Here is a 288,358-nt window from a genome sequence, read left to right on the forward strand (position 1 = left end):
GGATCACAAAGAAACATGACCAATTCATGAGGTGATGTATTGAGTACAGCCATTTCCTCATTTTAACTACAATTTAAAAAATTTTTAAACTACAAAAAGTATTTTAGGACATGTCAGCCTGCTTTTTAATCCAGTTGCTGAAAATGTTCTGGCCTTCATGTTTCATTGGCTTGCCATTCCTGTATAATGGTTGCTGAGCTCATTTTTACCTTGTATTAATAACCATGCTTTGAGCTAAACCTCAGTTGGCTTATGCTTCAAACCATGTTGTTTGGGTCATTGTTTACTGCTTTAACAGTTGAAAGTTCTTGTACAACAAACCTGTTAACGGAATTTATAATTGATCTCTAATTGCATGTTTTCAAATGCAGGCAGTCACCATGTCTACCACCAGTGAAATGAAGCAAGATAGGATGAACCAATTCAAGAATCGAGGCAAGATTCCAGAGGTAATTGGGTTGTTTCTTGCATAGAATAGCTTTACTCTTCAATATGCATTTAGATAAAATTGGAACTGGAAACAAGTCTGACCAACATAACTAAACTGGCTGGGTATCTCACCTGAATGGTGTTTGTCTAATAAAACACAATTGGATGCAACAGAGTTTATATCAAAGATGTATCTGTGGGCTCTGATTTAATACTTCTATCCTAGCCCCAGGAGTTTTTGTGGATGTTATCAAATATTCAAGTGATACGGGGTGAGGCATTCTCTTGGTGAAAAGAGATGTGGACAACAGCACAAAAAGTGACATTACTCAGGGTAAAAATATATCACCTGTTGGGGTGTGCCACAGGATGAGGAGACTTCTCCAAGACAAAAGGAGAATTGCTGGCTTGTGGCAGTCTGTCCCCCTTTCGACTGTCTTTACTTGTTGAATAGGCTGTTCCTATGATGGGTTTTATTGTGGATGATTTGATTTTTAAACTTTGTCTATTAAAGTTCCTGTGTTTATGTATTTGCCAGTGGTAATATGGTGCTTAACAAGTCACATCACCCCCACATTGCCCTGGGAGGTTGTTGCCTCTTTGAACACTCCAACCTGTTAAAACACTTTTTTAACCCACGGACCATGATGCATTTAAGCAGTGACTTTTGTTCTGATATTAATCTCCATCTGTTTTCCCTTGGACCTCAGTTCTCTGAATTCAGTACTCTTACCTCTGTTTCCTCCACAGAAACTGTATCTCCTCTTGTTCTCTGAGCACTTGCTCCCAGCCAGACTCTTGAATTTCTTTCTAAATGCCTCTGTTTCATAGCCCTCTGATTATTTAGATACTCCTTTTCAAAACTTGCCATTTTGATCTTTTGGGTAACCCCTCAAATCCCCTTCTGACCATTTTAAAGTTTACTTTTTAAAGTTCTAACATCCTTAAAGGAAAAAGGAACACGTCAGTCAGCTCAACACTGGTGGTAGGAAAAAGAGTCCAATCCCTGCAAGGAAAGTAGTAAGACGTGTTGAAGACCGAACTCTCTTGCTTGATGATCTTGATACTAAATTGATGATGGTGCTCGAGCATGGCAACTTGCAAGCTGTGTCCAGCATATTCTCTAATTGTCTTTTACAGTTTTGTGCTTTTCAAACTGTATGCTTCAGCTGTAACTGTCCTTCTCTACATACTGTGCTTTGTAAAGCACGCAAGAAACAATACTTGGTGTATAATAAACCATAAGACATAGCAGAATTAGGCCATTTGGCCCATCAACTCTGCTCTGCCATTCAATCATGGGTGATGTGATTCTCATCCCCATTCTCCTGCCTCCTCCCCATAACCCTTGATCCCCTTATTGATTAAGAATCCATCTGTCCTAAAGACACTGACCTGGCCTCCACAGCCCTCTGTGACAAAGCTTTGACAAAAGGTCATCTGGACTCAACATGAGCTCTTTTCTTTCCTTATAGCTCCTGCCAGACCTGCTGAGATTTTCCAGCATTTTTCTCCTTTGGTTCCAGATTCCAGTATCTGCAGTAACTTGCTTTTATCTGCTGTCCTTGTCTTGTCTGGCCTATATGTGACTCCAGACCCGCAGCAGTGTGGTTGACTGCAAATACCCCCTGAAACAGCTCAGCAAGCTACTCCATACAAGGGCAATTAGGGATGGTGAAATGCCAGCCCAGCCAGTGATACCCACATCCCATTTAAGAATGAAAAAGCTCTCTGCCAACAACAATTGAAGTAACTGCCAAGTGTTGAATGCATGGAAGACTGACTTGATGAGAGCAAGAAGAACATTGTGCTTTCAAGGATTTTAAATTTTGGAAACTGTTTCACTTGTCTGTAATTACTAGTGTTTTTTTTTGCTTAAACAGATACACAGAAAACAGAGAATTGATGCTTCCATTGAATTACGGAAAGCCAAACGGGATGAACAGATCATGAAGCGACGGAATATAAGCATTTTTCCAGATGGTCACCCTTCGCTACAAAACCTTGCTGGAATAAACGTACATGTAACATTACATTTGATTATATTTTTGCCAAGCATCAAATTAACAATAGAAAATATTGTAATCCCAACATTGTTTCAGTTTTGCCTCGGTTGTCTGTATGAAATAAGCATCTATTAAATTGTCAAATCTGATTCTTAGTCTCTGATCTGTAGTCAGTCATTCAATGCCATGGGATAGTGAAGTTGAGAGAAGCCTCAAGTCTATGCCTTAACTTGTCTTTGTGTGTACATGTACTAAGCATGTGCTTTGTTTTATGACCAACCACATAGATTAATGGTGTAGAAATAGAAAATAAATCTCCCAGTGTAAGGTACAAAGACATGAATGTCGTTTATTTATACTGTTTCCTATCATGATTTTTAATCTATCTTCTAGAGTGACTTATTTGCTGAATGAAAGTTACTGCTCCATGTTTAAGGTGTCTTAATTTGCTGTTTCCCTCATTTCAGGATCGTGAAATGACCATAGAAGAGATTGTGAAGGGAGTAAACAGCGATGACCCATTGCTACAGCTGCAAGCTACAAATGGAGCTAGGTAGAGGCATTCTTATTTCATTGCATAGTGCACACGTTTTCCATCTCCTGTTCGGAAGATTGAAGTGTTCAAATCAAATAAGTCAATGGACCCAATGCATAAAAGTCACTTTTATTGCCAGTGTGCATGATCTGTAAAGCACTTGTGAATTTCAGTTGACTGCAATACTGGGAGTGCTTGAACTAATATTTAACTCGTGCATTGTTGTATGGGTAACTTTTTTAACAAACTGCCTGTACCCTCTTCCTCCCCAAGTAAAATTAAAAAATGTTTAATTTTTAAACTAAAATCAGATGAAATTTGATAACTCAGTTCACTTCTTTTAAAACCCTATGTCTATGAAGATAAGCCTTTAGTTGAAGGATATTGACATTAGGAGTAGTAGAATAAGCATTCAGCTTCAAAACAAAAGTCATAGTATTATAGAATCCAGAAGGAGCCTGTTCAGTACACTAATAATAACCCTACCCTGTAGCCTCACATATTTACCTTCTAATATCCCTGGACACTAAGGACCATTTGAGCATAGCCAATCAATCTAACCCTGTGGGAGGAAACTCACAGACATGGGGAGAACGTGTGAACTCTGCAGCACAGTCATCAGAGGCTGAAACTGAACCTGGGTTCTTGGTGCTGAGGCAGCAGTGCTAACTATAGCCACCATGTGGTCCCACATTATTTTCCATCCCAATAGTGTGCCTTGACCGACCACCCACCCACAGCATCCTTTGCACACCATGTGATGCTAACCACTTTAAGTCTACAGAATGGTCAATATAATGAAACATCTACACTTTGTAATGTTCTTGCACCGCTGTTCAAGTGCATTTCAGATGGAACCATTGCATCCAACGAACTTCTTGGTTCCATTCAAGCTAGGGCCTTGAAGAAAAAGGCTATTGCCCATCCTAGTCATAAGAACATAAGAAATAGGAACAGGAGAAGGCTATCTAGCCCTTCGAGCCTGCCCTGCCATTCAATAAGATCATGGTTGATCTGAAGTGGATCAGTTCCACTTTCCTGCTTTCTCCCCATAACCCTTTAATTCCCTTGTCTATCAAAAACCTATCTACCGTGACTTAAATATATTTAGCAAGGCAGCCGCCACCACTTCAACAGGCAGAGAATTCGAGATTCACCACCCTTTGAGTGAAGAAGTTCCTCCTCAACTCTGATCTAAACTGCACCACCCCCCCCCCCCCCCCCCCTCCTTATCTTGAGGCTGTGTCCTATAGTCCTGCTATCCTTTCTAAGCGGGAAGAATGTCTCTACCTCTACCCTATCCATCCCCTTCATTATCTTATATGTCTCTATAAGATTCCCCCTCATCCTTCTAAACTCCTACGAGGACAGACCCAGTCTATTTAGTCTCTCTTCATAGTCCAACCCCCTCACCTCCGGCATCAGCCGAGTGAATCTCCTCTGCACTCCCTCCAAGGCCAATATATCCTTCTGCAAGTGCGGCGACCAAAACGGCACACAGTACTCCAGCTGCGGCCTCACCAGTACCTGTACAGTTGCAGCAAGACCTCCTGCTTTTATATTCTATCCCCCTTGCCACTAAGGCCAGCATTCCATTTGCCTTCTCGATCACCTGCAGACTGGGTTTTTGCAATTCGTGCACAAGGACCCCCAGGTCCATCTGCACCATAGCATGCTGCAGCTTTTCACCCTTTAAATAGTAATCCCTCCTACTATTATTCCTGCCAAAGTGGATAACCTCACACTTGCCAAGATTATACTCCATCTGCCAGGTCCTCGCCCACTCGCTCAGCCTATTGAGATCCCTCTGCAGACTTTCCACACCCTCAGCACAATTTGCTTTTCTACTTGTCTTCCTGTCATCAGCAAATTTCATCACCCTACACTCAGCCCCCTCCTCCAGATCATCGATATAAATGGTAAATAGCTGAGGACCCAGCACTGATCCCTGGGGCACTCCACTAGTCACCAACCGCCAATCCGAATAGCACCCATTGATACCAACTCTCTGCCTCCTATTTGACAGCCAATCCTCTATCCACGCTAACACCTTACCCCCAACTCCATGCCCCCTAACCTTCTGAAGCAATCTTTCGTGAGGCACCTTATCAAACGCCTTTTGAAAATCTAAAAACACCACATCCACCATTTCCCCTGTCTACTGCACGAGTCACCGTGCTCATAGAAATCCAATAAATTTGTCAAACACGACTTCCCCTTAAATCTGTGCTGTGTCTGTGCGATCAAACCATTCTTTTCTAGATGCCTCGCTATTTCTTTGACAGATTTGAGCATTTTTCTAACTACAGACGTTAAACTAACCGGCCTATAATTCCCTGCTTTTTGTCTGCTACCTTTTTTAAACAGCGGCGTAACATTAGCCGTTTTCCAATCTTCTGGCACTTCCCCGGAGTCCAGCGAGTTTTGGTAAATAGTTACTAAGATTACTAGTCTTGGCAATTTTCCTTGCATTGTGAGGTTTAGAGAAATAACTAATTGAGGGAAACGTAAGTATCTTCACATTATTCATTTTCTTGACAGGAAACTTCTGTCACGAGCATGGAAACCTCCACTGGATGAAATTATTGAGGCAGGTCTAATTAAGAAGCTTGTTGAATTCCTTGGTCAAGATGACAATTCTGCAATACAGTTTCAGTCAGCCTGGGCACTGACAAACATTTCCTCTGGAACATCAGCACAAACTAGGGCAGTGGTGGAAGGAGGTGCAATTCCACCACTTGTACATCTCCTTTCCTCTCCATGCATGCACATCAGTGAGCAAGCTGTGTGGGCTTTGGGTAACATTGCAGGTATGACAGCACCAATTAAAGTTTAACTTGACTACTAAACAAATGGAGGTAGTAACTTGTTCAAACTTTTCCAGGTGATGGCCCACTCTTTCGTGATGCAGTCATTCAATGCTCTGCTGTCCCCCCACTTCTAGGATTGGTGCAACCTGACATCCCTGTAAGTCCAAATGGTTGCTTGTATTTTGCTGCATCGAATGTAATGCTTGAATGAGTTGAACTTGGGTGGTTCTAATGACTATTTGAATTAAATTACAATGAATAACGAATACAATAGTGGTAAGGTTCCCTTGTTGCACCTTTCTCCCCCTGTCTCTTGCTGTGCTGGATTACACAGCCAAAGGCTTCACTGGGATGATGAATAAAGGAGAGGGGTGGGTGATGTGTATCCTCCAAGATGGAAGGTTGTAGGTTACAACAATTCTCCAGGATGCAGCTTTGGCATATATTAGAACGAACATTTGAAAGGCTGCCACTTTGTCATAAATATCATTTTGAAACATTAAACTGAGGCCACCATCAGGGATCCAATGAAACTGTTGGACAAATTCCTGCCTTTCTGGTCAATAATCATTCCCCAACAACAACACATTAATGAATTATTTATTCCTTTTGTTGAATCCCTCCATGTTCAAATGCAACAAGACCTAGACAATATCAGGCTAGGAAGTGGAAAGTAACATTTGAAACCATGTCAGACCATGATCATCTCAGAATCTAATCTCCCTTCAGTGTTCAATGGAATTGCTATTTCTGGATTTCCAGTTGGTTCCCCCACCCCCCCAAACTCCCTAATACCAACATATTGGTGGTTATCATTGACAAAAATTTGAAGTGGACCAACAGCATAAATACTGCAGCTGGGAATTCCATGGCCAGTAATTCTTTGTGGAGATGCCAGTGTTGGACTGGGGTAAACACAGTAAGAAGTTTCAACACTAGATTGAAGTCCAACAGATTTATTTGGTATCAAAAGCCCACTAGCTTTCAGAGTGCTTGCTGCTCCTTGGTCAGCTAAGTGGGAGTTCGGTTCATGAGCTGGGCATAAAGACAAACTCAATTTACAAAGTAATAGTTGGAATGTGAGTCTTTACAGGTAATCAAGTCAATAAGATACAGACAATGTGAGTGGAGAGAGGGTTAAGCATAGGTTAGAGATGTGTATTGTCTCCAGACAGGACAGTTAGTGAGACGTACGACAGTGCAGAGTTGCTGAACAGAAGCTGATAGCCAAGTTCTGCACACATGAGGATGGCCTCAACTGGCATCTTGGGTTCATGTCACACCATTTGTAACCCCCTGTGACTTACCTGGGCTTGCAAAATCTCACTAACTGTCCTGTCTGGAGACAATAGACATCCCTTTAATGTGTGCTTAACCCTCTCCACTCACATTGTCTGTATCTTGATTACCTCAAGACTTGCATTCCAATGATTATTTTGTAAATTGAGTTTGTCTTTATGCCTGGCTCGTGAACAGAACTCCCACTTAGCTGACAAAGGAGCAGCAAGCACTCTGAAAGCTAGTGAATCTTCCTAACAGATAAACCTGTTGGACTTCAACCTGGTATTGAGACTTCTTACTGTGTTTACCCCAGTCCAACACCAGCATCTCCACATTGCAAAATTTGGACGTCAATGTAGAAGTAAAACTTTGACTTGACTAATTCCCTCTTTCTCCTCACTGTAGTGGCATAATTCAGTTTCATTTCAATTCTAGGTTGGCTTCCTGCGCAATATCACATGGACCATGTCAAACTTATGTCGCAACAAAAATCCACATCCACCCCTTGAGACAATTCAACTGATGCTTCCCACACTGATTCAATTGCTTCATTATGATGATGAAGCTGTTTTGTCTGATGCTTGTTGGGCAGTATCGTACCTGACAGATGGCCCGAATGAACGGATTGAGGAGGTGGTTCGCACTGGTATTTTGATGAGGCTTGTGCAATTGTTGCTGAAGGATCAGCTGCCTGTGTTGGTGAGTCATTTCACAATTGGAACTCTACCCTATTTTTCATGGGTTTTTGAGGGTGGAAAAGCAGTAATGGCTTTGAATCCTGAAACTGGTGTGACATCTGACAACTTCAGATGTAGCAACAAGTCTCTGAATTTGACATGTTTCTTCCAGGATATATTCAGAGGCTTCATCTGGGATGTGTTATTTATCAGCTTTTTCTTGCTGATGGGGCAGAACACTGGAGCAAAGAACCACCAAGTTGTGATTAGTTGGGACCATGTTGTAAGGCCCTAACTATATAAGGGATGTGAGTTTTAAACCAAGATGTGGTTTGCACTGATTTGAGCTGTTGCCTCTGCAGAATAGAAAATGAAACTCAGTCTTAAACACCCCAATGATGTCATCAAATCATGTGACTGGCTCCAAAAGTAATCATGCAGCCAATTGCATTTTAACAAATATTTAAATTGGATACTGTGTTGGATCTGCTGTAGTTCAGTTTGTTGCCTTTTTAGTTAATGATTTGATCAGCTATTTGGAAAATGGTGCATGCATTTTGTGCTTGTGGTGTTTGTGGGAGAGGAATCCTGTAGCATGCTGCTTGTGTTCAGTACCAACAAATGCAAGTTCCTGCAGGTAAAGCTTTCTTTGGAATTAGCTGCTTCCCCTTGAATTTTGAAGGAATAATTCATTTAACTGCAGCTTCTAGCCCTGCTAACATGCTGTCACTATGCTTTTGAGGCTTTGCTTATTCTAGAAGCGTCTTGATGGTTGGTACAGCTGGAGATATGTCTTTGGCCCAAATTGGGCTTATGAGAACATATGATAGAAATATTGTGACCCTGCAAGGAGCAATCAGAGCATCATGGGAAAGTTATTGCCCTGAGACTGCAGATCCTGGCTGAACATCTACTCAAATCCCACTGAGGTTTCACAATTAGTAGACGTACAATTGTGACCTTTGTCTTGGATCTCACCAAGATACAATTCATGACAGCATGAAGGATTAGGTCTGCAATGGGGGTCACAGGCTTGTGTTCTGGCACTCTTTTATCTGCAGAGTGTGGGTACCAGAACTGGCCAAGCTGTTTGCCCTGAGATCCAAACAAGCTGCACTGAAAATGCTGCATAACATTCCTGCATTAACACACGGAGCAAGACAAGAAACTTGATGCTGTGACAACAGGCTGAGAATTCTGCAGCAAGGAGCCTGTCCATCTATTAGGCACAAATCAGGAGTGATGAAATGCCTAGGTGAGTACAGCTCCAACCATGTTCCAGCACCCAGGATAAAGGGTGCCATTCAAGCAGGCTGCTATCTACTATGGATGTGGTTTAACCATCACATCAGAAGTCAAATATGGTCCAGATACTAGCATACCCTTGTCCATCTAGAAAATGTGGTGCTGGAGGTTGTTACCTCCATATTCCAGCTTCACAAACACCCCAGCAAGATGAAACACACATTACCAAAGCTGTACACGGTCAGCTTATGTTGAGCAAAAGTGTGGAACAAGCCTGTAACCTGGTGGGACCTGAACAGCATTGGGGGAGAAGGCTGAACAGTTTCCATGTTGGCAATATACCATTGGCATCTTGGACAGGATGAGGTTCAAGTGTGCTATTTATATTGGCATACACTGTAATCCAACAATGGTGCTGGCTTAGTCATGTTCCTCAGATGGCTGACTACTGTATACCAAAAGAGTTTCTGTACAGAACTGGTTCCTGGGTGTTATGCAAACATGACAGTCATCAGAGATTGCCTCTTTGAATACCTTCTGACCAGTGACTATCAGAAATGGAAAAGCTCAACTTCAGGAGGCAGCCAGCAAATTGTACACCTTTCTCTGCCTGTCATCTGCAGCAAGTTTGGGCAGAGTGGGGCTCCTGGTAATGCTGAACAAAGTTGACCATGATACAAAGCATCTAATGATGCAATGGAATGTTAGCCCATCTTATAATGGTTTACTTTATGAAATCATGTTTGGTATTTTTGAAATGTCTGGCACTTGTGGTTGTGCCAAATCAAAGGCACTGCCAGAACATGCATCAAGCTGGTTAAGTCTCCACTGTGTGCTTAATGGCATTATGTTTTTAAAGCTGTTAACTTTGATGCTGATGTGTTATACTTGTGCAGAGACAAAGGCAGCAAAAGAAACATCCCTGACTATGGACAGATTGGCAGCTTTATCAAAGATCAATAAGCAATTGTTTAAAGGAAGGAAATGTCATGGAGGAGTAACAGGGGAAAACTGCTTCCACTTAAGAAGTTAATTTATTTAGAAAATGGTTGAACTTTGGGAAGCCCTCTTCGGGGACAGAAATCTGAGCATAGAGACATCTAGAAATGAGTTGGTTGTGCAATCTGGCTTGGAGCCATTATCTTCTGGGAAGCTGAGCCAGAATATTAGTTGGAAGAAGTCTAGACAGCCCACAGACCTGAAGAATTTATCGTACACTTAGACAAACATGAGCTGGTTTTACTCAGAATTTTGTCTAAGCTGTGTAACCCAGCAGCTCTAATTAATCTTGTGCCTGATGGGTTTTCTCTCTAGGAAAGAGGAATAATTCCATTCTGGTTAAAAGGGATTATTTTAAGCTACGAGACACTATGTAAAAGTTGAAGCCTAGAACACTTTGTAGAATTGTATTGTACATAGTACCAGCATTTAGGAAATAATAAACTGGCCTTCATTGCAAGCAGCCTGAAGTAGAGATTAAGTCATCCTGTAACAACATGGTCTCATTTTGTGCAAGGATATACTTGTCTTTGGAGATGATGCAATGAAGATTATGTTGATAGCTGGATGTCCTTAGTGCAATTGGCCTACATTCTGGAATCTAGAATTAGTTGATTTTTGTCAATACTGTGCACTTCCATGAAGAACTTCATAAAATCGCAAGTGAAGAAGGAGACCATTCAGCCATCAAGTCTGTACCAATCACAATCCCACCCAGGCCCTATGCCTGTAACTCTGATTTTTTTAGCCTGCTAATCCTCTGACACTGAGGGGCAATTTAGCATAGCCAATCCGCCTAACACATGTGCTTGCACTGGTGGGGAGGGAGAAGGGAGGAGGAATCACAAAATTGGCAAACAGGTAAAATGTACAGACTCCACACTGATCCTGGGTCCCTGGTGTTGAGGCAGCAATGCCAACCACTGCCACCATACCACCACTTGACTATGTAAATACTGGGAAGTTAGTGCAAAGCTCTGATTCATGAGGATTGGCCATTCCAGAGCTGAGATGAGAAATTTCTTCATTCCAAGTTGTGATCTTGGCATCCCCAAGGCATCTAGGGTATAAAATGCCAATACCCAAACTGTTTAAATGCAGGGAGTTGAGATCTGCAATCCAAGTCAATTGACTGGCAAGTCTTGAACCTAATCCTTCCTTAGCACCTGCAAATGTATCTTGTGGCAAGCCCAAGTTTTGTAATTGATTCTGCTCATCAGTCACTCCAACTTGTGGAAGGCCCAAGGTTTTGTGATGCAGCTTTGAGAGCTTTTTAAAATTATTGAAGTTTGCTTTATGGATCCACCCAGAGGATTGTTTGGTTTCCAATTTTCTAAACATTAAGTTGCCTGCAGCAATGTGTGCTTTGCTTGATAGAATCAGACATCTTCCTACGAGTGGATGGAACTCATGTTAGAAACTCCAATGCTAAAATGAAGGCATTTACAAAGAAAAGGTTAGTATCACATGCTGCTTGTGGTATCAGGTTGAAACAGTGAAACATAGAAACATAGAACAGTACAGGCCCTTTGGCCCTCAATGTTGTGCCAAGCTATGTCCAAACCCAAGATCAAGCTATCCCACTTTGAGACAGCATTGAATACATTGCCACTTGGCTGACTGGTTTACTGACCACTTCAGCAACTAAACCTCCTGTGGCCATCTGCTGGCAGTCATGGAAAAGTCATGTTGACAGCCTTCATGACTATACAGGAATATACAAGGTAAGGACTAGGAGTAGACAATCTGACCCCTCAAGCCTGTTCCACCATTTAATAAGGTCATGGCTGATTTTTTTTTTTTTGGCTGCCTGCTCACCATTACCCTCATTCCTTTTACTGTGCAATAATTTATCTATCCTTGCCTTAACATTTGAATGAGGTAGCCTCAACTGCTTCACTGGGCAGGGAATTCCACAGATTCACACACTGTGTAAAGTTCCTCCTCAACTCGGTCCTAAATCTGCTTCCCCTTGAGGCCGTGCCCCCTAATTTTAGTTTCATCTGCCAGTGGAAACACCTCCCCTGCTTGTACCTTAGAGAAATACAAGATTATGAAGGGAATAGATAAGACCTCACCTCATTCTTAATTCCTTAGAGTATAGCCCCAGTTTACTGAGTCATCTCATAAGCCAACCCCTCAACTTCTTCAGAATCAACCTTTAAATCTCCTCTGTATCTCCAATGCCAGCATATCCTTTCTCAAGTAACAGGACCAAAACTGTACACCATACTCCCAGGTGTTAACTCAGCATCACCTTGTATAGTTGCAGCATAATCTCGCTATTTTGAAATCCATTCCTCTAGCAATGAAGGACAAAATGCCACTTGGCTTTTGAATTACCTGCAAACCAACTGCTTGTGATTCTTACACAAGGACACCAGTCCCTCTGCACAGCAGCATGCTGCAGTTTATTACCATTCAAAAAATAATCCATATTGCTGTTATTCCTATCAAAAATGGATGACCTCACATTTACTGACCTTGTACTCCATCTGCCAGAACCTTGCCCACTCGCGTAGACTAGGAAAGCTTCCAATCTGCTAGAGGACTTGCATCTCTAAGAAACTGGTGTACTAAGAGTTACTGGCTCCAAACTTGAATCTTGCAGTGTGGAATAAAGTTGGAACAAAAGCAAAATCTGATTACTCATCCATTTCTAATGGGCTTTAGGCAGTCATTTAATCTCAGCAAGAAGCTGGCATGGTAGTGTTTAGCTGTGATTGCTGGCTGTTAATGAATGCATTTCCCCCAGTGCTTCCCTGACATGTTTCCATTGAAATAGAGCTTTAGCTCTACACTGGGGGTGCAGAGAGCTTTATTTCTAGACTGGGAAAGTGAGTTCATTAGAGTTGAAGACCTAGTTCACCTACCCATTGAGATGGTTTTTGTTTGTGGAGCTGTAGTCTGGTCAGAGCATGTCCATTAGTTTACACCCCATCAAAAGGAACATTTTTAAAAGGAGACAACAGTTGTTGAATTAGCCTGAGTGCTCATGACAAAAACTTATCGCCTGATCCCACTGGGGGTCCTAACTCTTAATCTGGGAAGCCCTGGTTTAGACCAATGACCATTATTGCACTGAATGATCTCCAGACTGTGACCTTTTGGTATCCCTTTTCAATACTTCGTGCATTAAATACAAACCACTTGTCTGGTCTGTATTTAAAGCAGCATCAGATTGAACTCCAGTTAACTCCTGGATTTTGACAAGTAATTTTCATCTGACAGTGGGGCTGGAGTAGAAACCAACTGAAAATACTGCAGCTATGCTAATCCTGGAGCAAGACTGCCTTTCAGGTTTTTTTTTTTGCTTTTACTTCTGTAGTACAAGGTTCCACTTCTTCTGTTCTCTAATTTGATCCACAATCAACACCTGCCTTTTTCTATGTGGCTCTGTCACATTTGGTGATGGAGGCTCCATCTTTAACAGCATCTTCAGAAATCAAGACATCCAATGATCTGACCAATTTCTCTACATAGCCTTGTAGTAATTGCAGTAGCAGAATATGAAACCACATTTCTGAATATTTTTTGTTCCTTTCCAGACACCTGCTCTTCGTGCTGTGGGTAACATTGTGGCAGGAACTGATAGTCAAACAGAGGCTGCACTTGAAGCAGGTGCTCTCTCCATTCTACCAAAGCTTCTGAAACATCCCAAAACCAGTATACAGAAGGAGGCTGCTTGGGCCATTTCCAATATTGCAGCTGGACCGTCAATGCAGATTCAACAGCTGATTACTTGTGGAGTTATAGCTCCCCTTATTGAAGTTCTGGAAAGAGTAAGTACTCGGTACCATTTAAATAAGAGTAGGTTCAACATTCAGGCTGAGTTTGGATAAACTACCCGTGGACATGATCTTCAGTAGATTTATACTGCACTTAAATGTACACCTTCAGATAGGTAACCTTTGTCATGTCTGATTGGGAAATCATTCCTACTGTTAGACTGGGCAAGGTATTTCAAACAGTCATTTGGTTTGAGTGGAATGTCAGCAGTCAAGGGGAAGGCAGTGGTGTAGTGGAATTGTGACCTGTAATCAAGCAGACCTCAGTGTAATGCTCTGGGAACCCAGGTTCAAATCCCACCACAGCAGATGGTGAAATTCAAATTCAATAAAATCTGGAATTGAAAGTCTGATAACCTGGGGGGGGGGGGGTGAAAGAATGCTGAGGATTTGTTTTGGTTATTGATTCGGCCTCAATGCAGGAATTACTGGCAAGTCCAGTGTTGTCCCATTAGCTTACCCTGAAGGTGATGAACTGATGAAGGTTGTGGTATTGACATTTGCGTAGAAGGTTCTAAAGGATTTTGAAGCAGTAACAATGAAATGAGTCTGAGTTAGGATGTTCTGCAACTAATCTTGTGTCCTGCTGAATCGTGGAGATGGTGTTGAAGCTTTACTTCGGTGCTATATCTTGTATGTATGATGCTGACTAAGCTACTTTGGTGCTGAAAGTAGTGACTGACATTCCATCCACTACCTGAAACAATTGAGGCTTATTTTTGTGCTGAAACTAATATGGAGCATTCCACCCCTGGATGGTGGTGGTGCGTTGTGATGGTGATGCTGAGTCAGAGGTAGTTAAATTTTTGAGGGAATTGGTTAGATTATCCTCGTGGGAGATGGTTATTGCCTGGCACTTGTGGGGCACAAATAGGGCTTGTTGCATGTGGGCTTGTCACATTTCATTGTGAGATGTTGAGAATGGATTATTTTGTAGGTGACTGCTTATTTCATCAATCACCTATTGGATCATAAATGTATAACATCTTCACCACTGACCTTTTTTAAACTAATTACAGGCCTATGAATTTGCTGTTACCCAATTTGGTAACATTAGACTTGGTTCTGCTAATTGCCATCATTTTAATCATGGTACAATATTTGTCTTCCAGGGTGAATTTAAAGTACAAAAAGAAGCAGTTTGGGCTGTGACCAATTATACAAATGGTGGTACGGTTGAGCAAGTTGTACACCTGGTGCAGTGTGGAGTACTGGAACCTCTCATTAATTTACTAAATAACAAAGATGCCAAACTGCTGCTGGTGACCCTGGAAGCCTTGTCCAACATCTTCCTAGTAAGTTGGCTGAAACTCTTAAACCATTTAAAGCAAAAGTGGGACCAATTTGGAGGTCTTTTGAAGGCAGAAATACTAAATGATTACTTCACCCTGCTATTCAGGGAACAGAATTCTGTGAATGCAAGTCATGATATTGCTGTGTACTTGGTGTTGCAGAATTAATTCACCTGAATCAGTTGCCAAGTGTGAAATTTGCTGGGGATCTGGCCACAATTTTCCAGTGCTCCTTGGGTAAAATAGCAGTGCTGGAGGATTGCAGAGTTTGCATCCCACTTCCAAAAGGAGTGGGAAGGAAACCAAGTATAGGCCTGTTGACCTAATGTCAATGATTGGCAAACTTGAGGATCATGGGCATTTGGAATACTAAGGGTTGTAATGGGTGAGTTTGTTCAAAGCAAATTGTCTGCTGACTTCTTTGAAGTGAAGATTGGTATTTACTTTGGATACCACAGGCTTGTTCACAGAACTGAATTTACAAGATTCAAGGGGTATATGCAGCATGGACACAATCTCAGAGAAAATGCAATGATATATCCATTTTTCAGAATGGACAAATATACAGCAGTATTTCCCTGGCACCCACCCGCCTCAGGATCACTCCTTGGTTTATTAATGGCTTGAACTTTTGATTTACAGGGCATAATATCAAAGTTTGGGACACAGCTTAGAAACCTAGTGAATAATAACCCAACTTCAGCAGGACAGATTGGTGAAATGGCAGGAGGTAGCTGAGCAAGTGAATGAACCTCCACTCCTTGGGTAGAATTGATAAATGGGCAGGGTTTTTCCAGGAAAAGCAAACACTCCTTTTCCCAGCTGTTAGTTTTGCAGTGGCAATTGGGCCTCAGATCTGGGCCACACCCATCAGCAAACAAAAGAACTTAAAGGTGTCCCTCCTGTGAGGAAATTTGCCTATATTGCATGGCAGCCACCACTGTCTTGCAACTTGTGACCCTGTAACACATTGTATAGGAACCCTTGATTCACAATGTACTGCCTAACCAAATAGAAAGTTGCTCTCAATTCTCTTTCCAACAACTAAGTGTCTCTTCAACAGAGAAAATACCACAAGGGCCTGTACGGCACTGTAATGTTCCATGTTCTGTGTTAAATATTTGAAGAAGGGAAAGAACTTCTGGGATATGGTATTAATGGGTTAACTCTGGCAATGCAAATGCAATTGGCCAAAATGGCCTCCAGCACTATATCATTGTTTGTGATCCTATGATTTGGGCACTGCTATCTTGCACAAGCTATGTAGGGTGTAATGGCTCAGGAAGTCTGAATGCAAAGTAAACCCACTACTGTACACAAGTTCTGGGCCTGGTTCCTTGGAATTTGGAATGTTGATGAATATTTTGATCTGAGCTTGAGCTATTAAGGGGACAGCTATTTCTGTTGGTTTTATTGAATCAGCACTTGGGAGCATCTAAGAATGAGAAAAGGATCAAAGATGGTGCAAGTTTGGGATTCTGCTTGCCTAATGGTGGTTAATTTTTGAACAAGGAAAGTGAGGCAAAGGCAGATAGAGTTGGATCACAGGTTATCCACAATCTCATTCGAATGGTGGAACAGACTTGAGGCTATATGGCCTACTCTGCTTCCTGTAATGTTCTCCCTTTTCAGCTGACAGCAATTTCTTTAACTTGAGCAACAAAAGATGGGGAAAAAATGGTGCATTATTCTTTCCTTTGCAAACTAGTAATTATTGGCTACTCTATTGAATTAATCATCTTCAGGATAGACCAGCTTGCATATTGGATTTTTGGGGGAAAGGAGTCTTTGAAACACTCTGCATGTACTCTTGTTGTTGACCATGTCTCCAAGTTTGAATTCTGACTTTTTTGTTCTTTAAATTGGGTTACAAATCAGTCCATAGAAAAGTCTGATGATCCCAACATGTTAATTGTTCGCAGTAACTTTCCACTTGCTGTCAAGGATGCCGTGAGTTAATGCTACCCTTCAATTTTTTTTTGTTGAAGGCTGCAGAACAGTTGGGCGAGACAGATAAACTATCTCTATTGATAGAGGAACTTAGTGGCTTGGAGAAAATTGAGGCTCTTCAATTCCATCCAAATACCACCGTGTACAGAACAGCATTGAAGCTAATTGAGAAATACTTTCTTGATGAGGTAGGCACAAAAAAAACTGAACATTCTAGCACTAAATTATGTTGCTGCTGATTTTGATTCTTCAGTGTTTTCTTCCAACTTGTGGTGGCTTTTGCTGCATATTTTGTTGTGCTTACTGGGAGATGGCATGGAACTGGCATGTGCACACTTGAGTAGTTTAACAGCAGGTGAGGCCATTTGGCCTTCCCAGAGCAAGATTGCTGTTCCTGGAGTCATGAGGTGAGGAATATCTGTCTTCACAATTTCAACTATTGTCAATTGTGGCTCATTTTCATTCAGTCTTGAGGATAAATTATTGTTCATTAGCATGATTTTGTAAATCAATGTCATAACGTGTTTCAAAATGAATGCCCAGCTTCTATCCCTTGGTGGTGAGACCACAGTTGTGGTAGTGGAGAAACAGGGAGCAGTGAAAGGAGTATACACGAGTGTATTTAAACCTGAAGCATGTCTTCTCTTGCAGGAGGAGGAAGTTCCAAATGTGCAGCCTGAAGTAGCAAATGAAGAACCTTCATTTGAAGTGCATCCCAACAAAGATAAATTTATCTTTTGAAGAATTAAGCTCAGCCTTGTCTGTGCAATAACTTATCCATATTTAACAATTACTTTCACAAATAAAGAACTTTTTGCAAAACTTTCCTTTTGCAGCTTGTCATTAAAATGAGCAAATTGCTGGGATATATGATGGCAGCAATAGCAGAGCACTAAAATCTGTAATCAGGCAGAATCAACATGGCTTTGAGAAGGGGAAATGGTGTTTGAATTTATTGAACTTGTCAGCAAGTAATGGGGAACCCATGGATCTGTTGTCAGTGGATGTCTGGACTTCTGACACTGCATCAAACATTAGTACACAAAATGAAGTCATGGTGCTATGGAGGGTAAATGTGGGTAGAGGATTAGTTGGCTAACTGGGATCAGCCAGTGCTTGAATGGTCATTTTTGGGTTAGCACAATGGAGTGCCACAAGAATCAAAGCTGGGGCTGAACTACTTAACAATGACTTGGATGAAGGGTCTGATGATATGCTGACTAATTTTGACAGATTGGTAGGTAAGTGAAGTATGAAGAGGACACCTTGTAGGGTTAGGTGAGTAGGCAAACATTTGGCAGATAATATGGGAAAAATTGAACTTCTCCACGTCAGCAAGAAGGGAAGCAGTATATTTACAAGGAGAGATTGCAGAACTCTAGGTACAAAAGGATCAGGTGTCTTGGCATATGAATCTCAATGTTAGTGTGCAGGTACAATATAGTTTGGAAGATGACTGGAGTGTTGGCATTCATTACCAAGAGTCTATGGTATTTTTATAGTTAGGGTGTTAGTTGAGACAACATGAAGAAAGTTGGAACAAGTTAGGCCTATATCCATTGTAGTTTAGAAAATTGATCTGATACAATTTTAAGGTCTTGACAAGATGGATGGATGGGGGCGGGGGGGCTAGAGCTGGGGTCACAGTTGCTAAAAATATAGAGGTCTTGCTTTTAAGCCAGAGACTGTCTTTGGAAGTCTTGACAGCAGTAAAGGTGGGGTATGAATATTTTTCAGGGAGTGGGAGATTGACTCCCTTAGACCATAGCACAGTACAGGCCCTTCAGTCCTCTCTGCTGAGCTAAATCCAAACCCAAGATCAAGCTATCCCACTCCCTATCATTCTGGTGTGTTCTATGTGCTGATCCAATAACCACTTGAAAGTTCCTCAAGTCTGACTCCATTATCACAGCAGGCAGTGCATTCCAAGCCCAACCACTGAGTAAAGAATGTACCCCACATCCCTCTTGTATTTCCCACCATGAACCTTGATCGTTATGCCCCCTAGTAAAAGCTATACCCTGAGGAAATAGTTGATGGGAAGATAGTATCTGTCCCCCTCATAAACCTCTATTAAATTGCCTCTCATTCTCCACTCTGAGAAAAGCCCCAGCTCCCTCCAACCTTTACTCATAAGACCTACTCTCCAAACCAGGCAGCATCCTGGTAAATCTCCTCTGCACTCTCTCCAATGCTTCCACATCCTTCTTGCGTAACCAGAACTGCACACAATATTCCAAATGTGGTCTCACCAAGGTCTGGTATAGTTGCAGCATAACCCCACAGCTCTTAAACTCAAACCTCCTATTATAAACGCAAAGCATCTGAGGTTTTTTGATCAGCCATGCTATTGAGTCCCTGAAGCTTGCTCAGTGACTCAGCGTTACCACTGCTCCTAACTTGTATGACCAGGTGACTCCAGCTGATCTCGTAACCACTTCATCCTTGCTTAATAACTACAAGAGTAGTTAGTTACATTGGCTATAGTAGTAGAAATGTCAAGTCTCCTTTCTGTAATGAAGAAAACTATTTGAAATGGCTGCAGAATAGATGCAAGTGACCAGCAATTAAGTTCAACGTTTGAGTACAGCCTGATGTAAAGGTCAGCAAGTTCTTTTATCTTCAAACAATCTGAGATCTCTACCTGTTTCTAATTTCTTTCTGAACATTATAATGAACACCACTTCTTTTGTGTTTTGCTGAAGTTGATGTTTTGTAGGATCAAGAGAAACCAGATAGGGGGAAGTTGTTGCATGTTCTGTATCTGAAGTGCTCAATTTGATTTTGGTCTTCATTTCAGCATCCATCATGTTCTTGACAACATCAGACCAAGAATTCTCTACTCCATTTTCCCAGCGCTCCCCATACAGCATCATCTGTAACTTGTTTCACTTTTATGGAGTGGTGACCCATATGTTGCTACCTTACCTTGATCCCATTATTAGCCTCCAAGTCTTGACGACTCGTTTAGTGTCGTCTACGATGACTTTGTCAATTACTCTGAAGCTCTCTCCTATCCTGATCTGTTCTGCTCCATCTTTTCCCATCTGTTCACCATCTATATAATCCATGGCATTTCTGCCCTTTCAACACTGAATGTTTCAGATCCATTTGCAATGTACACAAATCTTAATGGCATTTACACTGATGTGATTATGTATTCCTGCCAATGGTGCACTCCCACCATGGGTTTCAGTGGTGAAGGGTGTGTTTGACTAGTAACATTCTCAGTAGAACCATGAGATTTGCAGCAGTGGGAGGTAGTGCAAAGACCATGGAGAGAGAGGGGAAAATCCTGCCCACTGTTCTCAGATACAACCAGACCTGCAGAATCTTACCCAGTATTTTATCAAGGAAATTAAAACCTTGGCTGTTCATTGGTTATGTGACTGATCTTTATCGTCGCATTACGTATTGTCTTTAATAAGCAAGGGCTACACCCTAGGTGCATTGCTTTTAAGTTGGAAACCCTGAACAGGAAAATGTCAACCCCAGCGGATAAAAGATTAAAGCCCTTACAGAAGGAAAACCTTGCATTGATGTAGTACCTCATGATCTTGTGACTTCCAAAGTACTTTGCAGTCAAATTCAATTCTTTTGAAATGTAGTCATTTATTACAATGTGGGTTGCCAATTTGTGCACAGCCAAACTCCCATAAACTTAACAGACCATCTGTTTTTGATGTGGACTGCTGGATAAATGGTTAAGGCACTTGGAAGATCTTGGAAGTAGTACCTTTGCATCTTCTACATCTACTGAGTGCCTTGGTTTAACATGGCAACCAAAAGATTGCAACTCTGACAATGTAGCATTCCTTCACTATGGCACTGGAATGAAAGTAACTTGTCTTTTACATATAACTTAAATGCATATTTCCTCTTGAAATTTTGGATGTTTGTAATAATTCAACCCAGGAAATTTCACCCCCTTCTGAGTTTTGAACTGATTGCTCCCTGTGTTGGTTGAAGATCCATCTGGGGTTTTGATTTGAACAGAACAGCCTTCCTCTGCAAATAAATCCAGAAATTTTTTTTGAATCTTTGGCATGAGAGCTAAAAGGAAATAATGAGGCAAAACTGAACAGTATTCCTCCAGTTTGAGCTATTTGCTTCTGGTCTGTGACTGAAACATGTACCAGGCTTCTCCTTGTCCAATGGTTGAAGAATTTAAATTACTGTTTTAAGTCACTTATGTCACTGAAACAACAACTAAACCAAAAATAGAATAACTGGCATTAGATCCCCTTCCATGTAGGAATTTCTTAAGGTGCTTCACAGATGTGTAAGGAAAAAGTGCTGAGAGATTTTGAAATGCTGGTCTACAGAATTGAGCCTTGAAGTGGAGATTTTGTGGCATGAACCATAAGATACAGGAGCAGAAGCTGGCCATTTGGCCCATCAAGTCTGCTCCACAATTCTATCATGGCTTATACGTTTCTCAATCCCATTCTTCTGTCTTTTTTCTGTAATCTTCAATCTATCTCAGTTTTAAACACATTCAGTGACCTGGCCTCCACAGCCCTCTGTGGCGATGAATTCCATAGATTCCACCACGCTCTGAAGAAATTCCTTCTCATTTCAGTTCTCACAAGTTGTCCCTTTGATGCTGGACCCTCGGATCCTACTTTTCTCTGCAGTTTCACAGAGCAAGATAAAAGCACAACATCAGAGGTTGTAGTGAAATGTCAATGCTGTATGAATTATTATTGAACACTTCTATAAGGATACGTATGTCAGCCTTGCAGCTGGTGAAGCTGCAGTTGTGCCTTGCCTGGGGAAAGATCTTTCAAATAAACTTTTTCTCTCATGGCCAGTCCTGGAAAACGTTATGTCCCTATCGAGGAAAACAATGGTAATTTAACTCAAGGCATCAAAAAGTGATTTTACTAAGCTGTTAATGAACCCTGTGGCATATTTAGATTTTAAAATGGCATTTAGGACCTAAATTCATGGGAGCTGAATAATAAACTGACTCAAGTTCCAACCTAATGATTAAATCAACACATGATACCTATTATTCAGCATTGTTGCCTTTCCATTCTAGTGATTGAAATTTGAGATGAAGGCACCTGAAGTGGAATTGAGGTTTTGTTAGAGTTGGTACTGTGGTGAGTATGGAGCCAGCAGAAAAAAGTTAATTGGTTCCTCTATCAGGAGTGTATAAAAGACAATAGCCTAGCAATATTGTCTTCCCTTTATGCTGTTAAATTCTATATTTGCTACTTATTGCAGCACCAAATGCACCATCTTTATCCAGTTTTCCTGTAGAAGATTGGGCCTGTAAAACTGCTTTGTGCCCCTCTTATCCTGACTCATTCAGCCACTGTTTACTTGGAATCAGTCAACTATTCAACAACCACTGCCCTTTGCAGTTCATTCTGGCCCTTTATTGGAGACCATTGCTTTGGGATATTGTGGCTTTGTCTGTAACTTGGTTTATGGATGTTGGACTAATTGAGCCCGAGTTTGATAGTTTTGTTTGTTCGATAAGACTATATGCTGAAAGGATAGTTCAATGGAGTTGAGGTGTAATCTGGAGAGGATCAAAGTCCCCAGAACAGTGCTGTTTTGTATAGAAATATAGGGATGATTACTTAGCAAAGAATATGGAAGTGTTGCACCTTGAGAGGTTCAAGTATATTTCAAAGGTTAAACATCATTTTCCACTGTACAATTATAGTATATCAAAAATCAGTACTTTGGTTTTGTTGCCATGCAAACTGCAGGTGAAACTGAAGAGCGAAATAGTAAATGGGAATTGAGCAGCAAGAGCGAGTGAACAGTGGCTCTGAGCATTATTGTAGATTAATTTTCATACTGTAACACTATCATTATTATCCAACAATCCATGCTTCACACTAGAATGACATTTGTGTGCCATGGCATTTTAAATGAATTGTAATAACGTGAAAGATCAGTAATACAATATCTATGGCACACATTTATCAGTGTGGAGAATGTTACCTCATTATAATCGGATTTTAAGATTGTACAGCATAAAATAATCACCACCTGGATATATTCAAGGGTGTAATTTATATGTGAGGTTCAACGAGCTTAGGTTTCAGTTTTGTTAACTTGCTTATAGTACTATTTTTACATTAGAATGCATGTGCTGAATCAGTTACATAGATTTTCTTTCAACAATCTCATTTGATAGTTCATAGCATTTTTGTATAACAGAAGATATGTAGTAGAGGAAATTGCTCATGTGTTTAGATAACATTGCTTAGATTTATACAATCTCAGCCTGAAATGTTTCAATTCATCCAAATATCTTGGGCAAGTTGTAAGTATTTTGGAAACTTTCTAGAATCTTTTTGGTTTACCAAATCATACAAAATCCAAGCTGTGGCTGAACATTTTGAACATGAGTAAGATGAATGTCCCCCTCGCTTTGAAAACTCATTACTAAGTCGAGCTGAAACATTCGCCCCCTCTGCCACCTCCCCCCACCAACCCCCCCAACCCTGACAGATGCTGCCTGACCTGCTGAGTATTTCCAGCATTTTCTATTTTTAATCCAGATTTCCAGCATCTGCAGTATACTGTTTTTTTGCCTGATTTTAAGATGCCTTGAATGATCATTGGTAGAAGTTACTTTTTATGTACGAGACCTCTGAGTGGATTTTTTGCTATGGTAACGTATTCTTCAGACTTCCTGTGTCCAAACTGCATTAGGAAACACTAATTTTTAAAAATGAAAAATTACCTTTATCCTCTAAACTCTCCTGATTTCTTGACTGATGTTTATTCACTGTGCTTTGGTTCTACAGTGCCTCACTTTTTTTGGACGTTGTCCACAAGGTCCTTCTGCACCAGTTATCTTAGACCGAGTGTTAGGAAATTATTTGCTCATGCCAGACAGATGCAGGTACAATATTGTTGTTATGCCATTTTTGAATGATTTTTATGTGGGGTTATGGGAATAAGGTCTGGTTAAGATTATGGTGGGTGCAGGCTCGATGGGCTAAATGGCGACTTCCTGCACCATAGGGAATTTATGATTCTATGACTTTGACAATGAGAGCAAAATAGCTTCTGAGCAGGGATATCTTTGTCACTCTGTCAGCAGAATAGCCTTACAATGCAACTCTCCTGATGTGTCTGTATTTTCTTCAGTTGTTTGTTCTGGAGATCTTGAAGTTGCTTCTCATTCAGGTCACTGAATAATGACCTCTGAACCTCACCACCAACTGGTACAAATTTTCCCAGTATTTGTATCAATGCTGGATAACAAAATTTTTAAACTCATTTGAGGGGTGTAGTTGGTTGGACCAGCATTTATTTCCTGTCCCTAATTGCTCTTACAAGGCCATTTTAGAGGGCATTTAAGGATCAACCACATTGCTGAGAGTCTGGAGTCACACGTAGGCCAGAGCGAGTAATTCAAATATCCTGGAAAACCATTCTGTTCCTTGTCTCCCTGAATCTTTTTGTGTAAAGATGCCTCTCCACAACATGTATTCCTCCCTCTGCCAATACTGTCATTCCTCTTGCCTATATTTTTTGGTTCCCTCCTGAAGACATATGAATTCAAATTTATTTAGCATCCTAATGTCCAAAGGCACTGGTGAATGAGATGGGTTTTTATGACAATCATTTTCATGGTCAGCGTTAGACTTTTAATTCCAGATTTTTACTGAATTCAAATTTACCATCTGCCATGGTGGGATTTGAATCTGGATCCCAGTGAGAATGCCGCTACATCACCCACCCCCATCAATGTGCACTTGTTTAAGAAGCCTTTAACCTATGATACACTGTACCATGACTACATATACATCTCGATCCAGTTCCAATGGTCCAATAGGAAAGTAAATGCCCCTAACTTGTAGCTAGAATGTGGGACTCACCATCATAAGGAGTAGTTCAAGTGGCCAGCAGATGCGTTTAAAAGAAAGCTAGGTAAATACATCGTGGACAAAGGAAGAGGTCATGTTAATTGATGAAGAAAGTTGGGAAAAGGTTCGTGAGGGGCATAAATACTCAGTATGAACCAAGTACCGTGTGGTAAATTCTTTGTACTCTTTGGTGTCTGTCAGTCCCCTTCAATGTACTATGCAGTGTTAACTGTGTACGGAATTCAGGCCAACTTGTCTAGGCTGGTGCTTATGCTCCACACAATTCTACTCTTTCCCCCGTCCTTCAACTAACCCCATCAATATAATCCTGTATTCCTTTCTTCCTCATGTTTGTCTAATTTTGCCTTGAAGTGGCAGAGTGGTTAGTACTGCTACATCAGTGCCAGTGACCCAAGTTCAATTCTGGCCTTGGGTGACTGTGTGGAGTTTGCATGTTCTCCCCAAGTCTGCTTATGTTGCCTCTGGATGCTCCAGTTTCCTCCCACAGTCCAAAAATGTGCAGTTTATGTGGATTGGCCATGCTAAATTGCTCTTAGTGTCCCAACATGTCTCGATTTGGGGGATTAGTCAGGTAAACACATGGTGTTGCAGGGGTGGTCTGCTGGAGAGTCAGTGCAGACGTGATGGTCCAAAGGCCGCCTCCTGTACTATCAGGATTCTACAAAGAGGAAAAGAAAACATCCATGTTGTTTGCCTTTAACTGAGTTTTTAGTGGGTTCTGCATTCTAACCACTCTGTGTAATATATTTTCTTTTGAATTTGTTTAGGATTTGTTTTTATTTTTAATGGTTGTGGGCTGACTTTCAAGCGTGCATGTTTTCTCTGTTTCTACCCTATCAAACTCATTCATTATCACGAAGACCCCTATTGGACCACCCCCCTCAGTTGTTTCCTCTCAAAGAATTTTGATGAAACGTGACCATAATGTGGTAGAATTTAGCATTCGGTTTGAGAGTGAGAAACTTGGATCAGAAAGTATTACAAAGGAATGAGGGTTGTGTGTTGGGTTACTAAAGGAAGTAGTTACAGATATAGTGGATGCACTGGTAGTAATCTTGCAAGAATCCTTACATTCTGGGCAAGTCCCAGACGATTGGAAAGCTGCTCAGGTAACATCGTTCATCAAAAAGGAAGGGTGACCAAAATAAAGGCAGCTATGGGCAGTTAGCTTAACATCTGTCAATGGGAAAAAGATATAATAGCAGAGCATTTAGAAGTACATAATATCAAGCAGAGTCAGCATAACTTCATGAAGGGAAAATCATGCCTGACAAATTTATTACAAGTCTTTGAGGTGGTAACGAGCAGGAAAGATAAAGAGGAACCAGTAGATGTAATATACATGGATTTCATTATATTCACTGGAGATGAGAAGAATGAGAAGGGAGCTTATTGAGATATGTAGGATTCTTGGGGCTTGACAGGCTAGGTGTTGAGAGGTTGTTTTTCCCCTTGTGGGAGAGACTTGGACCAGAGGGCATACACTGAGTAAGTGGTCACCGTTTAAAATGGAGCTGAGGAGGATTTTCTTCTCTCGGGGAAAGTGAGTCTGTGGAATTCTTCGTTGCAGAAGGCTGCAGAGATTTGGTGGTTAAGTCTGTTCAAAACTGAGATACACGTTTTTAATCCATAAGTGCATCAATGGTTATGAGGGTAAGGCAGGAAAATGGAGTTGTGGGTTATCATTTCAGATTAGTCTTGATCTCATTGAATGGTGGGGCAGACTCAATGGGCTGAAGGGCCTACTTGAGCTCTCACATCTTGTGATCTTATGGTCAAACAGCATCATGAACAATGAGAATCACCCTTAGTATCAGTATTACTGTTGGATGCATTCAGGGATCCTCGAATGCAGAATGAAGTTAGTTCCTGAATTTAATTACGCCCTTCGTTCTAAGAATTTTGAGCAGGATTTTAACGTACGGACGAGGAAATGCACTCCAGGTGGACTCATCGATTATTTTAATGCATTGGCTAGTTTTTAAAATACGTAAAGTTAAATCTCCATGATAGTTTAATTTTCAATGTTTACTATTTCTCATTTATATGTAATTCTTATTGTGCGAGCAATGTACCCAAAACAAATTCCCATACAGACAATGAAGTGAAATTGAATTTTCTAGAGGGGGAAAAAAAAGCCATTTCAATTTTTGCTCATGGGTGTAGCTTCTCAAATCTGGTATCATTCTATAAATCTTTTCTGGTGCTTTGATATCCCTTTTTATAACACCAGGTCTGTTCAGAGTACTCCCGAGTGTGGTCTGATGAAGGTTCTCTTAAAGATTTAATGTAACTTCTCTGCTTTTTAGTTCTGTCCTTCAGGTAATAAACTCCAGTGCTGTGTTTGCATTTTTTTAATGGTCTTATTAACCTGCATCATATTTTTAGCAATCTGAAAAGTGTTGAAAGTATATGGGTTTGCCAACTAATAGGAGCAGGTAAATTCATGGAAATTAATTTGACCCATTGTGATGGGTTCATCTTGAAAGGGAGATTACATTAGTGATATTAAAAGTTTCCATTGGCATAAAATCACTGCCTTTTGTTACTTGCCCTTGCTTTAGCACCAAACTGCAAAGTCAGCTTTCGATTCTGTTTCAATCTCTTTAACAAGCACTTTGGTTCTATGTCATGAGTAGGAATGTCACCACACTTGGGTACATTGTATTGAGATTGATATGAAAGACTACTTAAACTATTACTCAAATCTGCCAAAAAAAAATGATCTGAAGGTGATATTTTAAAACCTGTAGACTGATTTAGTCTTTGCATTCTGAATCTTTATATCACTCTGACTTTGTACATTTGTTTAATTAAACTTGTGCAAAATTTAGCCTGAATCAATGACATGACAGCGTGATATTTAGTGCCTTTTGGAGCAGACAGGAAAATATGATTGGTATCTCTTGTGGTTTACACAAATGAAAAGGCAACTGTTAGTCTTGTGAACGGTTATGCCATTTACACCACTCAAAGCTCATTGGAGACTCAACTGTGCTTGTGGTATTATCTTTTTGCTACCAATCTACAGTTTAAAAAAAATCCCAAATCATAAAGACATTACAGTCAAACTCTTTAATCATTTGTGACAACACTATTTGTCCAGCAGGGGTCACTGATCAGCAGTTGGGAATAGCAATCCTTGTAGATTTCCTCTCCTTGCTCTGTTCTGCAATTTTGTTTTCCATTTCACACACATCAGCCTCCCTATTGAATTTTCTTCCATCACCCCTTCAGGCAGTGCAATGCAGACCATAGCAACTCACTGCATGGAAGTTTTTTTTTTCATCATGTTGCTGCTGGTTCTTTTTTGTCCTTAAATCTGTGCTCTTCTGATTGACCTTTCTAACGGTAGAAATAATTTCTCCTCATTGCCTTACTCAAAATCATAAGGGGTTTTGACAACCTGTCCAAAATTTTTAAATTCTCAGCTTAATGAGAATAAACCCAACTTCTCCTTTTCTCCACTGCAGTCTCATATCACGGAATCATTGAATCCCGACAGTGTAGAAGGAAGCCATTTGGCCCATCAAGCCTGCACTGATCACAATTTCACCCAGGCCCTATTTCCATAACCCCTGTATTTACCCTGCTCATTTCAGACATGAAGGGGTAATTTAGCATGGCCAATCCACCTAACACGCAGCTACCTTTTGGACTGAGGAAACCAGAGCACTCAGAACCCATGCAGACACAAGGAGAATGTGCAAACTCCACACAGTGAACCGAGGCTGGAATTAAACTCAGGTCCCTAGTGCTATGAGACAGCAATGCTAATCACTGTGTTGCTGTGCCACTCTGTCCCTGATGCATTTCTGGTAAGTCTCGTTTGTACACTCTCTCCACTGCCTTCTCTGATCTGTGCTGAGTCATAAGGCAAGGACAGGACTAATCACTGAATTTAATTACATAGCCTTCTATTTAAATATTCTCTGATCTTGATATGTACGACACAATAAATTGTTTGTGGTATCGTTTTGGACCAGGCTTGGGTTATACTGATTAATGTGTCATGTGTTCAGCCTCTGGAATTTTTTCAATTGAAAATCTATCCACCTTGCCAATTTCATTGTAGATAACTTGTCCCAGTTAATTTATATTTAGGCATGGGCATGTGAATCACTTTCCATGTCACTTCAGAGTGAGAATGGTCAATGTTGATTAGTCAAGTTTAAAAAGAATATCACCCCAAAACGGTCAGGACTATCAAATGTTTGAAGATGGCAGAAGTAATTCAGGCAGCTTTTTGGCATATGGAGAATCCTATCGACATGAGAGAATTCCACAGTGTTCAAGGTTTTGTTTGCCTGATTTGGCAAGCCCTTTCCATATGGCTTTCCTGAAGCCGTGGGATCCAGCCCACAGCTGAACTCTGACAGCTTCACTTCTTCATGCGAAGATTAGAATCTCCCCCTAATTTAAACCACAAATGTTCTTGAACACAAAACCCATGTGGTATTCCGGTGCAACGCCAAGGGCGTGCTATGTTGTCTTTTAGATAAGATATTAAACTGAACCCTGTCTGCTCTATCTGATGGCAGTAAGCATTTCCCGCGTATTGAAATAAACTGAGGACTTAATGAGGCTTCAGAACAAAAAGGCTTTATTGTCAAAGCAACAATTAACTCAAGGCTCCTTCCCAACCTGGCATACGCACCTTGGCACTTGATAAGCTCAGCTTCCCACCTCAACACTCTATAAGGTCTGGCCTGACCACATGGTCTTGAGGGAAGTTTTTTTTTATTTATTAGTCACAAGTAAGGCTTACATTAACACTGCAATTAAGTTAGTGAAATTCCCCTCATTGCCACACTCTGCTGCCTGTTCAGGTAAATGCATCGAACCGGCACATCTTGCAAACTGTGGGAGGAAACCCACAGAGTCACAGGGAGAATGTGTGAACGCCACACAGATAGTGACCTAAGCCAGGAATTGAACTTGGGTGCCTAGTGCTGTGAGGCAGCAGTGCTAACCACTGTGCCTGGAAAGGGGTCACATTACCACACTCCTTCTCTCCCATCCTAAATCCTGAAGTCACTGAAGGAGAAATTTAAAAAAAAATTAACACAAACAAAAAATATTGCAAAAAAAAATCAGGAGGAAAACCCTCATGACAGCTTGGCCTAAGTTCAGTCAGTCTGATTTTTGAACTCTTGTGGAATATCTCAACTCTGATCGAGGTTTGTCTGGATATGAAGAATCAGGTCAGGCCAGGCTAGGGTGATTGACAAACTGGCAATCTAAGGTCTAGATCGTTTTTGGTCGCTGTTGTATTCTTCGTTACTGAAATGACTGGCTGTTGTGGTTCCACATTTACGGCTGGGATCCCCACTCCCAGTCCAGGTGGGTCTACCTGTACTGCTGGAGTCACCTGTTGATCCCTTGTATCAGGTATCACTTTCCTCCTCACATGATCCACATGTTTCTTGATGTGATATTCTTGCATCTCTACCATATGGGTGACTGGTCTTTTTCCGATTTCTACCAGCCACACGTGCTGGACCTGCTGCAAAATTTCAGACCGTGACTAAATTTCGATGATGGAAAACTTTGTTGCCCTTCCTTGAGTCATCATTATCTTTGAGAGGCTGCGCTTACCTTGCCTCCATCATCATTGATAAATATGGGAATATCATATCCAAAGGTGTCCTTAACCGACATTGCATTAGCAGCTTGTTTGGTGTGACCTCTGTGGTCACATTTGGTGTGAAGCGCTGACAATCCATAAAGCTAGAAATCGATTTACTGTTTTTTTTTCAGTGAGGCCCTAAAAGTTTGCAAGCCACATTCACTAACCTGTTTGATGCTAGGTGGTCAAGTGCTCACCTAACATGGCAAATACTATTTGATTTGACAAATTTCCGATAGTCATCCACTATGAAAGATATACCATTTGTCTGATACTAAAACCTCTGGGATAAATGGCAAAGATTTGTCTCCGTTTATCAATGGTGGCAGGGGCTGTCATGGATTTCAGATGGATACCCGGCCACTTTGTGGGTCCACTACAATCAGAAATGTATGGTTCATAAATGATCCTGCAAAGTTGATATGCATTCTTACCCAGCAGCACCTTGGCCACTCCCAAGGGTGTGGATTAGCCAGTGGTAGCAAGGTTTGTTGAACTTGATAACTGGGGCATTGATGAACCATGCTCTCTTTCTCTACATCAAGGCCTGGCCACCAGATGGACAATCTCTTGGCTTGTAATTTCTCCACCCTTGCATAACTATTTTTTAACCTTTGACAATACGGAGTCTCTTTCTGTCCACTCCCTTTTTGTGCTTCTCAGATACATTTGTTGGCTATGGAACCTCTTTCATGGTTTATATTTTGACTTCCAAAGGGTGCAAACCTTTTGTATCTACCCTAAAATTGAAATAGGTACCTTTTTTTGTTTGCTTTAACGGCCTCCTGTTTAAACCTAACCCATGCTTCTTGAAATTGCTTCAAAACTTCCTCCACGTTTGCCCCATGCTTCTGGTGAGGCTCTTGTAATTATGAAGTTATCCAGATAAAGCACTACTTGGAATGCATTGTAACAGATTTTTTTATTGTACATTGAAAAATGGTACAGGCTGATTAGACTCCAAAAGGCAGGCGTGTATATTGGTATAAATCCTGTTGATGGTTACCAATCTGAGACTCTTCATTCAAGCATGACTGAGGTCTAACTGAGTATTTTAAACCTCCAGTTGGTTTGGCGTAGAGGTCTTCACTTTTACAAATAAGGTATCTGTTTGGCTTCAGTTCCTATATTAACTGTCAATTTATAGTTCCCACAAATTCTTATAGTTTGATCCGATTTTAGGATAGGGACTATGGATGTGGTCCATTCTGAAAGTTGAACGTGGTTTATGATGGCTAAATCTTCCAGTCTATTGAGTTTAACTTCAACGTCATGAAGAACCTACGGCACACCATGAACCCTGAAAAATGGTGTAGCCTCTGCATTCAAATATATTGTTGCTTTCCTTTTCCATCCTAATTAATTGTTGAAGAGCTTGGACTATTTATATAACAATTCCTGAAACACTCCATCTTGCTGATTTAATATCTCTAATCAATTCATCTGCTTCAACTAATCACATCTCATTGAACAAGTTTGATGACTCTTAATTCGTAAAACAGGCAACTGTGCTTTTTGTTGTATCTGACACACAGATAATTTTTACGTTGGCACGCTTCCTGGGCGTGTCCTCCTTCACACTGATGACAAGCTTCCACCTTCGATTCTGTCTCCCTTTTATTGGACTCGCCAGGACCTGTGCGTGGGTTGGCCTTCATAATAGTCATTTCCTGTCCCAGCTTCCTTCATTTGCCATGCCTTGCAATTCATAAAATCCCAACAGTGCAGAAGAGACCATTTGACCCTTCAACACTGTGTTGTCTGTCAGACTAATCTTAGTCACGGAACCTCGCTGCCTCCTCTAGCCTCACAGATTTACTATGGCCAATCCACTTAACCTGCACATATTTAGACTGTGGGAGGAAACCATACCACCCAGAGGAAAGCCACACCAACATGTATAAACTCCACACCATCCCCCAAGGCTGGAATTGAACCTGAGTCCTTGACGCTGTGAGGCAGCAGTGCCAACACTAAGCCATCGTGCTGCTCTCATTCACTGACATGCTGTTCTGCATATTCAAATACGTGAGCCAGCTCCCATGCTTTTTATAGAGAAATTTTGGTCTCTGCCCTTAACTTTTTTTTATATAAAAGGTTGATTCAAGAAACAGCTTCTTCCCTGCTGCTATCAGACATTTAAATAGACCTACCTTATATTAAGTGGATCTTTCTCTGCACCCTAGCTCCAACTGTAACACTACATTTTGCACCCTCTCCTTTCCTTCTCCCCTAATTACTCAGTGATACGCTTTATGTGTATAGTGTACAAACATCAAAACTTTTCACTGTATCCCAATACATGTGACAATCATAAATGCAATCACATGTCACTCCTAACGCACTGCAATATGGTTAACTTTCAACTGCCCTTGTAATAACACAACAAGCACTCAGGTGAAGGGCAACTGGAAATGAGAAGTAAATACTGGTCAGCCAGCACCACCCATATCCAATGAATGTAAGAAAAATTTGCATTTATGCAGTACCTTTTACAACTTCAGGCAACTCTCAATGATTCATTAGGAAAGTGGTAAAGTTTATTAATGTCAGAAGTAGGCTTACAGTAACACCACAATGAAATTCCCTGGTTACAACATTCCAGCTGAAGGAAAATTTAGTATGGCTAATACACCTAACCAGCATTTTTTTTTGGACTGTGGAAGGAAACAGGAGCCCATGGAGGAAACCCATGCAGCCATGGGAGAAGGTGTAGTCACTCAACCTTCAGATTGAACCTAGGTCCCTGTCGCTGTGAGGTAGCAGGACTAGCCACTGTGGTAAAAGCAAATTACTGCTGATGTTGGCAACTGAAACCAAAAAAGAAAATGCTGGAAAATCACAACATGTCTGGCAGCAGCTAACTGAGCTGACATTTCAAGTCCAGATGACTCTCTGTCAAAGCTAAAAGACAGAGAAAGTGGGACATATTTATACCACAGGGGAAGGGAATGAAAGATGAGTCACAGCCCCATGAACAAGGGGAAAAGCTGTTAATGGCAGTTCATGGAGAGAATAAAAGGTGTGAATAGCCAAATGGCAGAGACGCTGAAATCAAGAGGGTAAGCTGTGACACATGAAAACATGGGGCGAGAAGTAAAATTGAGAGAAAAAGTGGGAGAAAAGGTAAGGAAATGGGATAAAATAGGGGAAACGAGTGGCAGGGAAGAAAATTCAAGATGATGAAGTAAAAGGTAGAGAATAGTTAAAAATGAAATGAAAACAAAGGGGTCAAGGTGGGGTAGAGCTAGTCATCTGAAATTGAATTCAATAGTCAGCCCAGAAGGTTGTAACGTGCCGAGCCAGATGAGATGTTATCATGACAGTTTGCATTGAGCTTCACTGGACCATTGCAGCAGGCCAAAAACACAGATATGGACGTGGGAACACTATTGTATGTTAAAATGGCAAGCAACCAGGTCCTGATTGTGTATGGACTGAAAGTACTCAGCAAAGCAATCACTCACCCTAGGCCTGATCTCTCCAATACAGCAAAGTACACTGTGATGCCCTGGCAAAAAATACATGCAGGCTAACATAAGAACATAAGAAATAGGAGCAGGAGTAGGCTATCTGGCCCTTCCAGCCTGCCCCGCCATTCAATAAGATCATGGCTGATCTGTCGTGGCTCAGTTCCACATTCCCGCCCTCTCCCCATAACCCTTAATCCCCTCGCTTATCAAAAACCCATCAACCCGCGTCTTAAAAATATTTAGCGAGGCAGCCTCCACCACCTCAACGGGCAGAGAATTCCAGAGATTCACCACCCTTTGAGTGAAGACTAACCGGGTCCTGTTTCGAAAAGTGGGCACTGCCAAGAGTAATTGGTAAATGTGTTGCTCTTCCAGCCTTCAGGTAAAAGGCCATGATGATGCAGCCCCATCCGGGTCACACGAGGATGGGCGCGTACGCACGGCGCCGTGCCGTCAACACGCACATGCACTGCTCCGTGACTCAAGCGCGTACCCGTCCCTCTGCGCGCACGCGTACGCACCGCGCCGTGACGCAAACGCGCGCCCGTTCCTCCACGCAATCGTGCGCGTACTGCGCCGTGACGTTTGCGCGCCGCCGCGGCACTGGGCGGGTGCGCGCGCTGCAGCCACCGTCAGTTGTGTCTCGTGCGAGCGCTGGATGTTGTCGTCGGGGCCCCGCGGAGTGTTTTCAAACCCCGTTCTATAAATCGCTTACTTCCCAAAGAGAAAAAGGAAAGAAATCCAACTCTCCCTACATACATATTTTACTATCGGTGAACAGGAACGGACCGACCCGCAGGGGGAAGAGACAGGGGGATTTTTTTTCCAAGTAATGTCGAATCCCGGAGCTCGACGGAACGGGTCAAGCATTAAAATCCGGCTGACAGGTAAGAGAAGTTCAGTTTGGGGGGTGTAAATGTTTGAGGTGATTTTGGTGGCTGACCTGTCGGTGGTGGTGGGAAAGACAGCCGGGGGTGGAGGTGGAGAAGTTTCTGGAAGCAGCAGCCAGGTTGTTTCGTCAGGGCGGGCGGCTCGGTACCGGCGGCGACGGCGGCTTCTCCCTCGGTCCAGACAAGGAGATCCTGAGCCAGCGAGCGGCGCATGCGCGCGGGTCGCTTCCTGCCCCACTCAGCCATTGATGGGAAATGTCCATCTGACTGAGAGGGGCCTCATTCATTTAGAATGGGCATACCGGTGGCCTGGTTACAGTGGCTTTAAACCTCCTGTGCGTGTGAAACGGGATTTTGGTACACTTAACAACACATCAATTTTGGACCCCCTCGAGTAGTAAACCTGGCTCTTTCAGCCTGTCTAATGTTTTGGTTTGATTTATTATTGTCACATGTATTAGCGTACAGTGAAAAGTATTGTTTCTTGCCTGCTATACAGACAAACTATAGGGAAGGAAGAGAGAGGATACACAATGAGATTTCAAGTATAATCCCCCACTCGAGGCAAAATTTGCAGATGTTGGAATCGATTTTTATAAATTTATTACTGTCACATGTATATTGTGAGAAGTATTATTTCTTGTATGCCGTACAGACAAAGCATACTGTTCGTAGGGAAGGAAATGAGAGAGTGCAGCATGTAGTGTGAAAGTCATTGCTAGGATGGAGAGAAAGATCAACTTTGTGTGACGTAGGTCCGTTCAGAAGTCTGATGGCAGCAGGGAAGAAGCTGTTCTTGAGTTGGTTAGTACATGATCTCAGACTTCTGTACCTTTTTCCTGATGGAAGAAAGTACGTCCGGAGTCCTTGATTATGCTGGCTGCTTTTCCGAGGCGGCAGCAGCAAGTGTAGACCAAGTCAATGGATAGGAGGCTGGTTTGCATGGTGAACTGTGCTTCATTCATGATCCTTTGTAGTTTCTTGCGGTCTTGGGCAGAGCAGGAGCCATACCAAGCTGTGATACAGCCAGAAAGAATTCTTTCTATGGTGCATCTGTAAAAATTAGTGAGTGTCTTGGTGGACGTGCCAAATTTCCTTAATCTTCTGAGAAAGTAGAGGCGTTGGTGGCATGGGGGACCAGGACAGGTTGGTGATCTGGAGAACTAAAAACTTGAAGCACACGACTATTTCTACTTCGTCCCCATTTTTGTAGATGGGGGCATATTCTCCACTATGCTTTCTGAAGTCAATGACAATCTCCTTCATTTTGTTGACATTGAGGGAGAGGTCACTGTCTTCGCACCAGTTCACCACACTATTGACCCCATTCCTGTACTCTGTCTCGTCATTGCTTAAGATCCAATCCATGACGGTGGTAACATCAGCAAACTTGAAAATCGAGTTGGAGGGGAATTTGGCCAGACGGTCATAGGTGTACAAGGAGAATCTGAAATAATGCTTATGTTGGCTCTGTTCCCACTCCACAGATTCTTTCAGACCCTGCTTGCTTAGATTTTCCAGCAATTTCTACTTTCATTACGATACTTTGTTTATGTTGTGTTTATCGAAAATTACCGCAAACCAGGCAAACACTAATGGTAAAGCAAACACGGTCATTACTGTTCAATTTGGTGTTGGATTGGTTTTTTTCTGGTGACAAGAATGCATATAAGTAAAATGTCTAATCAGCAGAGTTTTAAAGTTCGTGGTATTCTTTTTACACAACAGAATATATACCAATCATAGAAACATATGACTTGGAAGGAGGAGGCCGTTGGGCCCCTCATGCATGCTCCACCATTCAACAAGATCGTCGCAGATTTCTCTGGGGCCTCAACTCTTTTTGCCTTGATAACCTTTGACTCTCTTGTTAGTGAAAAATTTATCTACCTATCTCCACTATTCTCTGGGGAAGAGGGAGTTCCAAAAATTCAAGATCCTTTGAGAATAAAAAATTCTTTTCATCCTTATCTTAAATGGGAGACCCCTTATTTTAACTGGTGTCCCCTAGTTCTATCTCTCCTCAAGGGAAAAATCTGTTCAGCATTCATCCTTTTCAGGTTCTTGTGTTTCAATAAGATCACCTCAATCTTCCCAATAGATATAGCACCATCTCCCCCACACCTTTTTTCAGTCGGATGAATCTTCTCTGAACTGCTTCTGACATATTGATATCTTTTCTTGAATAAGGAGACCAAAACTGGACGCAGTACTCTCGAAGTGGCCTCACCAATGCCCTGTTCAACTGTAGCGAAGCACCACTACTTCCATTCCCTTGCAAGAAATGACAGCATTCCGTTTGCCTTCCTAATTATTTGCTATACCTGCACACTAACTTTTCCTGATTCGTGTACCAGGATACCCAGATTCTTTTGTACCTGAGTCTCTCAATTTTAACAATATGCTGCTTTTCTATTCTTGCTGCCAAGTGGACAAGTTCCAAGTTTCTCATATTCTATCAGCCAAATTCTTGCCCGCTCAGTTAAACTATCTTGTGTCCTCTTAACTATTTACTTTCCTACCATTCTTTGTGACATGAGCAGATTTAGCAACCATGCCTTCAGTCCCTTCATCTAACACTGATATAAATTTTAAATAGTTGAGGCCTCAGCACTGATCCCTGTGGCACTCCATTCGTCACATCTTACCAACCAGGAAAATACTTATTTATTCTGACTCTGCATTCTGTTAGCTAATTCATCCCCTACTCATGCTAATATGTTACGCTTTACACTACAAGCTTTTATTTTATGTAGTAACCTTTGATGTGGCACTTTATCAAATGTCTTCTGAAAATCTTAGGACAGCACATCCATGGGTTCCCCTTTGCTTCTTATTTTCTCAAAGAGCTCCAATAAATTAGTCAAATGTGATTTCCCTTCCACAAAACCATGTTGACTTTGCTTGATTGCTTTTAGAGTTTTTAAGTGCCCCACTATAACCTCCTTAATAATCGATTCCAGCAATTTCCCAAGAACAGATGTTAAGCAAACTGGCCTATAGTTTCCTGCTTTCTGCCTCCTTCCCTTCTTTAATAGAAGAGCTGCATTCACTATTTTCCAATCTGATGGGACCTTTCCAGAAGCTAAGGAATTTTGGAAGATTAAAAGCAGTGCACCTACTATCTCAACAGCCACTTCTTTTTAGATAGGATGAAGGCCATCAGGACCTGGATGTTTATTAATTTTTAATTCTAATAATTTTCTCAGTATCCTTTCACCTCCTGATTTATAATTATTTTTGGGATGTTATTTGCATCCTCTGCAGTGAAGACAGATACAAAATATTTGTTCAATACATCCACTATTTCTTTATTTTCCATTATCAATTCCCCATTCTCACTCCAGAGGACCAACACTTCTGTTCTCCTTCAAATATCTGCAGAAACTCTTACTGTGTTTTGGTTCTACCCACCTTTCTTTCATGCTCTAATTTCTCCTCTTTATTAATCTTCCTATCATTGTTTGCTGTTCTTTATATCTTGGCTAATCTTGTGACCTGCCATTCGTCTTTGCAGAATTACACATTTCATTCAATTTGATGCTGTCTTTGATCCCCTTAGCTAGCCATGGATAATGCATCCTTCCCCTCCAGTCTTTATTTCTCACTGGAATGAAATTTTGCTGAGCATCCTGAAACATTTTTTAAATGCCTTCCACTGACTTATCCCCGAACCTAATTTCCCAGTTCACTCTCACCAGCTCTATATTCATACCCTCTTAATTACCCTTATTTCAGTTTAAAGCACTAGTCTTTGATCCACTCTCCTCCTCAAATTGAATGTGAAATTCAATCATGTTATGATCACTGCTACCTAGGGATGCCACTGATTAATCCTGTCTCATTGCGTATTACCATATCTTGTATCACCTTCTCTCTGGTTCCTGCTACGAAGACATGCTGCTCGAAGAAACTGTCCCAAAATCACTATGAACTCATCATCCAGGCTACCTCTGCCATTCTGATTTATCCACTCTATATGTAGATTGAAATCATTATAGCAATATCATCCTGTACCTTAATCACAAGCCTTTATCATTTCTTCCTATATGCTCTATTCTGGAGTGTGATTACTATTGGGAGACTTATAAAACCACACCAGTGATTTCTGACTGTTACTATTTTTCATCTCGATCCAATCTGATTCTACATTGTGATTTCCTGAGCTAAAGTCATCTGTCTTTATTGTATCAATGTCATTGTTAATTAACAGAGCTATCTCTCCACTTTTTCCTACCTTCCTGTCCTTCCAAAATGCCATGAATATTCAGGTCCTAATCTTTGTCATTCTGTAGCCAAGTCTCTTTAATGGCTATCAGATCACATATTTATTTCTATTTGTGGTGCGAATTCATCTGTTTCTGTTACAAATGCTACATGACTTCAGTTACTGAGCCCTTAGTTCTGTCATTTTTCTTTTTTTTAAACCACTAGCCTTATCTGCTGGTGCACTCTTAGGTACATCCTGTGCCCTTTTTTCCATCCTCTGATCGTCATTTTCGTTATTCCTATCTTGCTCTTTTACTTTGTGTCCTCTTTAATTTATCTCTCATTCCCAAAGTTGATCTCTTGCCTCACTATTTTAATTTGAACCTCAACTACCTGAGTTATATGACTCACTAGAGCACTCGTGGCCCACAGTTCAGTTGAAGACCATTCTAACGGTACAATTTCCATTTTTCCAACATCATTCTTTGAGCCATGAATTGTACTCGTTAGAGTTTTGAAGAATGAGGGGAGATCTCATTGAGACATATAAGATGATGAATGGGATGGATAGGATAGAGGTGGAGAGGCTCTTCCCGCCCAGAAAGGACAGTAGGACTCGAGGGCACAGCCTCAAGATAAGGTGGGGGCAGTTTAGAACGGAGTTGAGGAGGAACTTCTTCACTCAAAGGGTGGTGAATCTCTGGAATTCTCTGCCCGTTGAAGTGGTGGAGGCTGCCTCGCTCAATATATTTAAGACGCGGGTAGATAGGTTTTTGATAGGCAAGGGGATTAAGGGTTATGGGGAGAGGGCGGGAAAGTGGAACTGAGCCACGACAGATCGGCCATGATCTTATTGAATGGCGGGGCAGGCTCAAAGGGCTAGATGGCCTACTCCTGCTCCTATTTCTTATGTTCTTATGAATTGGACTGTACAATCTGATTTATCCTATGCCAATTTGCCTGTGAATCTGGTAGTAATCCAGCGATTAGTATCTTTGAGCTTTTGCTTTTTAATTTAGTCCCTAGCTACTCATACTCCCTCAGACGAACCTCTTTCCTAGTTCTGTATATGTCGTTCATACCTATGTGGACCATGACCACTGGATCCTCCTCCTCCCACTGCAAATTAGACAAGTTTTGAAGATAAGTGAACGCGATATTCACCAATCAATCATTTATCTCTTGTCCTGTGATAACATGATCAATAATTATGATGACCAGTGACTCAGGTGACATGCACTGGATGTCGGAGATGCAAGTGGTGACTGCGTCTCTAAAATTTGTGTTTCTCAAAATCTGTCAAATAAATCTTGTTTTCAACAAGCCTGAAATAACATCATAATTAGTGTTTGTGAGCTCTTTTCTAATATAATTTTGGGTAAAATTGCTAACCTTTACCTAAATGTCAGAGCTAAATGCCTTATGTGGGGCTGCATTGACTCTGAACTTTTGTTATTATTTTGACTTCTTGTTACATCTCATCTGTATTTATTGCTTTGGACGAAAATCTGATTGCTTTGACAGGAGATAAAAAATAATTAATCTTACAAGTCAGGATTTCTTCTTCAGCCTTGACTTTGAAATTGAATACATCAGCATTTCCTAATTGGTCAAACTGCTCAATTCTTGTTACATATCTTTTTAATGTCTCCTGTCAGCTAACAATATAATTTAGTTTAATTTGGAAAAGATAATAAAGTATTCCAAAGCAAATTGCCCACCGTATATTGTCCATTCCTCAAAAAGTTACATTAAGGAGATCAAAGTGAACATCACACCCAGCATCAGTTAATTTTCAAACTGCCTGCCACAAAATCTTGCTACCCATTTCTTTGTTTTATTTTGGTACTTTTTTTTCCCAATTTCTATGTTTTTCGAAAGAAAAGCTGTTTCTGTTGAACTTAATAACCATCATATCTTATTTCTTGCTCTCCTTAGTTTTTATTTGTTCTTGGAACGTAACCCATCCCACACTGCCTTAAGAAGCTTATGTTCTCCTTGAGTCAGCTTGACACCTGTGGTGATGATGCAGCAACTGCACCATTATTAGGGAGGAGATCCAACATTTTGACTCAGTGACAATGAGGATTGGCAATATGTTCAAGCATCTGACTTGGAAATGATGGTGTTAACATGTATTACTATTCTTGTCCATATTGATAGAGTTTGTAGGGCTGGGAAGCGCTGTCCAACTCACGTTGGCCAGTTCTTGAGTCAAGATTGTGGTTACAATCGGATCATGGATATTGAGTTCAAGTTCAGGGGTACGAATCAAATTAACTTCTTTATTCTGGATGGTGTCAGACAACTTAAATTGGGTGCCTTCCATCAAATTTCCTTGCATAAGACTTCAGAAAAGTGCTTTGAAATCTTTTAGAGGTGCTTTGCAAATGCAGTTCTATAGTCTGCAATGAATCCTGCATATTTTATCTAGTTTTGTCTGCACATTGAACTTCTCTCAGCCTTGTGGTTAACTTCCGTTAGACCTACAAAGATTGACTTACTACATTCTTCTATCTTCCTTCTATGATATCTTGTCTCAGGATCTGCTCACATCTTGCACCACCAAGAGTGTTTGTTTTCAGACTCAACCTTACATAGCATATATGGCACAGAAATGGACCATTCGGTCCAATCAATCCATACTGTTCCACTCAAGCCTCCTCTCATCATTTCTCATTTAATCTATTTATCTGTTCCCTTCTTCCTCAGTTGTTTGACTTCCCATTAAAAAGGACAGCATGGTGCTGCAGTGGTTAGCACTGCTACCTCGCAGTGCCAGGGACCTGGGTTTGGTTCCAGCCTTGGTTGATTTTCTGTGTGGAGTTGGCACATTCTCCCCATGTCTGATGGCTCCGGGTGTTTTGGTTTCCTCCCACAGTCCAGAGATGTGCAGGATAGGTGGATTGGCCATGTTAAATTGCCCCTAGTGTCCAAAGATGTGTAGGTTTGATGGATTAGCCATGGTAAATGTGCAGAGTTACGGAGATGGGGAAGTGGAAAAGGGGGTTTGGGCCTGGGTAAGGTGCTCTTTCAGAGAGCAAATACACACCTGATGGGCCGACTGGCCTCTTTCTGCACTGCAGGGGTTCTGTCGGCTGGATTTTATGACCTCGCTCGTCTCGAAACTGTAAAATCTTTCCAGAGGTCAACAGACCTTCCCACGCTTTGCTCCTCACCTGCTCTGATTCCCATGGTGAGCGAGCTGGTAAAATTCCAGTCAGTGTATCTATGCTATTCACTTTAATCATTCCCTGTTGTAACTAGTTTCGCATTCTCACACTCTTTGGATAAAGAAGGTTCTTTTGAATTCCCAATTGGAGTTCCTGGTGACTATCTTGTATTGATGGCCTTTAGTTATGCTTTTACCCCAAAAGGGTGCATTCTTTTTTATCCACTCTATCAAAACCTGTCCGAATTTTAAAGACCATTAATAAGTTACCCCTGGCCTTCCTTTTTTTTGAAGAGATTGACCATCAGTTCCTGATAATATGAACCCACACGTGACTGCAATTATCCGTGTGAAATTTCTGTGCAACCTGTCCAATGCCTCTTTATCCTTTTTATGGTATGACGGACAGAATTGCGTACAGTGCTCAGTATTTGGTCCAGTCAATGTTCGATACAGGTTTTGCATAATTTCCCCACTTTTCGTTTCTGTAACTCTGGAAATAAAGCTTAGTTTTCTTGTTTTTCTGGCCTTGCTAAACCTGTAGTGCAACTTCTAGTGATTGTTGTCTTTGTACTCCAAGATCCCTTTGTTTCTCTGTACCACTTCCAATAAAGTGTTGATGTAAATTGTGAACAGCAGTGATCTCTGCAATGATTCTTGTGTAGCACCACTTCCCACCTGCCACTTAAATAATGACGCTTGATTCCCACTTCATTTTGCTACCTATCCCTTGACTCCATATCCTCTCACCTTATTCTTTAGTCTACTATGAAGCACTTTATAGAATCCCTACGGTGCAGAAGGAGGCCATTTGATCCATCAAACCTGCACCGAAAACAACTGCACTCAGACCCTATCTCCATAATCCCAGGGATTTTAGATTACTAATCCCCTGGCACCAAAGGGCAATTTATCATGGCCAGTCAACTTAACCTGTACCTCTTTGGACTGAGAGGAAACTGGAATACCTGGAAGAAACCCAAGAAGACATGGGGAGAATGTGCAAACTTGACACCCAAGACTGGAATGGAACCTGGGTCCCTGGTGATGTGAGGCAGCACTGCTAACCATTGTGCCACCATGATGCCCTTTTATCAAAGGCCTTTTGAAAATTTGGATGAGTTACATCAACTGCCTTAGCATTGTCTACTCTGTATGCTACTCCCTCAAAGAAATGCATTATAATTGGGAACAGGATTTTCTCTTTTGAAACCTGTGCTGCTGAGTCATTATTTTATTTATCTAGTTTCTTGTAAATTCTCTCCTTTAATAAGGATTCATTTATTTTCCTGACCACCAGTATTAAGCTAAGTGTTCTGTCATTCCTTGGATACTTTCCGTCCCTCATCTTAGATCTAGGAATTACATTAGCAATGTGCCAATTATCTGGCATTGTACGTTTCTCTGAAGAATTATTAAATATGTGCAGTTGTAGTTGTTGTTTAATTCCAGCGTTCCTCTTTGTCCTCCGAATTGCTTTTTGTCTTCTGTCGTAATCTTGTTGCATTTCCCTCATCATTCACTGTCTACTGTCTATATATTTAATATATGTCTCTTTCCTAATGTGCAGTTCATCCATAGAGTCTCACCAGGGTTCAGATTGGGCTTTCTTTAAGACTATAAGACATAGAACTGAGTGTCTCCTGTATTTGCCACTAATAGGATGCTAGGCAATGGTTCTCAGTATTGGTTCAGATGGACAGTATTTCCTTGGCTCATTCAATAACATAAAACTGGAGTATTTTAGTCATGGAGCTGTCATGGTTTTCAGATCTTAAACATACTTTTTCAACATGTCTTTTTTGCAAATTGTACCTCCAGCATGTACATCAATCTACTTGCAAGTAGTCCTTTGAGAAAGGTGTTGCCTTTTTTTCTCAAGATTTCTTCCCTTTTTTAATCTCTTCTTCGCTTTCTCACTTAGTTTACTCGCGTCATATACCTTCAGTATTTAGTATTTTTGCTTCCTGCCCTTTACTGTCTTCTAATTTGAGTAGACTTGCAGTTAGTTCAGAGAAGAAAAATTTGAATGAGACTCTCATCTTTAGTCAAATGATTGGAAATCATGTTTCTGTTAGTTTTTTAAATTGACTTATGAATACTGATCTCACCGAGAGTTTGACTGTGAAGGATCACAAGGAATTTCTGAGCGATACTGTATTAATGAGTCACATCAGCCCCCTCAGTGCCCACTGCAGTACAGCACTAACCCATATGGAATACTGTATAAGGTCCATTATGTTTACTGATTATTGACCGAGCATTTGATAACAGTTAGCCCCATAATGGGCTAGGGAAGAGTAATCTGCTTGGCCACTTGTTATTTTCCCCAATTGCTGTTTCCTAAAACGTAGTTAAATTGCACAGCACCTCCAATATAGTTTACATGTTTGCCATTGTTTATGAAACCTAGATTACAGCAAACATTATTTAGTCTTGCTGTCCTCTGCCAGAACTGCCCACTATTTCAGGAACATCTTAAAATGCAAAGATGAAACACTTGACTTTTTCTCACTATCACTAACCATCTCTGTAAACTGCTCTTCCATGCCCCCACTATCCTTGTCTGCAATAATGTATGAGAAGCTCATGGACTTCATTGTCATTATGATTGGGTTTCCCTTTCTTCCCTAGCTCACTAAAACCAAACTTATTTGAAGGTAATCAGAGCTGGCTTAGCAGATTATAATCAATTTAATGATTTTTTAAAAAACCCACCCAAACTCTGTTTCTGAAAACTACAACCCTCATCTCCTATTCCTCCACTGAACTGGTTTGTGTTTCCTTCCTCTGTACCCGTATTTCCTGCAGCTCCATATTAGGATCTCACCAGTGAAGCTTTTACCTCATCATGACCTTGGAAAGGCCTTAATCAAAGTCATCAATTACTTTCTATGTGACTGATGGTTTCTACTTCACATTCTTCTACTTCTTGCCATATCTGTAGCCTTTGACATAGTTGACCACACAATGCTTCATTGTTTCATCATGAACCGCCCCCATCAGTTTCCAACTTGCCTTTGCAGTGTTGCCTGAAAATCCCCTACAGTGGTTTTTCTTTTTGCCCCTGCACTGTTCCCTATGGGATAGTTGAAGAATCTATCCTTACACCCCTCTTTTTGTCATCTACATGTTTCTGTATGTGCACAGATGATATAGTACCTTGATTTCACTTGTCTCAAGCCCTATGAACTGTCAGACTATTTGCCCAATATCCAGGGAGCTCTGAATGTGTTTGTTCTATCTTTTTGCCTCATGGGCATGTACCTCAGCTGTATCTGAATTATCCCTTTTATAAAGGCATCCCACTGTCCTGTTATAGTTTTACCTGCTAATCTATACCTGGGATAGAACTGTTCTCACCCATTGAAATTCCCCAAAACCAGCACTGCCTGTTTGCAATCAAGACCTAAAACATAGTGATCAAGAAAATTCTCTCAAACACATTTCATAAACTCTTTGTGTTTTAAGTGAATACTATCACAGTCTATAGGATTATTAAAATCTGAATTGAATTGAATGCTGCAGCAGACTGTGTATGCTAACTAGCCTAACCCTGCTACCATGTTCCTAAAATTCAGTGAAAATGAAGAGCATCAAATGTTTGCACCTCTACAGCTACAATTGTGCACCCAGTTAATGTATTCTTACTTACTAAACTAATGGGGACTTATTTGAGTCCTCAGTCTGAATTTATCAGAATTTGTTAGATTGCTGCTACAATTTCCCCAGTGCTCAAGAAACTTAAAACGCTTTACTCTCAGTGTCCAACCTTTTAAAATTACTACAACTGCAAAGGCTAGGGGATTGAAATATGTTTTTGGAGATGGTAGAATGGAAAAATGCTAACTCTCTTGAAGGGCTGCTTCAACATGAATACAGTTTACTTTTGGTTCCTGCTTGCTGACAATTTCCTTCATGTTGGAAAATATGTAAATCTTCCTCAGATAGCAAAATATTAACAATTTCATAGTTGTAATACTGAATTGTCAGCAGAAATTGGTAACCTGATTTTGATCAGAGCTTTAATTTTGAGGTTGAATTTTCCTTTCGTTTGCTTTCTGTTGCTGTTAGGCACGCACTGAATGGGCAACACATAAGGCAGTAGTATGGCATCCGTGTTGTTGTTGTAATCAATGATTTGAAAATATAGTTTTCGATTGGAATGTTTTAGATTATCTGACCCAAATCAGTTTGAGTCATTTCAGTGGAATCTGTTACTACAGTAGCAGTTACACAAGTGGTACATGGGGATTACATTGATTGAGGAACTAAGAGTGCGTGTGACTTTTGCTACTGCATAAATCTGGGCCATCCATTAACATCCAAGCTCGGGGCTCTGTTTGAATAAATTTAACCAAGTGGCTCATCAAACTTTCTTTTCTTAAAATGTGATGTCGTCATTTCTTATGAGTGTTGGTGACAATTTGACTGGTGATTTAGAGTGCATTTTTATTTCTACAAGGTAACAACTACTGAGGTGGCACGCTGTCTAGTTTCTGATGCTTTGACTATTTAGTCATTCTTCAAACTTAATGGACCACCCTACATAGGCACTGAACGATACCAAGCACAGTAGTACCTGGTTGGATTACTGGCCCTTGCCAAGCAGGCTTCATCTGAAGTTAGAGGCTGACATTGAAATCTACAGAAAAGCCAGGCTTTCCATTCTTGTCCACTGTCTTCTGATGCCTGCTGGAAAACATGAACATCACTAAGGGCAGGTGAATCCAGTGGTTTGATTGCCCCAATAATACTCATTGTTGATCCTTTCATTTTGATTCTGGATGCCAAACAAATGATGCTGTCTTTTCTTGCTGGATTCTACCACCTAAATTTCCTAAACTGCTTCATGAGTGGTGTTGTGTCTCCCCCTTTGGCATCTTTACATTCAAGCATCTTATTTCTCTTCTTTCCTCTCTTCTGAATTCACTGTCCTCCTTTCCTCCCAAAATCTCTGCCTCAACATGTAACTTCCCCCTCTTCTTGGCCATCTCCCATAGCCTGTCCACTCTCATGTTCTTAATTTCTGATGAGGCCGTTCATACTATTTGCTTATATTTACCATGACCCCATTCCCTCCCGCTTTGACTTATGTGCCTGAGCCAAAAAAAAATTCCCAAGTCACTTCCAACTTTATGGTCAAGCTCCTGTCTGCGTGGAATTTGGCCGTCCATTTGCCATTATACTTCTGAAGCTGTTGGTTTACTTAACCACTATCTTGTCTTCACTTTTGCTACTCTTTTGCTGAACTAAACCATGATTTTTTTTTTCCAACTGGCCTGGTACCATGGTACATCCTGTGTCTCCGTTCTGTCAAATTGGAGATCGAGATTTGAGCTTATCTGATGCATCACAGGATGTGCTTTCAAGCCTCATTTAATCTGCCAGAGAGTCCGCGACTCGAGGATCGTCTTGGAGAACAAAGATAAGCCTGTCTCCTTAAAAATTCTCCATGGCCCGTGACCTTGCCCTCATGCTTCCATTCTTATCAATCCAATCAAAGCCAGATTATTTTCAACAATAACGTTCTCATCTGGCTCTGACACTGTCATTTCTGGAGTCCCCTAAGGATTCATCCTTGGCCCTTCCAGTTCATCTACATTGACGTCAACATTTGCAAACAAAGTGTCAGCTTCCATGCTGATCACAGGCAGCTATACTTCCTCATTATCTCTTTCTCAATTCCCTGCCTTCCTCCAACACATGGGAGAGACCAAAGCCATTCTTTTTTGACACTGACATAAACTCGATACCTGTGCCACTGATCCTGTTTACAACCTTGATATCCCATATCATCATGATCATAAATGCTACCCATTCCAATCCAGTGGTGACTAAATATCCATATGCCTTTCCCATCATCACTCTCCTCCCCTTTGTTCTTTTTATACCCTTTCTTTTTACCCCATCTTTTCCTTCATCTTGTTCTCAATACCCCTCCCAATTCACTCTCTCCTCTCTTACTCATTCATTCCCAATCTTGATTCTGTTGTCTTTTTGCTTCCTAACCCTATTTGACATGAAAAATTTTGTGGTCTTCACTTTGTCTAACACGGTGTGTCAGAAATATAAGGAAACTTGATGTTGGAAACCTAAGCAGTTGTACAGATAGCTTGGGTTGATACTTCGGGCTGTAAGTATTTGAAATGTTCTTTGGCATTTCTTCATTGCACAAAGAAAGCCAAATATGGTAGCAAATTAAGCTGTTTATCTCCCTTCTGATTTAAGTTTCTCTCATGTAAAAGCTATCATGATGCAGCTGTGCAGGAATATGGGTACTATGGTTAATCATTCTTGAAAATCAGTGAAGTTTCCAACAATGTACTTAATTTATCCATGTGCAACTCCTGAAGTCTCCTGGTCTTTGAGGTATGCAGTGAAAATTCGCCTTGGTGCCAATTAAAAATATTTTGCACTGATTTTCTTTTTCTGGTTCTCAAGATTTTAAATGGTCCCAGGTGCTTCTGACATTTGCTGTTTGAAGATTGAGTATAGATATGCTTTTCGGAGAAAAAAGATAAACTAGTAGCTGCAGCTACAGTAAACAACAATTCATAGTGGCATTGCATCTTAGGGTGGGATTTTCCAGTCAACCCACCATGTTCCACCGCCATCAGTGGGGTTTCCTGTTGAATGCACCCCTTTCCATCAGGAAGCATGCAGTAGGAGTGCGCCGTTGGCAGGACCGGAATATCTCACTGACATGAATGGCTGGAAAATTGCTGCCTCTACTTGTGAAATATTCATATAAAGGAAACAGCCATGTTTTTCCAACTTGATTTTGTTAACCATTTTAAGAAGTACTGCATGGTTAATATTGCTTTAAATTGACACAAAAAATTGACAGCAATTTCATTGCAAGTTTAGAGCTGTGTTGTAGATGGGATTTTGCCTTGAACAGATGCAACTTAGAGAAATAAAATTACAATTTTGTAAATACATCTAAGATAAATTAATATTTTCGATGCAGTTCATTTTACAACCTTTCCTTTTTGTCATCTTGAATTTTCCAGTACACCTATAATTGATTAAAGTCAAGTTCTAATTATATGTGGATGAAGTTATGGCAATGGCATCCTTAAATTACACCTTAAATCCTGCACATTGTACATTTGATGTAGAGCAATAGTGATGTTTGGAAGTCAACCATCAAACTGTTGTGATTGCTTAGTGTTCCAATACCTGAATGTATGTCCATCATTCCATTTGGTGTGAATCTTTATAAATAATACAACGTGTGATAGTACTTTATGTGATGTGTGATGATGTCATCAACATTTGCATCATCTTACTTGGTTGCTTTAATAAAAGTTATATCACAGACAATTTAAGTTAAAGAGAGCAGGCGTAAAATTGTGTTATCAGTGTTCTGGTTTTGACTGAACAGTACAGCCCGTGGCATAAGATTGCTCCAAAATAAGTTGATGTAAAGCAAAAGACTGCGTCATGTTTGACTAGGAAATTTGCTTCCGTCACTTTTATTGTGCTGTTGTAATCATGTCTATATTTTCTGGTCAGCCTTGCCATGGTACTGCTTACAACTGTAACGATTAACAGTTTTGATAAATTCAATGATGAAGCACTCATCAATATTTTCCAAAGTTCATTTGTTGCGAGCCAACCACAATATTCAGTTGTTTGAAGGTTTGTTATGATTGCAGAGCTTTTACGAGAGAGAAGAACAGGCCCCACGAAAGATACCTTTTGAAAATTATTTACTATAATTATTTATGGTTCTCTCCATCTTTCTTCATTGTGTTTTTCACCCTCCTACATGCAGGTTACACTGTGGAAAGTAGGTTGTTGGGGCCCAACCAGCCCATGTTATGCTTACTGAAATGTTTTGGAGTAGTAGTCATTATTCCATGTGACTCCTTCCCATATCCTTTTATTCTCTTTCCCAGCCATATAAAAAAAACTGATGATAAATGTTGACTTGGTCAATCCTTCAATCATGAACTCCAGTCATACATTCTGCAGCCTTGCTATCATCTACTTAAAGGTGTCTGCTGCTCCCTGTCCTCAATGACTTGCATTTAATCTCTCAATCATGGAAATACAGTTTCTATCAGGTCCATATTGCTGTTTAGGCTTTGCAACAACACCTTCTTACCTTCCTTAATTTAACCCTGTCAACTTGTATTTTTGCTCCTTTCTCCCTTGTTCTATTCATCTCGCTTCCCCATAAATGCATCTATGCCTGCCACAATTACATCATGTGATAATATGTCTTGCATTCTTTCACAAATTAGGCATAATTATTGGATCATAGGAACTGGATTTAGGCTAGGCCAAACTGACTTCACGTAGAACTCTGATAATGGCAAATCAGATTTCCATTATGTTGCTCTGAATTGATTTCAATCCAGGTTCCAGCAGTCAAAGGCCAGTTTGACTTTTTATTTAACAAGAAAATAGCACTGTGTATCACAAACAAGATGCATTGTATCCCTGTCACATAGCTTACAGGTTTGAGTACTTCCTACCATCCTGCAAATTTCTGTGTTGTCATATCAGCTGCCCAAATTCGTTGAACTTGCATTTTCTCATACCTGTCAGCATTCATGTGAATTTGTTTTGCATTATGCTTCTGCCTCAACAATCCTATCGTGTGCTCAAAGCTACATACATTTCCTAACATTGTATCACTGAAGTTCTTTATAGATTTACCATCACATCTCAGTGTTTATATTCTATAGATACTGTCATGTAAGTGTTATTGTATTCAGTTATAATTTTTATAGCCTTATACATTTTAGGCACTGATTTTAATGGCTTCTGAACCAAATATGCCCAACTCTCGACTTTCTCAGATGACTAAGGAAGTTTGACATGTCAGCTACGACTCTCATCAACTTTTACAAATGCACCATAGAAAGCATTCTTTCTGGTTGTAACACAGCTTGGTACGGCTCTTGGTTTGCCCAAGGCCACAAGGAACTACAGAAAAACATGAACGTTACCTAATTCATCATGCAAACCAGCCTCCCATCCATTGATTCAGTCTACACTTCTCAGCAAAGCAGCCAGCATAATTAAGGACCCCACGCACTCCAGACATTTTCTCTTCCACCTTTTTCCTTCAGAGAAAAGTTAAAATCTGAAGTCACGTACCAACTGATTCAAGAACAGCCTTTTCTTTGCTTCTGTCAGACTTTTGAATGGACTTAACTTGCATTAACTTGATCTTTCTTTACAGCCTCGCTGTGACTGTAAGACTACATTTTGCAGTCTCTTGTTTCCTTCTGTATGAACGGTATGTTTTGTCTGTATAGCGTGTAAGAAACAAAACTTTTCAGTATATGTTAATACATGTGACAATAATAAATCAAATCAAATCCTCCACTCTTCCATGTCATCCAGCATTTCCCCATTTAAAGTATTACTTTTAAAAACTGACTTGCTCTTTTCAAAATACATCTATACAATACAATATAAATCCACAGACCAAACATAATCATGACATTGTTAATGTGTTGTCATGATGAATTGTAACTGTGGTTCTCGAACACCACCTCACGGTTGTTGCCAATATCGATATCAATATCTGCTTTGCAAACTCCTCTAGCCCTTACTTAATTATAGTATTTTACTATTGTCTGCAAACTTGCACCCCACTGTTGAATTCTAACGTTGCTACAGTGCAGAAAGAGGACATTCAGTCCATCAAATTTGCACCAATTCTCTGACAGAGCATCTTACCCAGGCCCTATCCCCTTAACCTGACATATATACTCTGCTAATCCCCCTGTCTGCACATTTTTGCGACACTAAGGGGCAATTTAGCTTGGCCCACCCACCTAACCTGCACATCTTTGGATTGTGGGAGGAAACCAGAAGAAACACACAGACGTGGAGAGAACATGCAAACTCCACACAGTTACCTAATATGCTAAATTTATATTTCAATTCACTGAATTGAAGTGATCCCAGAACAGATCTCTCCCCTGGGATACTACTGTTGTATTCAGTCCAAGGAACTTGCATAATTCCTTTATTTCTTTTTTTCGAACCAGTTTTTAATCCAATTTGTGCTCTCCTAATTTCATGGCCATTTATTGTCTCTAGTTTCCCATATGTACCTTCAGTTTTGGTTAATTGTTAGGTATTGATCATGTCAGGTAGAGGGAAAAGTGGTAAAGGTGGAGCCAAGCAGCACAGCAAAGTGCTCCGCAACAATATTCGAGGCATTACCAAGCCTGCCGTCAGGCGACTGACTCACAGCAGAGGCATCAAGCGTATCTCCGGCTTGATCTATGAGAAAGTCTGCGAGGTGTTGAAGGTGTTTTTGGAGATCAGGGACTCGTGACCTCCACTCAACACACCAAGCACAAAACGGTGACTGCCATTGATGTGGTGTACATGCTAAAGCGCGAGGGGCAGACCCTGTATGGTTTTGGTTGTTGAGGACAATGTAAAGGGAAACAGACTTGACTTTGGGTTTTTTAAAAGTTCACGTCGCAAATCCACTGGATTTCTCCTTGTTGCCCAGAAGAAGTTCCTTTCTGTGGCCTCTGTGCCATTTTGTTGCAGCTTTATGGTACACACTACTTCATACATTTCCACCTTGTGTCTGATTCCTTATCTTTCCCAATGTGTCTAAAACAGTAGATACTTCGCAGGAACAAATCGGAACATGCAACTTTTCACAGCAGATCTTGTGCAAGGTATTCCAAAAGGCCATGCTTAGTTGTTTTTTTTGTGTGTTCAAGAACCACAGTTACAGTTGATAATGACAACACATTAACAGTGTCATGCTTATGTTTGGTCTGTGGGTTTATGTATTTTGAAAAGAGCGAGTCGGTTTTGACTTGATGCTTGGCTAAATCACGCATAAGTTTTGCATAATCTGTGACAGATGGAGCAAGATCTTTGCTGTATGTTTGCTGTCTCTGCTGCCATTAATCTATCTTGATTTGGCACTGTATTGTTCACATTCAGAGAAAAACCATGAAAAGAAGCACCATTGTATTGTTCTCCTTCACACCAGAACAGAAAATGAAAATGGGTCAAAGGTAAACTTTTCATGAAATTCTTCAAATGTGCTGTGACTTCTACAGGGTAATTACTCGACAAGAGAAAAAGAAAAAAGACTTTGGTTTATATACTGTAAAGTCCCTCCATCCATTGGGGGTACATTCCTGTGAAACCTCGCAAAAGGTGAAATTGTGAATGCTGAACAAACTTTACGATGGGAGTCAATTAGATTCTCGTCATTCTAAAAGTAGACGTGTAAGGGATCAAAGGCATTAAAACAATGTTCTTCCTAAGTTTAAAGGGAGATTTACTGTAACCATTGTTTAAAATAATAAAGCAAGAAAGATGTAAAATTTGTCTCCAGTATTTAGGAGGGAGATGGCACAGTACTGTTTGCTGGTGGTGGGATTCTGTAGTCCCATTGTAGTCACAATTTTTGATTCAGAAGTGAGAGTGCTACGAATTGACCCACACCTAACAATAAGACATTTTATACGCATTTATAATGCCTAACATCACAGCCCTTCAGTTGTGTCAAATACAGCCATTCGTCTCCAGTCAATTTAAAGAAAGGAATCATTTAACTAGTCACTCGCCGTTCAGTCGGCCTCTCTATTCAATGTTTACTTCATATAATTTTTTAGATGCTGATAGTTTCACACTCTTGGTTTATTTTCCTTCTTAGTTGCTTTTGATAGCAACACTGGGAGATATGTAGTACTGGTGGGTGGCTTCATGTTCTTAACTCCCTGTGAAGTCTCACACCATGCTCTTAAATTATTAGAGCTGAAGTAAGAAACCACCTCAAACTAAGACTATTTGGAGCATATTGGCTGTATAATTTTTGGACTAGACTAATATGATGATTGAACCATGCCATAATAACTATCTATCTAATTGGAACAAAGTGGAGTTCCAAAGCTTCTGGGCACTTATTATTAGTCGTTTGAAGTAACAGTTGGAGCAGAAGGCTCTGAAGTGCAAGAATTGGCTTAATCTTTTTATTGTGAATTTAGTCTGCCTTGGAAGTTTAGTCATAAAGTGACCAAGGCTGTCCAGTTATCATCATGGCATTTCAGAAGATCCAAAAAGATGTAAAGTTCTGTACGTGATTAGAGACATGGGGTTTACCTGCTTCTTATTAATTTTCTGTGTGCATGTAATATTGGCAGATGTTCCAACATGGAAGGAAAAAGTAAAACATGCATTTATGTAGTCCTTTTTGTGACTTCAGATGCCCAAAAGTATCTTATGGTTAGTTAAGTGCTTTTGAAGTATAGTCACTGTTATAATGCAGAAGGGAGGGAAAGAGAACTGATAGCATCCAATTTGAAATGCACTATAAGCTCCAATACGGTTGTTGTGTTATTTGAACCATGCTGAGTATTGTGAAGCTAATTGATCAGTTTTATTTTACAAATTTGTATTCCATATGATTTGGGTGAACATCGATCACTTCGAAATTTTTTTGGAGGTGGGAAGCTAAAGTATATTAGGATTGGTCTGTGATACCTTTCTTTGATTTTGTTTCCTCTTCCTACTCTGCCACCTCAGGGAAATGCTTGGTCTCTACTCATGAATGCCTGTATTGAAGATGCATTCAAACTGAGAATTCACTTTAAACTACCTGTATAATTGTGATTGTGAATTGCTGAACATTTCATAATTTAACTTTCTTGCTTTGGTACTGACTGTTGGATTGTATTTTAGAAATTGCCAATCAACAGCAATATTCTACAAATTGGTCAGTAATTTGATTTTTTTTTTAGAAAGTGTACCTTTAAAGACTGATAATCAAAAAAGGTTATTGTATGTCGATTCTCTCCTTTATTAGTTGTTAGAACATGATACAGTTAAACTTGCAGTGAATCACTGAAATTTTTTGATTTTAGTTTTAAAACTCATGCAACAAGTTAAGACTTCTGAGGCGTCTGCTGCTGTCTTTCATCAAAGACCAATGAAAGAAAAATCCAATTCACCAGATAGCCTGGAGCAAGTTTCCAGTTTTGGAGAGTACAGTGCATTTCTTGCACGTTTTAATTCTTACATGTTTCTTTGCCTTCCTGTTATAGCCAACCTCTGTGGCATATTGTAGTATATTCCACACACTGCAATGTAGTTCTTGATGTGTATCGAAGGTCAGACTTTGTTTTTTGGGGAGCTACTTTTCCCATTCTGTATCGCTGCACATTTTCAGCATTTTTTTTTGCTAGCTTATATCACAGCATGAGGATATTTTATCCTTTCAAAAAAGGATGATGGTGTGAGTGAAATATTGAGCTCTGTATTCATGTCAAGGTGGTTGTACGTTACACTAAGGAACTAATAGTGAGTTCTCCGAACGGAACTATAAAAATGTCGATACAAAAGAATTGTTTATTAATTTGTTTATTGCATTATTGGTGATGTCGTCACAAACAGTAATTCATTTTCACTGCCATTGAAGCACTGTTGCAAATTGTTAATCTTCTTCATTGGAAATCCATCAACCCAGTGATTGTTGGATGTGGTTGAATTATTTGAAGTGATTTGTACAGGATCCTTTACCTTTAAAAATAACTGGAAATGTACAGCTATATTACATGACTGCTTCATGCCACAGCACATGCACAGCAGTTTGTTCCTTTGAGACTACATGATGTTGGCATGCAATGTTATGGTCTGTTATGTATTGATAACATTTATGTTTTATACATTAGCATCTGATAAAACACAAAATAGTGAATGTTTTAGACCAATAGACGTTCTTTCTCAGAACTGGGAAAAGAAAGTAAGCAAGTCCCTTTATAAGACTAGCGAAAATGAAAAAGATGTCAAAGTCACTGGTTAAATATGCTGAATACTGGTAAATAGAAGACCAGTGGATACACTTATAGCACAAACATGGATCGAAGAAAATTTGGAAATGGAATATATGTTAGAATCAGCAATTATCTCAGCTAATTGTGAAAATGTGCGGTGACAGAAGAGCTAAAAGATGATAAAGTAACATGAGTGAAATTTGGAAGAAAGTCGCATGGAAACAGTGAAGATGGCTTAAGATCCATGAAAGAGCGGTCTGTCTTTATATAGTGCCTTTCATGTCACAGAACATGACAAAGCACTTTGCAGTTAGTGAAGTATTTTTGAATGTAGTCATTTTGTAGTGTGTGGCAGCCCATTTGTGCACAGCAAATTCCTGCAAACAGCAATCTGATAAAGACCAGTGAATTTGTTTGCATGATGTTTAAGGGTCTTTGTTGATCAGGATATTGGGGAAACCTCCTCTGTTCTTCAAAATTTTTCCATGGATCTTACACCCACCTGAGAAGCTAGCGTCTTACATAGAACACTACACCACAAATAGGCCCTTCAGCCCACGAGTTGCGCCGATCGCATCCATACCTACCAAGCCATAGAACTATTTGTAACTCCCAATCCCATTAAGTCCCGTAATACTCATCCAGAAGTCTTATAAAAGACCCCAGCGAGTTCGCCTCTGCCACCACCGGCAGCCAATTCCACTCATTCACCATCCTCTGAGTGAAAAAACTTACCCCTAACATCTCCTCTGTACTTGCTTCCCAGCACCTTAAACCGGTGTCCTCTCGTAGCGACCATTTCAGATCTGGGAAATAGCCTCCGAGAATCCATCCTATTTATTTCTCTCAGCATTTTATAAACCTCTATGAGGTCGTCTCTCAACCTTCGTCTCTCCAGGAAGAAGACACCTAGCTTCCTCAACCTATCTTCATAAGGCATGCCTCCCAATCCAGGCAACGTCCTTGTAAATCTCCTTCGCACTCTCTCAATAGCTTCCACATCCTTCCTATAGTGAGGCGACCAGAACTGCGCACAGTACTCCAAGTGGAGCCTGACAAGGGTCTTAAAGTTGCAGCATTACCTCCTGACTCCTGAACTCAAACTCAATCCCTCGATTCATGAAGGCCAGTACACCGTATGCCTTCTTGACCACATCCTCCACCTGCGAGGCCGATTTTGAGCGTCCTATGGACCTGGACCCCAAGATCCTTCCGCTCCTCAACTCTGCTAAGACTCTTACCCTTGATGTTGTACTCCTTCATCCCATTGGTCCTGCCAAAATGGACCACTACACATTTATCTGTGTTCAAGTCCATCTGCCACTTCTCCGCCCAGTCTTGCATCCTATCTATGTCATGCTGCAACTTCTGACATCCCTCCAGACTATCCACAACACCACCAACCGGCTTGTCCCCGAACTGCTCACAGTGCAGGCACCTCAGTTCGATTCCCAGCTTGGGTCACTGTGTGGCGTTTGCACATTCTCCATGTGTCTGCGTGGGTTTCCCCCCACAGTCTGAAAAAGTGGTTAGGTGCATTGACCGAAAAAGGTGCCGGAATGTGGCAACTAGGGGAATTTCACAGTAACTGCATTGCAATGTTAATGTAAGCCTTAGTTGAGACTAATAAATAAACTTTACAAAGACAGCGTCTCCATCCATGCAACTCTCCCTCAGTACTGCTTTGGTGTCAACCTGAGTTATTGTGCTCAAATTCTGGAGTGGATTTGGACATAACTTTCTGGTCTGGAGGTAAGAGTGCCTTGGCTGTCATCTAGTTGCCAAAATAAATGTTCAGGCCAAAATTCTGCAGAAGAGAAATGAAATGTTGCTCCTGAAGTTTCTGGTGTGCTTGACCTGGAACAAAAACGGTAAGATAGGATTAGGAAGTTGAAATAATACTACCATATTTTTTGGTAGCTGGCCAAATTATACTGTGCCAAAATCACAGATGAGAATGACCATTAATTCACCCAGAGGGCTTCACAGCACCATTCCCCTACCCCCCAGCCTGACCTCGCCCTATTTACAGCTTTTGTTTCCATTACAAGTGAACACTGGTTTTATAAAGGTTTCCTAAAATGTCAGTCCTTACCAATGTCTCTTTGTACTCTTGCAATGTGTTATCGCTTGACCCTTTCCATCCCCTTTGCTATCCTGCATACCTTCATAAGATTACCTCTGTGATGACTGACACTGAAAAACCCGAATTTAACCTCTCTTTTTTCTGTATAATTCTGACCTTTCAAACTAGGATCAGCCAAGTAGCTTTATCTGTACAACTCTGTATGGTATTTTTTCAAAGGCTGAGTATTGAGCTTAACTATAGCTGATACAAAGACTCTTGACACAGTATCCTGATGAAAGACATTTCTTCATTGATCAACACATGCTGGGAGAGAAGGGCTGGGCAGTCCAATTCTACTTCAAAGTTACATCACAATGACAATATAATTATACAACTTTCAAAGGACATTTTACCCACCTTCTGGTCATCATGACCAATCATCATTAATCCAGGTCAGTCATCATTAATAAATGTCATATATCTTGGCCAATTACAGATATTCTCTGACAGGATGGGAACAATAAGTCCCAGTGGTTTCTGCCTGACTACCCCTGTCCTAGAATTTTATCTGCCCTATTCATGAAGTGTCTGGAACCACCAGCTTGTCCTTGCTCAGTGAAATGTCTCATTCACTGACCTGTCTGGTACCCATGCAGGTAAGAGCTGTGCTTCTGTGGATGAATTGTTATAAGAAATGTTGATCACTTTACTGGCCTATTGCCCATGATGCCTTCAAACCCTGTGCCATTAGCTAAGATGTATGCCTATTCAGTAATACACTTTGAAAAATAAATGTTTAAATTATCTAACTGCAGTTATATGTGTTTCTATGCAGACAGTATCTCTGTAAAATAAATATAAGCAGTCTGTGATTTTTATCCTAAGCTAATCCATTCAGTTCTAATAGTCTTTACTAGTGTTTTAAATCTTTGCTATTTTAAAACTCTTGAACGCTATTTCTTGGGTTATCTTCCTTGTCTTCGAGGTATGACTAGACTAGAACATTGACCAGTTTGAATACACATTCCTCAGTTACAATGTACTGTTTTGATGACGCAGCTAAACATTTTAATTTTTCAATAGCTCCTCAGTGCTTTCCAAACCTTGTCCCAGTGTGACCACATTTTGATGCCTCAGATTCCATGTGGCCATAGAATGAAAGTTTGGGGGTTTTAAAATTGTTGAGCAGAGGGTGTGGGGAAGCTTAAGTTGTTGTGGGAGGGTGTGGGGGATTTTAACTTTCGACCAGGGGATGTGAGGAACAGAAATTGTGTGGGAAGCTGATGAAAAGGCAGGGGCTTTCCAAAAAAAACTGTACATTTTTGCAGATTCCTTTTTTTCAAAAGCAGTCGGGCCTCAGCAAACAGGGCTTTTAGAAATCAGTCAATCTCCACAACAGTCATTGCAACTTTGGAGCTTGCGACTCAAAATCTCATCTTGGTACCCCACTGAGTGGCAACCCAGAATTTGGGAAGCCATGTATTAGTTGCACCTATAAGGCATTGTAACTATTCAAATTGACAGACTTTCTTTTCAACTTGGCTACTTCTTTCCTTCCTATATGTAATACTTCGCAGTTCTCTAGAATGAATTTCATCTACAATTGTTTTGCCTGCACACACTTATTTTATCCAGCTGATTCTATAATTTGTGAACTGTTTCCTTGGATTCTTGTATTCACCCCCTACCCCACTGAAATTTTATGTGACTGGCAAATCTAACCATATTGCCCTTGAATTTCTGAGTCCAGAATAATATTGAAAAAGAGTATTGTTTAGCAAGGCCACGCCCTATAAAAACATCATCCACATAACCGAGAAAGTACATTTTATTATGTAATGCAAGAGCTATGATGACTACTTGCATCACTTTTCGTGGAAGCAAAACTGAGAATCAAGTACACACAACTTTGGTCTTAGAATGGAACCAAAACTTAGTTTTTATTGCCACACAATACTTCAATGACCTGTAAATATGGCTGAGGAGTTTGGGATATTAAATTGGCGCATTTTTCATTACTGTCAACTGCTTTCTTTGCTGGTTGTGTAGTAAGATAGGAAAATCTGATTTCTTTTTTTTAGCTGTTTTCTGATGCCAAAATTAATTGCAAGACATATCAATGCTGACACCCACGCCAATAAAAAAAGCACAATCAAATATCTATTTTAAATCCTTTATTAATTACTGCCCTTAAGCAATAAATTTTAAGTGTAATTGAATTTTCATTTCTTTAACCTTGCAGTTGAGAGTGTTAGAAATATAATGTTACCTTATACCTTGGAGTATTGAAGGTAATTGACTCCTTATGCAAAACTAGTGGAACTTGTTTGCGATGTGATCTGGACTATTTTGTGAATAGATTCACATAATTTATGCACACTGATAATGTGAATTCTTGAGATAATAACCTCCTAATTTACTTCGTGACATAATCTGCTAAGGTAAGTTGGGCCTTAGCTCTATCTCCATGGCTGCCGGTGGCAACATAAGATTGCTTGAGCGTTAAGTATTTTGGGCAGGCCAACTTAATTGTCTGGAATTTGGAGGGCTTATGTCATAGTGATAGCAACCTGACTATTGTCTGAAAACAAGCTCTGATACTGAAGAGTTTATGCTAGTAATATAAAACCACTACGTTTTCCAAGATAAAATATCACAATGTTAGTTCTTCAGTCTTCTAAAAAATACAACGAGGAGATTATTATTTTACATCAGTTTCAACGGTAAATCTGTTGGCCTTTGAAGTATATTTTGGATTAAAGATTTTCCAAGTTTATTTACTAGTTAAAAATAAGGCTTACGTTAACGCTGCAGTGAAGTTTACTGTGAAATTCCCACAGTCCGGCACCTGTTCAGCTCAATGCGCCTAACTATAACACGCCTTTCAGAATGAGAGGGGAAACCAGAGCACCCAGAGGAAACGTATGCAGACACAAGGAGAACGTGCAAACTCCACACAGACATTGACCCAAACCAGGAATCGAACCCGGGTCCTTGTTGCTGTGAAGCAGCAGTGCTAACCCCTGTGCTACTGTGCCGCCCACTTTACTTGAAGTATTAAATAAATTTCCCTTAACTGAAATACCTCAATTTTCTCACCATTTGATATTCGAAATAACCCCTCAGATGATGATGTCCCTTCACCAGATTCCTTATATTTATGAACTCAATTCCATCCCTTAGAATGCTTCAGGCACAAAGTCAGGATCTGGAGTGTCAATAGCTCTGACACTACTGAATGAACAGGTGAGACTCCCTGATTAGAGGACAGTCATGACCTCAATCAGGGAGCTCATATTCCAAGAGGCTCACCTCATCAGCTTCATTGAGGTCATTACAATATTTTTGTCTAATATAGGAAAAAAACTGCAATGGGAAATTAGAATATTGTTATCAAAAAGTTGTTATAAGCTGGAAATTCCATGTATTTGAAAAGAAGTATTTGGCAAAATATTTGTGTTTTTGAAGGACTTTTAATGTTGATTATGAAACTTGAGCTTTTTTGTGTTGGCTTGCAATGCCATTACGTATTTATGAAACATTCATATGCATTATTCTTCTGTGGATGTTATTTGTTTAATATTGTGGGTTATTTGCAGATCTGTATTTCCTTTGAGTGCACCAAGTGCACCTGTAGTTATAGTATAATGGATTGGGCTTGATCAGGTAATATGTTAAAACCTATAAAGATTAAGACGATTGTCATTTGTGAGTATCGCTGGCAAGGCCGACGTTTGTTGCCCTGGAGAAGGTAGCGATGAACTATTGCCATCAACCTCTGCAGCCCATCTAGTGTGGGTACAACCGAAGTGCTGTTTGGAGTGGAGTTTTAGGTTTTTGACCCAACAACGGTAATGGAACAGCACTATAGTTCAAGACAGGATGACATGTAGCTTGGAAAGGAACCTGCTGGTTGTAATGTATCCATGTGCGTGATGTTTCTTGTTCTTATAGGTGGTTGAGGCCTCAGAGGGCAATATTGGTCGGAGTGATGACCACACATTCTTTGTGGCGTGGATGCCGCACCTTCCATCATAAGAACATAAGAAATAGGAGCAGGAGTAGGCCATCTAGCCCTTCGAGCCTGCCCCGCCATTCAGTAAGATGATGGCTGATCTGTCGTGGCTCAGTTCCACACTCCCGCCCTCTCCCCATAACCCTTAATCCCCTCTCTTATCAAAAACCCATCAACCCGCGTCTTAAAAATATTTAGCGAGGTAGCCTCCACCACTTCAATGGGCAGAGAATTCCAGAGATTCACCACCCTTTGAGTGAAGAAGTTCTTCCTCAACTCCATTCTAAACCGCCCCCCCTTTATCTTGAGGCTGTGCCCCCTAGTCCTACCGTCCTTTCTGAGTGGGAAGAGTCTCTCCACTTCGATCCTATCCATCCCATTCATCATCTTATACGTCTCAATGAGATCTCCCCTCATTCTTCTAAACTCTAACGAGTACAAGCCTAGTTTATTCAGCCTCTCCTCATAGCTCAACCCCCTCAACTCTGGCATCAGCCTAGTAAACCTCCTCTGCACTCCCTCCAAGGCCAAAATATCCTTGCGTAAGTACGGCGCCCAAAACTGCACACAGTACTCCAGCTGCGGCCTCACCAGTGCCCTATACAGCCGCAGCAAGACCTCCCTACTTTTATATTCAATCCCCCTCGCTATGAAGGCCAGCATCCCATTCGCCTTCCTGACCACCTGCTGCACCTGCAGGCTGGGTTTTTGCGACTCGTGCACAAGGACCCCGAGGTCCCTCTGCATCGTCGCCTGCTACAGTTTTTCTCCCCGTAAATAATAATCCTTCCTACCATTATTCCTACCAAAGTGGACCACCTCGCAATTGCCAACATTAAATTCCATTTGCCAGTTCCTGGCCCATTCGCCCAGCCTATCTAGATCCTTCTGTAGACTCTCCACACCCTCCGTGCAATTTGCCGTTCCACCAATCTTGGTGTCATCAGCAAATTTCGACACCATACGCTCGGTTCCCTCCTCCAGATCATCTATATAAATGGTAAATAGCTGAGGCCCCAGCACCGACCCCTGGGGCACTCCACTAGTCACCAACCGCCAATCCGAATAGCACCCGTTGACCCCCACTCTCTGCCTCCTATTTGACAACCAATCCTCTATTCCACGCTAACACCCTACCCCCAACTCCATGTTCCCTGACCTTCTGTAATAACCTCTTGTGAGGTACCTTGTCAAACGCCTTGTGAAAATCAAGAAACACCACATCCACCGGCTCTCCTCTATCCACCGCCCGAGACACATCCTCATAGAACTCCAGTAAATTTGTCAGACACGACTTCCCCTTAACGAAACCGTGCTGCGTCTGCTCTATCAAGCAATGTTGTGTGATACTACCTTCATGTTAAATGGCACAGAATCAGAGCAGATGTAGCACAAAACTGGGCACCCATGACACACTGTGGACAACCAGCAGCAGTATTATATTCAACCATAATGTGTAATCTCTTAGCCCACAATATCCTTTAGTCTACCATTATCGTCAAGCCAGGGGATCAAAACCAAAATACTGCAGACGCTGGAAATCTGAAATAAAAATAGGTAATGCTGGAAGTACTCAGTAGGTCAGGCATAATCTGTGGAGAGAATTTGAGTTAACATTTTAGGTTGGTGACCATTCATCAGAATCACAAATGTTAACTCAGTTTTTCACTCCACAAATGCTGCATTTTCTGTTTATATTTAGCCAGAAAATCAAGCCTGGTTCAAAATGAAGGATAGAAAATTATTTGAGCATCTACAATACTAGTGAATCAGTGCAAAAAAAGCACTGCAATATCTTTCTGCTATATTACCAAGCTCATAGTATTTTTCAGACTCAACAATTTGAACACAAGTTTTGTTTTCTACCTTTTAACAAACTATGATTTGAACAAGCCAGGATGAATTTCCTTTTTTTAGTCCTCTAGGGAGAATGGTGTTGGTGCTTCAAGCTTGAGCAGCAGAAAAATGGGCGATTAGAGCCCATTTTCAAAAATACATTCCAGTGAAATAAAATGTAGGCAACAGGGACCAAAAGGGAAAAGAATTTAAGTTATAAAATTAGTTTAGGAGAAAAGCATAAATACTTTGAAAAACTGAGTTATTAGACCTCTGGAAGTGCATTAATCATCCACAAAGGTATATTAATCAAGAGGTCCAAAGGTAGTAGCTATCCACTTTTTTAAAAGGCCAGAATTTGTTGCAATTTGGACATATTATCAAAGTTATTTACAGTAACTACATTGTATCATGCTTATTTTTAACAATTATGGAACTGGCTATATTGTAGTTAGCAAGCATCTTGTTTCGTTTTTCTATGGAAGTTTGTGCCTCCTTTTGCTTGGATTTTCCCATCTCTTCTTCCATATTAGCTGTTTCTCGTTTTACTTAATTTATTTCATGCATTTTTTTGATTTCATTCTTTTAAACTAACTTTACAACTTGCTTGGTCTCGCCTTCCTTCAGGCTTCAAATATCATATTTTAGGCCTTTATAAATACTGTATTCAGAAGTAAAGTGAAAGAACTCAGGCTTATGATGCACAAGAAAATGTGTGCGCTAAGTGTAAGCATCAAAGCATCTTAGTTTTAGATGCTTTTCTCGAGTTTCAATAAGCATTGCTTCATGTTGAGCACATAACCCTCATTTTCCTGCAGTTCAGTTTTGTGTGAATTGGACTTGAGTCACTGTCCCAAGTCTTACTGATAATCTTACTCTGATTTTTGTGTTTAAGTCTTTGAATGAGATTTTTTTTGGTATTTCAAAACTTGATTCTGTTTTTATGCAGGTCTTGCTTTCCCCTAACAACCTTGGACTTAACCTCAATCTTGGCAAAGACAGCTTTATCCTTCATCTGAGGCATTTTGATTTGGAGTTGCAATGGCTTACCTTCAGAATGCCTTTTGTATTGGGGAGAATATGGAGGAAATTAGGCAAAGAAAAAGCTCACTTTTGCTTCCTTTTTTTTGCCTGGAAATGGACCCCTCTCTGTATAATAAAGACTGCTTTAAAATATCTTAAGTTTGAAATCAGCAGGCAAAAATGCTTTATTTTCACTCCCTTGGATATCTCTTATGATTTGAACAAAACCCTTTCCAAAATAATTTAAGTATAGTTTGTGTTTTCTTTGCAGCTACATTTTTTTTCCACAAGCAACATTAAATAATGTATTTCTGGGGAAAAGAGAAGCTGTCTCCTGGCCTTCAAGGTCTTTTCATTCACAGTCCCAATATCTCAGCTTGGATCTTTCATGTGGTTTTGTCAGCTTATAAAGAGTATGGTATTTCATTGATATTGCAGTGTTCTTTAAGTATCATAATATTTTATAAGAGTTTTAAGGTTCCTGTTCAGGGCCATTCCTCACTTGTTAATTAGTTGATCAATTTTCTCAATTAATACTGGTACTTTTCCTTGTGCAGCTTGTTGTAAAAGCATATGTTTCTGTGCCTTTATTGGCTTAGACGTAAGTTGGTCTCCATCATTAGCACTCTAGGAGTGAAATGATGGGTAAGGCATGGTGTCATATGAATGACGATATTTGGATGTTGAACATCAAAATTCACTGAACGTTGTGGCTGTTAATTGAAACATATATTATGGGCACAGCTTTTAAAAAATCCTGTGCAATGTTATGATTGATAATCATTTTTGAGATGGGTGAATATCCAACAGTGTAGGTTTGTGTGTTCTGTAGGTTGCCATCACAGCAATTATTGTAAACTATGTGAAAATCTTATGATCCTTTGAACAGTTGGATGTTATTAGGGGCATGAGAGAGTGAAATAAAATGATACATTGATGGGTTGAGATGAAATTCCATCGAGCATTAAAAGCTGCGCAGCAATGCAGAGATAGATGCCAACTCCTGACTTAAAGTATGTCTGCAGAGAACATTATGAGCTTTATAACATTGAAATCTGTCCAGATGGGGATAGCTGAGGTGAATGGGACAGAGAACTCAGAGGCCATGAATAAATATAAGATCTTCGCTAATGAGTCAAATCGGGAATTGAGGGGGAGCATCTTTACTCAGTAATGATCATTTGGGACTTGCCACTGTATGGAATGCTTGAGGCATGTGGTATTGAAGCATTTAGAAAAAAGTCAGGTAAGTACTGGGGACAAAGAATAGATGGACATGCTAGTAAGATGAGAAGGGACTTGTGTGACACATAAATACTGGCTGAACGTGTGGGACCAAGTGGTCTGTTTATATTCTGTCAATATAATGTTTTGTCCTCATCAGGATTGAACTCAATTTCACACTAAATAGGTAGTTTTCACTAACATTTGGCTTTAAAATGCATTTTTTATGTCAAGTTTTCCAACAATTTATACATTGTGACATTATCAAGAAGAATAAGAAGGATACTCAGAGTAAAGACTGCTGTTACTGAATCTTCCAAATTGCATCTTTTGTAGGCTGACTAAAGGAGTTCTGTGTCTTGGAAGTGTTGCCTGCAGTGAAGTTTAATGCTGGTATTATGATTGTAAACAATTTAGAAGAGTATTATATGATGTGGCTGGTACAAACAGCACAGGAAAGTAGCTGTATTTTATTATTCAGTACCCATGGGGCTGTCACTGAGGTTATTGATTGGTTAGTGATCCAAATCTAATCTGTTTTGGTATTTATGCCTTAATGCAGCAATTGCAAAAGGGGGCATGAAATATGGGGTTTCTTGTTTCTATCTTTGATAAATGAACCTTTGTGTCCAGTTTTTCTTAGAATAACCCCAGGATACTGTTGAAACTGCTATTTATCCATAGTAGTGTACTGTATACATTTTCCTCTTATTTGTTAAATTAGTTTGAGTGCCGAGGAGGAAAAAAAGCATAACTTAATTCCAGTAGTGCTGAAGTGTTTTCATTTGTGCCATATTAGTGATAGATTTTTTTAAAAACTGCCCAGGAAGCTTTGGAGGAAGTGCAGTGTAGGCTTACAGGAATGATAACTTGGACTCCCAAGGGTTAAATAATGAGGCAAAAACGATACGTACTGGGATTGTATTCTCTGAAATTTAAAAGGTTACAGGTGATTTGATCAAAGATTCTTTTCAAGATTTTCAGGGGAAGATGTCGGGTAGTTGGAGACTGTTTCCATTGGTTGGGAAGTCCAGGACTGGAGGTCATAGTCTAAAAGTCTGAGGTAGACTTTTCAGGAGTGGAGATAGGAAATTCTTCTATTTACAGGTGATAGAATTTTGAAACTTTCTTCTGTAAAGGGCGCTCAGTGCTAGATCACTTCATGTGTCAGCGTCTGTTCTCATTTCTTGAGTCACAAAGTTATGAGTTCAAGGACAGAGACTTGAGCACAAAATTAAGGCTGACGCTGCAGTGTATATTGAGAGGGAGCTGTACTGTTGGATAGTGCAGACTTTCAGATGAGACATTAAACTGAGGCCTTTCTCCCCCAGCACATGGATGTAAAAGATCCTACAGCACTATTACAGTGGAGTTCTCCACAGTATCCCTCAATCAGCATTACAGAAGCAATCTGGTCATTATCATATTACTGTTTGTGAAAGCTTGCTGTGTGCAAATTGGCTGCTATGTTTCCACATAACAAAAGTGATCACATTGCAGAAGTACTTTATTGGCTTGAAGTCCTTTAGGATGTTCTCTGGCCATGACAGATGCTATAAAAATGCAAGCCATTCTTTGAAGAGAAATGTGGCAAAACAGACATGTGGATCTCGGTCCCAGATCAGCCATGGCCTTGTTCATTGATGGAACAGGCTAGAGGAGCTAAATGGTCTATCCTGTACCAATGTTTTTGTGTATTAAGTCTTTATAACAACACATATCTGATGGAGCACGTTGTTGGTTAATCTGATGGGGGTGGAGTAAATATATTACTTTTCAGTCGAATGTTTTTGTGAAAATTATAATGCAAGTATATCAAAAGATAAGGAGAAAAGATGGTGCAGATAAACCATATTCTCATAAAACAGAGGAACAGTTTAAGGGGCTCAGTGGCCTGCTCGTGCCTATATTCTGATGACACTGGAATTCTTTTGAATTAGTGAAGTGTTTTATGGAGTGCTTGGACAATGATAGTGGATTCTAAATATCCCTGGTTATTGGAATTTATATCTGGCATTGTATAATTGCAAAACCAACAAATGAGCACCTAAATTAAACATTGCATTAACTTAAATACATGAATCAAAATCTGCAAGTTAATTAATGAGCTATTTTACAAGGGCAGTATTAATAAAGTAGATGGACTGATGGACAGGAAGAAATCAAATCAAAGTTTTTCAAATCCAACATCCCTAAACTCGAGGGTTTCCAAAGAGTAACTTTAAACTTTAGAGGTCTCCAAGAACTTCAGATTTCTGTCCATCTGTTCCTTGAATCTTCTTTCCACGAAGCTTCTTTCCACATTCACTTGAATCTTCTTTCCACGAATCTTCTTTCCACGTTCCCATAACCCTGCATGTTATGATGTGCCAAGTGCTCATCCAGATACTTTTTAAAGGATATGTGGCGACCAGCCTTTACCACCCTCCAGGCAGCATGTTCCAGACTGTCACCACCCTCTGGGTAAAGAAGTTTTTCCTCACATTCCCCCTAAACCTCCTGCCCCTCACCTTGAATCTATGAACACTTGTGACTGACCCTTCCACTGAGGGCAACAGCTGCTCCTTATTCGCACTGCCCATGTCCCTCATCACCTTGTACACTTGGATCAGGTCACCCCTCAGTCTTCTGTGCTCCAACGAAAGCAACCCAAGCCTATGCAACCTTTCTCTGTAACTTAAATGTTCCACCCCAGGCAGGATCCTGGTGAATCTCCCCTGCAATCACGTTCTTCCGATAATGTGGCGACCAGAGCTGCGCACGGCACTCTAGCTTTGGCCTCACCAAAGTTTTATACAAGTCCGACATGACTTCCCTGTTTTTGTAATCTGTGCCCTGATTCGTAGAGACAAGCGTCCATATGCCTTTTCCACCACTCTTCCATATGCCCTTCCACTTTCAGAGATCTGTGGACAAACACACTAAGGTCCCTTTGTTTCACAGTACTTCCTAGTATCCTACCATTCATTGAGTATTTTGTTAAATTACTCCCACTTTTGAGGGTTTAATTTCATTTGCCACTTATCTGCCCATTTGACCATTCAGTTTATATCTTCTTGTAGCCCAAGGCACTCCACCTCACCGTTAACCACTCGTCCAATCTTTGTGCCATCTGCTTGCCTATGTGTCATTTCAATTGTTTTGTATATTAATACAAACTCTTCCTGAATTTGCAGGTTTCCTTTCAATAAGAGCTGCCACTGTCTTTCATAAGTTCGGACAATTGTGTGACAAAAATAATGTCTTTTTATTCCAATCTAACATGGCATTAGTTCATTCACTTTGTCAATATGGAGTTTAATCAAAAAATAAGGTTCACTTGAGTAAACGGTCAGGTTGTTGTATAATTGAATTATAATTGTCTCCAAAGCATGAACACTAGGTTTCTCGTTAATTTTTGACTGATGAGTCAGTGGCAGAGCCTCTTGCACAATCGAGGATTAACAACAAAATTATAGATGCTTTTCTGCACAACTTTTCGTGTACTGACATGAATAAATATAAAATTATGGATAATTTTCTGATGAGTTGCCCTTCGTATCTGAGGACCTTCTGATATTGAAATCCCTTGAAAAGTTTGACCAGATGGCTGACTGGAGACCCATAAAGGAGGCTAATCTGTATAGTTCAAACAGAAGCTATTTGTGCATCTATTGTAGAAATGTTTGTGTTTGCCTCAAGCACAAGGTTACCTCATAGTTGAATTACGTTTCTCATCTTCTTTTCATCAGGGAAGTCAGTTGGAAAATGTGGTGTTAATACAAGAATTTATCTTTCTTGTATATTGAGAGAAATGTTGCATAAGCATGAAAGGGAACAAACCTATTGAATGTATTCAAGGTAGTTTCTTAAAATTGCATATCTTGCAACTGAGAAATAGTTGCCAGTTACTGTTACAAATAAGATACGAGAGTATTGCAGACTGGCATTCCTTGGTCCAGGACTACTGCTGAGCAATGCATTCAGTGTTGAGGCAGCAAAGACTCAACAGGGAAGGCCACTGACGACACCACCGTAGTGGTGTCGTCAGTGGCCTCAAACAAAGATGAGACCGAGTACAGGACTGAGATAGAGAATTGAGTAAACTGGTGTGGTGACAATCATCTCTGCCTTAATATTAACGAAACAAAGGAAATTGTCATTGACTTCAGGAAGCGTAGAGGAGAACATATCCCTGTCCACATCAACGGGGATGAAATAGGAAGGGTCGAGAACTTCAAATTTTTAGGTGTCCGGATCAGCAACAACCTCTCCTTGTCCCCCCATGTCGACATTGTAGTTAAGAAAGCCCACCAACGCCTCTACTTTCTCAGAAGACGAAGGAAATTTGGCATGTCAGCTACGACTCTCACCAACTTGTACAGATGCACCTTAGAAAGTATTCTTTTTGGTTTTATCCCAGCTTGGTATGGTTCCTGCTCTGCCCAAGACTGCAAGGAACTATAAAAGGTCATGAATGTACCCCAATCCATCACGCAAACCAACCTTCCATCCACTGACTCTGTCTACACTTCCCGCTGCCTTGGCAAAGCAGCCAGCATAATTAAGGACCCCACGCACCCTGGACCTTGTCTCTCCACCACCTTCCTTCGGGAAAAAGATACAAAAGTCTGAGGACATGTATCAACCAATTCGAGAACAACTTCTTCCCTGCTGCCGTCAGACTTAATGGGCTTACCTTGCATTAAGTTGATCTTTCTCCACACCCTAGCTATGACTGTAACATTACATTCTGCACTCTTTCCTTTCCTTCTCTATGAGTGCTATGCCCTGTCTGTATAGCACGCAAGAAACAATACTTTTCACTGTATGCTAATAAATGTGACAGTAATGAATCAGATCAAATCACTGTCTGAGGCCCTCCCACTAAAGGATTCAGAGAGTGGAAACCATGTAAAACCCCTTGGGCTGTATAATTGATATGAAATGAATATTGTAAATATAGCCTACAATTGTAAGGGAAGTGAAGCACCTCAGTGTATCACAATGAAATGAACTGATCTGTTTTGCAGTTTGTGAAATTTAAACTGTTACCCAATGTACTTGTACAAATTTTATGAAAAATATGTATTCTTGGGGGAATAAAATGTTACAAATAATCAATCAGAAATATGTCTTATGAGTAGTTAACATTATATGATGAGTTCCCCACAATTTCATGTGTAAGAATCGAAGGAGTGTTGCACACCAAGAATGACATTAAAATGAAAAACGAATTTGACGCCAATGAGGTAAGAGCAGTGTTTGGTTGTAAATTGACAGATCACCTGTAAATCTATGTGAAGGTATTCAATGGATTGCAATATATATCAAAGGAAGAAGGAACATATATTTGTATAGAACTTTCTGTGACCTCTGGCTGCCCCAAAACGTTTCACCAATAATTAAGTGTTTTGAAGTGTAGTCACTGTTTTTCAGACATGGCAACCAAGGAAATAATATTGGGATGATGGAGTCATTGACTGATCTTGATTAAAAGCAATAATAACTTAAACAGAACTACAAATGAGAATTACTGAAAACAAAAGGAGACAAAATAACTTGAGGCAGAGTGTGAGAATGCAAACAAGTTGAAATTGCATCAAAGCCAGTACAAAACATTTTTATAAATGTATCACTGCATTTTATACATGCCTCAAAAACACCACAGATTCACTCACTTGTGACATTTGAAAGGAGGCTTGATGTTTCTTTTGGTGGTGAAGGAAATAGAATTGGCCAGAAACACACATGAGAAACTGGCATTGTGGCTAACAAAATGGGGGAAGCAATTGTAACAGGATGGATAACTTCAAATCCAGTTAATGTTTAATCCACTCAAAATGTGTACTTGTTGTTATCTGAACCAGCTGATTGTACAGTAGATATTGAAGGAAGCCAGATGTTATTAACAGCCTACCAAATAAATTGGTCGGGGTGGGGAGGGAATATCAGCAAGTTAAGCAGTATCTGTATTTTTTTGCTCACAACCACAATTGTTTAACACAACCAGATTCCCATTACACCCTCCTGTCGAGTCAAAGTTTTTCAGCGTTTGTCCTTTAGAGCCTGTTACAGTTACATGTGTGTTTCATGGATTATTCAGGTAAAAATGCATCAGTTTGCTTGGCATATGAAGAACTGAATAGATTCATACATATTAACTTGACATGATTATTAACTTGAAATGTTATGATGTGCTGGTCTTGGCCATGATGTGAAGATGCCAGTGTTGGACTGGGCTAAGCGCAGTAAGTAGTCTCACAACATCAGGTTAAAGTCCAACAGGTTTATTTAGCAGCACCAGCTTTTCAGAGTCTCAAGCTCCTTCATTAGGTAAGTGAGGACTTTGTGTTCACGAACAGGGCATACAAAGACAAATCTCAATTTACAATACAATGGTTGAAGTGCAAGTCTTTATAGGTAATCAAGTCTTAAAGGTACAGACGATGTGAGTGGAGCGAGGGCCAAGCAAGGTTAAAGACATGTGTATTGTCTCCAGCCAGGACAGTTCTTGTACATTGAGTTAGTGTCTTTATATGCCCTGATTGTGAACACAAGTACTCGTTCACCTGAAGGTGTTGTGAGACTTCTTAATTGGAAAGGGTCCAGAGGAGGTACATAAGAATGATCCCTGGAATGAAGAGCCTGTTGTATGAGAAATGGTTGAGGACTTTGAGTCTGTACTCGTTGGAATTTAGAAGGATGAGGGGGGATTGTATTGAAACTTCGAGGATACTGCAGGACCTGGATCGAGTGGACATGGAGAAGATGTTTGGAAAAACTAGAACTGGAGGGCACTAAATGGACAATCCTTTAAAACAGAAGTGAGGAGGAATTTCTTCAGCCAGAGACTGGTGAATCTGTGGAACTTTGTGCCACAAAAAGCTGTGGAGTTGAGGTCATTGAATATCTTTATGATAGATAGGCCCTTGATTAATAAGGGGATCAGGGTTATGGGTGAAAGGTCGGAGAATGGGGATGTGAAAAATATCAGTTAGGATTGAATGGGTGGAGCAAACTGAGTGGCCTAATTCTACTCCGATGTGTTCTGGTCTTGTAATGACAACACTAAAGTACAGATGCATTTTGCAGCAAGTCACTTTTTGGAAGTTTGAAGATTAAATTAAGATACTGAATAGTTCCATATGGGACATTTTATTTTCGAGGTCTTGGATTGTTCCGGAATGGAATTTCTTGGATTTTTTTCTGACCTAAAAAGTATATAAATGATATTGTTCAGTCAGTAATATGACCATCTGTAGTGAATGTGATATATTGCCAGGGTTGCTTTCTATCTGCTTTTTTACTGTACCGTCTGGATTTTAAGATGGCTGCCTGGAAAGTTTTGAAGTGTAATCAAAGCCACAGAAGACTCGTCTTAAAACTGGAAGTTATTTTTTGTTGAATCATTATCAGTGGGACATCAGTATCATCTTACTGTCACTCTGCAAGTGATCATAGAATCCCTACATAAGAACATAAGAAATAGGAGCAGGAGTAGGCCATCTAGCCCCTCGAGCCTGCCCCACCATTCAATGAGATCATGGCTGATCCGTCGTGGCTCAGTTCCACATTCCCGCCCTCTCCCCATAACCCTTAATCCCCTTGCCTATCAAAAACCTATCTACCCGTGTCTTAAAAATATTGAGCGAGGCAGCCTCCACCACTTCAACGGGCAGAGAATTCCAGAGATTCACCACCCTTTGAGTGAAGAAGTTCCTCCTCAACTCCATTCTAAACCGCCCCCCCCCCCCCCTTTATCTTGAGGCTGTGCCCTCTAGTCCTACTGTCCTTTCTGAGCGGGAACAGCCTCTCCACCTCTATCCTATCCATCCCATTCAACATCTTATACGTCTCAGTGAGATCTCCCCTCATTCTTCTAAACTCTAACGAGTACAAGCCTAGTTTATTCAGCCTCTCCTCATAGTTCAACCCCCTCAACTCCGGAATCAGCCCAGTAAACCTCCTCTGCACTCCCTCCAAGGCCAAAATATCCTTGCGTAAGTGCGGCGACCAAAACTGCACACAGTACTCCAGCTGCGGCCTCACCAGTGCCCTATACAGCTGCAGCAAGACCTCCCTACTTTTATATTCAATCCCCCTTGCTATGAAGGCCAGCATCCCATTCGCCTTCCTGACCACCTGCTGCACCTGCAGGCTGGGTTTTTGCGACTCATGCACAAGGACCCCGAGGTCCCTCTGCACTGTCGCATGCTGCAGTTTTTCGCCACGTAAGTAATAGTCCTTCCTACCATTATTCCTACCAAAGTGGACAACCTCACATTTGCCAACATTAAATTCCATTTGCCAGTTCCTGGCCCATTCGCCCAGCCTATCTCGATCCTTCTGCAGACTCTCCACACCCTCTGTGCAATTTGCCGTTCCACCAATCTTGGTGTCATCAGCAAATTTCGACACCATACACTCGGTTCCATCCTCTAGATCATCTATATAAATGGGGAATAGCTGAGGCCCCAGCACCGACCCCTGGGGCACTCCACTAGTCACCAACTGCCAATCCGAATAGCACCCGTTAACCCCCACACTCTGCCTCCTATTTGACAGCCAATCCCCTATCCACGCTAACACCCTACCCCCAACTCCATGCTCTCTGACCTTCTGTAATAACCTCTTGTGAGGTACCTTGTCAAACGCCTTCTGAAAATCAAGAAACACCACATCCACCGGCTCTCCTCTATCCACTGCCCTAGACACATCCTCATAGAACTCCAATAAATTCGTCAGACACGACTTCCCCTTAACGAAACCGTGCTGCGTCTGCTCAACCAAACAATTCTCCTCAAGATGCCTCGCTATTTTCTCCTTGATCACGGATTCTAACATTTTTCCTACAACAGATGTTAAACTAACCGGCCTATAACTCCCCGCCTTTTGCCTGCCACCCTTCTTAAACAACGGTGTAACATTAGCCGTTTTCCAATCTTCCGACTCTTCCCCGGAATCCAGTGACGTTTGGAAAATAATCACCAAGGCATCCACTATCACCTCCGCCATTTCCTTCAGAACCCTTGGATGCATTCCATCCGGTCCTGGGGACTTGTCCACAATCAGTCCCTCCAGTCTGTCGAGCACCGCCTCTCTAGTAACAATAATGTCCTACAGTGTAGGAGGCAGTCATTGGGCCCATCAAGTCTGCGCCTACCATAATCCCAACCAGGTTCCATTTCTGTAAAGCCACGTATTTACTCTAGGGTCAATTTAGCATGGCCAATCAACCTAACCTGCACATTTTTGGACTGAGAGGAAACCAGAGCACTTGGAAGAAACCAAGACAGACACAGAATGTGCAAGTCCACGCATGATGTGGAGATGCCGCCGTTGGACTGGGGTAAACACAGTAAGAAGTCCAACCGATTTATTTGATAATAAACTCGCAAGCTTTCGAGGTTTACCTCTTCGTCAGGTGAATGAAGAGTTCTGGCCTCAGACAGAGCATATAAAGCACAGACAGTTTACAGATTACTGATTAGAATGCGAATCTTTACACCTAACCTGCTATTCAAGTCTTAAAGTGGCTAACAATGTGAGTGGAAGGAGCACTGATCACAAGTTAGAGGTTAATAATCACAGGTTATTGTATTGTCTCCAGACAGTACAATAAGTGAGGTTTTGCAAACCCAGGCAAGTCACGGGGGTTACAGATAGTGCGCCATGAACCCTAGATCCCTGTTGAGACCGTCCTCGTGTGTGGAACTTGGCTATCAGCCTGTGCTCAGCGACTCTGCGCTGTCATGTGTCGTGAAGGCCTCCTTGGAGAATGCTTACCCGAAGGTCAGAGGCCGAATGCCCGTGACCACTGAAGTGTTCGCCAACAGGAAGGGAACAGTCTTGCCTGGTGATTGTCGAGCGATGTTCATTCATCCGTTGTCGTAGCGTCTGCATGGTCTCCCCAGTGTACCGTGCTTCGGGACATCCTTTCTTGCAACGTATCAGGTAGACAACGTTGGCCGAGTTGCAAGAGTATGTACCGTGTACCTGATAGATGGTATTCTCATGTACATGGTACACATCCACCAGGTACACCATGTACGTGAGAATACCATCCACCAGGTACACGGTACATACTGTTGCAACTCGGCCAATGTTGTCGACCTGATACGTTGCAAGAAAGGATGTCCCGAAGCATGGTACACTGGAGAGACCATGCAGACACTACGACAACGGATGAATGAACATCGCTCGACAATCACCAGGCAAGACTGTTCACTTCCTGTTGGCGAACAATTCAGTGGCCACGGGCATTCGGCCTCTGACCTTCGGGTAAGCATTCTCCAAGGTGGCCTTCATGATTCACGACAGCGCAGAGTCACTGAGCAGAGACTGATAGCCAAGTTCCGCACACATGAGGATGGTCTCGACAGGGATCTTGGGTTCATGTTGCACTGTCTGTAACCCCCGTGACTTGAATGGGTTTGCAAAACCTCACTTACTGTACTGTCCGGAGACAATACACATCTCTTTAACCTATGATCAGTGCTCCTTCCATTGAGATTGCTAGCCACTTTAAGACTTGAATAGCAGGTTAGGTGTAAAGATTCGCATTCTAATCAGTAGTCTGTAAACTGTCTGTGCTTTATATGCTCTGTCCGAGGCCAGAACCCTTCATTCACCTGACGAAGAGGTAAACCTCGAAAGCTTGTGAGTTTACTATCAAGTAAATCGGTTGGACTTAAACCTGGTGTTGTCAGACTTCTTACCAAGTCCACGCAGACATAAGAACATAAGAAATAGGAGCAGGAGTAGGCCATCTAGCCCTTCGAGCCTGCCCCGCCATTCAATAAGATCATGGCTGATCTGTCGTGGATCAGTTCCACTTTCCCGCCCTCTCCCCATAACCCTTAATCCCCTCTCTTATCAAGAACCCATCAACCCGCTTCTTAAAAATATTTAGCGAGGCAGCCTCCACCACTTCAACGGGCAGAGAATTCCAGAGATTCACCACCCTTTGAGTGAAGAAGTTCCTCCTCAACTCCGTTCTAAACCGCCTCCCCTTTATCTTGAGGCTGTGCCCCCTAGTCCTACTGTCTTTTTTGAGCGGGAAGAGTCTCTCCACCTCTATCAGTGACCCGAGAATTGAACCGGGTCCCTAATGTTGTGAGGCAGCAGTGCTAACCACATGCTGCCCTTACCATATTCCTTCCAGTTATTCCAACATGATTTGTCATCATATAGGACCCATTATTGAGTTCAACAGATGGGAATTTTATAAATATGCTCATTCAGTAGCAGCTCTACCTTAGTGTTATAGGTGTAAGTGGCTGCATATTGCTTTAAGCCTGGTCTCATATTTGATGATGTCCTGGAGGTATTTCACAGGCTCCTGCCGAGTTTCATTTTCTACTCTGAAAATGCAACCGCTCTTGCAATAAACCTGTTGTTATTTTGAATCTATGTATGCAAACATGTCATTTTCTTTGTGTTTATGGCACACGACCCCTAACATAGTTAGGACATTACACCTATTCTTTTGCTCTTTGACTTTGGCAATTTTCATGCTGTATGCCAACAGTGTGGTGATTCTTCTCTCAATTTTCAAGATGGGATGCCTCTGCTCCAAAAAGTTTGTGTTTGCTGCCAGCACTGTGTATGTGCAGTTGTATTGTTTTATATTGTTTCTTCGTTGTGAATGACAGAGTAGGCAGCTGCCAAAAGCAAAGATGGTGTTGCTCAAATCATTGCCCATGTTTTAGGCAGCTTGGTGTATTGTATTGGCCTTGTTTTATCTTTATTTTTGATTTCTTTTATTTTAGATTATTTTAAGATGCTATAATGTGTTTTTAGTCTATCCATTTTCATCCATTTTTCATGATTGTCCATTTTGATTCATTGTTTATTAAAAGCAATTATTCTAAAAGTCCATATCAGGACAAGACAACAAAATAAGTGCAGTCTTTTGGTGTTTTTTATTCTACTCATTGAATTTGTCTAACTTATTGATGGGCAGGGTTATGTGAAAAAAGAGAATATTTGTAGAAATGTCCACAATATGGTTATGAACAGCAAAGGAAGTAGTAACCAATTGCCTGAATCCTGTCTGTATAAAATTCAAGAACTGCATCAATATCCTTGGTGATTGTTGGAGAAGTTTTTTTCAAGTATTGCCAAAATTTTAGCTAATACAAAGACATGTGAAGGCAGTATCCCGGTGAAAAGACATTTCTTTATTGACCAACATAGAAAGGCAGCTGGGCAGTCCAACTCCCTTCTGAAGTTGCATTGCATTTGTCAGTGTTATGTTAGATTGCCCAAGTTCGCTTTTCCTGCTCTCTGGTTCATCCCTGCCGAATATTAACCAATCATCATGAGTACAGATCAATCATTGTTAATAAATACCTCAGCCAACTACGTCTTGCCTTATGACAGCATGGGAATTCATTGGTCAGTAGAATCTGGAAGCTCCTGCCCTTTGTCACCTAGCAACTTTGACTTGCGTAAATCATAGAGTTCAAAGGTAGTCTTCCCACTGTCCCTCAGTAATTTCTACTAAGCACTCATAGAGTTCAAAAGTTACCCATTTCACTGTCTGGTAAGCTGCCCTTTATCAGTAAAAATCCTATTCATTTTGAATGCCTGGTAACTGGCACTTTCCATGACTTATGCTGATAAGAACTGTACTCTGTGACATAAAAACATAACATAAGAAATAGGAGCAGGAGTAAGCCATCTAGCCCCTCAAGCCTGCCCCGCCATTCAGTAAGATCATGGCTGAACTGATAGTGGTTCAGTTCCACTTACCCGCCTGCTCCCCATAACCCTTAATTCCCTTATTGGTCAAAAATCCATCAGTCTGTGATTTAAACACATTTAACGAGGTAGCCTGCAATGCTTCAATGGGCTGAGAATTCAAAAGATTCACTACCCTCTGGGAGAAGAAGTTCCATCTCAGCTTTGTTGTAAATTGACTCTGCCTTATTTTGAGGCTATGCCTTCTAGTTGTTGTTTCTGTTTGAAGTGGAAACAATCTCACTGCTTCTACCCTGTGACTATATTATTCTTAAAGAATGTGGTTCTTTTCACTTAGCTACATCCCATTATGCCACGGGGCTGCCTGCATTTTGGCAAGGTGTGCAGACCATTTTCATGGAATACATCTTTGAATCCAGAATGCGTATTTAAATCCTCTAACTGAGGTTCTATGTGTTTCTATGAAGTCTGTAATAAGGCAGTCTGTGATTCTTATCCAAAATTAGTCTATTGAGTTCTCGTTGTCTTTATTAGTGTTTTTTGAAATTTTCTAATAGTGACTTTTTTCAACGTTGTTATTGCTTAAATGGCAGGAAAGTCAAGTTCAGCCACCTCTATTACCTAAGAATGAGGATTTGTCAATTGACGATTTCACAGCAGAACCAGTTTGAATTCTGAATATTTGGATTTTATGCGCCTATTTGCTTTCATGTCCAAGAGTAACTGATTATGCTTGATACATGAGTATGACAAAACATTATAAGCTTAATAGGAATCTGTGATGTGACTTATGGAAAACTCCTCTGGGTTCACTCCCTCCCACCCATCTCCATTTCAACAGTATAAATGAGCGAATTGCAAGACCATTCAATTACTATCAACTGATAGACATGCAGATGCATCTGTAAATCATAGATTCCAGAAAATAAAAACTGACTCCATTGTTTTGTGTACTAGTCAGGTATTCAGCTTTTTGTTGGCAATCCCATTTGAAATTAAAATGAAGTAACACACAGTGCAACAGAATACATTCTTGAGCAGATCAAAATCAGATTTAATTTGTGTTATTATCTAACCGCGTGTTCTTTTTACCATGTAATAATGCACGGTACATTGTTAGTTGCAGCAATGTTTTTGCTTTTTTTCTTGCTATGAATCTTTATTTCCAAATCTCCTTAAATTATTCTCCCTGTAAAGGTAGTTGGGCAGTTGATATGGCCCCGGTCTCTGCCACTAAAATGGGTAGAAGCCAATGTGTGACAAGAGGTGGAAATGAATTGCCTTTTTTCTGTCTTGCAGCTGAGATCTAAATTGACACCTATTTGCCTTTAAGGTGTTTGTGAAAGGTCCCGTGATGTGTATAAAAGTAGGGAATTCTGGCCAATATCAAATCCCTCAAACAGAATTCAAAAAAAGCAGTTTGGTCCATTATGCTTGTGGGACCTTACTGTATGCAGATTGATTGCTGGGTTACAACTGTGATGACACTTCAAAAATAAACTAATTGGCTTTAAAGCATTTCATTTAGTCTTTAGTCATATGAAGTTCTTTCACCTTTCTTTGGTCTGGTAGTGAATCACTTAGACACAAAACCGCTCTGTGATGTTATGGATGAGACCGATATATTGTTTCTTGCCAGTCATGGACAGACAGTATCTCCACATCCAAGGTATCTGTTTGGCTGGAAAATTTCAGTTTTTATCTCAGTTACTATTTTCATATTCTTTCCCAGTGGCAACAGTGCATTTTATGTTGTGCCTCTCTGTATGTTAGTACATTTGTTTTTTCTTTGCCCTCTACTTTCTTTACAATGTCCAACTTCAGCATTTTGGCTCTATTGTTGTTTCACATCAAACTTTATGCTAAATCTTGGATTTCAGAGCTGTGTAAGTTGCTGGAACCATCGATATGTGAATAAATCTGAGTCCATTTATAGAAAGCAATTTGGCCGTCGTTGCAAGCTTGATATCCTGAGGACAAAATAGCAGGGTTGACATATTGGCAGTTGGAAAAAATAAACTGCTCACACTAGACATGCACGTATCAATGAAAACTTGAATACTTGGAACTAATGGTAGGTGTATCTGCTTGTGTTGCTTCACTGAGCTGGTGGGGAATTGTCCATCTAATCTTGAAATATCACAGCATTAAATTCAGTCAACTAATTTAAATTGCAATTTCCAAGTTTGCTTTGTTTTTAATTGTTTTGAAATTTGTCTTGATTAGACAAATTGGTGTTGAAAAGGTATATTTGCTTGTGGGGTGTCTGCAGCACACAATCTTGTAAGTTTAAAATACACAATGTGATGAAATAATTTAATATTCATATGATCAATATGGATGGGCAAGATCATTTGACCCATTTTCCCTTATTTTGCAGAAAGCCTCAAGTCCCTTAATATAGCATCAAAGAGTTAAATAGTTCCAGAGATTTGGACTCTGCTAATGTTATCAGTCCTCATTATACTCTGTGTTTAAGAACCTCCTGACACCAGTTTTATGTTTGCCTTTTATTAGTTTGAATGTGTGCGTCTCTTTATTCTTCTGTCATAGTTTGATATAGAATAGTGTTCCAAATTGAATACTTGATTATTGTTTCTATCTTGTATGCCTCTGTTCAGTGTTGAACAGTTTCGTTTCGCCAACCTGTGAGGTCAACTCTGGGTCAGTAAAATGATTTTTTTCCTTTATTGCCTCTGTTGCTTGAATGTCCCCTTCACTTGTGTGGGTGAATGGGGCAGCATGGTGACACAGTGGTTAGCACTGATGCCTCACAGCACCAGGGATCCAGGTTCGATTCCCAGTTTGGGAAGGTTCTCCCTGTGTCTGCGCGGGTTTCCTCCAGATGCTCTGGTTTCCTCCCACAGTCTGAAACTGGTGCTGGTTAGGTGCAATGGCTTTGCTAAATTCTGCTTTAGTGTACCCGAACAGATGCTGGAGTGTGGCGATTAGGGGATTTTTCATAGTAACTTCATTGCAGTGTTAATGTAAGCCTACTTGTGACACTAATAAATAAATCATGAGTGTTAAACCTAGCATCTGATCAGAGCAATATATAGTTTAACCATGGCTGGAATTTTACAGGTGATCGCGCCCAAGGCCAATGGGGAATGCTGTTCTGTGAGCTTGGGGTGGGCGTGACGGTAAATATCAGGGCCCATAAGCTCCTAAAAGTTCTATTTACCTTTTTGACTGCAGATTTGTAATTATTGGGTATATTGAGTACCAAGTTTCAGTAAAATTTATAGATTCTAGTAAAATTTTTCCATCTTTCAGTTTTAGCTTCAGTTATTCTGGGATCATTTGCAGAGCACCTATGCTGTCCATTTGTCTCCACATTCAGTATTTACAGGTCTCTATATTAAATTTTAATCTGCCAGTAACCCCCATCTCCTTTTGTTCGGATTCAGTAGCCTTTTGTGACTTATGATTCGTGAATTCAACATGTCAGTAGTGAGCTTTTGTGAAGTGTTTCGGGCAATTTCAAACAGTTTGATCCAAGTTTTAGCAGGAATATTTATTTTCTATTTCTGATTTTAAAATAAATGAATCCACGTCAATCAGGAAAACATCCAAGTTTATGATTCCCAAACTTTTTGCCACTAAAATAAAACCAAACTACTGCAGATTCTGGGAATCTGAAATGAAAACAGTGCTGGGAATACTTAATTGATCTGGCAGCATCTGTGGAGGGAGAAACCTTGCGTTAACGTTTCAAGTCAAGTATGACTCTTCATGTCACTATCACAGGTTCCTCTTTAATCCTCTCTTTATTTTTCTTCTAATTTATTAGTATCTGTTTCACTTTGCACTTGTTTATGGTATTCTTGTTAACTCTGCATACATATTCACCTTGTATCCTGAGCATTATACTATAATGGTATTCCTTAGGTTTTCATCAATAATTCAGATCTTTAATTGGCTTGAATTATTGATGTAAATGTGCCTTCCCTCCATCATTCTGCTTAATGTTTTTCCACTAGTTTTTTCTAAAATTATTATCCAGGCTAATGCCTCTTCAATCTCAGCACTGAACATATTCAGCAGTTCATTTGCTTTAAATTGGCTCCACCCATTCTATTTGCATTATCTGGATCACTTAACATTAATTACCAAGTCAATACTGTATTATCGATTATCAGGACTACCTTTTGGATTTCATGATGCTTCTTAATAACTAACCGCATTACGTTATATTTACTAAGCTGGATTCGAAATTACTTGAGATATTCCAAATTTATGTTAAGTTGATTGATGCATGCTGTTAGGATAGCCATGCTATTTTCAAATAAATTAGTCATTTTGTTCTCAGGTACATTGTCTTTGACGACGGTCAGTAGCATGCCCTAACATTAATTTTGAACTTTTGATGTTCAAGATCTCAGTTGTTTACAAGACATTGAATCATTTTCCACACTAAGTTTGTATTTTAAAATAAGTTTGCAATGTGTTTCATTGTAGACCCAATTTGTTGTCCAACTGAAATGACATTAACATGTGCTACTTTCCTTAAACTAAATAATATTTCTTTATTTTACTACTTTTTTTAGACATATTAACCAAACACAACGAAAGGCTCCAAAAATAAAAAAAAATGCAAATATTAAATAAATTTTTCCAGTTGACTTATCCAATAACATAGCATAATTAAAGGTGACAAAGTGGCTTTGACCAGAGAAACTGAATTCAACCCTGGTTATGACCATTTCTTGCTGGTTTTGTCCAGTTTTACTGTAAAGTTAAGTTTACTTATTAGTCATGCTTACATTCACACTCAGTCAGTTACTGTGAAAGTCCCCGAGTTGCCACATCCCGCCGCCTGTTCAGGTACACTGAGGGAGAATTTAACATGGCCAGTGTGCCTAATCTGCACATGTTTGGACCATATGAGGAGACCGGAGCACCTGGAGGAAACCCATGCAGACATGAGAGTGTGCAAACTTCACACAGGCAGTAACCCAAGCTGGGAATGCAACGCAGGTCCCTGGCATTGTGAGGCAGCATTGCTAACCATTATGCCGCCCCTAAGGAAAATACAAATGTGTTTCACCTCTGTGTGCTCAGATTCTAGCCAGAAATTCCTCTTATTCGGAAATCCCACTCAAACAGTAAATTATGGGAGAAGTTTATGGAGTTCTGTGGTCGTAGTGAATTATATCATTTTCAGGATCCAGCTAATTAATAAAAAAACATTCTGCAGGCTATAGATATTGGCTCTACGTGAAAAGAAATGTTCATAGACAGTGATAGCACACACCAACCTGTCTCCAGTTGATGTTGGTAGACTTTTTGATGTCAGTGAGTTCGAAGTTTAATTTGTCTGAGCTAATGTGTTTCTACAATACAAAAACGACTTTGTCCTGTTGTTCTTTAGTTATTTAGTAACATTATTTCTTCTAATAATAGCACGTGTTTTAGTGATTTGGTGCCAGCCATTTAAGATTAATGCAATTGCTTGTCAGATGAAATCATGACCGTCCTTTATGGTGAAATGAAGGGTGCTTTGTTATGACTTAGCAATTGATTTGACTTTGGTGAATAAATAATTACCAATATATTATTTTAGCTTTGTGAAATTATCCCCATTTTGGAATAGGGCATTTTTGGTTTCTATGGAGTATTGTTTCCATGGTAGCATCTGCCTAAGGCTTAAAATAAAGGTCACAGTGTATGGTTATAGTTTTTATATAATTAGATTTGCCCTGCAGTTTTGAATTAATGTATCTATATTTGAACAATTATTTGGAACTTTTGTGTTAATCCCATGTTCTTCACCTCTGTCATCTGAATGCAGAAAGCAAATATAATTTAAAAATACACTCAATTCCTGCCATTCACAGGGACTCTATATCTCGCAGAGGGTGAAATCGCAATCGGTGAACGTATTTTATAATGGGAGCGAATGAGATCGGTTCCAGTCATCCCCAAATTTCACATTTTAAAATTAAAGCAGTCAGTAAAAACCATGTTTTTTGAGTAAATTGAAGACAATTTTAGTTAAGAAATTGTTAGATAACAAAAGAAAACAACAAATTTAAACTTGTCACTTCCAGAATACAGTGGTACATTTTACAACTCACAGTACATTACTGCACTGTACACTGAATTGTAGATAATTTTATTGAAAAAATTATTTGTCAACACAAGAAAACAAGAACAATTTAAAACTTGTCACTCAGAATACAGTACCTAATTTACAAATCACAATACATTACTGTACAATACAAGTACTGTACTTGAGATTGGAGGAGATGGAATGGGTGACGTGGCTCATGCAGGCATTGATGTGGAATATTTGGACGAGGAGAAAAATATTACTGTTGACTGCTTCACCTTTTGCTTTTCAATTTTGTGAAGCTCTCTAAGGAACAGTAGCTTTGTCAATTGCGCTGCAAAGGCAATGCTTCTTTTTATGTTTGTATCATGGTCCGTTGACTTTTTTCAAATCTGTGGCTGACCTGGGTTCTGCCATCATCTTGATTGTGAACTGAGTCATTTTAGGCCCTCTTTACTGCTCCTATTAGGACTCGTTTAATGTCATCAATTCAGCCAATTCTTACTGGTCACTCTTGATGAGATTGAATCAATTCATCCACTTCAACTGTGGTCATGACTTCAAATCTGTCCCTTCCGATTTGTTTCGTTAAGCTAGCAATCCTGGCCACTTCAGCTTCCACATTGGAGAACCCTGTGAAATCATTCACAGCCTCAGGCCAAATTTTTTTTCCCAGCAGGCCTTTATGTTTAAAGCTGTAACGTCCTTAATTATGCTGATTGCTATGAGGATGTTGAATTGCTTCCAACAGTTATGGACAGTGGTTGAAGGGACTGCTTCCTAAAGATGAAGGATGTGGCTGAAACTTTGTCCAGTGTAGCACTTCCCTTGAATGAGGCATTCACCCCAAGACCATTTATTGGGCAAGTACAGTTGTACTTGGGGCGAAAAACAAAATCTCAGCATCTGGATGATTCTCTGTGAGAGTGTGTGGAAGCCCAAGTATATTATTGAGGCTGAGTAGGACCTTGAAAAAGAAATTTTTTTCCCTATAAATGCTGACTTATGACAGAAAGCAATTGGCAACCAGTCTTAAAATCTGATTGCTATAAACCAGGCATTGCTATTGGCCTTTCAAAAGACCGGCAGAGGACTTTTTTTCCCTTTGAAAGCCCAAGGGTTTTCTGGCCTTTATCACATTGACACATAACAGAAGTGTTAATTTGTCTTTTACTGCTTTAAATATAGGAGTTGTCTTCTTCTTTTGAACTGTAAGTCTTCTTTTGGCATCTTCTTTCCAGAGCAGGCCAGTGTCATCTGCATTGAAGACCCACTGTGCCTGATAGCCTCTCTTTTCAACGTACTCCTGTAGCACCTTTGGAAACACTCCTGCAGCTGCATAGTCAGAAGAAACAGCCCCCTCTGCAATGTAACATTATGAAGCCAAATCACTTTTTAGCGAGATCCATCCTGTGCAGGCTAAGAATCCTTTGGAAATAGGAGGGGAGAACCCACTTACGTTTCCTTCATTGTCACCAGTGACACCAGTATTACCTTCTTTACTACTCTGTATGTTCTGGTTCAATTCAAAGGCTTTGTTTGAAATGATTGGACCATGGACTGGTGTCTTCCTTTGATGTGGGTGCTCTGTCCACATTTGAGTACCTTGTCCATTTCCTCAAAGTGTGGATCTCCTACCCACAAAAGTTAACCTGGCAGTTCAGCTATCAGAAACAGTAACACTGACCCATATTTTATCTTCAGACTGCATAATATACCTGATCATGGATTCAATCACAGAGTATTCCCTGGCTAGCATTGAAGCACTTGCACCATTTCTCAGTCTATTTAGGATTATGACATTTTGTTCAAGTGTCATCATTTGTACTGTATTGTAACTATTGTGCTACAGTGTATCTGGTAAATCACAGCAACCAATGTGCACATTTGCGTTTTAGCAGATGGAAATCCATTTACAGAATCAAGCAGAAGATATTCTGTAATTCATAATTGTTTTGCTGTTGTACAACAGTTGAATATAGATACTAGTTTCCACCCTTCTCCTGGATTGTCTCCCTGTGCAGAAGCCACTCGCTACTGGGGAAAAACCCAGTTTTCCAGTATAGGTTTCAGTGAGCATCACCTGCTGTCAACTCACTCTTGAGCTAGTCCTGGTTTGCTCTTAAAGGGACCTACATTTTTAACATGGTCAGAACCCCTTTTAAGAAAAAGAGATCTATTTAGACAAAATATATAGATGTACATTTGGGAGAAAACAAGTGAGACATCTGTTTAGAATTCTCAACAATTGTACTGTATTGGCATTCCTCTTTGTGAAACAATCTGATATTTGGTGTCTAATATCGACCCCACTTAGCTGAGAGATTTCTTTGCTCAACAGCATCTGCTTTAAACAGACTGTGTCCATCCTGAGCCTTTTTTCATTTACACTTTTTTGTAGAATGTACATTACCCCACAAAGATTAGTTATCCATGTAACATTCTTTTGATATTGTTCTTTCAGTCTCTCTTTATACAGCATTCCCTCCAAGATCTTGCACACACACAACAGCATCAATGAGAGCAAGACTTAAAGCTGCTAGTGTGCTCTTCACAATTGTTAATTTCTTTGTCTCCCATGCCAAGGGCTGCATGTCCTATTATCTGCCACAAGAAGTATCACAAATCCTTCTGTACTGGAAAACCCATTGCCAAGGTTTGCATGTGAAGCAGCACTAAAAATGATTAATTTCATGTTATTGGTATCACCCAAAGCTGGGAACTTTTGCATACGCTTCTCTATTTTAAATTTTTTCAAAGTTTAATTCGCTCTTCAGATGTTTGCTACCTCTTGGATTTTTCATGACAAGACCAAATTCCAGCATGAAACTTGCATCTGGTCTTGCCTGTCTGCCTCACCAATTGAGCTGTCCAATGAGACTCATCAGCTGTTCTATCTCATCCTTGGTAAAAGCCACATCTTTCTATCCGAATTTGATACAACGAATTGTGGTATGATTAACATTGCCTACATAAGACTGTTCATGTAAAATTATATCTTACTCTGGTTAATTGCCAAACCCACATATTTGAAAGCTCCAAAAGCTTTATCATCAATTTTAAATGCCTTCCTAATTTCCCCCTAACCCACTCCACAAAAAATCATCCAAATGCATCATGAAGATACCCAAAGGTTTTCCATCAGAGTGCCAGTGGAATATGGCTGGGTTCACTTTCAGTTGTGCACACCCTAACTTTCACAGAAACATCCTTACCCAAAAGTATTATACGCAATGCGTAATTTACACATTTGTTCAATTTCCAGAGCTTCCCCTCTATTAGTTGTAGACTTCGTGCTTCTTTCGGAGGTTGTAAGAATACTTCCCTCTTCCGCAGATGACCCTGAAGAAAGGTTGGTTTGATACCTATGGAGTTACACTTCCAAGAATAAGTTGTTAAAATGGCTTAAAAATCTTGAAATTCCTGGTTTAATCTTAATGGGAACTGCATCTTTAACATTGTCATTGCAGAGTGAGCTTTCTTCACGGGAAAGATGACAAAGTGTTTTTGATGGATTCTGCTGTAAATGTTTTATTAACCTTTCAGGCCCATGTATTTAAACGGGAAGTGAGTCGCAGATGAGCCAAGTTCTGGGATCATGAACCCAACTGGATCCACAGATTGGTGTTGGTAAACCAAATCATGATGCAGGAGGACACAAGCTATAGGAGTTGACTATAAAACACGAAGAAACTTAACTTGAATCATGTGATTATTACCTTTATGGATTCAAGTTAGTTCCATATTTGTGAATATCTTTGCAACATTCAAACACATTGCAATTTAAAATCATTGGTTACTATTTGAAGAATTGTGTTTGGGCACCTTGTAAAATGAATGGTACAAAGACTCTCAGTTAATAAGCTGAAACTCTCTTGAATAGGCATGTCCAACCTTTTCACCTGTGGGGGGCCACATTTCAAATTTTTTCTCAATGGGTCAATAGCAAAATTTCAGAAAGATTCCGCACAACATTAAACAGTAATTTAAAAAAAAATAAAATCAACAACTTTCTGAGCAAGAATAAAACACTTAATAATAAATAAAGACGAGTATTAGAGTGTAGTAGTGAGACGGTGTGTGTCCAGCTCATTCTCCCTCACTCCCCCTCTCCAAACCTGAGAGTGGATGAGAGAGCACGATGGTGGGTGAGGGTGAATAAGAACCCTGAATCTGGGAATGGGCCAGATTTAGACACATTCTGGCCCCACACATGTTCCCTCTGCCCCCTCACCCACACCCATATCCCCGCCCCCTCACCCACACCCCTATCCCCGCCCCCTTCCTTACACTCTTTTCCCCCTCCCCTACACACACACACACACTCTGGCTTTCTTTCTCTCTCTCCCTCTCTCACTCTTGCCTTTTCGCTCTTCCCAAACTTTTCTCTTTGCCTCGTGCCCTCGCCGCCTCGTATTCTTTCACCCTCGCCCAGCTGCCTCACGCCCCTGCTGCCTTGTGCCCCCTACTCCTGCCGCCTCGCGCCCCCTACTCGGACTGTTGACTCCAATGATGCAGCAAGCCAGATGAAAATGCTGGGCCTCAAGCCTGCTGTAGAAAATAGGACAGGAGTGGGCCATTCAGCCCACTGATCCTGTTCTGCCATTAAGTTCATGGCTGATAATCTACTTCAATGTTACTTTCCCACGCTATTTCCATATCCCATGATGTCATTATTTTGTAGAAATCTAATGATTCCTGTTTCGAACATGCTCTGTGATTGAGCTTCCACAGCCCTCCGAGGTAGAGAATTCCAAAGAATTCCTGAGTAAAGAAATCCCTTTTCATCCCAAGCACAGACTTTACAAAGGTTTTGCAGTGCAACATCATCTGTTCCACATCCAGCATTTGCTTCATTTGTAATATTATTAGAAAATGGTTCTTGTGTTAAAATTGGAACATTTGAATTCTCACAGCTATAGTATAGGCAGAACTCTGCAGTGAAAATTGTTGTTGGTTGATCCTCAGACATATGAGCTTTTATGTACAGCAGAATTGGACCATGGAATTGTGGGCTGTGTTTGGTATTGAGAATCTCATCCCACTGGTTTTCTATGGTTTTAAAGCAATAAGTAAAGAATACACATTTCTCTTAGGCAAAGGTAAAGTTCCTGCAAGAGATTCTTTCATTAATTTTTAGTTGGATTGCTAAATAGCACTCCCCAGGTTACAATTTATAATTTCCCTGCTTTGAAATTCTGAAAATAGTTGATGCATAGTATTAATACATTTTAGAGAGGTTAGAACAACCCAGCAGAACCCCTCTGAAGAGTTGCAGTTGTAACTCCGGTGCAGAGCTTTTGGAAAATACAGGAAGTGCCGGAGTGGCCTTGAAGTGGTGGTGCTTTGAATCAGAGTTGAAGATAAGTTTAAGACCTTATGGAAGGCAATGATATGGTTTGTGGTCTTGATGTGAATTAAAATTCTGTTAATTACATTGCTTGATAAAACTTGTTTGAAAGACCAACATAAAGGAAGTTAAAACAAAACTTCTTAGTCTCTATACCCCAAGCTTTTAGCACTTGCACATCGATTTGCAGCAGATTTGTCCAACCCTTTCATCTGGGGTGGACCACATTTGCACTTACTCTAACTTGGGCAAATTTCAGAATGATTAGGTTTTGCAGAATAATCAATTGTATTTCAAAATAAGTTGACATATTGAGAAACAATTCTTAAGCAAAAATAAAGCAATGTCATTAGCAAATTAGGTAAATTAAGAAAGAGTAATTAATAAAAATAACCAGAGTGCATGTGTGTCTGGCTCACACCCACTCACCTTCATTCACTGTAAGTGGGTATGTGCATTTGTGTTGATGTGTGCTGGTGAGAGTCAGTGAGAAATCTGAGACTGGGAGAAAGTCAGACACACCCTCAATCTCTCCCTCACTTCCTTCCACTCACTCACTCCACTCTCTCTCTCTCTCTTTCACTCTCTCTCTCTCTCCCTCTCTCTTTTTCACTTTCTCTCTCTTTCACTCTCTCTCTCTCTTTCACTCTCTCTCTCTCTTTCTCTTTCACTCACTCTCTCTCTCTTTCAGTCACTCACTCACACTCTCTCTCTCTGTCTCACTCTCTCACTCTCCCCCCCTCTCTCTTTCCCCCCTCTCTCTTTCCCCCCTCTCTCTTTCCCCCCTCTCTCTCTTTCCCCCCCCCTCTTTCCCCCCCCTCTTCCCCCCCCCCTTTCCCCCCCCTCTCTTTCCCCCCCCTCTCTTTCCCCCCCCTCTCTTTCCCCCCCCCCTCTCTTTCCCCCCCCCTCTCTTTCCCCCCCCTCTCTCTTTCCCCCCCCTCTCTCTTTTCCCCCCCTCTCTCTTCCCCCCCCCTCTCTTTCCCCCCCTCTCTCTTCCCCCCCTCTCTTCCCCCCCTCTCTCTCTCTCTCTTTCCCCCCTCTCTCTTTCCCCCCCCTCTCTCTCTTCCCCCCCTCTCTCTTCCCCCCCCCTTTCTCCTTTCCCCTTTCTCCTTTCCCCTCTCTCTTCCCCCCCCTCTCTCTTCCCCCCCCTCTCTCTTCCCCCCCCCTCTCTCTTCCCCCCCTCTCTCTTCCCCCCCCCTTTCTCCTTTCCCCTTTCTCCTTTCCCCTCTCTCTTCCCCCCCCTCTCTCTTCCCCCCCCCATCTCTTCCCCCCCCCTTTCTCCTTTCCCCTTTCTCCTTTCCCCTTTCTCCTTTCCCCTCTCTCTTCCCCCCCCTCTCTCTTCCCCCCCCTCTCTCTTCCCCCCCCTCTCTCTTCCCCCCCCTCTCTCTTCCCCCCCCTCTCTCTTCCCCCCCCTTTCTCTCCCCCCCCTTTCTCCTTTCCCCCCCTCTCTTCCCCCCCCCTTTCCCCCCCTCTCTCTCTCTTCCCCCCCTCTCTCTCTTCCCCCCCCTCTCTCTTTCCCCCCCCCCTCTCTCTTTCCCTCTCTCTCTCTTTCCCCCCCTCTCTCTCTTCTTCCCCCCCCTCTCTCTTTCCCCCCCCCCTCTCTCTCTCTGTCCCCCCTCTCTCTTTCTCTGTCCTCCCCCCCCTCTCTCTCACACACACACACACACACACACACACACACACACACAGCCCTGTCTCTTCCTCGGACCCAACACAATAGTGAGCCTATCAGCAATAAACGTGGGAGAGAGATCCCTGTGTTTGGAGGGGCAAATCCATGCAGAATCTTTCATTCAAAAGCACTGATTTAACTAGCATTTTGGAAACGGATTCCTGGTGGGGGTGCATGGTGGTACTTTGTGGGCCGCATGTGACGGCTGGCGCTGTATGTTGGACAAGTCTGATGTATGTTAGGATAGATTCCCACTTGTCCTTTGGTACATCTTGCTTTCCTGGAGTCTCTTTGGTTTTTTGAAATAAAAATTGAAAGCACATAATATAATCAAGGTCATAGAGTTACATTTGTCACAGGAAAAAGGTCAGAATCAAGCAATTGGATTTTCAAAGCATCACTAGAATTCCATGCAAGAAGGATCGAGTTGGACTTTTCCAGTCATCAGTGGCTCCTGATAATGAATAACGTGAGGCATCATGAGGAATATTGTTTGACGTCTAGAGTTCTCTGAACCTCTGTGCCACTGGTCATGGTAGTTAAGAGGATGCAGTGTTTTGGAAGGACAGGAACAGTACACAATGTAAAACAAGTCGTTATATTCTGTTGCTAAAATGTAGATGTATATCCCTTGAAGCGGAAAAGGTTATTCCTTGACCAGAATGACTTGATCAATTTTTTATTCAATAAGTAAAGTCAATGAGTAAACAAGTTCATGAGTAAAAATCTTAGCTATGTTTGGAAAAATCAATTAAGTACATTAAAAAAGTTTACATTAAATCATGTGTCGGAGAGGAGTGTTGACTCATCAGTTTTTAAAAAATATTATTGTTGTATTTGTTTCTAAGTCAAAAGGGTGGGTGAAGTGAATTGTTTAATGAAGGATGTGAAGGTTTGGTTTGAAAGAAAAGATTTGATGTGTATGTACTCCTTTTTATAGTCTTGATAGATGCACATAATCGCTAACTTAAAACAGATAAAAAATAATGGATCTTGCATGCCAATGCTCATGTAAAGTTACAGGAGATATATATTGTCTGTCTTTCATATACTTATGCTCTTCATTTTCCCTCCGTTCTTGTTCCTGATTTCTCTCATTTCTTCCTTTTTTGTGTTTGCTCATGCTAATCATTGTGTTTACTTGCTCTTTTCTGTCTTCCTTTCCCTCAAGTTTTGACCCAACATTCTTGACTCCATTCAGTCCTTGCTTGTCTGCCCCATTTCAGCACTACACTGTTGAACTATCAAGTGATTCTTCAAAATACTTATGCTATTCAGCCGATAGTAGAGTTCTTCACACAAAGCTGGAAAGCTGGAGAGCACAGGATACAAAGTAGCAGAACCCCCAGGAAGGAGGGGACAGGTATCACAGCACCAGAAATGGGTACCTTGAATATAATTTCAACTTCAGTAATGAAGTGAGGCATGCTGGCACTGAGAGTAGAAACTGCGTGAAGTCTCAGCAGCAGCATGAACAATGAGGGAACTACCTGTTTTTTGAAATGTTTAAATTAAACAATACAAATGTGAGACAATGCATTTTGGAAGGTCTAATATAGATGGGAAATATACAATAAATGGCAGAACCCTTAAGAATATTGATTGGCGGAGGGATCTGGATGTACAGGTCACTGAAAGTGGCAATCAGGCGGAAAGGTAGTCAAGAAAACATATGGCATGCTTGCCATCATTGGCTGGGGTATTGAATTTAAAAGTTGGCAAGTCATGTAGCAGCTTTATCGAACCTTAAGCCACACTTGGAATATAGTGTTCAATTCTGGTTGCCTCACGACTGAAGGATGTGGAGGCTTTGGAGAGTGTGCAGAAAAGATTTACCAGGATGCTGCCTGGTATGGAGGGCATTAGCTATGAGGAGAGGTTGGAGAAACTTGGTTTGTTCTCACTGGAATGACGAAGGTTGAGGGGCGACTTGATGAAAGTCTACAAGATTATGAGGGACATGGACAGAATGGCTAGTCAGAAGCTCTTCCCCAGGGTGGAAGAATCAGTTAATGGGGGGATAGGTTTAAGATGCAAGGGGCAAGGTTTAAAGGAGATGTACAAGACAAGCTTTTTACACAGGGTGGTGGGTGCCAGGAACTCGTTGCCCAGGGGGAGGTAGCAGAAGTAGGGATAATAGTGACTTCTAAGGGGTATCATGACAAATACATGAATAGGATGGGAATAGAGGGATAAACCCCGGAAGGGTCAGGACTTTTAGTTCAGTCAAGCAGCATGGTCGGTGCAGGCCTGGAGGACCGAAGACTGTAATTTTCTTTATTCTTTGTTCTAAAACATCAGTTATCTGGAAAGCCTAACATGGTAGGCTGGAGGCAGATCTAAAACAAGGGTTTGGGCAGCACAGTAGCATACTGGTTAGCACTGCTGCTTCACAGCGCCTGGGACCTGGGCTTGATTCCTGGCTTGGGTCACTATCTGTGTGGAGTTTGCACATTCTCCTGCGTCTGTGTGGGTTTCCTCTGGGTGCTCCAGTTACCTCCCACATTCTGAAAGACATGCTGGTTAGGTGCGTTGACCCGAGAAGGTGCTGGACTGTGGTGACCAGGGAAATTTCACAGTAATTTCATTGCAGAGTTAATGTAAACCTTACTTGTGACTAATAAATAAACTTTATCTTTGAGAGACCACTTAAATAGGAGTCACAGATAAAATCAAAGGAAGAATTGAGGAATGATGTTGGGATAAGGATGAACCTGTGTGGTTGTTGAAAGGTGTCTGGGATGGCAGAAAAATGGTTTTCAGAGATGTCCTCCGAGCAGTGAAATAAGTCAGGGCAAGCTGATAATGGGATTAAAACAAATTACTGCAGTTGCTGGAATCTGAAACAAAAACATAAAATACAGTAAAATATCAGCAGGCCTGGCAGCGTCTTTGGAGAGCAAATACAGTTATTGGGTGGGATTTTACAGCCTCACTGTAGTGAGACCAGAAATTCCTGCCCAAGGTCAACAGAGAATTCTGTCATTGGACTGTCGCCTACTCCAATTCTGAGTTCCGGCAAATGTTTTGTATTTGCATGGCCCTTTGTCAGAGCTTTGATGATGGGGTATTTCTTTGGTTTTGCTCACTTTTGGCATTTTTTTGACATCCAAAATGTTCTGTCATTTTCCTACCGGTTCAACAATGTTTGAGAGATTTGGCATTGTTCAATTAGTTGATTTGTTGCTTTTAATGAACAATTGGTCAAACTGCAAGAGGTCATTTGGAGTATTGGTCTTATGTTTCTCAGATGCCTTGTCTTGTGCTGCTACCCCTGTCCATTTATCCCTGCTTTTCGCTCTCTCGCATTTCTGTTTACATTTTATTAAACTGTGCCCTTTTTCGCTACTTCACTTAAGGGTGAAACTAAGCTTTTCAAGTAAATGGGGACACTAAAAAATGCGAAGGTAATTTGGTGCACAAATTGAAATATGTTCCTGTAAGGTATTAAAATTGAATTTAGTTTAAACCCTTACTTTGGAACTTTTAATTAACTGGGTAGTAGCTGGTGAGTAGAAGAATAGATGGGGAATAAAACTCAAAAATATTTGCCTTTTACAAAAGCCTGTTGGCTGAATTGTGTAGTTACAGAATGGAATGACATCACTATAAAATAGCAGCTCATGTGATATTGCATAATACAGACGTGGGCATGGTTTTGATGTGTTGAGGAAATGAAAATTATCAAGAAAATGTTGGTGTTTTTCTTGTTGTTTTCAATGCATACATATTCCAGAAGGCATTCTTCATGCACCCTGTGATATATCTTGCATATAATCAGCTGGAAGTTATTTTTGACTTTTCTTGTGGAAAGGCAATTACTCATTTCTGACATCAGAGCCACAGAGCACGAGCAATTGAAGTCTGCCCTATTTCTCACTAAAGCACAAAAAGGACTAAAACCAGAATAAATGTAGAGTGAAAACCTAAAATTAATGGAATAGAATGGAAAGATTTTAAAATTGGGACCTTGAACCATACTGTTTTCCACCCAGACATCCTCATTTTTCTGGATCTCCTGTAAGTATGGAGACAAATTATTTCCTTTGATGTATGCTGATGGACATTTTCTGAATGATAGCACTGTTTCATTTTGGTATTTGTTTTTCATAAATAAGTCAACATTTGCAGTAAATACTCTAAGGAGATAAGTTTGAAACCTTTGTTAACAGCTTGAGGAATTACAAAGCAGCACTCCAATCTTAATTCTGATGAAAATGATGAACTATTAGACCTTTGCTATCACAACTTCTGGGTCTACATAATCAATCCCAGGTAACCCCTAGCCTTCTAATTCTGGTTTGCACTGTTTGGTTATTTCGCTTGTGTATTATGGAAGGCTTACTTTTTGTATATAGTGACTCTATAATTGACCCATAACGCATTTAAAAATGACCAGCCTTGATTCATGAGTTGATTATTCCATTTTCAATCATCTGTCACTTGTATAAAGAATAGTTCAAAATTTTCAACATTCCAGCTGAACAATTATTAGAATCTTAAACTTGATCTATATTTAAGCCCTCTCTGTATTAGTGCCTCAAATCCAATAGAAAAATCATTTCCATGTGTCTGTTGCAAGCAGTTAGGATTTAATTTTCTCTTTGTAATATAAGCTAAAGGATTTTTTGAGGTGGCCCTAATTATTTTACAACTTTGAATTACCCTTGATGTCTCCTATCCTGATCCATCTTTGCTTTCGCGAGCCCAAGCAATGCAGATTTTAGTGCATCTGACACACAAGTGGTTCACCGTCTGCCATCTGATCTAATTGGATCACATCAAATGCTACTGGGCAGAATTGTCCACTGTCATAACTGTTGACAACTCCAAAATCATCCGAGAGAGCAGTAATAACCTGCCGCCTTTTATCTGTTACCAACCAGCTCCTTAAGTCTCTCCTTTAGCACCATCACCCTCAACTCCAACAAGTGCAAGGCCTAAGCAGGTCATTGACATATTTGTCACTAAGATCGAGCCACTCTGTTCAACTGTCTGTTACTTCCCGATTTTCCCTCAATCCCCAAGTCAAACCTGTCTTCACACCCTTTGCAAATTCATTTTGTCTGTGAACTTACTCTCTGAAACCAATGCTTCTTCGAAAAAAATCTACTCTTGACCCTATCGTTCTTGCAAACTACCACTGCATTTTCAACCACCTTTTCTCTTCCAAAGTTTTTGAAAATGAATGTCCATCTTCAAGAACGCAGCTCACCGCCACCTTCTGAAGGGCAACCAGGAATGGGCAATAAATGCTGGCCTAGCCAGCGATGCCCACATCCTGTAAAATTTTTTTAAAAAAGAAATCTCTCAGTTCTGAAAGTCCTAATTCTTTCTGGTGCTCACTACAGTACACTCCAGTTGAGGTTGAACCACTGTTTCTGTCTCTGTTTATCAAGCTCAGGATCTGATATGTCTTTTTAACCGCAGTCTCAAACTGCCCTGCCACCTCTAATAATTTGTGAACATTTACCCTGAGATCTCTGTTCACGACTTTCTTTAGCATGACACCTTTCAGTTTATGTTGATTCTTTGTCCTTCCTACCAAAATGTATCTTTTCAAGCTTTTGTGTATTAAATTATATCTGCCATGTGTTCACTCATTCCAAGTCCAGTCTACATCCTAGAATCATCAAATTCCTACAATACAGAAGGAGACCATTTGGCCCATCGCGTTTGTACCAAACATAATCTCACCCAGGCCCTATTCCTGCAACCCCATACATTTAGCTTGCTCGTCCCCTTGACACTAAGTCAATGTAGCATGGCCTGTCCATCTAACCTGCACATCTTGACTGTGCGAGGAAACCAGAGCACACGGAGGAAACCCACGCGGACACAGAATGTGCAAACTCTGCACAGACAATGACCTGAGGCTGGAATTGAAAATGGGACCCTGTTGCTGTGAGATATGAATGCTAACCACTGTGCTGCCTCTTGAAGTTGATCGTTAACTTCCTCACAGTTCACCATACTTCCAATCTGCAGGTTTTAAAATTGTGGTCCGTACATCCAAATCTAGCTCATTATAGACCCAAGTGATTCTGGTACCGACTCCACTGGAACTTCATTGTATACCTTCCTCCACTGTGAAAAGACATTTGTTCACCAAAACTGTTTGCTGTCCTTCAGCGAACCTCATGTAAATGTTGCCACTGTCTCTTGATAGGCTTCAGTTTTGCTAACAAGCTTATTATCTGGCAATTTATCAGACACTCTTTGGATATCGACGTGTGCCTCATCAGCCACATTGTCCTCATTAATGCTCTCTGTTACCTCATCAAAAATAATTAAGTTAGTCTAACATGATTTGCCCTTAAGTTTGAGCTGGCTTTCCTTAGTTGTCCACATTTATCCAAGTGGCTGTTAATTTTGACCTGGATTATTGTTCCTTAAATCTTTCCGACAGCAAGCATAAAATGACTGGCCTGCAGTTGCTAGCTTTTTTGAAACTTTGAGCAAGGGTGAAACTTTTACAATTCTCCTGTTCTGTGGAACTACCTCCCTACTAAAAGAGGATTGGAAAATTTGTGGATGTATCCTATTCATTTCTGGTGGCTTATCACCATTAAGCTTTTTTAATTTCTCTGCATTATCACTTTTAGCCCGCCTACTATCAGGACTTTGGTATTATCATTTCCTTTGTAAAACAGCTTTAAAGTGCACGTTAAGTATCCCAACCATGTCCCCCTTAGCACACACAGTTCCACATTTTGGTGCCTCACTCGCCTTACAGCACTTTTACGATTGAAAATGCCATAAAAGACTTTGGATTCCCTTTTATAATCAGCTGCCAGTCCATTTGAGTCTCTTATTTCCTTTTTCATATTCCTCTCTGAATTTTTTATATTGAACCTATATATAGTTCTCACTTGTTTAAAGAACCTAAATGTTGTCATAAACTGTCTTTTTCTGTTTCATTTTACTCTATCTCTTTCAGGGAGCTATTGTTTTAGTTTCCCTATCTTTCCCTCTTGTGAGCATGTACTTCAACTATACCCAGTCCATCTCTTGAAAGGAATTCCATTGTTTGGTTCCAGTTTTCATACCAGTTTTTGATTCCAATTTATCCAGGATTGCTCACCTCTCAACCCTCTGAAGTTGACTGTACTTCAATTCAGAATTTGTACTGTGAATTTCACATGTCCTTTTCCATAGCTAATCTAAACCTCAAGATATAATCATTATTAGGTAAAGTCATCATAGTCCCAGATGACCATTGGCTACTCTTCTCTTTGAGGGGAAGAGTTGATTGATGGTGATTTAACCCAAGGATCACCACACCTGGGGCAAGGTTGAGAAAGTGGGTGTTCATGAATAACCCCAGATGGTAAAGGAATTGAACCCGCACTGCTGGTTTTACTATGCATCACAAACCAGTCGTCTAGCCATCTGAGCTATCTGACCCAACCGAATCATCATTATTCCCGAAATGTTCTGGTACTTGCATTTCATCCACTTGATGAACAAGGCTGAGAGTGGGCAATGAGAAAAAAGAAGGCCTAGAATGGAGGAGGAAAGAATAAGATTGAGAATGGCGCAGTGTGGCCAGGGAATGGCACATTTGGGAAGGGTGAGGCTGAAAGTGGCACTTTCTGGGAGGGCGAGGCCAAGAATATACAAGTAGGGAGGTCTTGTTGCAACTGTACAGGGCACTGGTGAGGCCGCAGCTGGAATACTGTGTGCAGTTTTGGTCGCTGTACCTGCGCAAGGATATTTTGGCCTTGGAGGGAGTGCAGAGGAGGTTCACTAGGCTGATACTGGAGTTGAGGGGGTTGAGCTATGAGGTGAGGCTGAATAGACTGGGCTTGTACTCGTTAGAGTTTAGAAGGATGAGGGGAGATCTCATTGAGACGTATAAGATGATGAAAGGGATGGATAGGGTAGAGGTGGAGAGGTTCTTCCCGCTCAGAAAGAACAGCAGGACTAGAGGGCACAGCCTCAAGATAAAGGAGTGGGGGGGGCAGTTTAGAACAGAGTTGAGGAAGAACTTCTTCACTCAAAGGGTGGTGAATCTCTGGAATTCTCTCCCCGTTGAAGTGGTTGAGGCTACCTCGCTAAATATATTTAAGATGCAGGTAGATCGGTTTTTGGTAGGCAAGGGGATTAAGGGTTATGGGGAGAAAGCGGGAAAGTGGAACTGAGCCACTTCAGATCAGCCATGATCTTGTTGAATGGCGGGGCAGGCTCGAAGGGCTAGATGGCCTACTTCTGCTCCTATTTCTTATGTTTTTATGTTCTAAAGAGCAGTAAATATTTCATGTTATGTTAATTATGTAAACTTGTTATGAGATCAAATTTACCTTGTTGAGCTGGGGACTGGGATCTACGAGTCCTCACAAACCCCAAGAGTTTCAGTGCATGTGTGGATCAGGAGCCAGTTGTACATGCGTAATCCAATATTCTTGGGCTGAGGACAAGAGCCTAGTGCAACTGTTCAGAGGAAAATGTGCAACAACCCAGGAGAGGGGCACCATAGCTGAAGCATCCTGGGACACGTCAGGGAGAGGCCTCTGAAAGAGGGAAATAGAGAACTAGTGAAGGAGGAGGAGATCACCAGTAGGGTCACAAAGGAAGAGGCTCCAACTAGTGACAGTGCTGAGGATGGCAGACCTCAAGTAATGAGGGTTCAGTGGAAACTCTGAGGATCTGAGAAGGCAGCAGAAGGCTGTGGGCCATTGGGGCAAAGGTAATCTTTTAGAGCAGTAGTGTTCTAACCGGCAAGGCTTAACAGCTGATGAAAATTCCAAGGCTAGATATTAGGGGATAAAGTCTGGAATCCTTTGAGAGAGAGATTCATTGACTTGCAGAATTTATCAATGTTTGGGTGGGTTGCTGAGAATCTATCTTGGTCGCATTTGCCGTTTAATGTCTAGTGTGGGTGTTGACAAGAATATTTTTGAGACCAAGGCTGGGTTTTGTTTTTTGGCAGTGGAGTGGCTTCCGGCTGGATCTTCCGGTCCCAGCTGAAGTCAGTGGTCATTTGCGTTGCTTGCTGGCTGTACCACTGTGGAACCCGCTGTGTGGGGTGACCTTAGGCAGGACCGGAAGATTCTACTGATAGAGCCAGAAAATCCTGCCCCAAATCTGAAGGCAAAAGATAGGAGGTCAACTTATACATGATTAATAATTTTGAGACGTTGAAATCCTTGCATTTTCTTCACTATGATGAGGGCAAACCACATTTAATCGCATAATCCACATTAAATGATAAAACTACAAAATATTCACGTGGTTTAAGATTCACCAAGAGCCCTAACTCTCTGCACAGTATTAGCATTGTTTCACATCAGGACTGCCTGAGCTAGCATGACCGATTTGGCACCATTTTGGAGTAGCTTCTCTGACCTGAGATTCTCTGCTACTTGCTGCTTCCCTACGCAACTTTCCTGCTCACCACTCCTTATGCTCATTTCCTCCCTCTCGCCCTCTACTGAGCCCTTATTCACAGCAAAGGTTCGGGGAGAAAGCAGCAAACAGGAGAGCTGACCTACGGAAGAGGCGGTAGGCATAAAGTCAGGATCAACCTTAACACATAATTTGCTATGATTTAAGTATATATGGCTTTTGTCCAAAACATCATTGGGGGATGAAATTCCAGCAGTGAGAATGTAACCTGCAGAAAAGTTGTTAATTGCTTTTGTCATTCTAAAACGTATAATCTCCACAAAATGCAGATTTACACATTTTATCATACAGTGTAGCTAATGTGCTGGAGGATGCTCATTGGGAGCAAGATTGACTTCATTTTTATCTCCAATCCAACCATCTTATCTTTAAGGACATCAGTTTTCATGGACTTAAAAACATCACACAGCTGTTCAGCAAATAAAAATAGAATCTTTTGTGTGCAAGGTTTAGTGACATGGATGTTCTGTCGAGTTGTATTACATCAATAACTGTTAAGATTTTGCAGAGCTTTTAAATATTGAATCTCAAAGTGAGAGCAGTAATTGTGAAGACTTGTTTGGGGGTTAGCCCACAAACACATGTCAAGTGCTGTTTCATGTTGTTAAAGTCAACTTTTACGTATATTCAAGTTCCCTCAAAGGTGAGCAGAGTTAGGATTGCTTATACTTTGCCTATTTGCTAAATAGTATCTGTTGCAGTAGCAGCTGCTGCATCTGAAAGCTAACTTTATATGAAAAAAGTATTATCACTTTGGGTTTAGAAATAGATTTGAATTGCTTTTGCTTGTACTCTCGAAGAAGCTGTTGATCACCTTTTTTTGGGTGTTAACCAAACATTTTGAAAAGCGGAGTCACCCTTCTGATTGTCAGTAATTGTATCATGTCAGTTTCTGAACACTATCGCAACTACGACTTCACTGTTTCAGTAGTCATGGTTCTTTCTAATGTAATGTAAGGTTTATATTACTTTTATTATAATGAGAAACTATTTACTGAGTAGCGACTCAATAAAAAATATTTTTTGTTTATATTTTTAAGTTCTCTGTTATCGCAGGAGCACTTTACAATCACTTAATTACTTTGAGCACAGCAATTTTTCTTTTATCGGCAAATTCAGCAGCCAGTTTGCATTCAGAGGTCCCGTAAATAACATGAGATGCGATGAGATAAATTGTGATTAATTTAGTTAAAAAATAATTAAATTAGTTAAAGATAATTTAACTATTATAACTATTAACTATTATATTTATAATTTAACGTGCTGCCACATTGTGGTTAGCACTGCTGCTTCATAGCTCCAGGGACCTGGGTTCAATTCCCACCTTGGGTCACTGTCTGTGTGGAGTTTGCACATTCTCCTTTTGTCTGCGTGGGTTTCCTCCGGGTGCCCTGGTTTCCTCCCACAGTCCAAAGATGTGCGGGTTAGGTTAATTGGCCATGCTAAATTTGTCCCTTAGTGTCCTGAGGTGCGTAGGTTAGAAGATTAGCGGGTAACTATGTAGGGAGAAGGGGGGAGGGCCTGGGTGGGATTGTCGTTGGTGCAGACCTGATGGGCCAAATGGCCTCTTTCTGCACTGTAGGGTTTGTATGATAATAATGAGAGAACATCTTTGCTTTACTTGAAATAAGGTTAGGATCCTTAGTATCTGGCTGAACAAAGTTCAATGTCTTATCAGACAATACAACACTCTCAACAACACTTAAGTGTCAGTTTATGTGCTCAGAATCAATAACCTGCAACCTTCTGACTCATCAGCAATAGTGCTATTATTGAATCAATTCACACTTAAGAGATTAACAAAACTTGCATTCAGTTTGGAGTCATTTGGTTTTCTTGACTGTAAATGACTTTTGTTGCCCTACATGCCTAATTTGTTAAGTTTGCAGTGTGAATTTCTGAAATTAGCCAGAACTTGACAGGTTGAATGATGCTGGATGTCACTCTCAAAACCCCAGATTCATTCCCTCGCTGTTTGTATGTGGCTTGAAAGCTGATTTCTGAAAATTTCAATTTGCACATTTTAATTGTCAAGCCAGGCTTTCAAATAAATCCCCAAGGCAATCTCCAGGAAGACTCCATACAATGAACTTCGAGCAAACCCTTCACAAACTTGAGCTAATCCAAATATCTTTGACCCATGATTTTTGCACCCACAGAAGGGTGTATTGTCTGCCTGGTGCTCAGGTACAGGATGTCGCAGCTGGGCTGCAGAGGAACCTGGAGTGGGAGGGTGAGAATCCGGTCGTTGTGGTACATGTGGGTGCCGGCGACGTAAGCGAAATGCAGACTGAGGATCTGGGGAGGGAGTATGAAAAGCTAGGAATGGAATTAAAAAGTAGAACCGACAAGGTGGTTATCTCTGGGCTACTGCCTGAACCGTGTGCAGACGGGCGTAGGGTTGACAGGATTAAGGAAGTGAATGGGTGGCTCAGGGATTGGTGTGGGAGGAATGGGTTTGAATTTATGGGGCATTGGCACCAGTATTGGGGTAGGTGGGACCTGTTCGGGCGGGATGGGGTTGGTCTGAACCGTGCTGGGACCAGAGTGCTGGCGAATCGAGTAAAGAGGACTGTAGACAGGGCTTTAAACTAATTGGGGGGGGGATGGTGCGAGGGTAGGTGATGTTACGAGGTCTAAAGTTAAGGAGAGGGTACAGGTAAGGGTAGAGGCCGAGGATGTCCCAATAATAGAGGGAGTAGGGGGCGTGAGTATAGTTGGTGGCATTGCGGCAAATAGGGTCCAGAAGAAGGCTGGGATGAAAGCGCTTTATCTGAATGCACGAAGCATTCGGAATAAAGTGGATGAGCTGGTGGCGCAGATCGACACAAATGGATACGATCTGGTGGCCATTACAGAGACGTGGCTGCAGGGTGACAGGGACTAGGAGCTGAATGTACAGGGCTATCAAGTGTTTAGGAAGGATAGGCAGGAGGGAAAAGGGGGGCGCGTAGCTCTGCTGATTAAGGATAGCATCACGGTGGTAGCAAGGGATGATATTGGAGCCAAGGAGCAGAGGGTGGAATCGTTGTGGGTGGAGATTAGGAACAGCAAAGGGAGGAAGTCGCTGGTGGGTATCGTCTATAGGCCCCCGAATAATGATCTGGAGGTGGGGCGGGCTGTTAATGTGCAAATAAGTGCGGCGTGCAGGAATGGGACGGCCGTAGTTATGGGGGATTTCAATCTGCATATTGATTGGTCGACCCATGTTGGACGCGGGGAGCTCGAGGAAGAGTTCGTGGAATGCTGCTGGGATAGTTTTCTCGAACAGTGTGTGTTGGAGCCGACGAGGGAGCGAGCTATCTTGGATCTGGTGCTATGTAATGAGGCGGGTAGAATTAGGGACCTTGCGGTGAAGGATCCTCTTGGGGAGAGTGATCATTGTATGGTGGAGTTTCTGGTGCAGATGGAGGAGGAGAAAGTGGGTTCCCGGACACGCGTCCTTTGTTTGAATAGAGGGGAGTACGGTAGGATGAGAGAAGAATTGGCGAATGTGGACTGGGGGAGCGCGTTGGAGGGAGGGTCTGTTGAGGAGCAGTGGAGGATCTTTAAGGAGATCTTTCTTGGTGCTCAGCAGAAATTTATTCCGCTGGTCAAAAAGGATAGTAGGAGGAGAGGTAATAAGCCGTGGATAACGAAGGAGGTGAAGGAAAGTGTTAAACTAAAAGCGGAGGAATTTAGAGTAGCTAAGAGTAGTGGGCGAGAAGAGGATTGGGAGAGGTTTAAATATCAACAAAGATTGACAAAGAAGTTGATAAAGAAGGGTAGGAGAAACTATGAAGTTGGGCTGGCGCTTAATATAAAAAAGGATAGCAAGAGTTTTTATAAAGATATAAAAAAGAAGAGGCTGGCTAGGGTGAATGTTGGTCCTTTAGAGGATGAGAAAGGGGACCTAGTGGTAGGGGATGGGGATATGGCGAAGGTATTGAATAACTTTTTTGTTTCTGCCTTCACGGAGGAGGACGTGAATAATTTGCCGGGTGTTAGCGATGGAAAGGTGGTAGGACTGGAGGGTCTTAATGACATTACTGTTACTAGAGAGGCGGTGCTCGACAGACTGGAGGGGCTGATTGTGGACAAGTCCCCAGGACCGGATGGAATGCATCCCAGGGTTCTGAAAGAAATGGCGGAGGTGATAGTGGATGCCTTGGTGGTTATTTTCCAAATGTCGCTGGATTCCGGGGAAGTGCCGGATGATTGGAAAACGGCTAATGTTACGCCGTTGTTTAAGAAGGGTGCCAGGCAAAAGGCGGGGAATTACAGGCCGGTTAGTTTAACGTCTGTGGTCGGTAAAATGTTAGAATAAAAGAACAAAGAACAACCCAGCACGGGAAACAGGCCCTTTGGCCCAACGAGCCCACGCCGTCGCATCACCCTACACCTATTCTACCCTGCATGTCTACGAATGGGACCCTACTCAGTCAGATTCAGGGAAGAAATAGTGTCAATTTGGTAAAAACCGATTAGCCTAAGAGCACATCTTTGGGGTGTGGGAGGAAACCGGAGCGCCCGGAGGAAACCCACGCAACCACAGGGAGAATGCGCAAACTCCCACAGACACAGGCCCAAATCCATGTGTCTGCACAGCCAGCAGTGCTAGTCACTGAGCTGTTGCGGTGCCCGTCTACCGGTCCAGGATCAAGCACACACACCGACATGAAGTACTAGGCCACTCCTGGACTTCCAAGAGCAGCCCACGCATGACCCGCCGTGTGCATGCCCCTCGCTTGACACGAGGTGGACCTCCACCTGTGGAATAAAGACAAAAAATATTAATCATACAGCCTGCCCTTCCGGTGTCTCCCGAGGTTTAACCCTATTTAATAGCCCCTACCATATCCCTCCATTCTCGTTTCACTCATGTGCCTATCTAACTGCATCTTAAACGAGTCCAACGTTCCTGCCTCCACCACCCTACTTGGTAGCGCATTCCAGACCCCCACAACTCTCTGCGTAAAGAACCCTCTTCTCACCTCCAAATTATACCTCCCCCCCCTCACCCTTAAATGATGACCTCTCGTGTTCGTACCCAGTCTAGGGAGCAGTCTCTCTGTCATTAAGAATCTGTCATTAAGGAGGAAATTGCGAGGCATCTTGAAGGGAATTGCTTGATAGAGCAGACGCAGCACGGTTTCATTAAAGGGAAGTCGTGTCTGACAAATTTACTGGAGTTCTATGAGGATGTGTCTAGGGCGGTGGATAGAAGAGAGCCGGTGGATGTGGTCTTTCTAGATTTTCAGAAGGCGTTTGACAAAGTGCCTCACAAGAGGTTATTGCAGAAGGTCGAGGGACATGGAGTTGGGGTAGGGTGTTAGCGTGGATAGGGGATTGGTTGTCAAATAGGAGGCAGAGAGTGGGGGTCAACGGGTGCTATTCGGATTGGCGGATGGTGACTAGTGGAGTGCCCCAGGGGTCGGTGCTGGGGCCTCAGCTTTTTACCATTTATATAGATGATCTGGAGGAGGGAACCGAATGTAGAGTGTCGAAATTTGCTGATGACACCAAGATTGGGGGAACGGCAAATTGTGCGGAGGGTGTGGAGAGTCTACAGAAGGATCTAGATAGGCTGGGCGAACGGGCCAGGAAATGGCAAATGGAATTTAATGTTGGCAAGTGTGAGGTGGTCCACTTTGGTAGGAAGAATGTTAGGAAGGACTATTACTTACGGGGCGAAAAACTGCAGCAGGCGACGGTGCAGAGGGACCTCGGGGTCCTTGTGCATGAGTCGCAAAAACCCAGCTTGCAGGTGCAGCAGGTGGTCAGGAAGGCGAATGGGATGCTGGCCTTCATAGCGAGGGGGATTGAATATAAAAATAGGGAGGTCTTGCTGCAGCTGTATAGGGCATTGGTGAGGCCGCAGCTGGAGTACTGTATGCAGTTTTGGGCGCCGTACCTGCGCAAAGATATTTTGGCCTTGGAGGGAGTGCAGAGGAGGTTTACTAGGCTGATACCGGAGTTGAGGGGGTTGAGCTATGAGGAGAGGCTGAATAAACTGGGCTTGTACTCGTTAGAGTTTAGAAGAATGAGGGGAGATCTCATTGAGACGTATAAGATGATGAATGGGATGGATAGGATAGAGGTGGAAAGACTCTTCCCGCTCAAAAAAGACAGTAGGACTAGGGGGCACAGCCTCAAGATAAAAGGGGGGCGGTTTAGAACGGAGTTGAGGAGCAACTTCTTCACTCAAAGGGTGGTGAATCTCTGGAATTCTCTGCCCGTTGAAGTGGTGGAGGCTGCCTCGCTAAATATTTTTAAGACGCGGGTTGATGGGTTTTTGATGAGAGAGGGGATTAAGGGTTATGGGGAGAGGGCGGGAAAGTGGAACTGAGCCACGACAGATCAGCCATGATCTTATTGAATGGCAGGCAGGCTCGAAGGGCTGGATGGCCTACTCCTGCTCCTATTTCTTATGTTCTTATGTTCTTATTCAGTTAAATCGTTTGTGAAACCATCTGTATCTATCTGAAAAGCTGACTGAAAGGATAAAGAAATTTTGATTGTTGTTAGAATTCTGGTTCGTTTTTCCACTTGAATTTTATTTTCTTATGATTGGAGTTACTGTTCCAAAGCAATGTCTTGTTCAAAATTCACCACACTTTTAAGCATCTATTGATTATACATCTTGTACTAAAATAGTACACTATGCATTGTTTGCTGGAGCAGACGAGGAAGGAGCATCAGAGAGAAAGCTAAGACTTTACCTGTTAAAAACCTGTTTAAAATAAGTTTAAAGCACTTTGTTCTTTGTAGAACTGTTTAAAGCATTTACTTATTGTATTTACTGCTTTAAGAATTGTGAGGGAGTGATTATCAGGCAGTTGTGGCCCATCAGCTTTAAATCAGCGCCAAGTTTAAAAGGAGGCCTGGTGTAGATAGCGGGCAGCGTCAGAGCGGGCAGCGGAGTGAGAGGGAAGCAGAGTGAGCTATTAGGGCTTAATATCAAAAAGGGCTTGAAGGAAAAAAGGCCAGGTTGAAAGAACAAGGAAAAAAAAAAATTTTTTTTTCAAAACTACTACAGCAAAAAACAAGGAAAAAATTTTTTCCCAAAACAAATTATATTGAATAATGGAGGGGCATGTGATGTGCGGTTCCTGTATGATGTGGGAACTGGTGGACCCCAGGGTCCTTCCCAGTGGCCATGTCTGCAGTAAGTGCAGGTTGCTGGAGGAGCTCCAGCTCAAGGTGGATGAGCTGGCCTCTGAGCTACAGACACTGAGGCTCATCAGGGGGAGAGAGGGTGTCATTGTCAATGGGGTGCAAGTGACATCCACCCCCCCTAGACTGTCTAAATCTAAGGGTCAGGAACAAAAGGGGGCTGCTGGGAGGAGGAAGGGGGGTGAGGAGCGGAGGCCTCAGCCTCTTAATCTGCATAACAGGTTTGAGGTTCTTGCTTCCAGTCTGGAAGAGGACGAGGCAGGTGAGGTTGGTGAGCAAACTGCACACGGTACAGTGATGCAGCAGGACATAGGCAAAGAGAAGGGGAAAAGGAACGTAGTAGTGATTGGAGATAGTGGGGTGAAGGGTATTGACACTGTCCTTTGTCACAATGACAAAGTGCACAGAAGGGTGTGTTGTCTGCCTGGTGCTCGGGTACAGGATGTCGCAGCTGGGCTGCAGAGGAATCTGGAGTGGGAGGGTGAGAACCCAGTTGTGGTGGTACATGTGGGTGCCAGCGACGTAGGCAAAGTGCGGACTGAGGATCTGGGGAGGGAGTATGAGAAGCTGGGAATGGAATTAAAAAGTAGAACCGACAAGGTGGTCTTCTCTGGGCTACTGCCTGAACCGAGTGCAGACGGGTGTAGGGTTGACAGGATAAAGGAAGTGAATGGGTGGCTCAGAGATTGGTGTGGGAGGAATGGGATCGAATTTATGGGGCATTGGCACCAGTATTGGGGTAGGTGGGACTTGTTCGGGCGGGATGGGGTTGGTCTGAATCGTGCTGGGACCAGAGTGCTGGCGAATCGAGTAAAGAGGACTGTAGACAGGGCTTTAAACTAATTAGGGGGGGGGAGGGTGCGAGGGTAGGTGATGTTAGGAGGTCTACAGTTAAGGATAGGGTACAGGTAAGGGAGGAGGCTGAGGATGTCCCAAGTGGTGGCGTTACGGCAAATAGGGTCCAGAAGAAGGCTGGGATGAAAGCGCTTTATCTGAATGCACGAAGCATTCGGAATAAAGTGGATGAGCTGGTGGCGCAGATCGACACAAATGGATACGATCTGGTGGCCATTACAGAGACGTGGCTGCAAGGTGACAGGGACTGGGAGATGAATGTACAGGGCTATCAAGTGTTTAGGAAGGATAGGCAGGAGGAAAGAGGGGGTGGCGTAGCTCTGCTGATTAAGGACAGCATCAAGGTGGTAGCAAGGGATGATATCGGAGCCAAAGAGCAGAAAGTGGAATCGTTGTGGGTGGAGATTAGGAACAGCAAAGGGAGGAAGACGCTGGTGGGTGTCGTCTATAGGCCCCCGAATAATGATCTGGAGGTGGGGCGGGCTGTTAACGCGCAAATAAGTGCGGCGTGCAGGAATGGGACGGCAGTAGTTATGGGGGATTTCAATCTGCATATTGATTGGTCGACCCATGTTGGACGAGGTGGGCTCGAGGAGGAGTTCTTGGAATGCTGCCGGGATAGTTTCCTGGAACAGTGTGTGTTGGAGCCGACGAGGGAGCGAGCTATCTTGGATCTGGTGCTATGTAATGAGGCGGGTAGAATTAGGGACCTTGAGGTGAAGGATCCTCTTGGAGAGAGTGATCATTGTATGGTGGAGTTTCTGTTGCAGATGGAGGAGGAGAAAGTGGGTTCCCGGACACGTGTCCTTTGTTTGAATAGAGGGGAGTATGGTAGGATGAGAGAAGAATTGGCGAATGTGGACTGGGGGAGCGCGTTGGAAGGTAGGTCTGCTGAGGAGCAGTGGAGGATCTTTAAGGAGATCTTTCTTGGTGCTCAGCAGAAATTTATTCCGATGGTTAAAAAGGACAGTAGGAAGAGAGGTAATAAGCCGTGGATAACGAAGGAGGTGAAGGAAAGTGTTAAATTAAAAGCGGAGGAATTTAGAGTAGCTAAGAGCAGTGGGCGAGAAGAGGATTGGGAAAGGTTTAAATGTCAACAAAGATTGACAAAAAAGTTGATAAAGGAGGGTAGAAGAAGCTATGAAGCTGGGCTAGCGCTTAATATAAAAAAGGATAGCAAGAGTTTTTATAAATATATAAAAAGGAAGAGGCTGGCTAGGGTGAACGTTGGTCCCTTAGCGGATGAGAAAGGGGACCTAGTGGTAGGGGATGGGGATATGGCTAAGGTCTTGAATAACTTTTTTGTTTCTGTCTTCACGGAGGAGGACGTGAATAATTTGCCGGGTGTTAGCGATGGAAAGGTGGTAGGACTGGAGGGTCTTAATGACATTACTGTTACTAGAGAGGTGGTGCGCGACAGACTGGAGGGGCTGATTGTGGACAAGTCCCCAGGACCGGATGGAATGCATCCGAGGGTTCTGAAAGAAATGGCGGAGGTGATAGTGGATGCCTTGGTGGTTATTTTCCAGACGTCGCTGGATTCCGGGGAAGTGCCGGAGGATTGGAAAACGGCTAATGTTACGCCGTTGTTTAAGAAGGGTGCCAGGCAAAAGGCGGGGAATTACAGGCCGGTTAGTTTAACGTCTGTGGTAGGTAAAATGTTAGAATCCGTCATTAAGGAGGAAATTGCGAGGCATCTTGAAGGGAATTGCTTGATAGGGCAGACGCAACACGGTTTCATTAAAGGGAAGTCGTGTCTGACAAATTTACTGGAGTTCTATGAGGATGTGTCTAGGGCGGTGGATAGAGGAGAGCCGGTGGATGTGGTCTTTCTGGATTTTCAGAAGGCGTTTGATAAGGTACCTCACAAGAGGTTATTGCAGAAGGTCAGAGGACATGGAGTTGGGGGTAGGGTGTTAGCGTGGATAGAGGATTGGTTGTCAAATAGGAGGCAGAGAGTGGGGGTCAATGGGTGCTATTCGGATTGGCGGTTGGTGACTAGTGGGGTGCCCCAGGGGTCGGTGCTGGGGCCTCAGCTATTTACCATTTATATAGATGATCTGGAGGAGGGAACCGAGTGTAGGGTGTCGAAATTTGCTGATGACACCAAGATTGGGGGAAAGGCAAATTGTGTGGAGGGTGTGGAGAGTCTGCAGAAGGATCTAGATAGGCTGGGCGAATGGGCCAGGAAATGGCAAATGGAATTTAATGTTGGCAAGTGTGAGGCGGTCCACTTTGGTAGGAAGAATGGTAGGAAGGACTATTACTTACGGGGCGAAAAACTGCAGCAGGCGACGGTGCAGAGGGACCTCGGGGTCCTTGTGCATGAGTCGCAAAAACCCAGCCTGCAGGTGCAGCAGGTGGTCAGGAAGGCGAATGGGATGCTGGCCTTCATAGCGAGGGGGATTGAATATAAAAGTAGGGAGGTCTTGCTGCAGCTGTATAGGGCATTGGTGAGGCCGCAGCTGGAGTACTGTGTGCAGTTTTGGGCGCCGCACCTGCGCAAGGATATTTTGGCCTTGGAGGGAGTGCAGAGGAGGTTTACTAGGCTGATACCGGAGTTGAGGGGGTTGAGCTATGAGGAGAGGCTGAATAAACTAGGCTTGTACTCGTTAGAGTTTAGAAGAATGAGGGGAGATCTCATTGAGACGTATAAGATGATGAATGGGATGGATAGGATAGAGGTGGAAAGACTCTTCCCGCTCAAAAAAGACAGTAGGACTAGGGGGCACAGCCTCAAGATAAAGGGGGGGCGGTTCAGAACGGAGTTGAGGAGGAACTTCTTCACTCAAAGGGTGGTGAATCTCTGGAATTGTCTGCCCGTTGAAGTGGTGGAGGCTGCCTCGCTAAATATTTTTAAGAAGCGGGTTGATGGGTTTTTGATGAGAGAGGGGATTAAGGGTTATGGGGAGAGGGCGGGAAAGTGGAACTGAGCCACGACAGATCAGCCATGATCTTATTGAATGGCGGGGCAGGCTCGAAGGGCCAGATGGCCTACTCCTGCTCCTATTTCTTATGTTCTTATGTTCTTATGTCAATGTTGAGTAGATATTTGCAGTAGAAATGTGGAAACTTTATATTCCAGAAAAAATATAAAAGGATATCCTTACATTTATAAACATTATGCATAACATCCATCAATTGTTCAGAACACTAATTATCAACCATCTGTCCCTCATTCTGTTATGCCCATTCCAGTTTCATAATATTCTTTCTATTTCTATTTAAAGCTGTATTTTATGTATAATTAAAATAAAAAGAGGGGAAATATTAAATTAATTTAACCCAACCTCTGTTGAGGACAGATTACATTGAAACATTGTTAAAGAATCTAGGAAGAGATAGAGGCATTGTTACGTACATTTCAGAAGTTTAGTGCCAGAAGACCTATTTCGAAAACAAGAGCAGGGACTTAGCCAGGAAACTTTTTGACTTGCCAATTTAACATCTGTGGTCAGAAAGATAATGAAATCCCTACTACAGGAGAAAATAGAAAAACAGCTAGAGGCTGAAAATTTAATAAATAACCAGGCATGGATTACAAAAGGAAATGTCTTACTTGACCAACCTTAGGAATTTTTTGAGAAAGTAACAGAGTGCTGAGAGGGGTGCTGTAGTTGATGTAATTTATCTAGATTTCCAAAAGACCTTTGATAAGGTGCCACTGAGTGGACTGATAAGTCAAGGCCAAGGAACAGAACTGAGAGCGAATGGCTTCAATGCAGTAAGTAGAGCAGAGGGGCAAATGGATATTATTTAGAGAGGCAGAAGGTGGAAAGTGAAATCCCATAAAGATCAGGAAAAGGGAACAGCATTCACAAGATTAAATCAACTATTAAGACTTTGGAATCAAAAACACAGTTTCTCAACTTGCAGGTGACACCAAAAACTAAAAAAAAAGAGTAAGGTTAACGAGGCCACTTTTTTTCTAAAAAGAAAACCAAGCACTCGGGTTTATTTCTAGAGGAGTAGAATTGAACAGGAGAGAGGTTATGCTAAATTTATTTCAAATCTTGGTGAGACCATGTTTGGAGTGCTTTGTGCAGTTCTGGTGGCCATAATACAAAAAGGACATAGAGATATTGCAACAGGTATATAAAGAATTGACATGGATTGTATCAAGTACTAGTTTTAATTTCTATCAGGAACTGAACAGGTTGTGTCTCCTTTATTTTGGAAAGTCCAGACTGAGTGGGCGATCTAATAGATGCATTTTGATAGCGTAGATAAGAAGACCCTGTTTCCATTTGTGGGGACACGTAAAATTAAAAGTTATCAATAACAGATGGACACCAAAAAATCAAGTTGGGAATTCAGGAGAAAAAATTTATCCAGAGTGGCGGGGGAGTAAAACTCGCTACCATAGACAAGGTGTGAAGCTAATTAGTGTAGATATCCATTTAAGGGAAGATTGAATGAGTAAATGAAAGAGAATGGAAGAAATAGCTATGTTTTAAGTGAAAGGAGGACTGAATGAAACATAAACGCTGGCATAGACTGGTTCGGTTGAATGGCCTTATTTCTGGCTATAGATTCCATCTAATGCTGTTTCATACAGCTTTTTAATTTCCTTGTGCAATTATGTTTCAAGTAGGAATAAATATGAAAATAAAAACAGTGCAGTCTTGAGATAGCAAGTTGTGTGGAAATATTTCTCGGAACCAAAATTATTTCATTTGTAATGACTCAATTTAGACAATTTAGGAACTTTTCAGCAATGAGTCATCCAACTGCTTTGAACTTGTCAGGTATCTTATTCAGATAAATGCAAATGCTGTTTAATTTTGCAAACCAGCTGACTTTTTTTTGTTTTTTGATTTGATTCATTATTGTCACTTGTATTAACATAGTGAAAAGTATTGTTTCTTGGGTGTTGTACAGACAAAACATACTGTTCGTAGAGAAGGAAATAAGCGATTGCAGAACGTAGAGTTACAGTCATAGCTAGGGTGTAGAGAAAGATCAACTTAATGCAGGGTAAATCCATTCCAAAGGTTGACAGCGGCAGGGAAGAACCTGTTCTTGAGTCGGTTGGTATGTGACCTCAGATTTTTGTATCTTTTTCCCAACGGAAGAAGGTGCAAGAGAGAGTGTCCAGGGTGTGTGGGGTCCTTAATTATGCTGGCTGCTCTGCAGTGGCAGCGGGAAGTGTAGACAGTCAATGGATGGGAGGCTGATTTGTGTGATGGATTGGGCTACATTCAGACTTTTTGTAGCTTCTTGCGGTCTTGGGCAGAGCAGGAGCCATACCAGCTGTGATACAACCAGAAAGAATGCTTTCTATGGTGCATCTGTAAAAGTTGGTGAGAGTCGTAGCTGACATGCCAAATTCCCTTAGTCTTCTGAGAAAGTTGAGGTGTTGGTGGGCTTTGTTAAGTATAGTGTCGGCATGGGGGAACCTTGTCAGGTGGTTGGTGATGGGGACACCTAAAAACGTGAAGTCTTGACCCTTTCTACTTCACCCCGTTGATATAGCCAGCATGTTCTCCTTTCCAGTTTATGAAGTCGATGACAATCTCCTTCGTTTTGTTGAATCGAGGAAGAGATTATTGTCGCTGCACCAGTTCACCACATTCTCTATCTCATTCCTGTACTCTGTCTCATCATTGTTTGAGATCTAGCCCCCTACAGTATTGTCAGCAAACTTGAAAATCAAATTGGAGGGGAATTTAGCCGCACATTTGACTGCTGCAAATCTGGATTTTTAGTGACGCCAAGTGGTGGAGTGCAACCTTACAATACTAGTTAGGTTTCTGCAGCAGAAGTTTAAATCATATTGCACTGAGAATTTGTTGAAATGCCTTTTATATGCATTATAATAGAATTTTTTCAGCTATTATTAATGAGATCGCTTGGCAGTCAATGTCATTTAGCTGAGGAATGATCACTTCAGAAAGTAGCTGAAAGGTTGAGTGCTTGTGAATCTGGACTTTAAAATGAGTTGTTATTTTTGGAAAAGGGGAAGGAAGTTTGAAGGAAAAAAATTACATTAAATATCATTTTTTTTGTCTTCCAGTGTTGTGTGCAAAAAACCTGGCTAAGAAGGATTTCTTCAGTAAGTATTAAACTTCAGTCTTTGTGACTCTATTTCTGAAATGTAAAGGCCTGGTTCCTCAAGTATGTCAGATTGGAGTCTGACATTGCTGCATATCCAACAACAATTGCAGAAAGGGAGCACTGAGCAAACATTGCTGGATTCAATATTGTCAGCTGTTAGTCTTTGCAACCATTAATTTACTGAAGTTAGCTGGTGCTCCAAAGATGGGATTTTCCTAAAGGTCTTGTGCAGAAGCACATCTTTGTTAGAAGAAGTAAGATAAAGGAGGGTTGGAATATTTCAGTGGAGGTGCTCCCTCTTTTGCAATCCAATTTGCAATATACCTGGCAAGAATTGGCTGATAAAAATCAGTGTTGTTTCCCAAGTCCCGTAGTTGGTGGGAGCAGATGTGTGATGTATTGTGAACCAATGCATTTCTGTTTAATTAGTCATGTCACGTGTAGTGACGTCATCAGAGACATTGGTAGGCTTTTCCCCTCTCTTCCATTGTGGACTTCTCAGCAAGCAACATCTAAAAAAACTTGTGTTAAGTAACACATTGTGTGACAACCTTTTCACCCTTTTATCTTGCTGTACAAGTGAACTGACCACATTAATATGTAACAGTAAAAGATAAAACTGGCGACAAAGTTTGTTTTGCAGCAAGTCTGTCGACAAAGATCAATTTTAGGCAAAACTGGTGACGAAGCATTTTTCAACAAAATAGTCAAAATAAGACATCAACTCAGATTTGGATCAAGGACTGATTTCCAACAAACCATACCACTATCAATGGTAAAACTGACTGTGGGCATCAGGTATTAGCAAAGGCTAGGAGTAGCAATTTTTTAAATTGAAAACAAAGTACTCTGGACTGATCCTAATGTTCAGTTTTTCTCTTGACCTTGTCCCCGGAAAGAATGGAGAGTTGGAGGTGGAAACCAGAAAAAATATAGGCCAGTGAATCGACTGCAAAAGAAATTATCAAAGTAAACCAGTAGATGCCACAAAAAGATCAAAAAAAACTTCCAGAAATAGAGGAAACTATTAAAAATAGTGAGTAGGCTATTTAAAAAAGAATAGTTTATTTATTGATAAACGTGGGGCGCATCTTCCAACCCGGAGCCCTTGTATGTGGCTGGCTACAACATCGAAATCTTCGTATTTGGAAAGGGAGAGAACCTGCCTTTTTTTTTTAAGAAGAGGGAAGTTACTGAAGTTATACTAATGGGACTAAACAAGAATGCATGCTGAACTCTTTTGTTTTGGATTGGATTGGTGATTGCGTATTTTAAAAAAAAGCTACAGTTTAAACAAAAAGCAAACTTAAACAACAAAAGAAAGAATGCAAATTGAAAAGGGAGATGAAAGAAAAAAGAGGGAGAAAGTTAAAACTATTACTACAACCTACGAACCAGTAACTGCAATGGCGGGCAAAGGCAGCGCCATGGGAGCATTCAATGAAAACGTGGCATACTTACGAAGAGAAGTTTCATTATTATCTTGCAGCAAACTGGGTACCAGATGAACATCGTTGCTTCGCATAGTAGGTCATAACACCTTTACACTACGACGTGGTCATGTCCATCCTGAGAAATCTGGTGGAAAAACCTACGAAGAACTGATCAAGTTTCTCAAAACTCATTTTTTGCCTAAATCACTAATAACTGCCGAGAGATTCAGATTCCATCGATGGAGCCAGGAAGGGGGTGAAGATATATTGCAATTTGTAGCAACATTAAGAAGGCCAGTGAAGAACTGAAAATTTGGCCCAACCATTGAAGCCACTCTGTGAGACAGACTTACTGGTAGACTTCAAAATGAAGCAAACCAAAGATGATTGCGAAAACTCTTCAACACTGAAACTTGCTGTTGAGATCGTAGTGTCCACGAAATTGGCCACGAAAGAAATTTCCCAACTTGATGCTGGAACCAAAATACACGAGATGGGAACTGACATAAAGAAATCTCTGAAAATGCAAGCCAGAGGTGTTCTCACATGGGGCACTTTTCACATGAATATTGGAGTAGGATTAATATTAATAAGTTATATAAGTTATCTTATATTAATAAGATAAGTTTGCCTACAGGTTGACAACTAACTTGAATCTGTGTTCATAATTTGCATGACACAGGCGCCAAATCCCAACATGATGCAGCACCCCCCAGTATCCATGGGAAGCACACGCTTATAATCTCTTGTATCTTGCATGCCATCATAGTTGTGATATGTGCACGTGAACAAGAAGTAGGCCATTGGGTCCCTCAAGCTAGCTCAACCATTTGATGAGATCTTTCAATCTGAATAGGGCTGGCATGAAAAAATCTTCCAATGGCACACTGAACTCTGCAGGTTATGCCCATAAGTTAAAATCGTCCAATCTCACAAGGTGGAATGACGGCTGATCACTGGCATGGCACTCAAGTCTGAACAATATGCTGAAAGCTTACTTTTTGTCTGCTTTTAAAGGTGGAACTTGGACACAATGATAGCACAACGGTGGTGACGCTGCCAGGTTGCGGCATCTGGCCCATTAGTGCAGCTCAGAACATTATTATGATGGAGGCCTTTAAGAGTGTGGACAAGGGAAAGCTTGGTGGTTTTTGTGACAGGCAGTGAGAGATGTATTCTCCACCCTTTTCTAAACTAACAACTGACAAATTCATTCACTCAGTGACACACCCAGGAGCAGCATGGCATTCTGTTTTGCCTTTGCTACCGTGTGCAGGACCATTTGTAAATTGCACCATACTAATCATTCTCCTTTCTTTACATAGGACTTCCCAAGATGCTTTGCCTGCCACAAGGAGAAGCACAAAATAATCAACAAGCACTTCTGACATCACACACACACACACCAGCTTAGATATACACCGTTGGATAGTTAGGAAGAGCAAGTTGATGTAATAGTAAATAAGCAAAAACATGAAGAAAAGGCTTGGATTAGATACTATGTACTACAAGACTCAAAGATCTGTACCTGACTGAGGCCATGTTGAGGAGACCTCTACAATAAAATGAGCTTCATGTCGCTCTTTGAAAATATTTGCGATTCTTACATGGTATGACTGAAAGTTGACAACTCTCAAGTCGTAGCAGTGGCACAGAACTCTTAATACCTGGTTCAGTTCAGTTCTATTATGTCATGTGCAAAAATATAGCAAGCTTGCAATCCACCATGGCTATTTTATCTGCAGAAGAATAGTTGTTAAAAACATGGATGGAGTCTTACTTGTTAAAAATGTTAGCATGGCTATTGAGATCCTGGATTCAAAATTTACAGGAGTTTCAGTTCTAGGTTGCAGAGGCTAAGTAACTGGCTTCAGAATACCTTACTGTGGGACTTGACAGTGAAGTCCAATGTTTCTCTGCAGATCCAGTTGAGTGATTTGCAAAGCAAACCCAGTATCTGGAATAAATCCAGAACACACTTGGTTATCTTTCGAGGTTTTGCCAGATCCGCCTATTTCAGCTGTAAATTGACAGGCGACTGACAAGTGTTGAAGGATTGTCTTGAGACCAGATATAAAGAGATTCTGTGCCATAGCTATGACTTGAGAGTCCTCTAATCATGAGCAACATGCTTTCACAGTTACTCATCTCACTGAAATAACACAGAGAAAAACATTACACGAGAATTGCCATGCTACATCAAGCACGACAAAGCAAAAAAGTGAAGCACTTATGTAATGAATAGAATTAGAGAAATTTACTGCTTGTCAGTGTACTGTGCAGATCATTGTTGGGAAAAGTGTTCACGCTGTCAGCAGTGAAGCCAAGGTCAAGTTAGTGATGATCAGACAGAACATATGTTCAGAGTGCCAGTATATCCTGAGGACCACACAGTTGTTCACGCAGCATCCACCTTTGCAGCCTCCTTGGGTGCTCATTTGTTTTCCCCCATTTCTAAATGTGTATCTTGCCCCTTCTCTTCAAGCTGACCCTCTGCTCCCTTGTTCTCAGTCAAATTTCAAACATTTGTCTTGAGATTCCACATAGAATAACTTCCAGACTTTAGCACATTATTAAAGCATTTGGTTCTCTGACCACTCTGGACTTCACACTCAAGTAACAAACATAACTTAGTGACAGCCATCTCAATGATGTGTAGTCTGTAAAGGAAGATCCTGTGAGGTGTATTTATGTATAGGGTTTGAAGACTTGCACCTTAAGCTCAAGGGGGTCAGGAATGAAGTTTTCAACTATTTGAAATGTGAAGTTTACCTGTTTTAAATAATACTCTTTTTTTGCCTTGCACAGGATTACCTGACCCTTTTGCCAAAATTATTGTAGATGGCTCTGGGCAGTGTCACTCGACAGACACTGTGAAAAACACACTTGATCCAAAATGGAACCAACACTATGACTTGTGAGTGCAGTTGAATCTGCAGCTACCATTTGATTTTTGGAGTGTCTTGTAATTCTTAGCACTCACTATGCTTTAAATTACCTTTTTAATTTGTTTAATTATTTTAAAACCATAAGCATTATTTAAAAGAACAAAAATCTAAAAATTTCCCCAACTGTTTGAATCAGAAGGGGTTGTCTTCATGTATGTAAAATGTTTAGTTATGAAACTTATGAAAAAGTTCTAAATTCAGAACATAATGGTGACAGTGCTGCATTTGTATTTTTATAGGAACCAATGGAGAGTAGCTGTAATTGGTAGTAGGATGTAATCTGGGGTCGCATTTTATCTGATGTCATTCTATTACAACTTTTAATTGGGTATTATCAGAGTATAGGATATGGTTGCTTTGTAGGAATTAAATTACTGATTCAGATAGATTAGACTAGACTTTTGCTCCTGCTGTTCCATCCTCCTTCATATAAATGTTAAAAGTCATGAGTTCATTCTTCCTCACTTAACTTTTATTTTGCCGTGTGCTATTAGAAAGTTTCTCAAAAACAACAGCTTATAGTGCCGTTAAAATAATGAAATCTCCAAGGCACGACACCAGAGCTTCACAAAACTGAGCCACACAAGGAGATTTTACATCTGTTGACCAAAAGCTTGGTCGTGGAGGTTAGTTTAAAGGAGTGTCTTGAAACAGGAAAGTAAGTCAGATAAGTGTAAAGTACCTGAATTATGCAGTGCACACACGTTCAGGAAGTCGCTGGAGGTTGATTTTCTGGAGCTTAACTGATACCTTTTTTAAATGTTCTCTCGACCAATTAACAAAAACTGTGTTTTGGTTAGTTGAATTGAAAGTATTGACAAATGAAATTTGAATCTAAATTAGATGAAATTTAATGCCTCAAACTACTTCTGGATACTCAATTCTAACAATTTGTAAAAATGTTTGGTGTTTTTTCAGATATAACAACAAGGCACATTGAGTTAATTTTGGATTGTTGCATACTTCTGTTTGTTGACTGTGATATTTCAGATATTGCTAACTGAAACTTGGCAGAGAAGGAAGTATGCTGCTTTCAGACCATATGTCATCATTGAAGATTATTAGCATTATCAATAATTAGCCATGAATCTGTGAATGATCCACTTTGTTACCCTAAAATAGTTTTGACTAATACAGTAATCACTAAACTCCTGTTCCAAAGAACTCAGTGACAAAATGTAGATTTACGTTCAGTCTCCATGTTCACCTAGCACTTTTTCATCATTGATAGTCATCATAATTATTTCATTTATAATGGCCAAACGTTGAACCACTCCTGAAATTTGCTATCAGTTGATGGGAATGATCTCACCGAGACTTGATGTTGTCAGTATCAGTCCTTTGCATTAAAATGTCTGATGGTTTCAAGTTTTGTTATGGTGCAGCTAGTGAATGTAAATTTCACACAAAAGTAGTCACTTTGTGAATATAGCTTGTTTGTGATTTGAAGCTTCTATATTTATGTGCAACTACAATGTCCAAAATGTTGCAGAATCATCAAGTGATAGAGCACAGGAGGCCATTCAGTCATCATGCCTATATCAGCTGTTTGAAAGAACTTTCCAATTGATTCCAATTCCCTTCACGTTTTCCATAGCCCTGCAATCATAACCATATCTCTACTTATTTAATTCCATTCAGAAAGTTACCATTGAGTCTGTTATCACTGACCTTTAAGGCAGTGCATTCAAAACCAGCTGTAAAATTTTTATTGTGTCACCCTGGTTTTTTTCACCCATTATCTCTTAAATCTGGTTACTGACCATTCTGCTGCTGGAAGTAGTTTCTGCTTATTTATTCTATTTTTCATAATTTTGACTCTCTCTGCTTTAATGAAAACAATGTCAGTTTCCCTAGTTCCTGCACATTACTCAAGCGTTTCATCTTTGGTACTATTGTGGTAAATTTACTCTGCACCTTCAAGGATTTAATATCCTTCCTAAAGTGTGATTCCCAGAATTAACCCACAATACTGTAGCTATCCAGTGTTTTGTGGAAGTATGTAACTTCTTTGCTTTTGTAGTATATGCATCTATTTTTAAAGTTTTTCAATTTAGCCCGCCACTTTCAAACACTTGTACACATACTCGCTCTTTAACATTATATGTGACCTAATTCTTCTCCCTTCCAAAACAAATCAGTTTACACTTGTGTTAAAATTTGCCTGTCATATGTCTGCCCTTTTCACCAGTTTGTTAATGTTCCCCTGAAGTCTGTTACTATTCTCATTACTATTTGTTCCCAGATTTGTGCTATTTACATACTTTGAAATTATGGATCTCCGCCACACTCTACTTTCTGTCCTTGAGACGATTTTCCATGCAATTAGTGTCCCTTTAATCCCGTGAGTTCAACTTTGCTAGCAAGTTTATTTTTCAAATGCCTCTTGAAAGAACATGTAGACTTTATCAACCTTTTCTGATTTTTTTTTCATCAAAAGGCTGAATTAAGTTGGTCAAACAAGTTTATTAAGTCCATGTTGGGTTCCTTTATTAATCCATTTTTTTCCAACTGCCAGTTAATTTCATTCTGGATTATTGTTTGTGAAAGTTTCCCCATTATCAGTGTTAGGCTGATTGGCCTGCAATTCCCAGGCTCGTCCTTTTTTGTGTAACGTATGTAATTCTCCATTCCTGTGGCACTACACGCATTTCTTGGGAGAATTGGAAGATTGTTGCCAGAACCTCTCAATTTACACCTCAACTTTCAAGAGCAACCTCGGATACATCACATCTGAAGCCAGTGATGTTCCTACTTTGTGCATTATTAACCTTGTTAAGAACATCTTCGGTACCTAATTTTATTCTCCCTCCTTTACTGCTATGTTGATAGCATTCTCTCCCTTGTGAATACAGATAAAAATGCTTATTAATACCTCAGACTTCGCCAGAAGATCCCCTTTTTGGTCCCTGACCAATCGCACCCTCCCTTTGTTTATAATAGTGCAAATATAGATGAAAAACATGCTGATTCTTTTTGTCAGCCCGCAATCTATCATCATATGCTTTTTTGACCTGCCTGTTTCTTCTGACAATTCTCCTGATACTTATATGAATTTGACATTTAATTTTGAGCTTTTTTCTATTTCATTTTCATCTTTACAACTTAAGTAATTTAGGGACTCCAGCTTTGTATGCTCTTCCAATCCCCTTTGTGGCAATGTGTTCAATCTTTTCAGCGAAACGGCCTAGCTCTTTGAAGGCTTTTCACTGTATGTTTATTGTTTTATCTGCCAGCCTTTGTTTTCACTGCACTTGGGCCAAATCAACTCACTGAAATTAGTACTCCATCGATGGAGTGCTTTTACATTTGATTTGTCTTCGTCTAATTCCATAACTACGCTTAAACTAATGCTATTTTAATCACTTGTTTCCTAAATGCTTCCCATTGAAGCATGCTCCACTTACCCTACTTATCCCAAATTAGATCAAGCACTGCTTTCTTTTTCACTGGGTTGGAGACATACTGATCAAGACAATTCTCTTGGATGTATTTCAAAAATGTGCTTGTCCCTTTACACTATTATTATCCCAGTCTATATTCAGATAAATAAAATTCCCCTTATCTCACAATCGCACACCCGACAGATCAGACAAAAGCTTTACACGGCTGCCACATTCAGCCATGAATATTGGTGTACAACGAAACATCCAACCAGAGGAGGAGGCTCCACAAACATGCACATCTTCAATAATGGGAGATCCCAGAACATTTGTGCAAATGATGGACTTGCAATCATCTTGAACCAGAAGTGCTGAGTGGAAGATCCATCCCAGCCTCGTGCTGAGGTTCCAAGCATCATAGATGCCAGTTTTCAAATAATTTGATTATCTGTAGCAAAGGATGTGGGACCCAACATCAGCTGTAGTAATGAAGGCATGTGCTCCAGAACTGTTCATGTCCTTAGCCAAGATGTTGCAATATAGCTACAATACTGGCATATGCCAACAATGTAGAAAATTGTCCAGTTCTGTCTTGTCCACAAAAATCAGGACCAGTCCAATCCGAATAGCACCCCACTAGTCTATTCTTGATCATCAACAAAGCAACAGTGCTATCAGCTGGCATTTGCTCAGCAATAACTTGCTTATCGATGCTCAGTTTGGGTTCTGCAGGTTTACACAAGGCTGCAGATCTCATAACAGTCTTGGTCCAAACATGGACAAAAGATGACAATTCCAGAGGTGAAGTGGGAGGGACTGCCCTTGCCATCAAGGCATCACTTGACTGAGTGCGGTATCAAGGAGCCCTGGCAATACCACTGGTTGGAATAAAAACTAGCAGAAAGGAAGATGGTTATTGAAGGTCAGTTATCTCAACCACAGGACATGACTGCAGCAGTTCTTCAGGATAGTATAGCTGGCCCAAATTCTTTATAAGTGATTGTCCCTCGATTATAAGGTTAGTTTTGGAAATATGAGCTGACATTTTCCAAGTACATGTAACTCCTCATCCTAAAGCAGTTTGTTCCTGCATGCAGCAAGAATTGCGCATCATTCAGGCTTGGGTTGCTAGATGGGAAGTAATATTCACATCAGACAGGTGCAAGGAAATAGCCATCTCTCACAAGAGAGAATTTAACCATGCCCTAGAAATGCAATGACATTACTATTGCTGAAACCCCCATCAACAACTTAGGAGTTGCCATTGACCAGAATCTTAGCTGGGCCAGCCATGTTAAGACAGTGCTGAAAGAAAAGGTCAGAGGCTTGGAATTCTGCAGTGAGTAACTCACCTCCTGACTCCCCAGAGGCTGCCGATTATCTTCGAGGCACAAATCATGAGTGTGTCGGAATACTCCCCACTTTCCTGGATGAGAATAACTGACATTACTTGAACACAAGCAGCTCTGGAAAAAGCAGCCTTCTTGATCGGCACCCCACCCACTCTTAAACATTTACTACAATAAAAGCAAAATACTGCAGATGCTGGAATCTGAAACAGAAAATGCTGGAAAATCTCAGTAGGCCTGACAGCATCTGTGGGGAAAGAAACATTTACTCCGTGCATCACTACTGCATAGTAGCAGCAGTGTGTACTGTGTACAAGATGCACTGTAGCAGTTGGCCAAAACTCCTTCGACAGCAGCTTCAAAATCTTCGACCTCTACCACATAGAAGGTCAAGAACACCCAGTTTCATGGGAACACCATGAGCTGTACATTCCCCTTCAAGACGCAGATCATCCTGATTTGAAACTATATTACTGTTCCTTCACTGTTGTGAGGTCAAAATCCTGAAATTCCCTTCCTCTCAGCACTGAGGATGTACCAGCACCATATGGACTACAGTGGTTCAAGCAGGTGGTTCACAACTCCACCTCAAGCAGTTAGGGACGTGCAATAAATGCTGATCTTGCCAATGATCCTCATGTCAAGTGAATAAATAAAAAAGAAATGGCCCTGTTATTCCTCCATCTTTCTGTAATTTATATGCAAGTTTACAAGTCTCCTTCACATTATTGGTAGTTCATAATATGCACTCAGCATTAAAAACCTCCTGAATTCTTTAATTCTAACCAAAATGGGCACTGTCTTTGATATGCTTGAGTATGCATTCTAGTCTTTAACAGTATCTTTGACCAATCCTGCTGCCACTTTTTTCTTCTATATCTTGCATGAATGTGCCATAGCTAGGAATCTTAAAAGACATTTCCTCCCCTTGTTTAAGTCACATTATAGCCACTCTATTGTACTTCCCCCATGACTATTTGGGTCTGCAGCTTACAACCTTATTTTACCATGCTCATGCATTTACACACATGCACCAAATCGATTCCAGCATACCTCACATTTCCCTTATCTGATCCATCCTCTTTTTGAATTATTATTCTTTTCAGATGCTGCCTGTTTCTGTCAGCTCTGCTTTATCCTGGTGCTCCTTCCAAAGTTAAATAGTTAAAATTCCACCTCCACGCTCCCATCCCAGCACTCGTTAATATGTAATAAATCTGAAAGATGGGGAAAGCATTGTTGGAAACCTTGTGGGAAATTTCAGCATCTTAAGTTGTTTGTGGTGATGCTTTTGTTTTCATACTCATAACTTCTTCCTTTTCAGGTACATTGGAAAAGCAGACTCAATTACTATAAGCATATGGAATCACAAGAAAATACATAAGAAACAGGGAGCTGGCTTCCTGGGCTGTGTTCGGCTGCTATCAAATGCCATCAGTAGGCTAAAGGACACTGGCTGTATGTAGTCTGTCTCTTGATAATTATTTTTGGCAGTAGAACTAATGTATAAGCAAGGATTAACTAACTAATTATTTAAGTTTAATTTTCAAGCTTTTCTGGCACTCGAATAGCCTGGTATTGATGGAATGAATTTTACCTGATCCTAGATGATATGTTAGCTTGGGGTCTTTGTGATTGTAGAGTATTCCATTGGAGGAGAGAATAGAAAATGGTGATTGTATCTCCTTACAAAAAGCATGTCTGCAATTGGGAAGTGGCATTGGACTGTTCATTTTCTCCTTTGTTTTGTGTAGGTGACCCAAGTTGTGCTGGACTTTCTTTGGATGAGAAAGCTGGGTCTGTTTAAAAACAAAGGTTTTGCATTAATATGTATCTTTAATGACCTCGTAATTTCTGAAAGCACCTAACAGCCAATGAAGTTCTTTTCTTGTCATCTGGTCGTTGGTAATATGGATGAAGTGGCAGTCCATTTGTAAACAGAATATCTCACGAGCACCAATAAGACAAATGAATAAGTCATCTGTTTTTTGTGTGTGATTGAGATGTAAATATTAGCCAGGAAATTAGGAGAACACTTGATCCTTTGAAAAGTGTCACGGGATATTTTACAGTTGCCTGAGAGAACAGCGCATATTCAATACTGCACTGAAGTGTCAGCAGAGATTACATGGCCATGATTCTGGAGTGGATCTGAACTAATGAACTTCTCACTCTGAGAAAGAGTTCTGGCATTGAGCCAAGGCTCTGTATAAAATGTCTCAGCTTTTTTTTAATACCTATTTGTTCTCAATTTGGGTGTCATGATCAGGGTTGACTTATCCCTAGTTGCCTTGAGAAAGTGATGGCTAATTCTTTGCACCGTTGTTGCCTTTGTGCTGAGAAGTGAAGAATTCCCAGAAATTGACCCACCAATGATGGTATGTCGAAGTCAGGGTGGTGTGTGACATGGAGGGATATTTGAAAGTGGTTTTCTTGCACCAGTGATCCTCTTGTTCATAAAGATACAAAATTAATTCACAGAAGGAGACCATTTGGCCCATCTTGTTTGTGCAAGCCAAAAAGAGTGATCCAGCTTGATCCCGATCCCATTCCCATTTTCCAGCTGTTGGTCAATAGCTCTCATAATAGTAGATTACAGCACTTCAAGTACCTCTACCACCATTTCAGATGGTAAGTTCCAGATTCCTAATCATAGAATCTTGACAGTGCAGAACGAGGGTATTTGGCCCATCGTGTCTGCATCAACTCTCTCTGACAGAGCATCGTAGCCAGCCCTTCCCCTGCCCCATTCCCCATTTAGCATGGACGATCTACCTAAGCTGCACATCTTTGGACTGTGGGAGGAAACTGGAGCATCCAGAGGAAACCCAGGCAGACACTGGGAGAATGTGCAAACTCTACACAGTCACCCAAGGCGGGAATCTAACCCAGGTCTTTGCACTGGGAGGAGACAGTACGAACCACTGTCCCAACATGCCACCCAATCCTTCAGAATTAGTTTCCAATCATTCATCAACCATCGAGATTGTATTTATAATCTGCCCTTTTAAAAGAATATTATCATGTTAGCAGTCCTCCAGTCTTCTGGCACAATGCTTGTATCCAAGTAGGATTGAAAAATGATAGAGCCTCAACTGCTTCATCTCTTACTTCTCATAGCACCCTGGGGGACATTTCATTTTGGGGTGATAATTTATCCACTTTCAAAGATGCAAAACACCTTAATATTTCTTTTCTTCCTAGGTTTGTAACTTCTAGTATTTTACACTCCTCAACTACAATTTGTTCATGATACCCTTCTTTTGTGAAGATATGCAAAATGTTCATTGAGTCATGCCCATGTCTTGCGCATCCCAATAGCAAGTTCGCTTTTGGTATTGAACCAACTCTCCACTTTCCTCAGTTGTCCTTTTGCCCCTTTTTTGCTTGTAGAATATGTTCCAGCATATCATTCCCTCCTTTCAGCTGTGATTCTTTCCTTAACAATATTTGACCACCACCCCCCATCTTTTTTAAGAATTGTTGAATTTTTGCAATGCTGGAGGAGGTCATTTGGCCCATCATATCTGTGCCAGTTCTCTGTGCACCCCATGCAGTCCCACACCTTTTATATATGTAGCCTTTCAGTTTTTTTTTCCACTTTTCCTTTGAATCTGCGTCCTCCACCACACTATCAAGCTATACATTCCAGATCCTAACCAATTGTAGTTTTAATTTAAAAGATGTTTTTCGTCATGCCTTTCACCAAACCCATTTTGTCTCATTTCCTTTGGCCATTACATTAAATCAGAATCTCTGGGTCATGATCCTTCCATTCAACAGGATCAGTTTCTCCCCAGTGATTCTATCTAGCCCTTTGTGATTTTGAATTCTGTCAAATTTCCCCTCAACCTGCCCCCAGGTGAATAGCCCCAGCATCTCCAATTTATCTTCACAATTTAAGTCCTCCGTCCCTGGAACCATTCTCATGAATCTTTTCTGCATGCTGTCAAATAACCTCGTACCTTTCCTCATAAGTTCATAAGATACAGGAGCAGAATCAGAAATGGGCAGGCTTGAACAGACTACTCCAGTTGAGGCTGAACCAATGTTTTTGGACTCTGTGCCTCTCTTTATAAAGTCCAGGATTATGTATGCATTGTTAACCACATTCTGAACCTGCTCTTGTACCTCCAAGTCTGTCTGCACCTGCACTGCCTTTAAAATTGTATCCTTTATATTGCCATTCCTCATTCTTCCTACCAGTGTGTATCACTTCATACTTAGGCCATGTCTGCCAATCCACAGTCTGTCATTTTTGACTTCTTTCACTGTCCTCTTTTTTTTTTGCACATTACTTCCAAGATTTGAGCATCTGCTAATTTTGTAATTTTCCCTGCACACCAAACCTGGCTATTAATGTAAAATAAGAAAAGCAGAGGTCCTAATACCAATTCCTGGGGAACTCCATAATATAACTTCCTCCAGTCCAAAATGCAACTGTTCACGACTATCCTGAGTTTCCTGTCACTCAATCAATTTAATATCGGGTGACAGGGACTGGGAGCTGAATGTCCAGGGGTATCAAGTGTTTAGGAAGGATAGGCGGGAGGAAAAAGGGGGTGGCGTAGCTCTGCTGATTAAGGATAGCATCAGGGTGGTAGCAAGGGATGATATAGGAACCAAAGAGTAGAAAGTGGAATCGTTGCGGGTGGAGATTAGGAACAGCAAAGGGAGGAAGATGCTGGTGGGTGTCATCTATAGGCCCCCGAATAATGACCTGGAGGTGGGGCGAGCTGTTAACGCGCAAATAAGTGCAGCGTGCAGGAATGGAACGGCGATAATTATGGGAAATTTCAATCTACGTATTGATTGGTCGACCCATGTTGGATGCGGTGGGCTCAAGGAGGAGTTCTTAGAATGCTGCCGGGATAGTTTCCTCGAACGGTGTGTGTTGGAGCCGACGAGGAGCGAGCTATCTTGGATCTGGTGTTATGTAATGAGGTGGGTAGAATTAGGGACCTTGCGGTGAAGGATCCTTTTGGGGAGAGTGATCATTGTATGGTGGGTTTCTGGTGTAGATGGAGGAGGAGAAAGTGGGTTCCCGGACACGCGTCCTTTGTTTGAACAGAGGGGAGTACGGTAGGATGAGAGAAGAATTGGCGAATGTGGACTGGGGGAACGCGTTGGAAGGTAGGTCTGCTGAGGAGCAGTGGAGGATCTTTAACGAGATCTTTCTTGGTGCTCAGCAGAAATTTATTCCGATGGTTAAAAAGGACAGTAGGAGGAGAGGTAATAAGCCGTAGATAACGAAGGAGGTGAAGGAAAGTGTTAAATTAAAAGCGGAGGCGTTTAGAGTAACTAAGAGTAGTGGGCGAGAAGAGGATTGGGAGAGGTTTAAATGTCAACAAAGATTGACAAAGAAGTTGATAAAGAAGGGTAGGAGAAACTATGAAGCTGGGCTAGCGCTTAATATAAAAAAGGATAGCAAGAGTTTTTATAAAAATATAAAAAGGAAGAGGCTGGCTAGGGTGAACGTTGGACCCTTAGAGGATGAGAGGGGGGACTTAGTGGTAGGGGATGGGGAAATGGCTGAGGTCTTGAATAACTTTTTTGTTGCGGTCTTCACGGAGGAGGACATGAATAATTTGCTGGGTGTTAGCAATGGAAAGGTGGTAGGACTGGAGAGTCTCAATGACATTATTGTTACTAGAGAGGTGGTGCTCGACAGACTGGAGGGGCTGATTGTGGACAAGTCCCCAGGACCGGATGGAATGCATCCGAGGGTTCTGAAAGAAATGGCAGAGGTGATAGTGGATGCCTTGGTGGTTATTTTCCAGACGTCGCTGGATTCCGGGGAAGTGCCGGAAGATTGGAAAACGGCTAATGTTACGCCGTTGTTTAAGAAGGGTGGCAGGCAAAAGGCAGGGAATTATAGGCCGGTTAGTTTAACGTCTGTTGTAGGTAAAATGTTAGAATCCGTCATCAAGGAGGAAATAGCGAGGCATCTTGAGGGGAATTGCTTGATAGAGCAGATGCAGCACGGTTTCGTTAAGGGGAAGTCATGTCTGACAAATTTATTGGAGTTCTGTGAGGATGTGTCTAGGGCGGTGGATAGAGAAGAGCCGGTGGATGTGGTCTTTCTTGATTTTCAGAAGGCGTTTGACAAGGTACCTCACAAGAGGTTATTGCAGAAGGTAAGGGGGTGTGGAGTTGGGGGTAGGGTGTTAGCGTGGATAGAGGATTGGTTGTCAAATAGGAGGCAGAGAGTGGGGGTTAATGGGTGCTATTCGGATTGGCGGTTGGTGACTAGTGGAGTGCCCCAGGGGTCGGTGCTGGGGCCTCAGCTATTCACCATTTATATAGATGATCTGGAAGAGGGAACCGAGTGTATGGTGTCAAAATTTGCCGATGACACCAAGATTGGTGGAACGGCAAAATGCGCGGAGGGTGTGGAGAGTCTGCAGGAGGATCTAGATAGGCTGGGCGAATGGGCCAGGAACTGGCAAATGGAATTTAATGTTGGCAAGTGCAAGGTGGTCCACTTTGGTAGGAATAATGGTAGGAAGGACTATTACTTACGTGGCGAAAAACTGCAGCATGTGACGGTGCAGAGGGACCTCGGGGTCCTTGTGCATGAGTCGCAAAAACCCAGCCTGCAGGTGCGGCAGGTGGTCAGGAAGGCTAATGGGATGCTGGCCTTCATAGCGAGGGGGGTTGAATATAAAAGTAGGGAGGTCTTGCTGCAGCTGTATAGGGCACTGGTGAGGCCGCAGCTGGAGTACTGTGTGCAGTTTTGGTCGCCGCACTTACGCAAGGATATTTTGGCCTTGGAGGGAGTGCAGAGGAGGTTTACTAGGCTGATGCCGGAGTTGAGGGGGTTGAGCTATGAGGAGAGGCTGAATAAACTAGGCTTGTACTCGTTAGAGTTTAGAAGAATGAGGGGAGATCTCATTGAGACATATAAGATGATGAATGGGATGGATAGGATAGAGGTGGAGAGACTCTTCCTGCTCAGAAAGGACAGTAGGACTACGGGGCACAGCCTCAAGATAAAGTGGGGGGGGGGCGGTTTAGAACGGAGTTGAGGAGGAACTTCTTCACTCAAAGGATGGTGAATCTCTGGAATTCTCTGCCTGTTGAAGTGGTGGAGGCTGCCTCGCTAAATATTTTGAAGACGCGGGTTGATGGGTTTTTGATAAGCGAGGGGATTAAGGGTTATGGGGAGAGGGCGGGAATGTGGAACTGAGCCACGACAGATCAGCCATGATCTTATTGAATGGCGGGGCAGGCTCGAAGGGCTAGATGGCCTACACCTGCTATTTCTTATGTTCTTATGTTCTTATCCCCTACAGCCATTGTCATTTTAATTCTAAGGGCTTTAACTTTGTTTGCAAACCTGTTTTGTGGCATTTATTCAGAATTTATTCAAACATTTATGGGTGGCATGGTAGCACAGTGGTTAGCACTGCTGCTTCACAGCTCCAGGGGACCTGAGTTTGATTTCCGGCTCGGGTCACAGACCTTGTGGAGTTTGCACATTCTCTTCGTGGGTTTTCTCCGGGTGCTCCAATTTCCTCCCACAGTCCAAAGATGTGCGTGTCAGGTTGATTGGCCATGCTAAAATTGCCCCTAAGTGTGTCCTGGGATGTGTAGGTTAGAGGGATTAGCGAGGAAAATATGTAGCAATATGGCGGTAGGGCCTGGGTGGGATTGTCTTTGGTGCAGACTCGATGGGCTGAAGGGCTTCTTTCTGCACTGTAGGGTTCGATGATCTATGATTCTGTGACCTTTTGGTAGTCTATGTACACTACAGGAACCTCATTATCCTTATGAACTCTTTCTATTATCTCATTATAAAATCTCATTGAAGTCAGCTAAACTCTATTTGTCCATAGCAACTTTGTGGTAGTTTGCTCTTTTATCCCCCCCTATTATTCCATCTGAAAACACTGTAACTGTTCCTGCTCTTTAAGCCCTAGTAATAGTTATACTTCTCAGTGTTAGAGCTCACAGGGGGTGGAAATGCTGTCTTCAGTAACGAGGGTGACTTACTGCAATACATCCTTTAGATTGTAATAAGTATAGCTGTAGTTTGCCAGCAATGGGGGAATTAATACTAGTCCATTAGCAATGGCACTGATCAAGTAAACTGCATTGTTTGATTGGTGTTGAACCAATTGAGTGTTGTTATTTCTGCAGCAGTCCAGGTTGAATAATTAGCATTCCATCACACTCGACTTGAAGCTTGTGTATGTTGGGGAGGCTTGAGGAGGGTCAGGAAATGAGCCAGTTGTTGCAGGGTCCTCATCCTTTGCTATGGTTATGTAGCCATGTTGTTGATAAGACTGGTGCTAGTCAACTTCTGACCAGTGGTGAGCCCCAAGATAGTGATGGTGAGGCACTTGGTAGTATATATATATCTTTGAAAGTTGAGGGGAATGGCTATGCTTGATCTTGTTTGAGTTGTTTATTACCCAGCACGTATGTGACACAAAGTATTGCCTGGTACGTGTCAGTTAATACCTGATCTGGCTCTGCCTGTAAGATGGCATGAGCTATTGGAGAAGTTTTGAATAAAGATGTATGCAAGGTGAACAGTTCCACCTCCGTGGGGCTTTGTGACAGAGGAAAATTCATTGATAGAGCACCTGAGGATGGTTGGGCCAAGATAATTACTTGTGCAACTCTTGTGCTAATGTCCAAATGGATTTGATGACTGACCTCTGGCAGCAATAACTGTTTTCCTTTGCAACAGGTATAACCTCTATCCACTGAATCATATTCCATTGACTGCAAGTTTGCTTGGACTTTGTGGCACCATTCTGCCTAGATGTTGAAGGCAGCCACTCTTGCCTCTCTCCTGGTATTATGCTGTTCAGCCCATTTCTGGATTAAAACAAAACTTCCCTATTCCTCATGTAAAGGCAAACGAAGGATGCAGGAAATAACCAACCAGCAAAGCAGTATATCTGAAGGGAGGAATGGAGTTAAGTTTCGGGCCTGACTTCTTGTCAGATTGCGAATAAGTTGAAGATATAACCGGCTTTAAGCCATAAAAGAGGCAGGGAGGAAACAAAAGAACACGAGGGAGAGTTTGTGATGAGCAAGAAGGCAGGAGAGGCTAAATGATGTAAGGGATGATAGTGCAAGGCAACATAAAATGCCAACCAAAAAACAGAAGATGGGCCTGGATGAACATGTAAATGGGAACAGCAGAATCCTCACCAAATAGCTACTGTCTGGACAAAATAGGAGCAGAGGTTACGATCTGAAATTGTTGAACTCAGCACCGAGTCTGGAAAGCAATCAAGTGCCTCATTGAAAGGTTAATTCTGTACTCCACACACATTCTGACCTCTGTCCTTTGGCTCTGACACTGTTCCAGTGAAGCTCAGTGAAAGCTTGAAGAACAGCATCTCATCTTTTGATTATGTTGTTCACAACCTTTTGTACAATTTTGGGGTCATAATCTCTGCCCCCTTTTTTCATGGGAGCTGTTCATGACAATTCTGCTATTCTCTTTGCACCTCCTCTAGACCAGTTGTCCCCAACCTTTTATAAGTCATGGCACACTTCCATACTATAAAAAAAATTGAGGCCCATCTTCTATTTTCTGTCTTCTCTTTCTGGGAACTTCATTTTTAACTTCTCCCTGTCCTCTTGTCTTTTTTTAAACCTTGCCCTGTCTCTCTCACTCCTCCCAGGGTTTTTTTGCACCCTTTGAGCTTTTGCTTTCTGTATAGGCACATAGGACCTTTGTCTTCAACTTCAAGTCCCGTTGGTCATGGCACACTGGTTGGGAACCACTGCCCTAGATCCATCTTTTGTTTCTTTAATTGTTCCATTACCATCTTCTTTTACCTTGCGCCATTGCCTTTGTCATTTAATCTCTCCTGCCTTCCAACCTATCACAGATCTCACTTCTGTTTTTCTTCACCACCACCCCCATGTAATTCCCAATTTTCCCTGTATTTATATTTAAAATCTGGTAAATCTCTAACTTTTTTTTAGTTCCGATGAAACGGGGTTTAACCTGACATGTTAATACCTGTTTCTTTCTCCATGTTTATTTGACCGGCTGAATATTTCCATTTTCTCTTTTTATTCCTTATTTCTTATTTGCTCAGTTCATGACACGGATGAGTAAAGGTGAATACAACATGTATTGACCCATTTAAGACTTCTCACGTATTAACCAAACAGAGACAAATACATTCTTAGTCCATACCAGCCCTTTTTTAAAGTACATCTGACCATTCTTTACCCCTTATTGGCGTTGTGTGTTTCATAAGCATTTCATGCAGAGAAAAATGACCAATTTCTCAGATTTGTTTTTGAAATTTTGCATGTGCCTCTTTGTTGATTGATGGTTCAGTCTGATTTTTGGCCTTGCCAACATTGTTGCATTTCTGTGCAAAACTTAAAGGAAGGATTTTGTGATCAAAGCCACAATAATGGCAACTTAATTGTTAATTAACATTTACTGTTTGTGACCATCAGGTCAGATCCTTTGCCATGCTCATTACTTTGTGACATAACAGGAATCTGCCTTTACATCCTGATGCACCTCTGGTGATGATCAATCAAGGGATGTGGTGTGGAAGGGTGTGAATTTACACAGGCCTGAGAGCCCATAGCTGCTACAATCTATTTGTTGGCCTAGATGCAGAGTAGTATGTTTTCCCTGGATCTGGTCCTCTGACAATAGCACTATGTATAAAATATACACTTGCCTCATACTATATTAAGACTTTCATTGTGTTGCCATAAATTCTGTACTCACGCAATTCAGATAACATTGTACCCTCTTTTTTTTTGTCAGACCAGCGGTTAGACCTATGCAAGCTCAATCCCACAGACAGTGATACAATACGGGGGCAAATAGTAGGTAAGATCTTAAATGTTCAAGGTTCATTCAGCATGTTTACGCATAAATCATTTGTGAGATAACTGTTTGCAAGTATGTATGTACCAGAGTTGTTTTTTCCAAAGTATTGCATAATGAATTTGGCTCATTTATGTGAAATTGCTTTGGTGCACCAGGGAACATGCACTTGGGAATAAGGTCAGATATCTAGTGAAGAACTTGTTCTGTCTTATGCTTAATTTTGTCTCCTACTGGGCAATGGACTGAAATGCTAACAGAATTCAGAAACTGGAAGAGAGAGAAACATAAATGACAAAACATGAATTCCGGCTCTTCAGCTCTCCTATCAAGTACCGTAGCTAATATGTTCAGGGGGTGGTTAACAATTCAATACCATGTCCCTTTGTGCTCCAGTTTATTTAGCTAAACTGAATTAATTATTACTCCCAATACCCAGCCATAATAAATCTAAATATATAGACTCCATTTCCTACAAGTTGCAGACTTCAATACTTGCCAGCCAGAAAATGTCAGGAATGAGATTTATGATTGAGCTGATTTTAAGCCTACTTAAAAAAGCACATTTGATTACTTTTAAGAGTGACATTAATGTTATTGGTTATATTTCTAAATCAAAATTAATATGTGTCATTCTGGTTGACAGATTTCCTTACTGAGGATGGCGCCATTGAATTTATGATATTGTTACTTTATAAAAATATTTCTCTGCCAGATTTTTGAGTCCAAAGTGAAATTCGTTTGTATGGAAAATGTTATAGTAGACAACAGTAAAATATCCAATACCCAAATATCTTAATGTGCTGTTCTCTACAAGAAGTAATTTGAAGTTAAGACACATTTGTGTTTATTCATGTATCAAGTCCATGTTACATATTCACTGTGTATTTATGGTGACATGGAGCCTAAAATGGAGAAAGCGTTTTCTGTATACACATCTTTCCTCTGTTTGTTGGAAGTGGAAAGCCCTCATTTGTTTATTCCAACACCACCCCATACCCCCCACCATGTGTCATAGGTTGGGATATCATCATAATCCCTTGAGAAGTTTTGCAATTGTGTGTGTGACCTTATCTTGTGTTCCCATTTGTATACAGGTAGATCCACCCCTGATACTTGTCCCTTTTTTTTCTTTCAATGGGCATTTTTGCTGTTAGTTTCCCATTCGCTGAATGTTTAATTATTAAAATCCTATAAAATTGTATCCTTGCCAAATCTGCTGTTTGTAATTTTTATAAATGATCTGGATGAGGGTATAGCTGGGTGGATTAGTAAATTTGCTGATGACACCAAAGTCGGAGGTGTGGTAGATAGTGAGGAAGGGTGTCTTAGTCTACAGGGAGACTTGGTCAAGTTGCAGAGCTGGGCCGAGAGGTGGAGGATGGAGTTTAATGCGGAAAAGTGTGAGGTAATTCACTTTGGCAGGAATAATGGATGTGTAGAATATAGGGCTAACGGTAGGACTCTGAATAGTGTGGATGAACAGAGGGATCTAGGTGTATGTGTACATAGATCCCTGAAAGTTGGGAATCAAGTCGATAGGGTTGTTAGGAAGGCATACGGTGTCTTGGCGTTTATTGGTAGGGGGATTGAATTTAAGAGCCGCAGCGTCATGTTGCAACTGTACAAAACTCTGGTGCGTCCGCACTTGGAGTACTGTGTGCAGTTCTGGTCCCCACATTATAGGAAGGATGTGGAGGCTTTGGAGAGGGTGCAGAGGAGGTTTACCAGGATGTTGCCTGGTATGGAGGGAAGGTCCTATGAGGAGAGACTGAGGGATTTGAGGTTGTTTTCATTAGAAAGAAGGCGGCTGCGAGGGGACCTTATTGAAACATACAAGATGATCAGAGGTTTGGATAGGGTGGACAGTGATAGCCTTTTTCCTCGGATGGAGAAAGCTAGCACGAGGGGGCATAGCTTTAAATTAAGGGGTGGTAGTTATAGGATGGATGTCAGGGGTAGGTTCTTTACCCAGAGGGTGGTGAGGGATTGGAATGCCCTGCCTGCTGCAGTTGTGGATGCGCCTAGTTTGGGGGCATTTAAGAGATCCGTGGATAGGTTTATGGATGGAAAGGGTTTGGTTTAGGTTCGAGGGTCATTGTTTTTTAACTGGTCGGCGCAACATCGTGGGCCGAAGGGCCTGTTCTATGCTGTAATGTTCTATGTTCTATAAATCCTACCAACTGTCCTGGCTTGGGACAATTCATACCTCTTTAACCTGTGATTATCCTTCCCTCCACTTGCTCTTTCTGTATCCATAAAGACTTAATTACCTGTGCATTCCAACCACGCTTCATATTCCAACCTGTAATTGTCCTGCAATTGTGTATGTGCAGATATATGCCGTGTTTGTGAACCTCCTTTTCCATTCACCTGATGAAGGAGCAGTGCTCTGAAAGCTCATGATTCCAAATAAACCTGTTGGACTTTAACTTGGTGTTGTGAGACCTCTTACATTTGGGGGCGACTGAGATCAAAAGTTATGGGGAAAAAGCAGGGTTCGGCGATTGAGTTGGACGATCAGCCGTGATCGTGATGAATGGCAGAGCAGGCTCAGAGGGCCAAATGGCTTCCACATGCTCCCATTTTCTATGTTTCTATGCCTGGCATCTCCACATCATGTCAGATAATAGTTGTTGGTGTAGCTATCAAATTTCTTTTCATCTCCTTAGTTAGACTTTTCTTAAACAAATTATTATTTTTGTTATGGATGTCACAGTGTTCAATTCCATTTAATTTAAACACTGAGATGCAAGTATATTCAGTGGAATCATTAAATAAGCGCAGTACTTATGATTATCTTTTGAAGAACAGAATGAACTGTTGTCTTATTTGCTGGTGCAAGTTGGTGTCGATAGATGCTTGGGGGAAAAAATAGTACCTGTATTAGAGAATGCTTTTAGTCAATCAACATTGCTGTGCGGAAGCATCACTCAATCAGAGCAATACTTGTTTGGTACTGGCTCTAACAACTATTCTTGCACGTCCATTATTGACAACTAGGTACAACCTTCTTAAAAGCTCAATCCTACAGTGATGTTGAGGTAGTGAGTTGTATATTAGTATCCCAGTTATCATTGGGTATTGAATGCTTATGTACTTGTTAGAGTTTAGAAGAATGAGGGGAGATCTCATTGAGACATATAAGATGATGAATGGGATGGATAGGATAGAGGTGGAGAGACTCTTCCCGCTCAGAAAGGACAGTAGGACTAGGGGGCACAGCCTCAAGATAAAGGGGGGCGGTTTAGAATGGAGTTGAGGAGGAACTTCTTCACTCAAAGGGTGGTGAATCTCTGGAATTCTCTGCCCGTTGAAGTGGTGGAGGCTGCCTCGCTAAATATTTTTAAGACGCAGGTTGATGGATTTTTGATAAGCGAGGGGATTAAGGGTTATGGGGAGAGGGCGGGAATGTGGAACTGAGCCACGACAGATCAGCCATGATCTTATTGAATGGCGGGGCAGGCTCGAAGGGCTAGATGGCCTACTCTTGCTCCTATTTCTTATGTTCTTATGTAATATTTTCATAATGATATTGTGGGTTTGGGTACAGTAACCCTCTCTAAATTGTAGTTGTGTTACTGAAAATCATGACTTTAAATGAAATGAGTAAGTGAATCACATTTTCCAATTGTAAAAGCTGCATTCTATAGGACATTGCTCACCAGAAAGAAAATTAGAATTAGAACTGGAATATGTTGTCAAATTCCTATGTTGACAAATGTAGAACTTTGTATTTATAGTACCTCTCTGCTTGTCACCAATCTGACCTCCTGAATATTTGCTGACCACACTTCCTGTTTTCTGACCATCCTACTCACTGCAAACTCTTCCCACCTCCAGTTTGGGGCATCTCCCACCCCGACCTATCCTTTTGCTAACAAAGGGAGGGTGCAGGTCCAACATGTTACATATCGGGGGAAATGTAGGAGCAATAAGTTCGGGAAACCTTAAATGTCTTGGACAGATCAGGACTGGATAAGGAAGAAATGAACGGCTTTTAGCAAGTCGAAAGGGAGCAATTTAGCTGCAACCCTCAAGAAACATAGGAAGTACAAGAGAGAACTTAAAGCAATTAGAAGAGCAAAAAGGCGGCATGAAAAAGGATTTGCAAAGAAGACGAAGGAGAATCCTATGATATCCTATAAATATATCAAGGGGAAGAGGATGGGATTCAGAGATATGGAACCAAGGTGGACAAATGGAGATGAGTTAGATCAGCCACAAATTAATTTGAATGGTGAAACATACCAGATGGACTCAACGGCCTATGTAATACAGATGAATAATTCTCAATTTTTTTCATAAATAAGCTGCGTTTCTGTGATGACCTGACAAATAAAGGCACTTGTTAGTGTAGTATTAAACTGCAGATTTGATTTCTGTTGTACCATGCTAATTATTTCTGGCTGAGTTGCTATAATTGACTAGAACACAGGATTGAGGGGGCAAATCAGCCAGAGTTCATAGAATCCCTACAGTGCAGTAGGAGGCCGTTTGGCCCATCGTATCTGCACTGACTCTCTAACAGTGTAACCACACGTATTTACTGCGCTAATCCCCCTAACACATCCTGGAACACTAAGGAGCAATTTAACATGGCCAATTCACCTAACCTGTACATCTTTAGACTGTGGGAGGAAACTGAAGCACCTGGAGGAAGCCCACGCAGACACGGGAAGAATGTGCAAATTCAGCATAGACAGTGACCCGAGGCCAGAATTGAACCCAGATCCCCTGGCACTGAAAGACAGCAGAGCTGATCACTGTCCACCCTCACTTGAGCACTTCAATTTTTTTAGCTTTATTCTTCCATGGGACATAGCCAGTATTTATTGCCTGTCATTAATAGTTGTCATGGTTGTCATCACTGATACTAACTTCAGATTCTAGATTTATTAATTGAATTTAAATTCCATGAGCTGCTATGGTTGGATTTGAACCTCTGTCTGGGCCTCTGGTCTAAATGTCAAAGGTATATGCTGGGCTGTGGCATTGAATAACCACCACAGACACACGCACAGGAACATTGACAATGATCTTTTCAGTTTTGGTACCAGATTTGTTTTGCTATCTCCAGTATATAGAGACTTCACCTTGAATTTTGTTGCATAATCTTCATAAAATTTATAGAACTAAAGAGCGTAATTTTTTTTCTTTTCCAGTAAGTTTACAAACACGAGATCGAATAGGAACTGGTGGTCCTGTTGTAGATTGCAGGGGACTTTTGGACAATGATCTACCTGAGGGGTGAGTAATGGCTCTTTTCCTTGGCTGGCTTCTTGGAGGAGATTTAACTACGAATGCAATTTTATAAAACTAAATTATTTTCTGAAAGCTTGAATTCTGTCAGTAGTTGGTTTAGATGTATTTCATACATTCCAAGACCCCTATCATATTAAAAAAGTGCTAGTTGCAGCATAGCTTATCCATGTTAATATCCTTCCTACATTGCATGAATTCAACTTTGTGTTTTAGGAATTCTTCGTTTAGCAACAAATGATAACCAATGCAAGAACGTAAAGATCTGGGGATGTATTTGCTCAAATTGTTGAATGTGAGGACAGATTGAAAAAAGACATGGGTTTCCTGGCTTTGTTAATAGATGGAAAGAATAATCAAGGCACTAAATTTAAATAAACACCAATGCAAAGACGAAATACTGCAGATGCTGAAAGCCTGAAATAAAAACTGAAGATGCGGAAATATGCAGCATGTCAGGCAGCATCTTTGGCGAGAAATAGAGTTCATGTTTTAGGTTGATGACCCTTCATCAGAACAAAGATGAAAGATCATTGATTGATCTGACACACACACATTTTGTTTTTTGCCAGAGATGCTATCTGATCTGAGTATTTCCAGTATTTTGTGTTTATTTTGTAAATAAAGCTACATTTGCAGTGTTGAGGCCCATTCTGGGAACCACGCTTTAAGTAGGGCATGAAGATTTTGGAGACGATACAGAAGAGATTTATGATAAAGGGTCTAGGGTTGAGCTGGAGAAGCTGGTTTGGTCTCTTCGGAGATGTGATGCTACGATGAGATTTGGTAGAGTTATATAAAATTATAAAAAGTTTGATTCAGGTGGATAAAGTGAAAACATTAACAATGGCTCAAAGATCGATAGAGGGTGATGGAAATAGATTCGGTAGTAACTTTCAGAAAGGAATCGGTGAAATAGTTGAACATGATATGGTGAAAGAGCATGACAGTGGGAGTACCTGGATTACCCTGTGAAACAACCAGTACAAACTCAATGGCCTGAATGGCTTCCTCAGTGCTGTATTGTTCTGTGCTTCTCTGGTGATTTGAATGTCTAAATTGTAACTTTGCACCATTAGACTTCAAAATGAACTAATTCTGAGTTAAATGGTTATTATGCTCATAACAACCTAAAATACTAGCATTTATATGGTCAGTCTGAAAAATACATGAAAATTTTTGATGGCAAGCTAAGTTTGTGACTTTGCGGATTGAGAGGCAATCTCACTGAAATCTACAAATTTCTGAAGAGACTTGGTCAAGTGGATGCTAAGAGATTGTTTCCATTGTTTGGGGAATCTAAAACATGGAGGCAGAGCCTCAGGATAAGGGGCTGATGATTTAGAACTTGGATGAGGAGGAACTTGTACACTGAAAGCGTTGTGAATCTTTGGAATTCTCTGCCCCAGAAGGTTATGCATCCTCCATTGGTGAATGCATTTAAAGCTGAGATAGACAAGTTTTGGTGCCTCAAGGAATTAAGGGATATGGTGAGCTGGCTGGAAAATGAGACCATGATCAGCCATGATTGTATTCAATGACAGATTATGTTCCTATTATGTTCTTGTCATGTGCAATGCTAGTCCACAGAGGGAAATTGGGAAGATTTTTACTTGATCTTTTCATGGCCCAGGTCTTCAGGTCTCTGTATAGTCAGAGACTGGAGGTATTGAGAAAAATATCCGCAGGACCCATCAAAATCCTGTTGTAAGTACATGCCTGTACATGTGTGGAAATTTTAATCATCCGATTGCCAGCTTTCTGTTGTTTGGATTGCCCAGTGATGGGCCAGAACCAAGTTAACATGGGTTGTTTGTCCTATTTAAATTCTGGTTTTGATATGGATTTATGTGTTTTTCATCGCAAGTATATAAGTAGCGAAACTCTTAAGTAAATCACCTGGAGTGTCAATGCACTCCAGAACCCACAGCAATGTTCACTGACCACCCACCCACTAGTAATATGAAAATGAAGTGTGATTTTACTTCCCCTGATGCTGCTGCACTACACAAGAAGGAACCAGGGAGCTGCTGCACCGCACATTTCTTAGCAGGCCCAGGTCTGGGTGAATTACTTGGGTAATTAAGGGGCCACTCCAGTGAAATTCTTGCCCATTTCCTATAGTGGATATAAAATCGATACTTAAGTGCTGGCAGATTATGTTCAAAATTATTTCACATCTTTTGAATACTCGGAGCACAGATCTAATGAAATGATGAGACTCTGGCACAAGTGCAGTCACACCTGGAATGCTGGAACTAAACAAGTATACCCTAGCTTTGAAAATCACGGAGGAAAGGGAAATTAAATTGATACTTGGCCCAAGGTAACATATTAGGAAAGAATGAGGTTGATTGACCATGCTAAGTTGCCCCATAGTGTTAGGGGATAAGCAGAGTAAATGTGGGGTTACGGTGGGTGGGATTGTGGTCGGTGCAGGCTTGATGACCTCTTTCTGCACTGTAGGGATTCTATGATGGTATTTCTTTTCTGGACAAAAATAGAGTGTGGTTTAGGTGATCCGGATATGCAATAAAAATCTGTCATTTAATTTATTAATTATTCCATGAAAACCTTTGCTGAATGCTTTACACTAATTCATAGCTTTTTATTAGCATTTCTACCTGATCCATATTTCTTCATTCACTGATCTGCTATTGATGACTCTTACACATGAGGCCACAGGGACTGAGCTCGCAGACTTTGAAAACTGTTTTGTCTGGCAGTTAAATGAATGAGAATCCTTTTTCTCTGTAAAAAGAAAGGAGTCAACATCCTTCGGAAGGAAGAAAATTGTTTCAAGATTTCATCTTTTTAAATAAAAATTATACGAGAAATTATTTTAGATTGGTCAACCCCTTTGTTAAAGTACAAGATAAAGTAATTTGATAGGCATTTATTTAAAGTAATAATGCAATTATGTTCGGCATAATTTCTAGATTATAATGGTTTTATATTTTTCAAAAAGGCAGGAAGATCATGGCATCAGTGGCACCACAAATCAGTTCCTTTCTGTTGCAATAAATTGAGAATCTGAGCACCTAAGTTGAGTTAAATGCATGAATTGGAATATTTGACTTGACATGACTGAATATATTTCTTCAGAAAAACTGAGAATGGTGCTTATTTAGTGAATAATAAATGATCTTGAATTTGTTTGACTGAACCTTTTCAAAATCTCAATAGTGCATTGCATTCCAAGTACTGCAAGTATATTCTACATATACTTTTAGACAGTATAAAGACGGATAAATCTCCGGGGCCTGATGGCATCTATCCCAGGCTGTTAAGGGAGGTGAGGGATGAAATTGCTGGGCCTCTGACGCAAATCTTTGTCTCTTCTTTGGACACAGGTGAGGTCCCAGAGGATTGGCGGATTGCAAATGTAGTACCGTTGTTTAAGAAGGGTCAGAGGGATAACCCAGGGAATTATAGGCCGGTGAGCTTGACTTCAGTTATAGGCAAGCTAATGGAGAGGATCCTCAAGGATAGGATGTATGAACATCTGGAGTGCTGCAATCTGATCAGGGATACGCAGCATGGCTTCGTTACAGGGAGGTCGTGCCTTACGAATCTAGTGGAATTTTTTGAAGAGGTGACAAAAACGGTTGACGAAGGACAAGCCGTTGATGTCGTCTATATGGATTTCAGTAAGGCGTTTGACAAGGTCCCTCATGGTAGGCTGATAGAAAAGGTGAAGGCTCATGGGATACAAGGCCAGGTATGTAGATGGGTGGAGAACTGGCTTGGGAGGAGGAGACAGCGAGTAGTGGTGGAAGGCTCCTTTTCCAATTGGAGGTCTGTCACCAGTGGTGTGCCGCAGGGCTCGGTACTAGGACCTCTTCTATTTGTGGTATATATTAATGACTTGGAAGAGGGGGTAGGTGGTGTGATCAGCAAATTTGCTGATGACACTAAGATGGTTGGATTGGCGGGTACTGAGGAGCAGTGCCTGGCAATGCAACAGGACATAGACAGGCTGGTAGATTGGGCAGATAGATGGCAAATGGAATTTAATCCGGAGAAATGCGAGGTGATGCACTTTGGCCGGAATCATGTGGAGGGGAGTTATACGATAAAAGGTAGAACTATCCGGAGTATAGATACGCAGAGAGACCTGGGGGTGCAAGTGCACAAGTCCCTGAAGGTGTCGGTGCAGGTGCAGAATGTGATGAGGAAAGCGTATGGTATGTTAGCCTTCGTAGGAAGAGGTATAGAATATAAGAGTAGGAGTCTGATGTTGCAGTTGTATAGAACGTTGGTTAGGCCTCACTTGGAGTACTGCGTCCAGTTCTGGTCGCCGTACTACCGGAAGGATGTAGAGATCCTGGAGAGAGTGCAGAGGAGATTTACCAGGATGCTGCCTGGTATGGAAGGGCTGTCTTACGAGGAAAGATTGAACGAACTTGGGCTGTTTTCCCTTGAGAGACGTCGGCTGAGGGGGGATCTAATAGAGGTTTATAAGATTATGAAGGGGATAGATAGAGTAAATGGTGGTAAGCTTTTTCCGCTATTAGAAATGGATAGAACGAGGGGTCACGGGCTTAGGGTGAGGGGGGCTAGGTATAAGACAAATATTAGAGGGCAGTTTTTCACGCAAAGGGTAGTGGGGGTGTGGAATGCACTGCCGAGTAAGGTGGTGGAAGCAGGCACGCTAGGGTTGTTTAAGAGTCACTTAGACAGCCACATGAGCAGGCTACATATAGGGGGATATAGTAGGCCTTACTAAACATTGTAGGCTTGGGAATACGTTTTGCCTCAGGGATGTTAGTCTTTGCCTGTTTAATAATGAATTTTTTTGTCTCCACAGGCATTTAAGTCCAGCAAGGGGCATGCATGCGGCAGGTTGTAGTGGGCTGCTCTTGGACGTTGCTTCGGGAGTTGCCTATTGCTTCATGTCGTTAGTGTGCTTAAACTGGACCATCTCAAGGGCAACATGACAGCTCAGAGACTATCTCTGTTACTGTGCGGACACATGGATTTGGGCCTGTGTCTGTGGGAGTTTGCACGTTCTCCCCGTGGTTGCGTGGGTTTCCTCCGGGTGCTCCGGTTTCCTCCCACATCCCCAAAGATGTGCTTTTAGGCTGATTGATTGGGTACTAAATTGTCCCTAAATTGGACCTCCCTGATCCTCGCACATTAGGCGTAGACTAAAATCATGAATAGGTCACTGAGACAGTGGGACGGCGGCGCGGGCTCGTTGGGCCGAAGGGCCTGTTTCCCATGCTGTTTTGTTCTTTGTATATATGTGTGTATTCAGAATCTGTTTTGTGAAATGAATGTAATGATTATATCTGTTTACATAGTTATTGGTTTTTAGCATTTATGTAATATCTCAATAGGCTATAAAAATATATTTATTGAAGTTATGTAATTGCATAACAGTAAACATCATTTCTGGCAACTTGCTTAGGGAAAGCTGTTTCTAAACGTTAACAGTTTATAAGCTCAAATTTCTAGCAATTTTAAAATTTTCTTTTCATCTTTTCTGTTTTGTAAACTGCATCTTTTACTATAATATGGATGGATGCTGAAAGTACTTGCAATATATATTTCCCAATTGCATTATTTCCTTGTCTCCAGTTAAATAGAGAAGAAAATCTGTGTTTAGCGCGTAATTGTTTTTAATTCAACATTTGAATGTTACAAGACATGTAGTGACAGTTAATGGTTACTACAACTTTGTTAGGTCTGTGTTTGTACAATAATTATTCTTTTAGTGGGAGTATAATAGCTATGGAATGCTCTTTAAATAATGTGCTTAATTTTAAATCAGGCCACTTTTTGAGGATTCTGGACCTGGAAGGCCACTAAGCTGTATTATGGAGGACACCGTACCATTTACAGACATGACAGGTGCTGCGGGTGGAGGGAACTGCCAATTGATAGAGTCTCCAAACCAGGAACAGAGACTTCAGGCGCAGCGAATTCGAAATTTTGGGGTTCGAGTTCAAATGCACACGCCACAGAGCCGGCCTCAAGGCCATCAGTCACCTGTATTGCCAGAGGGATATGGTAAAGTTTGGATTCAGTAATGTTTTATTAAAACTAGTATTCATAGGGAGTGCAAAATCAAATCACCATTTTGTGATTGTCAGTAAATAACTGGCATTTAGAAGTACACTTATCTTATGAATTTATATTCCTAAAGCAAAATGCATAGAATTGGGAATTCTATAAATTTTGCTTTCTGAATATAAATTCACTTAAATTTACTCTTGCACTTAAAATTGATAGGTATGGTTTCCAGACTTTATTAAAAATAGATTTAATTTGTTCCATTAAAAAACATATAGTTACCAGAGATTTTAGCAAACTTGCCTGTTTATTGACCTGAACTAGAGATTATAGATGAGGCAATGCCAGCACCAATGAAGCAAGTGAACACTGGAAGAACTGTTCCATGTTACTTCTTGTATAATCATCACAAATCTGCCTGCCTATTTACCACTTCCTGTACCATTGTGCAGGACTCAGATCATGGTGTATCAACATTCTTATTGAGTAGCTTAGACATGTTGACCACTCTTGTACCCATTCTTGTGCATGCTTACAGTAAAATAATACCAGGGTTTAATGAAATTTTCACTCGTATGATGGAGAATAGTCAAGAAAGGAAAAACAATATCCAGATTGAAGCTCCCTAATTTGTTGACCCCAACAATAGTTCAGTGGATCGGTATCCATGGTTTTCAAATTTATAAGAAGAGATGTGCTTGATGAAGCATAGGAAATAGCAACTTATGCACTTCCTCGTGACTAGATAGAAGATAAAAAGGTAACATCGCCATAGTCCCATAGGCTGTTTCCCTTTTGAAGATTGACACACCTCAGGTGAGGGACAAGGTTGGAAAGGCAGGACTTCATGAATAATCTTGGCTGGTATGGGAATTGAATTCATGCTGTTGGTGCCGCTTTGCATCACGAATCAGTTGTCCAGCCAACTGAGCTAACTGACATCCAATATCGAGAGGCACTGACAGGAGATAGCTTCAGCTGTCTTGGGTATGAATTTTAAGTCATGCGGAACACATAATCAGATAATGCAATTTAACTTGTATCCCCTTTTTCTACACATGCGCACACGTGCGCACACACGCACCAGAAAGCTGAGTGGATTAGTGATTCCTGAGTTTCAAAAGTGTTGAAGAGTGCCGTCTGCAACTGTACCATCAATATTCAGTACAGTACACCCAAACATTTGTATTGTATTTTTCCTCATGTTTTCTGAATGACTTTAGCTCATCATGTTGGTCATTCCAACTCACTTTATAATGAAGGGAAAATGCACTCAACAAGACTTAACCTCAAATTGGATTTAAAATTAATCTGCAGAAAAATTACTAACACAAGCATAGAACTTGTGCTTACACTTTCCCTATGAATTTTGGAGAGAAAATGTTCTCGTTTCTTTCCTGTCACTCATTCTCTCCAGTTCAATTTTTAAATAATTTTGAATGTTGGGAACCTTCGGTTTGTGTTAGGGCTAGATACAAGGTAAAAAGGTAATGTCGCCATAGTCCCAGATGATCGTAGGCTGCTCTCCCCTTTGAGTTAAGTTTGCAAATAAATAGTGAAATGTATAGAGCTCGCACAAGAAGTTTATTTTTGTTTTTAAAGTTGGAGACCTCTTTGTTATTAAATATGTGCGTTCATATATTTGGACTACTCAAGTTGCAAACTTTTATAATGCTTGGAGAGGAGCAAAGAAATTTTGGGATGGAATTCCCTGTGGAAGCATAAATGGAAAATTACACTTGAATTACACTCAAATTTATCCCCATTTTGTCAATGTCTTTACACCCAAATTTCCTGCCCATCTCATCAACATATCTTAAAATCTAAATTGGTTATACAGAAGCAGAAATCAGCATAAATATTTAGGCCTCCAGGAAAACAGCCAAACTTACACCAACTGTTCCTTCTTAAATATAAACATTTCACATGATCTATCCATCATATATTCACATGGTTTAGAGCAGGCAAATGTGGAAGATTTTCAGTTTTCATTGTGCTTTGATGGAATCTATAAAAAATGCATCAAAGGAAACAGAAAATGTAGTGCACGTCTCTGAGGATAATTTTTTTTAAACTAGCAGTAAGACATCAGAAAAGTTACTTTCCTGCTGCACCTAAAATTTTGTGTACAATTTGGCAGTCAATTTGAACCAGCATAATCGCAGAAAATGTTACTGTACGACTCTTCAGTCAGGAGGCAGAGCCGTTATAATGAGCCACTGATAAGATGGCTCTAATCTAGAGCAATAACTAAATTCAGGCAGAGTGTAATTATGTGAATAACGCATTGGTGGCTGTGGTTCCTTCACCTTTTACACTTGAGTATTTGCTTACACTTCAATTGGCTGGTATTTATCCATGTGAACAGACAGCAAATTCCAACTATATTGCTTGCAATTCTGATTTAGTCAAACCACTTGGTTTAGCAATGTGCAGTTACTTCTGTTAGACTTTTGGACCAAGCTGATTTTTTGCCTATACATTTTAATTTTGAATGTAGAATCCTAATGCCTGGCTTCCCATATATAACTTTGAAGGAGAGGAAATAAGGTGTCATTTCAGTAAGGATCTTAATCAGCACAAAGCTACAATTTCTCTCACTTGAAATCCAAACTTGGCAAATTGTCTTAATTACAAATGCAGAGAAAATGGAATTAACACAACACAGATTTAACTTGTGTTGTGCAACTGGAGTCCATGTTCAATCAGGGATATGTTGAATCACTTGCAGTACAGGTTCTACAACAAAAGAGAGAACTGGTTCTAAATTATTATCTGTTTGTTTTCAGAGCAGCGAACAACTGTACAGGGACAGATTTATTTCCTGCATACACAGACTGGAGTCAGCACTTGGCATGATCCTCGAATTCCAAGGTTAATTTAAAAAATTTAAAAACACTTGCCAAACAGTTCCTGCTATATAGATAATTTGACTTGTTCTGATTTGATTTGAAATTTGTTTGTGCAGGGATCTTACAAATTTTAACTATGATGAGCTTGGCCCTTTGCCTTCTGGGTGGGAAGTCAGAAGTACGGTGTCAGGAAGAATATATTTTGTGGATCACAACAACCGAACTACACAGTTTACAGATCCCAGACTGCACCACATAATGAAGTAAGCTATTTGAAACATGTGCCATCTTTTAAAAGAATGACTCAGTTTTTGTGATGCATAAATACCATCACAAAAGGATACTAATCCCGAAGTTCCTTTTCCAAATGTAGTAGCTTTAGTTTGCGCAGGTATTTTTGTCGAGCCATGCAAATGTCTCTTGCTGGTATCCTGTATACCACTTCGACTACAACATCACCTTGGGACCTTGTGATATTTATGGTCCCTGAATCTTGGGAGAATATCATTGAATTGAACTTTTGCAGTAATCTTTGTCACCTCGGCATTTGTAGTGTTTTTAAATCAACAACTTTCTACTAAATTTTAGATTCTTGTCTAAGATGCCCAAGCCTTTGAATATCAACACTTAACAAGTTTCTCACCGCTGGGAAAAAAATCTACATTTTTATTCTGAGGTTATAAGTAAAAAACTTCACATTTCCTGATATTATACTCCATCTTGTTTTTGTATGAATAGAGGAATTGGATTCAGCATTATAATTAGTTCAAGCTGAGTTCATTTGCATTAAAAAGAAACGTCTTGGGAACTCAGTACCTCTTGAATTTTCTTATTGTATGTCTTTTTTTATCTGCACACCTTTTGATGAGGATCTTCACTTGGCTGTATGTGGAGGCTAATTTTTCAAAGATGCCTCACGCAACCCAATACAGCTACATTTGGTTATTAATTAAGATAACATTTTTAATTCATTTGTGGGACTTGGGTGTCGCTGGCCAGCCAGCATTTATTTCCCATCCATAGTTGCCCTTGAGAAATGATGGGAGCTGTCTACTAAGAAAGGCTACAGTCCATGTGCTGTGGGTTGAGTGATGGATACAACTGAGTGGCTGGCTAGGTCATTTCAGAGGGTAGTTGAGAGTCAACCATGTGGGCTTTGGAGTCACATGTCGGCCAGACCAGGTAAGGACAGCAGATTTTCTTCTGTAAAGGACATTAGTGAACCAGGTGGGTTGTTCCAACAATCGACAGTGGTTTCATGGTCATCAGTCGATTCTTAACTCCAGATAATTGCAGAATGTTAGGTTTAACATGTGAATACCTGTCATTACAGAGATAACATTATAACTGTCTAATTCATATCGAAGAACAAGCATAGGTCATTCAGTAAATCTAAATCTATCCATCTATTTTGAGATATTAAAACAAGCTCAGCTCATCTCTTGAGGGGATGTAAAAGATCCCATAACACTCTTCAGAGAAGGGCAGGGGATTTATCCTTGTGTTCTGGCCAATACTTAGCCTTCAAACAGCATCACAGAAAACCACCCAGTGGTGAATCTGTGGAATTCATCACCACAGAAAGTAATTGAGGCAAAGACATTGTGTGATTTCAAGAATAAATTAGCTCTTGGGGCTAAAACGATCAGGGGATGTTGGGGGGGGAAGGGAGGATCGCGATATTGAATTTCATGATCAAAATGAACCGCAGAATTTGAAGGGCTGAATGTGCTACTCCTGCCTCCATTTTCTATGTTTCTGTGTAAAACAGATTGTCTGGTCATTTTCACATTGCTGCTTGTTGTACACAAATTTATGGCCGTTATCCTAGTGCTGCTTGTGGAAGCTTGGACAATTTAGCATTATGTTTGCTACATTACTACCATGACGACACTGAAAAGTACTTAATTGGCATGGAGCCATTTGGATGTCATACAAAGAACTACATGGATGCAAGTTTTGCATGGTTGATCTCTTTGGACCTCCACTATGCTTGACTTTTCACCATTTAATAAATATTTGAATATTTTTTATTTTGGTCCAAAGTGAATGACTTTGCACTTGTCCATGTTAAAATCCATCTGATACAGTTTTGTTCACTTTTATCAATCAGTATCTCTTTGTAACCTTATGCTGCCATCTGCATTATTTATGAAACTTTTAATCGTTGTGACATCAACCAACTTGGATATATGGCTCTCTGTTGCATTAGCTAATTTATTAATAAACATAGTATACTCTTGATGCTTCCTTTATAGCAATCCATCTCAGTTGAAAGAATCAAACCAGCCATTGCCAGTGCAGACAGAGACACCTGTGGAAGAAGGGGAGGGAGAATGGTCTGTTCCAAGGTGTGAGCGGGATCTAGTACAGAAGCTGAAAGTGCTGAGGCACGAGCTTGCTCTGCAGCAACCGCAAGCTGGGCACTGCCGCATTGAAGTCTCCAGAGATGAAATCTTTGAGGTAACATTGATTTGTGTGTTTTAAGACTGTAAAGTTAGGCACTTATTATCTGTGTTGGTATTTTTGCAGTTTTGAAAGGTGATCTTATGAAATGTTTTTAGGAAAATTATTAAATTGTGTTCTGTTTTTAAAAAAACACTTACCGTAGTCTGTTCTGCTTAGGAATCATACCGGCAAGTGATGAAAATGAGGCCAAAGGACTTGAAGAAGCGTTTAATGGTTAAATTTAGAAGTGAAGAAGGGTTGGATTATGGTGGAGTTGCCAGGTGAGATTTGTTTAGAATCCCTACAGTGCAGAAGGAGGCCATTTGGCCCATCGAGTCTGCACCAACTTTCCGACAGAGCATCTTACCAGGTCTACCCTCTTCCCTATCACCATAACCCTATGTATTTGCCCTGCTAGTCTCCCTAGCCTAGACATTTTGGGACACTAAGGGCAATTTAGCATGGCCGATCCATCTTTGGACTGTGAGGGGGAATCCAGAGCACCTGGAGGAAGCCCACGCAGACATGAGAAGACTGTCTGTGTGAAGTCTGCACAATCACCTGAGGCTGGAATTGAACCCGGGTCCCTGGCACGCTGAGGTAGAAGTGTTAACCACTTTACACTAAGTCTGCAGTCCTTAGCAAATTGAATGATTGGGGCAACTATGATGAAATGGTCAACTGATGGCACTAAAGTACACACATGGCTGCAATTTGAACACTAATCGCTTTAGCAAACAGATAAGACTTGCATCAAGCTCTCCATACTGGTTTCACAGTGATGAGTGTTCACCGAGTGCACTCTCACATTCAGAGAACAAGCAGCATTCTCTCACTCCTAAGTTCACAGATTCTCTGAGGCTGAAGCATTTACTATTCTGCATCACTTGAGCTGCACAATTGGTTTAGTGAAGTGCATTTAATTCCAGGAGAACTGATGAGGCTGATGCGATTGTAAGTAACCTCCCCAGCAAACTGATGGGGCCTGTGCTAAGAATGACAACATCGATTGGTAAAGCTCGTAAGCAGGATGGTGAGATGGTTCAAATGAAAGCTGGAAGTACCCACACCATTGTAAATCACAATACCAAACTAAACATTCTAACCTGATGGGGGTATTTTATGTGGGTCATGCATTATTAACAGGTTTATTACATAGGGAGGGCGGCGGTTGGTATTATTTTTACTTCACAAAGTGAGTGGTGACAATGTAATGGCGTCCAGATATTGCATGTTGCAATGATATCGCTTGCCAGCTAGTGCTTTCCAGACTTGCTGAGAAGTCACCTCACTGCTACCCGTTGAGCAGAGTGTGATCCAGATTTGGGGGGGGATCAGGTGGGGGGAGGAGAGAGAGAAAGTGGTCAGATGCAAAGGCATTGGAAGAACATGATCCAGTTTAACAAGTGGGAAACAATGTTATCCTTCATCCATCAAACTTGGGAGCATTGTGAACCGTGAGTTTTGTGCATTTGGTTTGCTACTGTGTGTGACATGGCCCTTTTAAGAGGACGGTCAGGTGATCATTCCATGATGCCATGATGTCCAAAGGTTGACGGCAGTTGGCAAATTGAAGCCTGCACAGTGCACACTTAAAAATACTTTGGCCTGCTGTTTTTATTAATACTTGCATGGACCTCTTAAATTGAGCTGAACTCTGCATCTCTAGCCAAAGACAGCACAACAGTAAAGAAGATGCTGGAGAACTGCATAAAGGCATATGCTGGTTGATAGAATGGGTGTACCGATGAAATCTAATGTAGAGAAGTGTCAAGTGATTCATTTTGGTATGAAGAAAAGAGAGAGACAATATAAAATGTAGAGTGCAATTCTGAAGGGGGTACAGGAGCAGTGAGATTTGGTTGTATATGTGCGTAAGTCAGTGAGGATGGTAGGGCAGGTTGTGAGCGCAGTTAGAGCATATAGCATCCTACACATGGGGGCATAGAGTTCAAGAGCCGATGGGTTATCCTGATACAGCCTCAATTGGAGTATTGCATCCAGTTCTGAGTGCCACACCTTCGGAAAGATGTGAAGAATGTGGAAAGATGCAAGGAGACGGTTTGAAGGATGAGGAACTTCAATTACGTAGATAGATTGGTGAAGTGGGAATGTTTTCCTTGGAGAAGAAAATGTTGAGAGGAAATTTGTTAGCAATATTTGAAATCATGAGTGGTCTGGATAAGTGGACAGGAAAAAACTTACCCCACTGGTGGAAGAATTGAGAACGAGGGCACAGATTTAAGGTAATTAGCAACAGAAGCAATGGAGTCATGAAGAACAAAGTAGTTCATGCAACGAGTGGTTGGGATCTGGAACGCACTGCCTGAGAGTGGGAGGGAGGCAGTTAATGGGGAATTGGATTATCATCGGAAAAAGAAGGCCAGGAGTGGCACTCAGCAAATTGCTTCTTAGAGATCCAGCATGGACATGACGGGCTTAATGGCTCAACCATTCTGTGATTCTGACATCCAATTTGGATCACAATCTTCCTCCCCCAGTCCCATTCTTCCTTATTTTCTGCAAACCCTGGTTACTGACTGTCTATTGCCCCACCTCAGTTTCTCCTAACCTTCACCACCTTTCAATCCTGACACACACACACACACACACACACACACCCTGTCTGTGGTGCATGCAACCACAGGTAATGCACTCATATGCAGCACTGTTGGAAGGGTGGGACAGCCTCCGTCAAAGTTTCGCATACATATGCTGATGCACAGGAGGACTGGTATAGCTTGTATGGTAACAATTTGACAATTTCCTCAAGGAATAGAATTCAAAAACAGAGTAATTGTGTTAAACATGCATGGAATCTTACTTAGGTAGCAGTTATTTGGTGCACTGTATTGGTCTCCACATTACAAAATGATATAGAAGAAGAGGATCAAGTGCAAAAGACAATTTTACAGGCTTGATATCAGAACTGAAAAGGTCAAACTAACAGGGAAATCCAAATGAAGGAACAAGGGATTTTTCCAGTTATGAAGGAGTTTGACAAAGTAGCAGATGTTTCTACTCATGGGGGAGCCCAAAATTAGGAACTATAAATACAAGATGATCACTAAAATCCAATAAAGAATTTAAGAAAAACTTATTTTCGTAGAGGGTGGTGAGATTCTGCAATTTGTACTGCATAGGATGATTGAGTTGCGAAAGGAAAAAGGAATAGATGGGTTCCTAATGGGGTGAAATGAAGTTAAATGGCAGGAAGTTTGTGTGAAACATGCACATGACATTAAATGGTCTATTCCTGTGCTATAAATTGCTTGTAATTTTGGAATTGGAGCTATGTTAGTAAAAGTAAATCCAGAAAAAAAAAATCTTCAGATGGATGGGTCCAGAAGGCCATCGGTGTAAAGTCAATTGAGATGTTTAAAAGGAAGATGAATCTTTATTTGCAGAGTAAGGATATTAAGGGCCATGCACAGAAGGTCAGGAATTCAGAAATAAGGATAAAGCTGCCACTTGAATCAAAGTTAAAAAGCTGGTCTGATGTCCTAAATGTCCTACACTGGCTCTGATATTACAGTCCTGATTATTTTCAAATATTGTTTACTTCTGTTTTCTTGTCTTGTAGGGAGTGGTTGTATTTGCTCTGTCATGAAATGTTGAATCCTTACTATGGACTATTTCAGTATTCAACTGATAATATCTACATGCTTCAGATCAACCCCGATTCTGCAGTTAACCCTGTGAGTATCTGAAGTCACAGTGGGACTTGAATAAAAGCAAAATGCTTTCTTAATGTTCTGTAAGTGATCAAACTTTATCTATGTAGATTTCCTCTGTAAGGCAAGTGTGTGCAGCAAAGTCCAACCACCAGAAATAACAGCATGTATATTTTTTGGATGGCCTGCATTTCCATTCCAAAAATAATTTTTATTTAATAGAAGAATCAGACTAATTAGGCCTAGTAAATTGCTCTGATTGGCTTATATTCAATATCATTTAATTTCTGTTGAATTGTAATCAAAGGATTATACTTGTTCTTACAGAAAATTCTTAAATTGCCACTGAGAGAAATTTGTCATGGAAAAGTTGTGTACGAATATCAGCCAGTTTCTGCTCAACTATAATTATTTAATGCCTACGCTTTTTCCAGTCGCCTAAAAGATTAACTTGAAATATTTGTACAAATCCCAGTCAAGTAATATATGGACTGTAGATTTTAGATTTCATTACTTTCATGCTGGAAATATTCCTGCTTGTGTTGATTCACAAGTCTTTTGATAATTGTGTTTCTTAATCTGTTTGAGAGGACAAATGAGCCTCAGTGTTAAATTTCTGATAGTTCAACATATAAGCTTTCACATGGAGTCATCTCCACATAACGTGGCCATGAATTTGTTTGTTTGGGTCTTATTAAATTTGTGTTTTTTTGTTTTCATGATTCAATCCATGTAACATTCAACCTTTTTCATGAACTTACAGGTTTCACAGTCTTTCTGATCATATTCTTTAGCTGCTAATTTTTTTTTGGAGTGAGAAAGATTAGTTTGAAGATGAACTGATAGGACACAACTCCCACACCCCCACCTCTGTTAAATGGGCTGTGGTAGAGTAAATTATATATGGCTCAACAATGGCGCCATAGACGTGATATTCTAAACGGCCTCCCCAGTTCCCCGCACTGACATGTATGAATCTTCTCGATTGTCGTTTTGAACTAATTCACCTGGGCATTTTAGCAATGAAATATTCTGTTTCTTGACATTCGTCCATTTCTGCCAGTTAGTACAGTTCTGACAGCCAGTTGTTATCAATGTCCTCACACTGTAGAATCATTTCAAGAAATCTCCCGATATCGCAAAATACATCCATTTCATTTTAGACGCTGAGTTCACGGCACTGAGCTAACGGCCAAGTTATTCTGCATTCGGAAGTATATTCCTAAGTTGGAGTCCCACAGCCTCAGCTTCCGGTTGACTTGACTTCTGCAATGACTGTGTAAGGTGCCTATATGTCACCAAGCAAGAAGTCTTAATATAGACCTGTATTTGGGGCATGAATACTTAGCCCAGTGGCGATTTTGTTTTTCCCTTCCAGAAGAGTTTTTGTTTTTCTGCCATGGTGGTGTTTCTGCTTCTACAAATGCTCTTTTGGTCAGTTCTGAAGGCAGCAGTGCAGTCTCATTCACTTTAATGTGTGCTGCAACTGAAATCATGTTGCCAGCAGTGTTGCTGTAAAATAAATGGAGCACACTGTATAAATCGTTTTCATTGATAGTGGTCAGTTAATTTGAGTATAAGACTGCCTGTTTCATAATCAGAGTTCTAATCAATTTTTACTTGATAATAGTTCTAAACTGAATTTTTTTAAACTATTGAGTATTATTTCTATTTGACTGGTTGTATCAGCTTAATTTCTGGTTTTATCTTAGTATTCTTTTGCTTTAATGTTACATAATTCATTGAAGCATTTGAACAGAATGATTATGTGAATATTTTTGGTTCTTTTGCTTGTTGGCCACAGGATGGCAGCATTTTACCTTCTTATCAAACAAGTGAATATTTCTTCTACAGGAACATTTGTCATACTTTCATTTTGTGGGTCGGATAATGGGACTTGCTGTATTCCATGGGCACTACATTAATGGGGGTTTCACATTACCATTCTACAAGCAACTGTTGGGTAAACCTATCCAGTTATCAGACTTGGAAACTGTTGACCCAGAATTGCACAAGAGCCTGGTTTGGATCCTGTGAGTTGAATTACATAACTGTAAAATTTAGTCTTGAATTTTTCCTTCCTGACTAATGACTTCCTGGCTGCACATCTGGACAGAAAATAAATAAGTAGAGGTTTGAGATTGCTACTTAAGGAAAGGTGTATTAACTTTTTCTAGGAATAGATGTTAGTGCAAAAGATTAAAAGAATTAAAATTGCACCTTTTATAATCTGAAAAGAGTTGGTGCATAAAAGTAACTCTTGATAGTTTAGTTCCAAAGCTGTTATGTCATGATCTCATAAGCCACAAGGGTGATTATACTATTGAGACTATAGTAATGTTTCTGGACCATTAATTTAGATTTGCTATCTATATTTTGTGATTTCAGGTCTATTTTAGAATGTTGTGGTTCTGTAAAATGCTCTATATGTTAAATACTTTATGGTGGAAGATGGACTAATTAATCAGGGGGGTTGCTTAAGGTTTCGATGCATCAGTAGTAAGCATTGATGTATGTCAGAAGGTAGTATTTGAAGTCTGAAAAAAAATTGTGTGAATGCTTTAAAAGACGGTAGAAAACGACATTCGATATTCAATCAAATCACAAATAATGCAAGTATCATTAGCCAGCCAATTGCTTCATAACTTTTTTACTGTTGCAGTGAAAATGACATCACACCTGTCCTTGATCATACATTTTGTGTTGAGCACAACTGTTTTGGTCGGATTATTCAACAAGAGCTGAAACCAAATGGCAGAAATGTTCCTGTAACAGAGGAGAATAAGCGAGAATATGTGAGGTTAGTGGTTTCTTTTTCTGTTAGTTTTTTTGGGAGGGGGAGTTGAAGGTGCAAGGAGCTGTACTGCTCCTTGATGCAAAGTTTGAAAAACGCATTCCCAGTGAGCGCTAATAGTGGCCGATGACAGTTCCATCCCTGGATTTTTAAAACAGTGCATCTTGATGAGGTGAGTAATGTTACAGCTGGAAAATGTTTTCTCCTCTCATTGAAGAATCAGAACTCTGATTTTGCATTCAGCTTTTCTGACTGTGATATCTTGAGTGCATTTCAAGGAATTTCTGCACCTCTAGCCTGTGCTTAGGTGCCAGTTGGACCAAACTCACCAGCATTTATTTAATTTTTACACAGTTGCCGATGTAATTTGTTATTTATCACTTTAAAAACAAAATAATTATGAGCAGGAACTTGAAAGATTAATGAAAAGCATCTATTAAATAAATAGTGTAGATTGTCCATTGTCTTCCAAGTGTATTATACGTGGGCTTGTTTCACATTAAAGCAGATAATATTACTCTTTCTGTATCTAGAGGGAGAATATTGAGTATATTCACATCCCAAATACAATTGGCCATCAAGATTATTCACCATCTGGGTGACATTCCACTACCCTAAATTAAACAATTGTTTTTGGGTGCCCAACAATGCAATCAGCTCTTCCAATATGGAAGAATCCATTCTGGCAATACTTGGCTGCTTTCCAGTTTATCCTATTGTGCTTCTATTGTGAGCTAATATTTGGAGAAATATATTTTCTATCACTTTATTCAATTTTAGCATTGGCTGTACATTTTTAGCACTTAATTTTGCCTTTTTGTACAGGTCTGTTTTTAAATTAGCCTGTAAATTTTGCACATCTAAATTCCAATATGTGTGTTTGCATTTATTACATTTCTGACTTGATCCTATTAATCCATCTTACCTTCTGTTCAGGCTTTATGTGAACTGGCGGTTTATGAGAGGAATTGAGGCACAATTTCTCGCTTTGCAGAAGGGATTTAATGAGCTTATTCCACAACATCTGCTTAAACCTTTTGATCAGAAGGAAATTGAGGTAACAAACTGGTTCATATTTAGTAAAACATATGGCTTTAGATAGTTGAAGACAAAAATATTTAATGGCTCCTAATTCCCATTTGACTCTGGCTGGCGTGATGTGGGAACTTGTGTCATCGTTTAGAGTCTAGAAACCAAGTCCAACTATTGGAATCTTAATGTGTAGCGTTTCTGTGGTACATAGAGTACATCATACTGTTCTAATGTTGGAGTATTTGGGTGCACATTGGCGAGATGCAAGGTTTGGGAGCCTTTCGTGCATGGATGTTATTGGTATTTAACTGGCTAAAGCCATGCAGGCTATCAGTACGCTGATTAAGCTTCCCACCACTTAGCCAGCCAGTCCCCCTGTATCTGGTCAACAATCATTATTTGCATATTGAAAGACTCTGAACCTGTCTGGTTGAGCTTTGTCTTTATGGAGTTTATCATTTGTGTCTCCCTTTGCAATTTATTGACAATGCTCTTCGCTGCGAATTTATTATAAAGTATTATCACTGATGTTTTGCCAAGTTGTGCTTCAGAATTTTTAAATTTGTTGCTTGATGAGATGTACAACACACTACTGTTTAGTTTTTAAATTTTATGGCTAAATAGCAGAGTCAGCAGTAGTCATCTAGTATTTACAGCTACTAAATTAGTGAAGCATAAGCTGGTTTTACCAGCTGAGATTGGCTAACCATTTATATGTGTAGTTTTTGTGAAAATGAAATATACACATAAGTGTGACAAATGCCAATCCTTTGAACATGCTGTGGATATCAGAATATATGTTTATAGAAAGTCTGCAGCTGAATTCTTCTACTTGCAGCTGATTATTGGTGGATTGGGAAAGATTGACATAAAGGACTGGAAAGCTAACACACGTCTAAAGCACTGTACCTCAGACAGCAATATTGTGAAGTGGTTCTGGCAAACAGTCGAGATGTTTGATGAAGAAAGGAGAGCACGGCTTCTTCAATTTGTGACCGGATCTTCCCGGGTACCTCTGCAGGGATTCAAGGCATTACAAGGTGGATATCATATAGATCATAATTAGTTATGTAAGCATGTAATGTTGTAATGTGAACGCCACTCTAAATGAAGTGATAACTGTAAATGATGATACAGTGACATTCACATGCACTACATTGGGTCAGACAATTATACTTGTATGTAATCAACAGACTGATATTGCTGATTAGGTGAAGAGCAAAACTAAAAATTTATAAGTTTCTGCATGCTACAAAAATTATATTTGGTATTAATAAAAGATAGCCTTGCAAATACATGTCGATTTGGTCCATTGGTGACAGTCGTGTCTGTGAGTCAAATGGTTGTGGGTTCACACACCAGTCTGGGACATCAGTATTTGTGAGGAAGTAGTACTGAAGGTGCCACTTTTAAAATAAAACGTGATACCAAGGTGTATGTAAAATCATAGAATGGAATCATCAGATGGTTTCAGGACAGAAGGAGGCCATTTGGCCCTTGTTGTTCATGCCAGCTCTGCGCAGAGGAATCTCAGCTATTTTATTCCTGTAGCCCTGAATTTTTTCCCTCTTCAAATAATTATCAAATTCTGTTTTGAAAGCTATACTGTCAGGTAGTGCATTCCAGGTCATGGCCCTTGTTGTGTTTTTTTAATAGTTTACCCTCATGAGGCTTTGGTTCTTTTGCTGTTCGTTTTAAATCTATGTCACATGGGTCTTAATCCTTTTGCCAATGGGAAGAATTCCTCTCCATCTAATCTTTCCAGACTCCTCATAATTTTTAATACTTTACCAAATCTATTCTGGACCTTCTGTTGAAGAACAGTTTCTCAAATTTGGCTGTGCAGCTCCAGTCCTTTATCTCTGGAACCATTCTCATGAATCTTTTCTGCATCTTTCTTGTGTTTCCATGTTCATTCTGAACTCTGTTACTCAGAATTGGATGCAGTACTGCAATTGAGACCAAATCAATGTTTTATCAAGGTCCAAAACTTCCTTGTTTTTATTCTACAAGCCTGTAAAGCCCAGGATCCCATATGCCGTATTAACCATTTTCTCAACCTGCTTTTGTGCACATATATCCTGAGGTCCTTCTGCTCCTGATCCCGTTTTAGAAATACATGCTTTATGTTGTCGCTCCTTGTTCCTTCTACTGTAATGTTTCATGACAAATTTCTCTGCATTAATTTTCACCTGCCATGTGTCTAACATCAGCCTATGTATAAATACCTCATGCAGCTATTCAAAGAAAAGCAGGGGAGTATTCCCCATTATTCTGACTGATTAGCATTTCGGTCATTGATGTATCTGAGACCATGTGGTACACAAATTTGTGCCTCAGTTGAATAGTTTGTCAAGGCTTACAATCTGTTTAGCCTGACAGAATGGTTGGGAAGACAAGTGTAATCAACTAAGATTTTGGTGTGGCTTAGAATTGGAGAAATTTGAGACTCTTTTAGAATTATATATTGGGGAAATAGTTTGATAGTGCAGTGGGTGTTTTTGGGCTGATTGAGTGAGATGGAGGAATGGAGCTGGGTGCCATCAACACACGTGAAAAATGATCCCTTTTATGTAAATGATGTTGTCCAGAAGCAGAATATAGATCAGAAAGAGGGCAAGGATGAATCATGTGGTGATGGTGTGGTACTGTGAAAAGAAAACTTTCTTCGAAATACAGTGACTACATTTGCATAGAACCGTAGAATCCCTATAGTGCAAACTCACTGAAAGAACATCTCACCCAGATCCTCCTTTCTGTCATAACCCCCGCTCATTTACCTTAGCTAATCTGCCCAAGTTACGCACCTTTGGACACTTGAAGGGGTAAATTAGCATTACCAATCCACCTAACCTGCACATGTTTGGACTGTGGTAAGAAACCATAACACCTGGCAGAAACCCACACTGATACGGGGAGACTATGCAAACTCCACGCAGTCATCCAAGGCCAGAATCAAACCTGGGTCCCTGGTGTTGTGATGCAGCAGTGCGCACCACTGTGCCACCCTTACGAACTCACTCACAAGAAGGTATTCTAATAGAACAGAGCAATGGAGAAGTATTGGAAGGAAGACTGTATAGTCGGTAATAATTGTGGAACATTAAGAAGAGGTAGAACACAGTGGCACAGTGGTTAGCGCTGTTGTTTCATAGCTCCAGGGACCTGGGTTTGATTCCCATCTTGGGTCACTGTCTGTGTGGAGTCTGCACGTTCTCCCCACTTCTAGATGGATTTCCCCCGGGTGCCCCGATTTCCTCCCACAGCCCAAAAGATGTGCTGGCTAGATGCATTGCCCATGCTAAATACTCCCACAGGTGCTGGAGTGTGGCGACTAGGGGATTTTCATAGTAACTTCATTGCAGTGTCAATCTAAGTATATTTGTGACACTAATAATAAATTTAAAAAACACCATGAAGAACAGTCTCAAAGATGTCATTTGTGACTTTGTTTTGGGTTGTTTCAATGCTGTGGAAGATGGAGGTTAGATTGGAGGGAGTTGGACATGGATCAGAGCAATTTGGCTAGTGGCGCAGCTGTTGGTAAAGTACTGTCTTCAGCGCGACAGCTGAAATGTTATTAGGGCTGACTCCAGTGCACACAGTCATTTCTTGATTTATTTTGGAGTGAACTGTATTGACAGAAGTCTAGTATTTGTGGTGAGAACATCAGGGAAAAGCTGAGATTAATTATCCACTGAAGCCTCTGGCTGAACATGGCCGCACATGAATTAGTCATAACTTTTGAACTTGCATGCTTGGTTCCACCATCATTCCAATGGGGTTGTTCTTGGGGCTAACTCCTTTGATTATTAGTTTGTTTATCCACTGCTATTTATGACTGGACGGGACAGGATTGCAGGGTTGTTTTCTTGTAGTAGGCATATTTGCAATATAAATGACTTGGATGAAGGAAGTGAATGTACTATTGTCAAGTTTGCAGATGACACAAAAATAGATGTGAGGGCAAATGGTGAGGATGATATAAAGTGTCTAAAGAGGAATGTAGGCAGGTTAAATGAGTGGGCAGAAACTTGGCAGATGGAATATAAAGCAGGAATATGTAAAGTTTGGCACTTTGGTAGAAAGAATGAAGGAGCTGAATACTATTTAAATTTAGAAAGTCTGCAGAAAACTGCAGCCTGGAGGCATTTGAGAGACCTTTCACATAAATCTCAAAAAACTAGCAAGTTCAGCATATAATAGGGAAGGCTTCAAAGAAGAATGGGGCATAAAAATAGGCATGTTTTGCTAAAACTACACAAGACAATGGTTAGACCACACCTGAAATACTGTGATCAGTTTTGGTCCCTTTACCTGAGGAAGGATATACTGCTATTTGTGACTGGACGGGACAGGATTGCAGGGTTGTTTTCTTGTACTGGGCAGACCAAAGAAGGTTCATTAAGTTGATCCTGTGTATGGAGGAATTTTTTTATAAGGAGCGATTCAGTAGGTTGGGCCTGCGTACTCATTGGAGTTCAGCAGAATGAGAGGTGATCTTATTGAGATTTATAATTCTCAGGGAGCTTGGCAGGATGGATGCTCGGAGAATGTTTCCTCTTTTGGGAGAAACTCAGGCCAGAGGGCATAATCTGAGAGTAAATGGTCACCCATTTAACACAGATGAGGAAGAATGTCTTCTGAGGGTAGTGCATCTGTGGAATTCTTTATCACAGAGGGCTGCAGAGGCTGAGCCATTAAGAATGTTCAAGGTTGAGATAGAAAGATTTTTCATCGGTTAGAGAATCCAGGGTTATAGGGATAAGCTGGGAAAGTGGAAGATTATCACATCTGATCAGGCACAATCTCATTAAATGGTGGAGCAGACCAATGGGCCAAATAGCCTACTTCTGCTCCTACGTTAGAAATATTCGGTTTTCTATTATCTAGTTTTATATATTTTTGACTTGATTTGCTATTGTTACATGTATTGGATACAGTGAAAAGTATTGTTTTCTGTATGCTATTATAGACAAAGTATCCCATTCATAGAGTACATCAGTAACCAAGTCAATAATTTTCAATTATATCCTTCAACCTTTTAATTATAATACAAAATGTTTTGCCTACTCTGGCAACACATTCAAAAATGGCAGTGTAACACGTTAGAAATGTATGATTATTGTCTTCATAAATTCCTTTGTTTATAAGTTATATTTAGTGGCACTCACTTTAAGAACATCATCAGTGTATCTTCAATTGTTAACCTGGAGGTAGTGGTTTTGGCTTGCTGTACTTGAAGCCATAACAGGATTGTTCAATCGTGGGATCCTAATTTTATTCTGTAATATTGTTTCGAAAAAACTAGTTACTTCATTGTTTAATTGTCCATTGCCATTTACGATTAGATGTAGAGTGATTGTACGGTTGCATTCCTGTATTGGGCATCTTCTGTTGATTAATGTTTTAGGGCAGCACGGTGGTTAGCATTGCTGCCTCACAGCAACAGGGACCCAAGTTCAATTCCCAGCTTGGACCACTCTCTGTGAGAAGTCTGCACATTCTCCCCATGCCTGCAAGGGTTTTTTCCGGGTGCTCTGGTTTCCTGCCGCAGTCTGAAAGACATGCTGGTTAGGTGCATTAGCCATGCTAAATTCTCCCCCAGTGTACCCGAACAGGTGTTGGTGTGTGGCAGCGAGGGGACTTTAACAGTAACTTCATTGCAGTGTTAGTGTAAACCTACTTGTGATACTAATAAATTAACTTCAAAACTTTAATGAGTTATCCATTGGCCAGAAATCAGGTACTGCAGAATTTGCTTTCTCCACTGGTCCCTGGATTATAATTATTTCACTGCTGTTGAGCGTTGTGTTTTGTATCATAAATGATAAAATACAGTGGCATTCTGTTTGCTCTGAGCTATTTTCATGCTATGTCAAGGCTTTACCTAATGTTCCTTGATTCTGACATTACGTGCAGAGCACCAATTCTTTCATTTGACTGAACCTCTTTCACCTTGTACATTGCTCATCTTTTGTAAAGTTAAAACTGTTTTGTCATTTGCTGTATGGTTTAACTAGATTTTGTATTTGTAAGGTTCTACAGGTGCTGCAGGCCCAAGACTTTTTACCATCCATCTGATTGATGCCAACACAGAGAACCTGCCCAAAGCACATACTTGGTGAGTTTCTGTTAACAAAGTAACATGCACAATGGTTAGTAGTGCAGCATCACAGCACCAGGGACCTGGATTCAATTCCTGGCTTGGGTCACACTCTGTGTGGAGTTTGTACGTTCTCCCTGTCTCTGCATGGGTTTCCTCCACCTCCCAGGTGTTCCGGTTTCCTCCCACAGTCCGAAAGACGTGTTGGTTAGGTGCATTGGCCATGCTAAATTCTCCCTCAGTGTACCTGAACAGGTGCCAGAATGTGGCAACTAAGGAATTATCACGGTAACTTCATTTCAGTGTTAATGTAAGCCTAGTTGTGATACAAGTAAAATAAATCGTCATGTGGGACCCTCCAATCAATTGCTCATCAGTTGTGTCTTTCAACCATAATAGATTATGTAAAATTAGTTGTCTGCTTTCCGCTATGCTCAAAAATGACTCTGCAACTACTAGAAATACATATTTATAGCCTTTGATAGTCCCTGAGTTGATAAGTCATATTTATTGACAATCTGTTTCTGAAGGGACAAATTGTACATCAGCACCGTTAATGAATTGTTAATCTACAAGCAATGGATTTGGCTTGCTGTGCTGGAACCATAATTTATTCTGTAATATTGTTCCAAAAAAATTACTATTGAATGATAAGTCAGTGGAATGTTGTTTTCAGCGGATTTGTTTTCTGACCCAGTGAGTAATACGCCAGAATTTTACCATCTCGCTCACCCCAGAATCGGGGCAGGCGGGGTTCACAGAATGGCATCCTTTGTTGGCCTCGGCAATGGATGAGGAGGTAAAATTCCAGCAATAATGTCTTTAACTGAGCTCCACATAAGATAATGATAGGGTCACACCCCTCTCCAGCACAAATTCAGAGCCCCATTGAGATTATTTTTCAATGTCTGAGTGGACTAGCTAATTTATTATGTGGATCACCGATGAATGTAACCACATGTGGCCAATGTTGTCTGTATATTCGTTTACTTAATGTTCCCTCTCTCTTTAGCTTTAACCGTATAGACATTCCTCCTTATGAGTCCTACGAGAAGCTTTACGAGAAGTTGTTGACAGCCGTCGAGGAGACTTGTGGCTTTGCAGTGGAGTGAAGCAGATGAATACTTGCTTTGAAGCTATTAGGAACACTACAGGAAGGAAGCTCTATGAGCTTCTTGTTGAGCAGCGCACTGTATGACCAGGAGAACTAACAATTCACTCACATGGTTACTATAACTTACAAGTGACATAATGATGCTGATCAACTCAAAAATGAAAAGACGGTAGGATTTCTAAAAGAGCAAACTAGGAATCTCATAAGTGAAGAAGTTACTGTATCTGTAAGACAGAAAAATGGACCTGTTTCAGTTGTATTATACATTTTTAAGTTGTGTGCTTGAAACTTTATTTCAAAAACTTTGCACAGTGAAAGAGGACAGATCCTTGCACATTTCACTTCTTTCCTTCATTCCTTTCCCGTTATGCCTTGCCCCGCCCAAAATAACTGTCTGATGGAGATTTTTCTTTCTTCCAAAAGCTGGAACTGGCATTTAGACATGCAGGATGTTAGATGAGAAATAGCTCTGTTTATAGCTACAGTATTCCTTTTTTTATCAACTCTTTCAGCGCAGGCAGTAGCTATACTTAGTGTGTTTTAACCAAATCAGATTATTTTTAACCTATATTTTGTTAAAAGAGTTATATTCCTCCACAGTATGCTGAGTAACTTTTTAAGAATGGTGTATTTACAAATATATATATATAAAAATACAATGCATTTTGTTCTAATGCGATGAGCCTTTGAGTACTGAAATCACATTTTGGCTCTAAAATTAAAATTGTCACATTAAGATGTTTGTTCTAAGAACAGTTTGAGCTCAGGAATCCTATGGGTGTTTGTATTCCTGGAATTCCGTTTTATAATACACATAAAATAGAATATCAGTTTTACATTTAATTCTAAACAAAAATGTCTGCATATGTTGAAACGTGAAAGTGTCTTTCAGTACTCAAAAGATTAATCCAGAAATGTTATTTCCATAGGAGTCAGCGTTGAAAGAGTTAATTGGGAAATAACAGGCACTGTTTTGTAACAAATGGTGCATTTCCAAGTCCTTTATTTATAAATCTGCTTTTTTTCACTTTTATGTTTGACGCTAAGGTGGGACCTGCAATGTCAGTCTTTGATGAAATGCTCTAATTTTTTAAGCAGAATTTAAGAAATGTACCAAGTGCAAAACTGGTTGCCTCGTTATTAAATTAATTAACCAGTTAGAACTGTACTAATAGATTGGGCAGATCAGTGGAGAATGCAAGTTATGAAATCTTTATATGTTGACACTTGCGTCTATGTCTTAACAATTTACTGCACCTTTTACAAAATTCTGTCTTTTGTTTCTGGATGTTAAAGTTGTACTTTGAAAAATTATTTTCAATTTATTTTTGATTAACGTTTTGTTTGGAAACCTAAGTAAGTGGAAAGGAAGTTACCTATATTGTATTGGCGACATTCTCGCATTTTCAAGAGAGTACTGCAGCTTTAAACAGAACTCATTGATGAGTTGATGGCAACCATTGTTTTTATACATTTGAGTCATCTGTATTTTTTTTAGAGTCACTATCTCTCTCCTTTGATTTTGTTAAATTGTGTACCGTATATTTCAGACTAAAATCCAAGCAGAACCAATTTGATGAGAATTCTGATGTAAATTGCTGCAGAAGCTAATTGTTTTTATACGGAAATGTCTGTTTTAAGCCCAACACTGATCAGTTATGAGTTTGAGCAAAATCAAGTCGATACATCAGTATCTTTCCTACGTGCTCTTGATCGCTACTGAAAACCACAGGTACTTCTAGAGATATTTTCCAAAATGTATTTTAAAGAAGCAGATTTTTGTAGTGTTGTTTTTATAATTCAGGAGTGATCAAGATTTCTGCATTCATCAAAATCACGGCTTTGAATTCACAAAGATACTATGTTGAATGAGGGTAAATTCAGAAAGGAGAAGTCTTACTACACTGTTGATGTTACACAATGAAGACACAGACTGTGCTTAATCCCTTCAGATTCAAAGGCATAAAATCAATTTTCTTGTTGGACAAGGGATTCTATCTTCTGCACTATTGAAACATACCTGAAACCTTAGTCTCGGAATAGAGTTTTGCTAACTGCATGCATTTTTCAATGCATTTACATTTAGTTACTCTTTGTTCCACAAATATTGCACAAAGTTGCAATTTCTCAACTATCCTTTACCGAAGTGGCATCTCCTTTCAAATGCTTGTCAACCATAATTTTGCTTGTACTGCCAGATTTCATTCTGTTTTGCTCAGTGTGCTATATTTATGCAGTGTTTATTTGTCAAGCTTCCCCAATATTTGAGTCCAAACACACCGAGTCATCATTTAAAGTGGATTTTCCAAACAGTAATAATTAACAATGGTATGAACAAGGCTTTCAAAGTTGTTTTAGTAAGTGTGTCAAAATACTGTAATATTTAAATAATTTGCTTTTGAATAACCAACAGCAGGCATCTTTCTGTTCGATTCTTAGGTCAACAGAAAGGGGTCTGGATCAACCCTGATCAGGCATTTTACTTGGATAAGAAATACTAGAAAACAATGCCGTGTGAATGGTTACTTTATTCTTTATAAACAAATTTTACTTGTCTTTAAAATTACCTTTAAAATTAGCAGACAGGCAACTGTTTTAGCTGTCCAAGTTAATTAATCAAAATACTTTAGCTTTTACTGCACTCCAAGGTATGAATTTTTGAAATTCAATGTTTTGAATCACAAATCTCATAGCTTTTTGTATGAAGCTTCAAAAATTAGAAGAAATCAGCACAATTTAAAAGAAGCTGCATAGTCCCAAGTCAGAGCTAACGTGTTGGATGAATAGAGAATTATTCAGAGATGCATTTGCATTGATACCGAGTTTCAGGATATTATCACAGTTTTAAATTCAAACTCAATATTTGATCTTTTGCAAAGAGTTTGTTGACAAATTTTTGATGTGAAATTGGCATGGTCTGTTACAAAAGTTGTGCTGCAAAGAATCTATTGTGCTTAACACCAACATTGAAAGCATATCTTTAGTTGTTAAAGTTATTAAAAGATACAGTGCTTCTTAGTGCACTAAGCCCATGGTCCAAAATAATTACGAAGCTGGGTTTTCTTCCTGAACTTCAGTAACTATATTATTACATATAGAAATGGAATTACTGTTCTGTTTGCAGAATTGGGACATTGCATACTATAAACTGTAGGGGCGGCACGGTTGCATCATGGTTACCACTGTTGCCTCACAGTGCCAGGGATCTGGGTTCGATTCTTGGCTTGGGTCACTATCTTTGTGGAGTCTTCACGTTCTCCCCGTGTCTGCAAGATTTCCTTCCAGTGCTCCGGTTTCCTCCCACAGTCTGAAGGACTTGCTGGTTAGATGCATTGGCTATGCTAAATTCTCCCTCACGCGAATGTGCACTGGAGTGTGGCGACTAGGGGATTTTCACAGTAACTTCATTGCAGTGTTAATATAAGTCTACTTGTGACATGAATAAATAAACTAAAAAAAACTTAAATAGATATACTAATTAGCAATACCACAGCTTTTAAATGTCAAGTCACAGAACATTTGCAGTTTTTTTGCCTGGACAGCTCCTGCACTGTTGGGAGAGGTATTCCTTACACAACTGCATAAAATGTTTTTAATTTGGGAAGTTGTGGTATTCCTCCACTGTGTACAAATACAGTTACATTGCACACCTTGTAGTACTATAGGATTTTTTTTAAAATTGCATTTACTTATCCCAAAAAAAACCAAGACAAGGTGACATAAAATGACGAAGACAACCGCAATAACTAATTCGTATGAGCTTTGGAAGAAGATACACTTTAAAGAATGACAATATTCCAAGATTGCAGTTCTGAAACATTTTAAATCCCATTCCACACATATTATGCTTTTATGTTATAAATTCAGATTGTAATTCGGGGGCATAACGATGAATCCAATGGTAGTGATTTTTCATCTGATAAATGGCTTGCGTGAATAACAATTCATGTGTAGAAGCCACTGTGGTGATGGAAGACTTGAATATGTGACATTATAGCACTTTAAAGTTAAACACTAGCATAGTTATCCAGAGCTCCCAAGTTAGTAAATGTAAGATATAGCTACGGTATCTCAAATTAACAGTCAGTAAAATACAGATTGCTGTTTTGTACTTGGGTGGCAATGAAGGAGGAACTTTTAAAAGACATTTCAAATAAACTGAAACAAACTTGCTGCAACAAAATTCTTGCTTGGTGGCGGTGGGAGGGATGCTGGAGGATGGAATTTGGGAGAGGAAAATCTTTTTTAACCTAGGACCTCTACCTAACTGGTGAATATTAACGACTGCATAATTGCATAGAAGCTAAAGCTTTTTATTAATGTGGATTTTATATAGAATATATAATCTTTGTCCACTTTTGGAAGAACAAAAAATATGGATTCCGTCCAAACTAGAACATAGTGCTTTGGGTTATGAAAACATGTTTTTCACAAGTTAAGTCTGCATCTTTGTGTATGTTATTTAGTTAGAGGGTAGGAGGACAATTGGAGACCATAATTATAATACCATCTGTGGAGAGAGAAACTGAGTTAACGTTTCAAGTCCATATGACTCTTCAGGACTGGCCCAGCTCTGCAGAAAGGTCGTATGGACTCAGAATGTTAGCCCTGTTTCTCTCTCCACAGATGCTGCCAGACCTGTTGAGTTTATCCAGCATTTTCTGTTGTTATTTTAGATTTCCAGAAGCAGAATTTTGCTTTTGTGTTATTACAATTTGGATGATTCTTTAGGTTTCATCTTTTTGCCTTGAATTTGTGTGTGATAAACTCAGCAACACGCATTTTTTTAATTAGGAAAGACAAAACACTTGTAATTGTGAAAGCTTGATGTTTAATTCCTTGGGATGAAACAATGCCAAGTAAGAAAAGTAAAACTTGCATCCATGTCATGCCTTTTGCAACCTCGGGCATCCCAATGCGCCTTACAGCCAAGGAAGTACCTTTGAATAGTAGTCACACATGGAGGAAATGTGGCAGCTATTTTGTGTACAGCAAGATCCCACAAACAAAAGAAAACAGATGTACATAATCTGCTTTAATATGTTGGTTGAGAATTGATGAATCAATAAGTAGTTTTTTTAATATATGGAATGACCATGATTTATGACCTGATACATCCTACTTGTTCATAGAGAAGAATAATGTGGATTTTCTTTTAAAGATTCTTTTGCTTTTGGGAACTCAAATGTTGGATTTTTTCATTTTAAAGGCAATAACTAAATGAACCTGATGCAGATCAGTATTGGCTGGGATTTTCAGTTGCTTGTGGTGGCAAAAACAGAAACAGGCATCTTTGAAAATAGCGTTCCTGAAAAGTCTCAGTATCCCTATCCATCTGATGATCATGACTCATAACCCAGAACACTACATGGGATGTGCTGGAATTTTCAAAGTGAGGAAGAGGGATGGTGGGAAGAGGTGGATTGGTTGTGAATGTACGTGCCTCAGATTAAGTGCCCTTTAAACTTTGTGAGGAACGAGTTAGTGGGTGGGAAGGCCAGAAGTTGATTTTCAATTCACAGAGCATCACAAGCAGATAGTCTGGTGTGCATTAGTACACAGCTATAGGGTTCAATGCAAGGGTAATGAAATATTGTTTTATGATAAATTTTTGCCGCTATGGATTTTGTTCCCAGTGAGGCAAAGAGCTTTTTACTTGGTCATTTGGCTGCTTTTGTGTATGGTGAGGCTGTTGGCCCTCTAATGTACTGTCTCCTCTATTTAGGACAGTAGGACAGGCCCTGTCACATTTGCCATCTGCCCTTGACGCATGTGATCAGCAAGCAGCTCCCATCCCATGACAGAGCTCACGTTGTGAATTGGCTACCAAGCTTGCAACTAGCTTAGTTAAGATATATACATTTTGAGGATTGTGTCCTTTGAGCAACTCATGCAGCGCAAAGTCAGAACCTGGAAATTATCTGGACATTAGGTTCCTTGCTGCCTTGAAAGTCCAGCCAATTGACGAAAATGAAAGATGCTGCCAAGTAATTCCATGAGGGAATTTATGTCTAATTGCCTGAACCCCAAATTTCACAAAAGAAAGCATAACATGAATCAAAATGATTTTCACTGCTGGTAAAGAAAACGAGGAGAGTGGACAATATCTTGACAGGTGACTTGCTACCAGATATTCTGTTGTTGTAATAGAAATGCCTTTCTCGTTGAATTTGAGTTTCCACTGCAGTTCGAGGGATGTTTGAAATAGCTCTTCACTCTGTTCTGACTGTGATGATCTGGTGGCATTACTGATGCTGCAAAATCAATTATATAATGAGGCAGTTATAAGGCTTTGTTTCCAGTCATTATGCAAAAAGTATTAAATGGCTTGTTTAGCAAAATATGTTGGGCATATTTAGTCATATACTGTAAAACAAAAATTCATGCTATCGTGCTTTAAATTCAAAATCCCTCTGGGGGTTTGGGTGCAGGGGCAGAAGAACAAAGTCTTGTTTTTTTTTCTGGGCAGTTCACATCATCTATTTCCAGCTGTAACACTAACTGATAGAATTACTTTGCAAAAGTTATATCTCTGAGATCAAGTAACTGATTTGTTTATTGTAATATTTTTGCTTCTACCTGCAATGTATGTTTTCCTGACATTGAGGGGATGAGTTGAAAGAAACTGATCACTAGTGATGTGGACAATACAGCTTCCAATGAATAACTTTTGCTACTTTTCTCCTCCATTCCGTATGATGCACCATACTTAATGTTTCCTTCAATGAGACAGTTACAGTTGGAATCTTAATCATACAGAAGTGGTTTAAATTCCAGTGTGATAGTTCCAGGCTCCATGGATGTAGCCATATTTTTGAAAATAGTTATTGGACACCTCTCCTGTACATACTAAATTCCAATAGTTGATAAGGTGGAAATATTATTCGTGAAAATATAAAACTGCAAGTAAAACAGAACCTATCAGTCTCAGATCTGCTGTATCTGTTACTGAAACGATTCCAAGCTGTAAAGATGATTAAGTTGCATTATAGTTGGACCCTGACAAGTAGCTGTTAGCCCCTTCTCCCTCATCCCCTTTGCTTCTACCTCTTCCCTGATTAAAATTAATTAATTGTTATCTCTGAACACTAATGCGAATTGTCACAATACGTTTATTTTAGTTGTTGAATGTTGCAGTGTAGGATGTATCACCTCATATTATTGCAATGTTTTCCAGCATATTTTATGTCTCTTTAGAAATGCCACAGCATTTACTAGAAAGGAATCACCAAACACAAAAAGAAGTGTGATTTCTTAACTACATTCTATTTATGAGAAGAAAAATCAAAATGAATAAGAATGGAGTCTTTATGATTTGTTTTTAGGCTCATAGCCTTTTCCTGACAGAGCTCTCATCAATACTACCATTGGTAGGTTGCAAAATTTGTGCTGTACAATTATTAAAGTGGATTATAACACATTGTTAACTAAGAATGGAGTTAGATCTTCTGTTACAGCACTATTTGAAAAAGGAGACTTTCCTTTTTCCTCTTTATGGAAAGTAAGGGCTTGGGCTATATCTGGATCATGGTTATATGGTAAAATTATTATAATTTTGGAGTAAAAAGAGGAAATGATGGAGAACCTGAATGCAGAGTTCAAGAAATGGATTGCTAAATTGATAAATTAGGACTATAATATCCAATTATCTTCACCATCAAACATTGAGGATTGTGCTTATACCCTTCACTTTTTATTTCTTCAGTCTGACTAAGTTCTCCAGCTATCCGATGTCTGTTGGCTCAGACAAGTGTTTGTCAAATAACTCCCAAATAAACTGGTAGATAGTTTCCAGTAGCAGACACGGATAGTGTGATGTGATGGTAAGTGATCGTTGTGAAAGCCCATTGATGCTAATATTGTTTTGAAGCTATTTCTAATCCTTTGTGCAATGTATAACACTAGCATTGCAGAATCAATCTCTCACTATTAATGTAGGGATATGAGCATTGACGATAAAATTCAAGGAATTTTAGTGGACGTAATTTGAGTTGATTAAGAAAAACGTGTGTGTTTGCTACGTCTGCAAATGACCACAGAAATTTCCAATTTGTCCCCTGAATTTGTACAGTGACAGGAATGACACTGCAATAATCGTAGCTTCATAAATTTTTGGAAGATGCCAGAAGCGCCAGCGTTATTTCACCTTTCATTTCTTTATTGTAATATTGAAAGTACTTGTGCCATTTCTTAATTTGCTCGTGGTAGTTTAACTTCCCTGTCTTGTACTACAATACACTTATCCCATTGTCATCTAATGTAGAACTTTACCTGCAAAAGTTAGAGGTTCTACTTTGACTTTTGTGGGGGGTTTTTAAGTCAGATTTTTTTAAGGTGTGAAAACAGCACTCCTGAAGATGGTAAATTCTGGTGATCAAATGGTTCAAAGTTGCTTTGCTCCAGTCTTAAAACACCCAGGCTTCTACATAAGAGATCTGTCCCTTTTTTATTTTTTTTTTTCTGAATTAAGCCTTCTGTTGCAAATTAAATTGTTTTGACATATTTATTAACTAGTAACTAATCTGAGAAAAATTATTGCTGTTTTACCTTCTTCAATGTTGCTGCTAAAGTCGTACCTTTTTAGCACAGTTTTGTTGTGAACAATGTACAAAATCTTTGTTTTAACTGTGAATTGAAGTATTTTTAATTATTGATGGTATTGAATAAGGTATGGACTGAATTTGATGGCTGGTAATTGAGAGGATGTTGGACCCGAGGCCACATTTGTTTTTGTTACATGCAATAAAATTCAAATTTTAAACAACTTGTGTTGTTTTGAATTGATCAGTTTTATATTTATTTTAGAAACCTGAACAACTGAAAAAAAGTCTTAGAATTCAATAATTATAGAAAAGATTCCACTGAGTTGTTAAAGCTTTTTTCACTCAAAACTGAATTTTATATTGCTCTTTGTTATATGTGGATAACTATTCGGCCATTCTTCGAGTTTATTCATCCAGGAATAAACCTGCTAATTTTATCCCCATCATAACATCCAGTTGTTAAATGATCCAGGGGTTTCTCCCTCCACCGTCTTTCTTAGAAGTCAATTTCATACATTGATCAACCCTCTATAAGTTTACCCTCCAAATCCTACTGTCACAGTTTTAAAACTTTGGTCCTTTACACACTGGTTCTTTCCCAGTCATTTGGCCGATATTGGCAGCATATAAACTCTGCTGCAACGCTGGTCATTAGAAACTTTGTGGGATAGATAAACAGTATTTCTTTGAATTAATATCACTCAACATTGCATGATTATGTGCAGTTACATTGATTCATTACATTTCATTACAGATACAAATTCTTTATAATCCTTTGAAAGGTAAGTGGGATCTCTGGAGTAAAGGTGCTTCATATCTCAAATTGAAGCCCAGTCACCCTTCTGCACAACAAAGTCAATAATTGGTTACCTGACACAGGCAGAACACAGTATTCTCAATCACTGTTGATGATTGAGTGGTTGACCTGACCCTGAAAATGATAAATGGACATGGATAAATAGAAAGGGCAAACTATATCTTTTAATCATCTCTCTGCAGCCTTCGACATAATTGATCATGCCATCCTCCTCTAATGGCTCACCACTATCGTCCAGCTGGGTAAGGTTACACTCGCCCAATTCCATTCTCATCAGTCTGATTGTAGCCAGAGAATTGCCATTAGTACCTTGTTCCCATATCCTTTGGTATTCCCCAAGGATGTATGCTTGGGCTCCACCTATTTCTCAACTACAAACTGCTCCTCAGTGACTTCATCCAAAAACACGCCAATTGGCACAAGCACATTGGCTTAATGATGGGTGTCACCAATCAGTTGCTTGACTGTCTCTCAATAATCAGATTGATTTATACATTGAGGGTGAATGCAAACAATATTGTACAGTTGAAGACCTACAGCTAGACTTTTATACCCCCATTTGTGTTGAACAGCGGTGGGTGGGCTTTAAAAATGACAAGTGGGACCTGATTCTTGGCTTCCTAACACCTTTCCTATCACTGGAATCTTTTAGCAGTTCAGGATAGGTTGCCTGCATTCACCACTCCCAATCTTGCTGGTTCCAGTATAGGTCTGGCTATCTCAAAACTCCCTACAATTGTAATGATGTCACATCAGCCTCTGAATGTGATGTGGTTCACAGCAGCTCAGAGGAATTGAAAATCATGGAGGATCCCTTGTCTGGAGTCTGAAACTTCTTGACAGGTTAGTTCAAAAGATGTTGCCAATTTCACGTACAAATAATGGAATGAAGCGTGAAAACATGTTTTAATGCTGTGATTGATATAGCTTTGTTCTTCAAAGGTAAGGGACCATTAAATTGGCCAGCGTTGTGAAACTGGAACCGTGTTCAGATGCTTTCGAGTACAATATTTCATAGAGCATTTTCCTGCGTTGAACAATAGCGATATTTGGATTTGATTGTCAGAGGACCCCTGTGATTTATTCTTTTCATTCATTAGCAACAAGGATGCATTGAGGTAATTGCTAGGACTTTTACAGATTTAAAATCTGTAGGGACTGTTTCCTAAAAAGATGTGTTGGCTCTGAATTTAACTAACAAGAAATCATCTGAGAAATATTTGTAGAACTATTTTAATTATCTAAATGTCATCTTGTGTGTTCTTTTTGTTGTTAAATGTTTAAATTTAATAGTTAAAGCTTCCAACAGTATTTTGCAATTTTTGCTCCTGACTTAAGTGCACATACTTTTCCACAAAAGGTTAAGTTGCAAAACATTGTGATAATTTGTCCAAGTTTCCCTTTGGGATTTAGGCAGCTCAAAAATTACCACCTGCTGTATAAGACAATGGATTCAGCTCAGGTGGAGTTGTTGATCGTCATTAGAATCTCATTTTGGCTGCTTGGCTGAACTCCAAATCCCACTAATTGATTCAGCTCAGCATGGGTTGCTGACATAGTTGTTAAGGAGATTGAGCGTTTATTTATCGTAATCGTTTTATGAACACTTAGGATTTTTTTGAAGTGGTTTTGAATAGCTATTTGGTTTTCTTGACTGTTTTTCTCGACAGTTTTATGAGATTTCAAAGACTTCCTAATGTTATAATAAGGACTCAATAGTTCTCAATAGTAGTGGATACTGGGTGAGTAGGTATAGGGTGGGCACTAGGTGTGAATGAGCATGTGGGTGTGTGGCAGAGATGTGAAAGGTATTGAGGTGAGAGTGTAAGGATGAGGTTACGGGGCTCACGTGCATCTACTGAACTTGGCAAATGTCCCAGGGAACTTCTAACCTGCCTGCCTCAGCATCCATGCATCACTTCTATTTCTACTTCCAGCCTGCTTCGGGGATGACAACCCCTACTCCAGTCTGCCATTGCCATCCCATGATGGAAGTGGCAAAGGTAGGCACTGCTGGGCAGGTGGGGAGATTGCATAATTGGGAAATAGCTCCACTTGTGTTTCCTGTCAAAGGTGGAAGTCTGGGCCCTGGCATTTCAGCTTACATTACACCAGTTTCCCTCTGCACCTTGGCATCATCCATGCTGAAGGTAGTGGAAGTTTCTTTGTGAATGGCACTGCCAGTTTCTCCTTGCCTGCCAATTCCTGGATTTTTGAGCACAAATGGCATCTAATATTTGATGCTTCCATCAAAATGAAAGGTAATGTAGCCTCCCACTTGCATCTCAGTAATGCCAAGAGTGGTGGAAGCCTGATAGTCATGGCATCCATTGTCATGATGCATCATTGAGATTTCAATTTGAAACGTTCTGTTGACTAATTGATTAAAAACCCCAGCTCTATGACCTATACAATTCTTTAAACTATCACACCCTCTTTGGCTAACCAAAAGGTTCATCTCGACATTTCTTCCTTCCGGTCAGACACAAGGCAGAAGCAGGGAGCTTGTCTGCTGTTGGAACAGATTGGGCAGAGTCCTGCTCCTACTATCGTAGGATGACTATTAATTGCCTTGACTGCACAGTTAATTTGCAGCTGCTTTGGTGACTGTCTGATGACTAGCCTCTTGCTTAATGTTTCAAGTAAACCACAAAATGGCTTCCACGTCATGTGATTTGTATAAGTTCAAAGTCCTTTTTCCAAAAAGAGGATGATACGTATTGACTACACCTCCTAAGTTCTGTTTGACACTTGGAAATTTGCTCAGTCTAGGTCAGATGAGAGACCATTTGATTAGATTTATTCTTTTCACATGTATTGGTATACAATGAAAAGTATTGTTTCTTGCAAGCTCTACAGAGAAAGCATACCATCCATACTTTACGTAGGGGAGAAGGAAAGGAGAGGGTGCAGAACCTTCACAATATAAGGGAAGGCTGATGGGAATCCATTGAACTTCAATGTTTTGTCCGTGGTGAAACAGAAAGAATCCAATTGTTCTTTTGTTGTCAGTGCACCCTTAAACAAAGGGGGATGTGAATTCTCTGGATTGGTCTGAATATCCATATATTTGCTTGTGATTCAGGACTGTCTAGACTTTAGAAGCCAAAAGGTCACATGATTTGCAGTGGTCACTTCAATAAACTGTTCAAAATTTTTAAAGGTATTGACTCAAATTTCATAACATACTGGAACATGACACAATATTGAATGCCCTATATTGCTTATGTTATTTACATAGAACACTGCAGCACAACAGGCCCTTCGGCCCACAAGTTGCGCCGATCATATCCATACCTACCAGGCCTATCTATAACTCTCAATCCCATTAAATCCCATATGCTCATCCAGAAGTCTCTTAGAAGACCCCAGCGAGTTCGCCTCTACCACCACCGACAGCAGCCGATTCCACTCATTCACCACCCTCTGAGTGAAAAACTTACCCCTGACATCTCCTCTGTGCCTGCTCCCCAGCACCTTAAACCTGTGTCCTCTCGTAGCAACCATTTCAGCCCTGGGAAATAGCCTCCGAGAATCCACCCTATCTATACCTCTCAACGTTGTATAATGCTCAATCAGGTCGCCTCTCAGTCTTTGTCTCTCCAGGGAGAAGAGACCTAGCTTCCTCAACCTATCTTCATAAGGCATGCCACCCAATCCAGGCAACATCCTCGTAAATCTCCTCTGCACCCTCTCAATAGCTTCCATATCCTTAATTTAAATGAAGATGGGTTGCATAACTCTATGGTACACAGCAATCTGCGTGGTCTGGTACAGGGGTGGCACGGTACCACAGTGGTTAGCACTGCTGCCTTAAAACGTCAGGGACCCGGATTCAATTCTGGTCTTAGGTCACTGTGTGGAGTTTGCATATTCTCCCCGTGTCTATGTGGGTTTCCTCCGGGTGCTCCAGTTTCCTCCCACAGTCCGAAAGATGTGCTGGAAGTTGGTATGAGGTACACCCAAGTGATTAGAAAGGCAAATTTTGTTTATTGCAAGGGGAATTGAGTAAACAAACAGGAAAGTTTTGTCACAGTGTACAGGGTGTTGGTGGGACCACATCTTGGAGTGATGTGCACAGCTTTGGTCTCCTTGCTTAAGAAAGGAAATAATTTCAACAGAAGCAACTCAGAGAAGGTTAATCTGACTGATTCTTGGAATGAGGGGGTTTTCCCATGTGGAAAGTTGGGCAGTTTGGGCCTGTATCTGTTAGGGTTGAGTAGAATAAAACATGAAGACATTTGACATATTGAATGCTGAGAGGATATTTCACTTGTTGAGACAATGTAGAACTGGGAGATGCAGGGTGAAATTAAGAGCTCTGCCATTTAACATGGAAACGAGGAGATATTTTTTCTCTGAAGGCTAGTCTGTGGAATTCGCTTCCACACGGAGCATTGGAAACATGTGTTGAATATCTTAAAGGCTGAGCCGGGTTCTTGATTGACAAAGAAGTCAAAGGACATAAGGGACAGTCGAGGCCACAATCAGATCAGCCATTATTTTATCAAATAGCAGTACAGGATAAAGGGGCTGAATGGCCTATTCCAGCTCCTAATGCATGATTTTGTACGCTCTCATGTTGAACCTTACAGCAATTTCCTAGGACTTCATGCTCCAGAATTCCTGTTGAATACCTGCCCAAACTTGGGCAATATTTAGCTAATTGGGGAAGGGAAAGTGAATGGAGATTGTTACAGCAGATTCCCACTTAGTTTAACACCCATTCAATTTTTGTCTGTGATATGGCAAAACTGCCAGCATTGCAATGATTGGCTGTTTTTAAATGAAGCTGTAGTTATGTAGTTCTTTTAATATGAAAAAAGATAAGACAAGATCTTTTTGCCCACAAAATCTGTTCCAGCTAGATATGGTGAAGCCTACTTAGCCCCTCACCCCACAACATGCGTGGTTCCTTAGGCCCTAAGTTCATGAATTCCCTCCCTAAACCTCTCCACCTCTCTCTATTACATGTTGAAAGTGCTGTATTAATACAAGATTTTGAATACCAAGAGAATATAAATTACAGATCAAGTAAATAGTAATATTGATTTTTCAGTAGCTTGGTTTGACCATTGTTGAAAGGGTACTTCCGATATCTGGCTAACATCATATTTATAAATTGCAGTTCTGCATATTACAGATCCCAACAGCAATTGATGTAAATAAAATTTATTTATTCGTCACAAGTAGGCTTACATTAATACTGCAATTAAGTTATTGTGAAAATCCCTTAGTTGCCACACTCTGGCACCTGTTCGGGTACGATGGGGCAGAATTTAGCATGGCCAATGCACCTAACCAGCATGTCTTTTGGACTATGGGAGGAAACCCACACAGACACGAAGAGAACATGCAGGATCCGCACAGTGACCCAAGCCAGGAATCAAACACGGGTCCCTGGTACTGAGAGGCAGCAGTGCTCACCATTGCACCACCTTGCCACAACAGCCGACAGTAGCTAAATGGATAAAAAATTGGCTTGATGACAGAAGCCTGAGGGTGGCTGTCGAGGGTTGTTTTTCAAACTGGAGCCTTGTGACCAATGATGTGCCTCAGGGATTGGTGCTGAGTCCACTGTTATTTGTTATTTACATTCATGATTTGGATGAGAATATAGGTGGCATAGTTAGTAAGTTTGCAAATGACACCAAGATTGGTGACATAGTCAATGGTGAAGAAGGTTATCTCAGATTGAAAAGGGATCTTGATCAATTGGCCCAGTGGGCTGATGAATGGCAGATGGAGTTTAATTTAGATAAATGCGAGGTTATGCATTTTGGCAGATTGAAACAGGGCAGGACTTAGTCAGTTAATGGTAAGGCGTTGGGGAGAGTTACAGAACAAAGAGACTTAGAAGTACAGGTTCATGGCTCCTTGAAAGTGGAGTCACTGTTGGACAGAGTGGTGAAGAAGGCATTCGGCATGTTTGGTTTCATTGGTCAGAACATTGAATACAGGAGTTGGGAAATCTTGTTGAAGTTGTACAAGACATTGGTAAGGCCTCATTTGGAATATTGTCCTGGTCACCCTATTGTAGAAAGGATATTATTAAACTAGAAAGAATGCAGAAGAGATTTACTAGGATGCTACCGGAACTTGGTGGCTTGAGTTATAAGGAGAAGCTGAGTAAACTGGGTCTTTATTCTCTGGAGCATAGGAGGCTGAGGGGTGATCTTATTGAGGACTATAAAATAATGAGGGGTGCAGATCAGCTAGATAGTCAATATCTTTTCCCAAAGATGGGGGAGTCTAAAACTGGACGGCATAGGTTTAAGGTGAGAGGGGAGGGATACCAAAGTGTCCAGAGAGGCAATTTTTTCCACACAGAGAGTGGTGAGTGTCTGGAACAAGCTGCCACAGAAGTAGAGGTGGATATAATTTTGTGCTTTAAAACACATTTAAACAGTTACGTGGGTAAGATGGGTATAGCGGGCAATTGGGACTAGCTTACTAGTTTTTAAAAAAAAGGCAGCATGGACAAGTTGGGCCACAGGGTGTGTTTCAAGGCTGTAAACCTCTGACTCTATGATTATGACTCTGAGAACGTGAATAAAGGGCTGCTTGCATGCCTCAATGTTGTTTTGCAAAATGAAAAGAATTAACTACTGAATATCAGCAATAAATTTTGGACCTCATTTTTTTTCTTAACTGAGGCCAAGATAATCTTGTCTGAGGCAGATCATCTTTATTTTGCTGAATCTATTGTTGTAGACCAGAGTTCTTACGGTATATGGAATTTAGTATAGATCAGTTTCCTTATGGCATGTTGTATTCACATCGGCGATGAAATTTCTCACAATGAGTAGCACTACATCTGTTCCTAATTCAAAACTTATTAGTTCCAAGAAATAGCCTGTACGTAAGCCATGGAATTGTGTACGAGCGAGGCAAAACATTTTTCTGTGGCATCTCATCAATCCGACACATGCCATTGGTGCCTGGTTCTTTGTGGAATGATGGTTCAGAGCTGGATGTTTTGAGAGCTGCCTCAAGTTGCCCTCATGTTCAGTGATATCTCCCTTTAAGTTAAACCACATGTAAATTGGTGAGCGCGGTTGTCATCAGAAGTATCCAGCTAATGATAGAAAGAAGTCTGGAGAAATTAAATATATATTTTTAAACTCCATGATCAACCATATTGGGAAAAATTGTATTTTGAAGTTTAACCCAGCCTCAAGTTCAAATAGCATGAGTGGTGTCACTTGAGGACGAAGTGACGCACAAGTATATTTTCTGGCAATGAGAAATTTGAGTCATGGAAGAGTTAAAACAGGGGTAACCAATGCTAAACATGTCTTTAGCATGTTGGAATCCACATAATGTGGCTGTCAATAGGGTATTGACATAAGTTATGAATTCAACAGGAAATTTGCACTTGAATAGCACTAGGTGGCACAGTGGTTAGCACTGCGGTTCACAATTCCAGGGACCCAGGTTCAATTCCGACCTTGGGTCGCTTTGTGTGGGTTTCCTCCAGTTGCTCTAATTTCCTCCCACACTCCAAAGATGTGCAGTGTTAAGTGGATTGGCCATGCTAACATTGTCCCTAGCTGGAGGTTAGGTGGATCAGCTGCATTGGAAGTGCTGGATTGCGGGGATGGGTGACATGCTCTTCGGAGAGTCCGTGCAGACTTGAAGGGCCAAATGGCCACCTTCTGCACTGTCAGGGTTCTTATGATTCACAGGTTGTATCTCACAAGGTAAAGGTGTGAGAAAACTTGGGAGAGGTAACTGAAGATATGGTCAAAAAATTGAATCTGAGGAGCCTGTTGAAAAGATGGAAGGAATTTGACCAGTAGGGATATGATAGTTGAAGACTGCGCAGTGCTGGAATTGCCACAAAGTAGAGCAGAATCTGAAAAGGCAAGGATGCAAATAGAGGCATAGCATGAACATTTCCAACAAAGCACATGCCACTTTTCCAGCAGTTCAAAGGTTGCCATTAATCCTAATCCCAGCACTCTCAGATGACTTTAAATGATCGTGTGGATGTAAGATTGGGAAACTGAGTCCAAATTGTGCGCTTCCAATTAAAATAAAAGTAAAACACTGTGGATGTTGGAATCTAAAATAATCTCTGATGAAGAGTTATCTTGATGCAAAATGTTGCTCTGCTTTCCTTTTGCAGATGCTGTCAGACCTGTTGACACTTGTAATCAAGAGTGACTGAAATTCCCATTGGACATTGAGTGTATTTTTTGCTTGGGGTGAGTAGGTGGAGGAATATTAAATCAGTTCCTCTGTCATCTCTCTCAATTCTAATTTTAATTTCTATTGAGTTTACCTATAGCGTAAGTTGGAAAATCTGATGTCCTGTCCAATGTTTAGCCCTTGAACAACGTCGCTAAAACAGATTTTTGTCTCAATGCTATTTGTGGACGTTGTACTGCAAATACTTCATTCAAAAATAATACTTGGATGCTTTTCTCGCCAAAGAAATTCATTCATCTGTATACTAAATCAATATGTAATGCAGTAGTTCAAACCTTTCTCTTGTACAGAAAGGCTGCCATTGGCCAGGCTTATGAGAGGCAATTTGGATTATCAAGTTTTTATTTAGTTTCAATCATTTCAACCCATGATAACGCATTCTTTGCATAATTAAAAGCCTGGACTAAGTTTGCCTTCAAACACATGTCTGTCTGAGGCAAAAAGGGAATGACTTAGTTCAACATGAAGATGCCCCCCTTCAGCCGGGTTGACTAAACCATTGGAATAGTGGTGGAATGTAATATCCTCCCTGTATTCCAGCCTTAGCCAAAGGAGTGCATGTGAACTCCCAATGCCCACAGACAATCAACACGCGAAACCAAAGCCCACAGAGGCTGTTTGGTTCAAGCTAAGCTTACTATGAGTCATTCGTTGCATCTAATTACCAGTTTATAAAATCATTCCAAAGCAAGTCCGTCTGATTAACCCATAGAATATCAAAATTGTCCTTTGTAGATTGGGTTGGAAGTGAAAGTAATGGAGGTCGTCATTTAGAACATGTATCAAGTCCCAATAGATACTGACTTGTAAATGTGAGATGCTTCTATATTATTAGTATTGTTATGTTTTGTCAGAACATCATAAGAATAAAATACGAATAGCTGACCATACTCTGATACAGAACAGATCAATGTGGACCATCAGGACGTGATCTTCAGGCTGTCCTGAGTTGCCTCCTCTGACCATTTTGATCAGGAACTATATCTCATTTTTGAAATTCCAGATAAACCAATATTTTCAACACTGCTAATTTCATTTTAATTTTCCAATGTATATCAACTGTTTATGGCAGATGCACAGTGAGAGATAATGCATTGGTAATATCTCATCCAGCAGATTGTTTTTGTTGTCGCAAAGAAACTGTAAAGAATTAGCAAACTTCAACTATCTCATTCCCAAACCGGGGATTTTTGCGCCCCAGCATGATGGTCCCCACCATTGGCAGAATGAGGTTCCCACCCAGAAAGTTCAGGAATTTCATTTGAATACATTATCATCTAATTAGCAAGCAGTCCCACCAGAATTTGCCAGCATGATGTCACACTGTTATGGTTGACAACAGGTTTTTCCAAGTGGTAGTCTGTTGACTTCACCTCCAAGGAGAGGTGAGTGCCCAGGTCGCCACCAGAGCGTCCAGAGGAGAAAAAGCACTGGACAGCCAAGTGGGGGGCGTAACCAGAAATGAGAAGTCAACCAAGCCACTTACAGATCTCACCCAGTCCTGAGGCTGCAATCCACAACTGAAAGGGCTTTGCCTTCTCCAAGGACCCTGCTCCTGGGAAAGGAAAGCTGGACTGGGTGGGTGGCCTGTAATTCAATGTAAGTAGCCGTAACATTGGTATAAGGCTCTGTGTATGAACGTCTTGGGTTTTGGGAGTGGGAGGGTGCCACTGCACCAACACATGTTGGACATGAGTGGCCTGTGGAGTTCGTTACCTCACTGGTATACTAGTGCAGTGAGATGCGGATTGCCCACATGTGGCTCTCTGTTCCCTATGGGTTCAAGGTGTTCCCTTCATAGGCCACATGGGCTTTCATTGCTTGAATGTCGAGATGGTGTGCGGCTTGCCAAGTGCATCCTGCAACTGAGTGCCATATTCCTGGGGAGTGTATACGACAGCTATGTCCTTGGCTGCTCTGAGGGAGCTCATCAGCTTTGAGGTTGGCTCCTCAGGGACAAAGGATACCCTGCAGGACATGGCCATTGACGCCTGCAGTGTGCTGTAAAGACTGCTATAATGAAACTTATGTTGCTGTTTGCACTTTGGCTGAGCAGGTACAGTTAAGCTTAAGATATGGTTATGATGCCTGGACTCGTCTGATGGAGTCCTCCAATTTTGCTCCAGAGTGTGTCATACATTGCTGTTGTGCACTGTGCCCTCTACAACCTGGCACTGTAATGGGGTGAGGAACTGGCAGAGTAGGATATGGATGAGCAACTCGTATCTTCTGAGCAGGAAGGCACCAAGTTGGAACCCCTGCAGGAGGCAGAGGAGAAACATCAGGCAACGATGAGGGCCAGATTGGGAACGAGTGCCTGGTTCGCTTTGATCAGGAATTACTCCACTGACTGGGACGAGGCTGGGCATGGAAATTCTACCAGGGGTGATGGCCTTTCCTCACCGGTGATAACGCCATCCCAACCCTGCAATTGGTCCCACTATGGCGAGGGTGAGATTCCCTGAGTTCAAACAGTGCAGGAGGAGGGTGACTTGCAGTGAGGACAGGGCACTGGTTTCCCCAAAGAGCAACAGCGAATGTCTGACTCCCATCTGGCTGAAGGCAGCTCACAGACTCCCTGTGACCAGGCTCATATAAGGGGGCTGATGCACGGTTAGACTCGATGCAGGCTCCACCACAATCTGGGGTGCAGATGAGGATGCGTGAGTGCCACCAGTGCCAGAGAGATGACTCTCACTGGGTGTAGCCACTGCATTCCTTGTGTTGAAATCAGACGTCCAAATAACAGGGTTGAGTGATGTGCTTTAACTATTGGAGGGAGCAGGGGTCTCCTCATTATCAGGTAACTCTGGCATGATTGTGTCTGATTTCTGGCTTGGAGCTGATTATGCAAAAAAAAACCAGTACTGGAGATGCACAGAGACCATGATGCCCAGCAGGAAGCCTGCAAAATGGCCTCCAGATGTCTTCAGACCCGTTGCGCTGCTTGGAGAATCGCACTCCTGCTCTACCCCACCCCCAGGTTTTGTTTGCCAATATATTCCATTTTACCATCTTTCTAATGGTGATCAATTACCACTAAGGAACCAGGAGTGTGTGGCCCACTTCTGCCATTTTGATATCCTGGATTTGAATCCTGATATCCTGGATTTGCACCCTCTACGTATCCTTCAGACTTGTGACAGGTTTTTGTGGCGTTATTACTGTGGAACCCACTATCTGAACTCCTTGGGCCTCTGATATTTTGACTTTAGTATGGTTGGCAGAGGGAGAGGTGACAAGAAGGCACCCCGAGCCGTCACCTCAAGGTTTCTCACTATCAAAAGGGGCCAGTGACCCTGCCAGAAATGGTTTCTATCTCAAATGCAGCCGCCATTTCCCCAGGTCTGCTTCGGAAACGTTTACCCTGGCTCACTGATGTTGGACTTGAAGTGCAGAATGCTGCTATCATCAAAGGAAAGTGTAATCCAAGTGAAATCCAGAACTAGCTTTGACATAAAAGTTTGCAATGTTAAAATTTGTAGGAGGAAGGGACGTGGTTGCACAGTCCTGAGAACTAATAAGTCAGTAAACGGGCAAGGGACACAGGACAAGTGAGGCTACTGCCTGAAACCAGTGCAATGCAGCAACCAGCCAGCAGATGGCTACAGAATGCTGGCTGGCAGCTGAGTGCAATGGGGAAATAAATGGGTGACCGGCACTCAATGAAGGAGCTTACTCTACTGTGCCTCTTCTTGTCCTAACCCCTCTTTTCTATTATCCCTTCAAGGGGTACAGGAGTCACTGACTTCGAGTCGAGGTTGCCAAATTGCTCATTCCTAATTGCCCTTGAGAAGTCGTGGTAAAAATCGCCACCTCAGATTGGCGGTCTCTGTGTGGTAAATGTATGCTCAGAATGCTGCTTGGGAGTTTGCTCTGGGATTTTAACCCAATGACAATGAAGGGGAAAGGGATGTACGTTCAAGAAAGGTTGGCAAGAACTTGGAGATGGTGTTGGTCCCATGTCCCTACTGTCCTTATTCTTCTCGGTGATTAAAGATTGCCACTGACATTAAAACCTTGATTTGAATGTGATTATAGAACATAGAACATTACAGCGCAGAACAGAACAACAGATGTTGCGCCGACCAGTCTTTTTAAACAAAAACACTGACCCACTAATCTAAACCAATCCCTTTTCGTCCATAAACCTATCCACAGATCTCTTAAACGCCCCCAAACTAGGCGCATTTACAACCGCAGCAGGCAGGGCATTCCAATCCCTCACCACCCTCTGGGTAAAGAACTTACCCCTGACATCCGTCCTATAACTACCCCCCCTTAATTTAAAGCCATGCCCCCTCGTGCTAGCTTTCTCCATCCGAGGAAAAAGGCTATCACTATCCACCCTATCTAAACCTCTAATCATCTTATATGTTTCAATAAGATCCCCTCTTAGCATTAGATTAGATTAGAATTATATTGTATTATAGATTAGAGCAGAATTATCCTCTAAACTAATTGGTACCCTTGCTTAGTTAGATGATCAGTGGTAATAGTACTGGTACTTAATAAGCTGCTCCTTAACACTTCATTTGAGGTGCACTGAAGCAGAGAAAAACTAGCCGTACAAATGACCTGTGTAATCCTTGATCAAAAACACGTTACTCAATGTTTCCGTGTTTATCACTTATTTATCTGATCTCACATTCTACTGCAAACATTCATCAATACCACAGAATGGACCTCCGTTTTAAACTAATTTTATTACTGTCAAGAATTCACATAAGCAATTAAATTATCTTGGTACATATGGCTATAAATATTCTTCCACATGTTTAAAAAAAAATGCAAAATATGTTTCTTAAAGCCACTGCATGAGTGAACAATCCTTCTCAAGAATGTTAAAGCCAGGAACTCAGTCCACTGAAGTTTATACAACCCATCTGATGTCCAAAAAGAATCATCAAAACATCAACATCATATAGAATCAGAATCCCGACAGTGCAGAAGGAGGCCATTTGGCTCATTGTTTGTAACGACAACAATCCCACCTGGGCCGATTCCCTGTAACCCCATGTATTTACCCTGCTAACTCCCTCCCCCTCAATGGACAATTTAGCATGAACAATCCACGTAACCCGCGCATCTTTAGAAAGTGGGAGGAAACTGGAGCACATGGAGGAAACCCATGCAGACACAGGGAGAATGTGCAAATTCCATAGACAGTCACCCAAGCCAGGAATTGAACAAAGGTCCCTGGTGCTGTAAGGCAGCAGTGCTTGCCACTGTGCCACCCTATGCATTTCGTGAAATCATTGAATCCCTACTTCCCCCATTCAAGCCATTGAGCATGCACTGGCAACAATCCCACCCATGCCCTATCCCCATAACCCCATGTATGTACTCTGCTAGTTCCCCTGACACTAAGGAGCAATTTAGCACAGACAATCAATCTAACCCACACATCTTTGGACTGTGGGAGGAAACAAGAGCACCCGGAGTAATCCCATGCAGGCATGGGGAAAAAGTGCAAACTCCACACAGTCACCCAAGGCCAAAATTGAACCCAGTTCTCTGGTGCTGTGAGGCAGCAGTGCTAACCATTGTGCCACCCTGTTTGTTAATATTTATTTCACTGCTTCACATTTTTCACAGAATTGCATGAAAATAGCAACATTTTATGCTTTTGTGCAGACTGACAGCATTTAATACCTACACCTTTTGTCAACAGACCCCATTTAATCGGGCATTATTTTGATCGTATTGCCATTTGCAATTGTGCTGGTGCAATGTGTTACTTTAAACCTCCCTCAAAGATGTTGCGGGGAAATCCCAGGATCCTTTCAGGACATACCCAGGCTGACTCTCAGCTCTGAATGAAGACTTGTGGAAACTCTTTTGAGGACAATTTAATTTGAGAATGTGGGCTTTCTCTCTCTCCCCCACATGGATGTAGGTCTTGACTGTGTGTGTAAATTGACTGACAGTCCATCCTTATTCACATTGAAGTCGACAGAAATAAAAATCATTGCAGATGCAGAATGAGCTGTGATTTGCTATCACTCTGTTCACACTATCACACACAGTCCAGATCTATCCATTCTCTGCCAGGGAATTGTAATTTGTCAGTAAATGATCCAATTCCTTATCTGTAAAATGTTTTATTGATTAATTTTTCTCTCCTCCCTAATTTCTCAGAGCCATTGATTCTTTGGTTGGGATCCATAACAATAGGAGTTGGCCTTTTGGCCCCATTGAACCTATTTGGGCATTCCATTGCATCATGATGGACTTGAACCTCAACTCCATGATGTGTGCCCTGTGGATTGGTTTCTTCCCAAGCTGCCATTATTCATGGATAAGACTCAGTAGGATTTCTCTCAAGTCCAGTCATACCCTTGTGGTGTCCATACGCAAACTACCAATGAGATTTCTGGAAAACGAACAGAACTGCCAACCTGAACAGATACTTCACTCTCTTTGGCTGGAATTTTACCAGCATGCCATTCTGATTCCGGGGGGTGGGCGAGGCTCGGAGAACAGCACTCTCCGTTGGCTTTGCGCGGGATCACACGAACTTTGGGCGGACGTGCTGTTAAAATTCCGTCCTTTGAAAGAGTTATCCAATTTATCCCACTTCCCTGCTCTTTCCCCATAACCCTGTGTTTTTCTTTTCCTTTCAAGTAGTGTGTGGTGTGCTGCAGGTTTAATCCTGTACAATACAGATACTAACTTTAACAAGGATTAATTAGAACATTGCAACTGGGCACTAGATCAAACACATTCACAGAAAGAAGGGCGTTACAAGAAAACAATTCCAACCAGGTATCAGAAGTTCATCTCACAATACTTGGATCATAGTTTTATACATAGAATTATAGGATTCTTACAGAACAGAAGGAGGCCATTCAGCCCGTCAAGACTGCACCAACACTCCGAAAGAGCATTTTACTTAGGCCCTGCCCCCATAACCTCACAAATGCCCCGAACCTAAACGTTTTGAGACTCTTAGGGACAATTTAGCATGGTCAATGCACCTAACCTACGCATCTTTGGATACTAAGGGGCAATTTAGTATGACCACTCTGCCTAACCTATGCATTTTTGGACATTAAGGGGCAATTTTGCACAGCCAATCCACCTAACCTACATATCTTTAGAGTGTTGGAGGAAGCCATAGCACCCGGAGGAAACCGATGCAGCAATGGGAAGAACATGCAGGCTCCACACAGACAGTGACCCATGCTGGGAATTGAACCTGGTGTGTGAGGCAATGCTAACCACTGTGCCACCCATGACGCAACCAACTTTACAAGGATGAAGAACTGTCACTTGTTGCTCAGCACGTACAAAACCTACTTGCCTCCTCAGATTCACTGATTACCAGCTGCTGAAGGAGATTGTAGACCAGAACACACTAATTTTCTGGCAAATATACCAAAGCTATCTATTGACGGGAGCTTCTAGGTCTTCTCCATAGGTTCGCTGCTGCAGGGACAAAAGATGTCTGGAGGCAGAATTCTTTGCGTTAGTCTGAATGCAGTAAAAAGTCTGACAACACCAGGTTTAAGTCCAACCGATTTATTTGATAGTAAACTCACTAGCTAGGAAGGGACTCACCCCGAAAGCTAGTGAGTGTACTATCAAATAAATCGGTTGGACTTAAACCTGGTCAGACTTTTTACTGTGTTTACCCCAGTCCAACGCCGGCATATCCACATTATTAGTCTGAATGTACAGTCGACAGCAAGTTGTGTTTAGATATGGTCTCGACGAAAACGATCCCACTTTGTCTTGCGTGATTGAACTCTCCATTCAGAATATAAGTTAACATTTATTTCTATTCCCTGAAAGAAGTCCTGTCGGTTTTTGCATCAGGTTGCGTATAGCCAGACCCAAGTGGAAATGATCGGCAATTCCCATGTCAATCAAGCCAGGAGATTTCATTAATGTAAGTGACAAGTTAATTTTACCCACATGATTTGTTTGATGTAACTAATCTCTATTCACTGCAGTTTACTGGAGAAATGACCTTGCTGTAGTTTCAGTCTTGATTGCTGTAGTTCGCAGACCCTCTGCTTAAGTAGACAGTGCTTTGTGAGTAAATAGCCTGCTGTGGTTTATAAGACTCTGTTATAGACTCTGGTAGCTGTATGCTGAATAAATAGATTGCTTGCTGCAAGTCTGGCCAGTCTCCAATGTATTCGCTGGAATAGCGCTGTTAATACTGCGTTTGTGAAATCAAATAGCTATGTAGACTTTGTTGGCTAAGCTATAAAAATGCATAAAGTGGAAGAAATGGGTTTAGCTGAAATGGGAATAACACTTTCAATATTAATACCCTGCAATTAAATTGTTAACCATGATTTTTTCTGTAAGTTTACTCAACCATTTGCTTCTAATGGAGTGAGTTTTTTTTTGAAGCTCAAATGTATTGTGATAGAAAAGAACACACGGTTTGATTCAGTCCAACTACATTTGGTGTGAATGTCTTCCGGTTCTGTAATAGTGTAACTCTGCGTTTAGTGTGCAATCTGTGGATCCAAGAGATTTCGACTCCACTCTTGCTCCTGCTGCTGTTTCAATGTGACAGCATGAGCTGACACAGGCTGAGGGCGAAGCACCACCAGTAGACTTAGCTGGAAACTGTTGGTTGAAAATGGGCAATATTCTTGGGAAGAAGTATGGTTCATAGGATATTCCTGCAATGAAAGAAAAGAGATGTAATTTATTTCTATGGAATCCCTACAGCACAGAAGGAGACCATATGGCTCATTGTGTCTGCACCATGTCTATGAAAGAGCATCTCACCCAGGCCCACCTGTCCTCATTACTCCATGCATTTACCATGGCTAATGCACCTAACCTTGAACACTTGGGGCATACATACTTGGACACTAAGGGGCAATATTCTTGAGAAGAAGTATGGTTCATAGGATATTCCTGCAATGAAAGAAAAAAGATGTAATTTATTTCTACAGAATCCCTACAGCATTTACCATGGCTAATGCACCTAACCTTGGACGCTTGGGGCATACATACTTGGACACTAAGGGGCAATTTACCATGGCCAATCCACGTAACCTGCACATCCTTGTACAGTGAAATATTGTTAAGTGGCACTGGAGCGTGGCGACATCTTGCACACTATATTCTGCACCCATCCTTTCCTTCTCCCCTATGTACTCTCTGAACGGCATGCTTTGTCTGCAACAGTTCACAAGAAACCATATTTTTCACTATATCCCAATATATATGTGACAATAAATATTCAATTCAGTGTGGGTGGAAACAGGAGCACCTGGAGGAAACCCACACAGACATGGGGAAAATGTGCAAACTCTACATTGACAGCCATCCAAGGCTGGAATTGAACCTGGACCACTGGTGCTGTGAGGCAACATATGTAACCACTATGCGATAATAATGGCAATAATATGATAGGTTAACTCTCTTCACTCTGTCAAACACACATATCGATAATACAGGCGCAGTGTTTGGCAAAACTTTATATAAATTTAATATATGGCATCATGTACATTCTTTTGACTCCACTGAAAATTCCTGTGTCTGAATTTGTTCTGCTTTAAACTCACCCACCACTTTTCTCAGTAACTGAAGAGTTCAGACAAAGCAGTTACATGGTTACATTTACGATTAAAATATCTTTCATGTCTTTTAATGATTTTATGAAAGTTTCTTGTAATATATGGTGGCCTGAACCTCTGGCAAAGATGTGGTCTTAGTTCTGGGCAACAAAATCAGATCAATGATATGGTGAATGCAATTTGAATGGTTTAATCTGAGGATGTGGAGTGTACCTAATTTCTAAGGATGCTTCAATTCTGTTCAGTAATGAATGGACCTGCCTTATATTAAGTTGATCTTTTTCTACACCCTAGTTATGACTTAACACTACATTCTGCACTCTGTCCTTTCCTTCTCTATGAACAGTAAGCTTTGTTTGTGAAGCGCACAAGAAAAAAAAACTTGTCACTGTATGCTAATATATGTGACAATAATAAATCAAATCAAATCCAAATACAATTGGAATGTTTAAAGATACTGGGGACTGAGTTCTTGAAGCTTTTATTTTAGGCAAATGATTACATTTATATAGAAATATACTAGCAATTACGTATTTCTGTCAGAAGCTCGTCATACGGTTAGGAACAAATATTATTATTATGTTTTTTTGATATCTAAGAAAGGGAAATAAATTATTCATCGAGAATCAATTGATTGTTATTGCCATTGCAAATTTTATAAAAATATTGTTTGAACTGTTTTTAAGGCTTTAATAATGACCCTGAGGAGAAACTTACTAACAGTACTTTAAAGAGTAAATTTTCTTTTGCTATATTGCTGAGAAATACTCAAAAGAGATACTGGGAAATTGTGTGTCCCAAGACAGCGATCTATTGTCCATCAGTTTTGGACTAACAATGGGAAAGTAGTGGGCAGCCGAGATCCTTCAGGGTACAAAATTGGCTTTGGATGGATCAAGAGTGGAGGCGGATGGGTACAGAAGCAATGAAGGTCGGCTTCTGACAGGGCTGCTTTAAAGGAATTATCAGAAACGTGTGCTTTTATTCTGCTCGATCCCATTTCCTTATATGTTTATTAAAGACTGCTCCCAATGCAGCTAAATTCGGAGAACGGGCACTACCACAATGCAATCTTGGGACGGTTTTGCATGTTCCCTTTGGCTCTGGGATTTTGACTGGAATTCCCAATGTGGACTGTTCTCATGAAGTTTCCTTTGGAATTGATTGGATCATTCACTTCCCCAAGCAGGACCGGCTACGACCCCTGCTTGGCCAACATCCATAGATGGGACATAAGTGCCAGCTCCTTATGTGCCTGTGGGAGAGAGCAAACAGTGCACCACATTGTAGAAAGAGTGTCCAATCCACAGACTCAGCGGAGGACGATCCACACTCAAACACAACAGGACCGGAAGAGAATGCTTGGCTTAGGGACTTTGCATTCGCTAAATAAGGAACTGCAGATGGATCCCAGCAATCCCATTATTTAGTCTTTCCCCTCTGATAGTTCTGAGATCTCAGCAGTCTTCTAAAATCCAAACTGCCCCCATCAGTTCCTGAGATCTGGTTCCATTGCTAGCACTCTTGTCTCTGAACCAGTAAGTTGTGTATTCAAGGCTCGTTCAAGAACAGAAATCGAGGCAGGTCCTTCAGTGCAATACTGCACTGTTAGAGCTGCCATTTTTTAACATGAAGGTTTAGTGAACTCCCACCTCTACTCTCAGTTGAATGTGAAAGATCCCATGACTATTTCATTGAAGAGAAAGGAAGTTATCCGACTTAGCTAAGTGACAGTTCACTGCTGCTTTTCCACATTACAATGACGGCACTAGAAAACTAATGGAATGATTGCAAACTGTTTTGGGAGGTTGACAGGTGCTATGTTAAAGGCAAGGCTTTTTAAAAGCCTCAGGAGCATATTACCAGTGTCTCTCGATATTAGAAATATCCCAATGTTTCCAGGTTGTGCGATGTCCTTAGATAATATCTTCACAAACTGGGGTTAAATGTATTGGAATCCTCATGACATACAAAATACATTTCAAATTAAAGTCTTATTTCTTCAGAGTACAGAGCCCACCCAGAAACGTAGTGTTAGGCTGCCAGAACAGAAACCCCAAGGCACTATATGAAGCCAGACTAGACCCTCAAAAGTTTTCTATTTTGGCATTAATGTGGGAAAAAGATGATTAACTCCAGGCACGACTCTACTGACAAAATAGTGTTCTTGAATGAAAACAAACCCCATTTAATAACACAGTTTAACTATAACAAATGATTATGCTTAACCCTTAATAACTGAGCAATTCTTAAGCATGACTATACAATTCTTAACTGCTAAATTATCATTACGAGTTCCGATCAGGCAGAATTTCCCTTAGGGACTTAAACACCTCTTGATAAATAATTAGCAAAGCACAGGCTTATTTGCTTGTGACTTTAGTTAACAGTCCCAGAGCGTTCAGAAAGCCTGTAGAGAGAGACAGAGATAGGGAGAGACACTTTTCTTCTAGCAGGCCCAGGCTGCAACTGCTTGTATTTTAAAATGAGAATGAAACTGCACTTTCCTGCAAGCTTAGCTCCTCATATGACTCTGCTCCTGTCAAGCACCTCATGGAAAACTCGAATGAGTCTGCATATTTAGTCTAAAATCCAGGAGAACTTAAATAACAAAAGGTCCATTAGCTCTCCAAAGTAACACATCCCTCGCTAAGATCTGTTAATCTGTTCTCAGCATTTGAGCTACATGTTTTCCCAGACAAATTGACTCCTGTAACAAAACATTGCCTCTTAAAGCACTCCACCTTAAACATAAAATATATCAAAACAGCATAGTAACGTCACAATAGGCATACACAGATGTTAGGCAGCTTCTGAATCACACATGAATCACTCATTTTTTTTCACCTTTGTTGTTGACCAGAAACAATTCTTCCTCAATAGTGTCAGATGCCATCTTTCTCCCAGAGTTCTCAGGACTTCCCATTGCATTGTTCACAAAACCACAGAACTTCTCCCGAGAGTATTCTGGCCATGGTCCCCCTATCAAAATGCTGCTAAACCCTTGGAATTCCTTCCATTAATTCCAGATGTCAAAAATTACAATTCCTCTGACTCATATTTATTAAATTCCTCGAGTTGGTAATTCTCTAACACCACCAGTTTAGTGACTAAACATAGATATAAACAAATATACCAACCCAAAGAACCCCTCAGGCCAAGCATGGGATTTGCAAAGGGGACTGCTTGTGGGGCATGGAGCTGAAATTCATCCCAACCAGAAGAAGCTCCAGACAGTTTTGGGATGGGAACATGACTCTAATTGCTAACACTTCTAAACAAAAAGGAACTTGAATATTATAAGCAAACAGTCTTGAGAGAAAAAAGTAGAACGGGAAGCTCAGCCTTTCATCAACTACTTCTGAGAGTTGAATGGTGGGTTAACGGTAAGAAAAGTGACAATAGGGCAAGGGCAGGGAATGATTTTTTTTTTAGCACATCCCCAGAGCTAAATGACAGCCTCCTCATTCACTCAGTTTAAGGAGATTAGTCTGAAGTCTGTAGAGGGGACACTCTTTGGTAATTTGGAGCATTTTGTGTGTCTTGCTATGTGCATAAGGGTTTGTACTGAGGATCCAGTGGCTGCCTTACCATGGTCTATCCTGAACCTGTCTCGCAAGACCACTGTCACCATGGCCGTTCAAAGCTTGGACAGATTGGGATTGTCACAAAGAATTTGTTAGTAGTTTCCCATGTTTTCCATTCTATGGTCCAAATAATTGTTTGTTGGAAGATCTTGCTCAGGAAGGGTGCTCCATTTGGGCTGTCGATATGGAAGGTAGTTAGTAGGCAGGTTGAAGGGGCCATCATGGAGTGGGCAAGCAAGGTGCAGCGCTGATGGTCTTAATGGATTTGTGGGTTCTTGTCAGTCGGCAGATGTTGGGGGAGTGATGTTGTGAGGAGTCGGGAGGAGTATTGAATGGCGACTTCAAGTTAGGATGTTCAATTGAGTATCAACAAAGTGTGTGTGTGATGACCTTTGCCTGGCAGGTAAACTTTGCTGTGAAACTCTGCTGTGGAGTTTGAAGGGCAATTGCTGAGGTCTGGAGTGTTGTGGCAAGAGTACTCCACATCGATTCAAGTGGGGCCTGATAAACTGATTGAATCTGTGGCACAAGGGATAAGAGAGAAGTGTGGGAATGAGAGAAGTGTGGTGAGAAGGAGAGGGCAGAGTGGTAAAGCGAAAGGAAGTGAAGGGCTGAATTATCAACCTTTCTATCCCTCTCCTCTAAGGTGGTGCTTTAAACCTCGCTCTGCAACAAAAAGTTTGGTCACCTGACCTAATATCTGGTGTGACTTGTGCCAAATTTTGGGATGATTTACCACTTTAAAATGCTATATAAATGCAAGCTGTTATTGGTGAAGGAAATGTAAATAATCCATGTGATAGAATGAGAAGGGAACTGTTATTTTATAGCCTACATTCACAGACATTTTCTTTCCCTTCGAGGAATAGAGGGGAAGTGGTGGAAGGATTCCTTAGCTGATTATCAGCCCATTATGATTGCTCCTTCCTTGACAAACAAGTCCCGGCATTGGACTTGATCCTGAAGCTTCCAGTCCAGAGTTAGGGGTGCTGCCCACTACGTCACAAGACCTCCTTAATAGACAGCGAGTCCAGGGCCATGATTTTCCCAGAATCTTCACTCAGTTGTGGGTTCTTTTGCCAGCTGTACCAGGCTACGCCACCTCCCACCCAGAAGAAAGAGGAAACTGGCATAGAGATGTAGGAAAGTGTGGTGGGAAGAAATAGAGATGCATAAAGAGACGAAGATTGGGACAGAAAAATGGAAACTCTGAGACAAAAGTGTCATATTCTCCACAGTATTTGCTGAGTTATCATCAACAATGCCTCACAAGATTGGCGAATGCGCAAGCATATTTTTGAGGTAGTTTTGTTTTGTTTTCACATTGGCACTGACCTTGCTGTTGATAGATTATAGCATTCCCACAGAAGGAATGTGATTATGACTTCAACGGGTTCATCCCTCAACCCTTTGTAGTTGACTACCATCAAAATTTCTGGCTTGCATTTTGTGAGTTGCAGGCAGCTAAGATATTGTAATGTTAACCAGCAAAAGTGCTTCAGGCAACTCGCATTTTCAAATTATGGGAATCTTGCTGCTGATGAGAAACATAAGGGCTGCTTAACATCACCCACCGCCCCTCCCTCCCCCTTCTTCCCCGCTCAACCCTCTTCCAACCCCAGCCAAAACAAATGTCATGGACACTTCCAGTTCTATATCACAAGGGACTTCTTGGAAAGAGACAAGAATTCCACTGCATTGCAACCTCTTCTTTTCCCATTACTTTTCGGATGAAGATGCCCTGGAAGGCTCTGTGGGACATAAATATCTAAGGAGGAACTGAGCATTCCTGTAACTGAGATCCAATTAGTAGCACCCCTCCTGCATGCAAGAAACCACATGCTATTTTCCACATGGAGATAGAATGTTTCTATATGTCATAGATTTCCACAAGAATTTCTGCAATAATTATCAACAGCCAATGTGTGAAAGAACATCTGAGCAATGCATAATGGGAAAGGAGGATGTCAAGAGTTGTGGCAACGATTAGTGGATTTACAAAGATAAATTTTTAGAGACATTCGGAGAAAGAAGGCAAGGCACCTAGCACAGCAATGTGATTATTGTGAGGAAGCTCAAATGAAAGACCGCAGTTAAGCAAAGACTGTCATGAACTTCCCATGGGAAATGGGCAATAGTACGGAGGATGGATGATGGAGGGGAGCTGCTGGACAGTCCGATGCACAGCGTCACCTAGATAAACTGGGGAAGGTCACTTAAAGGTTTGAAATCATGATGGAAATCTTGTAACCTATGGATGGGATGGAGGTGTGGACAGGGGTAGGGACAATGGTCACACAGCGTGAAAGAGGTCCAACTGCAGTTTGTCAAAAGTGGAGGCAATGAAGACTCAGAAAAGCATAAGGGCGAAGGAATGCCTTAGAATCATAGAGGTTTACAGCATAGAAACAGACCTTCAGCCCAAATTGTCCATGCTGCCCCCTTTATTTAACCACTAAGCTTGTTCCAATTGCCCGTGTTTGCCCATTTCCCTCTATACCCATCTTACCCATGTCACTGTCTAAATGCTTTTTAGAGGATAAAATTGTACCTGCCTCTACTATTGCCTCTGGCAGCTTGTTCCAGATGCTCACCACCCTCTGTATGGAAAAAATTGCTCCTCTGGGCCCTTTTGTATCTCTTCCCTCTCATCTTAAACCTATGCCCTCTAGTTTTAGACTCCCCTACCTTTGGGAAAAGATATTGGCTATCTGCTTAACCTATGGCCCTCATTATTTTCTCGACCTCTGAAAGATCATCCCCATGTTTCCTATGCTCCAGGGGAAAAAAGTCCCAGCGTATCCAACCTCTCCTGATAACTCAAACCATCAGGTAGCATCCTAGTAAATCTTTTCTGCACTCTGTTTCTAGTTGAATAATATTCTTTCTGTAATAGGGTGACCAGAATTGCACACAGTATTCCACATGTGGCCTTACCAGTGTCTTGTACAACTTCAACAAGATGTCCCATCTCCTGTATTCAATATTCTGACCAATGGAACAAGCATGCTGAATGCCGCCTTCATCACCCTGTGACTCCACTTTCAAGGAGCTATGAACATGGACTCCTAGATCTCTTTGTTAGAACGGAGTTGAGGAGGAACTTCTTCACTCAAAGAGTGGTGAATCTCTGGAATTCTCTGCCCGTTGAAGTGGTGGGTGGAGGCTACCTCGCTAAATATTTTTAAGACGCGGGTTGATGGGTTTTTGATAAGAGAGGGGATTAAAGGTTATGGGGAGAGGGCGGGAATGTGGAACTGAGCCACGACAGATCAGCCATGATCTTATTGAATGGCAGGGCAGGCTCGAGGGGCTAGATGGCCTACTCCTGCTCCTATTTCTTATGTTCTTATAACTCTCCCCAGTGCCCTACCATTAACTGAGTAAGTCCTGCCCTGGTTTGATCGACCAAAATGCATCACCTCGCATTTATCTAAATTAAACTCCATCTGCCACTCATCAGCCCACTGGCCCAATTGATCAAGATCCTGTTGCAATCCTAGATAACCTCTTCACTGTCCACTATACCACCTATCTGCCAACTTACTGCCTCCTAAATTCTCATCCAGATCATTAATATAAATGACAATCTGATGGTTTCTGCTGGTGGAGGACAGTTGGGGAAATGGGCAATTGTTACAACAGAGGATGAGGCAGAAATTCACCATAATTTCACACTGTGCAAGCAGGAGGTATGGTAGTTTATAGTCAGAGGGACAAGTGCTGGCAGGACTGAACCAAAATATTTCTTGATTCATTCAAGACTTGGTAATAGCCAATAATGGTGACGTTTGCAAGAACTGTGTTGGTACACCTGTCAAACTTTCAGTTGTGTATTCTTATTGTGTTTGTTGGACTGATATCTGGCACCCAGAGGATGGCACGCATGTACAAGTGCTGCTGGAATGTCTAATAATGAGCAGTGACATTCAATTGTTTGCTACCAGCAACCTGTGTTTAAATATCACTGCAAGTTATTCAGTGTCAAATCGAACCACTCCCAACTTGCGCAGCATAAAAACGATGGGGTGATTTTGTCTTTGGCTGATGACATCAAAAGGGATAATTGATTTAGCTGTTGCCCATCTCTGCCATTTTCGACTATCTCCCAAACCCAAATAAGTGCACTGGTCATTAAAGAAAACATGCCTGATATTATTCGGTAATTTATTTTCTCGTAAAGAATGGATCCCTGATGGCAAAGTGAACCGTACCATCTCCTGGTGAAGCTATACCTACCAGAGAGGCCCAGGTTGACTCCCATTTATCTGTGCTGAGTTCACTATTATCTCAGCTGGCAAATAATTGGTGCCTAGTGACTTCTGAAAAGCGTTTGGGTGAATGTTAAATCAAAGCTGGCTCATGCGCAATGTGATGCACTTGGAGGGAGAACAGCTTGGGTCACACATGAGGGTACCAGGTGGCAGTGGTTACCAATGGAAAGGTCATTGTGGAATAAATGTGTTCTGACAAAAATTGGGGTGGCATAGTGGTTAGCACTGCTGCCTCTCAGCACCAGGAACACGGGTTCAATTCTGGCCTTGGGTCGGCGTGGAGTGTGCACGTTCTCCCCATGTCTGCGTGGGTTTCCTCTGGGTGTTCCAGATTCCCCCCTCAGTCCGAAGATGTGCAGGTTAGTTGGATTGGCCATGCTAAATTTTCCCTTCGTGTCAGGGAGATTAGCGGGGTAAATATGTAGGGTTACAGGGATGGGGTCTGGGTGGGATTGTTGTTGGTGCAGGCTTGATGGGCTGAATAGCTTCCTTCCGTACTGTAAGGATTCTAGGATTCCCTCCCACCACCTTCAAACTGAATCAAATAAAGAACTAGCATATTTAATCATTTGGTATTTCCACTCTACAATCCTGGGTGACTACTTTGCACACCCATCGCCGCCTTCATCAAAGCAACCACTGAGTACTCAATCCATATTGATTCCGAAAACCCTTACCCATTCTTAACCACACATACTGTGGAGTGAGTTGATGCTGCATGTTACTTAGGGATGTCTGCCATCCTTCCCCAGCCTGGCCTATATGTGATTCTAGACTCTCAGAAAAATGCATGACTCTGAACCACACTCTCAGAGGGTTGAGCAAGACATTCTGTTGTCAAGGCGATTGCTCATTGCAACCTCCTCAAGGAAAAGTAGGAATGGACAGTAAATGCTGGCTGTGCTGGTGATGTCCATATCCTGTGAATGAATAAGGAAGATGTATCTTCCTCGGGAAAATTCTACGCTAATCCTTTTCTCTGCTGCAACAGAGGAGAGAAAGTCCTTTCTTTTCTTGAAGCTGATTAACTTCATTCTCATGTCTTGAGACAAATGTTCTCCATTAGAACTGCTGAATATGTTTCATACAGTGTTACATCTGTCCCATTCTGTTTGCCAATTCAGTTTGATAGCACTAAACCCGATACCAAAGTAATTAAATTCTAATGATCACCGACTAGAAAAATATTAAGAACAAACTTTTCTTTGTCTCTGTGAAACCTCTTTATTTCCTCCAGTGGGCAATCTGAGACACGATAATGTGTTGCAATCCATTACTTCATAGAACATGCAAAGCATAAATGACTCAGTAATAAATTGGACACACTCAAGAAGATAGGTAGTTCAACACAGGCTGACATTGTATTTTGCAGGATACTTAACGCTGGAAACTGCCAATAAATGGATTAAGCCTTAGATAAAATTAGGAATTTACTAATCTTTGAAATTAGGTGAAATTTGAAAATCAGGTGTCTGTGCAGAGTCTGCACGTTCTCCTTGTGTCTATGTGGATATCCTCCGAGTGCTCCGGTTTCTTTCCACAATCTAAAAGTGCTGGTTAGATGCATTGGCCATGCTAAATTCTCCCTCAGTGTACCCAAACAGGTGCCAGAGTGTGGCAATGAGGGGATTTTCACATTAACTTCATTGCAGTGTTAATGTAAGCTTACTTGTGACACTAATATTGCCATGTGTTTTGGGTTGTCGCGTGGGTTGTTTCTCTGTAGAATATAAGAAGGTTGTTAACTCTTTTGGTTATCCTTCCGTCCTTTGATACTTTAATGGCATTCTTCAATGACTGCATCAACCTCTTTGCCAATCCATTGGTGGAAGGATGATAAGGTGTAGTTCTGAATTGTTGCTTGCAATGGTTTCCAAGGTATTCCATGATTTGCCTAGACATCGACTGACTCTGGTTATCGCTAATTAATTGCTCTGCTTTGCCAAACTATACAAGTGCTTCATCCAGTTGTTTGTCTGTTCAGTTGTCCTCGATTTCATCACCATGATGTTGGGCCATTTGGAATGTGCGTCCACCAGGATAAGAACGAAATATCCCTCAGTTAGTCCTGCAAAGTCAATGCTCTTTGCCAAGGTTGTTTGCCATCAGTTGAAGAAGGGGAGTATTTCATATCCTAGCACCAGACTGACACTGCCCTACTCTTTATTCATTGAGGGTCTGGTGCTGGCCATCAGAAATAGCTCCTTGTGAGTTCTTTCATATCTACGACTCCTGGATGTCTTTGGATTTGATCCAGTATATGACTCCACAAGCCTGGAAGGATGATCACTCTAGCTTCCATTTTGTCCCATGAACTCAAGTTCCCTTGTTTGATATGATTTGAATTCTGATCCCATCCTCATTGCCAGTTTTATCTTTTGTTGTTGTGTATTGAAGTGGTCAGCTCACTAATGCAGCAAAGATAAAAGAATGAAAAGGGTGCCACGCTGTAGGCAGAATTGTGGCACAGTGGTCAGCACTACTGCCTCTCAGTGCCAGGGTTTGATTCCTGGCATGGGTCACTGTCTGCGTGGAGTCTGCATGTTCTCCCCATGTCTGCGTGGGTTTCCTCCGGATGCTGTGGTTTCCTCCCACGCTCCAAAGATGTGCAGGTTAGGTGGATTTTAACCATGGTGAATGTGTTTGGTTACAAGGATAGGATGGAGGAGTGGGCCTGGATGGGATGCTGTTTCAGAGAGTCAATACAGACTCGATGGGCCAGATGGCCTCCTTCTGCACTGTAGGGATTCTCTGATACTTAAATGGTTAGTAGAGCTTTATTAGATCAGTGTTGCTTACTTACAGTCCAGGATGGAAAAGAAGGAAAATCTCCCAAATGTCTCTGATGATGTCACCATGTAATCTTATGACACAATACATAGAGATCCACCAGGGAAAAAAATAATAGGAGTTTGTCAGAAAAGCATAGAGATAATCATGGAAGATTTTAATCGACCTATCCACAGAAAAGTCAGATGGGCAACCACCATAGGACCCCTACAGTGCAGAATGAGGCCATTCAGCTCATCAAGTCTGCACTGACTTCCTGAAAGAGCATCTTATCCAGAACCACCTCCCCGCCTAATCATTTTTTAAAATGTTCTGTTCAGCCTCATGCTGCGATTGCACAGTCATGATAAACTCTGATTTCCTTTACGTGTGAGAAACTATGGAGGGGCACACAGATGGGTCAGAATTGTTATTTCAAAAACTAATATTAAATATTATTACTTCTACAACATGGACACATTCAGATATTTAAACAGAATAATGGAATCATTTTTTAGAATGAAAAGTGAAATATTCCTTTAGAATCTCAGAGTATAATATCAACAATCCGGCCTTGTTCTAGATCTTGAGAAGAGTTATCCAATTAGACCCACGTCTCCATCCTTTCCCCAAAACATTGTAATTCCCAACTAAAAGTCCATGTTGTATTTTATCTTCCCCATTCAGATCATCGCAAATTGTTGAGTTAAAAAAATCTAAGCTTCTCACTGGTTCTTCTGCCAGTATTAACTGAATGTGAATAAAGCCACAGGTACAGCAGCCTTACTGACTTTTAATAGGTGTAGGTTGCCTGATTTGATTTGATTTATTATTGGCACATGTATTGGGATGCAGTGAAAAGTACTGGGGAATTCTCCTATCCCACCGTAGTGGGTGGGTGGGGGCAAAGGTTCATTGACCTCGGGCTGGATTTTCCGGTTTTGGGAAGTGTGGTCTGGAGAAGTCCACATATTGTTTCTTGTGAGCTATACCGACAATGCATACTGTTCATAGAGTATGTAGGGAGAAGGAAAGGAAACGGTGCAGGATACATAGCTAGGATGAGGAAAAAGATCAACTTAATACAAGGTAGGTCCATTCAAAAGTCTGATGGCAGCAGGGAAGAAACTGTTCTTGACTCAGTTGGTATTTGATCTCAAACTTTGGTATTTTTGACCCAACAGAAGAAGGTGGAAGAGAGTATGTCCAGAGTGCGTGGGGTCTTCGATTCTGCTGACTGCATTTCCGAGGCAGTGGGAAGTGTAGACAGAGTCAATGAATGGGAGGATGGTTTGTGTAAGGGACTGGGCTTCATTCAAGACCCTTTTGTAGTTTCCTACAGTATTGATCACGGCAGGAGCCATGCCAAGCTATGTGTGCCTTTTAAATTAATGACAAAAGCTTGTGACCCAATCTATGCTCTAAATAATTGTTAAATAATTTGGGATCACTTTTTCTTTCTCAGATTAACATTTATTTTGGTCCGCCTGAATGGTCAGAATTCTGAATGGATTTTACTGTCACTTGTGTTAAACTAGGGTAGAGTCACAATTTGCCTCAAAGCACATCATGCACAATATTCCCCTTGCACTTCCCTGCCTTACAACAGGGTATTCTTAAATCATATACTTCCATTGGCCAAGAAAACAAATGTTTTAAAGAAGACCTACCTATCTTTCTGTTTACAAGTTTATTTATTAGTACCACAAGTAGACTTACATTAATACTGCAATGAAGTTACTGTGAAAATCCCCCAGGTGCCATACTCCGGCACCTGTTTTGGTACACAGAGAATTTAGTATGGCCAATGCACCTAACCAGCATGTCTTTCAGACTGTGTGAGGAAACCGTAGCATCTGGAGGAAACCCACACAGACATGGGGATAATGTGCAGACTCCGCACAGATGGTGACCCGAGCCAGGGATCGAACCTGGGTCCCTGGCTCTGTGAGGCAGCAGTGCTAACCACTGTGTCACCATGCCGCCCATATGTATCATATGTGACAAAGCACTTCTGAAGTAGAGTCACCATTGCTCTGTAGGAAATGGGGCAACCATTATGGACACACCTAAGTCACATAAACAGCAATATGATAATGAGCAGATAGTTTTTACTGGTGCAAGTTGAAGGATGAACGCTGGCCAGGAGACTAGTGAACCTCTGCATTCTTAATCAATGGTGGTGGGATTCTTTAAAAATTTGACGTAATCTAGCAAGTTTGAAACCAGGTTGGTGATTTCGATAGAGGTACACCCAACACAGCTTGGGAATAGGGAATGAAAGTGCTGGTAAGAATGGAGCCTGCAAGTACTGGGTCCTGTACCATCACTCTCAAACTGTTAATATTCAACTGACAGTCTGAGGTCAATTTTAATCATCTTTTTCCATCTTCTGTTCAGTATCACATTGTGCCTGCCCAGTCATTGTAACCTCTGATTTTCTCTCTGTGAGAAGCTATTGAGGGGGCACAATGCAAGGTTGTTTTAAATGTATCTCGTGTCTTTCCGGAAGGGAAAATGGAGCGATGTTTCTGGTACACACATATTTCATATCGATGAAAGATGCTCATACAGTTGCTTGTTTAAGTCAAACCAGATTTGGGCAACTCGTAGATTTTCACTCTTTAACAAAGGAGTCTGCACTTAATCGTAAGGTTACATTCCCAGGCTCTCCTATTTAAACAGACGGCTTAGGAAAGCCCAGCTAGACAAAACACATCATTTCAATTACTTTATATGACGTGGAGCGTGATAATGTCACCGATGCGTACACACGATATAATGAGTAGTGAGATAAGATCACCCTTGGTATGTCGAAATGATCTGTTAGTGGAAAGAACCAACTTGAAATGGGAAAGCGAAAAATAATTAAAAACAAACTACACACATCCACACACCTCTCCCTCTGATATATATAACTTACATGTTAAACTGTACCAGCCTCCTCCCTAGTCTTCTAGTTGTGTGAGACAATTTCTGTGCATTGTTGAGTCCCAGAAGACACTGATCTTTGGGATGAATTCCTGTAGTGTTTCCTCTGTGAGAACTCCAGGGAATTCCTTTGCTGATTCCTCACGTACTCTTGGTAATTTTTAGTTAGTAAGGTATAGAAGAAGGGGTTGACGCAACTATTGCCGTATGCCAAGCAAGTCACAAAGAAGTTCACATAGGCGGTGGTTTTGGGTGAGAAATCAGCAATGTCTCTGTAATAGAGACTGTACAGCTGCCAAACCCAAAAGGGCAAATAGCAGACACAGTAGGCAAGGATAATGGTCAGAATCATATAGAGGATTTTCTGCTTGGGGGACCTCTTCACTTCTTTCTTGTTGAAAGTTGTGGTTTGGGATGTCCAGTAAGTATGGGCTAGTTTTGTGTATAAGAATCCAATTACTATCCCTGGAGCCAATATACAGGTGTGGAAAAGTATAGTCAGATAGACCTTGTATGCCTGTTGTGGCCACGTCGATTGGCACATGCGCTTTATTGCCCCATTCTTGTTAAATTCTCGCAGATCGATCATTATCATGGTTGGCAAGGCAAGGGCAAAGGAAATGAACCAGACTGCACCAGCAATGATCCTTCTGTAGGCTCTGTTTCTTCTCAGTGTATCCAAAGGTTTGACCACTGCCAGATATCTCTCAGTGCTCATGATGGTCAGGATGAAGATGCTGGCTTGCATGGTCAGGAAGTCTAAGCTGAAAAGGATCCGGCAGCCCACTTCTCCAAAGTACCAGTCCTTGGCGAAGTAAGTGCACACAACAAAAGGGATGGTGGCAAGGTACAGAAGATCAGCCAAGGCCAGGTTGACAATGTACACATACATGGAACCGGCAAACCTCATTGACAGTGTCATCACCACCAGGACGTAGACATTACCGACAATCCCAACCAGGCACATGATGGTCAGAATGGTCCCTAGCAGTATCGTGACCAATGCTTCGTAGCTTGACTCGGTTACTGAAGAGGAAGTGTTCCCCATTGAGGAAAGGTTCCCTGGCATCTCGGACAAGATCACCTCCATGCTCCGTTCTCAACCAGCTCAGGTGAGACTAAACGAGGTTGCTGCTTCACCGCCAAAGTGAAGCTCATCTGGACCAAGGGGTGACGAGATGGGCCAGTAAATCACACTTATAGTGCAGTTGTTTCCCAGTGTTCAGAATGTAATCACTGAGTATTCCACAGTGATTTCACAAAGTACCTTGTTAAATCCTTGGACATCCGAATAAAGAGTTTATTTTGCAAAAACAGCCAGGGTGGTGAAAACATTGATAGTGTTCGCCTCATCTAGCGGTTGGTTGATTGCAATCGCTGTAGCGAAACCTGTAGCCAGGTTATAAATATTGTGGATTTTTGTTAACTTGAAATCTTCAAAACATAGACTCCATCCGTGAGAATGCAACCTGCCAACAGCGACTGCATATGTCTGTTTCAACCCCTTTGAAGGCCTGCAGCCAAAAATAACAAAAAGAACAACTTCAAAGATTGAGAAATCCTCCAAAGGTTCGAATTCGAATGGTTTGAAATGTTTTTGAAACCTTAAATCTTGCACAAAGCCAGATGTTGGAGAGTCACCGGGCAGAAGGTGTGAGATGTGACGTTATTCTGGAATGTGTACATGCTTTAATCTGGCAGCAGGTTACCCTCTGGAATGTGTACACACTTCAATCCCTCAGCAGGTTATTCTCTGGAGAGTGTAGACACTTCAATCCGGCAGCAGGTTACTCTCTGGAATGTGTACACTCCTTAATCTGGCAGCAAATTACTCCCTGGAATGTGTACACGCTTTAATCTGGCAGCCAGTTACTCTCTGAAAAATGTACACTCTTGAATCCAGCAGCAGGTCACTCTCTGGAATGTGTACACGTTTTAGTCTGGCAGCAGGTTAGTCTCTGGAGTGTGTACTCAGTTTAATTGGACAGCAGGTTACTCTTTGGAATGTGGACACACTTGAATCCGGCAGCAGGTTATTCTCTGGAATGTGTACACACTTTAATCCCTCAGCAGGTTACTCTCTGGAATCTGTACACACTTTAATCCTGCATCAGGTTACTCTCTGGAATGTGTACACACTTCAATCCCTCAGCAGGTTACTCTCTGGAGTGTGTACACACTTCAATCCCTCAGCAGGTTACTCTTTGGAATGTGTACACACTTTAATCCTTCAGCAGGTTACTCTCCGGAATGTGTACACACTTTAATCCTGCAGCAGGTTACTCTCTGGAATGTGTACACACTTCAATCCGGCAGCAGGTTACTCTCTGGAGTGGATACACACTTTAATCCTTCAGCAGGTTATTCCCTGGAGTGTATACACACTTTAATCCCTCAGCAGGTTACTCTCTGGAATGTGTACACACTCCAATCCGGCAGCAGGTCCTTGGCTCTCTGCACTCAGCCACACTGAGACTGCTTGCTAGCTCCTTCACACACAGTAGCTGCACTGTCTGAAGGCGGATAGCGCACTGCCTGGCTACACACTCTGCAGCTGGATGCCGGGTAGATGTGAACGAGAAGAGGCTCCAATAGCTGGCGTGGGTTTTGGTTGAGTGTAAGCTCTCCAAAGGGGAGTTTCTCTGTGTCTGTCACAACGTGGTGGAGATGGAATCCGAGTTGAATTTCTCTGTGCAGTGGGTTGAAGAATACCGGTTTATTATTTGTTTTTGACTGCTGTCTCTCTCTCTCGGGAGATTAATGTCTGGACAATTGGCGACAGGATCAGTGACCAGAGGAACACACATTTAAGATAAGTAGCAAAAGTGACAAGAGTGGAGATGGGAATCTTGTGGGTTGTTACAATCTAAAAGAATCGGCAGTGACAGGGCGGTAGCAACAAATTCCATCGCAACTCTAAATGAGTTAGGAAAGAAAAATACTGGAAGAGGAAGAAGTGACAGAAGAGAGAGAGCCCGGGACTGAAACTAATGGGATAGTCCTGCCACTCAGGAGGGGCTGAATGGCCTCTTTCTGTGCTGCAGGATTGATGAAATATTGGTTTTAAAATCAGTGTGAAAGAACAGTATTGTTCACAAATTGGCTCAGTATCTTTAACTCGGCTTTCAAGAATAAAAATCAGCATATATAGTATATCGGGATAGCATCTCTGTTTAAAATCGCTCGGAAGCGGTTTGTGGTGTGCAGCCAGGTGAAGTTAGCTGCTAATCATTGCAGTTGAGTAATGTGAAGTTAGATCGGGGAGAAAGTCTCACGAGCTGACCTTTCCACCAAGTGTAGTACAATGTTTGTATTTATATAGCACCTCACCACATTGCTACTTCGAAAGCAATTCGCTCGAAGTTACCATTATGGGACAGTAACTGTTTCACAGCAGGATATATGGGGTTGCTTTATACAATGTATCCAAACCATCCTGTTGCACCTCCTGTAGATCCTATAAGCGTAATACAAATGTTCGTTTCATTTTAAGAGAAAATGGACAACACACTGTTTCCACTTAATTTTCAAAGTAATTTGGAGGGCTGTGGAATTTAAAAGAACGGAATGTAATATTTTCGACCGCAGTTAATTTGAGTTCTGAAGCGGGGGAGAAACATCGCTTGCATAAAGGAACAATCCAATAACAAATCTCAGATTTTATATACCCACTTAAGGAACATGTCATGAAATGCTTACATCAGGACAGTGAACATACTTCACATCACGTGTGTGTATATGTAAAGGTCATAGTTATACCAAGTAGACATAGAATCATAGAATCGCCACATGCAGAAGGAGGCCATTCAGCCCATCACCAATTCTGTGATAGAGCATCCACCCAGGCCCTCCCCTTCACCCGATCCCCATAATTCACCGTGGCTAATCCACCTAACCAGCATATCTGTGGACTATGGGAGGAAACCCACGCAGATGTGGGGAGAATGTGCAAACTCCACACAGACAGTGACTCAAGGCTGGAATTGAACCCAGGTTCTTGGCGCTGTGAGGCAGCAGTGCTAACCGCTGTGCCACTGTGCTGACACATGTGATCCTAATCCAAAAATATTCCTGACATTTTTTTCGAATTAACAAATCCTTTTTCCATTTATTTTATGAACAAATCTTCTTAGACTCTTGTCCATGGTATTTATTACATCAATATGTTTCCACAGTAAGCATCTGTTCCATTATTTCATGTTTTTGAACTAACTGCTTGTGTTTTTTATTCTGTGAGGACATCCTGAGGGTTATGTTATGCGTGGTTGCTTTTTCACCTCTTCATATATATCTTCCAATAACCACAATTAGAAATTTATCATTCAATCTTTATTTGTATAAAAGCTAATCATATTGTTGCATTTAAAAGGACCTAGCAAATCTGGAGTGAAAGAGAATCAAGAGAAAACCCTCTGCTGGCTGGAATCATAACTAGCACAAAGGAAGATGGTTGTGGTTGTTGGAGATCAGTCATCTCAGCCCCAGGACATGGCAACAGGGGTTTCAGTTTATTTATTAATTTTGTTTATTTATTAATGTCACAAATAGGCTTACATTAACACTGCAATGAAGTTATTGTGAAAATTCCCTAGTTGCCACACTGCACTACCTGTTCAGGCATACTGAGGGAGAATTTAACATGGCCAATGCACCTAACCAGTATGTCTTTCAGACTGTGGGAGGAAACCGGAGCACCTGGAGGAAACCAACGCAGACACTGAGAGAACGCGCAGACTCTGTATAGACAGTGACCCAAGTCGGGAATCGAACCCCGGTGCTGTGAGGCAGCAGTGTAATCACTGTGCTGGCTCGCCACCCTCTTCGATGATCCTCGCGGCAGTGCCTAGCCATCTTCGGCTGCTTCATCAGTCGCCTTCCTTCCATCATAAGGTAGGAAATGAAATGTTTGCTGATGGTTGCACAGTGCTCAGTAATATTTGCAATGCTCAGATACTGAAGCTGTTTGAATGTAGCAAGATCTGGAAACATTCAGGCTTAAGCTGATAATTAGCAAGTGACGTTCAGTAACAGGTAATGTCCATCTCCAACAAGATGTAATCAAACCAACTGCTTTTGATATTGATTGGCCATTGCTAACTGGCATACAGTTGGCTAGAAACTGAACTTACATGTCATATAAATACTGTGGCTCTCAGAGCAGATCAGAGACTGGGAATTCTGTAGCAGTGTCTCACTCCTGACTCCACAAAGCCTGTCCACTATCCACAAGGCAGATGTCAGAATGTGATGGAATATTCTCCATTTACCTGGATGAGTGCAATACTAACAACACTCAAAAAAAAACTCAACACCATCTGGTTTTTCCAGCATATATTTTTGTTTTGATTATTGAACCTACTCCATTTGTGTGCAGACGATTGGCCCCTGTTATGGACTCATGAATGTGTATCGCTTCCAGCAAGTGTAAATGTCAACACACTCAGGATTGTTCAGCAAATGCTACCCAGTTACGGAATCGCAGCTAATTGGCATTTCACTTTGTGTTTCGCCAGTGTGAACTGGTTAAGCACAGTCTGTATTCAGCCAATTACAAACAACGAAACTGTTTAATTCAATCAGCCAGTCGCTGGGGCGTAGGTCCCATGTGCCTGGCATTCCATCAGCATTGAAATTCATACATTGTCTTGTTTAATCTGTGATCCTGTAATTGGACAGCACATTCTGAACAATCTGGAGTGTGATCATAGCTACTCTAACAACTGATTCAAATAATCAGTCCAAATAATAATCTTAACATGACTGCTTTACGCTTGTTAGAAACAACATGCATTCACATTCAGAGAACATTCACTGCAAACAAAAGGAACTTAGTCAAGCTGTGTGCCTTTTTTGAATTACCCGGGAGCCCGAAAAGCCTAAAGTTGCCAGCTGCTTTATTCATGCTTCAGCCAATTAGAATCAACTTGCCAACCAATCAGCACCCTCAAATTCAGTGGAATAAATTGTGATCATTTGAAATTTGGCATTCTTGCATTTGTCCTGATGAGTACAAGTCAAAAAGCTTCAGCAATATGTCTCTCTTTTCAACAATATTCAAGATCTGTGCTACCAAGTGACTGGGGAGAGGAGGAGAAATTCTTTTCACCCAGAGCTAGGTGGGAACCTGGAGCTCTCTCACTAAGGGTGGTAGAGAAAGGCACATTGAAAAAGTGTGTAAAGTGTCATAACTTAAAAGGGGACAGACTCAGTGTTACAAAGTGGGATTACACTGGTAGCTCTTTCCCGACCAGCACAGACACAATGGGCCAAATAGTGTTCTATGCTGTAAATTTCTAAGACTCAGTGCAGTGTTCTTATCAGTCTGCAAAAAACTGCTTGACCATTGATTTATTTGTCAATTACAAATATAATTGCTACCAGTGTCCAAGTTGAGTAAGTATGGGGATGTTTCTGCTTGATATAGATAAGTTACAATTTAAATTAAATACGACCAGGAATGTTGGTTCTTATGGATATTTGAATGCTATTTTTTCAGGAGATTGTGTAAGAGCTCATCTTGTAACATTAATGAAACAATGAACGTTTCGTAAATATAAATTGAACCAAGGTGAAACAGATATTACTTGATTGGACTGGATAATGTGGAGGTGCCTTTCTTGCTAGGTTCGACACTGATTCATTTTGCCTAACCACAGTCAACTTTCAGTTTTGAAATGCATTAACACTGAGTTTGGTGCAGATTTATTATTTAATTCTGGTTTATGATGCAGTTTTTCTTTCACCACCTGGCATAGTAGGAAAAGGACTGTCCGTTGAGTCCATATTAAACTTTGTAAAAATGATATTTCTATATTGTATAAAGATCTTGTGTTGGCGTTCAACTCATAGAATCCCTAAGGTGCAGAAGGAGGCCATTTAAGTCTGCACTGACTGTCCGATTGTATTTATCCCACTAATCCTCCCTAAACTTGGGACATGAAGGGCAATTTAGCATGGCCAATCCATCTAGCTTGTGTGGCACAATGGTTAGCACTGCTCCCTCACAGCGCCAGGGACATGAGTTCAATTCCCAACTTGGGTCACTGTCTGTGTGGAGTTTGCACATTCTCCCCGTGTCTTCATGGGTTTCCTCCGGGTGCTCTGGTTTCCTTCTGCACTCCAAAGATGAGTGGGTTAGGTGGATTGGCCATGCTGAATTGTCCCTTAGTGTCAGGGGGGCTACATGAGGTTACAGGAATAGGGCCTGGGTGAAATTGTGGTCAGTGCAGACTCAATGGGCTGAATGGCCTCCTTCTGCATTGCAGAATTCTATGACCTATGAGCCTGCACATTTTTGGGAGGAAACCAGAGCACCTGGAGAAATCCATGCAGACACGGGGAGAACATGCAAACAGACAGTGACCCAGTTCCTTTTGTCAGATATTGCTTCTTTTCTTTAGAATATTTGTTTGTTGTTTTGGTGCAGATTTAGAATTGAAAATACATATGTGATTGCTTAAGATAGGAAATTCTCAATGGTCTGGTGATGAAGGAGTTGGTAGGTAAAGCCTTTAGGTGGTGCTATAGTTCCACTGTAGCCTGCACTGCAGGGTCCTTTAACGCACGAGCCATGCCAAGGGAGATCCACCCATCCTGAGAATAAATGGTGAGTTAGGTATCTCCTTTGTACCTCTAACTAAATGCATAAGCTTCTTATCTAATGTCAGATTCCATTCAGTCAGCCAACATTTATAACATCATTTTACCTTAGTGTTGTATACAGGTTTCTGACTTCGTGGTCAGTGGGTTACCCCAGTCCTTCAACAAGTGACCCACTACATGGGCAGGAGATTGGTGCTGGGTCAAACCAGTGTAGCAGCCTGATAACAGGAACCCCACATTGCTCATTTAAATGTGTTCCCAGTTGAGATCAGGATTGGTCACATTTCTGTCTCAATATATATTTGAAACTATATCACATTAATGCAAAAACACCAATATTTATTGTGCATTATTGCTAACAATAGCAAAGGCTTGCAGTCTTCTTCCCATTGAATACATTCATTTTCCAAGAACTTTACACCGAAGTATTTATATTCAGGAAGAACTTGCAGTGGAAATGGTTTGGCAAAAGGATCTGTCGTCACCTTGTCTACATCACCATTTTCAAGGCGGCACAGTGGCAAAATGGTTAGCATTATTGCCTCTCTGCCCCAGGGCCCCGGGTTCGATCCCTGCTTCAGCTGGCTGACTATGTGGAGTTTGCACGTTCTCACCATATCTGCATGGGTTTCCTCTGGGTGCTCTGGTTTCCTCCCATGCTCTAAACTTGTGCATGTTAGGTGGATTGGCCACGCTACATCACCCCTTAGTGTCCAAAGATGTATAGGTTAGATGGATCAGTCATGGTGAATTTGGGGGGAGAGGACGTGGGAGAGGGCATGGTTACGATACTTTGTTACAGAGTTGGTGCAGGCTTGAATGGCCAGATGGTCTCCTTCTGCACTGTAGGGATTCTAGGATATTTTCCTGTGTATTCATTTGATATTCTAAAGATCCACAGAAGTGCTTATTGCAAATACAGCAGCACTGGACACTTGCATTTAATACATGGTGTGATGTTGTGGCTGTTATGGCATCATCAATAGATTCCAGACTTTTTTAGGAACAAAAGGTATTTATTAAGAAGAGAACCTTAGATACAGGAGGTTAATGCAGCATGAACAATGCCTTGGGGCAGAGTCTGCCTGGTTCTACATGTTTATGACATGATTCCAGAAGCAAAATGTCTGAGAGAGGCCCCAACCCTCTGGGACAATCATTCACTTTCAGTTCCTAATGGTCTCTCAAATAAGGGGAATCACTTCTGCTGTACTGTCTTAAAGAGACAGACACCACATAGACAACAGATAGGTACAACAATTCCTTACTCTGTCAGTTCTACTCAATCCATTCGCTCTCAGTAGAGGAAGAGATGGCCTAGTGGTATTACTGCTAGACCATTACTCCAGAAACTCAGTAATGTTCTGGGGACCCGGATTTGAATCCCGCCACGGCAGGTGATAGAATTTGAATTCAATAAAAAAATCTGGAATTAAGAATCTACTGATGAAACCGTTGTCGATTGTTGGAAAAGCTGATTCACTAATGTCCTTTAGGGAAGGAAATCTGCTGTCCTTACCTGCCTGGCCTACATGTGACAGTAGCTACAGCAAAGTGTTTGCCTCTCATTTGCCCTCAGGCAACTAGGAATGGGCAATAAATGCTGGCCAGCCAGCGACGCCTATGTCCTACAAATGAATGAAAAAAGTGCCTGTTGATGGAGAGAGGATTTAAATCCCTTAATCCTTTGCTGAGAATTAGTGTATCATTAGCCCCTCATTCATGCATCTTGGTTTATTCTGAGTTTTGATTTTTAAATCTAATAATAAGGCAGCGAGCCAGAGGCTAGGGAGAGAGAGAGTGAACCTGGCGGGGAGCAGCTGATTGGAACTTTAGGGGGCATTTTGAAAAGAGCACAGAAACCTTCCAGAGAGATGGAGCTCCTGAGATAATGTCAAGATTCAGAACATGCTGCAGGGTAAGAGGAAGCAGCTGATTGGGTAAGTAAGGTCAGGTGATTCAGACTTAGCTGGTAAGGAACTGCCATTATGGGCTGACCCGAAAATGTAGCGATATTGAAAAATATAATAAGTGATTAACTGAGAAGGGATAAGTAAAAAGAAGAGCCAGCGTAATAGAGTGGTGACTAATTATAAATAATGCAAGGATAATCTAGAATTAGAGAAGAAGACCAAGTTACTTTTAAGAGTAAGAAAAGTTAGCAAGTAAGACACAGTACATTTAAGACATGATAGGTGAGTGGAATGTGTGACCTGTCAGATTTGGGAAGTCATGGAGCTGACTGGCATCCTAGATAAGAACATAAGAAGTAGGAGCAGGAGTAGGCCATCTAGCCCTTAGAGCCTGCCCCGCCATTCAATAGATCATGGCTGATATGAAGTGGCTCAGTTCCATTTTCCCGCTTTCTCCCCATAACCCTTAATTCCCTTGTCTAACAAAAACCTATCTACCCGTGTCTTAAATATATTTAGCAAGGTAGCCTCCACCACTTCAATGGGCAGAGAATTCCAGAGATTCACCACCCTTTGAGTGAAGAAGTTCCTCCTCAACTCCATTCTAAACTGCCCCCCCCCCCCCCCAGGTCCCTCTGCACCATAGCATGCTGCAGTTTTTCGCCCTTTAAATAGTAATCTCTCCTACTATTATTCCTGCCAAAGTGGATAACCTCACTCTTGCTAACATTGTACTCCATCTGCCTGGTCCTTGCCCACTCGCTCAGCCTATCTAGATCCCTCTGCAGACTTTCCACACCCTCCGCACAATTTGCTTTTCCACTCATCTTTGTGTCATCAGCAAATTTTGTCACCCTACACTCAGCCCCCTCCTCCAGATCATCTATGTAAATGGTAAGAAGTTGAGGCCCCAGCACTGATCCCTGTGGCACTCCACTAGTTACCAACCGCCAATCAGAATAGCACCCATTGATACCAACTCTCTGCCTCCTATTAGACAACCAATCCTCTATCCACGCTAACGCCTTCCCCCCAACTCCATGCTTTTGTGCGGGACCTTATCAAACGCCTAGATGAAGAAAAGCCTTTCACCCAAGGGTGGTGGGAGTCTGGAATGGACTCATAGTGCTGATACCAACTTCACCAGACTGGCAGAAACAACTGTCAGCTGCAAACCTCACAACCTGGAAGAATGAACATTTGAAGTGCCATAACATTCAAGGCAATGGGCTAAGTTCTGAAAAGTGGGAAATTTAGTATTGTTTTATTGGTGTAGATTTGATGGGCCGAAGGGCCTCTTTTGTCCTGTATGATTCTGTACCAATAGGTTGCGCATAAATCCTTAACTTTTAAATTACTTTAAATTCTGAAACCATTTGTTTCTCACAACGAGGGATCTCAGTGCTGGGGAATGAAGCACTCCTCTACATTCTGACATCGAAACATTACTTATTTAAATAGTTACTGCTGCCGGAACGTTTGCCTGCAGTTGTGCGTATTAGTGAATTACAGATGTGTTGACCATTATTTCCCATCAATCAAAATTAATTGGCGTCTTCTTCAAGCAATGTTGATTCAGGCTAAATGTGGCTTGATGTAAGAACAAAACATCAACTTCAGCAACTTGTCCTTTCTCAAGCCTCAGAATAGCACAGTTACTCCCCACCATCCCTTCCACCCACTCAGTGAACTGGTATGAATTTTTGCATTTGATCACATCGGATTACTTAATGAGTTCTGAATGATGACCAGTTTTATGTTTCGATCGCAGGACCAGACTGAAACTCCCTTGAAGTGCTTTTCCTACGAACATCATCCCCAACCAGTCCAGAAAGATTCTGATTCCCTCAGCCTGGGCAAAATTCAGAACTCAGTTCAGAAGATGAAAGTGACACAATTGCCCACAAAGGACATGAGAAGAAATAGGAGCAGGAGTGGACCACTCAGCCCATCGAGCCTGCCCCAGTATTCAATATGATCATGATATGATATAACAGCAATATGATCTTGGGCTTCAATTGTATTTTCCTGCCCATTCCCTGTATCCCTTAATTCCCTGAGTCCAGCCTTAAATGATGGAGCGTCCCCAATCCCCTAGAGTAGAGAATTCCAAAAATTCCCAATCTTTTGAGTGGAAACATTTCTCTTCATCTCAATCCTAAATGACTGAGCCCTTAGCTTGAGACGTTGCCTCTATGTTTGAGATTCCCCGATCAGCAGAAATTTTGCATCTGCTCTATCAAACCCCTTCAGGAGTTTATTGTTTTTTAAATTCATTTGTGGGACATGGGCGTCACTGGTTAGCCAGCCCTAGTTGCCCTCGGAGGGCAGTCGAGAGTCAATCACATTTCTGTGGCTCTGGAGTCACATGTTGGTCAAACCGGGTAAGGATTACAGATTTCCTTCCCCAAAGGACATTAATGAAGTAGATGGGTTTTTCTGCCAATCAACAATGGTTTCACGGTCATTAGTAGATTTTTAATTCCTAGTATATTTTATTGAATTCAAATTCAACCACCTACTGTAGCAGGATTGGAACACGGGCCCCCCGAACATTAGCTGAGTTTCTGGATTAATAGTCTAGTGATAATACCACTGGGCCATCTCCTCCCCCAGGTTCCGATGAGATCGCCTCTCGTTCTTCTGAACTCCAGAGAATATTGGCCCAATTTACTCAACATCTCGTCTAAGGACAACCTGTTCATCCCAGAGACCAACCTAGTGAACCTTTGCTGTCCTGCCTCCAATGCTAGTATATCCTTTCTTAAATGTGAAGACCAAAACTGCACACACAGGCAGTCTCACCAAAATGTTGTACAATTGTAGCAAGAGTGATTGATAAAGTTGAAACTTCACGTTAAGTCCGCAGGAAGGGCTTTTCGCAGATCAAAGGAAATAATCAAAATAATTCTTTATTGAATTTACCAAAGTAAATTTACCAAGGGAGACGATGGCCGAGTTGTTGACAATGGGTCATCTGGACTCAAAACGTCAGCTCTTCTCTCTCCTTACACATGCTGCCAGACCTGCTGAGATTTTCCAGCATTTTCTCTTATGGTCTCCTCTACATTGGGAAGACCAAATGCAGATGTTGCCCACTCTGTGAATCACCTCCATTTAGTCCGCAAGCATGACCTTGAGTGTCCAGTCACCTGTCAACACAATTCTGACCTTCCTGTCCTTGTCCTGCTCGTGTTCCAATGAAACTCAATGGAAGCATGAGGAACCCAGTCTTTCAACTGGACATGTTGCAGCCTTCTGGATTCAATGTCCAGCCCAGTTGTTTTAGGGAAGGTGATGGCCTAGTGGTATTATCACTCGACTATTAATCCAGAAACTCAGCGAATGTTCCGAGGACCTGGGTTCATATCCCACCACTGCAGATGGTGGAATTTGAATTCAGTGTCTGGAATTAAGAATCTACTGATGAACGTGAAACCATTGTTCATTATTGGAAAAACTCATCCGGCTCATGAATGTTTTTGAAGGAAGGAAATTTGCCATCCTTAACTGGTCTGACCTATATGTGACTCCAGAACCATAGCAATGTGATTGGCTCTGAAATGGCCCAGAAAGCCACTCAGTTGCATCACCACCACCTTCTCAAGGGCAACTAGGGTTGGGAAATGCTGGCCAGCCAGCGATGCTCATATCCCGCAAATGAATAAAGGAAAGAAAGTAACTTCCTTGGTCATAGGCACAGCCATAATTTATTTGTAAACTGGATAGATATTCAAATAATGCTATTATTTTTGACAAATCATTTGTAATAGAAACTCTCTGAATTTGTGAAGCATGATGATCAGGTCCACCCGAATATTTATATCGAGACTGTTGCTGCTCACTTTTAAAGATTATTTTCGATAGAGTTATTCATTCTTGTTGCGGAGTCCAGTGTGTGGTTGGAAACTCCTGTTTTGGAGATGTGGGTTGTCTGTCCCCAGCCAAAATCAGACTCTGCTGTTCGAAATTAGTGGTTAAAGCTTCATTCTCAGATTATGTCTGTAACTGGTAGTGAGCTAGTCGCCTTCTGAAAACCTGCCCCTGATATAACACAACGTAATACACTGAGACAATCCAGCTTGATAAATAATGTCCCTCCCATGGTGATGTTTATGAGCAGTCTGGGATGTCAATTCCTCTTTTTCTGTTTTGCTGCTATTGTAGCCTATCGCTTTCAGGCCATGACTCAATAATTGCACGTAGGAAAATGACTAAATAGGTTCCCAACTCAATTAGAAGTTAATTATTGTCGAAGATTTTCCTGGATTGCCAGCTATGTGGGTCCTTTCTGTATTATCTTAACAGTCTTGCCTGCTTATCTTGAATTCTGATAAACTAGCAGGAAACTATCGAGTTTGTCACTTGTTTTCTAAATCATTGCTCAGGGCGATTAGTCGGAGACTAGATATGGTTCTCTCAAGACCTTTTTAGACAGAGTAATAAATGGTGCTATGGAAATTCCCAATTTAAAATCTATAAAACAAACTAAATAGTGTTGAATCTGTTCTTTTTGTTTCATATTGTTCATGTGTTGGAAAAAGATTTAGAATGGTTTGGAATTATGGATCCTGTCTCAGCAACGAAAAAGCCAATCACAAACAACTGAATTTGTTCTGTAAAACAATATGCATTTACACAGTGACGTCAGTGACAAGAAGATCCCAGGAAGGTGGACAACTTGAAATCTGTCTGCTCTGGTCCCATTTCTTGTGCGTCTGAGAGATGTAAGGCTCAAGAGTCATTTTGTGCTGGCGGCGGTGGGGGGGAGGTCTCGTGTGGGAAAGCACAAAGTGTGTTTTTACTTCATTCCAGGGATGTGGGCTTTGCTGGATAGACTGGCTTTATTGCCCCATCCCTAATTGCCCTTGAGAAGTGGTAGTGAGCTGCCTTGCCCTGCTGCAATCCATGTGGCATAGGTATACCTATTGTGCTGTTAGGGAGTTCCTGTGTCATCTGTTGTTTGTAAATCAGTGGGAGTTATGGGATGAGGAAAGGGAGGGAGGGATTGGATTGAAGGATATCCTCATCTTTAGTGGTGTCAGCCCCACTGCTGGCCATGGCCACTCCAATAACAACAACTCTCATCTCCTTGAGAACCATACAGAAATGCAACCATGCCTGGTCCTCCTCCTCCTCCTCCTCGCCCTCGTCCTGCGCCCCCCCCCCCCCCCACCCCCAACCACTGGTTCGTATTTGTTGCCTCCGGTTATGTGCAATTTGCCCTGCATGATAGAGAGAACTACATCCGTGAGTGTGGTGCCATGTGTTTGGGTGGTGTGGTTCTCATAGTTGAATAGGTGATAATTTGTGGCATGTGCTGGGAGTGTTGGTGTATTAACCACTGCATGAAGCACTTGATGGAATTTGACATTAAGATATTTTCACAGATCATGACCACTTGTGTGATGTCATTGAACTTTTTGCTGCACCACGTCCTTGGGGGTTGACTCCAGCCGCTTACCAACCCAGCTCTCCTGGCTCCGCTGAGGTGGATCGCAACTCTCCTGCTTGACCAAGATCTCCAGTACAGTGTCAGCAAGAGTTTTGTTGTTGGAACTCCTTTGTTGCACCAGAATTCAGTGCTCAAATTCTTATTCAATCCAAATTCTGAATCCAGTTGGTGGTCTCTACAAGGGAGACCGACAAGATCCAAGCTGACAGGATGAGGCAGTGCGCCCCATCTTGGGCTTGATTTGACGCTTCACCTTAGCCAAAAGGCTGAGATGGCTTTGAAAAGTTGCATCAGGAGACACTGGTTAAACCTCATTGCCTACCCTGAACCACTGACTCTACCTACCAGGTGAATATGTACTCAGTCTCACTGTAAATTATCCCATCGCTCCTCTCTTATTGTAAATGGCCCTCCCATCCTGCTCAAACTCTCTTTCACAAACATTTCCAACTCCTGCCGCAGCCAGAATGTACTTGCCCTGTCAGAGGCTTGAAGTAGGGCAGGCTAGCTTTAAGTCGCCCCACACAAACATGGCACCCCTGCTGAGGCTTGCAACCACTCGACAGCATGTACGACACTGGCTGCACGCAGCAGTCATTTAAATCAGCAGGGGGCACAAGGTTGGCATGCTGCCTGCAATGGAAACCATGGGCGTGGATTAATTGAGCATTGCAATCCTGGGCCCGCTTGTGGGAACAATCCAACTTTGTCCCGGTTGTTCTTGAAACTTGGTTTAAAAATAGTTTTTAAAATGCTGTTACTTACCAGACTCCACGCAGGGAGATTTGCAAACATCTGTACTCACTTTACTTGTAAATAAGCTGCAGATTCTCAGAGTAATTCATTGTCCGTAGTGCACAAACCTATCCAAAATAGCCAACATTGATGGAATTGGCAGAAAACATGTGTTTTCTAACAAAGGATGGACATTTCAAACACAATCTAAACCTGCAAATGTGAACTATTTCAAGGTTTGCTTTGACCATTGATTCTGAGTATGTGAAAAGCTGAAACAGTGCACGATGTATAAGGGTGAGCTGCTTTATATTAACTGTACATTATTAATTCATTAGCAATTTGTAAATTCACTGTTATATGTTGCTGAAAAATTATGCTCGTGTAACTGAAAACCCTTGAAGAACAGGAAAGGGCCATTATGCTTAATAATTTTGATAAAAGTCTGTTTACCTATCTCTTAGTACACAGTTTAGTGCCTTATCTCCACTTTATTTCCTCCTCGAAGTCTTGATTCCACAGCCTGCCAATGTTTCCTTGGTTTATACTGTAGTTGTCTTCATTCCCATGCCTAGGGAGGTTACTGTTTCTTTTTCTTCAGTTCAAACTTAGGATCTCTCAATTATTGGCCATTTCCTTCCATTATGACAATGGAGGCATTGATATATTGCAACAGTTTTCACCTATTGGCGTCCATTCAGCTCACTGACAAACATGCTAGTTAGGCATTTATTACAATTTAATCATTTAAAGAATACACATGTCAGAAAGTGTAAAAGTTTACATTGACCAAAGAACGTCAAGGTGGCACGTTGGTTTGCACTGCTTCCTCACAGCACCAGTGACCCGGGTTCATTTCCTGGCTTGGGTCACTGTCTGTGCAGAACCTGTATGTTCTCCCTGTGTCTGCATGGGTTTCGTCCGGGTGCTCCGGATTCCTCCCACAGTTCGGAAGACATGCTGTTTAGGTGCACTGGCCGTGCTAAATTCTCCCTTAGTGGACCCAAACAGGTGCCAGAGTGTGGCGACTAGGGGATTTTCACACTAACATCATTGCAGTGTTGATGTAAGCTGACTTGTAACACTAATAAATAAACTTATGTTCCGGAATATTTTCTGACAGAAAGAGTTGAAACAGTTTTGGTTGTGGTATAAAGCATCACATGGAGTTTTTCACACCATGTAGATCTGTGGTTACCACAGAGATTTTAAGGAACAATAACATCCAATTTAATATTATGTTTTTGTGATAATACTGTGCATTGAAGAGATATATTTATATCATGTTTCTTGGAAGGGGTATGTTTAGAATTCAGGTCTGTTTTGCAGGGTGCCAACTTGTCAAGCAAAACCTTTAAATTGGTAGCAGGGACCACAGGATGAGTACCTATTTTAAACTTGGAGTGTTCGATCTAAGCTGAGCTAATGCATTTGTGTTTACTTGGGTCTTTCCTGGTGGCATCAGTGTAGAATTTTGATTAGCTTGATTGACAGGGACAGAGTCACATGCTTAATGGGAGGAGTTAAGCTTGAAGGGAAGAAATGCTGTTTGTTTCATCTCTAAAATCCAAGCATGTGCTCTCCCTCTCCCTCTCCCTCTCCCTCTGATTCTCCCCCTCCTTCCTCCTCTCCCTCTCATTCTCCCCCCCCCACTCCTCCCCCCCCCCACTCCGCCCCCCCCCACTCCTCCCCCCCCCACTCCTCCCCCCCCCACTCCTCCCCCCCCCACTCCTCCCCCCCCACTCCTCACCCCCCCACTCCTCACCCCCCCACTCCTCACCCCCCCACTCCTCACCCCCCCACTCCTCACCCCCCCACTCCTCACCCCCCCACTCCTCACCCCCCCACTCCTCACCCCCCCACTCCTCACCCCCCCACTCCTCACCCCCCCCACTCCTCACCCCCCCCACTCCTCACCCCCCCCACTCCTCACCCCCCCCACTCCTCACCCCCCCCACTCCTCACCCCCCCACTCCTCACCCCCCCACTCCTCACCCCCCCACTCCTCACCCCCCCACTCCTCACCCCCCCCACTCCTCACCCCCCCACTCCTCACCCCCCCCACTCCTCACCCCCCCCACTCCTCACCCCCCCCACTCCTCACCCCCCCCACTCCTCACCCCCCCCACTCCTCACCCCCCCCACTCCTCACCCCCCCCACTCCTCACCCCCCCACTCCTCACCCCCCCCACTCCTCACCCCCCCACTCCTCACCCCCCCACTCCCTCCCCCACTCCTCACCCCCCCACTCCTCACCCCCCCACTCCGCCCCCCCCCACTCCGCCCCCCCCCACTCCGCCCCCCCCACTCCGCCCCCCCCCCACTCCGCCCCCCCCCCCACTCCGCCCCCCCTCTCTCCCCCCCCCCATCCTCCCCGCCCCTCGCACTTCCCCACCTCCCTCCTCCCTGCTTTGCGATTTTCATCCAGTTTATGACCAAAAATTAACAATTATTTTTCATTTGTTAATGCAATTTGGATAGTTTGGAGTGGCATCAGCATAAAACAGAATGCATTTCTCCCTTAACCAGCTTTAATCAGATGAATTATTCTAAGTTTATACTTACTGCAATTTATTTAATTGGATCAATTCAACTGGTCTTGAAGAGACAGTTTCAGATATGGAATGAGACAGGAGCTGGCTCGAGCTTTAGATTGAAAATAAGCCTTCAATCACAGGGGAGCTAAGTTCAAATTTACTATAGAATAGAAAGCTACGTGCTCTGGGGCTTTGTGAAATGAGGTTGGACAATTGAACATGATCTTACAGCAAGAAATTGCCCTAATTTAGCATTGGCCAGGAGATAATTGCGCATGATGAGGTGGAAAATTACTGTACAAGTACAGCAGCCTGAGCTTTCGTTTGCTGTTGACCCACATTGGAAGAGTTTTGCTCTGAACCTGGCAACACGTATCTCACCTGACAGAGCTTGATGCTGAGACACACTGCCTCGAATTGAAAGTCGCCCATTCACCAACACTGATGTCCCTGAAGTTCATAAGAACTAAAACAAAATGACCAGTTTCCTCACTAATGATTTGCAAAAGCTTTGATTCGGACCAGAAATAGTTTAGGGTTGGCGAGAAGAGAGTTACATCAGTAACCCCTAAGTTAACAAAAGCTTTCCATCACTTCTATTGACCTTTCCCTCCCACTTTTCTCTTTACTCCTCCTCATCCCTTTATCCCTGTCACCATTGTTGCTTCCATTTCTCTGCCCTGGTAAAACCCAATACTAAACTGCAGCACTCCATGTGCTCCACATGCTCCTGCTACAATCCCAGCTTGACTCCCTCTTAGATAAGCCTACAGCACACTTGGTGCCCGTCTTGACATTCTGAGTGGTCCATTATTGCTGCGTGCTTACAAACAGCAATTTCCCCACCCTGCTGTCCTACCAACATTTCCTGCCAGCGCGCTTGCTGGGTCTAATTTTTTCTACCCACTTCTTGTTCCAATCATCCTTCCCATTTCCAACTCTTTGGACTCTGCCTGCAAATCAACTCTCACCTCCCGTCTTCTCCTCTCTCTCTGGGATATGTACATCCACTTGTGAATGAGGACAATGCCATTCCCGAGCTGATGCCAGATGATTGCACTGACATCATGGCTTTGATGAAACGTAGCTGCTGGAAGATGTACCTTCAATCGAAAAGAAACCTCCCAGCCTGACGACACCTTCTACTACTTCCTTCCCCCCCCCCCCCCCCCCCCCACCCCCAGACTGCTGTGAATTTGGACAATGTCGCCCTCATCCTCAAATTGCACTTCAGCCTGTCCCTTAGCTCCTCTGACACCTTCTCCCCCTTCAAACAACTCATCTTGTTTCATCCCTTTAGCTAGCCTTTAAGCTCCTTGTTATCTACCCCCCACCCAAGTCAATTGCTATGTTTCTCACTGAGATATCTTCACTGCTTTCCTCCCTCAGTCACTGCATGGAGTAACTTCTCATCCTCAATGATTTCAACTTCCTTCCCAACTCGTTGTGATTTCTCTCTTATTTGATTTGATTTATTATTGCCTCATGTATTAACATAGAGTGAAAAGTATTGTTTCTTGTGCATTATGCAGACAAAGCATACCGTTCATAGAGAAGAAAAGCAGACAGTGCACAATGTAGTGTTACAGTTGTAGTTAGGGTGTCGAGAAAGATCAACTTGATACAAGATAAGTCCATTCAAAAGTCTGATGGCAGCAGGGAAGAAGCTGTTCTTGAATCGGTTGGTAAGTGACCTCAGACTTCTGTATCTTTTTCCCAATGGAAGTGGAAGAGAGAATGTCCAGGGTGCACTGGGGCCTTAATTATGCTGGCTGCTTTTCCGAGGCAGCGGGAAGTATAGCCAGAGTCAGTGGATGGGACGCTGGTTTGAGTGATGCACTGGGCTTCATTCATGACCTTTTGTATTTTTTGTGGTCTTGGGCAGAGCAGGAGCCATCCCAGCTGTGATACAACCAGAAAGAATGCTTTCTATGGTGCATCTGTAAAGGTTGGTGAGAGTCAGAGCGGACATGTCAAATTTCCTTTCTCTTCTGAGAAAGTAGAGGCGCTGGTGGGCTTTCTTAACTTTAGTGTCGGCATGGACGAACCAGGGCAGGCTGTTCATGATCTGGACACCTAAAGATTTGAAACTCTCAACCCTTTTCTACTTTGTTCTCATTGACGGAGACAGGGGCATGTCCTGTATTCACTGTCCTCCTATCCTCACCACTTTCCCCCATGTGGACTCCCTGACCCATATTTACAGCCACGCTCTCAACCTTGGCATTTCATGTGACTTCTCTATTCTGGTTGACAGATCAAGCCATCCCTAATCACTTCCTTGTATCGCTCGTCACCCACATTGCACTTTCCTCACCTAAACCCACTTTCTTCTGTCACTTCCCCAGAAAATAACACTTTCCTTCCAGTTATTTACCTTTCAAATTCTCAACAGTTTAGTTTTTAGCTGTGCATTCGCCACAATGTTTCTGAAGTAATCCAACTGCCCCATCGCACAGTTTCCCTTTGAAAGCTTTGTCTCCATTAACACCAGTAATCTTTATCACACATTTCACGCTGCTGGTACGGCCATTAAGCCCAAGGGACACAGACATGATCATTTATTAGGGACAGCCGACTAAGCCATTCATGACTGGACCACACAAAGCAAGTTCTACTCTTATTTGCCAACTATCGATAGTGAACACAAAATAACATCTGGTTTAGCTTCTCTACTGTACCATCTACTGAAACCCCTCTCACTTGCTTTTGGAGGTGAGGGTGGAAGAGGCAAGTAGGAAGGACTAAAATAAAAAAGAAAATATATTGGAAATGCTCAGCAGTGGAGAAAGATATCGACTTGAAGACTTTCCATCACAACTGGAAATTGAACTGTGTATAAGTCAGTGTCAGTGCATGGCCGAGAGAAGAAGCAAAGGCAAATTCCATAATAAAGTAGAAGGCAGGAGACATTAAAAGAGATCTTGGTGCAAAGCAAAAGAGAATGATAATGAGGCATGTAAAGAAACAAGAGGGGGGGTAGAGGAGGTGTAAATGGCACAAACAGAAACAGTACCAACAATCATTGTCTATAAAGATGGGTACAACGGGAAGGCTAGTGAGTGTTGAGGGTGATTAAGACATGGATTGAGAGGAATCCCATCGGAATGCTGGAAGGTGAATGGAACAAGGGTTTGTTAGCATTTAACTGATTTCCCCCTCTGCTTCCCCCAAAACCTGTTTTGAGTCAGGATAGAATGGACTTCATTGATGTCCAGAGTGATCGATTGGCTCAACTAGACACAATGACATCTTGGCTTCTCATTCTTCCTCGCAAGCTCTCTGAAAGTCTTCCTTTCTACATTCTATTTTGCCAAAATTGAAGCTACGTGCCGCAGATAAAACCTCACAACATATCTCTTCCTGAATCCTTTGGAAATATTCCACTCATGTAAACAGTTGCACTTCTTCACCCTAAAGTAATTCCCTGAAGTAAGACTCCTTGACTCCCTTGTTTTTAATCTCTTCACAGACGAATTCTATTAATAATGATCTTTCTATATTATAGCGAAGGTATCCCCCCTTTATTTGTTACACTGACCAAACTTGCACCTTAACCACTGTTGGCTGATGTCATTGCTATCAGTTATTTTCTTGCACATGCACTTCTTGTATATAACACTCAGATGCTAAAAGCAGAAAACAAGCCACACTTTGTTGTAGCAGGACTTCAAAATCATTCTGTTTACTTTGGAAAGCCTGTTGCTCTGTGATAGAAAGGAAATTGAATAATTAACCCAAACTTTCCAAGTGCCCAACATACAACTTCCCACATGTCCAACAGTGTTCAACAAAGCAATTGTCCAATTAGTATTAGTGTGGGGTGGCACAGTGGTTAGCACTGCTACCTCACAACACTAGAGACCCAGGTTCGATTCCCGGCTTTGGGTCACTGTCTGTGTGGAGTTTGCACATTCTTCCCGTGTCTGCGTGTGTTTCCTCTGGGTGCTCCAATTTCCTCTCAAAGTCCAAAGGTTAGGTGCATTGGCCACGCTAAATTCTCCCTCAGTGTACCCAAACAGGCGTCGGGGTGTGGCAACTGGGGGATTTTCACAATAACTTCATTGCAGTGTTAACGTAAGCCTACTTGTGACTAATAAATTAACTTTCCTTTAGTGTGTGGAGTGCGTACCCCTCCCAGTGTAGAGGAAGTGGCATCCTAAGTTGCGGCTGCAGGATATGAAAGCGGAAGATATACAAGTAATTTGTTGTTTCATCTGAAAAGAGCGTTCAGGGTAGTTGGTTGGTGGGAAAGGCAGAGGTGAGGGGCTGACTTTCCAACTCCTGTCCTTGAAGGTGCAATGGGAAGGGTAGTAAGTGTTAGGGGTGATTAAGAAATGGATTGGGAGGAATAATTCCTTCAGAATGCTGGAAGGGAAGGTGTGTTTGGTAGCTGGAGAAATTAATGGTATTCTTTGTCACTAAGATTGAGATAATTTATCTGTTACTTCTACCACTTCCCTATCCTCCTCTAGCCCACCGGGCTGAACCTACCCTCTATTCCAGCTTTGAAATCAGGTTTTTCCCTCCTTTCTCTCCTATCACATGGCCCTTGATCATATGCCCACCTTCCTGTCCTTCCCAATTAGCTAATATGGTGCCCGCTCCTCAGGTACTGTTCTCCTCTTCCTTAAATCTACTTTCCTCATCCCTTTCCTCCAGAAAAAACACTGTTGAGCTAACTGTCCTTGCAAATTACCATTCCTTTTCCGAACTTCCCTGAGTCCTTGAAATGTTGCCTTGTGTAAATTCATGCCAACCTTCCCTGCAACTCCATGCTTGAATCCGTCCAATCAAGTTTCCTTCCTGCCATGACATGAAACACAGAATCCCTACAATGGAGAAGGAGGCCACTTGGCCCATCGAGTCGGCACCGACCACAATCCCATCCAGGCCCTATCCCCGTAACCCCACATATTTACCCTGCTAGTCCCCCTGACACTGGGGACAATTTAGCATGGCCAATCAATCTAACTCGCACATCCTTGGACTGTGGGCAGAAACCGCAGCACCAGGGAGAAAACCCACGCAGACACAGGGAGAACATGCAAACTCCACACAGATAGCGACCCAAGCCAGGAATTGAACCCGGGTCCCTGGCGCTGTGATGCAGCAGTGCTAACCACCGTGCCACCCTTCTTGTTAGTCATTGATAGTTCTTGTCAAGGTCATAGATGACATCTTATGAGACTGTGTCAATAGGAAATCACCCTTCTCAGCTTTTGATATAGTTAGCCACCTTTCCTCTAGACTCCAACTGGTGGGACGTCACTCACCTGGTTCCACCACTATATATCCAGACATAGCTCAAGGGTCACCTGTAATGGTTCCTCTTCCGGTTCCCCAGTTTGTTACTGCTGGAGTTCCTTGGGGGTCTGTTCTTGGACCCCCCCCTCCTTTTTTCACTTGTTTTCCTAGATGAAATCATCCAAAAACAGGTGTGTTATTTGGCTATGTAAACAAAGGAAGAACTTGCATTTGAATACATCTGAACATATTCACTGTGGTAAGGAAGCAGATGTGGGCCAGTTTGTGCACAGGCCATAATGGTCCCATTACGGTGAGCAACAGGGAGCCTGTCATCAATTTTCGTGATGTTGAGGGATAAATATTGGTCAGGACTAGAGAATTCCTCCTCTTTAATTCTAATAGTTCTCTAGGATCTTTTCTGTGCACCTGTGAGGGCAGTTAGGGCCTCAGTTTATTGCCTTATCCTGCATCGTATGGCACCTTTGGTGCAGCATTCTCTCAGTTCTGCATTGGGAAAGTTTAAAGTTTATTTATTTATTAGTGTCAGAATTAGGCTTACATTCACACTGCAGTGAAGTTACTGTGAAAGTCCCCTAGTCTCCACACTCCAGTGCCCATTGGGGTACACAAAGGGAAAATATAGCATGGCTAATCTACCTAACCAGCATGTCTTTCAGACGATAGGATGGAACTGAAGCACCCAGAAGAAACCCACGTAGACATGGGGAGAACATGCAGACTCTGCACAGACAGTGATCCAAGCTGGGAATCGAACCTGGACCCCTGGCACTGTTGAGGCAGCAGTGCTAACCACTGTGTCACCGTGTGCCTGTCTCTGAAGCAAGACTTGGAATCCACAACAATGTGACTCAGCTGAGAATACGTGACACAAGTAGAGCCTGACTATCTAATTATCAATGACTTACAAGCTGCAAAGAACTCCTTTATGATTGTCTGCACCATAAAATCCCTACAGAGCCCCTCAGATGAGCTTCTCCCAAAAATAATGTGAATAAAAACTCTTTTTACCAAAGATAGTGAAAGATATTTTGGAATTAAAAAAAGCTAATTTTGACAGCTGAATTGTTTTAAATGGCAGTTTTCCATCAGCCATTATCAGAAGTGATTTACAAACATTGTGACAATACTGTGTCTTTAAGAAATGTATTGATATCTTCGTTCTTATGAAGGGTATGTTTAAAACTCAGCTCTGTTTAATTAGTGCTGATCTGTATGCTCCAGACAGCCCACATGCTGAGAATGTCGAAGAATAATTGATCCTAGATATTGGGACTTTTTTGTTTCGTCTGAGCTCATGCAGTTTTTTTTTGGGTTGTCCTTTGAGCTTTCAGAGTAAGATTTGGTTACTTCGATTGACAGTGGCCAAGACATTGCTAAATGGGTGGAGCTACTCCAACAGAGACAAGCAGGGAATTTTCTGCTTAGGTCTGCAAGGAGCAGGAGATCTTTTCTCTATCTCTCTGTCTCTGCAGTCTGCTATTTGGAACCTGTTAAAAAATGGGTATCTCTCTCCAGAAGTGTCCTGGAGGCTTAAGGAATAGCAGCTTGCGTGTCAGCATGCAGGTCTGTCCTTGCTGACGGATTTTGAAGAGGAGTTTACATCTGCGAAGAATATTGCTTAAAGTGGAACTAACAGAGATAGGCTAGCAGTTAAGAAATTTTGTCATGCTTAAATATTTCAACTGGTAAAAATCACACTCGTTCTTTTTGTTGTAGTTAAACTGTATGGAAACTAAAGTTTATTTTAGTAAAAGCTTCCTAGTGGGCCAATAGAATCTCACCTGGAGTAAAACACCTTATCCTCACAGTAATCATAGAAACCCTGTAGTGCAGAAAGAGGCCATCTGGCCCATCGAGTCTGCATCAACCACAATCCCACCCAGGGCCCTACCCCCATATATTTACTCGCTAATTCCTTTAACCTACGCACCTCAGCAGTAGACAGAGGGGAACCGGTGGATGTGGTGTTTTTAGATTTCCAAAAGGTGTTTGATAAGGTGTCTCACAAAAGGTTGCTGCAAAAGGTGAGGGTGCACAGAGTTGGGGGTAAGGTGTTTGCGTGGATAGAGGATTGATTGTCTAATAGGAAGCAGAGAGTTGGAATCAATGGGTGCTTTTCTGGTTGCAGTTGGTGACTAGTGGAGTGCCGCAGGGATCGGTGCTGGGGCCTCGGCTGTTCCCCATTTACATAGATGATCTGGAGGAGGGTGCTGAGTGTAGGGGTATGAAACTTGCTGATGACATGAAGATGAGTGGAAAAGCAAATTGCGTGGAGGGTGTGGAAAGTCAGCAGAGGGATCTGGATAGGCTGAGCGAGTGAGCGAGGACCTGGCAGATGGAGTATAATGTTAGCAAGTGTGAGATTATCCACTTTGGTAGAAATAATAGTAGGAGGGATTATTATTTAAAAGGCGAAAAGCTGCAGCATGCTATGGTGCAGTTGGACTTAGGGGTCCTTGTGCACGAATTGCAAAAACCCAGTCTGTAGGTGCAGTGGGTGATCAAGAAGGCGAATGGAATGTTGGCCTTTATAGCAAGGGGGATAGAATATAAAAGCAGGGAGGTCTTGCTGCCACTGTTCAGGGTACTGGTGATGCTGCAGCTGGAGTACTGTGTGCAGTTTTGGTCGCTGCACTTGCGGAAGGATATATTGGCCTTGGAGGGAGTGCAGAGGAGATTCACTAGGCTGATACCGGAGATGAGGGGGTTAGCCTATGAAGAGAGACTGAATAGACTGGGTCTGTACTCGTTGGAGTTTAGAGGCTGAGGGGGGATCTTATAGAGACATATAAGGTAATGAAGGGGATAGATAGGGCAGAGGTAGAGAGATTCTTCCCACTTAGAGAAGATAGCCAGACTAGAGGGCACAGCCTCAAGATAAGGGGGGTTGCAGTTTAGATCAGAGTTCAGGAGGAACTTCTTCACTCAAAGGGTGGTGAATCTCTGGAATTCTCTGCCCGTTGAAGTGGTGGAGACTACCTCGCTGAACTTATTTAAGTCACGGGTAGATAGGTTTCTGATAGACAAGGGAATTAAGGGTTATGGGGAGAAAGCAGGAAAGTGGCACTGATCCACTTCAGATCAGCCACGATCTTATTGAATGGCGGGGCAGGCTCAAAGGGCTAGATGGCCTACTCCTGCTCCTGCTCCTATTTCTTATGTTCTTATGACACAAAGGGGCAAGTTTTTAGCATCACCAATCCACCTAACCCACACATCTTTAGACCGAGGGAGGAAATCGGAGCACCCGGAGGAAACCCATGCAGACATGAGGAGAATGTGCAAACTCCACACAGACCGTGACCCAAGCCAGGAATCGAACCCAGGTCCCTGGAGCTGTGAAGCAGCAGTGCTAACCACTGTGCTACCGTGCTGCCTAATGCCAAAATCAGGAACGGTCATGGTCTCAACTAACTTCTTCATATACTTTGGAGTTTCTGATCTGGTCCCTAACAAAGGGGCCAAACTCGGCTGAAGGAAATTTTGATAATGGAAAGATTTGCACTTTAAGGTTTATGATACGATATTTGAGTCATCCTTTACAATACCAGCTAATGGGAAATCAACACTTCTGTAATAAAGCATCAGTTAACACTGAAATTACACATGTTTCTTTTTTAAATTCAGGCTGAAGACTCTGATACCCATTTTAAGACTAAGGGACCGCCGGCTGCATGACAGGCCAACATTTGTATGGTCTAAGTGGGAATGGAAGGCGAGAGTCTGGGGGAGTTCTAATAGGAGGGAAAGGATTTTAAATGTGCTTTTGGAGGCAGAGTCAAAGTAGGGCAGCAAACATAGGGCTCGTCAGATTTAGTTGAGGAGAAGATATGGCTGGTTTAATTTCAGACACGTTAGAGAGCTTACCAGGGGTACAGACTGGAGGGGCAGTAAAGACAGTGGAACAATCGAACCTCAATGTGATATTTGTAGGGATATAAAAGAATTAGGTGTTTGCTGAGATGTGTTGCAAGTGGCTAGTGTTGTTGGGGGGAGGGGAATAAGCAGAGTTTATGGTGGATGGCTTTGATCTTTCTGATATCCAGTTAGAGGAAATGTCCATAAAGATGCTTTTTTTATTGTTTTCCTTTGAGCAGAGGAGGCTGAGGGGGTACCTGATTGAGGTGTACAAGATTATGAGAGACACAGGGTAGATAGGAAGGGAACCTTTCCTCTTAGTAGAGGGGTCAATAACCAGGGGGCATAGATTTGAGGTAAGGGGACTTGAAGGGGATTTGAGGAAATATTTCTTGCACCCAGAGGGGGGTGAGAATTCTGGAATTCACTGTATGAAAGAGTGGCAGATGCAGGAACCCTGACAGCCTTTGAGAAATATTTAGATGAGCGCTTGACACGCCAAAGCATACAAGGCTACAGAGCAAGTGTTGGAAAATGGGATTTAAATAGATGGCTGGCACAGGCATTATGGGCTGAAAGGCCTCTTTCTGTGCTGTACAACTCTATGGCGGGGGCGGCGACCTTCCTAGAATTTGACAAAGTGTCAGTTCTGGTAAGAAAACTGGTGTGAAACTCTGCAGCTTCACCAACCTATTTTCTCGCCGGGTCTTGACACATCAACATCTCAAAAAAAGAGGATGGAAATTGCACTGTCACCGGTCGGGCGGGGACACAGAGGCAGAAACCAGCTCCACAAGGCCCTTTAATAAGGACGCCTCAATCATAAATAAGAATGAATGCCCCCCCCCCACCCCGGTCCTCCTCACCAAGGATATATCTGGGACCATGTTAACAAACTTCAGAATTGCCCTTGAATCAGCAGCAATTAAATACTAGATTTCCAGGACACAACTGTGAACAACCATCAGCCCTGAAGATGGGCCCCTGCCTTCATCACAGTGACATCTGACAAAGATCACTGCAACTGCAAAGTAAGTGAGCCAACAAGAATTGATTCATTGCTGCAAGCGTGTTATTGAGACTGATGTTTTGCACTTGAGACAAGTTAGTTGGCTACTTGGAACACAGTAATTTCATTTTGTTGCTTCCACGATCCAACTCCAATCACAATAACGCCCAGAAATGACCTCATAACAACAAACACATTTCATTCTTATGTACATACTTGTGAAACAAGATGAATTCCTTCTGTGAGAGATGGCAGGCTTTCCAGAATATTTGTTAACTCATTGCTGTCCCATGTAACTGCGAAGGAGACTGGTTTCATCAAATAACCTTTTGAAACAAATTGCCCTTTGAAGGTTTCTGTGCCTACATGTAGGAGACTTCTTCATCAAAGGAGTTTCACAGTGTATAATGAATGAATCGCCTGTAAGATAACTTTTCTTAAAGCTCAACAATTATTTAATTGCTATGAACTTCATTCCTTTATTTTCATTTTTGACTTCCTCTTTTCATAGAAATGATCAGAGACTTTGTGCTAATGGATGTCAATAATCTGACTTTGTTTCAGTATCACAGAATGAAAGAAAGCATGATGCTGAATGATCAACAGCAGTAAACTTTAGGATTAAGATAATTAGATATTTGATTTCATAAGAAGAGGGTGCTGATTGGCCTCTTCTCATGAAATATAAATTGTTGTTTCCTTTCCAATTGGTATTCTTGTGAGTTGTTCTGTCAAATCAGTTAGCTCAGTTGGCTGGACAGTTGGTTCACAACGTGGAGCAATGCCAACAGACCGGGTTCGATTCCCGCACCAGCTGAGATTATTCATGAAGCCCTCCTTCTCAATCTTGCCCCTCGCCTGAGGTGTGTGGTGACCCTTGGGTTAAAATCACTACCTCCCCTCAACGGGGTGGCCTGTGGTCATCGAGGACTATGGTGACTTTACTTTTACCTGCTGCATGCAAAATGAAAAACTTCGGCAGCATCTGTCTTTTTCCATGAATGTTGTAGTTTGCACTGCCAAGCGACTAATTGTTTGACTTGGTAATAAATGGCACAATGTACGTATGTCCACACTTCACTGCTCCGTTTCATGATTTCCTTCGTAAATTTGCTCAGGTTATTAGAGTTTATTTTCTAAACAGCTAAGGAAATTGAATAACGGTGCCTGGGTTGAGGTCAAGAGAATTCTTATTTATTTGAAGATACGACATGATTCACATTGAACCAGAGTGTACACTGCTTAATGACAATAGGCATACTATGAAAAATCATGATGGGGGAATAAGGACAAGTAAAATGTTACTAGAGGTAAGTGTGGAACTTGGAGAAGCATTGAGCAATATGCTAACGATTTAGTATGATGCTAGCAGATCTTCTGAGATATTATTTGCATTGAGTCACAAAAGCTGCATTATGAGATTATCAACACGGTGAGACGGGAACGGTGTGATGCATATAGCTTGTAACAGATTATAATAAACAAATCTGTTCTAAATCTCTGGTTTATTTACATTAAATTACCATGGGTGAATGAATCATGACTTGATGTCAGTCAAAATCCAAGTTCAAATCGTTGGACAGAAATTTGGAAATATGGATTAGGAAATTAGCCCCTTCTCTTAAATTTGTGGAGTGTTGTAGGGGCAATATAGTGGCATAGTGGTTAGCACTGCTGCCTCACAATGCCAGGGACTCAAATTCGATTCCAGCCTTGGGTCACTGCCCATGTGGAGTTTGTACATTCTTCCCATGTCTGTGTGGGTTTCCTCCCACAGTTTAAAGATGTACAGGTTAGGTTGGTTGGCCATGCTAAATTGTCCATTAGTGTCAGAGGGACTAGCTAGGGTAAATACATGAGGCTATGGGGATGGGCCTGTGTGATATTGTGATTGGTACAGACTTGATGGGCTGAATGACCTCATTCTGCACTGTAGGGATTCTATGAAACTTAGTGAAACTTCAGGCCAAATTACTTCAAGATTTCATTTTACTTTCTGACGTCAAGTTTCTTGGGGAATATTAAAAAGATTTAAGTGAAATGACAGCAGCAAAAACAACATGGGCTATAAGAGTCAGTCAGTTGTGTTTATTGATGTTTTAAAAAGAGAATCCTAGACAGCTTCAGCAAAGTTCTTCTGAAAAAACTTACCCAAGTGGAATGCAACCCATGTTTGCCCAGTGCATTCTGCATCCTGCATTGTGTGTTGTGTCCCAGTGTCTGGCCAGGCACAGCTGGGAAGCATTTTCTGGTCTTACTGCTGATGATTACAATGGATTATGCAACAAATATGAAAGTACAAGGCACGCTGACTTGCCCAAACTCTGGTTGGGTTCAATGATTTAAGGATGGAAACAGAAGGTAGCACCCATCCAACTTCTAACCTAATCTTCATTTGGCAACACAACATACACGCAAACCTGCTCCAGCTCAATCACAGCCCACAGAGTCAAGAAATTTTCTTAGTTTCAATTATTAAGAATGCCCAAGATCATTCCTTTTCTGAGAATCTCTGGACAGAAAGAAACTGATGCCTGGCCAATCCTTTTGACTTCATATTCCCTCTGCAACAGTTGCTTTTCTGATTAACAGGAACTGAGGAATCATCTCAAACATAATTGCCTTTATTCATGCAGGTTAATATATGGTTATATTGTATTATAATATCAATTTAAACTTTATTATCGTTCATGTTATGCCAAATTACGGAATACTGAAAGGCCTGAATAGAGTGGATGTGGGGAAGAAGTTCCCATTAGTAGGGGAGACCAGGATCTGAGGGCACAGCCTCAGAGTTAACGGACGACCCTTTAGAACTGAGAGGAGGAGGAATTTCTTCAGCCAGAGGGGATGAATCTGTGGAATGCATTGTCACAGAGGACTGTGGAGATCAGGTCATTGAGTGTCTTTAAGACGGAGATAGGTTCTTCATTAGTAAGGGGATCAAAGGATTATGGGTAAAAGCAGGAGGATGGAGCTGAGAAACATTTCAGCCATGATCAAATGGTGGAGCAGATGGGCCGACTGGACTAATTCTGCTCTTCTGGTCTTAATTCTATTGAATGTAAAGCACAGAAACAGCCCATTTGGCCTAACAGATTCACGCTCTATACTCCCTGGAATCCTTAGTCATCGAACCCTATCAGCCTATCCTTCTGTTCCCTTTTCTTTCATGTACTGCTTTAAACATTTAATTATGCTATTTAGCCACCTTATGGTGCAGCAACGTCCACAATCCTATCTAAGAAGAATCTCCTGAATTCCAAATTAGATTTATTAGTGACTGTTTTATATTTATAGCTACATTAACATTAACTAACCACTGATGTCAGCAGCCATTGTGTGTGGCAGTCCAAGAAACAATCTATTATTGCTGTTCCAATGACTCGCCAGAGTACACTGTTTACTGGGTCTCCGAGTTTGATTTCCAAGTTCCTTCATGTAAAAATGCCCAGAGTTTTGCCCATGGGGGAGAAACCTTGTTAGACATATTATTCTCAATGTAGTTCCCCCAAATTTGAACCCTTCCAGACAGATGGAGAGGCACCAGCCTGGGTCAAGGGCATGTTATACGTGAGCCTTTCAAAAATAATAAAATCATTGATTTGTTGAACTGAGTTTTGCCGGTAACAGTCAACCATTCAAAGAGAATCTGCTGGCATCATGTGTCGACATTATTAATTAGAGATTGCACTCATTTAAAGTCGCTGTGTGTTTTGTTGCATTAGCCTTGTCTGCTGCTGCTCCTGCCTCACTTGAACCAACATACTTATTCCGCACCTAAAATAGAAGAGCAAATGATGAACTTGGATATGAAAGTCTACACAAATATAATGACGATAGAAAACATGTTGTAAGGAGCACAGAACTAAGAAGTGGCAGGCTCAGGGTAAAGAGAACTGGATCCATATGTGCAGACGTGGTAACAGCCTGGTAGAAGTGTCTTGGCCAATTTCACTCATATTTCCACAATCTATCCTTCGGTACATTTCTAATCCCAAACTCCATTTGTCAATATGAACCTGTCTGGTCCTCCTTTAAATCACATATTTAATGTCCTTTTAATAGCTAACATTCATATTTTCCTTTACTGTCCTTCGTTTGTGACCTCTGGGGCTTAAATTCCTTGGAAACTTTTGGATTCCATTTGTCTGAATCTTCCATAATCACATTGCCTCTGACTTCAAGAGAATGCAAGATCCATGGCAGTCAGTCTTCCCTCGCGTGTGATCCTTAGGTCTGGGGCCTTTCTTCGATCACCACAAATCAATTACCATCATCTATGTTAACTCTTTACCTGCCAGATTGAATAACTTTACACTAAATTGCACCTTCCATTTCTCTGCCCACTGACTGATCTTGTCAAGATCTCTTTCAATTTGCATGCAAATATTACTGTCATTCACCCCTGTTTCCAATTTGGACACCGTGGGCTCTATTCCTTCCCCTGGTTGATTTATAAGACTTATAAATAGCAATGGCTCCAGTTGTACCAATCCTGCTGTTAACTGGTTACCAGCCAGATACCTAACCATGCACTATATCTCGCTGTTGCCAACTAGCCATTTTAGTTCCTTTTTAATATATTCCCATTTTTCCCATGTGCTTGGATAGTGTATAGCAGCTTATTATTTTTAGACTGCCAATAGCCTTCCAGAAATCTAGTGCATAATGTAGAATGCCTGGGTTCCAATGACTGGTGACCAATATTTCCAACAGCAAGAGTTCATTTAATGCCATGAGCAGCTCTTATGTGCTTCCATTCTGCACACTCTTTGGGGAGAACTCCTGCACTTCCATCATGTGATCCTTTAGATAGCCCCATCATCACGTGACCGCTTGGTCTTCATCTTCTGCATTTAATTTGGGACAGTTGGTGGTATGGGGATGTAACAGTGTGCGTGAACAGTAACTGTGTGCAAAGCATTTTACAAGACATTGAACAGGCCACCAACAAATCACACTTCACACAGGCTGAAACGTGGATTAAGCTGTTACATAGCATATAGTGCCTCCTCCCCCTCCTTCCCATCACCTGTTCTGTTGTTTAGAAGAAGAGAGATGAAAGCCCAATTGTAGACTAGTTTGCTACTTAGTCCTGGAACCTTATATTTGGTTTGGTCATAAACCTGAGACAGTAATTATTCCAGTGGACTGTGCTGGAGATACCCTTAAGAAGATAAGAACATGAGAGCTTGGAGTAGGAGTCGGCCATCTGGCCTCTCGAGCCTGCTCTGCCGTTCAATAAGATCATGGCTGACTTTTTTCGTGGTTTCAGCTCCATTTACCCGCCTGGTCAGCGTAACCCTTAATTACTTTACTGTATTCTCGGGCTGATATCCTCGATCTGGATGAGCCGGGATGTTCTTTCGATGCACCCAGTGGGTGCAGGACCTGCTGTATAAGCTTCTGGGAGAGCCTCCATGTCCACTGGTGTAAGGGGCCTGCTTTGTAGGCTGGATGGCTGAGGTACTGTGGCACTCACTGGAGCCAATTCCAATACCTGTAGTAGGTGACACTGGTTTCATGTGTAATGGGCAGCATCTGAGACTACCATGGAACTGTTCGGTGGTGGGGAATGACTGTGCACCACCGTCAACTTGTTGTGGCCATATGCAGTCTGGATCCTGACCGTTTGACCAGGTATTAGAGGGCCAGGTCTGTGGGCATTGTGATCACAGTACCTTTTTCCAATTAATCACCATCGCATGAGGGCACTACTTACGTGTGTTTTGAGTTTGAGCTGCAGCAGAAACGAGGCCATAGGAATTGTGTTCCTGGTGTATCTGGAGAATAGTCACTGTGCTGATGTTTACAGACACTATCCTGACATGTTTTGCATAAAGTTCAGCCCTGCCACATAGAGATGCAGATTCAGTGCTGTCACCTGCTGACTGCCAACGGTGAAGCCAGACCCAGACAAGGCAGCTTATACAGCGGATGTCCACTCCTGATAACAAACACACACTGCAGCATTTCCCTGCTGCAATTAACTACCTCTCAAAGTTCATTCTTTACTAAAGCAAAGTGACTGCCAACAATCCCATCGGGATGTGCGATGGTGCTGCAGGAGAACCACAACAGTGAGTTTAATAGACTCCAGGACCTGTTTTCAGTCCCTCCACTGTTAGAATACTTGGATATCCAACTTCCTGTAGTGTTATCAGCAGCAGGTATATCTCAGCACGGACTCAGAGCAGTGTGACTCCAAAATGGCAGACCAGGGCCTTTTGCAACAAGGGCCCTCACTGACATGGATACTCACTGCATCCGGATCGAGAAAGAACTCCTCATCCCTGTCTTTGCCTGTCATGTATTTAATAATTTCATTGATGGTCACCCTGACACCATTGAGACTGATCAGCTGTGATGAAGGGTCATCCAGACTCAGAACATTGGCTCTATTCTCTCTCCACAGATGCTGTCAGACCTGCTGAGATTTTCCAGCAATTTCTGTTTTTGTTTCAGATTCCAGCATCTGCAGTAATTCACTTTGTCTTACTGTTTAACTTGCTTCTCTTCCAGGAATGCATTCCCTGAAGAAGTACTGCTCTTCTCTCTGATAGGATTTCTGTTTGTCTCTCTCACCCTGTGCACCATCACTTCTCTCCTGGTGTTTGACACGGTGTTTGCCAGAACTCACTTTCACAGCCATATTTCCTTCCTCAGCAACTGTCTTCGACTCACCCCATGTGGATCGCAAGTGAAATTCCATCCCTCATCCTTCGAATCCACCCAGGATTACAGGTGTCTCGAGGATATACTCTGAACCTTGGACTACTGCTCTCGCTACAGCCTGAGATCCACACTCAGTGCTATGCGCCACCATGTGCACGCCCTTGATATCTCTCTCCAGCAGCACCGACTCACTCTTTCTCAAAGCTGTCTTCGTCCCCAGTTTCACTTCATTCTTCGTCTCATCTGACACGTCAACAAGAAACTTTTTCTCTTCCGTTTAGGTGTTAAGGAACACAAGCTCCAACAACTTATCGATACCAATGCCCATCAGGACTCTCCCTCCACCTCCTCCTGAACCTCGAATCCCATTCCTCCTAACCCCAGTCCTTGCTGCTTATTCACCATCCCCTCTGAGGCTGTGCTGTACTCAGCAAAGAACTTCATATCCTTATGTCCTCACCTTAACAAATTTCAGGTCCGACATGATGCTGAACTTGTTGTCCACCGCCTTTGTCTCCGTGCTCACTTGTTTGGGAGGAGCCCTCTCCCTGTTCAGCAGATCCTTTCACCCGCCTCCATCATTCTCCCTCCACCTGGACCCCTCCCTCTGGCCTCTTACCAGCACAGTAAAAAGTCTCACAACACCAGGTTAAAGTCCAACAGTTTTATTTGGTAGCACAAGCCACGAGCTTTTGGAGCGCTGCTCCTTCATCAGGTAAGTGGGAGTCAGGTTCACAAACAGGGCATATAAATACACACACTCAGTTTACAAAATAATGGTTGGAATGTGAGTCTTTAAGGTAATCAATTCTTAAAGGTACAGACAATGAGTGGAGAGAGCATTATAAGCACAGATTAAAGAAATGTGTATTGTCTCCGGGACAGTTAGTGAGATTTTGCAAGCCCAGGCAAGTCGTGGGGGCTACAGATAGCGTGACATGAACCCAAGATCCAGGTTGACGCCGTCCTTGTGTGCAGAACTTGGCTATCAGTTTCTACTGATCATGTGTCGTGAAGGCCACCTTGGAGAACACTTACCCAAAGATCAGGAGGCTGAATGCCCGTGACCGCTGAAGTGTTCCCCAACAGGACGAGAACACTCCTGTCTGATGATTATCGAGCGTTGTTCATTGTGTCTGCATGGTCTCCCCAATGTCATACCAGCATACAGAATGTTCTCTAGACGCACCAGGACCATGATCTCTGTTGCCAAGGCCCCGTCATAGATGTGAAGGAAGCCTTAATAAAATGGTGGTAAAGAGGAAAGAGCTACTATAACCACAGTGCCCACAAGCTGTCGACTCTGGAGCTGGGCCAGATAGTCAATATGCAAACTACTTATGGTGAGGGCAAACTGGCTGCTGTACACAGCCACACTCCCCAACCCAACAGCTATACGATCACTTCAGATGGCACCATGTGTGTCAGGAACTGGGGTTATCTGTTTCAAGTACCTGAACCAGTCCCACTAACTGCCTGAGCCTCTAGATTGCTGTAAAGAAGATACAAGTTTTGCTTCTTCATAAAATACCTTTATTTCTTTGATCCAACGCCACACACAATTCTCCACCAATAAATAAATAGTGTCACTGGTGGCCTCTTGATATGTCAGTGACTGCTACTGAATAATTCACATCAAATTTGAACTTATTGGGAAGGTCTGTTCATACTAACTGCCACAGCAGCTGAAACACCGAGTCTGCAGTCCGTGCCTCTCACAACAGCTGAGATTGAGGCCCTTCCTGTTACTAATATGACACGTTCTGCAGTCACTGTGCCCATCCCAGGCTTGCCTGGTGCTATCTGCTACATAGACAATAACCCGACTGCCTCCCAGGGACAGTCAACTTGTGTGACTACATCTCGGAGTGACTCGGCCAAACTCCAAATTTGAGCACAATATTATCAACTTATGGCTCTGGAGTTACAGGTTGGGCAGACCAGGTAAGGACAGCAGATTTCCTTTCTGAAAGGATGTTAGTGAACCAGATGGATTTTTCCGACAATCAAAATGGTTTCATGGTCATCAGTAGATTCTTAATTCCAATTTTTTTAATTGAATTCAAATTCCACCATTTGTTGTGTTGGGATTTGAACCCTGACCTCCCAGAACATTAGTCAGTTTTCTGGATGAATAGTCACACAGTAACACCATCGGGCCATTGCCTCTCCTGTTCTTCGCCAATCAGAGAGCTAGATCTAGACAGGTGCAACGAGATGAATTGATGACCTCATCACATGGTAAAGGCAATCCTAAGTAGCAGTGGTCACAATATGATTGAACTTTGCATTCAGTTTGAATCTAAAGGTGTGCTTCTCGCAGTGGGAGGTGGCCTACTGTTTGCCGGCAGCAGGCTCTTCTGGTCCCACTGCTGTCCACAGGATTTTCCACTGGTTGCACCTTGTGCCGTCAGGAATCTCACAGCAGTGATGTGCCATCGGCAGGACCAAAAGGCGGATAACTCCAGCCGAAGAGTTGTGTTTTAAACTTAAATAAGGGCCATTATGAGGGTGTGAAGACAACAGGCTGAAGTGATCTGGGAAATAAGATTAAGGAATAAGTCAGTAAAGTTGCAATGTTGGGCATTTAAAGAGTTATTTCCATATACTCAGCTACAAGATACATTGCAGTGAGAAAGAAAGACTGTTGTGACTAGCTAATTGGGTTAAAGATAAAATCAAACCAAAAGAAAAGGTGTAAAATTCCACAAAGGTTAATGGCAGGTCAGAAAATTGGACAGGAAAGAATGACTCAAAGAATAATGAGGGAGGAGTTGGTGTTGGACAGAAAGCCAGCTAGAAATATAAAAACAAATAGCAAGAGTTTCAACAGATGTTTACAAAAGGAAAAGGAAAAGTTAAAGTCAAGTATGTGTTGGTCCTCTAGAGAGAGAATCAAGGGAATGAATAATGAAAAATAAGGAAATCACAGATGAATTAAACAGATATTTCTCATCTGTCCTCACGGCAGAAGGTACAAATAATACCCTTGAAATAATTGTGATTCGAAAGGTGAAAGACACATTGGCATTTAAAACAATTATATTCACCAGAAAACGGGTACTGGGAAAACTATTAGAACTAAAAGCTGATCTGTCCCAAGATCCTAATGGATTTCCTTAAGTATCAAAAGAAGTGGCAGAAATAATTGTAGATACATTGGTGTACTTTTACAAAATTTACCAGATTCTGGGAAGGACCCCACCACATTAAAAAATAACAAATGGAACACCTCTTCAAGAAAGAATGGAGAAAAAAAACAAGAAACTACAGGCCAGTTGCTTAACATCTGTCATAGGAGGAAATGCTAGAACTTATTATTAAGGAGGTTATGGCAGGACTCCTAAGATATCTTAATGCAATCAGGCAGAGTTGCTATGGTTTTGTGAAAGGGAAATCATGTTGACTAATTAATGCTCTTTGAGGATGTAACAAGCAAGCATTGTGAATAAAGGGGAACCTGTGGATGTGGTGCACTTAGATTTCCAAAGGCATTTGATAAGGAGCTGTGTCAAAAGTTACTGTGCAAAATGAGTTCATGGTGTAGGGGGTAACATATTAGCATGGGGAGAGGATTGGTTAGCTAATGAGAAACGGGGGCAAATTTTCCCATCCTATCCACTATTGATATTTTAAGTTCTTCTATCTATTGTATTGCTGATTCCTCTTTATGAATTGTGAATTTCTTTTGGAGGTCATTTTGGTGCCCTTCCTCTGGGATCTTTCATTGATCTCCATTTGGAATAATTTGTTGCCTTCTTTCTGGTATCTTTTTCATTGCCTCCTCTCTGAGGTTTTCTGTAGCCTCTTCTGTGAGGTCTTTGTTTGCTCTGGGTCTTTTTTGAGAGTTTCTCTCTATCTAATTTCCCTGTCTGTTGCTGTTTGTTTCCTCTTGTGGTTGCTGCTCTGAATGCTGTTAACTCTTTAAGTGTTCTGCTGCTTCAAGAGCTGTCAGACTATCACTGTTCTGTTTCACTCACCTGTCAGCAGTGGCTGGTTGAGTCTCTGTGATTTTTCCCACACTGCTTTTTGAATCTAGCAGGCTCTCGAGTGACTGTGACTTGCTGCAAACAACTCAAGATGTCCAAGGTAAGGGCATGGCTTTTCTCAGTGATTTTTTTTTCTGTTTTCCTTTTGGAATGTCTCTTGCTGTGGGAGTTTTGGAAGACACACTTCATTTTAAAGTTGTGAATTAGCAGTTTCTTTAGTATTCGATTTTCCCACACTTTGGGTGCCACTGCTCTAAAAGCCACGAGGCTTAATTCTGCAGCTTACTGTCCTTCTTTCTTCAGCCATTTTTGAAATTTAAAGCCTCTCTGTCATCTTTTTGAATTTAAATTAAATTTAAATCTGCAACACTTCTTGCTGTTAGGTCCGCAGGATTCTCTTTATTTAAACTCTGCAAGTTTCTTTTCAAGCTTTTGACTCTGCCAGCCAATTTTATGGGGTTATTTTCTCTACTTCACCTGTCTATTCTTTTGTTTGACAGATTTTATCTGCAGCTGTCTTTCAACTCCTGAGCCACTTGGACCACCACCTATTCTTAAATGTAAGTACAGCCTTTTTGCCATTTTTCTCACCCATCATGTGTTTTTTATGCATTAGTTTGTGGGGCATGGGCTTCGCTGGCTGGCCAGCATTTATTGCCCATCCCTAGTTGCCTGAGGGCAGTTGAGAGTCAACCACATTGCTGTGGCTCTGGTAGACCAGGCCAGGTAAGGGATTTCCTTCCCTAAAGGACATGAATGAACCAGATGGGGTTTTCCAATAATCAACAATAGTTTCTTGTCATCAGTAGATTCTTAATTTCAGATTTTACAAAATTGAATTCAAATTCCATCAGCTACCATGGCAGGATTGAACCCGGGTCCCCACAAGATAAGCTGAGTTTCTGGACTATTAGTGTAGTGATAATACCGCCAGGTCATCACCTATAATGATTTCTTTGACCCTATGTGACTCAGTGTCTGGCAATTCTCCTCTGAGATGCACTTCTCTCTAGTTAGGCTTCAGTTTCTTTCATACTTTGGGTAACTGTTCTGTGTTCCTACAGTTAGTTCCCACCTTTCTTATCGCTGTTGATCCCTGCTGTTGATACCATGGTATATCACAAAACATTGTTCTGACACATGATATAATATGGTTTGGTTCTGTTGCTGTGGAGGTGCAGATTGATGAGATTTTGAGGTTTCTTTGTTTAAACTTAACAATGGTAAGCTTTAACTGTTTACAGTTCCAAGTATGGCCATGCATGGTAATGCTCCACCTGGCTGCTTGCACAGCATTGTTTCTAGATTATTTTCTGAGAATCTCTTACCATGTGACTGTATACATCATACCGTGGATGGTGTTATTCTCCAGTTCCATGTTGACCCTTGCTCTCCCGAGCACCTCAACGTTATGGCACAGGTAGGCACATATTGTTTTAAGTTTAAAGTATATTTATTATTAAGGTTGTGCTTGTTGGAGGCCTATCATCTCAGTCCCAGGACATTGCAACAGGAGTTTCAGTTTGTTTATTAATGTTACAAGTAGGCTTAGATTAACACTGCAATGAAGTTACTGTGAAAATCCCCTGGTTGCCACACTGTGGTGTCTACTGAGGGAGAATTTAGCATGGCCAATGCACCTAACCAGCACATCTTTTGGACTGTGGGAGGAAACTGGAGCATGTGGAGGAAACCCATGCAGACACAGGGAGAACACGCAGACTTCGTACAGACAGTGACCTAAGCTGGGAATCGAACGTGGGTTCCTGGCACTGAGGCAGCAGTACTAACCATTGTGTTGCCCATATGATCACAGTGGTGAGATCTAACATCTTAGCCTGATTATGACACATTTTGTGGCACTTCAGTGAAGTGTTCTGGGTGTTAGTCTTTACGTGGAGTGTATCTATCTATCCTGACCAGTGATTGCCAATGCCAATTGGAAGGATTGCTGGAGATTCCATCACATGAACCCTTCCCTCTAAGCACTCGATGCAGTCAAAGTTTCTTTCTCCCCTATCCAATTTCCTTTCATGACTAATAACTGAAAGCATTCGAAGTTTAAAAATGTTCTTGAATATGCTGCTGATTTTTCTCTGGGTTTGCTCATAGCTGTGTCCAGAACTTTAATCTTTCATTCCAGGAGACTCCAGGATAACCCGGGAGGGTTGCCAATCCTATTTATCTTGCGAATCAGTTATCTTCTTTGGGGAGTAGGATCTGTCTTTTCCGATGCACAAACTCTGTGTGAAGCCATCAGAAAAATGGCAGCCTTTGCTTGCTTACTGGATCTCAACACTGAGTAAGTGTTGCTTCTAGACTGTTTTCTGAGCATCTCTTACCATGTGACCACGTACATCATACCATGGGTGATGTCACTCTGCAGTTCCATGTGGCATGGTGGCACAGTGGTTGGCACTGCTGCTTCACAGCGCCAGGGACTTGGGTTCAATTCCTGGCTTGGGTGACTGTGTAGAATTTGCATGTACTCCCCACATATCTGCGTGGGTTTCCTCCAGTTTCCTCCCACACTCCAGAGATTTGCAAGTGAGGTTGATTGGTCATGCTAAATTACCCCATAGTAACCCAAGACACACAGGTTAGGGAGGTTAGCGGGGTACATATGTGGGGTTACAGGGTAAGCCTGTGTACGAGTTGGTGTCGACCCGAATGGCCTCATTCTGCATTGTAAGAACTCTACGATTCCTTTTAATTTCACTGCTGTGAGATGATGCTATGCAAAATTGAATAGAATAGAATTTCCACACAGCCAGAACTTCCAGCAGACGGTCAAAGGGAACCAGATAAATAACATGGGTAAATAGGAAAGTCGCCAAAGGAATTCCTGGTGGAGGTTTCACCATTAGTATCCATGATTAAAAATCACAGGAGTGGATGGATATATTAACTATATTGTTAGAATACACAGGTGAAGGGGGGCATTATTCAGTTCAGTACCTGCAGCACATATAAATAGGAGATACCCCTTTAAGGGGCTAAAAAATTGTGTGTTAGCTTATTAGGTTCCTAAAAACATACAATTGGGGATCGCTGGGACTCTGGGTGGGTGTGAGGGGAGCTGTAAGTCTGAAGTATCAAGAAACAGGAGCTCTGTGTCTTGGTTTTAGTCTCACCTTGGGCCCAATTAACAAAGGAAATTACCAAATGCACAGCTGGTAACGGTTACCTGTCCAGTTTGGATGATTCCTGGTATGTGATGGTGGAATGGATGTGTATATTCTGCAGAGTTGAGCAGGATGAGAGAGTCTCATTGAAATTCTCAGAGGACTTGGTGTAGTGGGATCTTTTCCCCCTCACTGAAGCATCGCGGACTCAACATCAGAGTCTCCAGATAAAGCGTCAGCCATTTGAGATGTTATATGTGTAGATTTGTAACTACCACCTTCAACGGATTGTGATTCTTTGAAATTTTTCACTGCAGCATGCTGTGGAGTATATTTGGGGCAGATTGATAGATCTTGAGGCAATATTAGGGATAGGGTGGGCAAGTGGACTTACCGTTGAATCATGGAATCGCTACAGTGCAGAAAGAAGCCATTCAGCCCATCGAGCATGCACCGCCAACTATCCCACCCAAGCCCTATCCCCGTAACCCCACATATTTAACCTACTGATCCCCCTGACATCCCCCTAACATTCAGGAATAATTTAGCACGGCAGATCAACCCAACCTGCACATTTTTGGACCGTAGGGGGAAACCGGAGCACCCAGAGGGAACTCATGCCAACACGGGGAGAACTTGCAAACTCCACACAGACAGTGACCCAAGCCAGGAATTGAACTCGGGTCTCTGGCGCTGTGAGACAGCAGTGCTAACCACTATGCCATTGTGCCGCCCCCAAATAAGATCAGCCATTGTCCTATTGAAAAGCAGACGTGAAGGGTTGCGTGCCTTGCCCTTCCTCCTACTTCTCATATTTTTATGTTTCTATTTGACTGCAGTTACTTCCCAAATGCTAATGTGATTTAAATGCCTTTTAATTTGCTGCCAGCTGTGTGATGAAGCATCCAACTGAATATCGCCATCAGATTTAAAATTGAGCAACAGGAAATAAACTCCTTGGCCTTTGATTATGAGTCCTGCCCAATTTCCCACCCTGGTAACAGACTTAAATGTAGCGTAAAAGTCCTGTCTAGGGTGAGAACTGCTTTAGGCCAATATAATCTTCGTATTCTCTCTGGAGAGGTTATGAAAATTCTGGTTTTAACAACCCATACTCCACAACAGTTTCATAGCCTGGACAAAATATTCATTATCCTTCCTACCTAATGGAAATAGGAACAAAGATGATCAGAAAGTGGTATCGTTTTCGTAACAATGGACTGCACAGGTTTGAAAGGTTTGTGCTGTCTTATTCTGTGCCCATGTTTTGATCTTTGATGCATCGCTGAGTGACCTGGAATTACTTGTCATTTGGGCCATCAAAGCACTTCCATCAGCACTTGAGCATACAAGGCTTCGGACCAAGTGCTGGAGAATGGGATTGGAATAGATAGGCGTTTGTTGGCTGGTGCAGACACAATGGGGGCCGAAGGGCCTCTTTTTGTAAAATTGCTCTGTGGCTCTAAGATATTCCCAGTTCTCGTTGCAAAGCACAACACATGGCGAGTCCCCAGCTGACAATGTCAGCATGTGCCTGGCCAGGATGTCTGGATTGCACTCCTAGATCAGTCCTGCCCCTGGCAAAACTCTGAGCTGGAAAATATTTACCGATATAGCTGCAGGTGTAATGGCACTGTGTGAATAAGAAATGTATTTTTTTTAAAGGAGTATGTTTAAATTTCAACTTGGTTTTACAAGGCACCAATTTGTGTGGGCGACAGGCAGGTCAACTGTTGAGAATGCAGGATATTTTAGCTAATGAGGTGTTTGTTTAAACAGAGTTAATGCATTTGCATTTACTTAGGTTTCCCTTGGGCTCAGAGTGGCTTTTTGATTAGGTTGATTGACAGAGACAGAGACATGTGCTAATGGAAGGAACTTAGCTTGCAGGAAAGATACAGTTTCTTTTTATTTAAGAGTCAGTTTCTCTCTGGTTCTGAAAGAAGCAAGAGGTGTCTCTCTGTCTCTCCAGAAGTGCTCTGAGAGCTCAGGGACGTGCAATCTAATTACAAGCACATAATCCTGTGTTTGCGAACTGGTTTTGAAGAGCAGTTTCAAATCTTTAAGAAGACTATTACTCGAATTGGAACTCATTGGGATAGGTTAGCAGTTAAGAATTGTATCTTGTCATGTTTAAGCATTGTTCAAATGTTAAATGTTAAGCTAATTAATTTGTTATAGTTGAACGGTGGTGTTAAATAAAGTTTGTTTTGATAAAAGCTTCTTAGTTTGTCAGTGGAATTGCACCTAAAGTGAAACATCATATTAGCACACTAATGCCAAAAATAACACACAGTGTTATAACATGATCGATAATTTCCAATTTTGAATGGTCGTCTTCGTGCAGTGTGGTTGGAGCTTGGCAAGTCTGACATATTTTGGGATTTCCGATCAAGTTGCATTCAACCCTCTGTCACAAATTGGTTTAATCACCATATTACAATGTGTGGTCTGTATGACTGCCAGGATATACTCATTAGCTGGAAGATGATGCAGTGTATTCTTTCTTTATGAATTATGATTAGGTTGGTTGGCCATGCTAAATTTACCTAGTGTCAGGGATTAGAAGGGTCTATATGTAAGGTTACGGGAATCGGGTCTGGGTGGGATTGTGATTGGTGCAAACTTGATATGGGCCAAATGGTCTCCTCCTGCGCTGCAGGAATTCTATGATATTCGCGCTTCCAGATTCTTTGTTACCTCAATTTCCACACCAACCATCTCGTCGGTAGCTGTACTTTGGCATTTATGGATATTTCCGCAGCTTTTTTGAACTATTTACTTGTTCAAGAATAGTTGTTGATTTCCCGTTTGGATCTTTTGTTCTATTTGACCACAGAGGGCTTTGGGAAATCCTGCATGATGTTGTAGTAATGAGACAGATATAAATACACAAAGGAGAAGCTGCTTGAGTTCTTTAGTTAGAGCAAGGGAAGTAGAATTGTTTGCGTTTGAAACCACAAAGCCAGCAGCTTTGAATTACAATTCAGAATCCATCACAGTCAATACAATCTGTTTCTTAAGAGTTGCACATATTTTGAAGTGGCAACGCAGGGTCAGATAATGTTCTAAATGGTGAAGTTGCGACAAGGAGAAAAAATCAAGTGAATGCATTGAGGCTATTTCAGATAATATAGATTTGATTTGTTTTGATTTATTATTGTCACATGTATTATCATGCAGTGAAAAGTATTGTTTCTTAGGCGCTATTCAGAAAAAACATACCGTTCATAGAGAAGGAAACGAGAGAGTGCAGAATGTAGTGTTACAGTCATAGCTAGGGTGTAGAGAAAGATCAACTTAATGCAAGGTAAATCCATTTAAAAGTCTGATGGCAGCAGGGAAGAAGCTGTTATTGAGTCGGTTGGTACGTGACCTAAGACTTCATATCGTTTTCCTGACGGAAGAAGGTGGAAGAGAGAATGTCCAGGTGTATGGGGTCCTTAATTATGCTGGCTGCTTTGACGAGGCAGCTGGAAGTGTAAACAGAGTCAATAGATGAAAGTCTAGTTTGCGTGATGGATTGGGCTACGTTCATGACCTTTTGTAATTCCTTGCAGTCTTGGGCAGAACAAGAACCATACCAAGCTGTTTTGATTTGATTTATTATTGTCACATGTATTAAGATACAGTAAAAAGTATTGTTTCTTATGTGCTATACAGACAAAACATACCGTTCATAGAGAAGGAAACAAGAGAGTACAGAATGTAGTGCTACTGTCATAGCTGGAGTGTGGAGAAAGATCAACTTAATACTAAGTCAGCCCAATCAAAAGTCTGACAGCAACAGGGGAAGAAGCTGTTCTTGAGTGGGTCGGTACGTGACCTCAGACTCTGGTATCTTTTTCCCGAAGGAAGAAGGTGAAAGAAAGAATGTCCGGGGTGCATGGCATCCTTAATTATGTTGGCTGCTTTGTCGAGGCAGCAGGAAGTGAAGGCAGAGTCAATGGATCAGAGGCTGGTTTGCGTGATTGGGCTACATTCACAACCTTTTGTAGTTTCTTGCCATCTTGGGCAGAGCAGGAGGCATACCAAGCTATGATACAACCAGAAAGGATGCTTTCTGTGGTGCATCTGTAAAAGTTGTTGAGAGTTGTAACTGACATGCCAAATTTCCTTCGTCTTCTGAGAAAGCTAGAGGTGTTGGTGGGCTTTCTTAACTATAGTATCGGCATGGGGGGACCAGGACAGGTTGTTGATATCTGGACATCTGAAAACATGAAGTTCTTGATCCTTTTTACTTTGTCCCCACTGATGGAGACAGGGGCATGTTTTCCCTTATACTTCCTAAATTTGATGACAATCTCTTTCATTTTGTTGACATTCAGGTAGAGATTATTGTTGCTGCACCAGTTCACCAGATTCTCTATCTCATTCCTGTACTTTGCTTTGTCATTGCTTGAGTCATCAGCAAACTTGAAAATCGAATTGGAGGGGAATTTGGCCACACAGTCATTGGTGTATCAGGAGTGTAAGAGGGGGCTGAGAGCACAGCCTGTGGGGCAGTGGTGTTGAGGATGATCGTGGAGGAGATGTTGTTGCCTGTCCTTACTGATTGTGGCCTATGAGTTAGGAAGTTCAGGATCCAGTTGCAGAGAGAAGTGTTGAGGCCCAGGCCACGGAGTTTGAAGATAAGTTTTGTGGGAATAATAGTGTTGAAGGCCGAACCGTAGTCTATAAATAGAAGTCTGACGTAGGTGTCCTTGTTATCTAGACATTCCAGGGTTGAGTGCAGGGCCAGGGAGATGGTGTTTGCTGTGGACTTGTTGGGGCGGTAGGCACAGTTCCGACTGCTGCAACAGTAGTCAGGAAGGCTGGAATGGATTTGTGCCATGACTAGCCTTTCAAAACATTTCATAACGATGGATGCCAGAGCCACCGGCCAATAGTTATTAAGGCACGCTGCTTGGTTTTTCTTAGGTACCGAGATGATGGTTGTAATAGCCATCAGATGTGCAGGTTAGGTGGATTGGCCAAGCTAAATTGTCCCTTAGTGTCCTGGGATGCGTAGGTAAGAGGGATTGGCAAGTGGATATGTGGATGGGGTCAGGGTGGGATTGTTGTCGGGGTGGACTTGATGGCCGAATGGCCTCTTTCTGCACAGTAGGGTTTCTATTTCTATGGAATAGCCATCAGCGTGTTTAACAACACTAATTGGGATGCTGATCAATGCTTTTCGCAACATGATTTCTTCAGCGTTGTGAAGGAAAAGATGACGACCCATGAGAAATTGTCGCTGGAGGAATTCAAGTTGTCTCCAAACACCTTTTCTTATGACACCAGCTCTGTGATGATACACGTGTTTGACAATTGTATATTTGAACATTCTACATTAAATATGCAGATTGTCAATCGCACCATTGCTGAGTACGTCAGTGACCCTCCAAAAGAGTGGCACAGTGATTCACACTGCTGCCTCTCAGCACCAGGGGCCTGGGTTTGATTCTGGATACTCTGGTTTCTTCCCACAATCCACAGGTGTGTGGGTTAGGTGAATTGCTTATGCTAAAATTTTCCCTTTGTGACCAAAGATAGAATCATAGAGGTTTACAGCATGGAAACAGGCCCTTCAGCCCAACTTGTCCATACCATCCCCTTTTTTTAGAAACCCTTAAGCTAATCACAATTGCCCCTATTTGGCCCATATCCCTCTATACCCATTGTACCCATATAACTATGTAAATGCTTTTTAAAAGATAAAATTGTACCCGCCTCTATTATTACCTCTGGCAGCTTGTTCCGCTGAATCACCACCCTCTGTGTGAACAAATTGCCTCTCTGGACACTTTTGTATATTTCCCCTCTCACTTTAAACCTATGCCCTCAAGTTTTAGACTCCTCTACCTTTGGGAAAAGATATTGACTATCTACCTTGTCTACGCCCCTCATCATTATTTTATAGACCTCTATAGGATCACCCCTCAGCCTCATGAGAACGTAAGAAATAGGAGCAGGAGTAGGCCATCTAGCCCTTCGAGCCTGCCCCGCCATTCAATAAGATCATGGCCGATCTGTCGTGGCTCAGTTCCACATTCCCGCCCTCTCCCCATAACCCTTAATCCCCTCGCTTATCAAAAACCCATCAACCCGCGTCTTAAAAATATTTAGCGAGGCAGCCTCCACCACTTCAACGGGCAGAGAATTCCAGAGATTCACCACCCTTTGAGTGAAGAAGTTCCTCCTCAACTCCGTTCTAAACCGCACCCCCCTTTATCTTGAGACTGTGCCCCCTAGTCCTACTGTCCTTTCTGAGCGGGAAGAGTCTCTCCACCTCTATCCTATCCATCCCATTCATCATCTTATACGTCTCAATGAGATCTCCCCTCATTCTCCTAAACTCTAACGAGTACAAGCCTAGTTTATTCAGCCTCTCCTCATAGCTCAACCCCCTCAACTCCGGCATCAGCCTAGTAAACCTCCTCTGCACTCCCTCCAAGGCCAAAATATTCTTGCGTAAGTGCGGCGACCAAAACTGCACACAGTACTCCAGCTGCGGCCTCACAAATGCCCTATACAGCTGCAGCAAGACCTCCCTACTTTTATATTCAATCCCCCTCGCTATGAAGGCCAGCATCCCATTAGCCTTCCTGACCACCTGCTGCACCTGCAAGCTGGGTTTTTGCGACTCATGCACAAGGACCCCGAGGTCCCTCTGCACTGTCGTCTGCTGCAGTTTTTCGCCACGTAAGTAATAGTCCTTCCTACCAGTATTCCTACCAAAGTGGACCACCTCGCACTTGCCAACATTAAACCTACAATCCAGGGAAAAAAGTCCCAGTCTATTCAGCCTCTCCTTATAACTCAATCCATGTTGATCACAAGATGTGCAGGTTCGGTGGATTGGCCATGCTAAATTCCCCCTTAGTGCCCATAGATGCATAGGTTAGGAGAATTAGCCATGATAAGTGCACAGGGTTATGGGGATAGAGTGAGACTAGGTCTGGGTAGGATGCTTTTTCAGAGAGTCAGTGGGGAGTTGGTGGTCTGAATGGCCTCCTCCTGCACTGAAGGAATTCTATGGTTCTATGATTCTAAGTCCCAGTATTTAAGTCATCACGTAATATAAATACAAAATTGTTAATTTGAAAGTCCTTCTCATCACTGAAGTTATTTATTTCTTCTGCATGTGTGGGGTGATGTTGAACAATCAAAAATGCTGGTTCTGCATTTTCAACCAATCTGAAAGCTCTCGGTTGATGCTGCTGTGATGTGGGTGTTGAGGTTTTGCAAGATGTGCCAGGGTGGAGGGCAGGAATCTATAACTGGCACTGAGGGAACATAATGCTGCAGAACAGTGGGAGGCTACGACCAGAGTGAGGGAAGGTCACAGATAGTGACTACCTACGAGGATTTCATTTTAGGAACAGTCATTAATTTTATGTATGTGGTTGAAGGTTTGCTTAGAGCAGCAAATACCCTCGTGCTGCTCCTGGCTAGGAGAATTAATTCTCAGATAAAAATGCTTTAGTTACTTTTGTCTCAGAGAAACGTGCTTGAAGAGCTGCTTTGGAGATGGCAAGAGCAGTTTGGTGGTTTTGAGAGACGTTGGAAAGGAATTGGCATGGAAGAGAAAACTGAAATATGTACCACAGGTTAGTAAGGCCACAAAACCAAGTAAACCAAACACCAAAACCAAACAAACTGGAGGATCCCTTTCCCCTTGAAAGGGTTAGGTTGATTAGCCAGACTAAACTGCCTCTTCGTGTCAGCTTAAAGTTTATTTATTAATGTCACAAGTAGGCTTACATTAACACTGCAATGAAGTTACTGTGAAAATCACTGAGTCGCCAGACTGTGGGAGGAAACCAGACCACCCAGAGGAAACCCATGCAGACACAGGGAGAACGTGCAGACTCCACACAGACAGTGACCTCAACCCTTTTTGGAATTGAATCCAGGTGCCTGGTGCTGTGAGGCAGCAGTGCTAACTAAGCAGGCTAAATATGTGAGTTTACGGCGATCGGGCCTGAGTGGGCTGAATGGCCTCCTTTTGCCCTGTAGGGATTATATGATTCTGTGAGAAGAAGTCTGTGAGGTGTTTAAAAAGAGTTATTTAAAACAATGAAAGGTTTTGATAGAATGGGTGCAGATAGAATGTTTCATCTGTTAGGGAAGAGCATAACTAGAGGTCACCGATAGGAGATAGTCACCAAGAAATCCAATCAGGAATTCAGAAGCAACACCTTTACCTCAGGAGTGACAGAATGTGAATGCAAGATAACAAGAGTGGCTGAAGTGAATAGCATAGACAAATTTCAGGGGAAGCTGGATAAACATATAGGGGAGAAGCGAATAGAGATTACAAGGATAGATTTGGATGAGGACAGAAGAGGGGAGGTTTGAGCAGAGGACTGGTTGGAGTGTACGGTCTGTTTCTGCAGTGTATTCTATGTAATTCAATGGAAGTTTCTATAATTTGACATTAACAATGGAGGAGATGGTCAGTGGAGAAAGAAAGGAATATTCAGCAGTAAGAGGTGATGGTTGTTGGGCAGACTTGCACGAGATATGAAAGACAATCTGCTTCCCTGACCAGATACTCCCAGTCATTAACAAGTGCACCATCAGGCACTGTGGACGCCAATCTCCCACTGGAAGCTTAGAAGTGCAGAGTAGGATTGCAACCGGATTGGAAGGCCGCAGGATACTGTGGTAAATTAGATGGCCCGGGGCATTCCAGCGCACTACTACAAGTAACTTAGCAGAAAAATCATAGGCCCATAAAAATGATTGTATCATTTTATCTGAATGCTTTTGTAATTAGTTACAAAATATTGGAGACAGGATTGAAAAACACAGGCTGGCAGTGAACATCGTTCAGTTGGGTAACAAAGACCCTGTTTGGATTCCAGTTGATGTGGGAGGATTGCAAGGTTGAACATAATGACTGCTAATGGCTTTAGTGTTGGGGCAGCAGCTGGAGGCAGGAGGTCTCCTCAGTGAAACCTCGAGGAATATATCGCCAATGCCAACCTCAATTTTACGAAGAGGCTGAACATCCTGCTTGGTCTCTGCCAGGTCGGCAAGGTTAAAATCGGGCCTTAAGCATTTCCCATCAGCTTACTTTAAAGGAGGATGCATCATGCACGTTAAAATTGTTTACTGATATTCTACATGACATTGTACCTTCTGATGATCATTTAGGTCATTTCTCCACCACAGCAATCATTGTATTTAAGTGAGTGGTGTTGCAGTGTGTCCCCGTTGCCTGGTGTCTGGCTGTGCTTACTTTGGGACAAAGGGAGGGTGCAAGAAACAACCTTTATTTATGTAGACAAATGCAAAATACTGCGGGTGCTGGAATCTGAAACAAAAACAGAAAATGCTGGAAAAATTCAGCAGGTCTGGCAGCATCTATGGGGAGAGAATAGCGCCAACACTTCAAGTCTGGATGACCCTTCATTTGAGCTGAAGACAAAGAAAATCAGACAAGATTTATACTGAGGGCAAGGCTTATGAAGGAAGAGGGAGTTGCTGTAATTGATAGGAATGGCATAGACAAAAAGACAAAGGGTATGTAAATGGTGATGACCTGCACAGAGCCGGAATGACTGGCCATATTTATGAACTGTGTGTTACTTGGCAATTTCAGAATTGTACAGGACGTCCAGTCCATCGTGCTAATGCCAACTCTTTGAAAGAGGACATCCAGTCAGTCCTACTCCTCTTCCCTCATAATCCTGCATTTTTCTCCCCTTCAAACATGTTGTTTTTGGGAATTGTGACTGAATCTGTTTCCATCCCCATGCCCGAATGTTTCAGCAGTGCATTCCGGGTCACAATAATTCACTGTGCAAAACAATTCTTCTTTCGCCTCTGGGGCTGTAATCACTAATTTTATGGCTTTGGGCTACAGTCATAGGTTTTTGAACTTACTCATGTTCAGTTATATTTTCAGCTTTTCTCTCGTGATGACAGTGTTTTAGAACATAGTGGAATAATGAGCAGGCATTCGTTACAGATTGGAATGTAATTCCGAGCTGATTTTTGGCCATTGTGTGCTGAGTTCATGTCCAGATCCACTAAAAAATCTGGGCATGTTTGGAAGCCATCCCCTAACTATCCAGCATTTTGTACAAGTATTTAGTAATTTGCATAATTGTTTGTTTACAACACCCTTCAATGCATAACACACTGGCCCCTTCAAACAGCTCATATTTGCTCTGTGTTAAGTTATGTGCCGTTAGACCCATTAAATTCACTTTGCAAAAATATTGCTAACGAGTATAATTGCTGAAAATAATGGCAGTGGGTTTATTTGTGTTCTCTATCCCCCTGATTAGCTGCATCTATGATGCGTGCAATGTCTTGAAAATGCCACAGCCAATGTTTCCTCTGATTCTCAGTTGCCTATGTTTGGCCTATTCATCACAGTTCACGCTCCTTTTAAGACTGCCGTGTTGGCGTACAGCATGTGTGGCATACACATGCTCATATTAAAGGGAGCATTGGTTGTGCCCAACCTCTTGTGCTGTGCAGTACCCTCAGACTGGTATTGCAGCCATGCACCCATGCAGCTTACCAGGGACATTGGCACTGTCTGCATGTGTGGCTGATTGCAGATAACACTTGAGTGATGCTTGAGAAGATTTTTTTTAGCCTGCCGTGGGAGGTGATTGCCCATCCCTCGTTGCCCTTGAACTGAATGGCTTGCTTGGCTATTTCTGAGGGCAGTTGAGAGTCAACCACATTGCTGGGTCTCATATAGGCCACATCAGGGAAGGACGGCAGATTTCCTTCCCTAAAGAACATTAGTGAACCAGATGGGTTTTTTCCAACAATTGACAATGGTTTCATGGTCATCAGTAGATTTTTAATTTCAGATTTTTTATTGAATTCAAATTCCACCACCTGTCAGGAAGGGATATGAACCCAAGTCCCAGGACATGAGCTTCGTTTCTGGATTCATAGTCCAGTGATAATATCACCAGGCCATCACGTCCCCGAATTGCAGGGAAATTTTATATAAATTTATATACAGAGGGACATAGCAAATGCAATGCATTGATAAGTTTAAGTTGCCAGTAGTGACTGGACACTTCATTAAAGCATACCCCCTGTCTCCATCTGCCTTGCCCCCACACCAAAGCCATTGGTCACACAGCACGGTGGCACAGTGGTTAGCGCTGCTGCCTCATAGCGCCAGGGACCCAGGTTGAATTCCCAGTTTGGATGACTGTTTGTGTGAGTTTACACATTCACCCCATTATCTGCATGGGTCTCTTCGGGGTGCTCTGGTTTCCTCCCACAGTCCAAAAAATTGCCCCTTAGCATCCCAAGATGTGCAGATTTTGGGGATTAGTAGGGTAGGTATGTGGGGTTACGGGGTTAGGGCCTAGGTAAGATGCTCGGTTGGAGAGTCAGTGCAGACTTGATGGGCCAAATGGCCTCCTTCTGCAGTGTGGGCCTTCTATGTTCATCCTCACAATAGTTCTGCTCCCAGTTGATGCTGTTGGACTGCAAGTTCCCAGAATGGAAACTGAGCTCAAAAAAATCATTTTTTTAAAAGATATGGCCTAACAGAGTCACAGGAATGGCAATTAGCTTTTAACAATATAAAAACATCTATTACATGTGAACAGTTTGACTTTTGTTCCCACTTATCCTCACAAATATACCCAGTTTTTACAGATATCACAAAGATATCTCAGGTTTCAGTGGTAGACAGTCCCTGTAAACCAACAGGCCAACTATGGTTAGACACACCACTCCTGGTGGTAGATGCCATCCAATTAAACCTCTGTGGGTTTCTTCTCAGCAGTAGGCCTTTGCTTTGAATGTCCATGTATGTTAAAGTTTCTATAAAATCTTTCAAGTACCCAGCCAAGCCAGCAGAACACTACTGCTTCACAGCAGTTAAGATGTCACCAAACTTCTCATGTACCACACATGTCTGGTTCTCCACTTGAAATTTCGTTCTTTCAAGTATCTCTTCAACTCAGGCCACTCTCAGCCTTTTATCATAGAATCCCCACAGTGCAGAAGGAGGTCATTTGGCCCATCAAGTCTGCACCGACAACAATCCCATCCAGGCCCTATCCCCACAACCCCATGCATTTACCCTGCTAGCCCCCCTGACACGAAGGGGCAATTTAATATAGCCAATCCACCTAACCCACTCATCTTTGGACTGTGGGAGGAAACCAGGGGACCCAGAGAAAACCCACACAGACATGGGGGAGAACGTGCAAACTCCACGCACAGTGACCCAAGCCAGGAATCGGACCCTGATCCCTGGCGCTGTGAGGCAGCAGTGCTAATCATTGTGCCACTGTGTCGTCCCATTTATTTGAATTACAATGAATAGTACCTTGTTCAAATTCCAGTCCCTTTTATCCCTTTGATTTCAATCTTTCCAGAACCATTCTTTTCATTTCCTGGTGTCTACAGCTAGCTCTTTTTTAGTTTCTCAGATTTACTTTTTTCTCGTTACTTGGCTGTATTATTTCTGCTTCTGGCAGAGCCACAAGAGCTGTTCACCCTCTAGCTGCTAAGCTCTAATTGCCTTGGGTCCAGTTAAAACTAAACTCAAAAGGTCTTTCAGACTTAAAGGTTGCTGAGCAACAGCTCATCTGTATGCTCTGTTTGCTTCTCATGTCATAAACTCTCTCCAAGCAAAATAAACAAACAGTTTGAGATGAAACCAAAAACACCATACATGCAAATACCTTTGTTTCATATGAATCTAACTAGAATTTTACCCTTTCTTGTGCAGAAACACTAAATAAAACTCATTTAAATCTAGAGCTTATTTCTAATATCCAACAATGCAAACATAGGTGAATTTCAAGTGCCTCTACTTCTTGACACAATGCTCCATCCTCCCACATCAACTGAAATCCAAACAGATTTATTGTATGATTCTTCACTGTCAGTCGAAAGACGTATTTTTTTTAAAATCATGTCCCCAATATTTTTATAACTAATAAAAAAATTAAAGAAAATGAGAAACTTCACAGCCAAAAGAGAAAATGCTGGAAAATCTCAGCAGCTCTGGCAGCATCTATAAGGAGAGACAAGGGCTGATGTTTTGAGTCCAGATGACCCTTTGTCGAAGCTACAGGTCTGAAGAAGCTACAAGTTGAGAAACTTCACAAGATTGTGCTGGAGTTTCCATGATGATCCTTGAGGGTTGTTCGCCCTACTGAAGATACTTACGGCAAAACCATATGTCGCTGTGGCAGTGTCAGAGTTCTGACTAGTCTTCATCCATGGAGGAATGTCTAGTTTCGGAATAATCTAAGAGATGGATCTTTGTAGAGAGGTTCAATTTAGAATAAGTTACATTCTTGCACAAAATAGGGTTGTCACAATTTGAATCTGTTTCTTGAGACTCCAGAAGGCCTTCTCAACCAGGACAATGTGTAGTAGCTGCATTCTGATCTTGACTCTATTCTTTATTATCATTTTTGAGCTTTGATGTGAGTTAAATGTTGCAGATTAGATTCACATGGAGTTATTGGGGGTGGTGGGGGATGTCAACCTGTAGAGGGGAATGTGTTTGGGAGTTGGAAGCTGGTTAAAAGGGATGAAATTGATGAGGTATTGGGAAGCTGTCAACAACCCACTAATTTTAGGAAGGATGGAAGGGTCCTCGAGAGGCCCTCGAGTGCTCCAGTTTTCCCCTCTGTCTGAAAGACGTGATGGTTAGGTGATTGGCCATGCTAAATTCTCCCTCAGTGTACCCGAACAGGCGCTAGAGTGTGGTGACCAGGGGATTTTTACAGTAACTTCATTGCAGCATTAATGTAAGCCTACTTGTGACACTAATTAAAAAAAAACTAATAGGTGTATAATAGGAAGATAGGCAAATCCTCAACATAATTACTGGATGGACAATTCTGTTGGTTAGCTCTAAAAATTCAAACAAGTAGTTTTGCTACTCCAGCTTATTGTGACGTGCAGTTATTTTATAGGCGGCTCAGTGGTTAGCATTGCTGCTTCACAGCACCTGGGACCCAGGTTCGATTCCCATCTTGGGTCACTGTCTGTGCAAAGTCTGCACGTTCCCTCCATGTCTGCGTGGGTTTCTTCCCACGGTGTAAAGATGTGCTGGTTAGGTTGATTGGCCATGCTAAATTGACCCTACTATCAGTGAAATTAGCAGGGTAAATGTGTGGGATTATGGGAATAGGGCCTGAATGGGATTGTGGCCGGTCCACAGTCGATGGGCTGAATCGCCTCCTCCTGCACTGTTGGGAATCGATTCTGTCCTACTTCACCATGTGATCATTTCTATTTTGGACAGATTCACGGGGCTATTCATTTGTACTGCGAGTGGAACATGCCATTATCTATGAGAACTTTTATTTCTTCCAGATTCCAATGTTGTCTTTCCATCAGTTCCAGTCTCATCTGTCTGTCATTAGTGGTTTGTGATTTCATTTTGCCGCGAATCTCTGCTTCTGAGAATATGTGTAGCAGATTCATGACTTTGGCTTGCTAAGTCCCTCTCCCATTCCCTTACCAACAGAAAAGTCACTGGATGTTGTAGCTTCAGCGCAGATTTTGTGGATCAAGTCCACCTCAGCAGTGTACTGCAAAACTTCCTTCAGTTGCTCATAGGGAGGCTTGTAGTATTATTGTTAGACTATCAATCCAAAAATTCAGCTAATATTCTGGGGACCTGGGTTCGAATCTCACCACAGCAGATGGTGGAATTTGAATTCAATAAAAAAAATCTGAGATTAAGAATCTACTGATAACCCTGAAACCATTGTTGGAAAAACCCATCTGGTTTACGAATGTCATTTCGGGAAGGAAATCTGCTGTCCTTACCTGGTCTGGCCTACATGTGACAGTATTGTGGTTAATGCTCAACTGCCCTTGGACAACTAGGGGTGGGCAATAAATGCTGGCCAGCCATGTCTCCCGAATGAATTTTAAAAACTTGCTTCGAGATTGTTGGGATTCTTTTAGTCTAGCCACCCTCCGTTGAAGATGAGGCAACATTTCTTCTTTCTCACATTGATGGTTGACGTTTTTTGTTTTGGTTTTGATATGGCCGTTAAGAGGATATGCCAGGAGTAATCCTGGTATACCCAATTACAGGAACAAAATCTCACATTCATGAAGGCAAAGTACTGCCAGTGCTGGAAATCTGAAATGAGAAAATGTTGGAAAATCTCAGCAAGTCTGGCAGCATCTGTGGAAAGAGAAAAGAGAGAGAAAACATTTTAAGTCCCCATGTCTCTTTTTCAGAGCTATAAATTGATCACTAAATACCAAGTTTTTTAAAATGCCTCTCCTGATCTTTGATATAGCTTTAGAATTTGATCACTCGCACCTGATACTGGGTCTCGCAGACAAGATTAGAGATTCTGTAGTAGCATTATCCCTTTAAGGGATAATCCCTGAGGGTTATGTGATTAGGTCGGGCTCTATGAAGAGGCAGTATGGGGAGGTGAGCCAATCAGGAGCAAGGGCACATGTCCCAGGCTGGGGAGGAACCTCAGTTGGAACCAGGAAGAAGAGAGTTGACATATTTTGCCATTCTGTTAGATTACTGCTTGTACATATGTAAATATTGGTGGTAAACACTTCATAGCTTCAAGACACAATGAGTCGCCTTTGAAGCTAGTGTGCTGGCGACGAGGAAAAACTTTTGTTAGTCAATGGGAGTTTGCTGTCTGCAACTATAAGTGGCTGGCCCCATACATAAATTGCACCTTCTGCAAACCTGAACTCTGACAAAACTCTGCTGTCCGTGTCCGTGTCCGTGCACACAACATAGCAGGAGGCCATTCGGCCCCTTGTACCTGAGCCATCCAATTAGTGCCACTCAAATCGCCTTTTCCCAGAGTCCTGCAAAACATTTGCCCTTCAAGTGTTTATCCAATTCCCTTTTGAAAGCCTCTTTGGAATCTGCTTGAAGTCAGTTAATTAAACCACATTATCATTACTGCCAAATTGTGAGATTTCATTTCAGGATCTGGAGTAATCGCCATAGGTCAATATAAAATGTCTGTAATTTTGTACTGTATTGTCAGGATTAGTCAGCATTGACAGTGATGTTGGTGATTTGTTACAATTTATTTTGTGTACTTGCTCAAAGCCATTCGAAGGGAATGCTGTTCCAGCAGCAGATTAATCTGTGACTAATTTACAGGATGTGGGCTTTTTCCCACAGGAGAAAAAAGTAGAGCATATTAAAGAAATGATTTATTAACTATAAAAGTATTGGAGATGGGTAAAAGGTCGTTTGGTTTGTTGGGGTGGGGAAGAGAGGGTGTCACGTGACGAAACTTTTAGGAATGTGCCCAGTTTCGGAATGGCAGATGTTGGAATTGGAATGGAGAAGCCATCAAAAATTAATAAAACGATGGCAGAATGAAAAGCTTGATGTATGAGGAATGTTTGAGGATTCTGGGTCCATACTCAAGTATAGAAGGATGAGGAGTGGGATCTCACTGAACCTTACAGAATATTGAGAGGCCTGGAAAGAGCGGGCATGGGGAAGATGTGTTTCCATTAGTGGGAGGGACTGGGATCCGAGGTCACAGCCTCAGAATAAAGGGATGACCCTTTAGAACTGAGATGAGAAGGAATTTCTTCAGCGAGAGGATGGTGAATCTATTGGAATTCATTGCTGTGGAGTTCAGGTCATTGTGTATTTATGACATAAGATAGTTTCTTGATTGGTGAGGGGATCAAAGGTTATGGGGAAAAGGCAGGAGAATGGGGTTGAGAAACTTAGCGGCCATGATTAAATGGCAGAGCAGACCTGATGGGCCAAATGGCCTAATTCTGCACTTATATCTTATAAAACACAAGAAGTCCACCATAGTTTGGTCAGCATTTAGGGTAAAATAGGTTGGCATTCAGTGTAATCTCACATCTGGGAATCTGCAATATTAACCTGTCTTTCTCTCTCACATAGCACTTGACCCAACCTGATGCACATTTTCACTTTTATTTCAGATTGAGAGCATTCAAGAGAACTAACAATGACATCCAATCTCGACTTATGCTCATTAATGAATTAAAGCTGCTTTTTCTTTCTGCGATAATAATGTTAATTTCAGGTCACTTTCATCTTAGTAATCCCCATTAACTGGGGTTTTGTGGCTGCCCGTGATGACACTGGAGCCATAATTGAAGAGATTGTGGTAATCGCATTTTGCAAATGCTTTGTCCCAGTGTTTGCTTTTTTAATAATAGCCACATTTTAACCATGGGAATTGATTCAATAATAGAGATCATTGGATACATTTTTAATCACTAAAATAACACTGACTTGGGAAGGTTCCTTGCCAGAACTCCAGTGAAATATTCCAAGTGTCAGCTCTAACCATGCAGTCAATCATAACAATCACAGAATTGTTATGGTGCAGAAGGAGATCATTTGGCCCATCACTTCTGCCCTGGCTCTCCAAATGAGCATCATGGTTCAGCTCCATTCTCCTGCCTTTCCCTCCATATCCCTGCACCTTGTCTCTGTCCAATCTAAAGCCCTTAATTGAAGCTGTCCCCACCACACTGTCAGGCAGTGCATTCCAGAACCCAACCACCGGCTGTGTGAGAAAGCTTTAGTTCCTGCCACATTTGCTTCTTTTGTAAATCTGTTCCCTCTCGTTCTTGATCTTTTACAAGCAGGAACAGTTTCTCCCTACCCAGTCTGATCTTTGCCAAATAGCAATAGCTCTTTTTGTCAAACGAAATCTGTAAAATTCAGTGGATTTCCAAATTGCTTACTTTATAAATGAAGAGTTCGACACCATCCTTTACATACCATCTATAAGATACACCAGTGCAACTCTCCTTTGACAGTGCGGCCCCCAACCCACAACCTCAACCATCTGGAATGACCAGGGCAGCAGAGACACAGGGGTTTCACCACCTGTGATTTTCCCTCCAAATCTGTCACCATCCTGATTTGGAACTGTGTATGTCACTGTTTCTTCCTGTTACTGAACCAAGGTCCAGTGCCTCTGTCTGTAAGGGTACCTTCATCACCTGGACCACCACAAGTTTAAAGGTTTCAAAGCATAAAGTTTATTTATTACAAGTGTCACAAGTAGGCCTTCATTAACACTGCAATGAAGTTACTGTGAAAATCGCAGTTGAAGAAGGTGTTCACTATCACCTTGTCAAGGCAATTTGATATGGGCAAGGATTGCAGTTTGATTCAGTGCACATAATTGACACTCATTGTGCAGTTAATGTAAAACCTTACTCAGATACAATCAGATTCATACAGCTGCTCATTTTAGTTTCAGTTTAAAGTTACGACCATGACTCCCCATGCCCAGAACTCTGCTGCCTTATCATAGCTCTGCCAAGTTCCAGTCTCACATTACTCCTGTGCTTGCTGACTTCAATCATTCTTGGTCCAAAAATGTTTTGATTTCAAAAGTTTTATCCTTACTTTCAAATGTTTACATGATCTCACCCCATCTTGTAATCTCCGCAAGCACTATAACCCTCCAAAATATCTGCACGCCTCCAATTCTGGCCTGTTGCACATCGCTCAGTCAATGGCAGCTGTGCCTTCAGCTGCTTTGGCCCTCAGCTCTGCCCTCAGCTCTGCCTTCAGCTGCTTTGGCCCTCAGCTCTGGAATTTTCCCTTCTCCAGCCTGCTATCTCTCTCTTCCTCTTCCTCCAAGGCATGCCTTAAAATCTATCTTTGGTCAAGCTTTAGTTATCTGCCCTTGTATCTCATGTGGCTTTGCATGAGTGCTTTTTTTTGGCATCACTCCTGAGGGAGGGTTTACTACAGGACACTAAAGCAGATCTTGCAAGTTCTTGCTGACAAATTCTCAAGCCCAGAGCCAAAGCCGCTGAAGGCATGGCCTCCAATGTCGGAGCAATGAAAATTAAAGTTGTGCAAGGGGTCAGAATTGGAGGAGTGCTGCGATTTCAGGGTTGTAGGACCAGCGGGGGTTACAGAGATAGGCAGAGGTGAGGACAGGGTGGGATTTGGATCAAGGGTGCTTAAGGTGGACTTAGTGGAATAATGCATTTAATTTTGTCAAAGCTTTTTGAGTTACAATCTCGCTAGATTTTCTAACATCCTAAAAGAAACAAATTTCGGAATAGCTTGATTTTTCACAGGTAAAATCTTTCCTTGTTCTACCTAATACAATAAATTGTTAAAAGCTAGTTGGCATTCCCGTGACTGTTCAGCTGCATTTTCTAAAAAAAAGTAAAGTCTTTTTAGCCAAGGTTCCATTCCTGGAACTTGCAGTCCCATGGCTACATCAACTAGGATCAGAACTGTTGTGAGAATGGACATAGAATCCCCACAGTGATGAAGGAGGCCATTCAACCCATCGAGCCTGTACCAATTCTCCGACAGAGCACCTTACCCAGAACCTACCCCTGTAACTCCACGTATTTATCCTGCAGGGGACGGTGGGGGGAGGCAAGTGGCTTTTGAAAATTGTATAATTGTAATACTTTGTACTTTTAGAGTGATTTTGGGTCGCCACCAAAATCACCCTCCATCTCTGTGTTGAACCAGGCCTGGGAAATAAGAGAATATCAGAATATCTTCCTCCAGAATACTGTCTCAATGAGCCTTTGTATTAGCTGAGCCAGCCTAATGCTTAGTCTCTGAAAAAAATTGCAACAGTGGGTCACTTGAATGAAACCAGGAGTGATGCTCACCTGTGCCAAATTCAAATGTAAAAGCTTGGAGTCTAGGCTATGTTCAGAAAACACCTTGGAGTTTCTGGCCTGGGTCTGAACAGATCTGAAGCCATGTAGTCTAGAGCAATAGTCTGGGCCTCGGGATTGCTGGTCCACTGCCATCGCCACTGCATCTCCCTCCAATAGCTTGAAGCCTTGACGTTTAAACCCAAGACACAGCACTCAGTGCAGTGGATAAGGTTGAGCAAAACGTGTGATAGTTTGACATTGTCTTTTTCCTTAGTAATTTGGAAGTTAAGATATTTAGGGTGGGATTTCCCAGCTCAAAACCTGGAAATCCCGGGCAAGGTTAACAGAGCTTTGTATGGTCTGCCCCCTCCCCTCCTGCTGTGATTCCCGTGGCGGCGGGACAGGAAAACTCCCCCCTTAGAATTTTCTTCAAGAAGTCTTTAGTAGCTTATCACTGGTCATTTTCTCACTGATTTCCTTGCTTTTGGTTCCCACATTCTGCATTTCTTTGCATTTTGATTTGATGATGGTCGGTGGTGTTGTGCCTGACAGGTAGGTGACAGACCGTGCTTCATTGAGACTGAAGGGCAGACCTGTTCCACAGTAAAGGAAAATCAAAACGCTGCCAATTGACCTAATTCCACAGTCTGTTAAACTGTAAGATGTATATACAGCTCAAAGATTAAGTTAGAACAAAGAATCATTGTCCAGAAAGGAGGTGCCATCAAGTCAAATTAGCAGTAGAGGTTTGAGCACAGCACATGTGGACTGTATTTTGAAAAACACAATCAAAGTTTTCACAAGGAACTTGCATGTAATTGACGATGGAATGCTAATCTTTGGATTGGCAGCGTCATGTGAAGTAACAAGTGCCTCAAAGATGGCAGAAATCATATGGTTACAGTTAGAAAGTTTCAAAAGTTATTAACCTCACTCCCTGAAGCAATGGCAGCTCAGTTACAATGATGAATGATATATTTGGGAATCTAATATATGTCGGCTGGCACGATGGCACAGTGGTTAGCACTGCTGCCTCACACCGCCAGGGACCCAGGTTCGATTCCTGACTTGGGTCACTGACTGTGTGGAGTCTGCATGGTCACCTTCCATTGTTTGCTGGAGCAGACGAGTGAAGGAGCAGAGAGACAGATAAGAAATTACCTGTTAAAAACCTGTTTAAATAAGTTTAAAGCACTTTTACCTTGTAGAACTGTTTAAAACATTTAAAAGCATTTCTGCGGGCTTTTTGTATTTACCGCTTTAAGAATTCTGAGGGAGTGGTGAGAAGGAGTTGTGGGGGAGCAGGCTTTTAAACAGCGCCAGGTTTAAAAGGAGGCCTGGTGTAGACAGCGGGCAGTGGAGTGAGTGGGAAGCAGAGTGAGCTACTAGGGCTTAAGATCAAAAGGGCTGGGGAGAAAAAGGGCCAGATAAGTTCGTGTGGAAATTTTCAGTATTACTACAGAGAATAATGGAGGGGCATGTGATGTGTTGTTTCTGCATGATGTGGCAACTGGTGGACCCCAGGGTCCTTCCCGGTGACCATGTCTGCAGTAAGTGCAGGTTGCTGGAGGAGCTCCAGCTCAAGGTAGATGAGCTGGCCTCTGAGCTACAGCCACTGAGGCTCATCAGGGGGAGAGAGGGTGCCATTGTCAATGGGGTGCAAGAGACATCCACCCCCCCTGGACTGGCTAGCTCTAAGGGTCAGGAACAAGAGGGGGCTGCTGAGAGGAGGAAGGGGGGTGGGGAGACGAGGAAGGGGGGTGGGGAGCGGAGGCCTCAGCCTCTCAATCTGCATAACAAGTTTGAAGTTCTTGCTTCCAGTGTGGACGAGGACGAGGGAGGTGAGGTCGGTGAGCAAACTGCACACGGTACAGTGATGCAGCAGGACATAGGCAAAGAGAAGGTGAAAAGGAACGTAGTAGTGATTGGGGATAGTGGGGTGAAGGGTATTGACACTGTCCTTTGTCACAATGACAAAGTGCACAGAAGGGTGTGTTGTCTGCCTGGTGCTCGGGTCCGGGATGTCGCAGCTGGGCTGCAGAGGAACCTGGAGTGGGAGGGTGAGAATCCGGTCATTGTGGTACATGTGGGTGCCAACGACGTAGGCAAAATGCGAAGTGAGGATCTGGGGAGGGAGTATGAAAAGCTGGGAATGGAATTAAAAAGTAGAACCGACAAGGTGGTTATCTCTGGGCTACTGCCTGAACACAGTGCAGACGGGCGTAAGGTTGATAGGATTAAGGAAATGAATGGGTGGGTCAGGGATTGGTGTGGGAGGAATGGGTTTGAATTTATGGGGCATTGGCATCAGTATTGGGGTAGGTGGGACCTGTTCGGGTGGGATGGGGTTGGTCTGAACCGTGCTGGGACCAGAGTCCTGGCAAATCATGTAAAGAGGACTGTAGACAGGGCTTTAAACTAATTAGTGGGGGGGAGGGTGCGAGGGTAGGTGACATTACGAGGCCTAAAGTTAAGGAGAGGGTACAGGTAAGGGTAGAGGCCGAGGATGTCCCAATAATAAAGGGAGTAGGGGGCGTGAGTATGGTTGGTGGCGTTCCGGCAAATAGGGTCCAGGTGAAGGCTGGGATGAAGGCACTGTATCTGAATGCACGAAGCATTCGGAATAAGGTGGATGAGCTGGTGGCGCAGATCAGCACAAATGGATATGATCTGGTGGCCATTACAGAGACGTGGCTGCAAGGTGACAGGGACTGGGAGCTGAATGTCCAGGGGTATCAAGTGTTTAGGAAGGATAGGCGGGAGAAAAAAGGGGGGTGCGTAGCTCTGCTGATTAAGGATAGCATCAGGGTGGTAGCAAGGGATGATATTGGAGCCAAGGAGCAGAAAGTGGAATTGTTGTGGGTAGAGATTAGGAACAGCAAAGGGAGGAAGACGCTGGTGGGTGTCGTCTATAGGCCCCCGAATAATGATCTGGAGGTGGGGCGGGCTGTTACCGCACAAATAAGTGCGGCGTGCAGGAATGGGACGGCCGTAATTATGGGGGATTTCAATCTACATATTGATTGGTCGACCCATGTTGGACGTGGTGGGCTCGAGGAGGAGTTCTTGGAATGCTGCCGGGATAGTTTCCTTGAACAGTGTGTGTTGGAGCCGACGAGGGAGCGAGCTATCTTGGATCTGGTGTTATGTAATGAGGCGGGTAGAATTAGGGACCTTGCGGTGAAGGATCCTCTTGAGGTGAGTGATCATTGTATGGTGGAGTTTCTGGTGCAGATGGAGGAGGAGAAAGTGGGTTCCCGGACACGCGTCCTTTGTTTGAACAGAGGGGAGTATGGTAGGATGAGAGAAGAATTGGCGAATGTGGACTGGGGGAGCGCGTTGGAAGGTAGGTCTGCTGAGGAGCAGTGGAGGATCTTTAAGGAGATCTTTCTTGGTGCTCAGCAGAAATTTATTCCGAAGGTCATAAAGGACCGTAGGAGGAGAGGTAATAAGCCGTGGATAACGAAGGAGGTGAAGGAAAGTGTTAAATTAAAAGCGGAGGCGTTTAGAGTAGCTAAGAGTAGTGGGCGAGAAGAGGATTGGGAGAGGTTTAAATGTCAACAAAGATTGACAAAGAAGTTGATAAAGAAGGGTAGGAGAAACTATGAAGCTGGGCTAGCGCTTAATATAAAAAAGGATAGCAAGAGTTTTTATAAATATATAAAAAGAGGCTGGCTAGGGTGAATGTTGGACCCTTAGAGGATGAGAAGGGGGACTTAGTGGTAGGGGATGGGGAAATGGCTGAGGTCTTGAATAACTTTTTTCTTTCGGTCTTCACGGAGGAGGACATGAATAATTTGCCGGGTGTTAGAGATGGAAAGGTGGTCGGACTGGAGGGTCTCAGTGACATTATTGTTACTAGAGAGGCGGTGCTCGACAGACTGGAGGGGCTGATTGTGGACAAGTCCCCAGGACCGGATGGAATGCATCCGAGGGTTCTGAAAGAAATGGCGGAGGTAATAGTGGATGCCTTGGTGGTTATTTTCCAGACATCGCTGGATTCCGAGGAAGTGCCGGAAGATTGGAAAGCGGCTAATGTTACGCCGTTGTTTAAGAAGGGTGCCAGGCAAAAGGCAGGGAATTATAGGCCGGTTAGTTTAACGTCTGTTGTAGGTAAAATGTTAGAATCCGTCATCAAGGAGGAAATAGCGAGGCATCTTGAGGGGAACTGCTTGATAGAGCAGACGCAGCACGGTTTCGTTAAGGGGAAGTCGTGTCTGACAAATTTACTGGAGTTCTATGAGGATGTGTCTAGGGCGGTGGATAGAGGAGAGCCGGTGGATGTGGTCTTTCTTGATTTTCAGAAGGTGTTTGACAAGGTACCTCACAAGAGGTTATTGCAGAAGGTTAGGGGACATGGAGTTGGGGGTAGGGTGTTAGCGTGAATAGAGGATTGGTTGTCAAATAGGAGGCAGAGAGTGGGGGTCAATGGGTGCTATTCGGATTGGCGGTTGGTGACTAGTGGAGTGCCCCAGGGGTCGGTGCTGGGGCCTCAGCTATTTACCATTTATATAGATGATCTGGAGGAGGGAACCGAGCGTATGGTGTCGAAATTTGCTGATGACACCAAGATTGGTGGAAAGGCAAATTGCGCGGAGGGTGTGGAGAGTCTGCAGAAGGATCTAGATAGGCTGGGTGAATGGGCCAGGAAGTGGCAAATGGAATTTAATGTTGGCAAGTGTGAGGTGGTCCACTTTGGTAGGAAGGATTATTACTTACTTGGCGAAAAACTGCAGCAGGCGACGGTGCAGAGGGACCTCGGGGTCCTTGTGTATGAGTCGCAAAAACCCAGCTTGCAGGTGCAGCAGGTGGTCAGGAAGGCAAATGGGATGCTGGCCTTCATAGCGAGGGGGATTGAATATAAAAGTAGGGAGGTCTTCCTGCGGCTATATAGGGCATTGGTGAGGCCGCAGCTGGAGTACTGTGTACAGTTTTGGGCGCCGTACTTATGCAAGGATATTTTGGCCTTGGAGGGAGTGCAGAGGAGGTTTACTAGGCTGATGCTGGAGTTGAGGGGGTTGAGCTATGAGGAGAGGCTGAATAAACTAGGCTTGTACTCGTTAGAGTTTAGAAGAATGAGGGGAGATCTCATTGAGACGTATAAGATGATGAATGGGATGGATAGGATAGAGGTGGAGAGACTCTTCCCGCTCAGAAAGGACAGTAGGACTATGGGGCACAGCCTCAAGATAAAGGGGGGGCAGTTTCGAACGGAGTTGAGGAGGAACTTCTTCACTCAAAGCGTGGTGAATCTGTGGAATTCTCTGCCCGTAGAAGTGGTGGAGGCTGCCTCGCTAAATATATTTAAGACGTGGTTAGATAGGTTTTTGATAGGCAAGGGGATTAAGGGTTATGGGGAGAGGGCAGGAATGTGGAACTGAGCCACGACAGATCAGCCATGATCTTATTGAATGGTGGGGCAGGCTCGAAGGGCCAGATGGCCTACTCCTGCTCCTATTTCTTATGTTCTTATGTTCTCTCCATGTCTGTGTGGGTTTCTTCCGGGTGCTCCGGTTTCTTCCCACAGTCTGAAAGATATGCTGGTTAGGTGCGTTGGCCGTGTTAAATTCTCCCTCAGTGTGCCGGACTGCAGCAACTAGGGAATTATCACAGTAACTTCACTGCCGTGTTAATGCAAACCTACTTGCCACTCCAATAAATAAATAAACTGCGGATGCTGGAATCTGAAAAACAGAAAATGTTATAAAATCTCAGCAGGTTTGACAACATCTGTGGAAAGAGAATAGAACCAACGTTTCGAGTCTGAATGACCCTTCATCATGGACTCCATACAGGGGACTGCCTGAAATACCAGAATTGGCCAGTGCTTCTAGGTGGCACTGCTGAGCCCAGAACATTGTCAGCCATCTGATTGGCCAGCAGCTATCGGAGGAGTAACATCTTCCCAAAAGAGCCAATTAAGTGGGGTCAGTACTTCCCAGCCCCTCAGGGTCAGTGTGGCCATCACCTCTGTGTAAAATCCTGGCCTTTGATGGGAAACACTCCCTCAATTTCCCCCTCCATTGGCACTGCCTGACCCGTGACCAGCATTTGTTATTTAAGAGTTTTAGTTTGTTTATCTTTTTCAGAAATATACAGATAAAACCTCAATCACAATAGGCGGTGAGTAACAAGTTTTAAAAACGTTTGCATTGCTCCTGATATCAACTGATGCTCCCTCAGATTCATGCTAACAGGCAGAGGTCTGGGTGGCATGGTGGCACAGTGGTTAGCACTGCTGCCTCACAGCGCCAGGGACCTGGGTTTGATTCCTGGCTTGGGTCACTTTCTGTATGGAGTTTGCATGTTCTCCCTGTGTCTGTGTGGGTTTCTTCTGGGTGTTGCAGTTTCCTCCCACGGCTCAAAGATGTGCGGGTTAGGTGGATTGGCCATGCTAAATTGTCCCTTAGTATCGGGGGGGTAGCTAGGGTAAATGCATGGGAATAGGGTCTGGGTGGGATTGTGTTTAGTGCAAACTTGATGGGCTGAATGGCTTCCTTCTGCATTGTAGGATTCTATGAAGCTACCAAGAACAGTGCAGGTTTTTAATAGACAGTACGCAGAAACTGAAGAAATCTTGTCACGTTTAAACAGTGGAAGAAAGGCGGAATCTTCAGTTATTTTCACCTTTCATGTGTTAAATTATTTATCATTTTTCTCTCTAATTTTAATCTCTGATGTTTCCCACTGAACTGAGCTTTGTACTAACGTAAAATATCAGGTGGGAAAGACCCTTTCTCAGTCTTCTTGAGAGTGGCCTTCTCCATTTGTGCAAGGAGGGGGTGTATTGACAAAGAACTGGCAGTGGTGCAGGCAGGTGGCACCAGGAAAGGATGCTGGGAATCTAGGTAAGAGCCTCAATCCTTTTCCTGGTTCACATTTCAGAACCTGTGGGTGGAATTTTCCCACCCCTTTTTGGGATGGGACACGGAGAGTCCATTGGGAGCCAAGAAGTGAAATCAGTTTGCGATTCTTCTAATGGTGCGTTAATGGCGGGTTTACGGTGGGTTAATGATGGATTAGTGGTGGGTTAATGGCAGGCTAATGGTGGATGGGTTTTCCTGCTGGCTGGTGGAGTGAGCGCAATTTGCATTCATTTGCATCTCATGAATTCTCATTAAAATTGCTGCCTATTGGAATCTTGTCCAGCCCCCTCATCTCGCATTGAAAAATAGTGGCGTGCATAAGAACATAAAGAGTAGGAGTCGGCCATCTGGCCCCTCGAGCCTGCCCTGCCATTCAATAAGATCATGGCTGATCTTTTTGTGGACTCAGCTCCACTTACCCACCTGCTCACCAAAACCCTTAATTCCTTTACTGTTCAATAATTTATCTATCCTTGCCTTAAAAACATTCAATGAGGTAGCCTCAACTGCTTCACAGGGCAGGGAATTCCACAGATTCACAACCCTTTGTGTGAAGAAGTTCCTCCTCAACTCAGTTCTCAACCTGCTTCCCCTTATTTTGAGGCAATGTCCCCTAGTTCTGATTTCACCTGCCATTGGCAACAACTCCCCTGCTTCTATCTTATCTATTCCCTTCATAACCTTATATGTTTCCATAAGATCTCCCCTCATTCTTCTGAATTCCAATGAGTATAGCCCCAGCCTACTCAGTTTCTCCTCATAAGCCAACCCTCAACTCCGGAATCAACCTCGTGAATCTCCTCTGCACCTCCTCCAGTGCCAGTATATCCTTTCTCAATTAAGGAGACCAAAACTGTACACAGTACTCCAGGTGTGGCCTCGCCAGCAGCTTATTCCACTGCAACATAACCTCGCTGCTTTTAAACTCCATCCCTCTAGCAATGAAGGACAACATTCCATTTGCTGTTTTCATTACCTGCTGCACCTGCAAACCAACTTTTTGTGTTTCATGCACAAGGACACCCAGGCCCCTCTGCACTGCAGCATGTTGCAATTTTTTACCATTAGAATAATAGTCCAAAGATGTGCTAGTTAGTTGGATTGCCCATGCGACATTGTCCTTTGGTGTCCCAAGATGTAGGTTGGGAGATTAGCAAGGTAATGGGGTTAGGAGATTTGATGAGGGGCCACATTGGGCAAGATGCTCTGTCAGAAAGTGAGTGCGGACTCAATGGGCCGAATGACCACCTTCTGCCCTGTAGGAATTCAATGAATCACGTATGTATTATGCTCACAGAGCAAATATGGATCCCAGTAATGGGACTATTATTCACATGAACTAAAGCACAGAGAGCACTCCCCACTCCACCCTCACCCATCTCAACCTAATACCATCCATATATATTTTATTTGCCCCTTTTTTACCTCCTTATTTATTATCTAGTATTTGTTTATATTCCATACCATTTTTTTACTGTACTTTCAGATATATTGTCATTTTTCACCTGTACCCAATGCAAAGAAGAAACTTTTGTACAAAGCAATTATCATTAACTTCTTGTTGATAGTATCAACACTTGTCTGTACGTGTAACTCGTTTCTCCGTACTAAAGGTGACTTTGTTTTTTTATATTTCTGTCAACAGCACTGATGATTCATATGATAGACAATTCAAACTCTTTTATCATTTTAAGCTTTTGTGAGAAAAGGAAACACAAAAATAATCCATGGGGTTCAGACTGAGTTTGAGCATGGATGAACCTTGCGATCAATGGATTCCAAAGTACAACATCCAAACACTTTCAGTTAACCACAACATACACAAATCTATCCAATGGATGTCAGTAAGTGTAATTTATTCACAGTGATGGCTCACCCATGACCCTGAGGTGACATCACAACTCCCTAACCTTACCACATCTCTTGGTGCAGCCCCAACATCCTCGGCAGGGGTGGTGGGGGCAGCCTGCAAACTGTACGTCCTAATGTCTGTGATAACCTTGGTCGCCAAAGGACCAGAGGCTGGTCAATGCCCTTTTTTAGAGAGAGAGCTGATTGGTGATGATTTAATCTGAGGATCACCACACCTCAGGGGAGAGGCAAGGTTAAGAAGGCAGGACCTTCATGAATAACATCAGATGGTATGGGATTTGCGCTGTTGGCCTTGCTCTGCATCACGAGCCAGCTGTCCAGTCAACTGAGCTAACTGACCCTTGATGACCTTAGTGGACATCCTCTAGTGTCCCCCAGACCTGGAGAGGCTCTGTCCTCATAAGGGTCTCCTGGTTCAGGGACAGAAGCATCCTCACCAGCTTGTGCTGCTGGAGTGGCACAGGCAGAGGGAACTCTAATCCTTGGAGTAGCCTGAATGGAGGCCCCCCCCCCGCACCCCGGGGTGTCTAGCTGATGCTCATCCTCCTATGGGTGCTTGAGAACCCTGGCCTGCCTCCTGCAGGAGATGGAGCACCTGGAGGGAGGTTAAGGTGCCTCGTCCCCATGTTACTGATAGCCTGATGGTGCCCACAGGGAGTGCAGGGCAAGCGCAAACCCAGCAAGTGCTGAATGGTCGTTTTCAACACAACTTTCCAGGATGTGGCTTCTCTGACCACGGATAAATATTTCTTCTCTCTTTCTTTTTCAGTCATCTCTGGCCTCTGTTCAGCATTGGTGGAGGCGTTGGCCTCATGGTATTATTGTTAGACTATTAATACAGGAACTCAGTTAATGTTCTGGGGACTCAGGTTCGAATTCTGCCACGGCAGATGGTGGAATTTGAATTCAGTAAAGAAAAGTCTGGAATTAAGAATTTACTGATGACCATGAAACCACTGTTGATTGTCAGAAAAACCCATCTGGTTCACCAATGTTCTTGAGGGAAAGGAATCCTTACAGAAGGAGGCCACTCAGCCCAACAAATCTGCTGTCTGAACTTGGTCTGACCTACATGTGACTCCAGAGCCACTGCAATGTGGTTGACTCTCAACTGCCCTCGAGCGCTAGGGAGGGGCAATAAATGTCGACAACCCAGCAATGCCCATGTCCCACAAATGAATTTTAAAAATTGGCTCCTAAAACGACCCTCATTGCCTGTAACCCATCTCTATTTCTAGTATTCTTCACTCTTTGTGTTTTCTCTCCTTCAAGAGGACAGTTTTCCTTTAACTGCTTTGGGCTTGAGTTGTCATTCTGCTGATGAACCCTTGTAGCCTTATTTTCTATCAATTCTGACTGTATTTGACGATGGGTGAATAAGACTGCGATAGTCAGGCATCATTTGGAATATTTTTCCTGCCATTTGAACAATCTCATATTTTCTCTTCAATCTTATTCTGACCAGACAAGGTTGCAATTTCTTGCCTCGGACTTTTGTAGATTTAATTGGTTCCCTTTATGTCGCTGACTGTAAGAATTCCCTGATTCTCTTCCCAATCCTATCAGATTGCAATTCAACCACGAGGTGATGTCTCAAAACATGAAACCCTCTCTGTTGGAATACTGTTCAGGTTTAAATTTCACTCATGTACAACTTGTCTCAACGTTAACCTTGTTACTTGCCCTCACCCTGAAACAATAATCACAGAAACTGGTATAAAATTCCAAAGCATTTCTTTCAGTTGGCTTGCAGCAACAGGCAAGAGTTCAAGACAATAATTACATATGTGGAATAGGCTTTTCAATGCGGGGTAATCAGGACATTGTCCTGGGAGAGCTTGGAATGTCTATCAAAGTGAGTCATCTTGTCCTCCAAAGTGGTTACCTATTCTAGTAATTCCCAACCTTTTCAATGTCATGACACACCTCTATCCCATAAAAGAATTTGAGGCCCACCTCCTATTTTCTGTCTTTTTCCCTTACTGGGAACTTGCTTTTGAACTTCTCCCTGTCCTCTTGCCTGCCTTTTTTTAACCTCTCATTGTATCTCTCGCTTTCTCCCAAGGTTTCTGCATTCTTTTTGAGTTTTTCTGTTCTGTTTGGGTGGATGAAGATCTTTGTCTTCAGCCCCAAGTCCCAATGATCATGTGCGCAGGCCTGATCAACGTAAAAAATCTAAACCTCGCATGTCCGGTTCTTTCCCAACTGGTGCCTGTGTGGGACGCCCAAATTCATCAGGTTTTTCTTGAAATTTAATTATTAGCGTCACAAGTAAGGCTTATATTAACACTGCAATAAAGTTAACTGTGAAATTCCCCTAATTACCACACCCTGGCATCTGCTGGGCCAACGCACCTAACCAGCACGTCTTTCAGACTGTGGGAGGAAATCGGAGCACCTGGAGGAAACCCACACAGGTATGGGGAGAATGTGCAGACTCCACGCAGACAATGACCGAAGCCGGGAATTGAACCCAGGTCCCTGGCACTGTGAGACAGCAGTGCTAACCACTGTGCCACTGCAGTGTTGGAGATGCCCAATACAGAGTCGAAGATAAAGGTTAGATTTAGTTTAACTGCAGGAATTTTGAATCTATTTTCACTGTTGGGGGAGTGTCACCGCGGCACACTTGTTGAAGGTATGGGATTGTCCAGTCCCACGGAAATTCGATGGACTTTTGGGCTGGGAAGCTGAATCTCCCATGACGGGCCCCACCACAACAAGGCTGGAAAATCCTGGCACTGTTGATGGAATGGAAATGAAAAACTCAATTTTCCAGACTTTTGACCTTCTCCTGCAGCACACTCAGTATCGGGGCAATCCCTTACTCCTGCTCCAATGTGTCCCTGTGGATTAAAGTCAGAGGGCAGGATTTTCATGCCACACTCACCCCAGGATAGAAAAGTCCCTCTCGAGGTCAAAGAAACGTTGTATGATCCATCTCCTGCCCCTCTACGATTCCCGTGGTGGGTGGGACAGTAAAATTCAGCCTAGTGACTCAACTCTGCGATTGGGATTCATGGATAATATTGCTGAGAGATGGATGAAGATGCCCATGATGTAAACCTGCGCTGATAAATGAACTTAAACCCTTTGGGGAAAGCTCTTCCTCAAGAGGCAGTGGAAGCAGCCTTTGAATATTTTTGAAGGCAGAGCAAAGTCGGATCTTGAATAATGAAGAGGCAAAAAGTTATTGGGGGGAGTAGGTTGGATTGAAATTAAAAGTAGATCAGCCATGAGCTTTTTAAGAGGCAGAGCAGACTGGAGGGGCCAAGTGGCTTACTCCTAATTTATATATTCTTTCTCATCCCAACCTAACCCCAGTATCTCTTTTTCTTTTGGCCTGTAGTTGATCTGAAGGCTATGCACCCCTTACAGATGTTATTTGATCTGCTGTGTGTTCTTAGTGCTATTCAGTTTAAAATCAACATTCCATTTCAGTCTTTTGCCTTCAGGCTGCAGTGTTCTCTATAATTGAATTAAATCGGTGTGTCGGGGCAAGCACAGAAACATAATACAAGTTTACTCCACCCATACAGCAGTCCCCATGGGAAATAAACATCAGCAAAGATTAAGGAAAACTCATTAAATGCAACATCAACAAATTGCGAAAATGATTTCACAACCTGAAAACAAACTCTGTGGGATCCAACAGTTTCCTGAGGGTGTGTAGCAACCTTTCATTAAGGTTCATCCCCAAAATGTCAACGAAAACTTCTGTTTGGCTCTCAAAAGAATAATAAAATGAACTACCCGATAGCTGATTGGGTCAATTAATAACAACCTAGTGAACCTGTAGGGGAGAAAGGAATAAAGATTTCGGGTGGGATTTTTCAGCCCTGTCCACTGATGGGATTATCCAGTCCCGCTGCAGTTTTATAAATCATCTTTCAAGGGCTGAGATTTTTGAATTGAATTTTGATAATGGCCATAAAATCCCACCCAATGGGTGGAATTCTCCCACTCCACCCGCCACTGCAATTGTAGCGGGTGGGCTGCGGAGGATATGGAAGTCATTGACAGTTGGGAAGGAATTTCCGGCTTTTAGACCAGCGCGATCGGAGAATTCGGCTCATTATCTTTCAGAGAGCACTGATAGATAGGGGCCTTGTATTCTTGAACTCAAGTTCTTCTTAAGAGAGGATGGTTCGCTTTAAAATCCAGCTTTAACAGAGTGAAGTGGTTGAAAATGGCAGGTTTGAGTGCCAAATCTGCATTCGAGGCTGACTAACTTCATCACTGCTGAGCACACTTCCAGTGCATGTTCGGAATGCCTCTGTTAATGCCCACAACTGTTAGAGTTAATGGCTGATTCATTCAGCAGTGAAGGACTCCGGAGTCAGCCTTTCTTTAATATATAGGTTTATTTACAAAACCCCGAGAGCACAGGTTCCCTTTCCCCTTCCCCACATGGGTGGTAAACCGCTTCTTCAATAGATTTAAGAATAATACCCTAGTCTTTCCCCAGTTAGTAACACTGCGCTCATTTGCAGCCGGAGCAGGCGCTGCAGTCTGACAGGATTAACACAAATCACATGGTCACTGACCCTCAATTGTGCCACCAATTATTGGGAATTAAGATGACTATGAAACCATTGTCAATTGTAGGAAAAACGCACCTGGTTCACTCATGTCCCTTTAGCTGGATTAGGCGGATTGGACAAGCTAAATTGCCCCTTCGTGTCAGGGGCATTAACAGGGTAAATAAATGGGGTCACGGAGATAGTTCCAGGAAAGGTTGCTGTGTGTGCGGGCTCGATGGGCCGAATGGCCTCCTCTGGCACTGCTGGGATTCGATGATGATTTAGGGAAGGAAATCTGCTGTCCTTCCCCGATCAGGCCTACATGTGACTCCAAAGCCACAGCAACGTGCTTTCCTCTTTAATGCCCACTGAACAAGGGTAAATAAGAACATAAGAACATAAGAAATAGGAGCAGGAGTAGGCCATCTAGCCCTTCGAGCCTGCCCCGCCATTCAATAAGATCATGGCTGATCTGTTGTGGCACAGTTCCACTTTCCCGCCCTCTCCCCATAACCCTTAATCCCCTCTCTTATCAAGAACCCATCAACCCGCTTCTTAAAAATATTTAGCGAGGCAGCCTCCACCACTTCAACGGGCAGAGAATTCCAGAGATTCACCACCCTTTGAGTGAAGAAGTTCCTCCTCAACTCCGTTCTAAACCGCCTCCCCTTTATCTTGAGACTGTGCCCCCTAGTCCTACTGTCTTTTTTGAGCGGGAAGAGTCTCTCCACCTCTATCCTATCCATCCCATTCATCATCTTATACGTCTCAATGAGATCTCCCCTCATTCTTCTAAACTCTAACGAGTACAAGCCTAGTTTATTCAGCCTCTCCTCATAGCTCAATCCCCTCAACTCCGGTATCAGCCTAGTAAACCTCCTCTGCACTCCCTCCAAGGCCAAAATATCCTTGCGCAGGTGCGGCACCCAAAACTGCACACAGTACTCCAGCTGCGGCCTCACCAATGCCCTATACAGCTGCAGCAAGACCTCCCTACTTTTATATTCAATCCCCCTCGCTATGAAGGCCAGCATCCCATTCGCCTTCCTGACCACCTGCTGCACCTGCAAGCTGGGTTTTTGCGACTCATGCACAAGGACCCCGAGGTCCCTCTGCACCGTCGCCTGCTGCAGTTTTTCGCCACGTAAGTAATAGTCCTTCCTACCATTATTCCTACCAAAGTGGACTACCTCACACTTGCCAACATTAAATTCCATTTGCCATTTCCTGGCCCATTCGCCCAGCCTATCTAGATCCTTCTGCAGACTCTCCACACCCTCCGCACAATTTGCCTTTCCCCCAATCTTGGTGTCATCAGCAAATTTCGACACCATACACTCGGTTCCCTCCTCCAGATCATCTATATAAATGGTAAATAGCTGAGGCCCCAGCACCGACCCCTGGGGCACCCCACTAGTCACCAACCGCCAATCCGAATAACACCCATTGACCCCCACTCTCTGCCTCCTATTTGACAATCAATCCTCTATCCACGCTAACACCCTACCCCCAACTCCATGTCCCCTGACCTTCTGCAATAACCTCTTGTGAGGTACCTTGTCAAACGCCTTCTGAAAATCCAGAAAGACCACATCCACCGGCTCTCCTCTATCCACTGCCCTAGACACATCCTCATAGAAATAAGGATGGGCAATAAAAGTTGGCCAGCCAGCGAAGTCCATGTCCTACAAATAAATAAAAGATAGTGGTGGAGAGCTGTGCGGATACCATTTATCTCTCCAGCACCATTACATTAGAACTATAGCCAAAAGAGAAAACGCTGGAAAATCTCAGCAGGTCTGGCAACATCCATTAGGAGAGAACAGAGCTGACACTTCGAGTCCAGACGGCTTTGACAGAGGGTCATCTGGATTTGAAACGTTAGCTCTTTTCTCTCCTTACAGATGCTGCCAGACCTGCTGAGATTTTCCAGCATTTTCTCTTTTGGTTTCAGATTCTAGCATCTGCAATAATTTGCTTTTGTAAGAACTACTGGACCTGTAGACCTGAATTTCTGAACATTAATCTCTATTATTTACTCGCCCTGACTATATTTCTGGTCCGGTGGCCAACTGTGGCATCTAAATTGTATTGAAAAGTTTTCCTCATTTTCCTGGCACTTGTTCAGTGATTTTATTGGCATTATGTTAAGCCAAGACTGCCCCTAGCCACAGATATCAGTCAACCTCAGTCAAGCAATAACATACTTCTCTATTCCAAGGTATCAGATAGTTCTCTCGAGTCAAGAAAATCATTTTGATCATTCTTCATAGATGCAGTACAGAAAGTAGTCGAAATGAATAGACTTGATGGATTGAAAAGGCAAAGTACGACCCCATTGTTTGTTAAGTCATCTTTATTCACTGTTTGTAATGGGATTGTGTTTGTATCTCTTCCATTTATGTTTGCTGACAAACAGCTTACAGAAGAAAACTACCCAAACCCTTCCCCATGAATCTCTCAGCGTGTTAATGCAAAAATATTTGCACAGCTTCAAAGAAAATCTAGGCTGTGATGGGTGTTAGGCCCAAGGATTGGACATCACTTGAAATTTGACTTGTAGACCATTTATACAGATAGAACAGGAATGAGGAAATTCTCAGTAGCTCCAGTGATAACCAAATTTCTGTGATGATTTACACCTAGCAAGTGATATCTCTGAAAAATATCAAAGTTAGTTCAAAGGAAGGTTGTTACAAATGGATCCATTCTGTTGTAACCTTCATTTATATCCCTTATCTGATTCTGAAGCCCATTCGGATTCTTTCCATTTAATATGCCAGAAAACATAGAAGGGACGAGTCACAGTTTATTGGAGGTATTGCAATGTGATTTTAATCACGGTGATACAGGTGGAAAGCAGGAGATTGCAGCTCTTGACTGAGGCTAAGTTACTCACTGTAGTAACTGAAGTAAAGAAACACACTCCAAATAATTACTCTCCACAGCATCCATCAACCTTTCCCAAGTCAGAATTATACTTGGGTAAAACAGTCAGTGGGAATGATGGGTGGGGAAGCCAGTGGTTGGTGGGAAAGCCTGTGATTGGTGAAGAATCCAATGGGAGTCCCCCATATGGCTTTTATGGTGGCGGGATTCCCACTATCCCCCAGCCCACGCCAGGGACATAATGGGGTGCCCTCCATGGCCAGACATTTAAAATCATTAGTGGGCTTTGCCGCTGCATCATACTCCCAATTAGAAGTCTCACAACACCAGGTTAAAGAGACTTCTTACTGTGTTTACCCCAGTCCAATGCCAGTGTCTCCACATCATGACATTCATACTCCCAAACCAGGAATCTGGTCTGTCCCACATGTGACTCCAGAGCCACAGCAATGTGGTTGACTCTCAACTGCCCTCAGGCAACTAGGGATGGCAATAAATGCTGGCTAACCAGTGACGCCGTAAGAAGTCTGACAACACCAGCTTTAAGTCCAACCGATTTATTTGATAGTAAACTCACAAGCTTTCAAGGTTTACCTCTTCGTCAGGTGAATGGAGTGTTCTGGCCTCAGACAGAGCATATAAAGCACAGACAGTTTACAGATTACTGATTAGAATGCGAATCTTTACACCTAACCTGCTATTCAAGTCCTAAAATGGCTGACAATGTGAGTGGAAGGAGCACTTCCACTTTATATGCTCTGTCTGAGGCCAGAACTCTCCATTCACCTGATGAAGAGGAAAACCTCGAAAGCTTGTGAGTTTACTATCAAATAAATCTCTGGATTTGAACCTGGTGTTGTCAGACTTCTTACTGTGTTTATCCCCAGTCCAACGCCGGCATCTCCGCATCATGACCAGTGACGTCCATGTCCCAGGAATGAATGAATAAAATTATCTACCTCTGTTTTGTTCTTGGTTCAGTTTCTTCTCCTGTTTCTTTCTTAATCCTTTTACAAGGAGGCAGACTGGTAGAATCATAGAATCCCTACAGTGCAGAAGGAGGCCATTCAGCCCATCGAGCCTGCACTGACCACAATTCCACACAGGCCTATTCCCATAGCCCAGTGTATTTACCCTGCTAAGCCCCTGACACTAAGGGGCAATTTAGTATGACCAATCAACCTAAGCCACACATCTTTGGCAGAAACCAGAGCACCCAGAGGAAACACACGCAGGCAAGGGGAGAATGTGCAATACAGACAGTCACCCAAGGTTGGAATTGAACTCGGGTCCCTGGCGCTATGAGGCAGCAGTGCTAACCACTGTGCCGCCCCATAGCTTCCCTATCTCTGCACCAGAAGATTCAAATTCAAATCTAATGCCAGAACTTGTTGACCACAGAAGGAGCATTCATCATGCGATCTGACAGGCTGATAACCAGCTTGGGAGTCCTTCCATTATTTCCCAAAGGGCAAAAATATGTGTGTGAAGGCATGTTCAAAATCCATTTATTTTGCAATTGGGCAGCAATAGTCCTCATCAAGACACATCTAAGGTTTCTTATCCATTATCGCTCTCTTGGCTTTGCATCAATTGTTACATTTCTATCTCCTCTCAGTCCTGATGAAGGATTGTAAAATTGAAATATGAGCTCTCTTTCTCTCTCCACGGATCTGCCAAACCTGCCGAGCTGTTCCAGAATTTTCTGTTTCCATTTATAGTTGAGCCTCAAAAGTGTCCTCTAAAGTGATCCAGCAAGATAGCCAGTTGTGTTAAACCACTAACAAAGAAGCTAGCCATATGGAGAGGGTCTATCATCATTCCTTTACGGCAACTATCAATTGGCATTAAATGCCACCCTTGCCAGTGATGCCCACATCCTGAGAATAGCATTAAAAAAAAATTATTGGTGATAGGGAATGTATCTGACAGGGAATCATGGCTCTTTGTTACAGAAACATGGTCAGTTAGAAGGAACATTGCAAATGTTATTAAATGGGACACTTTACAAAGAATTGGAACTTTGCAAAGAATTGAAAATCAACAAGAATGGATTATGGAAAAGGAAATTATGCAATTTTGTTGAGTAAATTGTAGTAATGGATCTTTTTCTTTCTGAAATTTAGGGGCCAATTTTACCTGGATACTTCAGGCACAAAGGAGTCTCCGAGGTGGCCAAGATGGTGGCCTTAAGGTGAAGCGTTGGTTCAGGCTGCATTTGCCACAAGGCACCATCTTGAGGAAGGAGTTGATGCTTGCAATAGGAGCAACCTTAGGGAGGATTGAGGGCCAATTGTCACCAAAATTGTTCATTGGTGCTCACTGAAGGGGTTACATGCCATTTTCATGAAGAACACATGACCAAACACCAACTCCTAACAGCAACCAGCTGTTTGCGAATAACCAATAGCAACAGCTTAGATCTGGGTGGAATCTTTAATGTAATAAAAACATCGCAAGGTGCTTCACAGGAGTGCTGTAAAATAAGATGGAGGGATATGTGTGTCCTTGTACATGAAGCACAAAAAGCAGGCAGGTTTTTTAAATTCATCTGGAGGATATCGGAGTCACTGGCTGGTCAGTATTTATGGCCCTGTTCAGAGGGTAATTGAGAATCAACCGCATTGCTGTGGCTCTGGAGTCATATGTAGGCCAGACCAGGTCAAGACAGCAGATTTCTTTCCCTAAAACCTGAGTTCTCAGAATATTAGCTGAGTTTCTGGATTAATAATCTAGCGAAAATACCACTAGGCCATCATACAAAATTAGGAAGCTAGTGGAATGTTATTGCAAGGGAGATGGAGTGCAAATATATGGAAGTCTTGCTACAGTGATATGAGGCATTGGTGAGACCACATCTAGAGTACTGTGTACAGCTTAAGACTCCTTATTTTGGGAGGGACAGACTTGCATTTCAGTCAAGGTTCACTCAGCTGTTTCCTGGGATGAAAAAATTTCCTTAAGAGAAAAGGTCAAACAGGTTGGCCTCAGTGGAGTTTAAAAGAATGAGAGATGATCTTATTGAAATATGTAAGCTTCTCAGGGCGCTGACAGAGTAGATGCTGAAAAGATGT

General features: G+C 41.9%; 3 protein-coding genes across 5 annotated transcripts; 2 read left to right on the forward strand and 1 right to left on the reverse strand.

Annotated features, from left to right (window-relative positions):
- The first annotated feature begins 380 nt into the window (after window positions 1-380).
- LOC145354650 (importin subunit alpha-5-like) lies at window positions 381-17,753 on the forward strand. Its single transcript, XM_080206081.1, has 10 exons — window positions 381-449; window positions 2,313-2,447; window positions 2,903-2,988; window positions 5,512-5,780; window positions 5,855-5,937; window positions 7,497-7,760; window positions 13,531-13,764; window positions 14,883-15,065; window positions 17,051-17,200; window positions 17,664-17,753. Exons 1-10 carry the CDS (start codon window positions 381-383, stop codon window positions 17,751-17,753), a joined length of 1,563 nt encoding a protein of 520 aa, XP_080062207.1.
- Window positions 17,754-34,583: 16,830 nt separating this feature from the next.
- smurf1 (SMAD specific E3 ubiquitin protein ligase 1) lies at window positions 34,584-175,441 on the forward strand. Of its 3 annotated transcripts, none has more exons than XM_080206387.1 (18): window positions 34,584-34,866; window positions 115,396-115,434; window positions 119,678-119,786; window positions 125,874-126,007; window positions 135,315-135,380; window positions 140,543-140,627; window positions 146,416-146,654; window positions 149,447-149,531; window positions 149,626-149,772; window positions 151,768-151,972; window positions 152,135-152,238; window positions 155,541-155,655; window positions 157,486-157,664; window positions 158,294-158,431; window positions 159,362-159,482; window positions 160,296-160,497; window positions 165,497-165,581; window positions 166,576-175,441. In XM_080206387.1, exons 1-18 carry the CDS (start codon window positions 34,812-34,814, stop codon window positions 166,673-166,675), a joined length of 2,208 nt encoding a protein of 735 aa, XP_080062513.1. In that variant the 5' UTR covers window positions 34,584-34,811; the 3' UTR covers window positions 166,676-175,441. The 3 variants fall into 3 exon arrangements, with proteins under 3 accessions (XP_080062513.1, XP_080062514.1, XP_080062515.1); XM_080206388.1 differs by having other exon boundaries at window positions 165,506-165,581; XM_080206389.1 differs by lacking the exons at window positions 34,584-34,866; window positions 115,396-115,434; window positions 125,874-126,007 and having other exon boundaries at window positions 119,714-119,786.
- A 17,381-nt stretch (window positions 175,442-192,822) lies between these two features.
- On the reverse strand, window positions 192,823-208,453 carry uts2r5 (urotensin-2 receptor 5). Its single transcript, XM_080206082.1, has 2 exons — window positions 207,356-208,453; window positions 192,823-192,896 (listed from the first exon to the last, which is right to left on the reverse strand). Exon 1 carries the CDS (start codon window positions 208,451-208,453, stop codon window positions 207,389-207,391), a length of 1,065 nt encoding a protein of 354 aa, XP_080062208.1. The 3' UTR covers window positions 192,823-192,896; window positions 207,356-207,388.
- Between the last annotated feature and the right edge of the window lie 79,905 nt (window positions 208,454-288,358).

The sequence above is a fragment of the Carcharhinus amblyrhynchos genome, chromosome 18, assembly GCF_965287045.1.
Source record: "Carcharhinus amblyrhynchos chromosome 18, sCarAmb.v2.hapA, whole genome shotgun sequence".
NCBI lineage: Eukaryota > Metazoa > Chordata > Chondrichthyes > Carcharhiniformes > Carcharhinidae > Carcharhinus > Carcharhinus amblyrhynchos.

Bases quoted from the DNA above. Each gene is read 5' to 3' on its own strand.
- LOC145354650 (XM_080206081.1), top strand. From the start codon at position 381: ATGTCTACCACCAGTGAAATGAAGCAAGATAGGATGAACCAATTCAAG. The intron at 2,989-5,511 runs GTAGAGGCATTC...TTTTCTTGACAG, and splicing joins CAAGCTACAAATGGAGCTAG to GAAACTTCTGTCACGAGCAT. The intron at 15,066-17,050 runs GTAAGTTGGCTG...TTTTTGTTGAAG, and splicing joins CCTTGTCCAACATCTTCCTA to GCTGCAGAACAGTTGGGCGA.
- smurf1 (XM_080206387.1), top strand. From the start codon at position 34,812: ATGTCGAATCCCGGAGCTCGACGGAACGGGTCAAGCATTAAAATCCGG. The intron at 149,532-149,625 runs GTTAATTTAAAA...TTGTTTGTGCAG, and splicing joins CATGATCCTCGAATTCCAAG to GGATCTTACAAATTTTAACT. The intron at 149,773-151,767 runs GTAAGCTATTTG...CTTCCTTTATAG, and splicing joins AGACTGCACCACATAATGAA to CAATCCATCTCAGTTGAAAG.
- uts2r5 (XM_080206082.1), bottom strand. From the start codon at position 208,453: ATGGAGGTGATCTTGTCCGAGATGCCAGGGAACCTTTCCTCAATGGGG.